The following is a 258358-nucleotide window of genomic DNA, read 5'->3' as shown; positions in this document are numbered from 1 at the left end:
CTGAGCTGACAGCTCCCAGCTCCCCAACACAGGTGAAGAGCTGGAGACGTTTAAGGTAAGTCAGAACCCGACTGAGTTACTTGGCATCCCTGTTTGGGTAGCAACTGGACATATCTGCTCCAGAGGCAGCAATCTCTGCTTTTCACCCCATGTCCAAGGGAACGGTTCTGTCTGATTGCAGAAAAGACACCAAGACCAGGTGAGAACCATCCCCCTTCACCCCCTAGGAGAGTACCCATTTAGGCTAGGGGACAGAGGCAAAATGAGAATCGGGGTGAAGTGGAGCACAAGGAGCATAGGCTGGGCATGGAGGGAAACTGTTTCAGTGGGAGGTTCCAGATCCATTGGGAGCTTTGCCAGGGCAAATGTCCAGGGCACCTGCAATACCCCTGCAATAGACTGTACAGTGGGCTCCCATGAGGAAAGGGGGGCTCTTTTGCTCTCACTGAGGCTGAGCAGAGAGAGCAGCTAGCGGAGGAGATTGGGCCAGTTTTTTACACCCCCAACCCATCAGTAGCCTTTGGCAGATTGCTTAACTCCTTACATTTCTTGGCTTTCCAATCAGTTCAATAGGGACAGTAATAACTAGCTTGCAAGGAAGGTCCATTCATGTCAGTCAGGAATTGGGGAACCTTGGAGGTATCTGCTTTATTGTGGAGACCAGAACCAGAGGGCAGGTAGCTCCTCTTTCTGCGATGGTGGGCCTGATCCAGCAAGGTGTTGAACAACTTCTTAGCACTAAGTGATGTACTCCTTCTTGGCATTGGGCAGAACTTGGCTGCCTAGGCTGGAAAGTGGGAGAGAACTCAGTAACCGCCAGCAAAGGGATTTCCTTCAAAGCTGGTCAAAACACTTCCCTTTGCTGTAGGACCAGGTTTTCAGGTATCATCTTCGACAGTGACGTGCGTAGTGAGATTGCACGAAGCTGCCGCCCAAATGTACTGAGGATCCGGTGCATAGAGTAAAAGAAGCTGTCTCCAGCTGAACTCTTCAAACCAAACTTATAGGAGAGCTAAATCAGGGCTTTGTGACAGAAGAGAGTTACTTCCTTGACCACAAAGAAGCTACCTCCTCTCCACAAGACTTCTCGGAGTTATCTCAGGACTTGGCTACATGAGCATGAATAGAAGAGTCCATTTGAATAGACTTTTAAAGGGGATTAGTTAAATCCTCTGGTGCCTCTGTGTGGACGTTAATTTTCAATTAATAAGTGATCTCCATTCAGTATTTAGCTTTCAATGCACATCAAGGTAAATCAAACAAAAGCCACTTTTTAATTCTAGCTAAGAGAGACCATGCAGAGGTTTCATGCAGCGTAACAAAACCACTTTAAGGACACCCCTTTGGTTCATTAGGATTAATTTTCCTGAGTGTCCCTGTATAAATGAGCCCTGAGGCTCTTGCATGTGTAGAGCTGGGCTGGGAGTGTCACAGGAGCCATGTTCTTTGGGAGCATTCTTGGCCTCAGGGGGCCTGGGTCTCCTTAACTGGTTCCAGGACTTCGGGGGAATCAAAGGTGAGGATGAGCCAAGGACCATTCACACTAGGACATAATGTGAGAGTGCATAAGTCGTGCTGTGGGGCAATAAGGATACATGGAATCCACTAGTGAGTGTGTGCACAGTAGCAGGGAGGTGATACAGCCCTCTGTGGCAGAGATGGGAGTCTCCAGTTCAGGCTGTAGCAGCTTCTGCAGTTAGTTCGGAAAGTTCCCGTTCAGCACTGGCAAAGAAAGTGCTGGAGAGAGCAATGCATGAGTAAAGCCTGTATCCCTGCACCTCACTCAAGCCTTCATGCCCTGGTAGGGCCTCCTGGGAATTCAAGATGCATCAATGGTTTCACTGTCCCTAATAATAATGGGTCACATCCTTTGGTGGTGTCAGCTGGCTTTGCTCCATTGAAATCACCAGGATCATGCTCTTATAAGCCAGCAGGAGATCTGTCTCCAAGAGCAGGGGTAGGGAGGCTGGTTGCCACAGCCCCTGTTTTCTGCTGTCACACAGACCTCTGCGGTCCTATGTGTAGGCAGATTGCACTACCACACCAGGGCTGCAGAGAGATGCCTGTCTGTTCAGAAGATGGTGCTGAGAAAGTCTGCCTTGAGTCTGATGGGGTATAAATGATGATGCCCCTCTGCTGAGCTGAAGCCTGAACAAGAGGAGTGTGGGCAAGGCAGGTTTGCACCAAAACAACCCTCAGAAAGCTGCAAGGATTGGTTTTTGGAGCCTATCCAGGCTCCACACATGTTCCATAGCCGAACACAGTGGATGTAAAAAGACCACCAGAGGCCTGTTCTCCTGACATCACCCGCTGAGATATGTGCTGTACAGGCAGTGCTGTAGTGAGGAACATGAGGAGCAAATGCTGAGAGGATGCATTGTCCTGTGGTTTGAGCCCAGGGCTGGAACCTGGAATATCCAACGACCCATCTGAACTGCTTTGTAACCTCAGGCAGAGGTCTCTTGGACTGAGGTCTGCCCAGTTGCGGGAACAGTTGGGTGTATGTTCCTACTGGCTTCAGCAGTTTTGAAAACCTCCCCACAGCATGCCTGTGTGCTAGAACAGTGCTTACTGCATTGCACACTTGCTAGTTTAGACTCCTGACTGTCAGGACAATGCTATTTTGATAGCTGGGGAAACTGAGGCACAGAGTTCTACAGCATCAGAGCTGAGCATGAAATCCAGGAGTCCTGACTCCACAGCAGTGCTCCTCTATTCCTAGGTACCGTAATTCCTCGGGTACTTATTTGTCCTTGTCACCAAGGTATCTGCTACCAAAGAGCTCCATAGTTATTGATCCTCCCTGCACTGCTAGGTGGCAGGGCAATGCTGTTAGCCCTGTCTTGGAGATGGAGAACTGGGTCACAGAATTACTTGACCAAGGACATCTGGGACAGAACAAGGACTTAACCCAGGCCCAGAGCAGCCCCCTAAGCCTGGGATCAGCTGTGCTTTCCACCCAAGGCTGCTGGGAAGCGTAAGCTGTGTGTGGAAGGTGTTCTGGGCCTGGCTTCCTTCTTCTGCCCCAGCCACACTAACACCTCCCTACTCCACCCATGTCACCCCATTCAGCCAGCCCCCCATGGCAGGGACAGGGCACATCGCAAGGAGACCAGCTCTTGGGAAGTTGTCCCAATGAGCTAGTGGCTGCACTCTCTGCTCTGCAGGGATCGCTGACAGCTTCAGCCAGTGGTTCCAGCCTGTTCCTACCAGTGGCGACTACAGCTCCTACCTGCTTGCCACTGAGCTGTAGGTAACTGAGCTGAGCAGTTCTGTGTTTGTACAGGCCCTAGCACAAGGGTGCCCTGATCCATGATTGGGCTACCTCCAGGTGTTAGCAGCCCTCCCTTCCCACCCTGGCTTTAGGTCAGAGGCCTTATGGAGATGACTAAATGCAGGAGGGGAAGAACGTCCCACACCACAGCTGGGGAGGACGGAGGTCTGAGCAGAGCCTGGCATATTTGTGCAAATCTGTGGCAGTCCAAATGGCTATTTCCAGAGGAACCCATGTGAGGACCATGCAGGGATTCAAGTCACAGATCTGAGAGGGAAGCCATTGGTATCAAGTGACCAGGAGATCACAATGGAGGTGGATTGGCCAAAGAGGGTAGGGCAGTCTGCACAACTCACTTGGCTCTGTTGGGCCAAGGGTGGATCCAGAGGGGGGTGCAGCGGCATGGCCATATACCCCTTTTGGACTGGCCCATGCTGTGGAGCCTCTGGGACCCTTTTAAAGTCTCCAAAGCAGGTAAGAGTCCTCCCTTTCCTCTCCATGCCCAAAAGCACGTCCCTTCCCCTCCCTCCCTCCCTCCCCTGTCCGCAGCAGTGGTAGCAGCAGCTATGGGTGCAGTGGTGGGTTCCCCCACCTGGCCTGGTCCTCCGGGAGCAGGTGTGGGGAGAGGGAACTCCCTGTTGATGCTGCCTGTCACTGTTCCCAGCTAAGCCCAGCCTTCATGCAGCCTAGCTGGAGCAGGCAGGAGCCACTTTGAAGCTTCCCCACCCTAAGGACAGTGTGGAAAGCAGCAGCGGCAGGTGGGAGAAGGGGCAAGAGGAGGGGACCTGCCTTGGAGCACAGAGGAGAAGGAGGGATTCGTATGTACTTTGGTACCTTTAGAAAAGACCCCAGAGACTAATATGGTGGGTGATTTGACCAAGGCTGTACTTGAAGCTTGTGGCCAAGCAGGCTGGTGTCCTTGCCCCTGGGCCCTAACCCTTCCTGCTGGGACTGATAAATGAGATGAGCTGTAATATCGGAGCCTGGACACCCACTCACTCCTTATTTCTTTCTTCCCACAGATTTAAGATACTAGAGGCATAAGGAGGGACCTGAAACTACCACCCACAGTGCCATGAGCAGTGCTAGACGTGCTGCCCCCCTGACCTGCCATCCTTGGACCCCGCCTGTATCCGATGGCCAGCGCTGGCTGTGGTTGTGACCAAGTGCCCCTCTTTGGCAATGCCCAGAAAAAAGGGCGGCGCCTGGCTGGTCACATCCATCCTGCAGGAGGCTCAGAGGGCTCTTGCTTACATCCTGGTCATGTATTCTCTCTTGCTTGGGGGGCTTCTGTGTGCTGGCCTGATCCTGCAGTACCTGGTGGCAGGGTGAGTAGAGGCACTGCCACAACCCCATTGTGGGGGCAGGTCCCACCTGCTTTGCTCAGTGATGCCCCTCCACATGGTGCTGTCCAGTCATGATGGGAAGGGATCAGTGCTAGTAAACTCATCCCCCCCGCAGGGATTGGTGCCAATGCCCACACCATGGGGCAATCTGTCTCCCTCTAACGGCCGCTGCTATAGAGCAGTGATGGTGTCAGGGCTGGTTCCAGTAGCAGCTCCTGCTTGTAGACCCAGTAGTCCCAGGCTCAGTTCCCCCTGCTGATGACCTTGGCAAGGGTTTTAGTTGGCTCCTGCTGCTCAGGAGGGCTAGGATTGCACCGTATGAGCACTGGACATGTCAAAGATGGAAGCATTCAGCAGGGAACAGTGAATGATGTGTGTGCACAGCACTGGCATGACAGCATCTGGATTTTGGTTACTGCCAGTGATACTGTTGACTGTGGACACTGCCTCTCTTGAAAGAGAGACCTGCAAGTGCCATTATGCTGCCCTGGATGCTGCATTATTCATCAAGGATGTTTTGTGAGACCTGGGACAGGGACAGAAACCTTCTGCAGCATTTCTTCCCTCCTCCATCCCTCATTGTCCTCAGCCCCCTTCACAGACTAGCATGAACCTTCCTCCTGTGAGATGGACTACAGTGGCTCTATGAGGCAGACTGCAATGATCATGTGCTTCAATAAAGCTGTGAAGAAAGGATGATAAGGGGCCTGAGCTCTCCGATAGCTGCACATTGGCTAAGCATGGTATGAATAGGGAGCGTTGTTGCATTGGCTCCTGCCGTGTGGGCTGGGGATGTTGGCTTTGCCCTTGCTTGCACTGTCAGAGGTTCTGGGCTCAGAAGCTGCCCTCTTGTTCCTTTTAGGTGCCTTTCTCTGGTGGTTTTCCCCTCCTGCCAGAAGTGAGGAGGATTCACAGGGCCTCAGCTCTCATAATATCATGCAGCCACATAACAGAGCATGCTGCTCCTTCAGTTTGCTTCTCATTTGTTCAGGCTGGGATTGACAGCCCTACAAAATGCAGACCTGCTTATCCAAAAGAGAAGCCCAGGCCATCAGCGGACCCTCTCTATGCTGCTGACATCCCCTGGGCTTTCCCTCAAGGGCAGCCCATTTTCCATCCTGAGTCTGCCCTGCTCTTGAACAAAGAAGCCTTCAACAGTGGCTCCAAACGAACTCTTGAGGTCACTTGGCACATGGAGTCTTCCTAGATTTAACAGCCCCCAGATCACACACCCACCCATGTCTGTGGAGGCAGGACCATCATCCTGTGCTGTGGATTGGGCTGTAGTGCAAACCATGTCCAGGAAGCCAGAGATTTTTCCTCAAACCTCCCCGTCACTGAACTTGCCTGGCTGTTTTTCAGATAAGGTGGAACGAGGCCAAGGAGGGAATGAGCTGCGGAGACTGAGCTACCTTCTGCACCTGTCCTTTGCTTACCAGAGAAGCAGTATCTTGCAGGGAAGGTCTACTCCATTGCAGCAGAAGGCATAGCCATCACCCACTGCTCCTGCTCCATCCTCAAACCTAGGCAAGAGGCAATGAGGATGCTTCAGGTATGACCCAAGCCACTACCCTTGAGCACGTCACAAACCCAGGCTTTCAGCATAATGCTAGGGCTGGCTTACACCAGGCTGATTGATATGGAGCAGGAGCGACTAGACCTTTTTTCCCTCAACAGCAAGATCCTGTACCCTGCTCCCAATGTAGACATCCTGTCCCCATAGAGAAGCAGCCATCTGCACTATCACCTGGAGATGGTTTCCATGGAGCATCTAGGCCTCTGCCACTGAGCCTGGCCTGAAATCCTGTGCAGAGATGAGTCAGAAGGCTGGCAATGAGTGGGCAGCAGCTGAACATCAAGTCTTTGATGAATCCAGACTATGGAGCGCTCCTTCTCCAGAGCAGGCTTTGGGATCCCACGGCAGGGAGCTCCTGTGAGCCAGCCTACTTCTGAGATGCTCATTCCAGGTCCAGCCATCAGGCGGTGAGGAGACAGGGCTCCACAGTGAGCAGGCATTTCAGGAGAAGCCCCTTGCTGCAGTTTGCATGGGGTGGGTGAGACCTGCAAGAGTCTGCCTTCTCCCCCACCCCTTCCAGTGACTTCCTTTAAGAAAGGTCATCATTCTGTAGAATGAATGACAGGAACAAAAAGAACCATTTTCCTTTTCTCCGATCACTAATGAGATGTCATCCCAGCCCTGACGAATTAATGGTCTCTGCTATCTCTGCTCCACAGCCTTGCACCTGCTTTCTGATGCCAGTCTGCAGACAGAGAGAGACATCAGAAAGGAAACAATACCTGGGGTTGATGTAAGGGGCCTTAATTGGCCTCATTCCCCACCTCCCTAAGATAATGGCTTCCTAAAACAAGCTGCAAAGCTTTAGCCCGGGGCGGGCAATTATATTGGGCAGAGGGCCACTTACTGAGTTTTGGCAAGCCTTTGAGGGCCACATGACAGGCAGCCCAGGGCAAATAAATATTAATTTTCTAAATTTTTTAGGGTCCCCGTGGGCCGGATAAAATGGCCTGGCGGGCTGCATTTTGCCTGCCCCTGGTGCTGGGACTGTGGTGATGGGGTGGGGGACAACCTCCAGCTCAGGCCAGGTGAAATCCCAGTCAGTCTGGTCTACTGGACATCTCAGCAAAGTATTTACCTCCTGTACAGCTTAGAGAGGGGAGCAATTTGCTAGGAATAGGCAGGTCTTTCCCACTGCAAAGACACCTGCTCACCCATGCTGCTTATCAAGCTTTGGATCCAGAGCTAATGTCCAAAACAGGTGGCCCCACCTGGGATCTGATCAGTGATCAGGCAGCCCTTTCATGACTTAAAGCAGGATCTGGACTGGTATAGTTAATATATTATGCTCCAGAATGGTATTCCATGACTTTCATCGTCCAGAGAAGACATAAAACTAAGGATAGATCTGCTGTGGCAACTTAGCTCCTGAGACGGGAATTTTTCAAGCACGGGAGAGTCCTGACAAGCCTCTCATTTAAGTACTCTATTCTCCCTGCTTCTGTCCCCCTTGCAGTTTCACTTCTGTGTTGCATTCTTACTTCCTGTCCAAAACCAATGTTGTGTTGCTACCTGTGCTTCAAGGGCTGTGGGGCTCCACCTTAGAAGAGGTGGATGTACTTCATTACTGGGTAAAGTAATTTTTGAATAGACAGTTTGTACCATGAGTAGGGAACCTCTGTGATGAAAGCTGTTATGTATATCCACATTATAGCAATGCCCCCGTACATATTCATAGCTCATACTTATTCATACCACCCTTATCTCCCACCAGGCTATCATTAACATTCCCTGGAGGCTGATTATTAACCTGCCTACACCCCCATTTCAACCTGAAGTAAGAATTATTCTGCAAAGATCCAACCCAGCATTTTGTTAGCTTCTGGGGAGATGAATACAGTCCGCAAAGCATTTGTATAGTTTCTTTAGAGGCAGGGTGACTTTTACAGCTAATTCCACAGTATGTTTTACAGCTTATATTCCAGTTTTAAGAGCTTAAGCTCCATAGATAACCTGCATTAAGACCCTGCCTCATGAATTAGTCATTAGAAAATGTCAGTCAAAAATTTGGCTTCAGATCTGCCTATTAAATGCTTTGGGGATGTCTAATAACATGCAGCCAGTTCACTGCCTGGTATAGTCCCACTCCTTGCACTGAGACCACACTGCCATGTTACTGTTACAGTCACCTACCCTGGATCTGGCGGGGGCAACATTATTTCCCCAGGGCTTCCTGAGTGCCTGTAAGTCTGCCCATAGGGCCAGTCTGACCTCTGTTGCAGCTTTCCATCATGCCACCATTGCCTATGTGGTAATGTCCTTATGTTCTGGGGTATCATGATATTCTGATGCAGGGCTGCATGGTGGCTCCATTGTCCTATGTGGAACATTGTTGTGTTGCTTTGTTGCACTGTATCTTGACATCATCCTGGTGCAGGATTCCTTTGTGCCATCATGGCATTACAAGGCAATACCATCATGTTGTTCTGTTTAATTATGTTCCCAACATCACTGCGTTGCAGCTTTCTGCCAGGTGACTGTCACACAAAAGCAATAGTTTGCCCCACAGGACGGATTCCATCAAATAACAAGCTTATTCTGCATAGCAATTCCATGAAGGCTGTCCTACAAAGGGGTTACCTTTTCCTTGGTTCTAAGCCTGGACTTAGTTTGCAGCCAGGCACAAAGGGATGTGAGTCAGCCTCCCTGACATTTAATTTTTAAAGACCTGGGGAGTGATTTTCCTGGTACAAAATAACCCTATTCTAATAACAAATATTGAACCACATCGTGCATTCACAGACAGATATTCTCCCCTCCTGTGTACACTTATGTTGGTGCAGTTAGGGAGCTGGGAAACAACATTGTGTATAGGTTGGAGCCCAGGACTTGCAGATCGTAGTGCTGTTTCTTAAACCAGTGTGTTCTGTGACTACAAATAAGTCACTGGTCACCACAGACAATGGGTATAATGTTGTGCACACCTCACAATTAAGTGATGAGGCTTTAGCAACTAAGGCAACTGGGCAAGGATCTATAAACCTACTATGTATTAGGACAGCTGCTAGGAGTTATGCAAAGTAACTGTGATCTGCCTCATTTCTGGCAGAGTTGCAAGTTCAAAGTTGCAGCTGAAGCTCATTGAAAGACTTGTGACCCTGAGTAGGTTGCTGATTCCCCATATAGTTTCATAGTTGGTAGGGTCAAAAGGGACCTGAGCATCTCATCAAGTCTGACTCCCTGCCATGGGCAGGAAAGGATGCTGGGGTCAAACGACCCCGGCAAGGTGATTATCCAGCCTCCTTTTGAAGACCCCCAGGGTAGGAGCGAGCACCACTTCCCTTGGGAGTTGGTTCCAGATCCTAGCCGCCCTGACTGTGAAGTAGCGCCTCCTGATGTCTAGTCTGAATCTACTCTCAGTCAACAATGGCCGTTATTCCTTGTTACCCCCAGTAGTGCTCGGGGGAACAGGGACTCTCCCATTGCCTGCTGGTCCCCCTTGGTAAGTTTGTAGGTGGCCACCAGATCCCCTCTCAGCCTTCTCTTGTGGAGGCTGAACAGGTTCAGGTCCCGTAGCCTCTCCTCATAGGGCCTGCCCTGCTGCCCCCGATCATGTGAGGGGCCCTCCTCTGGACCCTCTCCATGCCGTCCACATCCCTCCTGCAGTGCGGCGCCCAGAACTGGATGCAGCACTCCAACTGTGGCCTGACCAGTGTCGCATAGAGGGGGAGGATCACCGCCCTGGACCTGCTTGTGATGCATCTGTGGATGCATGACAAGGTGCGGTTAGCCTTCCTGACTGCGTCCCCCCATTGGCGGCCCATGTTCATCTTGGAGTCTATAATGACTCCAAGATCCTTTTCTGCCTCTGCTGGCAAGAAGGGAGTTCCCCAGCCTGTAGGTGTGCTGCTGGTTCTTCCTCCTCAGGTGCAGCACCCTGTACTTGTTAGTACTGAATCCTATCTTATTCTCATCTGCCCACCCCTGTAACCTGTCCAGATCCATTTGCAGCCTGTCCCTCTCTTCTAGCGTGCCCACTTCTCCCCACATCTTAGTGTCATCTGCAAATTTGAGCACGGTGCTTTTCTCCCCCTTGTCCAAGTCGCTGATGAAGATGTTGAGCAGTACGGATCCAAGGACCAAGCCCTGGGGGACCCCACTGCCCACATCCCTCCAGGTCGAATAAGACCTATCCACCACCACTCTCTGGGTGCGGCCCTCCAGCCAACTAGTGACCCATCTGACTGTGTAGGCATCAACACCACAATCTCCTAATTTTTTAATGAGAATGGGGTGAGAAGCAGCGTCAAAGGCCTTCCTAAAGTCCAGAAAGACTACATACAGCACGACACCTGCGTCCAAGGATTTTGTGACCTGGTCGTAGAAGGCAATCAGGTTGGTCTGACAGGACCTGCCTCTAATGAACCCATGTTGGTTGCCCTTAAGCATACACTCCCCTGCTGGACCCCTCACAGATGTGTTCTTGGATAAATTTTCTCAAAGCACTTCCCCAAGACTGAGGTAAGACTAACAGGCCTATAGTTTCCTGGGTCCTCCTTCCTCCCTTTTTTTGAAAATGGGGACCACATTGGCCCTTTTCCATTCCTCTGGCACCTTGCCAGAGCACCTCAAGTGCTCATAAAGCTGTGCCAGGGGTCCTGCAATAACCTCTGCTAATTCCCTCAGCACCCTGGGGTGGAGTGCTGCGTGCAATTTTGGGCGCTGCACTTCAAGAGGGATGTGGATAACCTGGAGAGGGTCCAGAGAAGGGCCACTCGTATGGTTAAGGGCTTGTGGGCCAAGCCCTATGAGGAGAGACTAGGGCACCTGGACCTCTTCAGCCTCCGCAAGAGAAGGTTGAGAGGCGACCTTGTGGCTGCCTATAAGTTCATCATGGGGGCACAGAAGCGAATTGGTGAGGCTTTACTCACCAAGGCGCCCCTGGGGGTTACAAGAAACAATGGCCACAAGCTAGCAGAGAGCAGATTTAGATTGGACATTAGGAAGAACTTCTTCACAGTTCGAGTGGCCAAGGTCTGGAACGGGCTCCCAAGGGAGGTGGTGCTCTCTCCTACCCTGGGGGTCTTCAAGAGGAGGTTAGATAGGCATCTAGATGGGGTCATCTAAACCCAGCACTCTTTCCTGCCTATGCAGGGGGTCGGACTTGATGATCTATTGAGGTCCCTTCCGACCCTAACATCTATGAATCTATGAGGTCATCAGGACCTGCTGATTTGAACACGTCTAGTCCCTCCAGAAGTTCCCTGACTAGGTCCTCTCTGACCCTGGGCCTGGCTGTGCCTCCCCTGGGACCATCAGGGATCCTGGTGTAGGGGATGACCTGGTCCCTGCTCAGAAAAATGGAGGCAAAGAAATGGTTAAATAGGTTAGTTTTGTCATCTGTGAGACAACCAGATTTCTTAGTATGTCCTGCAGAGGCCCCACGTTACCTGGACCCTTCTTTTTACCCGCTATGTATTTAAAAAAGGACTTCTTGTCCTTGATCTGGGTTGCTAGTCCCAGTTCCATCTCTGCCTTGGCCTTCCTAACAGCCTCCCTACAATCCTGAGCAATGGAGGTATAATCCTCCCTGGTGATGGCCCCTCTCTTCCATTGGGTGTACACCTCCTTTTTAGCTTTGAGACGTTCCTGGATGCTTTTGGTGAGCCATGGGGGCTTTTGAGCACTCTTGCCCTCTTTAATCCGTGTTGGGATTGCCACCCTTTGGGCTTGGAGGATCATCTCCTTCAGGAATGACTACTCTTCTTGGACTCCCAACTCCCCACCCCTCCAGGACCTCAGTGCCTCCCCGACTAGTCTCCTTAGCTCAATGAAATCCGCCCTTCTGAAGTCCAGGGCCGCTGCCTTGCTGCAGGCCTTTGACACCCTGCGCTGGATGGTGAATTCCAGCAGGCGACGATCGCTATTGCCCAGGTGATCAAGAACCTGCAGCGCCCTTACCAGGTCATCGCCTGTGGTCAGGACCAAGTCCAGCAAGGCATTTCCCCTGGTGGGACCGTGCACCTCCTGGGTTAGGTGGAGATCCTGTATCTCAGCTAGGAACCTACGTGAGTGGTTATATCTGGCTGACTGCTCTTCCCAGCAAATGTCCGGATAGTTTAGGTCACCCATGATGACCACGTCCCTTGACTTAACTGCTTCCGAGAGCTGACCTGAGAATTCCCGGTCCAGCTCTTCCCCTTGGTTGGGGGTCTGTAGTAGACCTCCACCGTTAAGTCCCTTTCCCCCCGACCCCCTTGTATTCTGACCCAGAGCACTGCAGTCTGCCCCTCCTCTTACCCCGTGCTGTTTGTTGAGGATGTCTATTGCTTTTTGATGTAGAGCACCACACCCCTCCCTTTCCTCCCTGTTCTATCCCTCCTGTACAGTCTGTAGCCCTTGGTGTTTACCGCCCAGTCGTGGGTTGAATCCCACCACGTTTCAGTGAGCCCCACTATGTCTGGGTTTGTGTTAGCTAGCAGGAGGGCAAGTTCCTCCTGCTCGTTCCCCATACTACGAGTATTAGTGTAGAGGCATTTAAGGCCTCCTGAAGGTGTATGCACAGGCCCCCTAATCCCAGGACTATCCCGGCCCCCGTCTCTTGCCTGGGTATTTCTTGTGCTCATCGTCAGTCTTGGCTGGGCAGTTCATGTGGGCGACACTTGGACTGGTGTTCCGAGGCTCCCTCCAACCTCATCCTCCCCTTCCCCCAATGAGCCTAGTTTAAAGTCCGCCGGAGAAGAATAAAAACTGGGTGGAATGAGCTGAGTTTTTTGCTGAGTTTCTGGCTTCATTCCAAGCAAAATTCCTAGTGGGCAAACCCCACACAGGCAGGCCAGAGTATTCAGAAGGGTTGGTGCAGGACTAGCGCCGAGTTTAGCACAGAGGATGCACTGGAGGTTGCTGGGTATCTACATATCTGGTTGCAGAGGACAGAAGACAGAGCAAAAGGCAGGCTAACTCTGACCAGCAGAGGCCACTTTCAGCCAGCTTTTACCCTGGCTTACTGGCTCAGTTCCATGTAGCGAGACGCAAGCCAAGCAAATTGCTCCCATTTTTTTTCTGCCCTAGAAAAGCTTACATTTCTGGGATTCATTTGGAAAAAAGGGGACAATCCTATGAGCAGGTAGTGTGGTGTTAGCAAAAGCAGAGCTGTGTCCTCTCTGTGACTGGTGGACTTTGGAACCCTTCAGAGCCATCTGCAAAATGAAACCTGGAGCTGGAGCCTGAGATCAGAGGAGCCCGTAAGACCCATTTATGACCACCCAGACACACCACCCCATGTTGGCACTGACCAGTCATGGCTCTGCATACAGGGTCCTCCTGGAACATGCCCTGTGAAACTGCTGCAGTCACACCACCCAGACATCACCAAGTCAACCCTGGGGGCATGCAGGCCCAGCTCTCTCTTCCACCTGGGCCTCTTCTAGCATTTTTTTTTTTTGCAAAAATATTTTACATACACACACACACCCCCCTATACCTGTAGAAATCTGTCTCATGACCAATATGGTTTACTTGACAGTCCAACACACACCTTTACTGTTACACCATCATTGCAATGACTGTAGCGCACATTCGTGCTCCTTCATGCCTGCATGCCTGTCACCTTCACTTTTAGCCATTGCAATCATGCAAAGGGCTGCCTCCATATCTCCTTCTCATCCTCCCTCCTCCCCTCTTCTGATTTCTCACTCCTTTCACTCATTGCTATAATCATCATTGTTGTGGTCATCTCGGTCATCATCATTGTTGTTATCGTCCTTGTCATTGTCATCATGCTCTCTGGTTGTCCCACCTCTGAGCAGTTTGTGCTGATCTCTTCTTTTCCATATGATCTCTGCCATCTCCTCCCTGGCATCTTCTACCAATTTCCTGTAGCATCCCTGCATCTCATGCAGTCCCATTTTGACACAGTCCTCATCCAAGAGGCTTGTGTGCCTGTACATGAGCAGGTTCCTGGTCTTCCACAGAGTGTTTCTGAAGCAGGAGATAACCTGTCAAAGTGGGATGTCAGGGTCTTCTGCTGCTTGGCTATATGACTGACCAGTACTGCACTCTGTTCAGGGTCTCAGCCCCTGTCACCATCATGAGGAGTAAGATTACTTTCCTCCATATACTTCCTTGACATATGGGCAATACCAGAGGAGGTGGTCAGTAGTTTCCACTTTACACTGGCAGGTTTGTCTGGGGCAGTTTGATGTGCCTCTCTGCCCTGCACTGTTCGTCCTTGCCTGCATGGGGAGTGCCCAGGGGGCTACCTGCCAGTTCAAGTCTCTGTGCTCCTTCTGCAGGTGGAAGATTTGCTCCCACATGGCCTGACAGCTGTCACCAGATAGTAGGTTGATGCAATGCCTCTTGCCCTTACCACTTCCTGCATCTTATGGTGGTTTGTCAGGGTCACTGGACCGTCATTGTGCAGCTCATACTTGTTTTGGAAATGTTCCAGGATTTTGTAGAACCACAGTGATTCCCTGGTCCATGGGCTCAAGCTGGTCATTGTGTACACCCACCATTGTCACAGCAGGTACCCTGCAAAATACTTTGCAAAACAGGCTGTTTTGGATTCTATTCCTGTCACCAGTTTGCAGATCTGGCTCCTGTACTTGACCCAGAGGAATAGCAGGACATCTGGCACTCCTCTGCTCCCTGGGCCTCTTCTGGCTGTGCCAGTCAGTCAGGGAGACCATTCCCACAAGGTTGACAGCCATTAAGCCCCCAACTCCCCAGGGGCTGCAGGGCACATGCCACATCCACGGTGAGTACAAGTTTTGATGTCTCTGTCTAGGTCAGTGGCATTCAGCACCTGACAGGTCCCCTTGGAGTTTGGCCCCAAGACACAGTCTACGCCTCCAGGGGACAGACAGCAGGCTCCATGATGTTCAGTAGCACTCATGTACTTTCTGGCACTTCTGGGTCCTTCCTTTCCCCAGCTCATCACCACCTTCTCCCTGACCAGACATTATCACTAAATTCTGCCCGAATCTACAAATAGAACTACCCCATGCTGTCCTTGTCACGAGCCTGAGTGGTGGCCAGAGCAAAGACAGGAGGGGCATTAGTCACACATGAGATTCTGGGCACAGGCATCCCAGGAGCAGCTCTCCCACTGCTGCTGTCACTTATACCAAGAACTATGTTAGCCCTCCAGGCAGCCCAATGCCAAGGTGGTGCAAAAAATGCCCTTCCCACTCTCAGCTCCTCTTTGGATAGAGGGGAACTGCAGCAGCAATATTAATGGATACAGTCAGCCTGTACACTGGAACCGCTGTCCTGTGCTATGTGAGCACATGCAGGTACACACTGTTCTTTTCCCCCCTTCGCCCCTCTCCAGTTGCAGTTGCATCTGCTTGTTTGGCAATCCTGTTCTCATTCTTGCTCTCTCTCCAGCCCACCCACTCCTAAGCCAAGCTCACATGCCGAGCCGCCCACAGTGAAGCACATCAGAGCTGGTGGGGGAAGAGCAGCAATGCACAGGAAAGCAGGATGTGATCCATGGAACTCCCTGTCTAAAACCATAGGCCAGCCCTAGCTGGATTTTAATGAGTACTGCTAGAGAGAGAGTGGCCTCCTGGCTTCCAGTCCTAACATTGCAATGTGGGGCAAATCTATATGCACTCTTGTTTTCTGTTTGTAGAAGGGGGACAAAGATCTTTTGTCCCTGGCTGCAGAGTACCTCCTCTTAGGAGCACCAGGAAAAAAGCTGAGCTGCTCCCAACCATGGGCAGTGGGAATTCTTGTCTCTAAACAGCCAAAGTGAACAGCTGGAGCAGTCAGAGCTCTCTAACTTCTAAGTGCAGGTAAACAGCAGCAGGGAGAAGTCACTGGAAGCACATGATGAGTTTTATATGGCCTACAACACCCAAGGATAGTGCTATATAGTCTTGATTGCCATCATCCGGCTCGCTGTTAACTCTTTATACTTCTGCTGTGATAGAGTACTCCTGCAGTGCTCGGGCATATAGAAGCAGGTCAGTGCTCCCCCTCTGGAAAGAGATGCCTGTGTCCCTGACCTGGCTGCTCCAAGGGTCTCTCTTCCCTGAGATCACTGCTCACTTGGAAAGAGAAGAGATGCTCTCCAGTGAATGCATCCCACAGTGGGACTCACAGGGTGACCAGGGTGCAGACCAGGGCATGGAGACAGAGCAGCAAAGTCACGTAATGCTGCAGGAGGGCTGCGGCTGCCCCAAGCTAAAGTGCTTATTCCAGCTCCCAGCTGAGAGACCACAATAGTCTCTGCCTCAGGGGCTGGGAAAACAAGCAGCTCAAGCTCCCACACCACTCTCAGTGACCTCTCCACAGGAGCAGCATGAAGTAAATGGCACCCAGTGCACCCAGAGATCCCTGAGGGGGGCCTGGGAAAGAAAGAAGGACCCTTAGTTGTAGCTCAGTGGATCTCCCTGCCAGGGCAGGGCAGGCTAGGAGTAGGACTGGATTGCTGTGCAGGTAAGGAGCCTCTCAGGGTATGAGAGTGGGCAGGGACAATGGCTGAATAAGAGTGTGTCTTCTCTGGGGAGGTTGGGACATGAGGTGTGATCCAGCAGATCAAATCCATCCTCACGGTTCATTCTGGTGGTGGAAAGGACACTTCTCTGCATAGAAATGTTAATGACATGTGAATTTCTATACATTGGGCCACACCCCATCCCCAAACCTCATTTCTTAGGAACACCTGCCAAAATCATTTATTCAGGGATTAAAGACATGAAGAGCAGAGGGCTGTGCTGCCAGCCCAGTCTGGCCACCGTATCTCATGCAAAACCAACTGCAGTTGCACCCATTGAAATCACAGGCTCCTGTCTGGGAGAGGGAAGACCCTGCCCTGAGAAAGGAAAGAAACAGCTCCAACTTGCAGTCTCCACATTCCTTCTACTGGGCTTGAGTCATGTGCAGCAGCCCAAGGAGCCAGACAGCCGGGCCTGCCTGCTGTTCATTGCTATTCTGCTCATGCCTGGCATGAGCAAAGAGCTCCTGGGCTCTATTACTGGGCCTGCACAGAAAAATGACTGGAGATAATTGCTCAGTTACAGAGGGAGATGGAAAAATCATGGAGACTGCCCTTAGCTCCCAAAGGCACTGGAGCTGCAACCCCTCTGTCATGGATTTGTCCAGCCTTGCTACGGAGACAGGAAGCTGTCGAAACGCAGCTTCTCACCTGGAGCTTGTGTCTGGGCTGGGACAAGAAGAATTCAGGCACTGGAGTTGGCTGAGCCCAGGCTCAGCTACAAGGTGGGTGGGCCTTTAAAATAGTAACAGAAAGCCTTGCTTAAATGGCTCTGTGATGGCACCCAAGAGCCCAATGTAAGCCCGAGTGGACTGAATTCTCCAAAGATCGCCCAGGGCTGTATGTGGGACATGTCTCCTAGTGACTAATCCATAGAGATGCTAGCTGAGTTGGTGACAGCTGTCCACCAGTAGGACTTGACAACTCAGACATTAGACTGTTGTGCTTCTAGCTTGGAAGAGCTGGGTTTAAATCCTAGCACTGACTAACGTGTATGGGATGTACCGTTATGGTACTGGTAGTTATTGGAGTCCTGTCTCAAGGTGTTTGTAGCCTAAAGTCACAGAACTGGAAGAAGGAAGCTATGCAGTAAGTTTGTACTACACAGGCTAGTTTAGGATGCAAGAAGAATGGTTGTGTTAGCAATGGTAGGCAGCAGTGAATGGGGTCAGACACAGATTTGGCAGGGAAAGATGACCCTGATTGGCTTTAACTTGAACTCTGAGAGGGACAAGGTGGGGGGTGGGGGTGGAGGTAAGGCAGCAGGTGGGGGTCAAGCCTCACCTTCATTGAAATTCATGGACTCATAGATGCTAGGGTCAGAAGGGACCTCAACAGATCATCAAGTCCGACCCCCTGCCTGGGCAGGGAAGAGTGCTGGGGTCAGATGACCCCAGCCAGATGCCCATCCAGCCTTCTCTTAAGACCCCCAAGGTAGGGGAGAGCACCACCTCCCTTGGAAGTCCACTCCAAATTTTGGCTACCCTTATCATGAAGTTTTTCCTGATGTCTAGCCTAAATCTGCTGTCCGTCAGTTTGTGACCATTGTTCCTTGTTACCCGGAGAGGTGCCCTGGTGAACAGAGCATCTCCAATTTTGTGCTACGTTCCCCTAATGAACTTGTAGGCAGTCACAAGGTCACCTCTCAGCCTTCTCTCGCAGAGGCTGAAGAGGTCCAGGTCCCTCAGTCTCTCCTCATAGGTCTTGGCTTGCAAACCCTTAACCATATGAGTGGCCTTCCTCCTGACCCTCTCAAGGCTATCTACATCCTTCTTAAAGTACGGCGCCCAAAACTGGATGCAGTACTCCAACTGCAGTCTGACCGACGCTGCATGAAGGGGAAGTATCACCTCCTTGGATCTATTTGTCAGGCATCCAGTGATGCATGATAAAGTGCGGTCAGCTTTGCTGATGATTTCCTCACACTGACGACTCATGTTCATCCTGGAGTCCACTATGACTCCAAGCTCCCTTTCCACTTCTGTGCTGCTGAGAGGTGATCTTGTGTCCACCTACAAATTCATTAGGCAGTCTCGGTCACCAATGGATTTGCATAGGCGTATCACCATTATCATGCTCTGGGTTTCCTGCAAGTGTTGGTGCACGTACAAAACATGAGATGCCAAGATGGGGCAAGCAGTACCTGCTTACCTGCTAACCTTGCTATCTGTTGGAGGGAAACATTTTGAATGCATGAGAGTTTGCTCCATGTCCAGCATTCTCAGGGCCTGCACAATTGACTTTGCTATAACCCCATTTGCAGTGACCGGTCCCAAGCTCACCGTAATGAAGCACGTCATCACCTTCATGTTTGTGACTGCACTGTGGGACCTTCTTAGTTCTTAGCTTATTAGTATTCCTGTAAATATTGAATATTATTTGTGCCCACAGACCCCAGGCCCTGATCAAGGCTGTGTGGTGCCAGACCCTGCAGATAAGGCCCTTGCCCTAAGGAGCTTGCTGTCTACATGCAGAATACAAGAGACAGACTAGGTGTCTGTGGGGAGGAGGCATGTGGAAGCTGTGAGGCACTAGCAATCACCATGGAAAGCAGCAGAAGGCACAGCTCACCCCTTGGCTTTGTATCACAGCTGGACATGCTGAGTTAGGACAGATTACATGCCGATGCTAGCTGTCTGCATCTGTTCAGCTGAACCAGAGGCTGGAATCCCCAGGGAGACTGAGATCTTAGATCTATAAGAAAGGACCTTTTGGCTGTGATCAGTCATTGCTTGCTGAAGCTGCTGGCACAAGTGGACCAGTTGGGGTGTTAATGATGAGATCCTTCTTTCCAATATGTGACTAGTTATTTATCGACTTGGAAATCATAGAATCATAGAAAATTAGTTGGAAAAGACCTCAGGAAGTCATCTAATCCAACCTGCTCAAGGCAGGACCATTCCCAGCTAGATCATCCCAGCCAGCATTGTGTCTAGCCAGGTCTTAAAAACCTCCAAGGATGGAGGTTCCACCACCTCTCTGAGTAGCCTTTTTCAATGCTTTACTACCCTCCTACTGAGAGAGTTTTTCCTAATACCTAACCTAAATGTTCCTTGCTGCAACTTGAGACCACTGCTTCTTGTTCTGTTTTAACTACCTTTCATGTTTTTGAAAGCTGCTATTAAATCCCCCCTCAGTTTTTTCTTCTCCAGACTATATAAGCCCAGTGCCCTCAGCCTCTCCTCAGAAGTCATGTGCCTCTCCTCAGAAGTCATGTGCCCCAGCCCCTGAACTATTTTCCTTTCCTCTGCTGTAGCATGCAATTCATCTACATCCTTTCTGGAGTCGGGGGTCCAAAAATGGTCACAGTACTCCAGATGTGTCCTCATCAGTGCCAAATAAAGGGGAATAATCACTTCCCTTGATCTCCTGGCAATGCTTCTATTAATGCGGCCCCATATGCCATTAGCCTTCTTGGCAGCAAGGGCACACTGCTGGCTCATATTCAGCTTATTGTCCACTGTAACCCCCAGGTCCTTTTCTGCAGAGCTGCTGCCCAGCCAGTTAGCACCTAGCCTGTACACCGTGGTGCATGGGATTGTTCTGTCCTAACTGCAGGACTTTGCACTTGTCCTTATTCAACCTCATGAGATTTCTTTTGGTCCAATCCTCCAATTTGTTGAGGTCTCTCCCAATCCTAGCCCCACCCTCTACTGTATCTACTACTCTCCACTGCTTGCTGCGATCTGCAAACTTGCTGAAGGTGTACTCCATCCTACCTTTCAGGTCGTTGATGAAGATATCGAACAAAACTGGCCCCGGGACCAACCCCTGGGGCACTCCACTTGATACCAACTGCCAACTAGACATCAAACCATTGATTACTACCCTCTGAGCCCAACAACCCAGCTAGCTTTCTATCCACCTTACAGTCCATTCATCCAACTTGAACTTTTTAGCTTCCTTAGGACCGCTGAATAGCCGTAAGATTTACTAAGCAACTCAACGGAGGTAAAAATGGCTCATAACTTTGATTGCAGCCCACAGCAATTAGCAAAAGGCCTGCAAAGCATGCTGTCTGCCCTGCTGGCTGGGCTTGTCCCAAGGAGAGCGGTCGCCTCCAGGAAGACCCCGCGGCGCACTCTGTGGTTGGTGTGTGCTCTTCTAGCACCTTGAGGTAATTGCATTGTTTGTTGCAGTGGCAGCCGCCCGCACAAACAGGCTGCTGTCGCTCCACTCCACATTTGTTATGATGTGGGTTCGAGGGGGAGCCGCCTCTTCAGCGACAGCGTTTGCAGCATACGAAATAGAAGAAGCAGGGGGCTTTGTTTCCTACCTGCACCATGGTACATGCGTGTGGGTTCGACAGAGGGAAATGAAGCTTCCCTGTAGCTTTCTCTGCTGTTTGCAGGAAAAACCCTAGTTCAAGAGCATTGATCAATACAACCCCAGTGGGTCTGGGATGCCTGGGACATGCTATGCAGCAGTTTTGCCCAGCTGGATGCCATTGAAGTGGGGGTCTGGGCTGACCCTATAAAATGGGTCTATTAAGCATGGTCCTCCGGGAGCTTTGCCCCTCATTTCCCATGTATAAGTGGAAGCAGGCAGCTCTGCACAATCCTCATGATCTCTAATCATTTGGCCTCCTTCAGCAGCTTGCCCACAGCCTTGTGGTGAAAGCAGAAGTGCTGTCTCTCAATCCCAGCCTTTTTTTTTTATTAAAACGTATTTCTATATATATATATAGATAGAGGAAGTTATATATATATATACATCTCCTCTGTCATAAACTTTCCATCACACAACTTCAAACCGCGTTAAGAAACCTGTGCTTCCCGTTTCAATAAATGCCCCCACTCCCCTGCGCCCCTGCACACCCACCCTCACCTACCCCAATTGCAGCCCTTTAGTTCAAACCCTGATTTGGGGTTTATATTCTCAGTTCATTCACTGTCCTTGTTGCTGTCACTGTCACTTCCACTGCTGCTGATCCTGTTGTAGTCCTTCTCACTGTCTCCAGGTCCACTTGCCCATCTGTCCTCTTCGTTCTCTCTGTCCACTTCCCCTCCCGGGGGGTCTTCGAACAACGCGTACCAGGTGTCAATTTTCCAGATGAAGTTGGCTCCATCTTCTCCATCCTCACTCACCGATTTCCGGTGGTAGGACTGAAGTTCACTCAGAAACATTTTAACGCAGTCTGTTTCCTTGAGCTCGGCGTGCCTGACAGGACACAAACTGGTCAAAGTGCATTGTCTGCTGCTCAGTCAGGTGTCCGTACATCGCCACCTCCTTTGTCATCAGCCTGACTCCTGTCACTCTTTCAAGGAGCCAGCTTACCTTTTTCCACACACCCTTGGCATCTGGGCAGTGCCATAGGAGGTGGACAATGGGCTCTGCTTTTTCTTGGCAGGTTTCCCTGGGGCAATTGGGTTGAATCCCTCGTCCCTCCCTGTACCTCCACGCCCTCGCTGGGAGTACTTGGTGTGCTATCAACCAGCTCCAGTCCCTGTGGTCCTTGCGGAGGTCCTTGCGGAAGATCCGGTTCCAGATGGCTTGGCAGTCCTCGTCGGGGAGTGTCTCCACGGTTGATAGCTTGTCTCTGTCTCTGACTGCCTTCTGCATCTTGTTGTGGTTGGACACAGTCGCTGGGATCACTGACCTGACCTCTAGACCCTGCTGCATTTGGGAGGCTGTGCCTATTCCCAGGCTGGCATTTCCCACCCCCTGGGGCTTGGCTTCACTGAAGCACTGGCTCCAATTTTTTTGCTTCAAGATCCAGCAAACACCACCACAAGCTCTGGTCCCATCTTGTGGTGAATGGTGCAGTGTGAACAGCCCCCTGTGTGCCAGGGCCCCGGGACTATGCACAGCAATAAGCGGTATCACTTTTGGTGGGTGTTTTAGCTGCAGGGATCGTTCGGCATTTGGGCTCTGAATGAGGGCCACTTTTTTCAGGGTTAACCACTGGAACTGGCACTTGGAGGTTCGACCCCTCCCTTATGTGAAGTCCTGATCTCCCCTGTGTAGTTGATCCTTCCAGTCCACAGCAGTCAAGACATGAAGAAACCTTCTTGCTAATGCTCCCCCATGACGGTGATATTCCCTCATTTTCACTTGCTGAGAAGGAGTCTAAAAAAAGACTGGATAACTGTTCAAAATAAACCTTAACAAATAACACAGTTGGCTGCTGACACCTCTTCTCCCTGGCTGCTTCCTCACCCCGTCTCTCTGATGTATTAGAAGTACTGTGTTGTAAGAGACTCCACTGTTATAACCCAGCCCAAACCCGTTCGTTCAAGTTACAGCAACTTGGCCTCTTGTAGGCTAATATCAAGTGTAGCCGCTGTGTTGGTCGGTTACTCAAACCAAGATGGCTTTAAGTGACATTGTGTAGTGGAGGGTGCACCCCTGTCCGATGCACTGTGGATCGGATGCCCTATGAAAGTCTTGTACCCACTGGCCAGCTTCCATGCCTACTTTATGGAAATGGGGGACTCCTCCCTACCTCGGTCCTGTGGCCTTTGGTTAAGGGCAAGTGAGACTCAGGGGCATCTGAACCCCAAATGTCTGGGCTTGGGCCTGCACATAGGATGCCTGCCAAGGGATTTGGGGGTATCTGAAGCCCCAGGCTGAAAAGTCCAGGGTGGAGGATACTTGCCAGTTGTAGCACCACATACAGTGTTTGATGGATTGAGTGGTGCTTAATCAAGAGAATTCAGAACAGATTTGACTAATTTGACTTGGAATATGAAAAATTCCTCCCCTCCTCCTCCCCGTCACAAAAAACCCCAAACAAACAAACAAACAAAAAAACTTGAAAGAGGGAGGTGGGAGGAAGAGTATCCAAAAGGCAGCTGGTGCTTTAGCGGGCTTGGGGCTCAGTCTACCTCAGGTGAGATGGATAAAATCTAAGGGTCCTTGGGCAGAAGATGGTGGCTCAGGATCCAGGCCTGTTGGGATGGAAAGGGCTGTCTGGATTCAGGAAGCAGTGTGGCGAGGACTCAGGGATGCCACAGAAAAAGGGACCAGAGAGGCAGGCAGGCAGAGGATATGGGGAGAGGCTGTATAAGGGAAAGACATGGCTTATACTTGGCGGTTATGTGGAGTTTTGTTGCTTGGAAGAAGTGGGCTCAGCCTCTGCAGAAAAGGGACTGGAATCCCGTGTCTGCCGAGAGCTCCATGAGGCAGGGGCTGGTGAGAAGGCCACCAGGGCACAGGGGGACTGTCCTGCTGGAAGAAACTTGACACAGCAGCAGGGAGACAGCTGTTGGCATGACCCATTGCGCATGGCACAGCCCTCTGCCTGGGTATCATTGTATCTGTGTCTAGGTAATGGTTCTTGGAAGCCAAGGCTGCCTCCAGACCGGTTCCATAGTGGGTGTAAATTAGTGCAGTGATACATCTGCCGAGGATCAGTTTCTTGGTGTGACTTCATTTCAAAACCCTGTTCTCCCCTCCCTGCAGTACAGTCATTTCATCCTGAGTATCTAAAGACTCCTGCAGCTGATGGAGTTCAATGACTCTCTCCTGCCTGTGAAATACAGCTGTGATTTTCTGCTCTCAGTAGGTACTTTAGCCAGCAGTGCCATGCTGTTTGTGTTGGGGCAGTGTGGGACAGGATGCTTGCCTGGCCTCTTGCCCCACACAGGCATAGCTTGTCCTAGATCCAATCTGATTTTGATGGTGCAAAGAGCCATGTTTCTGATTTCCCTTCAACAGGTAAGAAGTGTGGTTGTTGGGGGGTAGAGCAATAAGACTATGAAAAAGTCTCAAAGTGAGATGCAAAGTGAGGGAGATGGACTTGGTGTCTTATAGATTCATAGATGTTAGGGTCATAGATTCATAGATTCATAGATGTTAGGGTCGGAAGGGACCTCAATAGATCATCGAGTCCGACCCCCTGCATAAGCAGGAAAGAGTGCTGGGTCTAGATGACCCCAGCTAGATGCTCATCTAACCTCCTCTTGAAGACCCCCAGGGTAGGGGAGAGCACCACCTCCCTTGGGAGCCCGTTCCAGACCTTGGCCACTCGAACTGTGAAGAAGTTCTTCCTAATGTCCAATCTAAATCTGCTCTCTGCTAGCTTGTGGCCATTGTTTCTTGTAACCCCTGGGGGCGCCTTGGTGAATAAATACTCACCAATTCCCTTCTGTGCCCCCGTGATGAACTTATAGGCAGCCACAAGGTCGCCTCTCAACCTTCTCTTGCGGAGGCTGAAAAGGTCCAGTTTCTCTAGTCTCTCCTCGTAGGGCTTGGTCTGCAGGCCCTTGACCATATGAGTTGCCCTTCTCTGGACCCTCTCCAGGTTATCCGCATCCTTCTTGAAGTGTGGCGCCCAGAATTGCACACAGTACTCCAACTGCAGTCTGACCAGCGCCCTATAGAGGGGAACTATCACCTCCTTGGACCTATTTGTCATGCATCTGCTGATGCACGATAAAGTGCCATTGGCTTTTCTGATGGCTTCGTCACACTGCCAGCTCATGTTCATCTTGGAGTCCACTAGGACTCCAAGATCCCTTTCCACCTCTGTGCCACCCAGCAGGTCATTCCCTAGGCTGTAGGTGTGCTGGACATTTTTCCTCCCTAGGTGCAGCACTTTGCATTTCTCCTTGTTGAACTGCATCCTGTTGTTTTCTGCCCACTTGTCCAACCTGTCCAGGTCTGCCTGCAGCTGTTCCCTGCCCTCCGGCGTGTCCACTTCTCCCCATAGCTTTGTGTCATCTGCAAACTTGGACAAAGTACATTTGACTCCCTCGTCCAAGTCGCTGATGAAGACATTAAAGAGTATCGGTCCAAGGACCGAACCCTGCGGGACCCCACTGCCCACACCCTTCCAGGTCGAGACCGACCCATCCACCACGACTCTTTGGGTGCAACCCTCTAGCCAATTTGCCACCCACCGGACTGTGTAGTCATCCACGTCACAGCCTCTTAACTTGTTCACCAGTATGGGGTGGGATACCGTATCGAAGGCCTTCCTGAAGTCCAAGTATACGACATCCACCCCTCCTCCTGTGTCCAGGCGTTTCGTAACCTGGTCATAGAAAGAGACTAGCTTAGTCAGGCACGATCTGCCCGCCACAAACCCGTGCTGGTTTCCCCTCAGCATAATGTGCCCTGGCGGGCTCTCACAAATGTGAGCCTTGATAATTTTTTCAAAGACTTTGCCAAGGATGGAGGTGAGACTGACCGGCCTATAGTTGCCCGGGTCCTCCTTCCTCCCCTTTTTGAAAATGGGAACCACGTTAGCCCTTTTCCAGTCCTCCGGGACTTGGCCCGTGCGCCACAAGCATTCGAATATTCCTGCCAGTGGCTCTGCAATGATGTCGGCCAGTGCCTTCAGCACCCTTGGATGGAGCTCATCCGGGCCTGCCGACTTAAAGGCATCCAGTTCTTCCAAGTGACTCTGCACCATCTCAGGATCTACGTATGCAAGTCTGGTGCCATGCTGCTGCCTCTCTACAACCCCAGTGAGAGACTTGTCTTGCCCCTCGCTTAGGAACACTGAGGCAAAGAACTCGTTGAGGAGTTCAGCCTTGTCCCCCCTGTCCGTCACCAATTGTTTCTGCCCATTTAGCAGGGGTCCTATTCCTCCCTGGGCCTTCCTTTTACTCCCTATATATCTAAAAAACAATTTCTTGTTGTCTTTTACTTGGGTTGCCATCCTCAGCTCCATTGTAGTTTTGGCCCATCTAACTGCCTCCCTACAAGCACGAGCAGAGGAGGTATATTCATCTTTAGTGATCTTACCTTGTTTCCACTTTTTATGTGCTCCCCTTTTGGCCCTTAGGCTGCCCTGGATTTCTCTGGTCAGCCATGGAAGCCTCCTGGCCCCTTTCCCTTTTTTGCCTCACTCGGGGATCGTCTTGCTTTGTGCCCGAAGGATCGTTTCCTTAAGGCACAGCCACCCTTCTTGGGCTCCCATCCCTTCAAAACTCCTACTCTGCAGTGCGTCCTTGACTAATCGCCTGAGTGCATTGAGATCAGCTTTCCTAAAGTCTAGCACTTTCACCCTACTAGTTACCTTACCCACTCGCCGTCTTATGGTGAATTCTATTATGAGGTGATTACTGTCCCCCAAATGGCTACCGATCTGGAGGTCCCCTATCATGTCATCCCCTGTTGCCAATACCAGATCCAGTATGGCATTCCCCCTAGTGGGACCATGTACCTCCTGTGTCAGGTGGAGGGCCAGAAGGGACCTCAATAGATCATCAAGTCCAACCCCCTGCATAAGCAGGAAAGAGTGCTGGGTCTAGATGACCCCAGCTAGATGCCCATCTAACCTCCTCTTGAAGACCCCCAGGGTAGGGGAGAGCACCACCTCCCTTGGGAGCCTGTTCCAGACTTTGGCCACTCTAACTGTGAAGAAGTTCTTCCTAATGTCTAGTCTAAATCTGCTCTCTGCTAGCTTATGGCCATTATTTCTTGTAACCCCCAGGGGCGTCTTGGTGAGTAAAGCCTCACCAATTCCCTTCTGTGCCCCCGTGATGAACTTATAGGCAGCCACAAGGTCGCCTCTCAACCTTCTCTTGCGGAGGCTGAAGAGGTCCAGGTGCCCCAGTCTCTCCTCATAGGGCTTGGCCTGCAAGCCCTTAACCATACGTGTGGCCCTTCTCTGGCCCCTCTCCAGGTTATCCACATCCCTCTTGAAGTGCGGCGCCCAAAACTGCACGCAGTACTCCAACTGCGGTCTGACCAGCGCCCGATAGAGGGGAAGTATCACCTCCTTGGTTCTGTTCGTCATGCATCTACTGATGCACAATAAAGTGCCATTAGCTTTTCTGATGGCTTCGTCACACTGCCGACTCATGTTCACCTTGGAGTCCACTAGGACTCCAAGATCCCTTTCCGCTTCCATGCCTCCAAGCAGGTCATTTCCTAGGCAGTAGGTATGCTGGACATTTTTCCTCCCTAGGTGCAGCACTTTGCATTTCTCCTTGTTGAATTGCATTCTGTTGTTTTCTGCCCATTTATCCAACTTGTCCAGGTCTGCTTGTAGTTGTTCCCTGCCCTCTGGCATGCCCACTTCTCCCCACAGTTTTATATCATCTGCAAACTTGGGCAGAGTACACTTCACTCCCTCGTCCAAGTCGCTGATGAAGACATTGAAGAGTATCGGTCCAAGGACCAAGCCCTGCGGGACCCCACTGCCCACACCCTTCCAGGTCGAAACCGACCCATCCACTATGATTGTCTGGGTGCAACCCTCTAACCAATTCATCACCCACTGGACTGTGTAGTCATCCAAGTCACAGCCTCTTAACTTGTTCACCAGTATGGGGTGGGGTACCATATCGAAGGCCTTCCTGAAATCTAAGTATACGACATCCACCCCTACTCCTGCGTCCAAGCGTTTTGTAACCTGGTCATAAAAAGAGACTAGATTGGTCAGGCATGATCTACCTGCTACAAACCCGTGCTGGTTTCCCCTCAGCATAATTTTTCCAGCCGGGCTCTCGCAAATGTGAGCCTTGATAATTTTTTCAAAGACTTTGCCAAGGATGGAGGTGAGACTGACTGGCCTATAGTTGCCTGGGTCCTCCTTCCTCCCCTTCTTGAAAATGGGGACCACATTGGCCCTTTTCCAGTCCTCCAGGACTTGGCCCGTGCGCCACGAGTGTTAAAATATTCCTGCCAGTGGCTCTGCAATGACATCGGCCAGTGCCTTCAGCACCCTCGGATGGAGCTCATCCGGACCTGCCGACTTAAAGGCATCCAGTTCCTCCAAGTGTCTCTGCACCATCTCAGGGTCTACGCATGGAAGTCTGGCGCCCTGCTGCTGCCTCTCTACAACCCCAGTGAGAGACTTGTCGTGCCCCTCGCTTAGGAACACTGAGGCAAAGAACTCGTTGAGGAGTTCAGCCTTGTCCCCCCTGTCCGTCACCAATTGCTTATGCCCATTTAGCAGGGGTCCTATTCCTCCCTGGGCCTTCCTTTTACTCCCTATATATCTAAAAAATAATTTTTTGTCATCCTTTACTTGGGATGCCATCCTCAGCTCCATGGTCGCTTTGGCCTGTCTAACTGCCTCCCTGCAAGTGCGAGTAGAGGAGGTATACTCCTCTTTAGTAATCTCTCCCTGTTTCCACTTTTTATATGCCCCCATTTTAGCCCGTAGGCTGCTCTGGATTTCTCTGGTCAGCCAAGGAAGCCTCCTGGCCCCTTTCCCTCTTTTTCCTTGCATCAGGATCATCTCCCTCTGTGCCCGAAGGATCATTTCCTTAAGGCACAGCCACCCTTCCTGGGCTCCCATCTCTTCAAAACTCCTACTCTGCAGTGTGTCCTTGACTAAACGCCTGAGTTCATTGAAATCATCTTTCCTAAAGTCTAGCACTTTTACCCTACTAGTTACCTTACCCTCTCGACGTCTTATGGTGAATTCTATTGTTTGGTGATCACTGTCCCCCAGGTGACCACCGATCTGTAGGTCTCCTACCATGTCATCCCCCGTTGCCAATACCAGGTCCAGTAAGGCATTCCCCCTAGTGGGACCATGTACTTCCTGCACCAGATGGAGGTCCTGTACACAGGATAGGAACCTGCGTGAACGGTGGGACTTTGCTGTCTGTGTCTCCCAGCATATGTCTGGGTAGTTTAGGTCCCCCATGACTACTGCCTCCCTAGTTTTTATGGTCTCTGAGAGCTGCCTCAGGAGCCCTGAATCTAGTTCCTCCCCTTGGTGTGGGGGTCTGTAGCAGACCCCTACTACTAAATCCCTTTCTCCTTGACCTCCATGTAACCTAACCCACAATCCTTCTACTTTCTCCTCCTCCAATTCCGTTTTGATAAGGGTCGATGTATATCGCTCACTGACATAGAGCGCCACCCCTCCCCCTCTCTTCCCCACCCTGTCTTTTCTGTACAGCCTATAACCCTCCATATGTACCGCCCAGTCGTGGGAAGAATCCCACCAGGTTTCTGTTAGCCCTACTAAGTCGTAGGTGTTTTCTGCAAGCAGGAGCGCTAGTTCATCCTGCTTGTTCCCCATGCTCCTAGCATGAGTGTATAGGCACTTGAGCCCTGCGACTGGTGCCTTTGCTGCCCCCCAGCTCCGATTCCCAAGGGGCCCCTTATTTCTTACCTGCTTATTGCTTACCTGTGCTGTACTGCTGGCCGCCCCATGGATTGCAGGTTCCCAATGTTCTCTTATAGTTTCATAGTTTCATAGTTGGTAGGGTTGGAAAGGACCTGAGCCGATCATCAAGTCCGACCCCCTGCCATGGCAGGAAAGAGTACTGGGGTCAAACGGCCCCAGCAAGGTGTTCATCCAGCCTTCTCTTAAAGACCTGTGCTTTTTGTCCCCGGACTTATTGTTCGCATCACATGTAGAGTACAAGGTGCTGCTACATCCCCTGGCCTATCCAAGTGTGACATAATGTAAAAAAGTTTGAGTCTTGCGCATGCGCAGTAGGTCAAGGATCTGAAGGTTTGAGACCCAGTGAACTCTCTAAGAAGTGGCTGACCTGGCTACATACATTAAGCATGCACAGTGAAGACCTGGAATGACTTGACATCTGGCCTAGTCTGTGCGCTTCACTTGCTGCCTGTCTAGCCAGCATGATCTGTGATTCAAAAAGTTCCCCTGACTTTCCAGTGAGCCTTTGGCCCTCAATCCTTGCTTAGGCAAGAGGCAACAACCTGATCTTGGTGGGAATTTTGACTGAGTAAGCTAATCAGCTGCTGTGTGTGTGTGGGGGGGGGGAGGGTGACATGGAAGAGATCTTGGGCTTTTGTTGTTGGTTGTTTGTTTTGCTTTTTTAGAAAAAGTCACAGGAGACTGGAGCTTTAGTGCTCTTACACAGTGGTGATGCGAAATCTGGGCAATCATTGTGTCTCCAATAACCCTTCTGGCAGAACACTTCAGTGAGACCACACCATGCACCAGATTTGGTCCAATTGATTCAATGAAGTTGAATGGTTGAATTGAGGAGCAAACATGACTATACTGTTGCTCCTCTGCTGAGTCAGAGCAGATTCTGGGATACCGAGGAGGAGAATCAGCTATGTGAAGCCAAGATATTTCTTTCAGCATCATTTACTTTATGTACACTATAAGCACCAGTCCTAGAGGGGTGGCTGTCACAAATAGCACACAAGGTGTCCTATCATGTAATTCAATTCAGACTCAATGCCTGGTTTTCAGGGAGCAACTCTGCTCCAGGAAATATCTGCAATTAGAGAAATGAAGACGGAGGATAAATGTATGCTGTTCACAAAATCTTTACCTGTGAAGAGCTGAATCACAAACTAACAGTATGAGTATTTCTTCGAAGACTGAACTCATGTGCAAAATAACTCTTTGGACCACTGCAGTCTGGTGACTCCGGCCATGACAATATTTAAAGTCTGCCCTCCATATATCTCAAAGCATGGACTAGTATCATTATCTTCATTTTATAGGTGGGGAACCCAAGACACAATCCAGTGAAGCAACTAGCCAAATGTTAGACAGCCAGTGAGTGACAGCACCAGGTTTAAAACCCAGAGCTCCTGCTCACCAAAGTTGTCCCCTCTTCCCTGCATTACACTGGCTTGAAGCATAGACCAAAAGAAGAAAAAAACAACAATGCCCACTGAAATGTCAGCCTGCTTCCTCAGCCTCTCTGCATGTACACACCTTGGTGAGGCTGAAAAGTGTTTTCAGAGGCAGAAAGATGTTTTTGTGACAACTGGGAGAACCTGTCTAGCACAGTGGCTTTCAAGCTGCGGTCCACAGACCCCTGGGGGTCCTCAGATTATGTCTAAGGGGTCCGCAAAAGTTAACTATGATCATTCAAAAGTATGTAAATACACACACTTACAATTCAAAGGGGTCTGCACTTCCATTCAAAAGGTTTTAGGGGTCCGCAAATGAAAAAAAGGTTGAAAACCATGAGTCCAGCACAACTTAGGCATTCTGGGTGCCTGTACATGTGCTGCAAGTCTGCTCCAATACACTGTAATTACAGCACGTCAGAGCAGACTTGATTAATTGAGACATGCTGTTATTAATTGAGTCTGGTGGAGCATAGTAATTTCCATGCTCCTGCCAGCCTCTGCATCTTGTGTATCAGCGTCCACAGGGTGCTTGAACAAAAGCTCGTTGAATGAGCTTTAATTCAAGGACCCCCATCGCCATTTTGAAGCTTGGGGATGCTGATACACAAGACACTGCAGTGCTTTAATTAGAGCGGCTCTCAGAACCACTCTAATTAAAACACCTCATGCCCGGAGCACATGTAAAAGTGCCCTCTGGTTCACCTTAGGAAATGTCTAGTCATGGGATGTCCTAATGGATATTGACTCCACTGTGTCCTGTCAGCGCTGAGACATGTATTCTCTATGGGTTTCCATAGGGACACTAGGGAGTCATTGTCCTAAATGACTATGCTGTGATCACCAGTAAATGCAGCTGAGCAAGTGTCTCTGCAGGGAGGGACCTAAAAGGCAGGGGAAATCCCCAGGAGAAGAACAAAGGTCCCTAGTTCTTGAGCCATATAAATGCAAAGAGCTCACAGACCAGGGAAGAAAAGAAGCAGGGAGGCCTGTTTAACCATGGGATCAGGTCAAGTCAGAGAAAACTGACTTGGAGCCTGGAGGACAGGATGGATGGTCTCCAGACTTAATGAAAAAATCACATTGGTATGGATCTAGACAAAATAATGAACCTGCAGACTTGCCCCTGCCTCAGTTTTCTCACCACTCCATAGTGTTTTCTGGGCAAAGGTCCTCCTTCTCTGCAGCCTTGTGCTCTGTGTAAAGTGTGTTGGACTCTGTACAAGACTGGGTGTGTCATGTACTTACACCAACCCTATGTCCCTAAAGAGCCAGGGTACACAGTCAAATTAAGATGTGACTGAAAGCTGGGCTAGCAGGTTTGTTCCAGGTATAATCAGCAACAGGAGCAAGACAGGCACAGCAATGTGGGCTTTGGCATACGCTGACAATCAGAGTACACGCTCTCCAAGGACTCTGGGCATGCACTCTGGTTGCTGTCACATGCTAAAGCCTGTGACATTGTGTCTTCACTGTTATTGTTACATGTGCTAGTTGCATGAAGCTAGCAGGTGCTCCAACCAGACCTTCGTTGTGCTGGGTAGACTGGACCTGGCACTACAAATACAGAGTACCTACAAGCTTGGAGCTATGAGAGTCATGCCAATGGTCTGGAGAGACAGGGCTTGTTCTGAGGGTCTGTGACAGCCAGGCTGTGAAGGGAGAGCAGATATTTTCTTAAGGGAAGCTTAACAGCACATGGGTCCAGTGGACTGATGCCCAGTAGAGTAACCTGGTGAGTGTGCAGCTACAGGAGATTTTAGCCAGAGCTGGGACAAGGCTGTAAACAGTAGGCTCCAAATCTCCTTTTCAGAAATCAGTATTCTCCTATAGACACCTGCCCACGAGTCACTGGGCCTTGGTGCCTGTGAGATGTAGTAAATGGAGCCATGATTTAGTGGAACCTAAATGTTACATGAAAAGAGCCCAGCATCTTCAGGAACAAAAGCCCTAGCCCCATAAAGCTGAACAAGCCTGTGAGATGCCTGCCTACCTTTCCCCCATTTCAGTCTTCTGATTCATGTAGAAATGGTACGTGAGAGAGCCAAAATGCTCTCAGGCACAGCTCTCCCTTAGGCTGATGTATACCATGAGTGACATAAAGTTGCTCTGCATCTACTTGGGGTGAAAGAGCAACGAATTTGGCCTGTGGCATCTTCATTCTCCTGAATACAGCAGGGCTGCGTTTTCAACTCAGCAATTGCTGGCAACAAGAGCAACCAAAAAACATTCTTGTCATTACAGCTGTCTGAATGTTTCGCTTCTGACTCCGGCATCAGCACATTAGCTATTTGACTCTTGAGCTGCAATATTTACTTTAAAAAAGCTGCAAGAATTAATTCAACCAACAAATGGAAGAATGTGATTTTAAAACTGTAAAACCCAGCAAATGCCCTCAGCAGTTGCTTGAGCAGCTGCAGTGTGTTTCCCCCACCACATATGCTTTCAAATGCAGAAGGTGTTTGGCTGAATGGCTAAGAACAGCATGATGAAACCCACAAGGCTGGGGAATGGCTCTCATTGCAGTGAGAGCAGTCCAGAGGGGTTAACTGGAGTTTTGGAGGTGGATTATATAAAGGGGGTTTAAACTCAAGGCAACTGCCCCCTCACGTGGTTCAGACACCAGATTCAAGAGTCTCAGATTCCTCACTCTGGCCCAGACCTGCTGAGGGACCATAGGTGCACAAGTTAAACCCAGTCTCAATCCCCTGCCTACACCATGGAGGTTCTTCTGCTTCCTTCCCTCCCAGGGGTATTAAGGTCTCTTGCTACAGAACCAGAGGACGGTTTGAGCCTTGCTTCAGACTTTTGTCAAAGGCTGCCCCAGCTGTAAATCAGCACCTGTTCATTTGAGCTGGGAAGTCAAAAGTAGCCAGATACAATGCCAGCCACATCACTCCCTTGTGTGCTGTTGGCTTCTGAAAATGTCCAGCCTTAGGTGCCCTAGTTTATTTAGCCAAACAGGCTTGGTAGAGACCATTGACCTTCTCTCACAAGGGTGATGTGAGCAACATTAATGTTCCTGAGCTAATCTGATATAGCCTTTCCCACCATAGTATTCATATCTAGATAGAGATTAAGAGGTTGTGTTCCTTGCACAGCACCCATGTGATAGCCCTGGTAGGTATTGTTGTATAGCAGATATTATGGTAGATGTTTCACGTGGTCATAGGTGCTCAATGAATTAATATCAATAAAAATTATAGTTGCAGACTGAGAAAACATGCATGGAGCACTGTGCCTGGTCCCTCACCAGAGAGGGAGAGGATATGTCCCTGACCATAATGACATACCCCTCCCTCGTATTCTCCAAGAAGCCTCAGATTTCCAGAGAAGGCTTTAATTTGACTGTCCCAGTATTATTGACCTCAAGCATTCAAAGATTATGAGTCAGCGGCTCTCCCTGACAAAATCATAAGATAACAAAAAGAAGTTTGATCTGTTTGTTTGACTTCTGATTTCTGTGCCTTTAGGTTATACTCAGATCGTGAACTGAAACTTTTCTCTGCTTCCAGGGAAGCTAGAACATTACTATTAAAAAAATGAAAGCAAATATTATTCTTAGCTCATCATCTGACTTAGGAGTTTGGACTCTTATAAGGAAAACACCAAACATTAGACTTGTGAGAGAACTGTGAGAGCAGGCGATGCCAGGCTGCCAGCCACATAAAATGACTAAAACCTTGGCTGCCAATGGCTTGGCATCTGCCTCCGTGGTTTTAAGCCCTTTTCTGTTCCATATTTCCTCTAGCCCAGTTCTCAGATGCACTGTTTATCCACCACAGTGCATCTGCTCCCTACATCCTTTTTTTGTATGTGATCTTCAGTCAGCTTCGTGACTTGAGCAACTGTCCATGCAGCACGCATGAGCATATCTATCCTCACGCAGTGCTAGGAAACTGAATAGCACCAGAAATCGCCATTGCCAGACTCTTGATCTTTGATAGAGCAAAACAGTTAGGCATGCCTGTCCTCTGGCTGTGGCTTCTTTAGTCTTATTTCTGATTATGATACTCCATAAAAATGAGGCTGAGATCTGAAATCTCGTAGTGTGTTTCAAGTGACAGGGCTGCTTTGTGCTGGCATGTATAATGCATGAGAACATTAGGCTGCTATAAGGCTTTTGCAGGGGAGAGCAAGAGCTGTCAGTGCTTTGCTCAGGGCATGGAGCTTTTGCTGGCTACATGCCTATCATTGGTCCCATTATCTGGGCAATTTGTCTTACATCCCCTTGTCTTACTCATAAAGGGAAGCTAAGCTGCATTCAGAATAGATCTGCTAGAATGTCTCTGTGGAAGAACTTGTCTTGTCATCCAGGAATCAGAAAGGAATGGACTGAGGAATAGAGTGATGGTCATGCTGGGAGGCAGAGGTGCTATATGGATCCACAAGGCCACACTGCTTTTCACAGGGAGAGACAGCCCTTGTCCTGCAGAATTTAAAAGCTAAATAAAGAAAGGGTTGGGGGTCGTGAAAGGAGCAGAGATCCAAAGAGCAGGATAGAGGTGATGTGTTTGACCAGAGGCAAATTCATACATAATGAGTATAGAACCTAGCTCTTTTGACATGCAGGCCAGCATTGATGCAAAAGACTACACCTCCTCTGTAGCACACACCTAGTCCACCATGTCCCATATCAGGTCTGTTGATTCTGCTAAACACTGTATCACAAGGACATGAAAAAGGAAGGAAAAGTCTGTGGCAGTGACTGCTGCTAGGTGTTTCATAGGAAGGTGAAAACTACCCTGAAGTACCAGGTCATTTGTGCAACACTCTAATTAGGTACTATATAAATGCAAAGCATTTTCTTGCAATGATCTCATAATAGGTTAGTATGAAGCTGTTTCTATAGAGGTACAGACTGGTTGAATTATTTACCAAGGCTCAGTGAGCAGTCAGGGACCAATTTAGAATTAGAACTGAGGTGTATGGAAACCTGGTCCTTGTGGGTGGATGACCAAAGAATGACAACGCACCACTGAAGCATAGAAAAAGCAAAAAAGCAAATAATACCAACCAATTTCATCCCCTTTGATTCTGGGGTAACAAAGAGATCAAGGTAAAACAAGTCACGCTGCTGACAGGAAAGCCTGAGAACAAGAAATCAGCCTGCTGGGGTCCTCACAATAGCTCCCATTACAGTAGTGCCAGGACAGATATTCTGCATTGCAAGTGCAATTTGCCAGGCACATTCAGAGAGATCTACTTTTTTCTCACCCCAGGAAACAGCTTTCAGTGGGTCCTTCTCCACAAGGTCACAGAAGCCGAGATGGCACAGGAGCAGGTTCCGAACGAATGTTAATTTCCCAGGGCAACAAAAGCATTAAATAAATAAATAAATTAGAGATAATCTCAGTTTGAACAAATGTCCTGGCCTTATTCAAAACGTTTCTTCCTGTGCTGACGGTCATCTGTAAATTCATTAAATGAAATACATGTTTCACTTGTAAAGCAGCTTATAGCAGCTGGAGTGGATTTATCTCAAAATCACGTGGATGGGAATGTCAGTGATGCATTTGGCTTCAGCTCTGCTGGCTTCTGGGAATGCAGTTAGCCTTCCCTTCTGTCCAGGTGAGCTGTTCTCCCAGGGGGATTTCTGTCCCCAGGGAAAGTGGCGGGGAGTTTCAGAACCAAATACTCAGTGTAGCTTGAAGGATAAATCTCCCTGATTCATATGAATTGTCTAACTATGAAGGTGATGAAGCACTGAACAGATTACTAGAGAGGCTGTGGAAACTCCCTGGCTGGAAGGTTTTAAGTGCAGAATAGAGAAACATTTGCCTAGGATAGTTCAGATAGGGATGATCCTGCCTTGAGCAGGCGGTTGGACTAGGTGACTTGTCATGATCTCTTCCAGCCCTATTCTTCTATGATGTACATTCAGTGGAAGGTCCAATTTCATTACCCCAAAGGTGGTGGGTAATCAGTCTCTCTCCCTGCTTCAGCCATTTGAGAGGGATGAACAGACCTGCTGTGTGTGAGGGTTATGCCTGCATCTTCCTAGTAAAGAACTGTTCAGGTAAGAACAAAAACACAAAGGTGTGATAACGTTATGGGCCAAAATTGCAACTGACATAAAATAACAGAGTTCAACTGAAGTCAGTGGACCAGATCCCCCACTGGTGTAAACAGTAGGGGTGTGCAAAGCGGGCCCTATTCAATTCAGATTTGGATTTGGCCTGAATCAGGAACAGTGATTTGATTCCTTGATTTGTCCCTGATTCGAGTCAGCCAAATCCGAATCTGAAGGTTTGATGCTGATTTAGAGAATCAGCGATTCGGACACAGACACAACTTTAAATGTTTTTTCTATATACCTCGAGGTAGCAGGCGGTTTGTGAACGCTGCGATGCTGGGGCGCATGGAGTGTCCTGCAGGAGTGCGGTGGTGGGGGGGCCTCCACATGCTTCTGGTCCACTTCTGGGTCTGCTGCCGAGCACACTGGGGAGCCCCCATGCTTCTGCGGGACACTTCATGAGCCCCAGCATTGCAGCATTCATGAGCCCCTGCTACCTAGAGGTATGTCGAAAAAGCATTTAAAGCTGTGTCTGTGTCCAAATCTCTGAATCTTTCCAAATCTCTCCAAATCAATTTGGAGGGTTCTGATTTGATTCGGAGAGATTAAAGGATCCTCTGATTCGATTCGGATTCGGAGATTCGGCCACCGAATTGGGCTGAATCTCCGCTGAATTGAATCAGGGACCGAAGCTTCGCACAGCCCTAGTAACCAGTAAGGGTATTACAGTACCCAGCAGTACTCCATTGACATCCGTGGAGCACCGTGGATTGCCACCGTGTGTTGCTACATAAGGACCAGATCTTGCCTCTTTAGAGGGTTCCACCAATGTGAAAGCAATACAGAGAGAGTGATTTAGGGTGGCATCTGGGCCTTCAGCACAGCATTGCCCCATGTCACGGGGAAGGCTAGCATGTGCAAACCAGAATATGTGATCCAGTTTCTTCCAAAGAACAAAACACTCAGATCCACAACCCTCAGGCTGCTCTCTGGACTCAGCACCAACTGCTCTGCAGTTCAGACATCACAACCTTGTGTCAGGCCATGGCAGTGTCCAAAGGCTCCTGGGGAGGGGCATTGGTCCATCTGACCAAGCAGCTCCCCGCCAGCAGCCAGGTAAGTGAGCTGCATGTCTTCCAGCACAGCGAGGGCGAGAGATGAGGGCTGCAGCTCAGGCAGCTGCTCTTGTGGGAAGCTGCCATTCAAGCCGGTTTTCTGTGCGGTGTAGTGGGAGGGGGTCCTCAGCTGTGAGGCAACTCAGAAAGCTCCTCACAATAGAGGACACCTGTCGGTGCTTTAATTTAGGGCTGCTATTACCTGCAATTATGTGGAGAACAGATTTGCTTTCCCCTTTTGACTCCAGTTAAATGAGAGACCAGTGGGAGCTGGACAGCTGTCGGTTTAATGGCACTCGAGCAGAGCTGTGTGGTGGGCGCTCTTGACTGGCTTGGTTTGTGCCGGGACCACGCTGTTTGCCGACACTTGGCAATTATGTGTAATAGAGTCCAATGGGCAGGCTTACTCTTGGGGGCTAGCAGAGCCAGTTAAGGGTGCTGTCTTAGATGCTGTGAAGCAGTAATACAGGTCAGGGTTTGAGTGTGTTTCTTCAAATAGTCACTGCGGTCATGTTTGTATGGTCAAGCTAGTTCATATAGTTATAACCTTCCCTACCGATTTCTCTCCCTGTTACTTGGTAGAGTTGAAATAGCCCATGAAAACTCTCTGCATGTTTTCCTCGTTTGGGACCGTGTTTTTTTAAATTACATTTGGATCATTTTAAGGGAAAAACATGACAAAAGATTCTCTGGCAGCTCAACTTATTTATATTTCAGTACTTCAGTGGTGGGCCAGGGCAGTGGCCGCCAGCCTGACTGACACGTCAGGGACTGACCCAGGAGCTGCCAAAGCCAAAAGCTCCAGGAAGTTCTAATCAGAACGCTCCAGCAGCCCTGATTAGTCTGCTCCGATTGGTCGGCTCTAGTGCGCTTTAATTACAACCCGTTGGAGAACGTGTATAGGCACCCTGGGGTATCTAACTCCCACTAGGTGTCTAATTCCCACTGCGGTACGACTAGATGTGGAAGCACAGCAATGTTTCTGTAAGTAAATTGAATATAACCTGCTGATCTAATGTTGGCCCCTTATGACACTTTGCTGGTAGCCAGGCCAGGCTGACTAAAGTCCTTGCCTTTGTGATTCATCGGCTATGGTTTTACTTCAGTTGTCAGAAGCAAGAAAGTTCCTCCAATCTCAGAGCACACGCCATTTCCCCAAAGGAGAGCAGAGCACCTTCAAAATGTCCCCATGCCCTGCAAGCTTGAAATATGTGCTCTGAGGCTCTGTTCACACTCCCACTGAAACTGAGGGCAAAGTCATGAATTTAGTGGGGCAGAGTTGAACCCTCATCCACATGGACCCTCCTATCATTCAGGAGTAAAGCTATGGAAACTAGTGGTGTAAACAGGTGTAAGGAAGGGGAGAGTCAGCTCCAAGGTTATTGAAGGCATCTGGATCTAGTCGGTTCTTTATGCCATCTGTGTGCTGTGTTGTTGTCTTCAGAAGTTGCCTAGGATCCCCAATTTATCCCGGGTGAATGTGATGCGGTGAAGCAGCCATCTCCTCTCTATGACTAGAGTGTAAAGGAGACAGGAAACAGCCCAGCTCCATTTTTTCTTTCTCAGCAGAAAGCAGCTTCCCCTCCTTGTGCCCAGAGCTTTCCTAGTGTTCTGCATCTCATCCCCTGAACAGACTCCAAGTTGCCCTTGATGATTGTTGAGCTATGATGTCCTAAGCAAGCTCAAATTAGTGCCAAAACATCACAACCAGCTGGTGCTTCTTCCAAGATGCTGTGTTGCATAAAGGCGGGTACGTGCGTGCATGTGTGTGTCTGTGTATTGGTGGTGTTCTCCCTCAATGATGACTTTCAGCATATGAAATGGGGAGGCATATGTTTCCTTGCCCTCATTACTGCTGTCATCAGATAAAATCTGGCCTGGCTCCTGTGTACAGTACTTACTGGGAATTCTCCCAGATCCTAAATAAAGCTTCCCTTCATATTTGCACAGAGAGAAACATGGACTGACACAGCGGGTGGGGGGTGGTCCGTGTACTCCGTCATCTGACCAGTACCATGTAGTCTGTCATATCATGCTCAGTGCCCTGTTACTGAGTGCCTTAGTAGGGTGAGACTCATCAGTGGAGTTGAATAAGTATTAACAATGGATTATTTTGATCCCACAGCTACAGCCATGGGAGCAAAAAGGATATCTAGCAGGGTGTGATTTGGATCCAACCTCAAATAGGGCTAGACATGATTTGTTCTTGTCCATGCTTGCTGCTAAATCAAATGCAATAGTCCCCTTGGTCAGCAACAGGCCACTTTCTTAGTTCAAGCCAAGGCATGTGGATTTGAGTTTGGACTTAACATTATTGCTTGTAGGGATGGGATACCATGAGCCTCCACCAAAATGAAGTCTGCTTTTGCATTAGATGCTACACACAAGTATGGACAGACCATCCTGGCTTAAAAGAAAGGAGGTTGTGCGACTCCATTTTGCATGTAGGGAACCGAGGCTGAAAGAAACTAGGTGACATGCCCAAAATCACACCAGGAGTCTGTCACAGCTGGGAACTGAACCTGAGTCTTTTTGAATCTCAAGTCCATGCCTGAACCATGAGGCCCAGCCTTAAACTCTACATACAATGTCCAGGGGCGGGGGTTATTGGTTCCTCCTGGTCCACCATCCCCCTGGTTCACCTTTCAGTAATTAGCACCGGAGGGCAGCAATAGAGTTTGCAGCTCTCAGTAATTCCTCTCTGTGAGTTTCGGCCCTCTAATCCTCACAGACGTGTTGTCTTTTTTGTGCATTTCCCCCCTCTTGTTGCTTTAGCAGCTCAGTAAATCAATGTCTGTAGCCGAAGCTCATTGTAATTGGAGAGACGCTGCACTGGAAAGTGGCATAAATCTTGGAGGCAGCGTGACCTCCTGGGGTTTAATGTTGGGCAGGCACAAGGAGTGCATGGTGACTTGATTAGAAAGCTCAGCTTGTTGCTGTACCAGGGAGAGGTGTTCACTCAGTAAACAGGACCAGCAGAGCCCTACCTGTGCGATGGCATTGTTTAGCCTTTTCCCTTAAGCTGCCAGTGCTCTGGTCAGGCTCTTGGCTGTTGCACAGACAGCCTATTAAAACTGCAAGATTGTCACGACTATAGATCATTTAGAGAGCCTTCCAACAAATTATGGCTGAGGTTTCTAAAACCATTGGGGGAAGCATCAGTCTCCATCAGGCATCTAACTAACTTTGGAAGTGTCAGTTCCTCTTTTTCCCTCTCCTCCTCAGGGCTGTGGGGCTGGGTGGAAAATAGGGGCTGGATAAAAAATTGCCCTGTACAATTTTGTACAAAAGCAGGGGTAGGCAGCATACAGCTCACAGGCTGGATCTAGCCCATGGAGCCATTGGATTCACCCCACGGAGCTGGGGGGCTTCACTTGCACCATGACCAGGCAGCCGGGAGAAGTGTTACCGGCAGTGTCAATGGCTGGGTCAGAAGCACCAGCCCACCTCAGACCCCAGCCAAGATGATCCAGCCCACAGCTGGAAAACATTGCTGACTGCTGCTCTAAAAGGTTTGTAATGTAGTTCTTTCACCTCCACCAAATGCAGTAGGGTCTGTTGTGGTTGGGAAGCCCATTCTCAGCCAGGGCGGATTTGCTGGGGGAGGTGAAGAGACTAAGGAACACCAGTGGGCTGCCCTGGGACACAAGTGAGCTATTTCCATTGTGACGGGACAGGCTGTGTGCCCACAGTGGGTCCCTTGTTTGGCTGACCACGACACAGGGGACTTCTTAGAAGAGCCCAAGAAGGTAAGGAGGAGCTCTTTCTTTCTCCAGTCTTCATTGCAGACTGGGGTTTCACCACTGTTTACCCCCAGAGGAACGTGGCCCTTGTCATGCTGGACTGGACCAGGGAACAGTGCAGTCATCCCTGTCCGTCTCCGGTGGGGACAGCTCCCTGCCTCTTTCCAGTGTAGAGAGCCCAAGAGGAATGTCAGGAGTCCTTTATGCCAGCGCTGCGGCCAAATGGAAATGAGAAAAGAGAAGGAAATAAAAACAAGCTAAATATAGCCTGGTGGCCTGGGACATGCTTGGCAGTGGGGCCTACTTGGAGCTGTAGGAAAAAGCCCACCGCAATGAGCTGTCCTCACCAGTGGAAACATCCTCTCAGACTGCTCCTTTGCTCTGGGTGGGGGCTTTTTTTCCTAGACCTTCTCGTCTGGTGTTTATTTCACAAAGCTCCCTTGTTATACCACCAGTTCACCCAGTGGATTCTTTTGTCACCTTGCCAGGCAGCATCCGCAGAACTGGCAAACTCTCCATTCGCAAGTCGCTGTCTAATCCTGGAGCGACAGGAGGCTGGATTCTGCTCCGTTATGGTGGTGTCTGTCTGGACAGAAGCTAATCGCTGAGAGCTGCTTCTGGGGCAAGACCATGTCTGCAGCCGTGCCCAAACACAGGCTGGGCCTTGTAACGACTGCTCGCACCTCTATCCTTCTGCAGTTTGTGTTTGTCAACACTGGGCAGCAGATCCACAGCAGGTGCAAACTGGCCTGTGTTCTCAGGTTGTCTGGGAACAAGGGGACACTTTGTGGGGTCAGTGGAGGGACACTGATTTACATCAGCTGAAGTTCTGATCTGGGCTCCTTTGTCCTAGTAGCTTATTCTGCTTTTTGCTTTAAAAAAAAAAATCCAGTTTTTTTGGGTAGGAGCCAAATCCTGGATCAGACCTTCATTCTCCAGAGTTATTTGACTAGTCTGGAATTTATTTCTGTGCATTGTTGTAAGCCTCAGAGTAAGTAAATAAAGAAAAGACAGACCCTGGCCATTTCTTCTGGCCTTGGAGAACTTGGCCTTAAACAGCGTCATATGTTATGAGGAAGGGAAGGATGCAGATAACAGTGCTTCTTTTTTTCAAAGACAAACTTAGCTCCAGTGGAAGGTGAAGGAATGATACCATCAGTTTTCAGGGAGGCTGAGCTTCCAGGGGCAAGCCAGTTGGAGCTGTAGGCACCCAGCACCTCTGAAAAATCAGCTCCTGGAGGTCTTTAAGTTGGACATCTGCTATTAGACTTGTTTTATGACACTGCTATTTACGACGCTGCAAATCTTAGCTGCTCTGTGCCTCGGTTTCTCCAGCTGTAAAACAAGACTGGGGGAGAGAGCAAGAGAGAGGGACAGAGAGTTTGGAGGGAGGAGGAAGGAAGGTGTGAGATTTCATTTATTGTTTCTAAAGCTCTCTGAAACTGTTGGCTGGATTGTGCCCTACAAATGTGAAGCAGCATTATCTAAAGTGAACTTACTAAATGGAGGTGATTTCTGCTTCCGGGTTTGTTATGATTTAATAGCTCTAGGGAAAGGCTGGAGGAGAAGGGGTGTTTCCTTGGGTAAATATTTACCATCCAAGCTCTGACCCTACCTGAGGCCCAGCATCTGCAATCAGCCTGCAAAAGTGCTCTATAACAAGCAGGTTAATCATTTCCCTGAATTGCTTAGTGTGAGAATGGGAAATGTCACATGCAGGAGGAGTGTATGGTGACCAGTGCCCCATCCTCAGCTGGCCTAACTCAACACAGCTTTCAGAGCAGCACATGGGCTGAGGATCAGGCTGTCAGGGGGGGATTCAGGGCAAACCATTTCACAGGGAATACAGGCTGCCAGGCGGATGCCACATTCACATTTCCGTTGAGCTTTTCCAGCCCTGCCTCATCTGCATCTGAAAAACATTCTTCTTTGGGTAAATGTGATTTCTTTATTAGACCAACTAAATAATAAAACATATCACATTTACCCAAAGAACCATGTCTGCCTATGTCCTTAGACCAACATGGCTACAACCAACAACTCTGAAAAACATTAGCACCCCGAAAGAGTGGATTTGATAGATTATAAAGACCATTGTGGGGGGATCTAAACCTGCTCATAGCCATGTAGATGTAAATTAGGGTGAGCCCTACTGAGTCAGTGGATTAACATTGGGATAAAGTACCTGTGAGAGAGGAAAGCATCAGGCCTATGCACTTTAATGCCTTTCATGTCGAGGGTGCTGGCAACTGCTTTGCTGTGTGTTCTTTGCTTCCAAAGTTAGGGGTGAGGAGAACAGATGGTGAAGGCTTAATAAAAGCATTATGTCCATAAACGTAACACTCCCTGGAATACCTCACTGCCTGCAGGAGCTCCATACCTTTAAAGAGACCTGATTTTTATATAATGTACAACAATACTTTGCTCCTCTATAGCCTGCTTTAACCAGAAAATTTGAACTGGTTTAAAGTTCAAAGGGGTTGGTAGCATTACCCCCATTATACAGATGAAGAAACTGAGGCACAAAGGGAGTAGAGAACTTGGCTTTGCTGCTTGCTGCATGAGGCCAGGAAGGAATTTCCTCCTGCTACATGTGTCAGGATTTTTTAAAGCCTTCCCCAGGTGCATTGAGTGTTGGCTGTAGCCAAGGCTGGAGATTTTGACTGGGGGGTGCCAATGCTTGGACTTAAAACCAGAGGTTCCTGGGTAGAGGGTCTTGCCCCTCCACTCAGGGTCAGACCAATCAGCACATTTGGGTCAAGAAGGATTTTATTCCATGATCAGATTAGCATAGGGTTAGACTGGGGGAATTTTCACCTTCCTCTGTAGCAGGGGGGCATGGCTTCCTTCCTTCCTTCCTATGATCTCTTGGGTATTTTTTAATAGTCTTTGCACCAGCAAGACTTTGACTACCTTGGTCCCCCTGCTTTACCAGTACAGGTTAGGATGTTATGTATTGTGTTGGCTGAGAGTTGACTATGTAGTTTTGCTAAGAGGATAGACAATGGATTTGTATGGGGTAGTTTGCATAGGGATGATCCTGCCCCAGGCAGAGGGTTGGGCTAGATCAGGGGTGGGCAAAATGCTGCCCAGGGGCCAGATGCGGCCCGCCAGGCCATACTATCCGGCCTACAGGGCTCCTAAAAAATGTAGAAAATTAATATCTACCTGCCCCTGGCTGCCTGTCATGCAGCCCTCGATGGCTTGCCAAAACTAAATAAGTGGCCCTCCACCTGAAATAATTGCCTGCCTCTGGGCCAGATGAACTAGAGGTCCCTTGCAGCCTGACTTCTCTATAACTGCCGAGTTGGGTCCTCAGCATCGCAACCCACTAGCGCACACCACCTTCCCTATAGGATGATTCCTTGCAAAATAGTGGCATCACCCTAATGTGAAATCAGTGAGCGTGGGAAGGAGGTGAGATTTTCTGATTGTAGGAGGAATGATAGGGCAGGGAGAAAGAGAGGCAGTGTGCAGGGGAGCTAGATTTATCCTTGGAGAGGGTTAGATGTGTGCAGTTAGTGTGGGCTGAAGGAGCAGGGCAGGTGGGTTGAGATCAGGTCAGACAGAGATACCAAGCAGCTCAGAGTGCTGATTGTAGAGGCCAGAACCTCAAGTGGTACAAATCAGGAGCCTTTCATTAGCTGCAGTGCAGCTACAATGGATGCCACTGAGCATCTGGCTCATACTCCAGGTTGTCAGGTGAAAACGCAGGCCAGGGCTGGGGCAGATAAGAGCAGCACGGTGATATTGCTCTCTGTCACGGCACTGCTTCTCCCTGGCAGGTCTGAGCTGAGGGGCTGGGGACTCAAATAGAGTCACGGAGATGAACAGGAGTTGGCTGAACTGGTAGGAGCTGAAGGGAGGGCTGGAAGTTTGTGTGCTCGTCTCTGTGCTCTGGTGACTGCTGGCCGTTGTCTCCTGGGGCTATTAATGCAGCCTCTCTCCCCAGCGTTAATTCCTGTTCCTACAATAGGTAAATCTGTTGGCTTCTTCCTGTGAGCTTTCCTTTCACACAAGCCTGTGCCATGGAAGAAATCCACCATATAGGTCTCTTGCTAAATGACTGATTTAGAGCCCAATCGGGCCTAATCCTGGAAGCTACCTTGTGTCCACGGCACGTGGCAAGGCTGTTCACTTCAGGCGTGTTTCCCTGGTGCATCTCTGCTGCTACACAAATGGCTTTTCAAGCCACCCACAGAGCCCATCAGGAACACGGAGCAGGTTCCCCATCAAATCTCTGTGTGAGGAGATGAAGCGGCAGCATTAAAGGAGCACACTGCGCTGGGTTGTGTTGACTCATCATATATATTTGGGATGCAGTATTCGTTGCGTGTGGTGATCCTCTCAGCTCTGCACCTCGTTTTTCATGTCTTGGCACTGTCTCGTGTTTGATTAATTCTGTTTATATCATTCTCCCTCCTCTTATGCTGCCGTATTTTCTTTGCTGCTGAGATGCCCCCTCCCTTTCCTTCTGCATGCCCTGGCCCCACTGAGCATCTGTCAGGTAACCTCATGCTCCTGCTCTTCGGGCCAGATTGTGCCTCTCTTTGTTCCAGTGGGTGATCGTGTTCGTTTTAGTGGCCCTGCAGGATATAAAACTGAAGGCAGATTTCCTGGGGGGAGAGGATGGTGTTTGGGAGACAGGATAACTGACTTCTAGTATCCTTTAAGAGAAGCAATGTAAGCCTTCTTAGGTTTCAAGGGCAATAACTCTACAATACTGCCTGTTGGACAGGGTTTTTAGTCAGGTGAGGGTTGCTAAGAATGAAACCGGATGCTCTGGATTCGTTCGCAGGACGGGTGACCTTTCAGCCCCTGGGCCAGTACTTGAGGGAAGAACAAATGCTGCTTTTTCTTTACTTCTATTTCTGTATAACATCAGAGCCCTGGGCTTGTTTGTGCCAGGTGCTGAATAAACACTCAGTAGGGGACATTCCTTGCCCTGAAGGGCTTGCAGCCTAATAGAAACGACTGTATCCCTTTTATACAGCGGGCATGAGGCAGCGAGAGCTTGTGACAAGGTCAGACACAGGGAGTCTGCAGAAGATTTCTAATGCCCGTCCTTTCCTGCCCCCAGAGAATTTTTGGTCTGCTTTCCTTCCCAGGCAAAGGTCGCACATTGCTGTGTGACCCAGTGGGAATCCTCCCTAGTAAGCAAGTGACTCCAGTAACATCGCAGATCAGCCTGCCTCACAGCTCCACTGTGCTGTGCCCCTGGCGTCCCCCCTGCTCCACTTCCTACTGGGCCGCCATGCACCTCGGACGGGGACAGTGGGACTTGGTGCTAGACATGAACGACTCGTGCCCCTGGCAGCTGGGGTGGGCACGGCGGCGGCAGGAGCACGGCAGTGGCAGCAGGAGTGTAGCGGCAGTGAGTGAGGAGCTCCCGCAGATGCTGCTGGTGCTGTCGGTGGCTAGGGAGTGGTGAGCACCAACGCCAACAGTGGCAGCGGCAGCCAGCAGGGATTGCGGACCGCCTGCAGATGCCACATGCCTGAAGATCCACCAATGCAGAGAATATTTACCCTAAGCATATCTTTATTTTTTGTATTAAAAAATACAAACTGCAGACTAGTGCAGTTGAATAACCAAGTTAACAGATTTTTAAAGCCACAAGGGACAATTATGATCCTCTCCAGTTGACCTTCTCCAGAAGACTAGCCACAGAATTTCAACAAAGCATATTCAGTTAATCTTTACCAGAAGAACGATTATACCAGCTCACAATTTTGGCCATGAACAGTGCGTGCCCCTGGCGGCTGGGTGGGCATGGCTGCGCTGGTAGTGGCGGGAGCATAAACTGAGAGCTCCTGCAGATGCCGCCGGCACTGTCACAGCACCTTTTTGTAAGGGGTGCACTGCCATGCTCAGGGGGTGCATGTGCACCCATGTGCACCCCCTACGTGTCGCCCCTGGTGCTAAAGCATTGCAGCAATGCAGTGGAAGCAGGTACTTCCCAGTCTGTCTGAGAGGCCATGGGTGGAGGAGCTCGACGGAGCTACATTTACCCCCTGACAGCCTCTGGCTCTTGCAAACAGGCTGACGTCTTAGCCATGCCCCTGTTTCAGGGTCTTTAGGGGAGCAGAGAGTTGGCCGGATAGGTGTGCTTCAAAAGGGGCACTCCCCCTTCTTTGCTGCTACAAGGCAAAGGAGCCACAGGAAGCCAGTGGCCTAGGGTCTAGGCAGCCCAGAAGGATACTGAGAGGTGTGACCTGCCGTGCTCCTCCCCTGCCTCCCGCAAGCCCAAGATGCCATTATGAACACCACTGCATTTAACCCTTTCACTGCTGATTGTCTTGGCAGAGATGTCCCTGCTCTGTGAGCACCTCCCAAAATTCATCAGTTCCAGTCTGACCGCTGAGCACTGTGGGCTGAGCCTTACCCAAGCAGGCAGAGTTGCTCCCTGCCATCCTCCTGATCCTGCATTTCAGTTAACTCCTGTGGGAGTGTTCACTGCTCCAGGGATGCAGGATTGGGCCCAATATATGTAATGAATGCCCAATATATGTAATGAAGATCCACCTATAACAAAGGCCATAGGTGGCAGAAGGCTGGGGCTAATGGGGCTTAGGCCCCCCAAACTAATTTTGCAGTGGCCGACGACAGCAGCAGCACCATGGTGCTGCCAGCCTGCAGCACCTAGTGCTGCTCATCATGCAGCCACCTGCATGGCTCCACTGCTCCAGGGCCACTGCCAGGCCCTGTTGCCTCACCGCCATGTCCAGCACCCCCTCCATGTGCTCCTAAGCCCCCCAGGTAATATGTTCTCCTGCCATGACTGGCAAGGGCCCCCAGTCTGTGCTCCCCTCATGCCACTGGAGTCAGCAGAGCACAAAGTATCCCCTGTACTCTGGATCCTTGTCGCAGGCTGGTGGCTCAGACTGGGCTTCTCAGAGACAGTTTTTGCTAGGGAACCTGACAGTATTAACTTACAGCAGCGACAGGCAGGTCCTTCTGTGTGTCCCTTCAGATGAGAAGTAATTCTATAGAGCTTGAGTCTCTTCTCAAACAGTACAGCCCCAATGCCCTCAGCAAGGCTATTTCTGATTGGTGTAAGAATTTATCTACACAGAGAAATATAATCTGAATTAACTCAAGGTGAGAAATTAAAGGGTGTTAACTGCATCAGCCTCCTTTGACATACTTATTCAAATTTCCAGTGGCTTTACACAGGGGCTTGTTGTAGTTAAACTAATCCACTTCAATTTTTCTGAGAGCTGTCCATGTAGACAAGTTTGAAGTGAAATCAGAATGGGACCTATCTTTCATATTGCTTAATTAGAACAAGACCTTAAACTAGAGATAACAAGGGCAAGTTAACTACCTTCTGACTAGTAAGAGCCTCTCTTCCTGGCGCATTGCTTTATGGTGGGATGGGACTGTTAGGTTAAGAAAATGGAAGCAGGTTCCAAGCCCCACACATAGCTCTGGTGTGAAGTCTAGGGAGCCTCCTGTCACTCCTGTATCCCTATAAAATCTTTTTCTGAATGACTGTCCTCTGCTTAATGGTGACTGTAGTTTCTGTTGGCTTTGGACAGGATCATGCTAATAAACTGGGCTTTTACATTATCCAGAGGCATCTTGAGCTTGACGGATTTATACAAGCTCTGACGTGGGATCAGCATCCAACCCCATTACACACATTCCACCACCAGTCCTGCAATAAAAACACTCGGCTGCATAACCCCATGTGGACGTCAGGGCCTCCTCCTCCTAAGCCTAGCTGCTGTTCATGAAGCTTTCTCTCGCCTCCCCTTTCAGAGCCAGATCGGGCTCGCTCGGGTCTGCTGTTGCTTCCATTCAGTTCAATGGCAATTCAACTGATGTCAGCATGTGCTGATCTAACCCTGTCTGTCAGGATAGTGACAAGGTGGATAGGATCATCTAGCTCACTGTGTTTCAAGTGCCTTTGGGCTGCAGAGTTACTAGCCCATTGCTATACTGGGGGCAGCTCCTACTGCTCTGAGGTGTTGGTCTGAGAGTAATCCCACTGGGAGCATGTGTCCTTGTGCCTCATCCACAGAAAACATGAGTCAGTTATAAGCCACTGCTTGGTGGTTAGAAGAGAGCCCCAGCCCTCTCTGGCCTCTGCTCTTGTCTGCCTTTATCCCGTGTGAAAGAAATGCTTCTGCCTCCCTGGGCTCTTCCTGCCCTACTTTTGTGACCCTCCCTTTTGCCATGAGACTGCTGCTGAGTAGAGCATTTTGGAAGCCCAGCTGGGATAGTACCAAGTAGCAGCAGCACAGTCAGGCGGGAGATTGTGGTTACCTGTGAACTGCATTTGGAAGTGTGGTGGCAGCAGAGCTGTTAGCTTTACTCTGATTAGCTTGAGTACTGAGGGCAATGAAAACACAGCAGCACTGGCTTCACTAAGGGCTGGACAAGCCCACCCAGGCCTTGGGTGCTTGATATGGTGGCTGATTCCCATGCCACCATAAAACAGAGTAAAACTAACAGCTCTGCTGCCACTATTCCATCTGTGCAATGGGATAACAAAGATATGTGACTTGTCACAGGAGGCAAAGCTGGGAACGCAACTCATAGTCTCCTGGGCTGGGCAATGATAGCGAGGGCAGACTCATGTAAACTAGCCCAGGTATCAATGCAGTGAAGGCCTCCCACCTTTTAGAGGGAGAGTATATGAATGGCTCATATCTAGAGTGATCCATCCTCTGTAATGCGCTCCCTGGCATCACTCAACATTGGTTTAAGTGCTAGGAACAAAATGTGTTTTATGCTAAATACTCCCTAGGCTCCGATTAAGAAAGGCATTTAAGCACATGCCTAACTTCAAGCACAGGAGCACCTTAGCCACTGGCTCATACTTTGATTAGGTACATTAAGTACTTTGTTAAATCCAGGCCTATGGTTGCAAAGAAACTCAACAGCTCTTCATGGTACTAGTGAGCCTGAGGGACTGCCAGGAACTGTCTTGTCTTGTCCCAGTGTAAAATCAGGAGGAAATTGGCTGAAATCAATATCTGCTCTTGCCAGTTTCAGTGGGGGATCAGAGCCCCCTGTACTCATTCTGTGCTTGTGAAACTGGATCCTGGCTCAGCCTGCCCTGCTGGAGGCTGCTGTTAGTAAAATGCTATATGGCTTAGTTTGGAGAAGACAGGATAAATTTGCACCTTGTAAACTAATCAAATCTGAGATACATAAGCTTTTGTAAGCAGTGGCTTACTTCATAAGATGCTATGAAGATGTTAAATTTGCAGAAAAAGCCACTTCTTAAGCTTTGATTGGGCTTCTGTTTGCTACATCCAGTCACATGGATTGCTGAAAATAAAGTGTCCACTCTGTAGGGAGAAAATCAGCTGTGACCTAAACACTGGAGTAAGTTACCTGTGTGTCAAGTGCAAGTTGCTCTGAACCCGAGCGAGAGTGGTAGTGACTTAATTGGCTTGGATTTGCATTCAGGATGTGGTGTGGATGTTGCCAGGAGAATCAACTTGCAGGAGGTTATCAGATAAATCAACAGTTCCCCAGGGGGCCACCAGCGGGTTTCAGGGGGTCCATCTGTCCTGGTGCAGGGTAAATCCGGAGGAAGTGGGGGGGCAGGTCTGACCCACCCAGCCCCACAGCCTCCATCTTGCCCTATGAGTGAACAGGTGGGTGAGGCTCCCTGCTGCTACTGCTCAGGTGAGTCGGGACCCTGAGCTCCCTGATGCTGAGCCCCACTCGCTGCACCTGGGGCAGTTGTGGTGGCATGGGTTTTTATAGCATGCTAGGGTGGGCCTCAGGAAGAAAAAGGTTGAGAGCTCTTGGGATAAAACAAACTTCCTTAGCCTGCATGCCAATGAACACATCTATGTACATCAGTGTAACTCCTTTGACTTCAGTGGATATCTCCCCTACTGTGGGTGACATCTGAATCAGGTCCTCTAATTCCTGAAATAAGATACAACAAGAATGTGAGGGGAGGGAAAGAAAATGAGTGGAAGCTGGAGCAGCTGGCAGAGAGGAGTGAGTAGCATAGGCAGACAGAGTACAGTGACACCTCTACACACCCTGAATCAGGACACCTGGGTTCTTTGCTCTGATTGCAAGCCCTATTGCCTTTCAACTAACCCATGTTCAAACAAGGGGCACAATAGGAAGGGAACAGTTGATGTTCATGTGAACATCTGGCACTTGCACAGCATCCTAGAAACTGAGTATGCTTGGTTAACCTTAACAGGTCCTACTTTCATAAATCAATTATTACTAGTATTTTTAATAAATGGCTAATTATTATAGAGGTCAAAAGTTGTTTGTTATCCCCTGACGACTTCTACTGATGTGCTTCTACCCATCCATAATGCATGCTGTGCATACCTGTAACATGCTTCTTATGTCTGTCCATCACTTACTAACTGTACTTGTGAAGCAGAACTAATCTAAGCAGTATAAAGAATTTGGGCATCTATACACATGCTCCAGGATGTGGGGGGTGGTGCTTTAATTAGAGCAGCTCTGAGAGCTGCTCTAATTAAAGTGCCTCCAGCGTCATGTGTATTCAGCGTCCCATGCTTTAACACTTTGAACAAGCTTTAATTAAAGTGCCCTGGCTGCCATTTTGAAATGCGGTGACACGGAGGCTGCTGGAGCACACTAATTAGCATGCTCCAGCAGACTTGCAGCCCACTCGATTTATTGAGTCTGCTCTGATGCATGTTAATTAGCGCACGATGGAGCAGATGTCCATCACGTGTATAGGTGCCCTTTGTTTCCTTAGCACAAGTAGCACTGAGCTGCATTCTATGCTGCTTTTCCCTCATATGGGGCCCAGTGGCAAAGCAGTTCAGGTATCTTGCTGTAAGTCCAGAGTCATGAATCTAAGCCTTCCACTAGATTCAGGCTAAAAGCCCCATGTTGACCCAGCTGTAAATGGGAACCTTGTTATTTGGGGTAGGGAGTCAAAGGAGGCCAAACATGATGGTAGCCCCATTACTCACTGTCTCATGAGCCACAGACACACTCAAGCCATCCGGGCCTGGATGAAGTGTTGACCTTTTTTCCTAATGTTAATCTGGAATGGCATCCTTGACGTAATCTACTCCAGATTTGCAGTGGTGTAACAGATAGCAGAATCTGGCCCCTACTCTAAAACTGCAGTCTTGCACTTTACAGTCTCTGAGGTGAATCATTTTTCTCAATTAAGTCGAAGTGAGGAAACATGCAGCGTAAGGCATGGCTCTGAAAGGAGACAGACACATCCTACTTGAGGCTAGGCAGAGCAGAAGGAAGTGTCCTGAGGTTTATAAAGAAGGAAAAAGCCTTCTACGGCCCTATGACCTTTACTTGTGCAAGTAAATCTTAAGTGAACCAGGAGCTTCACTAAAGTAAATGAGTTAAACCCTGAAGTCTTTACTCATGGAAAACTCACTCTGAACAGGTAAGTAAGCACCTTGGGCTTGGCCTGCAGACTCTGCTCAAATGAGTAGAGATTACTACTCTGGTGAGTAAAGCTTGCACTTGGCTTCTAGCCTACAACATACCCAATTCTTCCTTCCTCTCTTGTGCGCCATGGCCGCCGCTGCTCCTCTTGCACCAAGGTAAGTGAATTAATCCCAGGGACTAGGGTGGAGTGCCCCATGAATCACAATCCAGTTCAGTCTGTTCCTGCAGTGCTTTGCTGTTTGAGTTCCTGGCACACACTGCAAGTCAAGGCCAGCTGCAGGAGGCACTGCCTCTTCACAGGGCTCCATGAGGAGGCCACCTGGCATGTTCTGGTCTCCTGGCTACACTGAGGAGCACAGATTCATCTGAGGAATGGTGTTTGTACAGACATGAGCACTGCCATGCTGTTCAGGTGTGTCATGGCCTATTTAGAGACCTTTGGCCGGGAAAGCATGTACAGTTGGAAGGATCGGTTAACACAAGATTACTGAAATGAATGGGGGGGATGGATATTTCTGGTGATGTTGTCCTTATGGCCCTCACAGGTCAAATAGAGGCATTCAACCAGCTGGGGACTGTGCTACCGAATGACTGGGATCTGGCCCTATATGTCTCTGTACAACTGTGTCCAATCATGGGAATACAGAGCTGGATTCTCCTCTTGCTTCCTGGTGCATTTTCCATAAGGGTGATACTCTTTTCATTTGCACTGGTGAAGGGTTTTGTTTTCCATGGACTCATTCATGATTCCTTTCACTCTTAAGGAAAGATCTCTTGGTCTTGCTGTTTCCTTGTTTTTCTTGAATAAGATTTTCCCTTTGATCTAATGACTATAGAGAACCTTTGGTTCTGATCAACTACGTTTCTGTTTTCAGCAGTGGTTTCTAACACCTGGTGAGTTAGATTGTCTCTGCCCCACACCGGTTATAATAGGGATCTGCAATGTTTTGGGGCAAAGTGCCAACCTCGACTTGTAAGATGTTGGTTCCAGGGGCAGATGGCAGGGGAGTTGTGAGGGGCCCAATCCTTGTTGTGGCAGCGCAGCCCTGGCCCCTTCCCCAAGGCGCAAGCGTCAAGCAAAATGCCTTTGTATGCCACACTCTGGCATGTGTGCCAGGGGTTGTTTACCTCTGGTTTATAGTCTTTTTTGGTCCTGTGTCAATACCATGCTGACGTAACAAGGTTCTGGGCCATGACTATTTGCTACTGCAAAATTACTCCTACTTCAATTACTGCAATAGTAATAAGAGATAGCTGCATGCTTCCCTAATTATCATCTGTTTTGCCATGCTCTTAGCATGTCGATGCCAGTGGTACTGAAGGCACCCCTCTTTGACTCAAGGCTCCCCTCAGAAAATGCCAGCTTTTAGATTTCACAAGTTTTTTGACTATGAAGAAATAATAGAGCAATTCTTCTATTGCAAAGAACTTAGAAAGACCACAACAGGGCAAAATGTTGCTGATGCAATGGATTCCTATTTGAAATCTCTAGATTTATCGTGTGAATCCTGCGTAGGAGTTTGCACTTCTAACAGTGCTAATATTGCCCAAATTCTGCATCACCCTTAAAAGGGCTTCCTGGCATCCCAGGGTGACACAGGACCCTGGTTGAGAATTGCTGGTCGGTAGCACCTCCACAGCATTCCCAAGACGGTTGTTGAAATATGGTCCCTCCCATGTTTCTCCCCACACGGGAAAAAAGTCCGATGTCATGTGGTCGCTGTTAGAGCCCTGCAAGGGGTCTCCAATGTGGCTCTTGGCAGCGCGCCTGAGACAGCTGCTGAGAGCATCCCTGGGCACACACCAAACATCAACCATGTGTTACTCTTCTACAAGCTGTAGGATCCTTGGCTTTCTAGATTGCTATCTGCGAGTCCCCTGATGCAGAGCTGGGAAAAATTTGGGAAGTCACCTCTTCAAGTGTCACCAGTTAGCCCACACTCCCTCCACCCTGGATGAGCTGGGGCTGGTGGAGCCTCTGCTTTCATCCTCTCACTTGAGGAGCCATTTGGGGCTGCCAAGCGCGGAGCCTGGGCCTAGGGCTCATGACCTGCTCCCGTTCTTTGTTCACACCAGTGTCTGTCCGGAGCGACTGGAAGTGTTACATCCGTGTAACCCCGGAGGAGAAGCGGGACTGTGAGTTGCAAGAAGGGGTCTCGTTTAGCGAAGGGCAGCACGTGCTGGGGGCGCAGGGTGGGCTTGATGTTTGCTGCTGCTTGTAACGTCTGTTAGCGCAAGTGAGACGCGCACCCGCCCCACCCTGCAGCGCTCCGGGGCGCGAGTGCCGGGTCTCCGCGCCAGCAGGGCGCTCGCTCCGGCCAGCACCCAATCACAGCTGGAGGGGACACCCTGGCCACGCCCCTCCAGCTCTCTGAGTTCTCTGATTGGCGGAGGCGGGCCCCCGCTCCCACACATGGTGAATGAAGTGAGCCGCGGAGCTCCCCGCAGCGCCCGGCCCCTCCTCGCTCCGCGGGCTTCCCCCGCTGCAGCATCCCTCCCTCCTCCTCCTCCACCTGCCGCCCAGGCGGGACCAGCTCGGCTCTGACAGCGGAGAGCTGCTGCCCCTCCGTGCAATGGCCAAGAGGAGCTCTTTGTTCATCCGGATAGTTGAAGGGAAGAATTTGCCAGCTAAGGACATGTGAGTACCAGATCCGTCCCTGGAGGTGGTGGGGAAGGGGCTTTGTCTGAGCTGTCCGCCCCTCCGCACGGCGGTGCCTGGCTCTCTGCTGCTTCCCACTAGTATTTGTAGCTTCCTATTAGCGAGGCTGGAGCTCAGGCTGGACAAAGGAAAGGGGCTCTTGCAGCCCACCACACGGGCACAGTGAATGCCAGCCCCCCGATGCAGGCATGCCTGAGCATGGTTCACCTAGTGCCCCTCTCCTTCACCCGCTCATGCTGCCCCCCAGCTCCTAGAAACACGTGTGGGAAGGGTTACTGCTGCCCAGACACACCCCCCCATTGCAGGCAGCTTCTGGGAGCTAGTCCATCCTCTCCCGCCTAGTTCTTGCTCTACCGCAATTCTCCGATACGCTCTACACCTCCTCCCTTCTTGCCCATTGTCTGGTGTGGTCTTGGGGCTATAGGCGTGCGCTAGGCTCCTAGTGTTACTGTCTCACGCTCAGGCTTTTCCAGTGGAAGTACGTGCTCCGGGCTCTCGCCCAGTGCACAGACACACCCCTCCTATGCAGGCACGTTCGGTGGCTCTAGAAAGTAGGAACAATACACCTTCAGCACCTTTCCAGTCCTCATGTGGGTTCAGTTTTGCAGAGGAGCTACACCTCCTCCCTTGCGCTACACCTCAAGTAGCTGGCCCAAAACCAAGGAATTCATAACAGATCCAAAAGAGGCTGTTCTTGCTTCCCGTCTCAATTTTGATTTCCTTCTCAAGTGACCATTTCCTCTCCCAAGGACTAGATGTTTTGCAGACCGATGGTCTGGGTGGGTGGCAGTTGCAGAGCAGCCAGTAAACAAAACGGGCAAGATGTTGCTTCTTGCCCCAGGGGCACTTTTGTTAAACACCTTCCCCTTTTAAATGCTTCATCTCAGCTGGGCTGGGACAGTTTTCCTGAGGCTTGTTTGTGTTCAGGAGTCAGCCTTCAGGGCACTGCGACTTGGAGGCTGCCAGAAAAAAAGAAAAAACCCCAACAATCGTAATGGAAAAAGGACAGAAATAAACCAGGAAAGATATGGAACTTTTGCATTTCTACGGGTTTGATTTGGATGCGTGCTTTACGTCTATAAGGCAACACCCTGCTCCTGATGAGTATGGGTGAGGGAAGGATCAGGCTCTCAGAGTGTTACAGTGAAAGAACATCTTAGAAATGGCCTGCCCCCAGCCTGCATTGATCATGATGGGGAATGGGTAGGCTGAGCAGTTCCCAGGGAGGCAGAGAGGTGAAGTGACTGGGGCACAGAGCTAGGAAACAGGAGAAGTGTATTTTGTCCCTAGCACGTACTCCCCCCTGCCAGGTGACCTTCAGCAAGTTGCTTCCCCCTCTTGTGCCTCAGCTTCCCCATTTGTAAAACCAAGACAAGGCAAGTGATCCTTTCACCTGCTGTTCATTGCAGTTCTCTTAGGACTAGCCCTACAGTGGAAGTGGTGGTTCTTTTCTTTCTTTTTTTTTTTCTTTAACTTTGCAGACAAATTTTGGTCAGATTTATATTTTGCAGAGCCCAGCTAAATGACGGTGCAACATCTCTGCCCCTCTAGATGGTGAGGGGGCGTCGCCAACTAGACTGGTGGAGCAAAAGGATTTGAGATCTGGCCAAAACTATGGGTTTGATGGGCCAGTTGCCTCCTTAGAGCGTACAGAGGTGTTTCAGATCCTGAACAGTTATGGAGCCATGGGCTAGCTTAGTGCCTCACATAAAAGCTGCCTGGGCCCAGAAGCAGCCAGTCCATGTTGCTAGTAGATGTGCATCATTTTGAGGTTGATGGTCTGACCTGCCTTTGGGTGATGGCTGTTGCTCACCCAGGCCCTCTGGAGTCATGTGTTGGGGTGCCACAGGGTGGACTGGAGCCCTGGTTCTTCTGTGCCTCAGGATAGCAGCACTATTCCTCCCTGAGCTGATGAAGGTGCAGAGCATGGGCATGGGGTGGAAGGAGATGGTGGAGCAATCCCCGAAGCCCCCCTTCCAATACCTGAGCCTGACTCTGAGGAAGGATGGCCCAGTGGTTAGGGAGGCGGGGGGGGGAGGCAGGGAGTGGGAGATCTGGGCTCAGTTCCTTGCTGTGCAACAGACTTCCTGTGTGACCATGGGAAATTCAAGTAGCCTCGCTGGACCTCCATTTCCTATCTGTGACAAAGTGACAGCCCTGTCCTGTCTCGGGGGTGTTGTGAAGGGCTCGTACTTGATGATGGGTCTGCTTGCAGCAAGCTACAGCAGGCGGCACCTTGCTGAACACGACAGACCTGCTGCCAATGTAATGGCAGCGCAAGACTAGAATCTGGTCCAGCGGCTCTTCATTCAGAGGGGAGCAGATAAAGCCTGACAGCTTTGTGCTGCTGCAGCAGTGGTTTCCTTCTGCTACCACAGCAGTCTGGACTCTGGATTTAAAGAAAAGATCCCAGTCCTTCTTCCTGCCACTTCATGTGAAACAACTGGGTTTAACTTAAAGAATGGCTTTCTGACACTGATATAGATCCACAATCAGTGTGTAAAGTAGCATGGCTGCACTAATGAAGCTGTGCCCACTTGCAGCAGCATAGGGCCTTGCCCAGTGTATTTCTGGGTCTCTGTGGGTACACCTGCACTCTAGGCAAATCCTTGCCTGCGGGGGTAAAGCTGGAACAGCTTCCCTGATTGCACCTTAGAGATCGTGACTCTATAGGCCACATCACCCGGGGTAAATCAGAACTGCTGCACAAAGCCAATGGGCCCATGTAGTTGTGCTCTAGCTGAGGACTGGCCTTGCACCTTTTGTCTGTAAACAACCCGGGAACCTCAGCTGTGTGCTCAAGCCCCAGCCTGGGGGTAACGGATCTGTCAGGCCGGTGGTCACTGTGCACACTGCCAGCTGCTGCTGGCATGGTAGCGGTATCCAATTCAGGCCACGGGGCACCCTGACGTTTTCAGCAGGCTTTTCTTTAATATATTAATGTGTTTGCCTTCTCAGCTGCCAGGAATGAATTTCACTCCCCAGGCAGCGCAGAGAGAGCCCTGCCTTGGCTCTGTTCCAACTTGGGCTTGGCTTCGCTGGCCCCTTTTGTGTTTGTCTTTTATATTATTAAATGCTTTGGAGCTGCTGTCAGGGGCTGTTACTCTGGAGAGTTCAGGGGGTCTAGCTCAGTGCTGGTATGTGTTGGAGATGGAAGAAAAAGGAGCACTACACTTACCCCTCAATCTTTTAATCTCACTTTGACCTTCAACAGTCATGGGCCTGTCCATCCCAGCTGGTAATGGGCTGACTTTGCAAAAGCCCTCAAATTGCAAAAACCAAAAGCTTGATTTCTCCTTTTGCCTCTATTAACTGTACCCCAGTGTGACTTTATGGGCTTCAAGGGATTTACTCCAGATGGGAAACAGCATAAACAAGAAGAGCTGCAGGCTCTCAGAAGCCAAATCCTTAGATCTACATCCATGGGAATCAATGAAGTCATTTCCTACTTGGCCTATAGCAGTGGTTCTTAACCTTGTTAGACTCAAGGCACCCCTTGGAAAATTGATTTCATAGACATTAGGGCTGGAAGGGACCTCGGAAGATCATTTGGTCCAGCCCCCTGTCCAAGGGGCAGGAATTCAGCTAGGGTCAAAGGATCCCAGCAAGATCCTTTGACCCTAGCACATCCTTTCTGAATTGTGCAGCCCAGAATTGGATGCAGTACTCCAGCTACGGCCTCACCAAGGCTGAGTGCAGCGGGAGGATGACTTCCTGAGTCTTGCTTGAGATGCATCGGTTGATGCAAGCCAGAGTTTTGTTTGCTTTGCCAGCTGCGACATCACATAGGTGGTTCATGTTCATTTTGTGGTCAATCATGACCCCCCACCAAGTCTCTTTCAGTCGTGGTGCTAGCAAGTGCAGCACTGCCAAGCCTATAAGTGTGATGTGGGGTTTCCACCCCCAACCCCGAGGTGGAGCACCTTGCATTTTTCTGTGTGGAATGCCATCAGGTTTTCATCCACCCACCTTGTGAGCCTATCGAGGTCAGCCTGGATCACCACCCTATCCTCAAACGTGAACACTCTTCCCCATAGTTTGGTGTTATCCAGTGAACCCCAGCAAGGAGACTAGACAGTCACCTTGCTGGGGTCACTTGACCTCCAGTTGTCTTTCCTGCTTGGTGCAGGGGCCTGGACCTGATGATCTGCCGAGGTCCCTTCTGGCCTTACAATCTACGAACTTAACCAGTCCGCTTCTGACACCAGAGTCCAGATAATTTATAAAGACATTAAAGAGTACAAGCGGGGGAACAGAGCCTTGGGGGACACCACTGGTCACTATGTGCCATGGTGATTCAGTTCTGTCGGCTACCACTCTCTGTGTCTGACCTCAGCCAGCTTTTAGCTTTCATCTATATGTTGCACTGGAAAAAAATAGAAGAACAATTCTTTCTGTTGCAAAGAACTCAGAATGACCATGACAGATCATTCACAAGATAAAAGAGAGATTTCAAATAGGAATCCAGTGTGCCAAACATTATGATGTGTAGGTGTTTGCACACCTAAAAGAGTGTGCAAACACCTATTGTGTGGCACGCCATGTCACCCTTAAGGGGCTCAGGTACCCAGGTTGAGAATCACTGCACTAGAGCAACCGATCGCAGAGCTTTGATTATACTATTGTAGCTTATCACCAATGTAATGCAGGACAGTGTGAAGTTCTGCTATTTGTTAGCCTGATTTTTCTTCCTACTTCTGTTGTGCTATTGCCCTGGACTTGAGTTGAGCTGAGTCTGCACATGTGTAACATAGATGTGAGTTAATACCGAGGCTCAGCGTGTCTGTGGAGTCAGCTTCCACTAGAATCTGACCAAACCCCTGAGTTTCTTCCATTAGTGATGGTGTTGCATTTCAACCTGGTCCCAAATCTTTAGATACTGGTTTGTACAAGATTGATGATCAGGGCCTGTTTGTCACACACATTACAAAGAGAGAAGATGGCTCCAGTTGACTTCAGGGATGCTAGCCAGTGCTCAGTGCTAATCTGGGTCCAGCCTAAAATAGGGTTTTAGGCAAAATTCAGAACAGCCAGTGCTTCTGGGCTGAGGGAGTGGGATATAGAGCCCCTGACTTGCTCCTGCTTATCCAGGGAAAAGCATGCATTCACGCTTGTCAGCTGTGCCTCAGTCATGATTTTCCATGTTGCTTCTGGTTCTAGCTGGACTTGGCACTTAGGGGTGTAGCTGGCATGTAAACTGAGGTGCTAAGATCTTGTGATGGGTGGAATCTGTTTCCACCATTCCAGGAAGAATGACCCTGTCCACTGGTTGCGAGCCTCTGCCCTGCCATTAATCCTTTGTGTTTCAAAGGGATTGTGTTTCCCAACTAGATGCTCACAAGCCAGATGCTGTTTTCATGCTGTGGTTCTGGCAGTGCTTCCTTCCAGCCCTGGGGCAAGGGGACCTGTTCTCCTCTCAAGCTTGCATGCAGATGATAAGGGTTCTACATAAATGTGAGGGATTTGGTGGTTTTGGACAATTGGGGATTTGTAGGAGCCAAAAATAGAGCAGGCAGGTGTTGTGAGAGTCATCCCCCTCTCTCCTCCCCCCATCTCCCTCCAACTCTCCATACTCCGCTGTGCCAGGTTGCCTGATCCATCTCAGTACAGGTTCCAGAAGCAGCTCTGTGGACCTGAGTGGCAACAGCCCCTGCTTTCCCCAGCCCTGACCCAAAGCCCACTTAATACCTGTGAGTCCTTCCCTTCATTGCAATGGCCTTGGATTAACCCCAAGTCTTTGGCCCTGTGCACTGCTGTGATGGCATACCTTGGTTCATGGCCAAAGGCCCTGCTGTGTCTGTCCCGGCTTTGCACAGGTGGAGGCTCCCTGAGCTGCTTTGTTCCTGGCTGTCCCCACTGAAGTTGGTGGATTTCTACCAGGGGTGAATTTTAGCCAGTGGTCTCTCATGTCTGCTGTGCAGATGAAGAGGCACTAAGATCCAGGACATACTTTCACTGTAGGCTGGATCCTGGGATCAGAGCTGTCAGAGATGTGGGCCACTGTGCTAATCCAGTGCATCATCATTCACTCATTAAGGCAGTAGGTGTTGACCCCAAGTCTTTCCTATCCCCCATCAGCGAAAGGCCATGCTCAGCATGTTCTTCAGCTCAGCCAGGAAATCCCAAATGGAACATATGAGCGGCATTTGGGCAGCTAACTAATTCCTAGCTAGTCTTGGGATGGCACAGCATTGAGCAGCAAGAATTGGTTGGGGTGGTTATAGCACCTCCTTGCCAGAGACTTCAGCTAGAGCAGTCAGTAGGTGAAGAGGTCCTGTTGCCACTTTGATGGCTCTGTGGGATGCCATGATGCTGTGTATCTCTGCCAGGCTTGCTGCTGTGCCAGCAGGGAAGGGAGCATGAATGAAAGCTCTCAGTTGATTCACCTTCATTGACTAAGCTTGTCTGTATGATACTGTCAGATGAAATAGCCCTGCTGGCTCCCAACAGAGACAGCTTGTACAGCAGGAGTAAAAGCTGGGCAGTTTCCATGGACAGCTGCCCGAGCAGGGACATCCTGCCTCTCACAGTTTAATAAAATTTTGCTTTCCTTCTTGACAAATACCAATGCACAAACCAATCTGGAAGCCTGGCCAGTGAGCTGAGCAAAGGCAAGATGCTCATTTCTGTTTGCTGGAGTAACCCAAGCTGCTGCTGCAATACAACCATGCCACTCGGTGCTTAGTGTACCTTCTGTCTAAGATTGCATCCAGTGCCCCCCCTCATCTCTCTAGGAGATGGATGTCAGCATCCAAATGGGGAAATACAGGGACAGAGATGGGAAGTCAATTGCTGGAGCACAGACCCCAGGTCTGCACCTTACGCTTCCTCAGAGAGAGGGCACAGGACTCTCAAATGCTCTCACCCTCTGGCTATACCAGTCTATCTTTTTATGTTCGTCTGCATGTGACCTGAGACATCTGGAATTTTCGAGGGTGGAGCTCGGTGTCAAACTCTCTTAGACCCCCTTTGAAAATGAAACCTGGGGTATTGAAAGTGTGCAGCTGTGTTGTGTGGGCTGAACAGAGGTATAAGGGATATGTGAGGGAGGGAGGTGGATTCTTGTAGCTTTTTCTGTTTCTATTTCTATCCCAGTTAAAATACCTGCTTGCTGGACTTGTCTTGCAACACTGGGGGAGGATTGGTTTTTTGTGATTTTTCTACTTATCTTTCAGGAGAAGATGAACAGGCAGATTCTGTGGTTTCACTGGTAAATTTTTAATGAAAAAAATTGTATTAGTACATTAGCAGTACAGTTAGAGGCTTATACAATAATGCTTTAGCCCTTTTAGCTTGTAGATGGCTTAGAAAAGATCCCTGATTTTGCTTCTTCATAATACATATTAAAGCTATCTCTCTTTCTTTTATTCTTGCATTAAAAAATGTAGGTCTTACTAACGGTACCTTTTCCAGGAAGGCACCAAGCATGTTACAATACCTAGTGTAGACATGTTACAACATGTTAATTCTGGTATTTACCCAACTAGTTGAGTTTGAATGTGTGCTAGTAGGTTGTGGTAAACCCTGTTAACCTACGGCTTACCTTTGTCTTTGTTAGGGAATTATAGCAAGCGCTAGCCAGCTTGGGTTGTCTAAAGCATGTAGACAAGTGTGTCTTACATTTTTCAAAAGGTAAAATACAAAATCCCATTCTCCAAAAGTGCTTTTGACACTTCAGTCTTGTTCACAATCAGTTGAACTTCGGTTTGCAAGTCACTGAGGTGGTTTTGAAAATGTTGTCCCAGTCCTCTGTGCTTTCATAGAAATCGAAGAGGTTTGTGACATCTTGGATATAGAGCAAATTAAACCTATTTGAGCAGGGAAGCTATTTTTATTCAGACATTTAAAGCTCTTTAAGGCTTATTTAATAGCCTGGAAATTATTGTACGGGGAAAAATAATACTGTTAGTCAGAAACCCAACAGCTTCTCTAAGAACTCTCCATCTCCATCTCTGAGTCATTCAGTGAGTCCTCTAGCTAAAATGGGAAGACAAAACTGGTCGTGGAAAAAGGTATATTGAAAACCCCCATTTGGACTTCTATAGCCATCACAGGAAGAGGGCACAGCATCCATTTTATATCCCTTTGCAGCTCACCTTTTAGACTCACTTTTAATGCTATTTTCCTATTAAGCCAGGAGGCTTTAGAAATTGGCTGCCTCATTAAAACAAACATTCTCTGTTGTTTTTTACTACTGCTTCTATGACCTATTGGGCAACCATTTTCCTGGCAGCCAGGGAAAATACCAGTGGCTTAAAAGTGAAAGACAAAAAACCATACATGCAAAATGAACTACTGCCCTTTCTTTTTAGAGGCTCGCTTTGCAGCCTGAATCAAAAGTCCTGCTTCATTTAGCATCACCAATGATTAACGTACCCTAGGGACAGGAAGACTCGGGTACCGGAAGTGATGGATGCAACTCAATCCAGGGCATTTCATTAGAGAACTGTCGCTGCCTCCCAACAGTGAAGGCTGCTAGTAAACTCTGGATATTAAAACCCTGCTGGGAGGAAGCGTAGAAGGGGCTTCCAGCTAGGTTGGAGTAGGCACCTCCTGCACGAACAGGTCTTTCTGGCTCCTGCTTTGTTTACTTGCCTTTGTTTAGATGAAATGCCTGTTCAGCTATAATGCTCCTAAGGGAATAATAATAGCCCCCCATTACCAAAGCGTAGGAGAACCTACAGTGTTTTTGTTTCATCTGTCCTCACAGCAGTGCTGGGAGGCATGGCTGTGCTGTCACCATCTCCCTGCATCCCTTAATAGGAAATAAGGAGCATCTTTCCCACAGAGTTAATTCCAAACCTGCTCCTGATCCCACCAGACTCGGGTAAAAGGGTGTTGTGTGCTTTTATTTCAAGCTAGGCCTGGAGTATAGAGGAAAGCCCAGGCTTTGCTTTTGCTGTGGCTGGTAGCCTACCACCTCTGCAGGGAGGCTGTCAGCTGAATTGGCAAGTGCATAGTCCTCAGTGCTTTCCCACAGTTCGCGAAGACAGGTGGATCTTCCCACAGTTTATGGAGAAAGAGAAAGCTGGAGGGGCTCCGCTTGCTGCAGTACAAAGCTTTATGGGATGGTCCTAGAAACACGCTGGGGGTTGCAGTAGTAGGGAGGGGGTAGGGACTTGAGTGTGGTTGCTCACATAGGCCAAGGTAACTCAGGTACTGATCATCCAGGTTAGCTCTGCAATGGAGATATACCTGGTTCACGGAGAGGAACTTGAGCCAGGTCCTTCGAGTAGTCTGGCGGTGTCCTATCTGTCCTTTCCTGCTGGACTATCCTCCCTGTCCTCCTTTTTGGAGGCTTTGGGGCAGTGATGGGGACATGCAGAATGGCTGCTACTAGGAGGAGGTGGGGAAGAAACTAACAGTCTCAGAAGCACTTTTGTGTTAGGAGTGGAGGATCTGTGATCTCTCCTAGCATATGAGTTGCTGCTGTAAATCCACATGTGCAGCAAGTCTTGAGGCTGTCTGGCTCCATGAAGAGTAAAGAAGAAACATTTATCGTGTAGGTGGGAGCAAGGGATTCCTGGGGGTTCTTCTTGGCTCTGCCACTACCGGTAGGCAATTACAACCCTAGTGCTTCACCTGCAACCCGTGCTAGGTACTGTAAAACATGAGTCACTTACCCACTGTGTGGCTTGGATGCTCTAGTGACTGGGCTATAAGAAACCCCCCTGTGTTTCAGGCTTACCCAGAAAGGATGGGTAATACTGACATACTTGACAGGTGTGCTGAGGACTGAGTGTTGTATGTGAAGCACTTTGAGAAACTTGGATGAAAGGTGCGACAGACATGCAAAGCATAGGTACTGTCCAGATCTTGGGGCAATTGAAAATGATGTGCAAACTGCCTTTTCCAGTCCTAAGGTCAGCTACTTAATGGAGGTAAATTTGGCATAGGTCAAAGACTAACATGAAACTGCATGGACTTATTCCAGCTAAGGAGCTGGTCATGGTATCTCTCACGGCTTTTAGAAAGGAGCTCTACAGGCCAATTTTTCCCCTTCTATGAATGTCTTTTTTACCTACTTAACAGTTTGTCTAAGGCAGGAAGCGCTGTCAGCAGTTGTCTGTATTTAATAGGATCAGATCCACTGATTTAATTTAAAGCCAGTCCAGAATGCAGTTATAGATACGAACATTATTGAAATGCTGGGAGAAATATATTCTTAGCAACCTGAAATTACTCTCGGCACAACACATAGACAGGAACGATCAGCTCCCCATAAAACGAAATTGCTTTGGAAAATGTGTTGTCAAATAACAGAGAGTCTAAGTGACGCAGGAGCAGTCAGAATGGTGCTCATAAAAGGACAAAAAGCAGCTCTCAGAAAAAAATGAGGTCAGTCATTTTTATCTGAGGGGAGTTTATAGATGGCTGTGAAAAGTGCCCATTATTAGGCTTGTATTTTCTTTCTAGAAACACGCTGAACAAAACGTGGTCCAGGGCAGTCTCTCAGCCACCTTTGGGAAGAAGATAGGCACACACAAATTGCCGGAGTAGATCAGATGCAAAAGCTGTACTTCTCTTCTACTGGTGGGGAACTATAGTATGGGGAAGTTAAATGACTCGCGTAAGTTCACACCAGAAGCCTGCAGTAGAGTAGGGAACTGACCCGAGGTCCCAAGCCCCTGGTATTTGTAACCCACATCTACTCAGTGTGGTGCCCTGTCCCCCTCTCCAGCAGGGACTTCACTGAGGCCTATCGCTCATTATGTGTGTGGGTGCAGAATGAACATGGGACTTCTGGCTTTGAAACCCAAATTAATCCTAGAGGTGACATGCCATCTCCCCACCTTTTGTTATCCAAGGCTGTAAGGGACTCATGTATATATAAGAGAGAGCCCAGTTGCCACTAGAAAGGAACAATGATCAGGCTGAATGGAGGTTATACCAACCCCTTGGTGCCTAGCTCCATTTCTTCCTCCAGACAGCCATGGTGTTTAGTATGGGGAGCGGTGCTGTGGAGAGAGTACCTCAAGTGCAGAGAGTTTAGCACAGCATCCAGGCAATGATGCCAGTTCAGCTCATGGCCAGCAGCCCTCTCACAAGTATTTTGCTTGGTTCTCTCTTCAAGGGAATCGATCTGTCATCCCCTTTTACAGCTCTTCCTCATAAAATACATTTTCCTTGGCTGGGAGGGTTTGCTTGTTGTGCCAGCCTGACTTCAAGTATACACTCACATGCCACCTTAGCACGTGTGCCCAGTGTTGGGCATTGCATGGGGTCTTGTGACCTCTGGAGGGGTCCTCGATCACCCTGGGGAAAGCCCAGAAACTCTCCTGCCACGACTTTGATCGAATCTTCAGTGGTGGGTTCCCCTTCTGAGGACTCTCCCAGGTAGTTCGCGCCTCCTGACGGGTATCTGTGGAGCTCCGCCCCCCCTTCCGTATGCCAGCCTCTGGGATGAGTCATTTGGTCTTTGTGTGGCTTGCCCTTTGGTTGCATCAGTCCTAGTTCTTCACATTGCCTGTGCTCCCAGGGCGGTTGGCTTGCTCTGGCCTTCCGGTGTTTCTTCACGGCCAGCCAGACATCTGAGGCTACTCCCGTCTCCCGGAGCGCTGCCTGTGCCCCAGCCAAAGCAAAAGAAAAAGAAAACCCAAAAGAACAAAAATGGGAAAAGGAAAAACAAGAAAAAAAACCTGAGGGAGTAGGCTAGCAGCCCCTCCTCCCTCACAACCCCTGTGACCGGAGCTTGAGCCATCCCTCGATGTTGCTCCAGGTCCTCCCTCCTGTCGGACCTCTCTTCCTTCACTGGTGCCGGCTCTTCGGCTGAACACCAGTGCTGCCTGCACTCGGCGTGGGGAGCACCTTCCTTGCTGGGTGTCTCCCCAGCTCTCTCTCCATCTCTGCCAGTGCCGGTTGTTATTCCAACCGGGCGGCGTTCTCCGATGATGTCAGCTGCCTGAGCCAGCTCCAACCGGAAGTAAGCGTGGCTCACAAACCGCGTGGGCGGCTCTTGGTGTGGCTCGTCCCACGCTGCCCGGCCTGAAATTGGTAAGCGTGCCCTGGTTTCAGGGCTTTCTTTGTGGGAGTGGGTCACACTCACCCCCTGTCCTACCACAGGGAGGGTTCCCCGTCCCCCCCAGTGACCATCTCCATGGGACACTTGTAATGCAAATCATTTAGACTTCCTGTTTTTCAGCAAAAAAAAAATTCTGCTTGGCTTCATGTTTGGGTCCCTCCTGCCCCTAATTTCTTCCTATGACTGGAAATCTCCATCTGATGGCCAGTATGCCCATGAGCCTGCGTTTACCACTGGCCTGTTAGTAGGAGTTGTGTCCCTCTTGTGTCTGCTTTGTGCCCGGCCTGCTTGGGATGGCTGCAGTGAAAAGATGCTGCCCCATCCTGGCATTTCCCCTTCCCTTCCAAATCAGGCCCCTAACTCTGACATTTCTTCTCAAGGAGAGAGGCTGTGGCCACGCACACACATAGGTGAAGGTGCCCCTCTGCTGCCTTTAGGTTCAAAGCACAATGAAGCCAATGGGGCTCCTCAACCTTGAACTCAGTGAGCTTTGCCACCAGGCCAAAGATTCTGCCCTCTGATTATGATGCCCGTGGTATCCAAGCACCTCTGTTGGGTCCCTCATTCTTTCCCTCCTTGGCTCTGCCCAGTGTAAGCCCATAAAAACCTAGGATTCTGGACTAGTCTAGGGATTGACATGATGCCTCATTCGATGAGTGACAGAAAGGCTTTATTTACTACAAGTATTGAAAGGCAAATGAGTTTAAACCAAAGCAAAGTCCAGTAATTAGCTATAAGGTGATGATTTCTCACCAAACAGGTGACAAGAGAGATGGTCTGTTTCCTCCAGGTTCTCGAGATAGCTGGGGTGCAGCAGCAGTTGGTGTCAGAGAGATTTCTCACTCTTGAAGCGTGAGCTGTTAGCTGTTTTCACTTGGTTCTTATAACCTTAGTCCAGCATCTGCAAAGCATTCTTGTAGCTGTGCAAATCAAGAGAGTCCCAAGCAGTGTTTGACAAGAAAATCCTGTTAATCAAACTACTCATCAGAGAGTTCCAATTTGAATGAATTACCTTGCTCAGTGACAAGAAGTTATCCATTTCCACTAAGTTTGGAACATAAGAAACTGATTAACAGCCAGGAAAAACACGAGGTTTTGAGGAGTGTCCTTGGAAAATCAAGGGAATCACTAGACAAAACAGAAGCAAATCAAGAGGAGACATCTATCGCATATGGAGAATGACTGACTCTTTTTGTACATAATGAGTTAATTGTACAAGAAATATTTACCATACTAATTAACAGGGATCCTGGTTTTCTGTTTCCCATTGAAAAATAGAGAAAACCACGGATTTCTGCTTTTTATCAGAGAAAACTTGGATTTCTCTTTTTAGCAGAGAAACCTGTGGATTCCCTGCTTTTGCAAATAGTTCTGCAGGCTAGTTGAGCTCCAGCCTGCAAGAGCTGCTTGCAAACAGGGTGGGGAACCCCCAGCCCTGTCTGGAGGGGGAGTGGGGAGGAAAGGGCAAGGCCACAGGCTCTCAGTCAGCCGCAGCTCTGCTCTGCTCAGCTCAGCTTCACTCTTTGCTCCTGGAGCCTGAGGTAAATGGGGCTTGCAGGGGGCTGGGGGCCACTCTGGCAGGGCTGGGGGGTTGCAGGTCATGGCTGGGGGGGCACCACCTGGGCTGGGGGGAGCCAGGAGCTGGCTCTGCCCCCACCCGGGCAGGCAGCAGCAGTGGGGGAGCCGGCTCCATGCTGCTTCTGCTGCAGTTGCCTGATGTTGGGGGCAGGGAGCTGCAGACTTGGGTCCCTGGCCCCATAAGCCCTGGCAGCTGGGGGCCCCCTCCAGCAAGGCTGGGGGGGCAGGGGCTGTAGGTGGGAGCAAGAGGCAAAAGTAGGGCGGGTGGCTGTTTTGGGAGCAGTGAGGGGCACCAGCAGGGTTGGGATGGCTTTGGAGGCGAGTGAGGGGCACCAGCAGGACTATGGGGGCTGCAGGGGTCTTTTAATAATGGATTTTGGGGGTTTTATTGGAGGATTTGCACTTTTTTTGTCAGAATTTGTGATTATTTTGGTTTTTTTTTATCAGAGAAAACCAGGATCCCTGCTGGTTAAATCAAGGATAGACATTTCACACGGTTACATACCAGACAACTAGGAGCCTGCTTGAAATCATCATTAATATAGTAAGATAAGCTGGAAGGGATACCTTATTTCCTCTCAGATGTCCTGGCCATGAACTCACATCCTCTTGCACTATGCAGTTAGCATCAGCATTTTATATTTCAGCCTTTTTGAGTAGGCCCTAGCTTAGCATGAGTTTCAGAGTCATCACCAGCCTTTCTGATACTGCTCTGTTGCTCTGCTGGTGAGGATCCTGGTGAGGATATGACTTTAAGCCTGGCACTAGCATTGGTTACCACTGTATTGTCTATAGCTGCTTCCCTCCCCATGGGGAGGCAGCCAGTGGACTGAGGGGGCTGGAGTAGTTTCCTGTCCAAGATGAGAGGGGGTGCTGTGGCACTCAGCCCTGCAGTGCCTCTTGAAGGTTGGTGCTGGTGGCTCTCTGCCCCATGACTGCAGCTGGGCCACATGCAGGCCATGTAGCCCTGATCTAATGTTAGGACTTGGAAGCTTGAAATGGCTGGTCAGCCTAGCCTGGGTCAAAGCTGCTTTCTGGGGCATGGGGTTTTGTCTGAGCCACAGCTTGTGTTATTTTAGCAGCATGTAACTTGGAAATCCTCCTACCCCTTGAGTCACAGGCCCAAGGGCAGGAGTCTTGCCCAACCTGCTTGAGAGATGAGCAAAAGTCTCTGCCCTAAGCAGTAGCCCTGCATTTGCCTGGCTTCAGCAATTGGTGTCCACACTTGTATGAAGTGCCATGTTTTGCATCTGAGTTGTGCTGGGCAGGGTAAAGGCTTTCTCTCATTGAACTAAGGTGGAGGGTGAGCTGAGTTCTGCTTAACCCAAAGCCCCAAGAATCCCTGCCTCTGACTCTGTTGCTGTGGGGCAGGGTTTGCACAAAACAATTCTGCAGCATCCACACAGGTTAGGGTGGATGCTTAAACTGACTTAGCTTTCCCCAGGCTCCAGACCATTCACTCAGTCCTGCAAGATAACTTCTTAGAGCATTTGTGCGCAGAATCCCCACCCTATGCAGGTGGGGACTTCCTGTTTTTTTTCAGAGCTGAGATTACTAGCTCTGTTTAATGCCATGGCCCATGCAGCTGTCAGGTGGAATGACTTCCATCCAGTGCTGACCTGGGCCATCAACTAGTCAGTGACTCGGGTGAAAAGGTCAGCCTCCTACACCCCTTCCTCTGGGCTGTGCAGCCTTCTTGTGTGTGCTGCCAGGTTTGCTCTGCAGCTTACTTCAGTGAATGCTAATAGCATGTTGAGCAAGGCAGATTGGGTTTTGGTTAGACATCAGCAGCACAAGAGCAGCAAGGACCCTCGTGATATCATGGCTATAGAAGTTGCATGCTATCAGACATGCTCTAGGACCCACTGATTCAGTCTGTGGTGCCCTGGTAGTGCCAGGTCATTATTGCTACGCTTCATCTCTGGCCTGGGACTTAGCATTGTGTGTCTTAAGAAAGCTCAGCTCCCAGTGAATTCAGTCCCAGTCTAGTCAGACCACAAAAATAGGAGGCTTGGGAAGCAGCAATGGGAGTATGTCATACCAGTAACATAAAGAGATCCCCTGGGAGCAATCAGCCCCAGTACCAGGCTCTCTGGAAGAAAAACGGGCAGATCATAAGTTCAAAAGGCTGGAAACCTTACTTCTATAAATAAAGCCCCGCAGCTGATGGGCTGACACTTGTATGGGCATCTGCAGGAGGAGCTATAGCACTGGACATCGTGGCAGGCTATGTTTCCCTTTGCTGACGTGTTCATTGGGAACTTCAGTGATGATGCAGGCACCGGAGGGCACTGCCCAGCCTCTGTAACATGACGTGACTTCAGGTTGCCGCTAGAGCTGATTGCACTGGTCACCATTCTCCTTTTGCCTTTGCGGTCCCTGCTGTAGCATCGATAGAAGATCCCGATTCCACATGCCAGGAAGATCAGTTCTCTCTCTTTATCTTGAAACTTGTCAAAGGTTTTCTTCACCTAACTCCAGCTGTGGCAAGTTGCTGGTTCAGTGGGGCTTCCTCTTGAGCAACAGCAAGAGGCAGGGCACCAAGATCTCTCTTCAGGGGGAGCCAACAAACAGTTAAATTCTCCCCAGTGAAAGATGGGAGTTTGTGGCTGTGGGAGCAGGAGGCTCATGAGCTCCATGTTGCCAGAGTAGCTAGATATACTAGTCTGGCTTAGTCTACTGTCCCCATGTACAAACCTGATTGAGCTAGTGATGGTGAGCTGCAGAGGTGTGCCTCACGGAGCTCCTGGCTGCAACATGCTTCCCGTTCTTTAATGTATCTCACACCCTAACATTGGAGTGGGACCCAGTGGGTTGTATCCTTGGAGCTCTCCCCTCCTATAAATGTTAGGGTCCTGCTGTTTGGTCCATGAGAGCTTGATCTGTCTGTGACCGTTTTGGCAGCTCAGGAAACAGCTGCATCCCTTCCAGTCTGCAGAAGCCCTTAATCACTCTGCCTCAGGCTGACGGGTCACAAACAGCCAGCCTGATGGAGGAAGCTAGAAGTATTCAGCACCACTTAGAGAGAGAGTTCCTCATACTGGGTGTTGGTGGATGAAGGGAAATCTGTGCTGGCAGCCAAATAGCTTGAGAGATTCCCAGTCAGGCATCACTGTGTTTTACAAGGGAGCTGGCATTTGAGATTTATTACCTTCACGCTCTGTGACTAAAGGAAGAATGTGCTACCAGCCTAGCTCGGTGCAGGCCATTTCACTCCAGATGCCGTAGGGTGAAAAACACTTCCGTAGATACTTTTTGTCTAGAAGGGACCTTTAGCTCATCTAGGCTGACCAGTTGTGCAACACAGGCCCGAGCTTTCCATTCATTTATCTCTGTGTTGTGTTTGGTTAGCTTCTAGAGGGGTGTCTGCTCTTGACTTGAAGGGATGGAGAAACCATAGTTTCTCCCCTGGTTGACCAGACTCCTTCAATCATTTTGTTTCCTAGTGGGTGTTGTAGTGTCGGTGTTCAGTGCTGGATCTGAGTCTGGGGGAAATGTTTGATCCATCTTGGTCAAATGATGGAATTCACTGCTTTATTATTATTTGCAGTACACTTGCACCCAGAGACCTCAACCATGGTCAAGCCTAGCAGAGCCAGCTTGTACCTGTGAGGCTGGGCACAGTAAGACAAATAACAAATGTATCAGCATTTTATCCAAAGTGTTCTGATGTAGTTATACAGAAAAAATCAGTTTTCATGTTGCCCATAGCCTTTGCTATTCAGCAAATCCCTTCTAGTATGGACAAGGTCTTAATGTTTGTGAAAGTCTTTCAGGCCTTTGGACTAAAGATACTAAGAAGTGCTGGAGTGTGATAATCTGTCTAGGAGGGTGGTTTCCAGTGGCCTGCTAGTAATTCTCTTTATTTTAAAGAACTCATTCCCCTCTGTTCCGTATCAAATTCATAGAAGAAGCTGTTCATCTCATGCCAAGGTCACTGGCTGATTAGTTCTTCTTGTGTGTGACTTTATTGTGAATAATAGTGGAGGGAGGGGAAGGGGGAGGGTGAGATATCAGCCTTGTCTTGCGGTTTTTCATAGTTACCCTTGATATCAAGTGATAGGTCATCCTGCCACCTGTCATCTTGCATGGGAACTCTGGTAGTAATAATCACTCTTGTATTGTGCACTCATCACTCTTGTATTGTGCTTTTTATCAGTATATCTCAAAATGCTCCACAAAGCAGAGCTGTGGGGGAAGCTGAGGCACAAATGGGGAATGACTTGCCCAAGATCCCCGTGCAGGGCAATGACTGAGTAAGGAAAGGAGTCCGGGTCTCCTGAGTGTCAGCCCTGTGTCCTGTCCACTTGGCCTCCCCTCCTCTCTTACACAGCATTGTCTCCAGAATCCTGCTGCTAAGACCCTGCAGGAGGGAAAGGCTCCCGTGACTCAAGAAAGGGAAGTTCAGAGTCTCCTGTCTCATGGGGACTGTGGTGAGAAGTTTCACAGGTGGCAAAATCCAGGCTAATGCCAAGTGGGGTTTGTTTTGTCTTCCAGTACAGGCAGCAGTGATCCTTACTGCATTGTGAAAATCGACAATGAAGCCATTATCAGGTAACTACCTTGGGCACTTGCTGTCTCTAATCTTCACTCGCATGCTCTCAGTCCCTTTCTCCCCATGGTCTAGCCCTGCAGCTCGGTAAACCAGCCTAACTTGGCTGATTGCAATGGCGCTTAGACTGTTTTAGACCAACTCGGGACCTAGTGCCATATCTCTCTTTTTCCATGAAATGCTGCCCGGAACAAACATTAATTCCCCCGCACCTCCAAAAGCCTGCGTGGCACGTGCTTATCAAGCTTCGAAAACCACAAACGGAGCAGTTCTCTGCTCCATGGAGCTTTGTACAGCTCGCGCCCTTTGCCTTCTCTATTTGTTTTGTTTTCTCTGGTTTTAGGACTTCAGGCGCCAGCCATTTAAAGAGAAGCGGTTTTAATGCCAGAAAGGTTGTTTAATTTTGTCTCCTAATGTGTTATTAATGGCCTGTTTATTTTGGAACAGTGGGGAAAACTCTTGTCAACTCCTCTCTAATGCAGTAGATACCACCCGCCCCCAAACCCAGGTTTGACTCTAAACAATAAGGAGTTACCAGAAAACCTATTTCCCTCTCATGTTTTCTGTCATATCCTCTACAAGAAACACTGATTTCCCCACCCTGCCCCCCTCCTCTGGGCCTTGAAGGGAGCTGGGCTGAGGTCCTGTTTCCCACTTTTCAACAAGTTGATGCTGAAGGATGTTTATACTTGTGGAAAAAATGAACATTTAAAAGTTGAAAGCTAACATGTGATAGAAGCCAAGTGTGGACAGTAGCCAGCGTACACAAGTTAGCTGATTGAGCTGAATTCTACACCATCCTCCGTGTAAAGTTTACCCCACCTAGCTAACATATCCTGTCTGCATCGAGAGTATAACACATTCCCTATCACATGTTTAAAACACCCCTTGTCCAGCTCTGTAGGCAGACAGGCCTAAGAAAACTACAGTTTACAGGCAGCCCAGATCCTTTTGGCGTTAGGTCGCTGAGAGTCTCCAGACCTAGGTTAGTAAGGATGAAAAGCTGATCCTTCCTGTCCCAACTTGCCCTCAGGTGCTGAGGGAGAATACATCGTATCTTAGACTTTTCTGTGCTGTGAACCCAGGTCACAAAAAAGAAAACTTTTGGGCTCCTCACCCCAGCCCCACACCACCACATCTAGCCCTGAAGAAGGGGAGCCTGGTCATCACCCTTGGAAAACTGATCTTGACCCTTGAGGGTCCCTGTGCACCCACCCATATGAAAGTGCAGAGGGAGAAGGGAGTTTGGCCAAGATGCTTGCTGTGAAGAAGTGTCATGGATGCTTTCATCAGCATGGGTAGTCAGGAGACTTGGTGCAACATCTCACCCAGTGCTTTGACTGTGGGGAAGTGGTGTCTCGCTGCCCTGCAGTGGCATTTGGACACTTGGGGGCGGGTTGTCAAGGAAGATCCCAAGTAGATCTGTATCCAAGGGGAGATGGGAGGGGTGTTTAAGAGATTACTCTACACTGTTACTAGGTGCTTGTAGTATCTCTGTAAATAAAAGGACATTGCCCTACAGGACAGCCACAGTGTGGAAGACTCTGTCCCCATTCTGGGGGGAGGAGTATGAGGTCCACCTGCCGCCCAGCTTCCACAATGTGTCCTTCTACGTGATGGATGAAGATGCACTCAGGTATGGTACCAACTCCTTTGGGTCCTAGTCTCCGGTTACTCCTTGCTGCTCTGCTGCTGTCTGCAGTGCCAGAATGAATGCTTCCTGATTTGAGCAGAGGGTTGGGCTGGGATCACCAGACCTTGCTGCTAATTTTGTGGCAGGCAGCACCCAGAAGCACACCCATGTAAGGCACCAGGCTCACACCTAGGTAGATCTAGCCCCTGTCCCAAAGACCTTCCAATCTAGACAGATCAGGCAGAGGAAGGACTGTTGCAAACATGTGAAATTACTTGTCCGAGGTCATGCAGGGAGTCAGTGGCAGAGCTGAGAACTGATCTCAGTCTCCCCCTTGCCCTGGTGCTTTGAGCACATGGCTACTCTCAGATGCAGGCTGGCAGTGAAGCAAGAGTTTGATGTGCATGCCATCGAGGAGTGTGCCAGTCCTGCCAATCTCTGCCAGGAATGCAGCCGTTGCTTTCAAGGAGCCATAGAAAAGGTCCAAGTAAAATTAATAGAAACCCTGCCAGCCCCACAGCATGCTTTATCAAAGCAGTGCCAGCAAGGATTCAGTCAACCACTTCAGAGCAGGGTTGGGCATAACTACAGGCTGTGATCAGTGCTATCTTTGCTGGCATGTGCTTAGGCTTTGCATCACACTGTTGGTCCCCCTGGACAGTATCCAAAGCTGACTCCAGCCCCTGACCACTCATTAATTAAATGCCTTGGCAGCTGTGAGAAGCACACAGTGAGGCCTCCCCTGCATTTCTAGCAGCCCAGCTGGCAAGGCCAAAGCTACAGAGAACTGCACTACTGCTGAAGTTCTCTGCATGGGCAGCCCTGCTCCATGCAGGTAGGTTGTAAAACCCTGGGTGGCATTGAAAGAGAATACCCTCCCAAGCACTGGCAAAGTGCCTGCTGACATATGGCCTCCCTGGCACCAGCCCTGGTGTATTGGGCCTGGAGAAGTGCATGTCCATACAGAGGAGGTACAGACTGGGGTCAGTGCAGCAGTGCCTTTTGGACGGTGTGTGCCCTGTTCTCTCTGTGTTCAGGGATGTGACCCAGTTGAGTTCAGAGTCCCCAAGGAGTCCTCAGCATTGGAGAGAGGTGTAATCATCAGTGACGAGGCATGGGATGAGGGTGCCTGTCCTACAGAGATCTTGGGAAATCTGGGCTGGATCAAGGAGTGTCAGGCACCTTAGGGCTGGCTCTTGTAGCTTGGGAGACATCAGAGGATGTCTTCATGTTCAGGAGTTTCCCAAGTAAGGGGCTTTGAGTCAGGAGATGGCTCCCTGCTTTCAGGGGCAGGTGCCTACAGGTGGGCACCATGGGTTACTGACCCAGGTGCTTCCTCTGCTCCTTGTTGGCACAGAGAGACAGGAGTGAGTACCACTGTCAAGCTGCCCCCTTTTCTGGAGTCGGACGCTTTCCTGCCACCATCCCAGAGCTCTACCAGGACCTTTCTGCTGGCACAGGCAAAAGGAATAGTTGTGGCCACAGTTACATGCAGAACACGGCAGGGTTTTGGCTTCCTAGTGCTCCAGGCAATCAGCGATGGGATGCTCAAGAACTCTTCATCATTTGCAGCTGCTCGCAGAGCATTTCAAGTCACCACTATTATCTGGAAAGGGGCTGAACAATGCCATAGCCAGCAGAGCCAGAGATGGGGGTGGGGATCATTGTGTTGTATCTCAGTGGTCAGGTCACGAGACAGGCTCAGTTTCTGATTCCTTCCTTCCCCTTCCCTGAATATCAGAAGGATGGAAGGGCAAGCATCCCTCAGGACCCATGAGTTTAGATGAGAGCAGAGCCTGAGGGATAGGTTGCTTGTGGCTTTAGGATAACAGGTTACCCCACAGAAGAGGAAACTCCCAGTGATCAGCTTCTCCCAGAGCAGGGGTGGGCAATTATTTTGGGTGAAGGGCCGCTTACTGAGTTTTGGGAAGCCATTGAAGGCTGCATGACAGGCAGCATGGGGCAGATATATATTAATTTCCTAAGTTTTTTCAGGGCCCTGCGGGCCAGATAGAATAGCCCCGCAGGCCGCATTTTGCCCACCCCTGGCCCAGAGTCATGGCAGGGAAAAGCCTCATCAGCTTGATTGAAAGCAGACAAGATCCAGATGAGGATGGAAGAGGATCAGTGGCTGCAACCTGGCCTCTCCTCAGGGTTTGACATCCTGGAATGGAATCTGCTTTTAAAAGTGTGTGTGTGAGAGATGTGTGCATACACTTCTTAAGCAAACTCTGTGCAACTCTTTTTATGAGAATTTGTTTCTTACTCCGATTCAGGGCAAGAACACAGAGGGTCTAGCCCTTCCACATCTCTCCACAAAACAAACCTCTGTGCCTGAGCTACCCTACATCAGCTTTCACCCTGGGTATGCACTGCCTTATTAGCAGACCCTACAGTAACATGCTAACATGTGTGGCTTCAGCTCGCATGTGAGCTGTACAATAACAATCCTACAATACGCAACCCTGCAATCCTGTTGAACAACCCTGCAGTAGTACACCAGGGTGTGCAGAGATCCTGGGCAGCTTACAGGAGCTCAGCAGCCCATGGAGCACCATATGCTGGAGGGAACCTTACAATAAACAGTGTGGTGCATGCACCAGAGAGGAAGAACTGCTTTGGGAGGGGGCTGTGGTCTCTGTAAAGCAGCTGGTTGAAAGTCCCTGGCTAGATTGTAAGCTCCTCCTTTTCTGCATGTACGTGACTCCAGTCAGCAGGCCCAGATCAGTCACTTCTAGTTGATTGAGGCATTTCCAGTCTGTCTCTCTGCAGAGAACTGTCTCTATTGGGATCCAAAGGCTGCACTAATGCTTGAGTGCTTGGGGCAGGGGCTGTGGCTACTGCTGTATTCTGTGTGGCCCCAAGACACTGTAGGAGTAATGGCAGCAGCTCTGATACCATCTTCTCAGCCTTTGATTATGGCCAAGGCATGGCACAGATGCCAGAGATTGTGCGTGTATGTGTGTAAGGTACATGTGTGTGCTGCAGAGATTTGGTGTAGGATGGCAGCATAGGATGAGCTGATGCTAGACTTGAGCCAGGAAGTTCAGCTGGATTCAGCAGCAAGGGCCTGTTGGTCTGCAGTGACCTGGTGCTGGCAAGGAGCTGGGCAGCACAAGCAGGTAGGGGAGGTGACAGACTGCCTGCTCAGCAGCCTTCCTCAGAGACCAGGCCCCAAAGATTAAGTGGGGTGCTGCAGGGGTTAAGCACCTCCCCGGACTTGATTCTTTACCTTGGTCAAGAGGGGAGGGACAGTGGTGTGCTGCAATGGACAGAGCCCTGGACCGGGACTTGGGTGACCTGGATTAATTCCTGTCTCTGCCCCTGCCTGTAGAGGACCTTGAGCAACTTACTTTCTATTGTACCTCCATGCAAGAGGGATCAGATGCTACTTCTTGTAAACCATGTTGGGATCTGCTCCATGAGGGCAGGAAAAGTGGGGCTACTGCATGGATGTGGCTTCTAGTTCAGATCCCATTTGAGCTTGCACTGATGATCTCAGTAAGGTCAGTAGGACTTGGGCTGGTATGTTAGCCCCCTCTGGCAAGAGTTCTACTGAAATCTCGCCAGGTATAGACCAGAAATGGTGAGTGGACTCCTTTCAGCATTAGCTTAAACTTGAAGCCTGGGGATCTGAAAGAGTGTTTTGCCTGGGGCAGATTCAGACCTGGGTCATTTGAACCAACTTTTGGCAGGCGTTTGGCCTATTACAAGTTCATCAAGGCAGATATTGTCCCACCCTTGCAGTGACAGGCTCTTCATTTTGTCTCCCCAGCCGTGATGACGTCATCGGAAAAGTCTGCCTGCCTCTGGATGTGCTGGCCAAGCATCCCAAGGGTAAGGCAGAGTCTTGGGACTGGGGTTGGGCTGCAGGGGTTGGGCCCTGTGTGCAGGCAGGCAGCAAGCTCCAGCAGCATGCATACTGTCCCAGTACATCATCTTCAGGCATCAAGGCCCAGGCAGAGGACTGGGGTCTGTGCCAGTGCCTACCAGCCCACAGTGGGCCCCTTTTCAGGGCTGGGATTGCTGCTTCTATCATCACTGTGCACTTGCCTGCCGGGGGAACAGAAGTGAAACCAAGCCCATGTCAGCCCTCTGTGTGTGTCTCGACATTGGACACTTGGCCTGCCTGGACGGCTTGGAGCTTTTCAGCAGTGCCCAACCTTCCAGGAAATAAGGGGGTGGGAGCTGAGTTCAGGTGGGGGCATTGGCTCTAACATCTGCCAAACCAGGAATTCCTCACTCGTGTCCCTGTAAATCCACACAGGTTGGGTCCCAGCATAAAGGCTCTCTGCCCTGCACTGCCATACCCAGCACTGTACAAGCCAGCCTGGCTGCAGGACACTGCAGTGTTCCAGCCGAGCTATTTCAGAGGTTATAAACAGCCATTGTCTGGAGCAGGATCAGCTGTGTAGGGATACATCCCAGCAGAGCTGCTCCACTTTATTGATTGGCATCTACAGGTGTAACCCCAGTGGGGTTGGGGCACTGTCCCAGGCCACTCCTGGGGCTTCAGGGGCCTGATCCTGTGGAACAACAGCCCCCATTCAGGTTCCCCCTCTTGCAGGTGCATGCCTCGAGTCAGGGTCCAGCAGCCTAAAACACGTGCTGCGGGGAATTCCTGGGGTGGGCAATAAACTAACAGACATCCCACTAGAGATGTCACAACCCACAAGTAGGTTTGGTCATAGCAACATTTTTGGGCTCATGGAACATGACAAGGGGCTAGGAAGTCACTCGCAGCTTGTGCCACTATAAATATGTTTATAGTGGCACAAGAGCAACATCTGTTTGCACCTGGAGCAGGGTGCCCTGCATGCCATAAGGCCATGCCAGCTTTTGCTTGCGTTGACTGGTATAAGCACTACCCATCAATGCTGATGCAGTGGCCAGAGCCCTGGGAAGCAGGATTCACAGAGGATGTGCCTGGTACCAGAGTAGCATGGCTGTTTATTCAAGCAGGCTTTTGGACCCAACCCGCTGTGCTTATCAGCAAGGGCTCCAGTGATGCACATTTAGAGCTGATCCCCACAGCTAGATCCAGCCCTCCCTCCCCACTGCAGCTGGGTCAGGAGGGAGGAGAGGCTGTGAGCTCAGCTGAGGGTCCAGACATTGGGCATACCTGATGTTGGCAGTCCCCTTTGCGGGGAAATGCCTGCCTGTGATTGGAGGAAGCCATCTCCCACCTGCCTTGGGGATGAGTCATACAGGTCTCTCTCTGCTCGAGTCCCCTCTTCCTTGAGGAGGCAGCTCACGTCCTCTGCTTGCTGTCATGCAGCCCAGAGATAAGGGCAGAGGATATCTGTGGATGGAGGAGGCAAGGAGGAGCAGTGGCCTCCTCCCTGCACCGCACGTGTCTGCTTCTGTGGCTGGGCCAGGCAGGTTTTCAAGGACTCTGGAGACCAGGCTTGTTGTTTACATCCCAGAGAGGCCAGTGATCCTGGGGGCAGCAGCTCTGAACTCAGCATGTTGGGCAGGGGAAGTGCTGCCATGTGGCAAGTGGCTGAGGGGCAGATAAAGCTTTTTGCCATTAGGTCCTGCTGCCGGTGATGGAAAGCTGTTACCTTGGAGGACTGCTCAGCCAAATGAGTAGAAGGGTCCCATTCGACCTGGCCACAACTCCATGTGGCCCATGTCAGGCTGTTCAGGTTTTGGGGGCTGCAGGCTCATGGGCCATGCATTGTATGGGTTGTGTACCATGGGGCAACCTCCTGGGGTCCCTGCCACCGCACAGGCCACTTGTTTTCCTGCCTTGCCATGGCAGCCAAGCTCCACTCACAGCCATGTGTACAGCCCAGCTCCTCCCCCGAGCTGCTGTGGGCAACTCAGACCCTCCCCTGACCCTCTCCCCCCATGCCATCTTGGCTCAGGAGATGCACATCTGTTTCCTCCGAGCTAGCCTTGAGGCACTGGCAGTCTGGGACAGTGCTCTGACTTCCCTATGGAAGGAAGACTTTACTTTCTCAGGGCTGGAGCCTCTTACCTGGCATTAAGTTCACTGGCTAATATATGCAGGACGGTGTGGGTCTAGAAAATGTGGAAGCAGTGGCTTGGCTGTCAGGATGCCCGGACTCTGTGCCTGGCTCCATCACCACTTCACCGAGCAACCCTGATTAAGCAAGCAGGACAACTTCTCTAGGCCTCAGTTTGCCCATCTGGGGTGGGGAGATGCACCTCTGAGCAGGCCATTCCCCCTGTGTCCAGGCTACAGCGGCTGGCTGAACCTGACGGAAATCGATCCCGACGAGGAGGTGCAGGGGGAAATCCATCTCCTGATCGAGATCCTGGGCAGCAACGTGGCACGGAAGCTGCGCTGCAGGGTGTTTGAAGCCAGGTAGGAACAGAAATGGGCCCTCGGGAGGCGGCTGGCGAAACACATGCAGAGAAATGGGCAAGGGCAGGGGAAATGAGGGAGGACTGGAAATCCTGCTGCGTTTCCCTGTGGGCGTCCTTGCAGGTCTGGAGCCTCCCTGCCTCCCGGGAACTCTGCAGTGTCTACCCAGCTGCGTGGAAGCAGAGTCATTTGTTTGGAGCTGATGTGGTGTCTAATCCACCCCCGTGCAGCAAAGCCTGCGACTCAGGCAAGCAGGAACGTGGGCAGGAGGGGCACTGGGAAGCCACAAGCATCCCGCTCCCCCAGCCAGGCATTGGCTTGGGATCCCCTTAGCGTGAGTCATGCAGCTCTGAGGAATTTCCCTCCGTGCTCACGCAGGCACTTGACCTTTCCAGCTAAATTTGGCTGCAGGAGCTCTTGTGTGAACGCCCTGTGGGCAAGCGGTGAGCTGACAGACCTTTCCCATCTCTAATTACAGCTGCTCTAACAAGCGGGAGACTCACTGCGGGTGCCAGACAGCAAGCAGGCCAGGGCCAGGGGGCGAGAGGTGCAGTAGGTGTGAGTGGGGGTCTTGGCTGGTGCTTCCATTTGGCAGCTTTGCCCAGAGTAGTGAAACCCTTCGATGGGGTGACCTGGATGCAGCTGGGGACTAGCCAGAGCTTTCCCTGCCCTCTTGCCCTCAGTGGCCTGCAGCCAGCTTGGCCGGGGCCTGCCTCCCTGTCCACGGGAAGTGGCTGAGTGATTGTGATCTGGCTGCACCTGTAATGACCCTCTGGGCTGACATCTTATCCTGGTGGGTGTCAGTGTCACGCTGGGAGGGAGATGCAGATGCAGACGGCTCCCATCTGGCCCTCAGGGAATTGCTGTATTCTCCTCTGCGTGGAGGACTGGGCTCACAACCAGGCTGCCTCTGAGTCTTATCTGAGGCGGGTGTAGAGCTGGGTCACTGGGGTCTTTCCCTTGGGGCTCTTTCCAGGGCCTCTGTCTTGCTTATTTGAAAAAGATCCTGTGTAGCAGCCTCTCAGATGTGACTCCCTCCCTGTATACACAAACCCCATCTCATAGCCTCCTGCTGAGCCCCATTCACCAACTCGCCTGGAGTCCTCCCTTCCAGGGACTCTGCAGGCTTCCTGAGCTGCTGGCTCTTATTCCTCTCATAATTAATGTTTGTTGATTACAAATTCATTTAACATTCATATGGGGGAATGGGACCTGTGGGTCCTGATTTTAGTGTTTGCTGTACAGCCCTTAACAGATAAGGGATTACCTAGAAATCTCACAGTCTAGGGTACAGATTTGACACTCTTTTTTGCAGAGCAGAGGCAGACAAGGAAGAACCCATCCTTGTTCTATTGGCAGATCTTGTCCCCTAACATCATCATGTCAGGAGGCACCGGTGCTGGCCCTCAGCTGCTGCAAACTGTCCTGGTCTTCCAGGGAGCAAGGTCATTTATTCTCCAGAGGGAGAATACAGAGGGAGTGCTGTCTGATACCAGCAGTAGCTGGGGCCCTTGTGAGTCACAGAGACATCCTCCTAGTAATGCATCCTCCCCCTGAGTCTCTTTAAGCAAATAATAACCCAGCATCCCCAGAGCCTCCCACAGATGTGCTGTTTCAAAGTGGCATCAAAAAGGTGACCCTGCCCTTTGAAGTCTGCTTGGGGTAACCAGCAGAGCCCTGCACTGTTCAAAGCAAAATGTAGCATAGGTGATCAAAAGGACTTTGATGCTACTGCAGAGGTGTGTTTAGCTCTCAGCCGACGGTGTGCCTTGGAGGCTGGATTGTGTGTAAGGGAGGGTTTGCACAAAGCAGTCTAAGTCCTTCGCTTTTTTCTTTCTGGGTTCGTTGCATCTTCTTAGTCCAAACCATCCATGCCAGCTATTTACCCTTTGCTTTTTGCCTCTGGAAAACCATCTGCATTTGATACATCGTGGTTCATCAGCATGTAGCAGCTCCAGATTCACCAGGGAGAACCTGCGTCAACAGGACTCAGTCTGCTGGGCTAATTTAAAACAGACGGAAATTGTCTTATAGAAAAAAAGTACCCTGGAGAGCATAATAAACAGGATGGCTGTGTCTTTGAAACCAAATGGGGTGGATTTTTCTGCTCTAGAAGGACAAACAAGACAGGAAATGCCATATGTGAAAATGCCGAGTGCCTGGTCTGGAATTACAGGGGTGTAGGTTGTAGCTTCTAACTTTGCTGAGGAATACCTGGAAAAAATGAATGGGGCACTTTGGGGTGGGGGAAGGGGAAAGGCAGGGAGTCTACATGTGTAAAGGTCCTTATTGGGCAATTCTGCAGATTCTTCTGGAAATTGATGGGCTTCCCTCCCCTTTCTGGTGCATCGCTGTAATCTGCATGGATGAGTCATCCGATCAGAAATACGGTGCAGCTAGCAAAAGGCTTGTCTCCAGGGATGCTGTCTACAGACAAAACTCAGAATAGGTTTATTGTAAGCAAAATAAGATGGAGAAAGACCTGCCCTCAGCCCATTGTTGAAAAGATTCCTGCTAATATGATCAGGTTGTTGTCAGTGTAAACAGCATATGCGTATCTGGAATGCAGACAAAACTCTTGGGCTAGAGGTGATATCTTTTATTAGACCAGCTACATAGTAGCAAAAAAAATTCTTTCGTTGCAAGTTTTTGGGTCCAAACACACTTTGTCAGACGGAGGATAATTCAAAGATTGTGGAAGTTCTCCTAGGTAGAAAGGAAACTTCATCTGGAACGCCACACTGGTCTGGCTGCCTATGTGGAAGGGGATGTGACAAAGGCAGAGGGGCTCAGGAGCAAGGTGATGGGAATGGTGAGAGTCTGGAAGAGCCGCTGACCAGGAGGGAGAGAATGGGAGACACAGTGAAGGCACGTAACATGCTGAATGGGTGAGAAGGTAAATCAGATCCGATGCCTCCCTTTTCCCAGTACAGGCTCAAGGGAGCATATGTTGATGCTTTGGCTTGGGGAGTGCATAGCCATCAGATGTCCTTGACTGGGCATTTTTATAATGAATGTGAATGTCCAGACTTGAAGCAGCAGGTTAAAGGAGAAGGTAAAACACAGAGAGGACCACACACTTCCATTTTTCCAGGCATCGGCTCACCACCAGCTGCTGGACATTGGAAGGCGAATCCTTGGCAGTGTGATGCTGGCCACTGGCTGAGGCAGGATACTAGACTGTGTGGACCACTGCCCTTCTGCCCTCCAGCCAAGGTCATGGCCTAGGAATGGAGCCTGGCCTCCCCAAAGGCATCTTCTCTACTCTGCAGCTTTTGGGAAGGGATTACCAATTTTTTGTTTTTGTTTTGTTTTTAAAGAAATTTTTCATGTTCCAGCCAAATGAAGTCCAAATCCATGAGTCAGCCCAGAACCATAAGTGACCCTACGACCGGCAAACATCCTCCACCCCACACGGGCTTTAGATATTTCCAACGTATTTGGTGGGCATCCTACGTGCAGGCCCAAGCCTAGAGGCTTGGGGTTCAGAAGCCCTCAAGTTTCTCCTGCCCTCAACCATATGGCCGCAGGAGCAAGCTAGGGAGGAGCCTCCCACTTCCATAAAGTGGGCATTAAACCCCTACACCTTGGTGGGTGCTAAACCACACCAGAAAAACAGTATCCCCGGTAGGGCTTAAGGAAAACTGCCTTCTTGGACCCAGATACATGGTGTTTCTCCTACCAGGGAAGGGAGAACCAAGTTGATAGCCCAGGGAGCTCCCCTGGAGAAGTCCCCATGCTGCCATGTGCTTCCAGCAGCCACCCTGGTTCTGCTGGGCCTGAGCCAGCCCGGGTGCAGTCCAGTGCAGTCCAGTCTGTGGCAGGGAGCCGGAGTCTCCTGTTCGTGCCCAGAGCCGCATGATATGGGTCCCAGTGCAGAGCCCAGTTTTTCTGCAGATCTGCCCAGGCCTGGGACATGTTCCTCTTTCCTCCACCTATTTCTTCCTTTGATTCCCTACCCTGGGGATTTCTCCATCTGTTTGTCCCCGTTTGTGTGCAGCCAGCGGGAGGAACCAAGGAGAGGCCATGTGAGCGGGTCCCTTATGGTTGTGCAGGGAGCCAACCTCCACTATGCTGGGCACTCTGTTCTCCACAGCAGCCCGAGCAGTTGGAAGCCCGTGGTAGCAAGGCGAGGAAGGCCCTTTTTCTTCATCCTCCTTCTCTCTGCTTTAGGGACTTGGCTCGGAAGGACCGCAACGGTGCCTCTGACCCCTTCGTGAGGGTGCGCTACCACGGCAAGACCCAGGAGAGCTCGGTGAGTCTCAGGAGCAAGACCTCTTCATGTAAGCGGGTTGTCTTGAGTTCCCCTATGGCTGCAGGACCTCCCTTGCCACCCCCATTCGCAAGCAGGGAGGCAGGAACCTGGTCAGCAGAGGGTCCCATCCATGTCACTGTGTCTGTGGTGGAAGCAGCCTTGGACTGGGTTAGGAGGGCACAACAGAGCCATTCTTGTCCCCTGGCAGCAGTGCTGGAGGAGCAGGGCTCCAGGCACACCATCCCCTACCCTGGCTGCTGCTTGTTGAGACCAGTGGTGATACCTGGAGGCAGGTGGAAGTCGGTGCCCCTGTGGGGCTTGACTCTGAGACTGTGCATGGCTCAGTGAGGAAAGTGTCACGGGAGTGAGCAAGGCTCCTTATTGTTGCCACTGTTATTTTTGATAGAAGACAAACTGGTGCAGCTTCTCTACCAGTCTCGCTGCCCTTTGCGGGGCCTGAGCCAGACTCCCAGGGTCTGAGCAACCCTAGAATATGGAGGAGGGCTTAAGTCCATGCCCAAATTTTTCAGCACCGACTCATTCCTGGTGCCCTCACAACTCCTGGCAGGCCTGCGCTCTGGTGGGGCTCATGCCACAGCAGGAATTGGCCTGAGGAGGAATGTCACTTTTTCCCTGATGGTAGGAGGCTGTGTTTGCTGCTGCCAGTTTTCAGGGGACTCATGGAGGTCCTGTTTCAGAGGCTAACCGTCCATCTGCTCTGCAGTGTGCCAGCCACAGAGCACGGAAGCTCATGCCTTTGAGCAGCAATGGAGCAGGAGAAAATAAATTAGGTTCAGACCTGGTATGAATCTGTGCTCAAGTCCCCTCTTGCCTCCATAAAAGAAAGCACAATCTACATGCTACTTTCGAACCTAGTGGTTCTCAGACTTTTTAGATTCAGGGCCCCCGCTTTCACTCTTTTTTAATTACAGAAAAATAACAGAGCAATTCTGTTGCAAAGAACCCAGAAAGGCCGCAACAGGACAGAATGTTCTTAATGCCGTGGCTTCCTATTGGAAATCTCGGGTTATCTTGCGAGTCATATATAGGTGTTTGCATACCTAATATTGTTAATATTGCATAGCACCCAGCAGCAGCCTTAAAAGGATCTCACTGCACCCCAGGCGGCTGTAGCACCCTGGCTGAGAATCACTGGTTTAATCACAGTGGAGTTGCCCTGTCTAGATAGAACTGGCTGGGGCTGTCTGGCAGGGATCCTCTCACCAGAAACCTGCGTAATATGGACCTAAAGCTTAGGTTTTACTTTTTTTTTTGTTTCAAGAACTCGTTTCACCAAACTAATGTGATTAGAAAAAGCCTCAGAGTTACAACCAAAAAGTCCCATCAGTATCGACAGCCACAAATGTTAACCCTACAAATCATGAGATCAGCTTAAAATCTATGTTTTCTTTTAGAAACAAACATGTCCTTGTTCTTTCCTCTCTGGGGACTTGTGTAATTATTTTTACCCTTTCTTGGACCATGCTAGAAACTTCCCATTTTGAAACGAGTGGTGTTAATCCCATGACTCAGGAACAGGAGCGTTCAGCGAAACAGCAAATATTGCAATAGTGGCTGTAATGCTGCGTGGACAGCCATAGGTCATGGCGACAAGTGGCTGTGGGGATTGCAGGGAGGTCTTTTAATTTTTGATTGAAACGTGTTTAGTGCCTGAGAATCGAAGGCCAGAGTTCTCAGTAAAGCTAAGGTCCTTCACCACCACTCTGGTAGGGTAAAGGGGCCTTAACAGGGCTGAAATGGGTATTACCTCTATTTGATGGCTCTGCCCTGCAAGAGCTGTGTCAAGGCTTTCTCGTAACAGTGAAACCGAGCAGAAAGAGAAAACCCAGAAGTGAAACCCACCAGCCCAACTCCACTGACCCACGGGGAAAAGGGAACGAAAACCAAGCGGGGTGACAGAAAACATGTTGACTGGCCTGAAACAACCCACTCCTGACTGACGGATGCATTAGACATCTGGGTTTGAGCTGTGCAAGAGCCACCTGGCTCTGCAGCAAGCTGCCCCGAAACCTGCAGCTCATGGTGCTCATGATCTTGAGGGTGCTAGAAATATGTGCCCAGCTGTTGTGGCTGTAGGACATCTCTTCAAAAAAAAGAAGAAAAAAAAAAAGGGCCTGATTCTCCTCTGCCTGGCTCAGTCCCATCTAGACAGTGGTCTTGCAGGGTGGGCAGATAAGTGAAGCCTCAAGGCAGGGGAGAAGGCTCCATGATCTGCAGGGTTGGCCGGGGCACAGGTGTGGATGGTGCTTTTCTTCCCCCCTGAAAGTTCATGATTTGTCCGGGTTAATCGGCTCAGGGACTCAGCCGGGCTCCTTTCTAGAGCTGTGCGGGGGAGGAGGATTACACGTCCCTTCAATGAGGAGGATTAACACAGCTCCGCCTGGCCTTTCCTCACAGGTGGTCAAGAAGTCCTGCTACCCCCGCTGGAATGAGACCTTTGAGTTTGACCTGGATGAGTCAGCCACTGAGAAGCTCTGTGTCGAGGTCTGGGACTGGGACCTCGTCAGTAGGAATGACTTCCTGGGCAAGGTGAGGGAGAGCAAGCCATGGCTGTTTGCTTTTTTGGGCTGTTTACAGTCAGTAGTCATTCTTACAACGATTAATGTTCAAGTACAACAGATTAGACCTGAGGCTGGGAATTAAGGACCCCAGGTTTTATCCTTGGCTCTGCCACTGACTCCCTTTATAACCTTGGGCATGTTGCTTCCCAGCTCAGTGGCTCAATTTCTCCATCTGGGAGACAAAGGAGGAAGGTTAGCGGGTAGAGAACTATCCCGGGACTTGGGAGTTTGCACCCAGGTCACTTTCCTCTTCTACTCACTCCATAGCTGACCTCAGGCAAGTCACTTAGTCTGTCTCTGCTTTTACCTCTTCAGTATGATGGAGGCAGTGGCACTGCTGTACCTCACTGGGGTGGCATGGGTCTAACGTGAAATGTTTGGGTCCTACAGTAAAGGGAGGCCAGCAACATGCCTGAGAGATCAAAATCTCGTTCTCATCTGTTGTAAGATGCTTTGAGATTCTTGGATGAAAAGTCCTCTAGGAAGTCCAAGTGGTTTTATGAAAACCATTGCAGTCCTGGGAGACCTAGAGGAAAGCTCCTAATTTGAGAGTTTCTCAGCTAGACTCAGCTGTCCTAAAAATGCTTTTCTGGCAGGAGCACAGCTTTACTGGGGTTCAGTTCCTCTCTGCCACCAACCCCCTACTTGACCCTGGGCCAGTCCCTGGATCCCTCTGAGTTTAATAAAATGTCCTTGCTCCTGCACTTCCCTGTGTAGTCCTCAGCGGGGGGCTCTCTCTCCATTGGTGAATAGGCAGTCACTGCTGTGACTGCCATGTAGTGGAGCAGACCCCAGCTGACTCAGGGATCAGAAGCAGTTGAGCTCATGCTAAGCTCCAGGCTGCAGCAGCTAAATACCAAGGGGTTTATCTCAGCAACTTCGGGAGGAATGTACCCCGTGGGTATGTGCATTGCCAAGGACTGGGCCCCAATCTTAGCCATGGCCTTGAGGGATTGTTATAACATGAGCGATTAGTCAGAAGAACATGAGACTTAGTCAGCAAGACCATTACCACCACCAATGCCTGAATTGCATGAACACCGGCTTGCTGTGAGCAGGGAGACAGGAGGGGCACATCTCACTTTCTCTTGCCTTCTTTCTTAGGTGGTGTTTAATATCCAGGGCCTGCAGACCATCCAGCAGGAGGAGGGCTGGTTCAGGCTGAGGCCAGATAAATCCAAGCCAAGAGTGGATGAGTGAGTCTCTGTCATTTATCCTGTCCTCTCCTGGGCAGGCTGAGGTGACGCCCCTGATCATGATGCCCCTGATGCTGCATGGTGGTGGCGCCGGTGCATCAATAGGGGTGCGCTCCCCTCTGCATCAGTACTGGCCCCGCACCTCCCTGACACTCCATGCTGCCAGGAGTAGCATGGGCATCTCAGTAAGGGGCCCTCTCTCCTCGGCATCTGCCCTGGTCCTGCTGCGCCAGGGGCCCCAAGAAGCATGGAGCAGTACACATGAGTGAGGAGGGAGCGCTCTCCCCCCATGCCTGTTTCTTCACCCTTGTTAGCAATGCTGTAAGGGAGCAGCAGTCAATAGCATTCCTGAGTGCAGGGAACTGGCCCCTTACTGGGCTGTGACATGCAGGGCATCCTTTCACTGTGGTTCTCTGCTCCATCTATTTCAGAGGCAACCTGGGCTCCCTGCAGCTGCAGGTGAGGCTGCGGGATGAGACAGTGCTGCCTTCCAGCTACTACCAGCCACTGGTCCAGCTGCTCTGCCAGGAAGTTAAAATGGGACCAAAGGTGAGGTGGCTGCACCCGCTCGCCCCATACAGGATGGCGCTGTGGGGCTGCCAAACATGGGAAGCACCTGAGGTGTCTGCCCACTTCTGGGCAGGAATTTACAGTTATAGAAGGGACCATTATGAGTCTCCTGCCTGGTCTGGGTAATGTCAAACGGTCCTGTCAAACGGTTCTGTCCCACAAGCTTTCATGCAATGTCCCTGACATCTCACCAGACTGAGCATTTAATGGGCCTAGAGGGAAAACCACCCCTTGCTCCTAGACATGGCTCCTTTAAAACTGACTGTTTGTAATTAAATATAACTATAGGGTATTGCAAACTAGGACCCCACAGTGCAAGGGGCTGCACAAGCACAGAGGGAAGAGCTGGCCTCTGCTCCAGAGAGCTTACAGTCCAACAGAGGGAAATGGACAAAGCTGCACAGGGGAAGATGGCAGGACACATGCCAAGGAGATGGCCTGGCTCTCTCCCAGTGACTAGCCTTATGAGAGGAAAGGTGCCTGCTGAGGGGGTTACTCCTTTCACTCATATGAAGGAGGGTTGTCCATTTAGCATGCTCAGTGCAGGGCTCCAAGCCACCCTGTCAGGCCTGGTAGGGTTTGTGATACTGGCTCTGCTGATGCTAATGCTGCATCTGCCCTGCAACCTTCACTCATCAGGGCTCCAAGCTGGGGTCTTTCACCAGCATCCAGAAAACCCCTCTGGAATATGACACCCTTCTCTGAGGGAAAAGGGCTTGGCCTGGCCTCTTCTGTTCCCCACAGCCCACACTTTTCTTCTGCCAGGATGGAAAAATACCCTTGATCACCCTGATCGATGAGACCACCACGGCCGAGTGCAGGCAGGAAGTGGCTATCAACCTTGTGAAGCTCTTTCTGGGCCAAGGGTTGGCCAAAGAGTTCCTGGACCTTCTCTTCAAGCTAGAATTGGACAAAACATGTAAGGCCCAAGGCCATGGGCACTGCTGCGCATTATGGCCTTGGAGTCACTGGGGAGCCTGTTGGTCTGGGACCCTCTTGACCTCAGTTATGGGGTTGCGAATCCTTTTTCCCCCATAATTTTGCCCAGGGGAGGGAGTGTCAGCTGCCTTTGTCTCTTCAAGCCCCCAAAAGCATCAGGTGGGTTTAAGCTGAGTTCTGAGACGAGGCTGTGGGCCCCTTCTTGTTTTCCCAGGCTAGTTCACCCATCAAGTTTATGTGCAAAATTGCCTGGCCTGCCTCTGCTCGGCATGTGCCAGGCTCCATGCGGATGAAGCCAGGCTCTGTGCTCTGGGGGCTTCTCATGGGTAACTCTCCTGCTCCTTTGTTTTTGCAGGTGAACCAAACACATTATTCCGGAGCAACTCCCTGGCCTCCAAGTCGATGGAGTCCTTCCTGAAGGTGCCTGCCCCGTGCGCTCTGCCCGAGCCTGTGAAACCCCTCACGCTGCCCCCTGGGGTGGAGAAGCCCCCTGGGGCCAAGGAGTTTCCCCTGCAGTTGCAGTCCCTGGTCTGCTCCATGGAGGACATTTGTTAAACTGATAGGACACTTTACCTTTGGCCAGTGCTAGGAGGTCTGACAGGGGCACCCCCAACCCCCACCTTGGGACCCTTCCTTTGCTCCAGCAAAGGGCATGGTCGCCCATAGATCAGAGACAGGCTTGAAGTGGAACCCCATGACTGGATGCAGATCTGTGCACTGCAGCCAGTCCCACCTGCTCACCAGGCTGTGGGGAGAATCTCCTGATCATGAGCAGTGAGGAAACGGGGCCCTGAATCAGCTGCTGCAGGTGGGAACTGCCTGCCAATGTTGCACCCATGTCTAGTGACATGCAGGAGGGTGTGGGTGTGTTTAAGGTACCTCCAAGGCTTTCTCAGGCTGGAGGGCTGCAGTGGAGAATGTAACTGGAGATGCAGAGTATCCAGTGTTCCCCTTAGGAAGCAGACAAAGCATGTGCTGTGGTGGCAATGGAAGGGGAGGAGAGAGACAGGCTTACCTGAGGGATTCATGGTTTTGCTAGCTAAAAACAAATGGGATGTCTTACAGGGAGACAAGACGCTGCAGTACATACTAGAGAGGGAGAAAGAGAGAAAGTGTGTTTGTGTAACCTGGTGAGCCTGTGGGTACGTGGCTTACATCACAATCTATCTCACACAGGTAGCAGGGATGCAGTATTTGCACAGCATCCTGGGGCCAACAATTAACCGTGTCTTTGAGGAGAAGAAGTATGTGGAGCTGGACCCCAGCAAGGTGGAGATTAAAGATGTTGGGTAAGGGTTGAGCCAAGTGTCACACCCAGCATGCTTCCCTGTTTGGGGTCAAAGCAGAGAAAAGAGGGAGAAGGGGCAGGGGCTCAGCCCCAAGGGCTGAGACACCAATATGCCAACTGCCAGCCCAGCCTGTGCCCTGGTCCCAGGCACTGGGCCTACCTCCTTGCCACCTGCCAGGGGCCTGATCCTCTTCTCACATGGCTATAAAGGAGGAATAACAGTGGTATAAATCTGGTGCAAATAAGATCTGGCCCATGATCTTGAAAGGCCAGAGTCTGGGGACCCAGAGTGGTCATTTGGCACCACTCTGCTAACATCAGAGGTCCCCACTCATCCCTGGCACTGGATCTCGCACGCAGCCACACTCTGCTACCTAGAGCAGTAGCATAGTTGCATAAATACCAGCCAGCAGGTCCCTGTCTGTCTGTACCGTGGACCTCTGGAGGATGTTGGCCCAGTAGCACCAGAGGGCTGGCATTCAGGCCAGTTCAGAGCTCCGGATCCATGGCTGGGAAGGTGGAGCTCCCACTCTTATCTCTGTGTATGTCACCCTGTAAGGCACAGGCATGGGCTTCTGTGGGGCAGGCTCAGGCACCTGAGGCTGGAGAGCTGTATTAGCCTGGTGTTAATTAACCTTGCTGGGAAGAAGAGTAAATTATTATGGTGTGGTGTCCAGGCTCACATGCTGCTACTGCTTCCAGTGCCCAAGCTGCCTCAGTCAGAGGTGTCCCTACCCTGTGCTGCATTGTGCAGTGGAGATATGGTGTCGGTGCCTCTGAATGCAGACAAATCACTGTGGGGTCACATGATGACTTAGAAGTGGGTGCACCCAGCAGCTGCCACACTTGCTCATTCAGTGGCCTGCATGTCTCAGCAGCTAGGGCTGGGCTCTTGGGCCCCCCTGCATTCACCAGTGGTGCAGTACCCAGCACAGTGCAGGACAGAAGAAAATCCTTCCTGACCCAGCCTGTCACCAGTCAGCCCTGAAGCATGTGGGATGCTAATACTGTCCCCCAGCTGAGCAGCAGTTGAGAGCATTTGGGCCCACAGTGGGTCTTGCCTGAGTGTGTTTGTCTGGCCCCTGGCAGGTGCTCAGGGCTGCACCGGATCCAGACGGAGAGCGAGGTGATCCAGCAGAGTGCCCAGCACTTGCAGTCTTATTTGGGTGAGCTCCTTGCCGCCATTGCCAAGTCAGTGAAGATGTGTCCCGCCAACATCCGTGCCACCTTCCGGCAGCTCTTCACACGAGTGGGAGAGCGTTTCCCCGAGAACAAGCACAAGGTCAGTAGACTGGTGCTTCTGGGCCTGGTCTGTCTGGTGTGGGGCAGTGCAGGGGAGCAGGCACTACAGGGCCCGGGAGAAGGCTGCCACACTGCCAGAGGGACCATAACTCCTTGGGGCACCCTGTGGGAGAGACTCTAAACTGGAGGACACCTGAAAACCCAAACGGTTCAGATGCAGAGACCTGTTTGTGGTGCCCTACAGAAGCTGTAGTCCAGTTGTTTTGTGCTCTCATCCCTTTCTCTGGGCTGGGCTTCCCAGCCACACTGTTTCCCCAGATGCACCATGGCTAGGGGCTCCTATATGTACCATGCCCTTGCCTTTCCCCAAGGGAAATTCTGTTACGGAGATGGGGTCCAACCCATGAGCCAGGCCTGCAGAGAAGACCTGGGGTGTGGAGAGTGTGAGATGCAGCTCCCGCGACACCCCGTGGCAGCTCTGCAGAAGGACACTTGAGAGCTGTCCACAGCAGTGAAAGCAGGTCGTCTTTGCTGTGGGATCCACCTCCAATCCTAGCGGCTCGTGATTGTGAAGGATCGAGGGGCTTTTTGAAGGAGAGCGGCATGAACCTCAGTGCCCACTTCCTTCTGGCCCCTGGAATGACATCCTGCCTTCCCTGAATTCCCCTCCTGCAGCTTATACAGGAGGAAGGATTCTCCCGAGTCCTAGTAAACAGCTGACACCTTCCCCCACCCCAGAGCTGGTTGCATTGTAGGGCTGGGTGGATACACTGGATGGTTTCTGCAGCATTTTGAGATGTCTCAAGGCCTTGATAGCCCTGGAGGGTCCCATTCTGGTCTGCCTTGCACAGATGGTAACAGCAGTGGAGCCCTATGCCAGTGCATGTGTGTGTGTGTGTGTGTGTGTGCACGGACATGCACCTATCATTGCACATCAGTGTCGATGAGTGATTTCCCCACAGAACGTGAAGTTCATCGCCGTTACCAGCTTTCTCAGCCTCCGCTTCTTCTCCCCGGCCGTCATGTCCCCCAAGCTCTTTCACCTGCGGGAGAAGCACGCAGATGCCCGTACCAGTCGCACCCTGCTGCTTTTGGCTAAGGTGAGCCCTGGGATGCGCTGTCAGCGTGTGTGTGTGTGTGTGTGGGAGAGGTGGGTCTTGTGCCTCAGGGACCTTTGGGGTCCCTGTGAGCATGCCCCAGGGCTGTGTGTTCTTTTGGGCAAGCTGAAAGATGCCTTCATGGATCGGGATGGGGCAGTGACTACTGGGCACTGACTCCTGGGCAGTGGATAGATTTGGGGTCCCCCAGCAATTGAAGGACCCCCTCCTACAGATGCCATGGTTGGGTGAGATTTCTGTGGGGAGGCCTCCGGGGGGGAATCTCGAACCAGTTGAGTCAGTCACACAGGCAGAGAACTGCTTTGCCTGTGTCCTTCCAGCTCCATAAAGAGCCCCTTTCTCTGCCGTGAGGAATGCTGCTGGGGGTCTGGTCTCCTGGGGAGTCCTGCAGTGCCAAGTGGCGTGGTCCTGCTCTAGTCTTGTCCAAAGTGTACAGGCCTCTTTGATGGCTGCGAGGCACCTTGGCTGCTTTCTGGGCATGCCATGAGCCCTGCCTTTTCATTTGGGGCCAGGCAATCCAGACCATTGGGAACATGGACACCGCAGCGAGCCGCGCCAAGGAGGCATGGATGGCCCCTCTGCAGCCCACCATCCAGCAGGGTGTCGCCCACATGAAGGAATTCATCACCAAGCTCGTGGACATTGAGGAGAAGGAAGGTGAACAAGGCTCCTGAAGCCAGATTGTCCAGGGACCCACACTGGGTCTGGCTGGCTCAGGGGCATTTGCCATTGCTGGTGGTCCCCTGTCCTGAAGTGAAAGTGTTCCCTGGCTGGAACTTGGTCACTCTGTTTAGTCTATATGGTGATAGTTGGGTAGATGGCACACAGATGGATCTCCCCGTGCCTCATAAGAAGGGCAGTGCAGCCAGTGGAGAGGGCCTTAAGCTAGGAAGGAGGAGACCTCCGTCCTCATCCCAGTCCATGGGGCTGCCTCTGATTTTCTGGGTCACCTGCCCTGTGTCCCTGTTTGCAAGAAGGGAGTGACGGCTCCATGCCCATCACTGCTCTGAGGCCCAGGGGCACCAAGGCTGCCAGCTGTCATTCCCACAAAAGTTTTGTGGCTCTGGGAGCATCAGCCCTGGGGTCTGTCATTTGCAGAGCTGGACCTGCAGAAGGCACTGACCCTGCAGACCCTCATTGTGAAGGAAGGACCACTGTTCATCCACAAGACCAAAGGCAAAGGGCCACTTATGTCGTCGTCCTTCAAGAAACTGTACTTCTCCCTCACGAGTGAAGCCCTCAGCTTTGCCAAGACACCCAGCTCCAAGGTGAGGGCAGGGGTAGGAGGTCATGCTCTGCTGCGAGCTGGGACTGGATGGGCATATGGTGTCAGGGACCGATACATCCTTGGCAGCCAGCCTCTGGATCAGTCTCTTCTGGTCTGTACTGGGGAAGTGCAGTTCTTGGCCTGGTGCTGGGTGTTGCCTGAACTGTACAGAGAGAGACATTTTCCTGCTGAAGCCCTCAGCACCAGCCCCCATCTCTATGCTGCTTCCACTCCAGCATCCCATGGGCCTCTTGAGAGGGCACTGAGCCCCTAAGGACACATAGGACAGGGTTGGAGGATATTTGCCCCTGTGAGACCTGGCAGGGCAAGTGCAAGGATTTGGCAGCCTGGAGTGGGGAGGGGTGCAGCTGGAAGCAGGGCTTAGGCTTCACTCACCCGTCTGTGGAATGGGTTTGAACTGTCCCTAGCACTGAGGGAGCGTACATGGGAGGTAAAGGGGGATGGGCAGTATGCATGTGAAGCCTCAGAGGTGGGACTAGCTAACTCATCACTTGGAGGTCTAAAGGCAATGGAGCTGCTTCACAGCCCATGCCCAGTGGTCCTTGCAGTGGAAGGAACCCACGGCCATCTGGATCTGGTAGGTCACGCCTGTCTTCCCCTCTAATGCTTCTGCCCCCTGCGTTGGGCTGCCATTCAGAAAAGCTCCTTCATCACCTTGTCCAACATCCGGGCGGCTGAGAAGGTGGAGGAGAAAAGCTTTGGCAACTCCCACGTGATGCAGATCATCTATATGGACGAGACGGGGCAGTCGGAGACGGCCTATCTGCAGTGCAAGGTGGGACTGCCACCAGGCAGGTGCCTTTGTGGAGTGGGTGGGGGGTGTGCCCATGGGTAGTGGAGAAAGAGGAGCTTGGGCAGTTGGACCAGACTGGAGTGTGCGAGCCTGGGAGCTGAAGCGATGCATCATGCCCGTGGTTCTGAGGAACCAGGGACAGCCTGGGAATATCTGGGCAGCAGGAGGTGCTGCAGTGTGGAGGTGCTGCCTCATGCAAGGGCCACAGCTAGAGGCAGCAGGCGTGCTGGGCTGGGTGCAAGGACAATGTGTGGGAGCCCTGGCTCTAAGCTGTGCAGGGTTGGCATTGCACAGCTCGACACCCCACCCCCAGCTCCAGTCCTAGCCCCTTGCCCATGTTTCAGTGTGTCAACGAGCTGAACCAGTGGCTGTCAGCCCTGAGGAAGGTCTGCGTGAACAACTCAGAGATGCTGTGCTCCTATCACCCGGGTGTGTTCAGAGGAGACAAGTGGAGCTGCTGCCACCAGAAGGACAAGTCAGGTACTGTGCCCTGCAGCCTGCTCTCTGCAAAGGGCGACGAATGAGTCAGGTGGGGACAGCAGCAGGACTTGTGGGGTCTCTGCCACGACTCTACCACTGAGTCCCCATGGGATCTCGGGTAGGTCACCCAGACGCACATTTGACACCAACCTCCTGGCTCTCGCTGGCCTCCTAGGTTTGGGCTGTGATAAAACCCGGCACGGAGTCACGCTGCAGGAGTGGAATGACCCCTTGGATCCAGACCTAGAGTCTCAGCTGATTTTCAGGCACCTGCTTGGAGTGAGGGAAGCGATGAGGTGAGGCAGCTGATCCCCACAGCGGGCCTAGGACTGTACAAGTGGGTGCCTGGGAGGATGTACATGTGGGGTGAGTCTCACATGCCATGCACTCATTCTTGGGGATCATCATGAGCAGTGGACAGGGACTGACCAGCACAGAGCAGCTTGCACAGCCGTGGGGCCACAGGTGAGGAGAGTTGCCTGCACTGTGCTATCCAGTGGCCTGTCCCATTCAGGCTGGAACTGGCCTGGGCCTCGTTTAAGGCTCTATGCACCAGTCCCACGGGCTGTGGTAACATGGGGTGGAGGCGGTGTACACCAGGCTCTGTGGGGACCAGTCTCTGTGACGATGGATGGGGTGCACTGGGGGGAAACAGGTGGGTGAGTCCAGAAAGCAGAAATCATAAAGTCCTATGAGTCCTATGAGTCTCCCCCCATCCTTCAGGCAGGACTGTTCTCAGCACTGCTGTGCAGTGCCTGGTTGTACCCGTCCCTGATGATAGGGCTCCTCTCTTTTCCTCCTCCACAAATTGCCTTCTCCTGCCCCTGTAACATCTGGGCTGGCCTTGCCTTTCTGTGACCCCACCGGAGTGCTACAGTAGAGCGGGAGAACACGGGAAGGAGGATGGGCAAGGGGCTGAAATGGCTCCTCAGTCTTTAGGAGAAGCCACTGCATGCCCCAAGCTAGCCAGGGGAGCAGACAGACCACCCTGCACAGTGCTGGACACCTCCAGCTCCCTTTGTTGGTAGTGTCTTGCAGAATTGAATAAGGCTGAGGCCAAGCTGACAAGGGGAATTGGCCCATTGTGTGTGTTGCACTTAGAAACCCAGTTCTTCTTCTTTCTTGTTATCCAAAGGGAAAAGTACCAGGAGTTGATGCTGGAGAAAAGGGAAAACGGCCTGAGCCAAAGTGAAGGTACTACCTTGCTGTGACAGTGCTGCCTTATCAAGCCTTCCAGGGCACCCCTGGGACCACCTTGATTTGCAAGTTGTTGTGCAGCCGTGTTTCCTCCACGGTCTATAGTGCTCATTCCCCTTCTGAAGTGATCACTTCCATTCCCCCCAATAGGCTCAGATGGCAGTACTTGTTCTACCTGGGGTGGATTTGCTTCTCTCTCAGACATGAGGGAAGGGCACTTGGTGCCCACCAGCCTGTCTTCCAGCTCCCCTAACTACACAGCAGGTCTCGCTAAAGAAAGCACTGAACGTGTGGTTTTTCCATGTGCAACAGGTTAGGAATCTCGCCGGTCTTGCCTCATCCAGCGTCAGGTGACCTAGGGACAGGACATCTTGGTCAACTGGGGCAGCAAGCACATAGCAGACCTTGTCCAAAGTCTGTGAAAGGCAGTGGCAAGATTCCTGTTGACTAGATCAGGCCCTGAGTGACCTCACCGTGTGAACATGGTTTACAGAAGGTCCATGGCCATCCCTGAGTGCCACAGCAATGGGCTCTGGTGGAAGAACACAGATGGATTTAGGAGGCGGTTGGCCTTTAGCAGGCTTTCCTGCCACTGTTCAGTCCCCACGGCTTGTGTTTAGGCACAAAGGCCCTTCCGCTGGTATAAGCTAGAAGCCCTACACTGGCTTCCCGGGTTCCCCTACTGCCCATGCACCCCCAGAATGGCTGTGGGAGGTGGATTACGAGCGCACGTGGCTGGTGTGTATGGTGGGATATGTAGTCCAGCCAAGTAGCCCGGCCCACAGCAGAGAATGGAGACATGAGGCAACAGAGCTACAGCTCCCTGGGGGCCTGCATCAGCATGGCTGAATCCATGGGTGTGAAGTGTTGGATTTTTTTTTTGCTGAGCAAAATGTAAGCACTGCTCAGAAAAGGCAGTACTTCTACCTCATAAAAGACACTGCTTCCTTGCAAACCCAATTTTACCTCAAAAAACAGGGAAAATTTAGAGTTTAGTCAGAGAATAGTTGACTTGATATTGCAAAAGCTGCCTCTCCAGGCCCTGGGCCAGGCAGTGGCATCCCCTCCTTGGGGATGGGTGTGTTGGCAGCAGCTGCTGCTGGAAGAGGAATCTAACTGCGAGTGTTACCTCTGCTTGTTCCTCCCTCACAGCCCCCGAAAACATGGATGGTCCCACCAGGCTCTTCCACGTGCTGCAGGACCTCGAGGAAGCCCACCACAAGGCCAGCATTGCCAACAAGGACAAGAACTGCCTTGTGGAGCTGCAGACGTGACCGCCTGGGCGAGAGCCAGTCCACCAGGGCAGGGATGTGCTGTCACTCACGCTAGTGCGGTCTGGCTGTGTCCGTGGGAGCTGCCAACACCAGATGAAGTAGCAAGGGGGAAATCTCCTCGTGCTGACTTCTTGCTCGCACATTTGCCCTGCCACTCAGAAAGTCATGTAATGGACTCGGCTAGCTCAGTGTCTCCATTACTGAATGGAATCTGTTCCCCCCTCCCTCTCGTGCCCTTGTTAGTGATGTATGTCAGTCGAGTGTGGGATCAGTGTGTGCTGGTTCACTCAGTTGGTAGCATGGAATTGCCTTCATCTCCCCTCCACCAGGCTGGCATTATGGTGTCTCTGGTTTTCATCTGTCAACCAACACCCATGCATGTGTCCAAATCCCATCTGGTGCCACATTGCATCCCTGTATGTAAGCCACTTCCCTTGTGCACTGAATCTCCATGGTCAAATGGACCCAGCCAATCTCAATGTAGCAGCAAAACCAGAAATCATGCACAGGCCAAAACAGCAGTAGAAAAGCAGGACTGGCTGATGAGGCATGGCTTGAGGATCGGGAAACTTGGGTTCCCTTTGCTCCTCTGCCCTGGACCCACTGTGTGACCTTTGGCAAATCATATGACCCTTCTCTGCCTCTATCCACCATCTCTGAAGTGCGGCTAGCACCTTCATCCACATGCTCATGCCCTCTTCTGTTCAGGTGTCTGGAGATCCTTTGCTGAGACCCTGGAGAAAGGTTGCACACTCTTATGGATGCTGATGACCACCAGAACCCTATAACCTGCATCCCTGAGAGGCTTGGCCCTCTGTGGCACCAGCATCATGTCACATAGCATGGGAAAGGCTTAATAGTCCTGGAGCTGAGCACTTCAGATGCTGTCTCTTGCCTGCGGGTGCAGGGCAGGAGGGTTGGGAGGGAAGGAATCCTGCTGGCCACAAAGTGAAAGCTCTGCAGATTAGGGAGGCTGGGGGGCAAGAGGCTCTTCAGTCAAGCCTCTAGAGGTCTGCTCCCAGCATCATCCAGCCTGGGTAAGGCACTTTGGGGCTTTTAGGAGCACTTGGGAGTGGAGGGGGGCGGATCTTGGAACACCTAGAGTCAGGCCTCTCTGCCTTAGTTTCCCCATCTGTCGCTGAGGAGAAGGATATTAGGGCCATGGGAGTTCTCTTGTGACAGGTGGGCCCGCCCTGCATCCAAGTCACTGACGGCAGGTTCTGGTGTTTTGTGCCCATGCTGGCAATGAAAAGAGGCTGCTGGGGATCCTGGGATATGCCAAGCACCACTTGTCCCTCAGGCAGCCATTGCACAAGTGCCCAGACCGTGTAGCAGGGCCACTACAAACTGCTGCCTGTGTCATGCTCTCAGGCCAGCAGCCAAGCCAGGCTGCTGTTTGCCCTGTGCTGCCATGCTGCTGCACAGAGCCTGCAGTTCCTCCCCATGCTGGCTGCCTGCTGGCTTACACGGAAGCAGTGCTGCCTTGTGCACGCAGCCAGAGTGCCAGCAGGTGATACAACCAATGCCACTGGCACAGGGCAGCCACCTGGCAGAGGGAAGTCCATCTGTGCTGCGTGCCATGGGCTGTGGCCAGAGCCTGCCAGGCCATGGCTGGTGTGTTCCTTACTTGGGTGACTGCAGCCTCTGGAAGTGAAGGCCTGTGATGGGGTGTCCGTGGCGCCGCCCTCCCCACCACTGCACAACAGCACAACGCGGCGCAGGTGCTCTGTATGGGAATGTACAATAAAGGCATCTTGTATCATGACGCCCAGCATCTGCATCCTCACTGCCTGCCTGCTGCACCCTCAGGCAAAGCCTCTGGGGCTGATGGGGACAGGCTTAGCACAGGGGGCTGGAGAGCGGGGTTCCAGTAACCCTTTCTACTACTTCCTTCCCATGGCTGACCAAAGTGTAGCACTTTGGTCTCTGATGCACTTCCATTTTCATCTGTCCTGAGTTATCTCCTCCCAGACCTGGCCTACATTACTGTATTTACTTCAATCCAAGATGACTTTGAATCAATAATTTGAGCCAAAGATGAAGGTAAGCAGTTCCTCAACTGCTGGCGGGGAGCGGGTTGGGGAAGGTGGTAAGGAGGCAGGACAGGCTGCATAGTGTCTCCCACACCCCTCCAGCCACCCAGGCCTGTAGCGGGTGGTGGCTCAGCTCTGGCTTCAGCCCTGAAGCTGAGCCTGGCCTGGGCCAGTACTAAAAATCTAATACAACAGGGCTTTTTCCCCCTGTGAGTTGACATCCTGGCAGGGCAATCTCCGCATCCAGCTGCTTGCTCCCCCAACCACAGTGGGGGCAGCTTTATCGGGTCCGGGGGAATCAGAGCAGGGGCAGGGGCCCCACTTTGCTGATTTGCCCCAGGCCCCACACCCTGCTCAGGTCAGCTCTGACACTCGGCATTTGGGGGGGGGGGTGCTGCTAGTTAGCAGCGTGGCACGAACAACCTGCGCTCTGGACAGGGTAAGACCGGTCACACGTGTCCAGCAGAGTCCCCAGGTGGCACAGGGGTGTGCCGTGGGGTGGCCCAAACAGGACTTCTAGCCATAATTACAGCCCCAAAGCCAGTTCCTTATTCGAGCCATTAGACTTAGTACAGCGGGGATGGGGGGAGCTCAGCCTGGCACAGCCAAAGCCTGCTTTGGGCCGGGCAGGACCGTGGTCCCCGCGGGCTCTTTGGGGCAGCCCCCCAGTGGCATGAGAGGAAGTTTGGGGTGGCCCACGAAGTATTTTGCCCCGAATCCCATCCTAATCTGAGCTGCACTTAGGGCTCTGTACTGGATGCAGGGTATTATTTTACATATTAATTAGTACATCTGCATAGCTAATGCAATTCTCTCTGTGTAGGATGTGTCGTTCATTAATAACAAGCTTTTATGGGGTCTAGATTAGCTTTGAAAAAAGAAGTGGCAACCGGGAATAAGAAACGGGGAATAAGCAACCACCTTCAGGCTCACCAGACCAGGACCGCAGGGGCCGCGGCCGCTCGGAGCAGGATCGGGGGGGGGGAGCGCTCCTCCGCCCTGGAGGCGGCTCGTCCCGCATCTCCCGCGCGGGGGGCGGGGCCTCGGGGCACTGCAGTCACTCGCACGGCCCGCGGGGCGGAAGTGACGTCGCGCCGGGCCGGGGCTGAGCGGAAGCGGCGGCGGTATGAACGCGCCACCGGCCTTCGAGTCCTTTCTGCTCTTCGAGGGGGAGAAGAAGTGAGCGGGGGGGGAGGGGGGAGCGGGCCGGGCCGGGCCGGGCGGGAAGCGGGGCGGGGAGGAGGCGGGGCCCGGGGGCTGCACTCACCGCTGCTGCCCGCAGGATCACCATCAACAAGGACACGAAGGTGCCCAACGCCTGTCTCTTCACCATCAACAAGGAGGACCACACGCTGGGCAACATCATCAAGTCGTGAGTAGCGCTGCGCCCCCCCGGGCCTTCCCGCCTCGCGCAGCCCCGGCCCCGGGTAAGGTGGCAAGAGCTGCGGCCGGGCCCGCCCCCACGTGGTGCTCCCCACACACCACCGTTTGGCTCGGGGCAGCCGCGCGAGGCCTCCAGCCGCAGCAGAAAGTGGGGCTGCGGGACCCACAGCTTTTCTGTGCGGGGTCTGGTGAACATGGTCCCAGCTCACACCCTTGTGCTTTCTTTGCTCAGTGTCACCGCCCACCAGGCAGTAATTAATTGCTCTGGGAGCCACACACTTACTGACACTGGTGCGGGGGTGCCCAGTGGGTGCTGTGCTGCTGCCTGAAACGCGGCCACTTCACCCAGCGCGCTACAGCCGTGGCTCTCAACTCTTTGTCCCAGGCAGGACCCATTTGTAAACGTGGAGGGCCAGTCCTGCCCCCAGGGTGTGGGGCACGGGGGCCCCAAGCAGCCCCATGCACCCTGCGAGGGAAAAGCCAGGGTTGCCTCCTTTACAGGAGAATCCGTTTTTAAAGATTGCTCCCCTTTCATATATTCTTGCAACCCACTCGTGGGTTGAGAAATGCTGTGCCAGAAACTGTTATGTGACTCCTATGTAGTTGCACAGGTTTAAATGTCTGTCCACAGCTTACTCAAGGGCAAGTTATTTCATAGACATGCAGGCTGGAAGGGACCTGGGAAGATCATCAAGTCCAGCCCCCTGCCCCAGGGGCAGGAGGTCAGCAGGGATCATATTCAAGGCAAACTACTACATGCTCTCCTATGGTTGTGAGCTATCCTGTGATAAGCTGCATTGGGCCCCTCCATGACCATCCAGTGTAGTTTACATCAGTGTACAGGCCCACATAAATTACTTCATGATGACATGCCCTCAGAAGCTCTGCCACCCTTCATCATTTGCATTACGGGTTTCCCTCGCTTTATGCAGGTTCTGTACATGCAAATTCACTCTTATGCAATGACCCTTTTTTTACCAAAAATTCGTTATAGGCAAGGTAAATTCACTCTTATGCAACTGGCGTAGTGGAAGCCTGAGGGCTTTGCTCCGTGCTGCAGCTGCGCCACACCCCCTGCACCCCCGGTGATGGGACACGCATCGCATCGCACAGCTCCAAGGGCAGCGGGGCTCAAAGCACAGCGGCAGCTGCCTCCACCCCCCACACAGACTGGAGGGCATGTGCCCCCCAGGCCTCTGCTTGTCCCACCACCCAGCCTGGTACCAAATTTGTCTTGCAAAAGTGGTAGAAATCAGTCTGGGGGTCAGTGCAGTTGAGGTCTTGGAACGTATCCCTATTTGTTACATTGTAAAGTGGGTTCCCTTTATGCGAATTCAAGTTATGTGCCGTTTTCCAGGAAACACATGTACAGCATAAAGTGAAGGAAACCTGTACTCCTGTTTCAGCTTGCAGACTGGGACCTGTCAGTGTTCCAGCATGCATAGGTTTTATGAAATGCATGGACAGGGATTTGGATAAGGAGATTTAGTTCGATCAATCTAGAGCAAATATGGTCCCTCTCTTTTTGTCTTGCTCTCTTCCCCCCCCCCCCCCCCAAAAAAAAAAAAAAAAGGTGGGATCTGATGATGTTGAGTGAAAAACATTTGTCCCAGCAGCACAGTTGCATAGTTCAGGATCTTACAAACTTTCTGTAGATAAACTGCTTGACCCCTGCCTTGCATCCTTTAAGTCAGGAGTGGGCAAAATGGTGGATCCAGCCAGCATCCAGTCTCTGGGGCTCTACCCTGCACTGTCACAGCCCCACGCTCCCGGGTTCTACATGGAGACCAGCTGGCAGTGACATGGGCAAGGCATGGCTGGGCACAGAGCTGCTCCAGGGCTGGGATTTTGCAGTGGTGATGATGCAATGTCAGAGCCGGGGCAGAGCCACAATCTGCTACCTGCCTACAGAACCCACACTTGCCAAAGGAGCATGTGGGCAGTGGGTCGCAGCTCTGCCCCAGCTCTACCCTCCCATCTTGCTCCTGGCCACGTGTCCTGCCCACACAGGTCCTGCCCCCAGCAGTGGGTGCAGAGGGGTGGGAAAGGGCAAACAGGCCTGGGCACTGGGCAGCAGACCTGAGTCCAGCAATGGTACCCAGGAGCTGCTGCCACAGCGGCGCTGGAAAATGGATTTTGTCATGGGCCTCATCTGGCCCATGAGCTGGGCTTTGCCCACCCCTGTTCTAATAAAAGCTTTCTCTCCCATTTTAGGCAGTTACTGAAAGACCCGCAGGTGCTGTTTGCAGGATACAAAGTACCACATCCTCTTGAGCACAAAATTATCATTCGAGTTCAAACTACTCCTGATTATAGTCCTCAGGAAGCTTTCACCAATGCCATCACAGACCTGATCAGTGAACTTTCCCTTCTGGAGGAGAGGTTCAGGGTAAGCATGTTTATTTTGCTAAACTGCAGCATCTCTACAGAAGGCTGGCCCCCACCCCCAGTAGAAAACTATGGCAGTTAAAAGCTACTGATTTAAAAAGGAAAATTTACTCTTAGCCAGCTGTCTCCATCAGAGAATTTGATTAGTCTTGGCTGAATTTGGTTCTGGTACCCATGCAGTTTTTGTGAAGCCAAGGTAAAATGTAGTTGTTACTGTGGGACGTTTGTGCAGATTTCATAGACATTCAGGCTGGAAGGGACCTTGGAAGATCGAGTCCAGCCCCCTGCCCCAGGGGCAGGAAGTCAGCAGGGATCATGGGATCCGAGCAAGATAGACATCCAAATGTCTCTTGAAGGCGTTCAAAGTAGGTGCTTGAACCACCTCCGGCGGCAGTCTATTCCAAACTTTGGGGGTTCAGACAGTAAAAAAGTACTTCCTTATGTCCAACCTGAAACGGTCATGGAGGAGTTTATGACTGTTCGACCTTGTCATCCTTTGGGGAGCTCTGGTGAACAGACATTCCCCCAGATCCTGGTGAGCATCCCAATAAACTTATAGGTGGCCACCAGATCACCCCTGAGCCTGCACTTTCCCAGGCCGAAGAGTCCCATGGCTCTCAGCCTTTCTTTATAAGGTCTGTTTTCCTGACCTCTGATCATGTGCGTGGCTCATCTCTGCACCCTCTCAAGCTTCTCCATGTCCTTTTTGAATTGTGGAGCCCAAAACTGGATGCGGTACTCCAGCTGTGGCCTCACTAAGGCCGAGTACAGGGGGAGAATGACGTCCTGGGATTTGCTTGAGAAGCATCTATGGATGCAAGCCAGCGTTTTTGCTTGCTTTAGCAGCAATATCATATTGAAGGCTCATGTTCATCTTGTGGTCAATTGTGACCCCCAAGTCCCTTTTGTCTGTAGTGCTAGCCAGCGTAGCACTGCCGAGTGTATAAGCATGCTGCAGGTTTTTCCTCCCAAGGTGGAGAACCTTGCATTTTTTGGTGTTAAACACCATCAGGTTCTTGTCCGCCCATTTCCTGAGCCTGTTAAGGTCAGCCTGAATCCACCCTCCTGTCCTCAGGTGTGGAAACTTTACCCCAGAGTTTAGTGTCATCAGCAAACTTGGCCAGTCCGCTTCTGATACCAATTTCTGAAAATGATGAATAGTATAGGCCCAAGAACAGCCTTGAGGGACCCCACTGGTTACAGGGTACCACAGTGATGGACTTCCATCAACCACCACCCTCTGGGTCCGACCACAGAGCCAACTCTTCAGCCGGTGGATCATGGTGAGGCCGAGGCTAGTTAGCCAGTTTTGCCAAGAGGTGATTATGGGATATCAGATCGAAGGCTTTGCTGAAGTCAAGATATACAACCTCAATCTATTCTCCTTTGTCCAAGTGATAGATCACCTGGTCATAAAAGGAAATAAGATTGGTCAAGCAGGACCTACCCACAACAAACCCATGCTGGCTATCCCTCAGGATGTTGCCATTGGCCAGTCTGTTAAGAATGGCCTCTTTGATAATCTTTTCTAAGACCTTCCCTGGGATAGAAGTCAGGCTGATGGGCCTGTAGTTTGCCAGATCCACTTTCCTCCCTTTCTTGAAGATAGGCACCACATTGGCCTTCTTCCAGTCTTCAGGCACTTCACCGGAGCACCAGGAGTTCTTGAAGACCTGTGCCAGGGGCTGAGCTATGATGCTCGCCAGCTCCTTGAGTACCCTGGGGTGTAACCTGTCAGGGCCGGCTGACTTAAAGGTGTCCAGCCTCTCAAGATGTTCCTTCACAAGGTCAGCATTGATGGAGGGTAAGGAATCTCCCTCACCCGGGTCTCCCTGTCCTGTAATGGGCAGGGGCATCCCATGGGACTGGTGAAAGACAGACGCAAAGTACCCATTTAGCAAGTTGGCTTTTTCCTGGACATCAGTTGTCCCATCAGGTTTAGCAGGGGTCCAATGTTGCCCCTGCTTTTCCTCCAGCTCCCCACATATCTAAAAAAGGACTTTTTTATTGTCCTTGATACTCATAGCTAGTTGGAGTTCCATTGCAGCCTTGGCTTTCCTGGTTTGCTCCCTGCAGGCCCAGATCAGTGAAGAGTATTCCTCCTTGGAGGTGGATCCAGTCCTCCATCCTTTGTAGGTCTTTCTTTTTAGACGCAGGAGGTCTGCTAGTTCCCTGGAGAGCTTATGCCCTTTTGCTGCCTTCCTTCTGATACGGAATAGACTCTGCTTTGGCATCCAGGATTGCTCCTTTGAGGAGCAACCACTCATCCTGAACTCCCCTCCCCTTTGGGTTGTGGCCCTTTAGAGCCTCACTGCCAAGCTCCTGAGCTTAAAGTCAGTTTTCCTGAAGTAGAGGACTGCAGAAGTAATTGCAACTTGTTTATATCCTCCCAAATGTTTGATTCTGTTTCCCTCCCTCATTGTCAGCATAGGTTCTCTCTCTCTCCATACTCTTATCACTATAGGCTGTTCTAGACAACAGATTCTCATACATGTCTGAAAGGCAGAGTTCTTGTTCTTTCAAGTCTTAATTTCTTTTCCATACTAGGAAGTCTCTCAGCTGCTTTAGCTGGGATGAAATTTTACTTGATCCTTGTTTCAAAATAAAGTTGTACTTTGCTAAAGAATAAGTAGATAGGAGCTGAGTCATAACTCCTGATAGCAGTGTCAAAGAATAAAGCAGCTAGCAGGTAGGAAAGCCTCTAACTTATTCTTTTTATCATGCAAATTTCTTCCCATAATTAAAAATGATAGATGTGTAGAATGAGGGTTCTCCCTCAGGCATCAATGGAGGCAGGTATTTATGCTTCTGCTTTAAATACCAGTCTTTCATAGCTAAGCAATAGTTCATTAAAAATAATCTTTTCAGTCTGAAATAGTTCTCTTACAATAATTTATGTTTCTGCTTTACTCATCTTTAACTTCTTGATCCTTAAATTGCACTTTGAGAAGAAATAAGTGAGATCTCTTACTGATACAGACATTAATACCGACTTCCTTAATAACAGTAATTTTTCTTTCATTTTACAGGTTGCCATCAAAGACAAACAAGAAGGAATTGAATAAACATGAAGCTTCAAGTGGACTGTTCTTTGACTTTGGATTTTGTATAGGTTTATTTTCATTATTATGTAGTGTGGCTATTTAGTTGAACATATTTATATGGGGTTGATTCAGTGCAAGACTTGGCAAGCTTGCTCTAAGCAGCTTCTCTCTCCTTCCCCCTTACACGTGCTCTGAGCTGGCAGGCTCCATCCATGCTAGCCTAGGGCACTAAGGATAGGGGCTGAGCTGGGACTATGCCGAGTACCCCAGGCTAGAACGGGGATGGAACCTGCTCCTGGAGAGCAGTCTAGATGGAGGGGTGACCTGAGGCTGTGGGGGGGGAAAGGGCAGGCACAGGGACAGGCACATGAAAGACACAAGCTGCTTAACCTCCCCCATGCCACCTGCCTCTATTTGGGGGGGATGAATTAAAAATGACTCTGCTAACATTAGATTCTATACATGGAAATTTTATAAATTTGAGTGAATATGTCCCAGTACCTAGACTTCTAAAATAAAAGTAATTGAGTCATGGAAGTAAGTATATTCTTGTAGCACACTTTCTGTCCATCCCCAAAAAGCCACCTCTGCATTGCCAAGTGAACTGGTATTAAGTTTTATTAAGTGTCATTTCTATAAAACAAATACACAAATTGTGGAAATTCTCAGTAAAAGAAACGGGATGTTTATAATGACAGAATATGTACTGCTTGCATGACAATGGCTCTCTAGAAAACGTCATGATTACACTGGTAAACAGTCACTAATACTGCACTATTTCCAACTATGGGAGTGAAAATTGTCATCAAACAGCAAGCTATGTTTTCTTCCAAATAGCTGCTATGTTCACACTAGTTAAAGCAACGAGATAAGTGAAGGTAGGATCTGTTATCACGTTGTTTATTAAGACGTCAGTCAGCACTTCGCCGTTTGCTCGAAGTTCTGGCCATTTGAGAATCTAGCAAAAGAAATGGATCAAGTTTGGGTCTGTCTAGGAAGGCATATTACTGCAGTAAGAAAAACAAGATGCTACTGGCTAAGAGTGTAAACCTGATGTAGTAATTCAGGGAATCTGTACGTGTTACAGATTTTTGTCCACGTTTTGGAAACTAGTCTGAGTGAATGCCTTGCTGCTAGTAGCTACTGGCTGCCTTTCTGTTGTCTATAACTACACCCCTTTGCTTTTGGTATCATTAGACTTAAAATTTTGATTTATTGAAAGTTTTTTGAGTTCAGTGTTTAAGACAACTGAACTCTGTTAATTATCCCATGGAGGAAGATCACTGCTAAAGCTACCAGCTGAGTCTTTTAAAGTCAGAACTTTGGGCTGTAGCGATCATGCTGAGGTGAACCCTTTCATTACAACTGTGCTCCACTTTAAGTACTCCCTTCCTCTTGTGGCTGACTTGGAATCGGAGAGCAGTCTCAGTTGTTCAAAAAGTTCCTGACCACATTCGCATGCACCAGGAGTGATTGCAGCTTGTAAAAGGCTATTCTGCCTTCAACCTGTGCCAGATAGGATTTGCTGTGCAAACAGGGTATTCAGCACTAAAAGGAAAAGCCCATGCATTACCTGTGTGGCAGCTATGCTCTTGTCTGAGCGCTTTCTTCTTGCAGCAGTGGTCCATGTCGAGTGGTTGCTGAGGTTGTACATCCACACACTTCCGTTTTCATCACCACAAAACACATACTCCTTTGCTGCAAGAGCAAAGAAAGAAGCTGAGGTCCTAGAGGCTAAGTCTGAATTAGTTTAGGCCACGGATGGGCACAAGGGTGGATCTGGTGGGCAGCCAGAATCCATTTCCCAGCAGCCCCTGGCCATATTGCTGCAGCCAGTTTCCATGGGGACCCTGGGTTGGGATAGAGCCCAGGCTATGTGGGCAGCAGATCATATTTCTGCCCCAGCTCTGGACCATACTGTCATCACCACAAGATCCCAGCCCAGCCATGCACCCTGCCAGCACTGCTGGGGCTGGTCTTCATGGAAACTCTGGTCCTGCTTGCCAGGAAATGGAATCTACTGTGGGCTTGATCTGGCCTGCAAGGCAGGCTTAGCTTAAACCAGGGGTGGGCAATCTAGTATGTGCTAGGTGCACCTTTTCCTTTAGCTGCAGGTGGTAGCCCTAGATCAAGATGACCCAGAAGGCTGTTTTAATAGAATATGTCCTGGTGCTCCTAATGAAAAGAGCAACAGCCTTGCCATCCAGTATTGCTTGTTTGCCTACTAAGAACTGAGTGGATTTTTTGTGCTCAGGCTATTGTGTTTTAAAAGCAGCCTGCCTACCCACCCACAGAACAAGATAGAAACCAGTTACTCTTGCTGGGTTCATACATGCAGCATTACTTTCACTGGGTGATTTCAAGAGCAGTTGTTAAAGGCCTTCTCTGAAAAGGCACAGCCTCCAAAGGAAGCAGTTCTGCAAGTCTCTCAAATACACTAAATGGAAGAATGCAGCTTGGCTGAACACTCAGGCTCCTCTCAGATTTCATCATTAGCACAGATCTGGGATTTCCAGTTCCTGTGGAAAAACATGGATTTTCCCCTTTTGCAAACAGCTCTCCCCAGGCTGGCAGAGTTCCAGCCTCCAAGAACTGCTTGCAAAAAGGGTTGGAAACCCTATGCCTTGTCTCAAGGGGGAGGGGGAGAGGGCAGGGCCTGGGCCTCAGAATCTGAGTTAAGGTCTGGTTCAGACTCACAATCCCTCCTGCAACCTTTGGGGCAAGTAGGGTTTGGGTAGGCGACAGCTAGGGGCCCCTAAGTCCAGTGTCGGTTATGCTGCCAGGGCTGGAGGGGGAAGGGGAACTTCAGGGAGAGCTAGCAGGATATGGGGGTGTGGGCGACACTGCTGCGGAGGGAGGAGGAAGGAGCCTGCAGGGGTGTGTGGATGGGGGCTGGAGGAGCAGGGAAGGTCTGTGGGCACTCAGGCCGGTGTAGAAGAACCTGGGTAGCATTCCCTTGCTAGGACCCAGCCCTGCTGCAAGTGCTGTAATGCTGGGCAATCATCCTGTCCCCACACTGCAGGCTAGGGCTGGGCCCAAGCCCACAATTCAGGCAGCTGCAGCCCACAGGGACAGCCCCCCGCCCCCCCACAAATGAGGGGCTGAGTGGCCTAGCTCCCCACAGGTCCCTGGCTCCCCACCCAAACATAGCCCCTACCCCATGCAGGAGGGGTCTGGCACTCAGTCATACCTCTCAGGAGTCCCTTGCCCCACTACACAGCACCCCCCATATCCTACCCCTACAGCCCTCTCAGCCTCCCCCCCACTACTCCCCCTCATGACCCATACCTTCCCCCCACTACAAACCCCACTCAGGAGCCCCCTGCCTTACATGCAGAGCTCACATCTCATGTCCTGTGAGTCACACATCAGCCCCAGTCCTGAGGACCTCCATTACCGCTTTCCTAGCACTAGCCCACAACAGCTGCGTTGACTGGCAGTGTGTGTGGTCACAAGGTGCACTCAATCCTTCCACAAACCCCAATAGCATAGAAGTAAGATGATAAAGGGGACAGTTTGTATGTTTCTTCACACATCCATATTGTCTGCGATACTGGGGATGAGGCACTCCATGAGGCTTTTTCTTCCAAAGTCTTCAAAAAGTGCCAAGAAAGGTATGTAACCCTCAGCTTTATGGCATTTTTGTTCTCCAATGCAAAACCTTAACAGTCATCTCAGGTGCTTGTATCAAAGGATCAGCTGCAGCTGGACACACATCTGGTGAGCTAAGGGAGAGCTCTGATTTTCCATGGTAAAAAATCCAATGCCAAAATATAGAGGTATTTAGAATTTGTTTTAGTGTTATGATTAAGGCACTGGGAAGCTTCCAAATTACTTTAAAACTAAATATATCAATAAAACATTGTGTTCAACTGATACATACATAGTGGAGTTTAATGTTAAAAAGTCCAAAATCCATGGTTTTCTGCAGTTATCAGATAATTTTGGATTTTTTAACAGAGATAATCAGGCTCCCTGATCCCCCAAAGGAGACAATCTGGTGACTGACTTGAATATAGAGGGAAATCAGTGATAGTGACCAGAAAACCATCACGTTCACTGTCCGTTGCAAGGCAGGAAAATTAGCAGGGTTGAAGTTTGGGACCTCGAAAATGCCAATTTCAGCAAGCTCAAGACAACAGTAGGGGAAGTGCTGTGGGACCAAGGACCGAAGGTAGGAGTGCATGGAGAGTGGTCATTTCTTAAGGACACAATCCTTGAAGCACAAAAGAATTCCATTCCCATACAGAGGAAGGGTAGCAAAGGGCTGTGAAGCCCTACTGGCTAAATAGGGAAATCACAGTCCTCTTGAAAAAGAAGAAAGAGGCTTACAAACAGTGGAAGCTTGGGACAGTCCTCAAGGGGGACTACAAAACAATGGCTTGCACAGCCGTTGTATAGGTCTCAAGGGGGACCATATAATGGCTGTGTAGGGAGCAGATTAGGAAGGCTAAGGCGGCAGCTGAAGTTAAATTAGCAATTGAAATCAAAGACAATAAGAAGTCCTTTAAGTATGTAGGGAACGGGAGGATAACAAATGGAAGTGTGGGGCCAATGCTCAACAACTCAGGACAGCTGGTTACTGACACTCAGGAGAAAACTGAAGTTCTGAATGACTGCTTTGGTATTTCACTGGACCAAGAGGAAAATCATGCTAGATAGAGTACAGAATGTGCATGGTGGGAATGACCGCCTTCCTACTATTGATGTCAAACTGGTGTGCAATCAATTAAAAAAATTAGACATCTTTAAGTCAGCAGGACCAGATGAATTTCATCCAAGAGTGCTGAAGGAGCTGGCCGAAGTCATCATGGAACCCCTGGCAAAACTCTTCCAAAACTCATGGTACTCAGGGGAGGTCCCTGAGGACTAGAAGAGGGCCAATGTCATGCCCATCCACAAAAAGGGGAGGAAGGAGGACCTGGGTAACTATAGGCCAATTAGCCTAACTTCTATCCCGGGGAAAATCCTGGAAAAATTCATTAAGGAGTCTATGTGCGATCGGTTTGCAGAAAGCAGGATTCTGAATGACAGCCAGCATGGCTTTGTTGTGGGCAGGTCTTGTCTTACCAGTCTCATCTTCTATGACTAGGGGACTCGCCACCTGGATAAGAGAGAGGAGGTTGACACTATGCCTAGACTTCCAAAAGGCCTTTGATCTGGTATCCCGTGATGTTCTCACGGAAAAACTGGAGGACTGCAGGCTTAACTACTTGACAGGTGGGTAGGAAGACTGGCTGCGGGGTAGGACCCAGAGTGTTCTAATGAACTGATCTGTGTCGTCCTGGAGAAGTGGCCAGTGGTGTCACTCAGGGGTTGGTACTTGGTCCAGTTCTTTTCAACAACTTTATCAATTATTTGGGTGCGGGGTGAAGAGCTCACTGGCCAAGTTCATGGATGACACCAAGTTATGAGGGAGCACGATCATACTTGAAGATAGGCTGCAGATACAGACAGACCTAGACAGGCTGGCAAGCTAGGCGGATCGGAACCAGATGAAGTTCAACATTGAGAAGTGTAAAGTGCTCCACCTGGGGACGAACAACCCCCAACATACTTACAGGCTCGGTGGCGCTAAACTGACTAGCACCATGACTGAAAGGGACCTAGGGGTAACAACAGGCAACAGTACGAACATGAGCCATCAGTGCGATGCTGTAGCCAGCAGGGCAAACAATACTCTGGCATGCATTAACAGATCCATCTCAAGCAGAACCAAGGAAGTGATTCTTCTGCTTTGCTCGGCACTGGTGAGACCGCAGCTGGAGTAATGGGTCCAGTTCTGGGCGCTGCACTTCAACAAAGACATGGTAAAGCTTGAGAGAATCCAGAGAAGGGCCACCCGTATGATCAGAGACTTTCACGGCAAGCCATACAAGGAAAGGCTGAGGGACCTGGGACTCTTCAGCCTAAAAAAGAGAAGGCTGAGAGGGGACTTGGTAGCAGCTTATTGCTATATCAGGGGAATACATCAAAGGCTTATCCAACAACTGTTCACCAGGGCACCCAAGGGGAAAACTAGGAGTAATGGTCACAAACTCCTGGAAGATCGATTCAGGCTCAACATTTAGGAAAAACTTCTTCACAGTCAGGGTGTCCAGACTGTGGAATAAGCTCCCTCCAGAGGTAGTGCAATCACCTACCCTGGAGATCTTCAAGAGAAGACTGGACGGTCACCTCGCTGGAGTCACCTGACCCCAGTTGTCTTTCCTGCCTAGTGCAGGGGGGCTGGACCCAATGATCTTGCAAGGTCTCTTCCAGCCCTTACAATCTATGCATCTATGAATTAGGCACAAAGGCTGGAAATTTCACCACCAGCTTCAAGTGCAGCAGTCCCAAGGGAGAATCCCAGTATAAACACTTGTGCTACAGTACTGCTTCCCTTCAAATGCTTCTGAGGCACTCATGATTAAGCTGCCAACAACTGCTTTGAGGTGCAGAACCATTAAGATAGCAAGTGAGCAACAAAGCTGGGAATAAAACCCAGGGCTCTACCCCCAAACAAGGCAGGAAATCTGAGACCCGCAATACAGAAACAACCAAGTTCATTCACCTCTATAAAAGGAATTTCATGCTGCCTCAGCATGTTCACTGATGAACAACTGAGCTCACCTGGACAGGTGCTGAGGGTAAGGTAGGGCAGGTCTGTTGGTGACCACTCTAGTTCAGCCAGGATAACTGCAGGGACTGATCTCTGACACGCATTTCCACTGGCCTCCATAGATTGACTCCAGCTCCACATGTAGATAGTACCTGCCTTAGAGCTCTTGGTAACTAGAGAAACAAATGCCATGCAGCAGGTAATCATTGATTTAAACACAACTGGAGAATGTCAAACCCTTTTCAAAAGAAATTGGTTACTCCTCTGAAACAGTGAACAGCAACACCTGAGATTCTACCACCCTTTCTTGCCTCAAGGAGATGCTTTATTTTCTTACCTACAGTACATCCTTGAATATATTATTCACCTATTTTTTGGAAAGCAGAATGAAGAAAAAACATTTTTTCCAAACTTAAGTGCTTTCGACACTCTCTCTCACCCCATTAAAAAATTAGGAGACTGTGACGTTGATACCTACATAGTCAGATGGGTCACTAGTTGGCTGGAGGGCCACACCCAGAGAGTGGTGGCGGATGGGTCTTACTTGACCTGGGGGGATGTGCGCAGTGGAGTTCCACAGGGCTCGGTCCTCGGGCCTGCACTGTTCAACATCTTCATCAGCGACTTGGACGAGGGGGTAAAAAGCACCCTGTTCAAATTTGCAGATGACACTAAGATGTGGGGAGAAGTGGGCATGCTAGAAGGGAGGAATAAATCGGACCTGGACAGGTTACAGGGGTGGACGGATGAGAACAGGGTGGGTTTCAACACTGACAAGTGCAAGGTGCTGCACCTGGGGAGGAAGAACCAGCAGCAGACCTACAGGCTGGGGAACTCCCTTCTCATCAGTGCAGAGGCAGAAAAGGATTTTCGTGTCATTATTGATGCCAAAATGAACATGGGCCGACAGTGTGGGGATGCGGTCAGGAAGGCTAATCGCACCTTGTCATGCATCCACAGATGCATCTCAAGCAGGTCCAAGGAGGTGATCCTTCCCCTCTATGCGACACTGGTCAGGCCGCAGTTGGAGTACTGCGTCCAATTCTGGGTGCCGCACTTCAGGAGGGATGTGGACAACTTGGAGAGGGTCCAGAGAAGGCCACCCGCATGATCAGGGGTCAGCAGGGCAGGCCCTATGAGGAGAGGCTACAGGACCTGAACCTGTTCAGCCTCCACAAGAGAAGGCTGAGGGGGGATCTAGTGGCTGTTTACAAACTAGTCAGAGGGACCAGCAGGCGCTGGGGGAGTCCCTGTTCCCCCGAGCACTACCAGGAGTGACAAGAAATAACGGTCACAAGCTGGCAGAGGGTAGATTCAGACTAGACATCAGGAGGCGCTACTTCACTGTCAGGGCGGCTAGGACCTGGAACCAACTTCCAAGGGAAGTGGTGCTTGCTCCTCCCCTGGGGGTCTTTAAAAGGAGGTTGGATGAACACCTTGCTGGGGTCGTTTGACCCCAGTACTCTTTCCTGCCATGGCAGGGGGTCAGACTAGATGATCTGCTCAGGTCCCTTCTGACCCTACCAACTATGAAACTATGGCTGCATAGAGCAGGGACAGAACCTAATCTTCAGCTGACTCTCTCCCTTTCCTGCTTAAGTAAAGTTGAAATCCTAGCTGCTTCTGAAGGCCAGTCTCCATGGATGGGTCTATGATTTTTAGAAGAGTGAAAAAGCCTCCAAGGCTGTGAAAGAGAGAGACCGAGCGAGCGAGCGCGTGCATGTGTGCACGCACGTGTGTGTGTAGGGGGGAATGGAACCAGAAGCAGCTAGCAGACAGCAGAACTGTCATAAGAAAGGTTAGCTTGATTAGTGGAAAACGAAGACTGTTAACAAAAAGGAATGATGGTAATGTCTCTGGAATGAAAAACAATGAGCCATTAAATCAATAGATTCCCTCAGCTGCCTGAATAGTAATGCAACAGTTACTGCACTGTGGAGCAAGAATAAACACAGCCTGCTTCTATCTTGGTCACAAAATCAGCTTCCCTGCTTAACACACACACCCTAATTTTGGGAGGCATATTTGAGAGAAAAGGTGTGTGTTATATGCAAGACAATATGGTAGATAATAAGAGAATACAGGAAGCAGCTATTGATTTCATGCCCAGGATTCATTGCTGCTATACGAGTGTCAGATAGTATTAAATCGATTCCCAGGTGTCATTGACTACAATTAGTGTTTTCAGGAAAAAAAAACCCATGCACTGCCCCCCCCTCAAAAAAACCCCAAAACAAACAACAACAAAAAACCCCCAAAAAAACAAACAACCAAAGGCAGGCCAAGAAAAGTTGTCCTCCAGGAGAAACTGCACAGGCAGCTACTGAAAAACCCAGCCAAACTTTTCAGGGAGCAAATGAGGTCTCCTTAGCCAAGGAAACACTTACTTGTTCAGGTCAGGACACAGCAGCTCCTTGGTGAAAGGGCTTCTGGTTTGTGAGCCTGATGACTATTCCTTAGCTTGCTGTGATATTAAGTCTTGCCTCTAACAAATTCCAATATTATAAAAGCCTAAGTCTGTCTGTCTGTAACGCTTTATTCGTGCTCCGATTGGCTGATGGAAACAGCCAATCAGAGTGCTCCAAAAGTGGGGAAGCACCGCCATGATTCCAAAGCCGCGCCGAGGACCGGACGGGGGTGGGGGACCCGGGTCCAGCAGCGCTGGCCTCGGCTCCTCCACCCCGCTCCCTGCAAGAGGCAGAACAGTGGCAGCATGGGGAGTTAGGTGGCAGTACTCCATCTTGACGGGCAATAGGCTAGTATATAGTAACACCTTATGAAGGGCAGTAATAAGCTACTTGTTTTTACATGGGAGGTGGTTCTTGGTCCTGCACAGCTGCAGTGGAGCAGCAAGTATCAACAAAAGTCTTAAAGAACAAGTACTGCAAGGATAACTCAAATGATCCAAATGAGGTGCATGCTCTTTCCAGTTCATCTAAAGTGTACCAATGTGGTTTGGCTGACTGACTCAACATCTTTTTAAAAGAATCCAGTCTGTCCTTATGCCATACGCTAAAATCAAATGAACTACTGTTCACAGACTTTTTGGTGCAGAGGAAAATAATTACTGTATATTTAAGCAACTGCTTCTACTTTAACACTGGTCTCGGGCTTAGGTGCCTGTCTCCTTTGAAGTCATGCCTTTTCTTTAGAATCTGCGTCAGGATTCGTATAATTTATACAGCATCTTCAGTCCTCCACAGAGAAAGCAAACATAGTGGTAGCTGGTGTCTTGGCCCCATCTCAGGTGCACAACAAGCCAATTGGGAAAACACAGGGTTTCATCTATATGGCATACTGAGCCTGGATTTATATCTAATGAATTGCAGAGAGGAGTTCTGGAGTTTAGTGTTGCTATAAAGCTGCACTAATCGCATATTTTATCACTGGTTAACAGTCACAAATCTAGCCCCAAGTAGTTTGCAAGGGATTCTGGCCTCAAGTTAACGAAGCAACAAGTAGGAATTCATGCTCACCTACAACATCCTTGTTCAAAAAAGCCAAGCCATCAACTCTGTGGGAAGTTGTCTCTTCTCCATCCTCATCAGGAAACTGGAACGTTACTTCAAAAGGCCTTAGGAATTGGGAACAGTTAAGTCCTGCGTGAGTACTGAATGAGCAAGTACAATCCTTGGCCATTGCAGGGGCACTTCAGCAATGGAAATATAGTGCTAGCTAGACCTTCTATGATTGGCCAAGATCATTCCCCACTGAACACTTAGCTGCAGTGTGCGCTATCAGGTTTTAAAGGAGCCAAACAGAAGTTTGCTGAAGAACCACTGTCTATCCTTGGTGCTTATAGATCTATTGCTGTCCAGCATAGTGCAGCTTTATAGTGCTAACAATTATGCTAACTTATGCTGTCAGTTTAAGAAGGGCAAGTGCCCCTGCTAGCCCGGGAAGTACTGTGCAGAATTTGGTCCAACAGTTCTATGCCAAGCCCCAGGCCAGTTTTGAGCTGTATGTACCACCTTAAACAATCTGAAGACAGGCCCTCTCTAATGGGCTCCTACAGATGTGTGGGGAGCCTGCTCCAATCCACTGGAAATCCAGTGCATCGGAGCGGACTCTATTAATCAAGTCTGCTGGAGCACGGAAACTGACACGCTCCAGCAGCCTCCCACGTCACCTGTATCAGCGTCCCCACATTGAAAAAATGGCAGCAGGGCACTTTGAAATAAAACATGTTTGATGAGCTTTAGCTCAAAGTGACCCGCCACCTTTTTTTTCAGTGCGGGGACACTGAAACACGTGACTCAGGCACTTTTAATTAGTGCAGCTTACTAATTAAAGCACCCAGGGTCGCATTCTGGAGTACATGTAAAAATGCCCAGTGTGTCCTCATCTCAATCTTTTGTAGCCCTTGGACAGCACAGCACCAGCCCCGCACTGAAAAAGCTCAACTTTGGGGAGCTGTCACCAACCTTAATTTTGCCGCACAACAACCAGGCTGGAGCATGCCTCTGGCCAAACAATCACTTGCCTTTGTGGGCAGAAAGAGTGTTCTAAACGTGACAGGAAATCTTATTTGACCCTTATTAGCTGCCTTGTCTTCAAGGTGGTTGACTTCCCTGCCAATTCATGGAAGGTTTTGTCTCCCCCTCTTGGTTAGGGCATGTAAAAAGAACGTCCCGAAAACAGAGTCTTACCTGTTCTTCTGTGGTCTGTCCACTCTAATATCCCAGGCAAAACAACCATCTTCACAACCAGCTAGCAGATACTGATCTGGGCAGGAAGGGACCAGGGCGATCCGTAATGGCACAGAGACAGCTTCCATCACCAACAACTGACTGGCAAATAAAGCAAATGATTACACTGCTGGGAAGCAATTCTTCCAGGAGTTCAAACAAAGCATGTCTCACGTGCATGGAGTTACCTTGCTTTGAAGTTGTAGTCACAATCTGGAACACCGATATCCCACAGGGCGATTCTTTTGTCATATGATGCAGCTGTGGGGCACAAAAAGTTACCAGCCATTTAGAGCAAGCATTCTGCCCATATTTCTTTTCCCTCCATTTGGAAATTCTCCTTTTGTTATATGATATATATTTTGTCTTCTGTGAGGCCCTTCTATGGGCATCCCTGCTGTGTTAAAGGGACTCCTTTATTGTTAAGCTCTAAAAGGAAAATCCCAGCTTGCCTGAATCTATTGTCAGAGAAAACCATCAGCTTGCTCCTTTAGCCAAAGTGCAGAACTCCCAGCTTCTCCTCTCTGAACCTTCCTTCTCCATGAAGTATCTCTCAGGTTAATAGGAAAATCTGTTCCTATACCCAGTCCTTAGTCTCTGTTGAGACAGCCCATAAAGACAGTGACTGGCTCCAGTTCCAGATGGTGGAATTTTTTGCTACTTTCTGAATAAAACCTGGCTGTCACCCACCACTTCACTCTGCAGAGCTGACTTATTTTAAAAATAATTATGGCTGCTCCCACTCTGGCAAACAAGCATCATTTTATAGTATGAAAGACCTTATCACAGTTTAAGGCTCCCCACTACAGAAAAGATGTGGACAAATTGGAGAGAGTCCAGCAGAGGACAACAGAAATGGTTAGGGGGTTGGGGAACAGGACTTTGAGGAGAGGCTGAGGGAACTGGGCTTATTTAGTCTGGAGAAGAGAAGACTGAGAAGGGATTTAATAGCAGCCTTCAACTCCCTGAAGGGTGGTTTCAAAGAGGATGGAGCTGGACTGTTTTCAGTGGTGGCAGATGATAGAACAAGCAGCAATGGTCTCAAGTTGCAGTAAGGGAAGTTTAGGTTATGTATTAGGAAAAACTCTCTCACTAGGAGGGTAGTAAAGCAGTGCAACAGGTTACCCAGAGAAGTGATGGAATTTCCATGCTTGGAGGCTTTTAAGACCTGGGTAGACAAAGTCTTGGTTGGGATGATCTAACTGGGGATGGTCCTGCTTTGAGCAGGGGGTTGGAGTAAATGACTGATGGCTAGGAAATTATATTTAGATATTTGCTGTTAGAAAATGGCTTTTAGATAGAGTAACTATTCCATTAAAACCATGTTCCAGGGTCTACGGCAAGGGTTAATTGATTTCTAAAGTACAAAGTTTCGTGTTCTTAGCCTTCAAAGGCAGATGCTGTCTGGAGCCAACAGACAAGCAGGCGTGCACATCCTGGGAAAATGAAAATATACAAACTATAACAAATATAGGATCCTGCAGCATTAGCATCAGGTCATAGTGCCCAGTTGCAAAACCCCTGGGATTTCCAGTTTTGAGTGGAATGACCAAACTAAGATACTGGCAAATGACCAAATTAAAATGTGTGCATGTGATGAGTTTATGGAGACAAAATTTTGGCTGACAAATCAAAGCATGTAGAGAATGACAGCTATAGGGAAACCAATCACTGATGCCTGGAAATGAAGAGACATCAAGGGAAGAATACAAAAGGAGGAGTTTTCAGAACAGCAAGCTGGCATCAGCCCTTGACCTCCAAGACTGCTGATGTCTAACAATCAAGCAAAGAACCACGAGGTGGTGCTCAAATACCAGCTGAATGCACTGCTCTCCTTGTGAACCCCCTGGGACTGGAAAATAACTGGTATTGTATTCTGTAATCATCTTGCTTTCTTTGCCTGCATTACTCTTATTTTCTATCACTATGTATCAATAAAATACAGGCTGAAGAGGCCTGAACCTCTTCAGCCTCCACAAGAGGAGGCTGAGAGGTGATCTTGTAGCCACCTACAAACTCATCGGGGGGGGGACAGCAAAAAATAGGGGATACAATGTTTACCAGGGTGCCTGTCGGGGTAAGTAGAAATGATGGCCACAAATTGGAAGAGAGAAAGTTCAGAATGGACATCAGGAGAAAATTCTTCACAGTGAGGGCTGCCAAAATATGGAATACGCTTCCAAGGGAGGTGGTGCTGTCCCCTTCCTTGGAGGTGTTTAAAAGGAAACTGAACAGACACCTGGCTGGGGTCATCTGACCCCAGCACTCATTCCTGCCCAGGGCAGGGGGTCAGACTCGATGATCTAATAGGTCGCTTCCAACCCCAACATTTATGAAACTATGAAAATGTGCTTATTATCAGACAGAGGTGCGATTGGTCTGAAGGTTGTGTTTGCCCAGAACAAGGTATCAGGACTGGGTCATAAATCCAGTGCCACCAATTGGTGACTCCACCAGGATGCAAGGGCAGTAACCTGACCAAGCAGGAAATTTGTTGATACAGAGTAAACCTCTTTAGAGGTGTTCAGCCAAGACTTGTAGTAGGATGAGGCTGGGAACTACAGGTGGAGACCTGTGTAAGGTGAAACCATATGGCAGTTGCAACTAGGTTGTTAACCTAAGTAACTATGTCTGTGTTGGAGTCTTTTGTGCAGGAAGTTGGTCACAAGCAGTTGTGGTTCCCTGACCAACTTAAAGGTCTGAATGCATGAAGCAACCTGCTGTTGGCTTGGGATATGCTTGATAGTTTAAAACCCAAGCTTGATATGAGTAAACGTAAGGGGGCTGTGCTACATGGGCTTTTCCTGGTGTGTAGGTCTTTGCATGAAGAGGTGTCCAGCCTGCACGAAGGAAAATTTTAATGCCACATTGAGTAAGGATGTGGAAAGGTGGCAGGTGCAGGCTCAATGCTGGTGATTCAGACTCTGGATAAGTCGAAGGAGGTTCAGGCTATGATGAGGAAAGTAGATGAGAAGGATCAGGAATGTCGCCAGCTAAAGGTGTGGAGGAGGTGCAGGCATGGAACGCCACGGTGGAGGAATCCAAGGCAGGGGTACGACAGGGTCTTTAAGGAGACTCAGGAGATAGCATGTGAAAAGGTGAGCCACCTTAAGTGCTACCAGGAAATAGGGAGACTCAAAAGGCAGTTGTTGGGGGCTCAGGGAATTTTGACTGCTGTGAAGACAGAAGGATTCCCTGAAAATGATCCTGAGCTGTCTCCCCTGCCCTATGATCTCCCCCACTCATGGTATTGGGACAACCTTGATCTACACAGTGATGATCCCATGGGTAAGGGATGTCATTGAAGCAGCACTAATCCCATCCACTCCTCCAGAACCTGTAGCACCGGTGGTAATGCCAAGTGTAAATATGTTTTTTGGAGTGTGATAAATGACAAAGACAAACAAAGCAAATTATTATAGAGGATGAGAATAAGGAGGATATTGATGGAAAACCGAGCATTGATCAGTTGTTTTGTGCATGCTGGCGGCTCACAGGGAGGAGGGAGGGAGGGGCTGCGAATGTGCAAAATCCTTGTCCTAGGGTTTCCCAATAGGGGTGCCCCATAGCAGCCCTGAAACTGTGGCGCCTATTAAAACAGATCAGTGAGAAAGGCCAGTGGTTATGATCTGGTAGGAAGACGACAACGGGGCTCCAGGGGTTCAGCCAATACTTGTGGATACAGGCGCCTCAGTGTCACTTTTGAGTTTGCTATTTGAAATGCCAAAGCCAATTGTTGAACACAGGATGTTGGAAGGCTCTAATGGGAAGAAACAGGGATCCTAGGTATTGCTACGCTACAGAAGTTGTCTATAAGGATGGACTTGCTTAACTGGGTGCTTAGGCAAGTGGAGAGCCCAGACCCTGGGGCAAGAGTATGGAGCAGCACATTGGTGTGCTGCTCTGAAGGCAGTTGAGGCTTTGGAAATACCAGGGGACTGGAGTCCTGCTGTGAGGGATCTATGGGTCCAGTCAGTCCCATGGGTATGGAGTGAGTGTGGTAAGATCCAGGCACTGGAAAAGGTAGGAAGAGGGGATCCAGCCCCTCAGCGGCAGTACAAGTTCCCAGGGGAAGTGGTCAGTGGTATCCATAAAGTCACTGATGATCTGGTTGAGCAAGGAGTGCTGGTCGAAAAGCCAAGCAGAAATAATAGTCCCATCTGGCCAGTACGAAAAAGTGACAGGAAAACTTGACAGCTGACAGTGGACTATTGGGCTCACAATAAGGTGACTCCACCTCAAGCACATGTGGGAGCCAGGTTCTCAGAGATTATAGCACTAATCAGTGAAGGGGCAAAGTGGTTCTTGATACTGGACTTGTCTAATGCGTTCTTTACAATGCCTCCACACCCATATTGCTGGTATAAGTTTGCTTTTACTTTTCAAGGCACACAGGACACCTTCACTTGGGTTCCGCAGGGATTTCATAACGCCCCTGTCATATGCCATCATTATGTGGTCAAAAAGTGGACATGGTTGACAGATGAGGACCAGGGGCATGTGTTTTCCTACGTAGATGGTATTCTGTTGCTTGGAAAGGATGAGCAGGAGTGCTTAAACTGCACTGAGAGACAGGGTTCAAGGTGAACCCCAGGAAGGCACAGCTAGTTACAACCTCCTGAAAATACTGGGGATACAGCTAGGGGGAAGGACAGCTCACCAACTAAGACAGGGTCAAGTTAATTGTACAGTAGCCATGACCTATGAATATTATCACTCTGAGATCTTTTCTAGGTTTGACTAGTTTTCTAGAAAAGTCATTGAGGATTATGCCTCAAAGGTGGAGCCATTGTACTGTCTGCTTCAGAAAGGAGAGCCCTGGAGCTAGGGACTGGAGCAAGACTTGGCAGTAGCAATACTGAAAGAGGCACCAGCCCAAACCCCAGTGCTGGCGTACCCTCAACGTGGCCATTTATTTGTGCTCTACTTGGGATCGACTTCTTGAGGCATAGGAGCAGCCCTGATGCAAGATCATGGTACAGGTTTATGACCAGTGGCATATGCCTCTAGGGTCCTCACCTTGGTGGAACAGGAGTTCATCTCCTGTGAGAAAGAGGTGCTCACCCTGGTGTGGGCTCTCCAGCATTGGGACTATTTGATTGGGATGTCCCCAGTGGTTCTTAAAACTTAACACATACGCAGGTGAAGTATGCACTGTCTGGGAAGGCCGATGAGGGGCGAGCATCATCCTCCCACTTGGTTATGTGGACTTTAGCACTACTGAATCAAAACATGCAGGTGGAAAAAATGCCCAGCCTGTCCCTGTGTCATATGCCTTGGTTATACAGGGAGCTGAACACCTGTGTCCCCTTCTAGAGGATTATAAGCCTGACAAGTTTCCTGTATCATGCCTCCCAAGGAAGTGGATAAGGAGCAACAGCAGGTGTGGGCTACTGACGGGTCAAGTTATTATGAAGGAGGGGGAACCACAGACCTGGTCTGCAGTGATACAAGTGCCACCTGCTGGTCAAGATGCAGAACCTATTCAGGTAACAATAGGGAAGTGTCAGCCACGTTCAGTACAGGCAGCGGAAGTTGCTGTGGTGGCATGGGCCCTGGAGATGTCAGCAATTGAGTGCTCAATGATAATTTCATCTGATTCAGATTGGATTATTAGAGCACTGTCGGACTGGTTGCCAGTCTAATGAAGATGGTAGATGGTAAGCCTGTGGTGCATGCAGAAGTTTTAAGGTACATCTGGAAAATGGCCCAGCAATGGGACACCCCAATAAATGTTGGTGAAAGTGAAAGTACGTGTAAGGGAGGGGCTATATGTGGAGTGGAACCAGATGGCTGATGCAGAAGCAAAAAGAGAGGCAGTCAAAGGCTAACTGTTGAAGCCAGAGAGCCCAGAAATGGTAGGGGCCACCCCTGTAGCCCATGTTAAACGAAAAGTGCTCCCTGACATAGATTTAGTAAATCTGCAGCAAGCAGATCCCTCTCTTACAGAACTGATGCAGCAGACAGAACCTGAAGGCTGGAAGGTCTGGAAAAACCCAGATGAGCTGCTCCTGGCTCTGAAGAAGAGTGATGAAGAGGCTCCTGTAGGTTCCCTGCAGGGATCTGGGGGAGGTGACCCTGATGGTACACAACCAAGGACACCTGGGGATCAATAGAAAACTGGAGCAGGTTCAGGCAATGGGCTGGTGGCCCACGATGCAGGAGGGCGTGGAGTGGTGCGTTAACAACTGCCTTTCCTTCGTTGCTTACAGTCCAGACACTAAGACTATTAAGGGTCCTCTGGGTCATCAGCAGATTGAAAATGTATGGAACAAAGTCCAAGTAGAGTGCATCAACCTGCCCTGCAGTAAAAGAGAGTTCAAGTACTGTTTAATGATAGTAGATCACTTCACCAAATGGACTGAAACCATGCCACTATGGAGGAATGATGCTCGGACCACCGCACAGGTGCTGGTAGAGCACATTTAGAAGGTTTGGTTTTTCTGGAGATATTGACTCTGATCAGCAGGGATCCAGGTTTTCTATTCACCATGGAAAAACACAGTAAAACATGGATTTTCTCATTTTAAGAAGAAAAAACCCCACAATTTTTTTCCTTTAAAAGGAGAAAAATGCGAGAAACAGTGGGTTTCCCCTTTCAGGCTGGCAGGGTTCCAGCCTGCAAGGGGCTGGGGGGGTGGGAACACAATCAGGCATGAGGCACCATGTGCATATGCTTGCACACACATGCACATGGCAGCCAGGCAGCCTGGAGAGTAGCTCCTTGCAGGTAACTTGAGGGGCGGGATTGAGGCCCCCACAGCGAGGGAGAGAGTTGGGCAGGGGCCTGGGGTGCTGCCCAGCTGGGGTGGTGCTTGGGGCCCAGGCAGGAATGTGCAGCCACAGGGCTCAGCAGCAGTGGGGGTAGCACTGTGCAGTTGTGCCCCTTGCTGCTGCCGGGTGGGCAAGGGGTGCCTCACCATGGCGGCACCAGGCTTCCGGTGGTAGCACTGAGTCCCCCCACCTCACCCCACTCTACCCTGCCGTGCTGGGCCCCACCCACTGGGCTGCGGCCGCCCCGGGGAGAAGAGCAGGGCAGGGAGCTCCAAGCCTGCAGCAGGTAGCCTGCATCTGCCCCACTCTATGGGCTCCGCTCCAGCTGTGCCGCCTGTTGGGGGTGGGAGAGCTGGGCTCTGCACTCTGCTTGGGGTGCAGCAGCCACAGCCTCCCACAGGTGGCAGCTGGGGCTCAGGCATTTCTGGAGGCAGCAGGGGGCTGCAGACCCGATCCCTTGCCCCGTAGCCCTGGCAGGGCCAGGAAAGGGATGGGGGGGGCTGTGGGTGGGGAATTAGGGGCACTGGCAGGGCCAGAAGGCTGTAGGTCAAGAGTGAGGGGTATCAGCATGGCTGGGGAGCTGTGGCTTGGGAGCGAGGGGCAAATGGCATGGACAGAGCACCAGCATATTAGGGCTGCTCAGTACCACAAAGCAGTGCGGGGTGGGGAGGCAGACACAGCTGGACCTGCGTCCTGGTGGCAAAAGAAACAGGGGGACCTCTGATTTTCCATGATAAAAACCCCAAAAATCAAACACCAACATTTACAGGTATTTAGAATTTATTTTATTAAAGTGATTGAGGCACTGGTAGGCTTCCAAACTGCTTTAAAGATTTTAATAAATCAATAAAATATTGTGTGTGTGTGTATATATATATACACACATACACACACACACACACACACACACACACACATTGGGGGGGCATTTCATTTTAATCATGGGAAAAAGTGGATTTGGGGGGTTTTAAATCAAAGAATGTGTGTGCACGTGTGGGGGGGGAGATCAGAGAATTTGTGATTTTTAATCAGAGAAAATCAGGATCTCTGCTGATCAGGGACCTATCTTTGTGAGGGAAATTATAAAAAGGCTGCGCCAGGCCCTAGGCAAAAACTGCATATCCCAGGCCATCCTCAGAGTGCTGGGTGGTAGAAAGAACTAAGAATTCTGAAGAAGCGCATACAGCAGCAAGCAAAGGATTGGGATGAAGTACCACCCCTTGTTTGAATGGCTATCCAAAGTATTATAGCTTCTCATAAGATTACTCCACATGAAGCCATGACAGGGTATAAGATGCGCCTCCCTAAACATTGGTGGCTAGGAGGGGAGCCTCCGGATGGGCTCATGGATCAAGGGCCTTATGAATCAATGATTTCAGAATCTGCTTCACACCATTTCTGAAACACAGAAGTGGGTAGCTATGGCTTTGTGAGCCAATACCAAAAAGATGAATCAGTATTTGGAACCAATTTTACACCCACAGGAGTGGCAGGTAGGGGATAAGGTAATGTACAGGGCCACCACGCAGCCTGATGGAAAGCTGGTGCCTGTCTGGCAGGCCAGTCCCTATTGTGAACAAAGCTAGTCCTACAGTGTATCAGGTGGAAACTGCTAAAAGATGAGAAATGTTTTTGGAAATGGTTCCATGCATCACAATTGAAAAAGTGGAAAGGGGACTAACTAACCTTCTCTGTGTTTTGTCTTGCAGGAAGTGGAGCATCACCTCCAGGGCCTCAAAGAGTTCAGCCATACTAAACATCGAGAAGTCTGGATTAACCATTCATTTCCCCTTTTTGCTTTGCTTGCGCTAGATATGCATTTTAAGCTATTTATAGTAGGGCAAGTACTGCAATGTAGCTTCATAAATCTTCAGAACCTACGCGAAGGTTTAGACCACGGAGTGAATGGTGGCATCCCCATGGAAACCAAGCCTGTTTACAAATTACTTACTGCAGATCCAATAGCATTCAAACCACAGAGCGGTTAAGCCCTGCACTACTTCTATCACATGATGTGGAAGGGCTGATCAAACAAGACTTGCAGATACCCCCTGATCGGCATTGCCTAAATATGAGGAAAGCCCAATGGAAAAAGGATCAAAGGTTTGAGCTATCCACTAATTGCATGTTTTCGGTCGCATCACAGTACCAGTGTAATTCACCCCAGGTGGTAACCAAGCTAGTATGGAGCTTTGGGGGACCACAAGATGAGATGAGCTATTTCAAATCAGATATAAAACCACCACAGAAGGGATGGAGACAGAGACAAATGTTACTCCTCCCCCCCTGACAGCTGAGCTACTATAGGGTGGGTAGACACTGTGACTTTACCACGCCTGTGGATGCTAGTTAACATCACCTACCTTCCAGGTTGTGTGTTGCTCCTCCTTGCAGGGAGATGGGGTGGGATATTACCCCATAGGAACTGGAGAGAAACAGAACATTCTCCGTGTGGGTGGACCTAGGTGTGAACTGGGGTCAGGCAACCCTTGTTCTGGATATTCCCACAAGAAGGCTTGTTCTTAATGTTAGGGCCAAAGGAAGCATGGCTGCCCAATGAATATGACACTGAACCTTACTCTGAAAGGTTCAGGTACCAGGGAGTTACATAAAGTGTACTGCAGTGAAGAATTGAGATTAAAGGCTGATGTTATGGTCAAGGGTGCCCCCAAGTGACACCAGTTGGCATAGTGGTAGTAAAAGAAGGCCTCCTAGTAAAGATGTTAAATGTCTCAAGAAACCAATGTTATTCAAAATGTGCCGCATACTTTTGCAGGGATGGCAGGCCTGGGTCTCTCTCAATCATGAGTGAAAACGTCATGTCAGGGGCGCAGCCCACCGAGCTAGACACTCTGCTGTCCATATCGACTTGGGTGCAGCAGGCACAGGAATGGGACTTTTAAACACTACTGATCAAGAAGTTTTAGGCAACAAACTTGGCTCACTGGGAACTACCCTACAGCATTTAAGTGTGCCTCTTTGCGACAGCCTAGAGGTAACTAGTAGGGTACAGGTAAATTTGGCCAATGCAATGTAGGCATTCAAACATGGCTAATGGGAAGATGCACCAACGCTGACTGATGCTCTGCTGGCTTTGCAGGGAGATGTGTTTGAAGCTATTATGTGTGTTCAGGCTCAACTCTGGTTACTGGGAGTTGCAAGAAACATTGCAGAGCAAGGAGCCAATTGGCATATTCCAGTGGAATTAAAGGCAAATTAGCATTAAAACTGGGTGACCAGATTGGCTTCAACCTAATAACTAGTTGGTAGAATTTGATCCAGCCACCATGATGGTTAGAATGCAGATTGATGCCATTAGCAGTGCTGAAGAAGAATTGATCTACACTATATCTGTGTTGGGAGCTTGTATCAGTAAAGCTGTTGTTGTTCCCTGAATGGATAGGCACTGGGTTAGAAAGACACCCTTGGGACATGAGGCCATCTCAGTGTCTATGTGTGAACCGAGAACAAGCCTTGGATTGTGTGCGTCATGAAGACATGCTTCAAGCAAAAGCATTATGCTTAAAGCCAGATGTTGGTGCTTGCCAACTTATCGAGGGAGAAAGTTACAATAAATCTGTAATCACAGATGTAGACAATAGATGTGTATATAGCTGCACTTGGCATGCATCTCTTATGGCAAATTCTTGGGCCAACATTAGCAATAGTGATGTCAATTTTTGTTTGTACGGTGTTATTACTGTAAAAGGGTGTGATCCTGATTATGCCAGAAGGAAAACTGTTTTGAGTGGAATGACCAAATTAAGGTGTGTGCATGTGATGGGTTTTTATGGAGATAGAAATTTGGCTGACAAAACAAAATGTGGACAGAATGACAACTATAGGGAAATCAATGGCTGATGCATGGAAATGAAGAGACACCAAGGGAAAAAGAATATAAAAGGAGTTTTCAGAACAGCAAGCTGGCATTGGCCTTCAAGCTGCAAGGTTGCTGACGTTTGACATTTGGCAAAGAACCATAAGATAGTGCTCATGTACCAGCTCAATGTACCACTCTCCTTGTGAACCTCCTGGGACTAGTAAATAATTGGTATTGTATTCTGTAATCATCTTGCTTGCTTTGCCTGCATTATTCTTATTTTCTATCACTACGTATCAATAAAATTTGCCTATTTTCAAATGGACAAACTTGTGGTCGTTCTGAAGGTTGTGCTCACCTGGAACAAGGTATCAGGACTGGGTAATAAATCTAGTGCCAACAATGACCTCCCAAAGTCCTTTCCAACCCTAACTTTCTATGACTCTATGAATGCATCTCATCTTTTGCCCTCCTCATGGCTGTGAAGCTCAGGGAAAAAATTCCAGGTGCAAACCCTCCTCAGCTGGGAATGAAATTAGATACAGCACAAGTCTGCTAAATTGTCTAGACTTCTTCCCCACTCAAAATACTTCAGCCTGCTTTTTGAGGCATGCCCAATAGGTTTGAATGTAATCAAAAGTGAGAATCCACCGAGTGTGATTGCCTCAAGCTCACAGATGCGCCTGGAAGTTTATGTCTTAATGATCTAGTGGTCTTGAATCTATAGCACAGTGCAGACTGTTTCAGGGACAAGATGGAGAGGTAGCAGAGCCAGAAGGATTGATCTGTACATTACAGGCATAATTCGCTCATTTACCACCAAACCCCAACCCTCTCCATCTAGGCAAAGCACCATTTTCAACATCTGGCTCTGAACAAAGCAATGTGGGAGTATGAACAAGAAGCAGAGATTACTAACAGTGCATACAATTTCATTAATTTGACAAGCATGAACACCCAATGGAATCTCTGCTTTGCTCCAGTCACCTGGTCAAATCTAAACCCTATAAGCATTCACATCTGCTGATCCACATGGCAAGCTTTTGGGTTTTCTGTCCCTTACCACTGGAAGGGAGCTGCTGCTTGATATGTGTATGTGGCTGGTGTGTGATGGCCACCCTCATGGCTGACACACCACAGACCTAAAAAGCTGAAAACATGAGCCAGGCTCAGTACCTGGAGGCTGTAACACCTCCCTTCCCTTGCAGATCAGCACACCGAGGGAGACTTCTGACACTCACTGGTGGGTTTTATGTGCTCCATACACACAGAGCTATTTGATGGCTCCTCATACAAACCCACTCACCAGTATCCACTCTGATACTATGAGCCACACTTTGCTTCCTTGTTTTGGAGGAACCCCTTTTATCTTAATGTTCATTAAGCAAATGAGATGCAGAATAGGAAACTTACTAAAGAGGTGGGTCTCGCATGAAGTGCTGAAGCAGGCTGTAGCAATGGGCTTCTTGTGGGCCTTTATCTCTCCATAACAGAAGTCAGCTGTTACATGGATCAGCTTGACAATTCCTCTTCTTCCAGCTGCTGCCAAAATATTATGGGTTCTTTTCCGATTGTCTTTATTTACCATTGTTAGAGTTGTCCAGGCAACAGTGAAAAACTCCTAGGATATGGGAGAAAGAGCACGGAATACAGCAGCTGAGAGATTAACAGTGATCTGTAGGACTATACAGAAGCCACAGCTGTAACAATAGGATCATTTTGACAAGGGTTGTACATCTCAAACCTAGTACAGCCAACAAACATTATGGCGTTTCCTTCTCTGCTGTCAGACTGACCCTCAGCAGAAGGGAGCAGGGTAACTAAACTTAGTCTCAAACAGAGGTGACCACCCTGCAGCACGTGTGCCACAAGTGGCACGGGCAGCTTATGTGTGGCATGTGGCAGATCGGGGAGAGGGCAGGCAGCAGAGCCACAGATTAGCAGGGAGCAGAAAGCAGGGCACAGATCAGGCAGAGAAAGAGGATCAGAGTGGCACTCAGGGAGGGTAAAGGGCTAATCTGTGATGCCTGCCAAAAGGGCTGGTTGCTGGCCTAGATTCTGAAAACTATTTTAGGATTAACAAAAGGTATTTTTCATCTCTAGCCATCACTTTAAGACCTGTCCACACGATAGCTTAGAACCATGTTCCAGGCTGTTTTATAACACAACTACAGTTTTACTCACATTCCAAGTGTTCACAAGGCCCATCTACCTACCTCCGCAGGCACTTTGTACTTTTTCAGCACTATTCCAGTCTCGCAGTCAATTAGACAAACAGCCTCTCCTCCACATGTAGCCACAGTTCGAGATGAGCTCACTATGGGATCTGAAAGATAGGAAGGCCTGGTTAGACTTCCCAGGGCTTGAAGTAACACTTGCTTATTACACTAGTAATCAGATCGCTGCTCATTCAAATCACCATGCATTACATTTGTCATAATCACCTTGTTACTACTTTGTACTCCTCATCTGTGCTGCACTGGTAACTGTTCAGTTGGCTTTAGCCTACAGAGGTTTATTTCAGAAAAATTCATCCATACCAACTATGAAAACTCTCGTATTTTATAATCCAAATAGGAATGTTTATCTGGACATGGAAAGTCTGTTATTAACAATAGGAACACCTGCTCAGGAGGTGGAGGGGCCTGGCGTCCATAAGCTATCTGGATAGTGCATCCACCTGGCCCCTTGCTCCAGGGGTGTCAAACTATCTGTCCCCATGGGCCAAGTGAGGGTCCCAGGCCCAGCCTGTGGGTGAAACTGGGCTGCACCAAAGCAAGCACATGCCCCCTGCTGGCTCCCTGTGCTATGTGCTTGTGTGACCAGTTCAACCACACATGCCCCTTGCAGTGTGCACTTGCCTTGCTCCACAGTTTGCTCTACATGAGATGCATGAGACCAGCACAGGGTGTCCCACCACAGCGGATTGAGCCCCAGGCTGTTTGTACATGATCCACCATGGCACCCTTGTGCTGCATGCAGCACCATAGGCAGCCTGCACACCAGATCAGATCTGCATGATGGACATGGTTAGTCTGAGACCCAAAGTCTGGATTACAGGACTCCAGGACTAGATCTAGCCTGAGGGTCATGTGTTTGACACCCCTACCTTACTCACATGCACCCCTGCCTGCAGAGTCTTTCTACAAATCCTGCCAATCACAAAAGGCCACCTGTAGGCTCTGGATAGACTCACCCTTCCTGGTCCCACCATCTAGCAGAGGCTCAAATGCACAGGACCAGAGCTGCGTTTTAAAATCTTCGCGGCTGTTGCTTTTGCTGTGACACTGGAGAAAGTGCAATGGCTCCAGAATGACGTCCTGCAAGAAAGCATGTGTCAAGGAGACGTCATCCCGGAACAGAATGACAGAGAAGCAGCCACCCATGCGAACTCTCTGCCTCAATGGTACGTGTCAGTGACTAGATGTACAGGCTGGCAGACCCAAGACATTTCCATAAACCAGAGGATGAAATACAGAACAAAAAGGGGGACAGAAAACATCCCACAGAAAGAGCCTCTGATCTCACCTCCTAGGTTTCAGTTGCTTCTGCATCTAGTGCACAGTCATCTTGGATTATGTTCCTGGAAGGATGCTTACATGTAGTAAGTGAAGCCTGCCCCAAGCTCCATTAGGGAACAATGCATTCTGAGCCCCTCCTGGAGGGTGATCCAGAGCCTGTGATCCCACTCCCCTTTCTCCCTGTCTCAGGCACACAAACAGGGTGCAGAAATTCCAGCAAGCTGAGTATTGCACACAGCTGATATGGGGATTTTTCTTCCCCTTGGTGCCATTCCTCCATGTACTAGGGAGCTGAGCACATGCACGGACCTAAAATCTACAAGGAACTGGTGTCATGTTCCCACACAATTTGAGGCGAGAAGGGAACAATATGATCATTTAGTCCGACTCCCCTGTACATCACAGGCTGTTGCATTTCACCCAGTTACCTCTATATTGAGCAATATAACTTGAGTAAAACTAAGAAAGCCTCAGTCCTCTGAAGATTAAACTCCTGTGTGCCTCCAGCAGAGACCAGGAGAGACTGGGATATCACTAGTGCCCAGATGATCACAGCAGGTGAACCACCCCGCTCCATGATGCAGAGGAGGACAGAATCCTCAAGATCCCTGCCAGTCTGACCTAAGGCACACTTCCTTTTCAGTCCCAAATCTAGCCATGGGTTTGACAGTGAGCACATGACCAAGGCACTCCAGCCACACATCTTTACAAAAACCATCTCTGTACCTCAGAGCACTGATCCACCCTCTACAACCTCCCATCTCCAGCTCTGGCCAGCCCTGATGCTTCAGAGAAAAAGGGAAATAAAAAACAGAAAACACATGGCCAAAGGCAGAGGAAAACTGAATGAGTTCTATGGCACCTAGAAAATACAGAACCCTCTTATCCACAAAGTCTAGATGTGAATCCTTATGTCCCCAAGAGGCCAAAACCCGAACCCAGAAAAGGGTAGTTAACACACCTCGCCTTCTAGGTCCTTCACTGGGGTCAAGCTAACAACCCCTTTGTCCTGCTCCTGGCTCTTTTGTTGCTCCGCCAGCTGGCTGGATCTTCTGTGGCTCTGTCCTTTGGGGAGCTGCTCTCCATTTCGCTGAGTCCCTTCAGCACCTTGGCCAGGTTTTGCCACCTTGGCCTTCTGGTTCGATGCTCTTGGTTTCTCGGGTGTTGGCTCATCCTGCAAGTGACTGGACTTCCTGGGGCTCAGCCCAATTTCCTTGGGGTTAGGCTGGGGCCGTGGCCTTTTGTTCCCAGATCCTGCCTGTGAGCGATTTCCTTTTCTCTTGCTGGGGGTTGAAATGACCTAAGAGATACATTGGTAATTCATTAGGGGTGTTTTTTCTCTTCCCCAAGATACTCATATACCTTGTAATCCAGAGAAATTCTGCAAGGATTGATTCCCTTTCCTGAAGTCAGATGCAGGATTTTCCATCAGACAGGGACTATCAAGTTCCCACAGGCCAACAGCTGAGGATGACCAATAAACACTTTGCAAAAAAGGCTCAATTTAAAATTTTTACTTTCTCTTCCCACAGGGCCATGACTGCACCCGGGGATGGATGGAACGACAGAATCAGGCTCACGGGACCCAAGGCTACTGTCTGCAGCTAAGATTAAGCCAAGGGTAGCAATGGGGCCACACTGAGGCAACCTCATACACTTTGGCCAAATGCCAAAATCGTTCATTTCATTAAAAATATCCCTTCACAAAGGGGCGTTGGGATGACCAGGATGGGACCCAGCCCTCCTTCTCAGTCTCCTGTGAAAACAGGGGAATCTATACCTGGATACTGACCCAACCTGTCCTACTGCTGGGAAAGATGCAAAGCTGGCAGCAGAGGGTAAGCCCAGCTGTTAAAACAAGATAAAAGCCAGGACTGTCCCAGAGTTAGAGAGGGGGAATACCTGGCAGCAGCCAGCGAGCACTGTGGAATTTGTAATCAAATTGATAAATAAAATGAATGAGATCCATCCTCGGGGTTATGCAGGATGCTGTGCACCTGCTGCACACTGGCCTGGAGGGCTGAGAAATCCCCTGCCCTCCCCAAGAGGTAGCCTGGTTCAGTGCCTTGGGTACTAGACTAGTCAGGAGACCCAGGTCTACTTCTAACTCTACAGTATTTCTGCACAGCTCTACCCCCCCTCTATTTCTATGCCATTTCCCTTCACAGCCTCTTTTCTCTCTGTTCAGGTTGTAAGCTCTGCAAAGCTTGGATTATTGAGTTATATGCATTCACAGTCATGGGCAGATCCAGGATTTTGAAAAGGGGGGGTGCAGATGGTGCACATCATCACATATAACAGAACACATTTTTCCCCAGGTAAGAGAAACTAGAAGCTTTACTAATATGGTAGGGGGCCAGCTTTATTTTATTCAGTTGAAAATCAAATAAAAAACAAATATAACTATTGGAATGTGCACTACTTTGCTACAGTATACATAAAGTTGGAAAAAAACCGCAACAAACTAGACAGAAATAGTCAAAAGGTATAGTATAATTAGTTCTGTAGTCATTATAGTTAAAAGTACAGCTCTTATTCAGATTAATAAAGTAAATTCTAGCCTTCCTGAGCATCTTGACAGCAGTTCCAATACTTCACTGTTAGTCATTTATTTCTATATCTGAGCTTAAGTGACTGCACCTGTGCTAAGGTTTTTAGCTACAGCCAAAAACAACCTGCAGGGCAGTGACATGAAAGACAGACACTGTCTGAAATGGCTAAGAGATAGCAACACTGCAGAAGGGATAGTTTGAATCTGAAAAATCAAGACCAGGATAGAGGGTGGTTAACACCTGTGGTATGAAGAGAGAACAACAGGATAAAGAGCCAGGAAGTCAAATGACTTTCAGCACTTCCTGAATAGAAATGCTGCTGCCCCTCCCAGGCAGCTGCTTCTAAAGTTTGGGTGCAGCAGGTATCAAAGGGGGTGAAACCGCACCATTAAACCCCTCTGGATCTGCCCCTGCTCACAGTGTTTAGCACAGTGAGGCCATGATCATAGGTGGAGGCCTCTGGGCACAACCATCCTACAAATAATTAACAGCAGCAGCATTTGTCTGGTATGGAGCCTTGCAAGGCACTTTAAGACCTTTTGAAATGAAAGGCAAGATGAGATGCTTGTGCAATGGCATGTCATCACTTCCTTGACAGGGCAGAAGAATCTGCTAAGTCTCTAATGCAAAAATAAGCTATTTGCATGCAGGTCTGTTAGATCATCCAATATCAACTTTGCAGAATTCTAGCCTGCAAGCAGCTGCTTGGAGCTAGGGGGAACAGAAAAGCAGGGGGTGCCATATGCGTGTGGAGAGCTCCCCACGGACAAGTCTGGGAGGGTGGGGAGGAAGGGGGCCAGCTGGGGGAACAGGATGGAGTCATAGGTAGCTTGACCAGGGAGCAGCAAGGGGGCTGCACTCCCAGGGAGAGCAGAATGGGGAGGGGGGGAAATGAGAGGGAACATGCTGGCTGCCTGCTGTGGGTTTGGGGCTCCCTGCCCCACTGCCCTCCCCCCAGGAGCCTACATGGGTAGGACTTGATGTAGGAGGGCAAGGAGGCACGGTGCTGTCACCAAGACCCATCCTGCTAGGTGCTCTGCCATGGCAGTGGGTGGCACAGCTCCACGCCACCACTGTCCCCGCTGCAGCCAGGTGGGCTGGGGGTGCCTCATCATGGCAGCTTGGCAGGTGAGGGGTCCCCAGCAGCAGCATTGAGCCCCTCTGCCTTCCCAAATTAGGTTCTACCCACTGGCCCGCAGGGTCCCCCAGGGGGAAGGCAGCAAGGCAGGGAGCCCCAAGCCCACAGTCCGCATCCTTCCCCGCAACCACTGGGTCCGCTCCAGCCATGCAACACGTCAGGGGAGGGAGGGGGAAGGGGACAGGCTCCATGCTCTGCTCTGGTCACAGTAGCCACTGCTTCCCACAGGTGGCAGTCTGGGCTTGGGTGCTGCTGAGGGGAGCAGGGGGCTATGGGTTGTGAGTGAGGGGTGCCATCAGGGCTGGAGAGGGTGGTGGCTGTGGACTGGGAGTAAGGGGCACTGGCAGGGCCAGTGGACTGTGGGTTGCAAGTGATGGGCACCAGCAGGGCTGGGGAAGCTGTTGCTTGCGAGTTAGGGGCAAAGGCACAGCACCAGCGTATCAGGGCTGCTCAGCACCACAAAGCAGTGGGAGGTACGGCTGCAGCTGGGCCCACATCCGTGAGTGTAAGGGGTAGGGGAAGCTCTGATTTTCTATGATAAAAAACCCAAAATCAAACCCCAAAATATAAGTATCTAGAATGGATTTTATTATAAAGATTGAGGCACTGGTAGGCTTCCAGACTGCTTTAAAATTGTAAATATATCAAGAAAACATTTGTGTTCAGCTGATACAGAGAGAGAAAGAGAGAGAGAGTGCTGTTTCATTTTACTTGTGGAAAATGCAGCTGTTGGGTTTTTTAATCAGAGAATTTTGGGGGTTTTCAGAGAAGTTGGGATTTTTAAACAGAGAAAACCAGAATCCCTGCTGATGAAGGTTAGAGATCAAGGTGATAAAGCAGAACTCAACTGGGTCTAAATCTCAGTTGGAAAATCCAAAGTTCACAGTCCCTTCTCTTACTGTGATTTGCTTTTGAAAAAAAAGAGGTGAGGCTAGAAAAACATTCCTGCCTACAAGGGCTTTTACCTGGTCCACTTCCTCCATGACCTCCCCAGAGCTTTCTGTATTCTCCTCCTCCTCCTCATCATCCATCCTTTCCTCCAGTTCAGGGTTTGTGTTCTCTTCCTGTCCCAACAAAGATACCAAGAGTTCTTCTGCTATTGTCTTCACCTAATGTTGCAAGTAAAAAGACAGTGGTTAATGTTCAAACTTTAATGAAGAACAAAAGCTGCAACATCTGGAATGAATCAAATGTGCAATTAAAAGATGTGTATGTGTGTTTGTGCATGCAATGCACACTCTTCTATATGGAATTTATAGGTAAAGTTCTATTTGAACTTTATAGGTGATGGAAGGGCCCTGGGCTGTCATCCAGGAGACCAAACCTCACAGAACTGATGTAACAAGGGAAGCAGCATAGTAGCACCAACCCTTACCAACATGCCTTACTCCCAACCTGGAGGGAACATTTCTTAGGGGCTGGAGGTTCAGCCTCATTCAGCCTACAGCATTCCAGCTGAGACTGCCAGCATCCAGTGTCAGTTGCAACAGTTTTAAGACAGATTATTTTAGAGTAGGAAGAAGGAACAGGTGCCTATGATAGGGTGGACTCTGGAGGGACAGACATAGTGACAACTGAAACTAGGTATTTTCCAGAGACCATCACCCCTATTGACATATACGGAGTGGGGCACCCAGACACCGTGAATGATGCATAACAGACCTGAGTTTGGAGATCTACCCAAACAAAGCATGTAGAAGCAAAAGAAATTTCAGTGAATCCTCTGTATTGGCACAACTCTATGGTGAAATACCAGCCTGTTGGGACTGGGAGCTTAACCTCCATGAGTGACTTCTACCAATGGGTTCTTTGTTTTACTGCTTTTGTCTGAGCCATATGGACCACCTCACTGTCACTGATACCAATGGGATGACCTGTGAAAGCAATGCAACTACAGTAAAGCTAGATGAAGAAGACACAAAGCCTGCAGCATACACATCACAGAACTGGAGGGAAGTCTTCTCTTCAGATAGGGAAGGTTTATCTGCCATTAGCTTTAATGGGAGCTATGTAAAATGAGCACAAAAATACCCTACAGAGAAGCTGCTACAGCATAACCTCATAAATCTGGCATGCTTGGGACTAAGCACCTGCGAAAAATTTGAAAATTCTGGTTTTTTTTAAACCGGAGTGGCGGCTGGTGCCAGAGCAGCGGCCACACGCGGAGCAGGGTGGTGGATGGTGGCAGCAGACGCCACATGCAAGCTTCTCTCTCTGCATCCAGGGGGCTGGGGGGAGCAGCAGCCAATCCTGGAGCAGCGGAACGAGGTGGTGGATGGAGGTGGTAGCCACTGCATGCAAGCTTCCCCCTTTGCATGCAGGTGAGCAGAGAGGGAAGCTTAAAAATTGCCAGATTTTCTAAAATCCTAGATTTTTGATATCCAGATTCATGAGGTTATACTGTATTAAAATTATTTGCTGTTTGCAAATCATGTGTTTATAAAATTTCTAGCACTTAATTATCATTATCAGGGGGACCTGGTGACCGTCTATAAACTCACTAGGGGGGACCAGAAGGGTTTGGGGGAGACCTTGTTTCCCCAAGTGTCCCCTGGGATAACAAGGAATAACGGCCACAAGTTGTTGGAGAGTAGGTTTAGATTAGACTTCCGTAAGAACTACTTCACAGTTAGGGCGGCTAGGACCTGGAACCAACTTCCAAGGGAAGTGGTGCTGGCTCCTATCGTGGGGGTCTTTAAGAAGCGGCTTGATGCCTACATGGCTGGGGTCACTTGAGCCCAGTTTTGTTCCTGCCCAGGCAGGGGGTCAGACCTGAAGATCTGCAAGGTCCCTTCCGACCCTACTTCTATGATTTTATGATCATAAATGTCTTAATTACTTAGGAGCAGAAAATACATTTTTCATGGCAATCGCTGCATCGGGGATGGGTTCTTATTTCTGGTACCTGTGTAATATCTACAATTAATTAGCAGAGAGCCTCAGAAAGGCTGATTGACAAGAGCCTCTGAACATGAATCTGCAGAGCATTTTGCCATGTGTATGAACCATCACTGAGGGATCCTTCTTCATGTGCCTCAGATGAAGGTCAGAAAGGCAAGTGAGTAACTTACCCGCCATCGGGTAAATTCTCGGAGTGAGCTAGGTCCAACTATGACGTGGGTTTGGACAGATTTCAAGAACTTCTTCCTGATGGCTTTTACATCCTCAGCTGTACAATCCTTGGGCAGTTGGTCTCGGAAGTTTTTCTCCCAGTAAGTAGTGACCTAGGCAAAGAGACTTGGTTTACTCACCAAAACGCCACAGAAACCAAGACAGAAAAGCACAAGGTCCCCTGAGAAAAGAAATGACCAAGACAAGCCTTAAGTCCAGCTGCTTCAGGAGTGACGTTGCCTGCATATATCTGATAGGAAGTTCATTTAATAAAATGATTCAGAGCCTACATGGAGTGGGAGTATCATAGGCCAATCCATTTTGTGTTTTCCCCTTCCTTTTAGTTTACAGGTTATGTGGCACTAGGAACAGCCATGCTGTAAGCATGTACAAAAAACGTTAACTCACAAAGGATGCAAACTGCTTTACAAAATATAAGTCCAATCCTGGAAACACACTGGTAATTTTACTTTCACAAGCAGTTCCGGTGAGTAAAATTAGGAAGTGCAGCATTTGAGCCCTGTATGTATTATATAGTTTATACACAGACACAGAGAGATCACGTCACTCAATGCAACTGCATCTCATGTAAGATGGCAACAGCCAGATCCACAACACCACCACAGAGAAGCACGGGAAGAAGTGTTCTGACCACAGACACCAGGAAAAAACTGAAAAGTGTGGCAGAATGCTCAAGATCTCTCCAGAGCAGAGAGCACCCTCATCCCAGTAATCCACAGACACTCAGCTGCCTGCAAGGATGAGGGGCTGAGTAGATCTCACCAGGATCTGAGTTTGTGGTACCAGGAATCCCAGGTATTACAAACCTGGGGCTGAGAGCACTAGGCCATCCCAGTCCTCTGAAGTTATGAATCGATGCACCACAGCTATTTTAGATGGTTCTGACCAGTGGCAACTGATCTTATTATAAATGGTAAAACTAGCGCTGCAAAATATACAATTATTTTTAGTTACAGAATTTTACTCACACACATGATCATAACATGCTTTTAGGGGAGAATCAGAAGCTAAATGAAGGTGAAATGGCAAGATTCAAGAGAAGGGCATTCCAAACGAAGGGCCATAAGAAGTGCAAGAGCAAGGTCTTGTTTCATGTGCCAACTGAAGACAGTGAGACCATTAAATTGCACTCCTTGTTTCTAGGACAAAACTGTGGTATAAATTAGAAGAACTATGGGCTGCAGAGCCCTGGAGAGCTGTTATGTCAATCTCAGGGACTTCTCTATCTTACCTAAATTATCACAACCCAGAAAGGCTGGAATCCCCTGAGAGAGACCTTCTCAGTCAGAGCCCCTGTTGAAAGGGGGGAGATGGTCTAGAATACAGCTGTCACATGAAACCCTCTGCCCCAAAAGAATTCCTAGTTGAAAGATCTGCCAGCTCTGAGGTCCCTGTTCATCAAGGGAGCCAGCACATTAATCACCCACCAGAGATCCTGCAAATCAAGACCTGTGCTTCATTGTGCTGAACATGCAGATTTAAACAGGAGGAAGTGGATAGTTAAAAGAGAATAGAGGGAGCATAAGAGGGCTACTGGAAGCCTGGCCAGGGATTAGGAATTATTTACAGAGACTAACTAGAAGGCAGTGAAGGTGACTGAGGCATTTAAATCTCAGGGTACAATTAGGAAGTGCAGCATTTGGGTCCCCATATGTATTATATAGTTTGAACACAGACACAGAGAGCTCACATCACTCAGTGCAACTGCATCTCATGTAAGGCGGCAGCAGCCAGATCCACAACCCCACCACAGAGAAGCATGGGAAGAAGTGTTTTGACCACAGACATCAGGAACAAACTTAAAAGTGTGGCAAGATGTTCAAGATCTCTCCAGAGCAGAGGGCACCCTCATCCCAATAATCCACAGACACTCAGCTTTTGAGCCCCATATGTATTATATAGTTTACACACAGTGCGAACTACAGGTAATATAGACAGTGCACAGTGCCTGGACCCAAAGAGGACCTTGTGCTAGTAGTATTTAAATCCACTTGTTGCCACCAGTTCCAATGGCGGAAAGGACAGGGCTTGAAGGGTTAATCAAGTTTAATATCAAGTTTAATCTACTATTTGGTCATGCACAGGGGGCAGAAATATTATACGTCCTACCTTACTGGTGAGTTTTTGACTGTTGATCTGTCTCACGTGATCAGCTAATTTGGTCACATCCTTGCCATTGAGTAAACGAAGGTTTTGTAAAAGAAATATGACCTTATGGTCATCGTTGCGCTGGAGAGAAAAAATATTTAAGTTACAGACACCCACGCACATGCATTCACTGACATACACAGACAATGCTTTTCCATTACCAAGCAAGCAGGGAGAGCAAAACATATTTACACTGGAAAGAACGTGGCATAAAATCAATCAAACACCTTGCAGAATTTCCAAAGCACCTGGACTCAGCTACAAATCCAAGAAGCCTTTTGCTGGCTGCCAGTCCTGCAAACTCAATGGCCACATCCAGACGAGAGCAGCCATGCAGTGTGGCATCGCAGACATGTCTGTGGTGCCACATACCACACACTCAGCTGTTCTCCGTGCTGCAAGGGAGCAGTGCAGGGGGTGGCATTTTTTGACCCCTGGATATTCAGGGGTCAATCCCTCCCCACCCCCACCACACACACACACACACAAAAAAGTAGAGAGGCGCACGTGGGGGCAGCACGCACTACTCAAAATTGAAGTCTGGCTGGCCAGAGCCACACTCCAGCTGCCAGACAGGCTTCATGTGATAGGATCAGTGCTGCTGCAGCCCCAGGAGGCCCCTAGGTAAGGCTGCTGGAGCCAGCCCTGCCTGGACGCGGGAGCTGAGGCTGATGTCATCTTCCTGGACTTTAGGAAGGCCTTCGACACAGTTTCACACCCTATCCTCACTGGGAAGCTAGCAGACTGCAGAGTGGATGCCTACAGAGTCAGGTGGGTGGCCAACTGGCTTAGGGACCGCACCCAGAGAGTGCTGGTGGATGGTTCCTTCTCAGCCTGGAGGGAGGTGGGCAGTGGGGTCCCGCAGGGTTTGGTCCTCGGACTGGTATTATTTAATATCTTCATCAGCAATTTGGACAAGGACGTGGAGAGCACCCTCTCCAAATTTGCTGAAGATATCAAGTTATGGGGCAAAGTTGGTACACCGGAGGGCAGGGAGCAGATTCAGGCCGTCCTGGACACGTTGGATCAATGGGCAGAGAGAAATAAGATGCAATTTAATAAAGATAAATGTAAGGTACTCCATCTGAGAAGGAGGAACCCCCAGCACACCTATAGGTTGGGGAGTGTCTTTCTCAGCAGCTCGGAGGCAGAGAGGGACCTTGGAGTCATAACTGACTTCAAGATGAAGATGAGCCGGCAGTATAATGAGGCCATCAACAAGGCCAATCACACCTTGTCGTGCATTAGCAGGTGCATGACTAATAGATCAAAGGAGGTGATGCTCCTCCTCTACGCGGCACTGGTCAGGCCGCAGTTGGAGTACTGTGTCCAGTTTTGGGTGCTGCACTTCAAGAGAGATGCAGCGGATCTGGAGAGGGTCCAGAGGAGGGCCACTCGTGTGATTAGTGGCCTTCGGGAAAGACCCTACAGGGAGAGGCTGAGAGAGCTGAATCTCTTCAGCCTTCACAAGAGACGGCTGAGGGGAGATCTTGTGGCCGCCTATAAATTTATTAGGGGAGGTCAATGGGGAATAGGTGATGCGCTATTTACTAGGGCGCCCCAGGGAGTGACTAGGAATAACGGGAGTAAACTAGCTGAGAGTGGATTTAGATTAGATATTAGGAAGAAATTTTTCACAGGAAGGGTGGCCAGGATCTGGAATGTGCTTCCAAGAGAGGTGGTGCTATCACCTAACTTGGAAGTCTTCAAGAAGAGGCTAGATAGTCACCTGGCTGGGGTCATCTGGCCTCAGTCCTCTTTCCTGCCAGGGGCAGGAGGTCGGACATAATGATCCATTGTGGTCCCTTCTGACTCTACAATCTATGAATCCACCCAGGGTAGCCTGCCACATGCCAGAGGGCATGTAGCACAGGCATTGCCCAGGGACAACTTGTGGCAGTACAAGGTGTGCCGCTGCTAGTTTTCTGCAGGCAACCAAACATCCACACTCGTGTGGATGCAGTCAACCTGGGGGCTGAAAGCCAAGCGGGGACCTTTCCTGATCTTACATCTCCAGAGGTACACTCTGCAGGGGGACTGGAGAGCTGAAATTACATCTGCAATTAGAGCTTAGTTAACTGTGCTGCTAATGATCCACCTTGTTCTCCCACAGCTGTGGAAAGCCTACAGTGGAGTGTGCAGTAGCTCAGGGGTTTTTTGGTCCCCAAGGCTAGTAGCTATGACTGCCTGTGCACTGGGATCTGTAAAGTAAGAGAACATTTTTACAGGATCCATTTAACACTGTAAGCTGTTCATCTTTCACATATCATACAGTCTTCTGACTCAGCAAGCATCCCATCATGGGAAGCTTCCTGCTCCTGGCTTAAAAAACAGAGCACAGGTTTGAGAGTCAGGGGATCTGGTGCCTATCCTTGACTCTGCCACTGGTCTGCTGAGTGACTTTGGGCAAATCACCTCACTTTTGTACCTCGATTTCCCTTCTGTAGAACAGGAATAATGACAAAGGGCTTTGCAATTTCTTCAAGGAAAGCCATTATAAGAGACAGTTGCACTTATTACTGACTTCCCATTTACTATGCTGCAATGAAGGGAACCGTCTCACTCACTGTCAAGTCCGTGTTGTTCTCATAGCTTAGCTCCTCCAGCTTTGGGAACTGCTTCAGGGTGGTCACATCATCCAGTTGATTATTACTGCAGTTGAGCACACGCAGCTCGGGCAGAGTGAGGCTGTTTGGAAACTTGACCAGTTCGTTATCAGAAATATCGAGCTTTTGCAGGTGTCGCAGCCGGGAGAAGAGCCGTGGGTCCAAGTCTCCAGTCTTTAATTGCAGCTTGGATAGGCTGGAAACAAACCAGAACACCTGCTACCTCGAAGTCATGCAAAGCTAAGGGTAAAACCTCATTTTTAAGGGATATAAGGTTTCACGTTGCTGCAAGTCTTCTTCCCCCGGGGCAAAGCTAACTGAGCAAAACAGTTACCCCCACCCTGCTATTCTGTTTTCCACACAGCACAACATATTTCCATTTTCCCTTCAATTTCATGACAAATAATTTAAGAAAAAAAGGGGTAGGCCAAATAGCATCCAACCAGGATTTCACTCCAGTCTGTTTCTACTTACTTCAGGGTCTCAATCTTTCGAAGCCTGGTAGACCTGGGAACCGCTCTTTCCAAAAGCAGCTCTGTAGTGATTTTTGACATTTTTAAATTTCCGCCCCTTTCCCGGCAACGCGAAGCTGCTGGTAGCCGAAAATCCTCGTGGCGCCTTCCTGGGAAAGGCCCGGGCGTTGGGCAGAACCCAAAAGAAACCAAAGGGCAAAGAAAGAAAGGAGAAACCCAGTTATAGCGAAGCCGTTCCTTTATTTTTGCGACGCGGGGTGACAATCGCTAGCCCCGCTCTGCAAAGGCGGCGTTAGCAAAATGTACCGAGCCGGTCCCACACTGCCGCGAAGGGCCCGGCCCTGCCCAGCCAGGGGCAGAGACATCCACAGCTGCCCCGGGGCCGCCCTCGTCTGCCCCCAGCACTGCTCCCCCCACAGGAAACGAGGCCAAACCTCCCAAAGCGCCTTCCAGCGCGGGCTGCCGGGCCTGGCGCCGACACGGGGCCGCCCGCGGGGCAGCTGGGGCCGCCGCTGTCAGGCGCTGCGGGGCCCCCGGACGGGCCTGGCCGCCTGGTCCCGGCCCGCCCGCCGCCCCGGGCGGGACCGCTCGGGGCCGCGCTGCCGGGGGCGGGGCCCGGCTCGGGGGCAGGCGCGGCGCGGCGCGGCCTCAGCTCGCCGGTCGCCGTGTCCCGGACCGGACTCGAGCGGGGCCTGCGGCGGAGGGCGGCGCGGCGGAAGGCGGCACTACAACTCCCAGAAGCCCCCGCGGCCCAGGCGGGCCCTGCAGCGCGGCCGCCCGCCCCGGGGCCTGCTGGGACAGCGAGTCCCCGGCAGGGCCGAGCGGGGCCTACCGCGTCCCCGGCCCGCCCGCGGCGCCTCACCTGCAGCGGGGCCGGCGCTGCCCCCTGCCCTGCCCGGTCCGCGGGGTCGGTCGGGATGGAGGCGGCGGGCGGCAGAGCGGGGCGCGGCTGCGGCTGCCAGGGGATCCGCTCCTGCCTGCTCTGCGAGGGGCCCGCGCCGCCCGCTCCGCCCCCGCAGGTACCGGGGAGGGGCCGGGGGCGATGCCGCCCGCCCGGGGCAGCCCAACCCGGCCCCTCGCAGCGCCGCGGGGGGGCTGCGGCCGGGCCTTGGCACCTGGCGGGCGGCGTTGGGGGGAGGCCGCGCCCGGCCCGGCGCCTCCCTCGGGCGCCGCCGGCTTTGTCCGCGGCACGTGCCCGGGGGAAGCGGCTGCTGGTCCCGAGGGAGCCCCGCCGCCCCGGGCTAGGCCGCACGACCCGGGCGTCTCCCCCTCCCCCGACAGGCCTCACGTGCCCGCCTCTTCTCCTTGCTGCAGGACGGGCAGACCTTCACCTACCGCCCCGCCCGCGGGTTGGCTGTGGGAGACCCGCGCTCCGCCGCCGCCGGCTGGGCCTTTCCCTTCCCGGGCGTGCTCCTGGTGGAGGATTTCCTCAGCCGCGCCGAGGAGGCCGAGCTGGTTCGGGCGATGGACCAGGATCCCTGGAAGCCGTCCCAGTCTGGCCGCAGGAAGCAGGTGCTTTGGGGAAAGCCGGCTCTTTCTACCGCCTGGTCTCCTTTGGGGAAGGAGAGGTGCTCACCCTCATGCGCTTCTGCTCACGTTTCCATTGCCCGCTGCCTAAAGGAGATCCTAGAACCTGCTCCGTCTCCCCCCGACCCACATCGGGCGTTAGCCGTATCCAGCCAGGCTCATTGTTCCGGGGCTGGACGCTGCGTCTCGCCCCGCGCGTGTGGTTGAAGTGTTATTCCCCACTTGACACGTGAAAGAACCAAATGGTGGGGAATGAATACTACTTTCATCGAATCGTGTTATTCTGACTTGTCCTAGCAAGGCAGGGGCTGCTCCCAGGAATCCCGACTTCCCCAAGGATAGGAACAACTTTGCTTTTTACTTATCGGGACCTGTTTTTCCTTTTCACCAGGACTACGGACCCAAAGTGAACTTCAAGAAGCAGAAGCTGAGGGCGGGCTGTTTCATCGGCTTGCCCAGCTTCAGCCAGGATATTGTGAAGAGGATGAAGGCTCATCCTATACTAGAAGGTTTCTTACCTGTTGAGCAGTGTAACCTGGATTATCTTCCTGAAAGAGGGTCTGCCATTGACCCACACTTTGATGACTGGTGGCTTTGGGGAGAGCGACTGGTTAGCTTAAACTTACTCTCAAAAACCGTGCTATCCATGTCCTGCGATTCAGAGAACAGCATCCAGTTATTTGCTACTCCCCATCAAGAAAGTGAGAAATCAGATCAAACTGGATCACCTCAAACTTCTCAGAACTGTAAAAACAATAACTTTATTCCCACGTCAGCTTGTGAAAATTCAGATAACTGGGACCTTGACCATTCAACTCCCACAAGGCTTGTTCCTTGTAAAGAGGTGACTGTTGCTGTTCACTTACCTAGACGCTCCCTGGTTGTGCTGTATGGCGCTGCACGGTACAAGTGGAAACATGCAATTCACCGCAAGCATATTGAGCATCGTCGGGTCTGCATCACCTTTAGGGAGCTGTCTACAGAGTTCGGTTTGGGAGGAAAGCATGAAAAACTGGGTAAAGAACTGCTGGACATAGCTCTTTCATTTCAGGGAAAACCAGTATGACCAAGAAAAAGGCTGGAGTGATACTTGGTTTGGATATTCAGAAATCAATATTCAGAATTTTTATGATTAATTTTATTTGGAGCGGAAGGCGTATATGAATATTGGGTCAAATGGAAACGTTAACAAAAGCAGTGACGAGAGGGGCTCTCGTTATACTAAATAACCTTTCCCTGGTAAGAACCCAGCCATTACTGTTAGCTCTTGGATGAACATCAGGAAATGGCTATTGCATGTTTTGTCTATAATGTGATGAAATGCAGAAAGAAAGAAAAAAGTATACTGCAAACATTTAAAATATGCCCTTAACTCTGGAAGGAAGCTAGGGATCTTCAAATGATTTACAGTTTGAGACTGTTTCTATAATTAGTCTCAATATTTTTTGTAAGGCAATTCAAAACCTCCAAATAAACACATAGCTTCAAGCAGAAAGACTGCCTGGTCTTTAAGCTTTTGGGATCATGTTACACACTTTTTTTTCCCCCTGCCTGGATTAGTAGCAAAAGAAAAATAATGCTTCTTCCTGGGAGGACAAAATAGTTCATTCAGTTAATAAAGTACTCCCTCCATCTTTGGCTGCAATTCAGCCCAACTCAAGGCACAGATTCTAACCTCTACTTGAAGCCAGTTTGAGGTTCTACATTTAGAGCTGTACCTTAAGTTCATAACTGTCTCCTTGCTTGTTTTACGTGGTTCCTTTAAAGACCAGCTCTCTAGGGAAGAAGGTAGGCAAGCATCCATCCACAGTCACTATTTTGTGCAGAGAGCTAATTAAAGCACAGCTTACATTTTTAGTAAAGGAAAAGTAATAGCAAGGATTAATTATAAATACCGTGTATGACCTACATCTTCTGGGACCTCAAAGCAGCATTTGCAGCAGGCTGACGTGGACTTTTCCAACGACAGCTTGGACAGAGTTCAGATACTCAAGAAGATTGTGTTCTTTTCTGATCCTCTGTAATTTCTGAGCCCTGCTGCTAATCACAGTTGTGGGAGTATCGTTTCACGAATGAGTAAAGAGACAGACAGCAGCACTAAGGCCTAACTCTTTTCTTACAACATCCAACACAGTCAAGATGGCAGAACTGCAGTGTAGAAACCAGCTTTTCCTACAACTGACAAATTAGCTTGGTCAGGGGCATGAAGAGGTCAGAGCCCAAATAGATAGAGCTGTGCCAGCAGAAGCCTTTAGTGCAAAATCATCAACCTAACTGGGCTTTTACTAAGATAAGATTGTTTTCATCAGAGAGCATACATGCACATGCGGGGATAAAAAGCAGTTTGGCTGATATAACCTCACTATGCAAAAAGAATTGTGCTGGTATAATAAACCAGCATTTTTATAGTGGTGACGTGCTCTTAGACTAGTTATAGCCACTTGTATAAAATTGTTTGCTGCCAAAAAATGACACACAAGTGAAAAGGATTCACTTATCCAATATATTTAATCAGCTTGAGTTTACAGATGCAACCATAGTTCTGTTAATACTTGCAATGAACCAGGGTCAATTTACTCAACTATTTAAAAAGAAATATACAAGTGACATGTTAACTCTTAAATTTATTATCATGTGTTAAATGTACATTGACGGAAATCAAACTCCACGTAAGCTTTGAAAGCATGTCCTGCTGTTCAGACATACTGACAACAGAGCATCATCTACACGCTGGCAGCAGGTAAAGCTTATTCTCCACAAGACTGCCCATGGCAGGAGACAATATATTGAATTCAGATCAGTCACTTCATGATAGCAGTTTGCAGCTGATATCACTGGAAATGCAGCACGTATGAGATTTACTTACTGCAGCCATGTTTTGGTTAAAAAAACCCAACAACTCTGAAATTACTATTTTTCTAGTCCGCCCTGAAAGCAGGATTGAATAACTTGTGCTCTTAAATTAGAGGTTCCCAACCCTTTCTGATCAACATACCAATTTAGACTAACTTTATCTGTAATACTCGTACCCGCTGCCAGTTCTGCATTAGTGCAGAGTGCTTTATCTCAAGATGAATCTTGAGACAGTCTAAGCCCCAGCTCCATCTTGATTTAGACCATATTCATTTGACCGGCAGCCTTCTGTAGCTCAGTACAAAGGCTCATAAAGTTAGAGAGCCTGGAACACCCGCTGTATGGGAACCGCTATTATAAATCGGCCTGCTTGGCTTCAGTAGTTACCCCCTGCCATAATAAGCTGCAATAGAAAGAGTATTTACATTAATGTTTGGTCCTTATTTTCAGTCACAAACTTTTTCCCTTTAATTTTCATTCTGTCTTCTGACTATTCTTAAAATATTTTGTATTATCTCGTTAATCTCTCAATGAAACCAGATGGCTTCAAAAAGGATGTAATCCCTAAACAAGACAAATAATGGGATGTATTACAGTTGATACTGTGCTATTTATTAGCTGTGTTTTCAGCTACAATATAAAGGAGGACAATGTCCAAGCCCAGAAGAACGTAGAGATTGCAGAGACTTGGAATAATTAGGTTTTTAGAAGTGCAAATTCTTGTATTCCGAATAAAAAAAACCCAAAGAGAGTACCGTATTTCCATCATCCAGTTTTACAGATACCAAAGTTTCATTTGGTCACTTTTTGCTGCCATACCTTAGCATATACTTTTCTTTAAGTAAACTCTGACTTGGACACCTCTTTAAGAGCTCCCCAAAAGGTCAACACTCACCATTTTTATAGCATCAGTAACACACACAGTGGCTCTGTTTTAATTGGTCAGAAGCATATGCATGTTCTTTCCTAAAAAGGCAGAATGGCAGCATTATAGGACATTAATAAGAGTTTTTTTCTGGATTATCAGGTATTAGGGAGATCTGTGGAAAGTACAAAAAGATTTTTAATGTGCAACTAAGAGCTGCTTAGAACATTTTTGGCTACTCAGCTAATGCAGTTAATGTAAAGTATACTTTAATAGTTTAAAATGTAACACTGACTCCTATCGTGGCTGTTTATCTTCTTAATGAAGATTAGCAACTTGTAAACACCTTCCACAAACAAGACATCCATTAAAATTCAGTGACTTGCATGTTGGACATTTTGCAAAAGGAAAATTAAAGTTGTTTGACTAAATATGGAAAGGTCTGCTATACGTTTGAACTTGTTCATCCTGTTTCACACAGGATCGGTTCTTTTCAGTTGTACATAGACACACGCACATATACATATTCCATAACATACTTTCCATGCATAGATAAAGCAGAAATAGACAAAGTGCACAATCTGTTGACTTCAACAGAATTTTTCCTCTGGCACTTAAATGAGTCAACATTCCTCTCTGAATATCAGTGCCTGGAACCAAAACACAGGCAAGTGTTGAACTTCATGCACTGCTATTCATGGCAACGTCTTCTAAATTTAGATGCCTATCACATCATTTAGAGTGTTCATTTTTTAAAAGGATACAAATTAGACTGATATTAAGAAATTAATTAGAAAATAAATGTGCTGGCCTGGTTATGTTGGCATTTGGGGATTGGACTGAGATGGGGAGGGATTTTTGTGGCGCTCTAGCTGGAAGGTATATTGAGGAGTGTCTTTTTGTGACAGCATCAATCTTTTGAGGGAAGGGGGAAGATGTGAATTGGGAACCTTGAGGGCATAGCAACAGGGATATTCCTGACTGGTTTTAAGTGAGGAACTGTAGTCCCAAGTACTGCAAACACTTTAATTGAGCTTAGCAGAAATATATACAGTGCTTACAGGTAATGACGTGCCCAGAAGTCTTTGCAGGATGTGGGTCTTCACACTGCTTTGCTGAGGTCTGGCATATTTAGCTCCCTTTATTAAAGGAAATTCTCCATATGGAACTAAAGTGTAAATGATCCAAATTTAGCTTTGAGGTTCATGCCTATCTCCAAAGCAGGGGAGAGTTCTTATGTTTGTGGCTATTACAGTTTCTGATGTTACACTTAAATACCAGTGATGAGTAGGGAGGGGCTTAGAGAGACCATTACAAACATTCAGGACTGGCAGCTGAGAGAAACTGTAAAACTGTTGCTGAGCGTAATGGTGTAGGGCAGACTTCAGCCTAAGCAGCAAGACAGATTTTGTACATGTATTTTTTCCTTATCAAACTGAAACAAATTGCTCTTCTCTTAAAAAACAAAAAGCAAGCAACTTATTACAGAACAATAATTTTCCTGGCCTGAAATGGTTACCATTAATCATGACCTCATTTATAGAGTTTTTTAAAGCCAGAAAGACGCTACAGTGTTTTATAAGCTTCATTCCTTCAGCTCTGCAGACACAAACAGGAATCACTTTCACTACAGCTGAAAAACAGCCAATGCAAGGGAAACATGATAGCTCTTGAACTACATAGCTCTCCCTTTGACAAAGCCTGGACACAGCTCCCCCAAATTTATCATGTGCCACAGAGGTGGGGGCTGCTTTAGGGGAAGAAACTGTCTGACATTTTAGACGGGTTTAAAATGCTACTTTCCTCTCAGGTACAATTAGGAAAAAAGAATACGGCAAAGGTATGGTATCTGGACTCCAACCCCTCTCTGTGAGACGAACAAGGCCAGGAAAAGGACATATTTTGTTCTTGTAGATACAAAGCAAATGAAGATGACAGAACCAGGTTTTGTTACTGTACTGTCCACTATTATACCGCATCTCCTTTACATCTCCTTTTCTAGTCTTTCAAAATCCCACATCCTTAAACAACCTTTATATTAAAAGAAAATGTCTGCAAGCTTTTCACAGAGCCTTTACACAAAGCTTTGTTATCTGAATCTGAGCACACACTCATTCTAAAAGATTGGATGCTATTGAAGTAGGCAAAAAAACAGCTCCTGCCAGCCCAAAACTCTTGCTCCCCTGTTGTAAAAGAGCAGTAGGGAAAATGTATGAACTAAGACTGATTTTCAAGTCCTTACACATTTCAAGTCCTGCCTCCATTTCTACACCCTCTTAATAATAAAGGTGACAAACACTCATGTTCCATCATACTTTCACAATTTCCTGGTGAAATCTGTAGGAGATGCCAAATCAACTCTAGAAATAGAGGTTGCCAGTTCATTGGTGATATACTGCCAGCAAGGGACCTGATGCATAAAAACAGGTCCTATAATAACAGCACTTTGGGGAAGCTGAAGTACTTTCACCTTTGGCAACAGAAAGTTATATTTTTCAAAACAGAGGGAATCAGAAACCCGACTATAATGTTAAAGTTGGTAAAATGTTGAGGTTCAACAACGTGGCAGTGTCTATTTAAGTACACAGTTGTGTAGGACCAGAAATAGACCAGAGATCCCAGGGTCTGAAACAGCACTAGAACCATGTATGGCAGACAATTCGCATTTTAGATATTTACACCATCACTGGTGTATTCAGCTCCTGATAGCAAAAATGGTTTATTTTGCTATTTGTGTTAGCTCAATTATTTGTTTTGATTCTGTATCTGCTCCTGTCACACCACCTGCAGCCCTCTGTCATGTCCATCTAATTGCACTTTCAGTTTGTGGAGCTCTTCGATCTCCCGGTTATGGCGCTCGGTTTTGTGCCGGACGAGAGACCGGTAGAAGTGGATGGTGAAGACCACAAAAATCAGACCCACTGGCACCATGATGATGGTAGAAACCAGTGCTGCTTGCCAGCCAGCATGGCCAGTGGGCTGCTGAATGATGGTAGTCTCATTTTTCATAATGGAGTCCACAGGCAGAAATTTTATCCAACAGAGAAGCACAACCTCAGCAAGGAAAAGGAGGATTCCTAAGACTGTAGAGAAACCCCAAGCCAGCTCTATGTAGAGATGCATGCGCTCATGTGGGGATTCACTGATAGAGTTCAGGTTGTGGATGTTACTTACTGCTTCCACATTAGGTAGTATACAGGTGCTGATGAGAAGGGCAAAGAGATGAACTGCAACCAGCACTGTTGTGCAGGCACTGAAAGCAATCAGCAGCATTTGGGGATACTTATACTGCATCTCTAACTGCACTTCCACCATGGCGACCTGGGGAAAAAAATTCAAAAAACCAACCATGAATAGCTGGTACATTTTCCACATTTCACTTTTCAAGGCTAGGAAAGTATCCTTCTTTAGGGAAGGTGCTTTAACTTGAACACATGCTTAAATGCTTTCCTGAACTGGGGCCTAAATGGGAAATTCTTGTTTTCTATAAAGATGCATGTATAGCCTATATCTTTCCCTTCCACAAAAACATTAAATTTAATGTCCAAAAACATCAGACATTATTTAGACTTTGCAGGGTTGGTTTTCATTTTATAATAGCAAAATCTCATCATGCCCTGACTTTTATGAATTGTGTCAAATTAAAACCACAAAAAGAGGAATTCTTTAGACAGTGAAATGTAACTTAGATTCAGATAAAAACAACTCTAGAGATCATCATATACATAACTTCTTCCGTTTTCAATGATAGCAGTCACAAGGCAGAAGTTAATTTCTGGTACATAAGGAATAAAGTCAGAGAAAGCTGTCACTCCCTTCCCTAGAAAGCTAACGAGCTATTTGATAACTACTTCTTGGTTAAAATGAGTGCCTCCTATTCCCAGGACATTTTAAAGCCTTGTTACTACAAACATAGCTAAAGTTTCTCTCTCATTTTCCAATAACTCTTGTATGTACTCAGTAGAAATGAATTACAGCTAGTTATCTGTTTGGTAATTCCACAACAGCTTTTTATTTCCAAAGTACTCTACTGAAATAGCTTCCTGGAGGCTAAATTTATAAACCCGATATAATAGTTTTGCACATACACTCTTGATTTTCATCATGAAGTTAGGCACAGGTCTAATTAAGCAGAGACCCAGGAATCAGCGCTCAAGTTCCAATCCAGTTCTGCTAGTGGCTAACTGTGTCAATTTGGACATCTCACTTAACCTCTCTCCACCTCAGCTTTTCCCTCTACAAAGCAAGGGAAATATTTAGCATACATATGTCTCAGGTTTGTTGTGAACTTTCACCTTTGTATAGCACTCAGAAAATCTTCAGCTAAGAGAATCTATATACATCAAACACATTACACTGGTAATTATCTCTGGAAAACAGTAGTTTTGAATGTCTCTGCCAGTAAATTTAGCAGATTAAGATCCATCTGCAGGTATATTTATTGATTTTATAGTGATTTTAATGAGGCATGTCAACAGCAGACAGGAAAAACAAGTACATGGGGTCATACTTGACCTGGTATTATATTTCAACAGGGCCCTGCCATCAATATCTGTATGTACAAGGGTGTCAAAACATGGCTGGTTCAGTCCCAGTCAGGAGCACCCTTAGTACTTTGTGGATGTGTAAGAAAGGTACAAGGAACAGCCTGGTTTAGCGCCAGACAAATAGATTCCACACCCCTCTACTTCTATAAAATTTGCATCTGAGACAGATCTCGAATAGCCATATCAGGGTCTGTACAATACCACCAGATTACTTCCTCTGGTATATATACTATTAGCGAGTTCCCTTCAAATGCAAGAGGAAACTAGGGGCACAACCCAGTGCTCACCAATATTAATGGGAGCTCTGCAATGGACTTCACCAGGATAGGAGCAGGGCACAGACTAGGATCTACCATCTACTCCAAAATGATCCATAGCCTGAACTAGAGGCTCACAGGAAAGTGCGGGGAACTGTACTAACAAACAACACGCAGCAGACCAGTGTACCTAGATTACATTCTGCTATTTCTGATTTAACTAAATAAAATGTGTCCCTAAAGGGAATAAAGCCACAAAAATCCATTTTCTCAGACTTTCTGAATTTGATAAATACATCTCATCCAGTATGGACAGAATCCTTATATTTCTCTTTCCTTGCTCTGCTTACAAACAGAGCTCTGTTCACTGTATAAATGAACATGTTTCATATACTGGGAAGAACTACACAGGATTAATGAAAACATTAGTTCCAGCATGATCTTTTTTAGTCACTATAAAGTTACACCATGGTGCTCAAACTTTTTGCCCCACAAGCCAGATGGGCTCCACTGGTAGGCCTCATCCAGCGGGCTGGGGGGGGGGTGGGGGGGTAGGAGCTGCAGGGAGCCAGCCCTGATCCGGCTATGCAAGGGGAGAAACTCACGGGGCTCCCCACAGGCCAGATGCCATAGCTCTGGATTTGGCCTGAAGGCCCAGGGTTGAGCACCCAAGTTACACTTGTAGAAATGCCTTGTAGAGGTTCTCGCTCTACAATTCCCTCCATATTAATTCAGGAAGAGGAATGTCAGTCCTCAATTACTTGAGCTCTAAAATAAAAAAAAGCAAAAGGAGAGAGACCCCTGTATTACATTTGGCTGTTCTGCTGTCAATGCTGCTGCACTAGATTAGAGCAATTATATAGTTCAGTGGTAGCCACCTTTTTTGGTCAAAGGGCCATAAATTAAGCCCTGACACTCCCCAGGTACCACTCTGATCCCTGATCCCCAGAGGCATTCCTGATAGAGTTGGTGCCCTAGCGCACTCGAATGGATGCACCTGTGGGGCACCTCATGTGCCCCACAGAGCAGGCATGGGTTGATCACCCTGGTATTTCGGGAGGGCACAGTTCCCCAAGGACCTAACATTTTGCATGCTGAATAAGAGCCTTATCTGTATGTTCAATTTATGGTTTTGTACTAAAGCTATGAGCTTGGCTGGTACAAGTTCTACTTGTTACACTGGTACAGGCACCAGCTTGCAGTTAATTGGATGTTTCCCCTCATACCAGCATATTCCCTAAGGGTGGCTTCCATGATGTGCTCTGATGAATCTTTAAGATTGATTGATGACTCAGTGAGAGGCATTTCAGGAGTAAACAACAATCCTGAGGGAAGAGAAGAGGGAGAGATGGGAAAGTAAAGCAGGGAATATTGTGTTAGCCAAAACAAGAATTAGACAAGTGTGATTTCATCTTAGCACTTTCTCCTAAGAAGGATGCCATGTGGTTCTCCACCCAGGATCAAAATAAAACAACAAACTAGCAATACACTGGAAACATGGTAAATATGTTTCAATATATGCAGCTCAGCCTAGTTCCCATCAGTCACTTAAACAAATTTCTTATGCCTAGCTTTTTTTTTTTCCTCTCTCATTCTGTAAAACAAAAGAATACTTGACATTTGAGATGACCTGGACAGAGTTTTGGAACCATCAGCTGGAGTAGTTTCTAGAGGCAAATATCAGAGAGAAAGGGAGCTCTGACCTTAGAAGAGGCAGGGGCAGGATTAGATAAATCCTGAAATTTATGGTCTAGGCCACAAAGGAGGCTGCAATTTCCTTTTTTCAAACAGTATCACAGAAGGGCTGGCAAGAGCTATGGGGACTGCGTCGCCACAGGGTTCCTAAACTGCAGGTGTCATTGGGCTCTCATCATAGTTAATACAGGCTTGTGTCCAAATGTAACGTTTGGACTTTCCATGGCACCCCACTCCTGTAAACCTAGCCAGAGATACTGAGCATTTAATTCTATTAAAATACACTGAGCACTTTTAAGCAAAGCCTTAATTTGAAGCTTGTCAGATGCATCACTGAAATCAATGGAATTACTCATTCATTTTAATTTGAGCAGACACTTGCATGCTTTACTAAATTGGAATAAAGTGCTCAGGTTCCTAAAGGATCAAGTCCTTGTTCTGTTTCTTCACGGTCAGTACAATATGATCCCTTGATTCTCCACAGTACAATATTGGAGAACACTCATCTGTGGAAGTTTGGGTGAAGACTAAAGCTGGGTGAGGAGCAAGATGCTGATGTCTCTTAACACAAATATCTGTTAGCATTAGGCAGATGGCTTGGCAGTCACTACAAACAGTCAGTCCAGTAGATCTGTTGGAAAAAAATAACCAAACATACAAACCTCAGAGCAACTTGACAACAAGCTGAGAAGAGTGACTGCAAAAGCAGCTCTTCTCCTGGCCAAGAAATGATTCAAGAGATTTCTGTGAAAAATACTAGATCAAGAGCAAAGGAAAAAGTGTTCCTTCATTTGCAACACCCACAGGGCAATGCACACCTTCCTCCACATCCTGATAGTCTGCCTCAAAAAAGACACAGGGGGATTACAATGAGAAAGAGAGGCACTGCATCTTTTGGACCTACTCTCTCCTTTGTCAAGAAGTGAAACCACCAACGAATGATCAAGGTTTGTGTTATGTGGCTGTCTATCCAATATGAACTGAATCAACAGCAGCCTGTTTACCTTGTTCATTAAATAGCCTTGGCTGGTAATCACTTTCAGCCAATACTGATCTAACTTAAATTGGAAATAACAACAGAGAGGTAAACAAGTCTATATACCATAGTCTGCTATCATATTTCTTTACATATTTAAATACACACAAGTCTTTAGGGAACTTATTTTACTATGAAGAACTTATGTACTTTCAGCAGTAGCCAGACTGACGTCTCTCTTGGAATAAAGCACCCAACCTGCTCAACAAATATTTGTCCAATTAACTACTGCAGCAGAGGTAAGTTAGGTGCTGATACGATAGTGTAACAGAAATGTCCAGTTTTATCATTAATAAAAATGGTGCATTTTAAAGAAATTCTTATATTCTGAATATCAGGTTTCCAAAGAAAACACCAAGTGCCATATTTACTCAAATCCAAGACAAGGTTTCCCCCCAACACACACACTTACAACCAACGTTGGAGAAAAGGTCTCGTCTTAGACTTGAGTACTGGCCCAGGACAGAAGGCAGCTGAGCTCTGGCTTTGGCCTCAGGCTTGGAATAAAAGCCAGAGCTCAGCCACTGCCTGCCCTGGGCAGGGCTGGTGGCATGTGGCAGTGAAAGTACAGGGGAGAATGAGAGGGAAGTGTGGGGAAGACCTGCAGCCTGTCACTACCTCACTACTCCTCCCCGTTGCTGCTTACCGTTAGCTCCAGTCCCAAATGACCCAGAGCTGCTGCTGCTGCTGGTGCCCTGCTGGGGCCACTGCAGCTGCTGATGGCCTCTGACTGCCCCAGAACCAGAGCCACCCAGAGGGGGAGAGGGAAGGGGGAGCAACAGGTGGCAGGCACAGGCATGGGGTGTGGGAGACAAATGCACAAGAGGGAGGACAGAAATGGGGAGGAAAGCAGGCAGCAAGTGGCAAGGATCTGCCCTCCCCACCTCTCCCCACTGCTGCTTTGGGGGGGGGGGGGGGAGGGAAAATTATAACAACCTTCCAAAAATTAGATTAAATACATGTAAAATTATAATTAATTTATAATTTTTCATGTATAAAATCTAATTATTGGGGGGGGTCATCTTAAATACTAAGTTGCCTTGGATTCAGGTAAATACAATAACATGCAAGAATGGAGATCCAATTTCCTATGCAGGATATAAGTCTTGGTCAGCTTGGACTATTTGCTCTCAACAGTTTGAAAATCTCTCTCAAAAAGCAAGACTTGCTGGTGTCAACTTTAGACTTTTCAGTCTAACTGTTGTAAAGACTTTATCAGGAGCAAGAATCCTTCACAGACTAATCAAATACCATAAATTGTAGTGGGTAATTTTAGCAGACATGACCTCAGAAATACGTCATAAATAGAAGTGAGATGGTTTATAGTGTGTATGTGCTGAGAATTTTCCACTGTTCGCTGTTCTTCTCAGCCTCCTGAAGTATTTTGTTCTCAGAGTGAAGACTGGCTTCCAATCCTGCAAATGTAACTACACTGGCAGACTGCAAGCTCACGCAAAATCCTAATGACTTCTCACACAGGCTGGGATAACAACAATAATCTTACCACATAATCCTGTTTCCACAACCATGTAGCAGTCTTGGCAACACTACTAAAAAGTAAATGGTCCATCTTTAAACACTACGAACCAGCATATTAACTATTAATTCTTAGCACAAGAAAACCCGCTGTTCAGCAGAGGCTGAGAAAAAAAAATACCTGATCAATTAATGGGAACCTTCTCACAATTAGAAGTTTCCATCTGCTACTTCAGAATGCAGAATACATTATAAATTGAAATACATATGATATGGATATATGCATGCATATACACCAGTGGTTCTCAACCTTTTTAGACTTGAGGCAGCTCTGGATAGACTCAAGGCGCCTCTTGGAAAATGCCAGTGCTTGGTTTTCACTTAGTTTTTGACTACAGAAAAATAATAGAGCAATCCATCTGTTGCAAAAACTCAGAAATACAACAACATATCAGAATAATTTTAACACTGTGGCTTCCTATTTGAAATGTCTTGGTTTATCTTGTGAATTATATTTACACACCTAACAGTGATAATATTGCATGACATCCTGCGGTACCTCTGAAAGGATCCCAAGGCACCCTAGAGTGCCCTAGCACCCTAGTTGAGAATGACTGATATACACAATTCCTCTCTTGTTAAAAACAGAAAGCAAAAACCCACCTAAGGGGTGGGGGGGTGAGGGAAAAAGCGGAGGGAATTAGTCTGCGAAAAATAAAAAACCCTTCTTCCGCCAACTCAGAAAGAAAAATACCTGCAAACCAAAGAACAAATTTACTATCATGAAATTAAAAAAAAAAAAAAAAAGATTCATAAGTGGAAGAGAAAGCCTAAAAACAAACCAAGAATTGTCCGTGTCTTGCCCTCCCTGCCATCACTGTTGCAACACTCTGACTTCTCCCTTACTCACACACATGTATAGGCACATTCAAAGAACAGGCCAGGTCTCTACTTTTCCTAAGTGGTGTTTCTGCCTCCCCTTCCCTACCACTATACACATTTGCTGAGTATAAGAGACTGGAGTACCAGTTTCAGCTACCAATAAGCAAGATCTAGAGGCAAGATAAAGGAAAGGTGCATCATTCCAGCACTTGATGCAACTGCTAAATTTACACCAAGACCCTTGACGTTGTCACCCCAGCACAGTCACTATTTTAGAAGCGTGGCTTGTTGGCATCATGAGATGATTTCCAGGTAGCTCATACACCAACCAACAAAGCTGACCTCAAAACTTATGCAACAGCAGCTAAGTGAAACCCACATTTAGACGCCCTGCTACCTTATTTAAAAAATGATGAGTCCCACATACAGAAAACAAACCTGATTAAAAAAGCAAGGTTTTACAAAACCCCTCATTTCAGAATCCAGCAGTTAAAAAAACGTACCATAGCAAACCCAGAGAGCAAAGCAGACGTTCTGCTGGATGCTTTGAGCTTGGCTCGGCTCAAGTAGAGTTTTCTCCATGACAGGGCCTGAACCGAGTGATGATTTGAAGTGACCAGTTCCAGATAACTACGCCGGACCCAGTCCCGATAATCCATGCCTTTTGTGCCTGGTTCAGAACAGCAAGCAGGGGTAGAAGGATCCACTGGAACATTTAATTCAGAACTCATGATGAAAGAAATGCTAAAGAAATAAAACATTTATATATTCAAACATGGATAAGAAAAAAATAAATATAAATATAAGATAGGAGTTCATTTAGGAGCTACACTAAAAAAATTGTTCTTGCAAAGTAGATGTAAGCTAGAGCATAGCACAAATGAAAATCAAGTCTACTCCCCTCACCTTTAACCACTGTACATGACCATGACAATTTTAAGACAAAAACTCCATAATACTATGTGCTATTTCAATCTGACTTCAGGAAGGGCTGTTAACAGTTAGTTAGTTACATTGTTAAATTTCTGGGTTGCTGTCAGCTTTTTTTTGGCTTGAAACCAAGTCCTCAACTCCAGTTCTCCCCACCACGGGCTTGTTTTAAGAGAGTTTAAAATAAAAAAGCCAGCAAATTTTCATTTGTACTTTTTAATTTGTTCCCAGGTTACACAGACCACTTTGCAGTATCATGGATATGCCTCAAAAACATCTTGCTTCAGTCCCATTGCAACACCAGCTGTTATGTTCAATGGGTTAATGTTACTTTTTTCCTAAAGAGAAGCACTTACAATTAAATTGCACCAAGTCCAATTCCATTTACGTACCTGCTGCTTCCCTTGTCCTTCCAGAGACTAAGCAGCTCTGAAAACACTGAACAGCATATACTGCATCTCAAACATATGGCTCAGCCTGTACATTGGATTCAGCCTGTGGAGCCTCACCATCCAGTGCCCAGTGTTGTCCCTGGGTATGATAAGACCCACATGGGGAATGGTACACACCCGTGGCTAGACTGGACCCACAGACTCCCTCCCCGCTCACCACCCAGCCCCTCCATTTCTCTCTCCAGCAGCTGCTACACTCACTGTACTCATCTGGGACCCAAGCTACATGTAGTGCAGATCCCAGGGCATCCAGAATGGGTGCCACAGTCTGGCCAACGTGGCAGCTGTGCTACACGTGGGGGCTGCCCCAGCCAAACTGCTCCACACAGCACCTACTCCGGAACATGCACTACATTAAAGAGCCCCCTACACCTGGTTCAGGACCTGTGCTGCATGTGGTGCTCACAAGCACCATGTGTAGTGCAGGTCCTGGACTGGCAAGCACCATGTGGGGTGCAGCTCAGGAGCTGTACCCAGTGCCCATTCCAGCTGCTCCAGGGTCCACACCACACACAATGCAGGTCCCAGACTGGCAGAAGCAGCCATCAGATCAGGTATCCTAAGGGAGGGAGAGAGAGAGGGAAGGGGGCTGGATGAGTTTGACGTCCCTGTTGTATAGCAACCAAGCTGGCTGGTCTTGGACAGGAGTTTTAGATTTCCCGAACCATTTGTACTGTTCCATACTTATTGGTCACATCTGATCTAACAGTTTTACTCCTTTACTACCACCAGGCATGGTCAGCCAATGGGAAGATATTGCTCTTTTGGGGAAAATAGGTTTTATTTCTCAGGAATGTTATTTTATAATCTTCAACTACTGTATCATCAGATTCACATGACCATGTGAAAGGTAAGGGAAAGCAACAAGGCTGTTTCAAGTGACCACATGCATCAGCCACATTGAAAACACATTTAGGAATCTATATCTATATATATCATGGATTAGTTTTATTGTTTTTCAAAGGGTATTCTCTTGGATTATGATTTTGGTGTCATTCATGGGCATACAGCAGGATTTACAGTATGTGAACACTGCCACACATCTGAAATTAGCATTCTAATTAGGAGCCTTCAGGAAAAGCAAAGACCTTGATTTGGCCATTAGTCTTTATGCCAATAAGACTGCTACTGACCTCAATAAAAGTGACAAACTATTATAAGATTAGAACACACTGAAGTTTTAAGGCTATAAATATTTATAACAATGTAGAAGAACAAGTATATGCAGCAAACCATGCATGCAGTGGTACTAATTAGCGTCGGCACCACGCTCAAGGTCGAGTGTCTTGCTGTTAGTTTGGCAAGGAGTCACCTTTTATTCACACCCCTGTGGTCCATTCAGTGACTAAGACTTGGTTTATTGATCAGCATAGCCCCAGGAATTCAAGACCTGAGGAAGCTAAATGTCACCCAACTACCAAGAAAGGTGCAGAAAGGGCCATTTATTTAAAACATAAATACACTATTTTGACATATCACAGACCACTGACATTGGACTGCAGTGGCAAACAAGGGAAATCTTACTAGCAACTCTACTCCTTTGACAACGTAACAACATGGGATTCTCCCTCCTGAGACCCCCAAAAATAAAACTGACCCATTGAACACAACAGCTGGTGTTGCCATGGGACTGCAGCAAGATGTTTTTGTCGTATGTCCACAATACTGCAAGCAAACAAATGCTGTTGCTTGCGAACAAAGTAAAAAGTACAAGCAAGAAGCTGCCAACCCTCATATTTCAAGCTATGAAAACAAAAGCCGGTGGCATGGGAAGGGGTGGGGAGCATGGGACTGAAGAAGAAGACTACTTTAAAACTGAAACAAACTGATGGCTGGGGGGGAGGAGACAGTGGTGCAATCTACCCAAATCCCACTCCACCCAAACATTAAAACGAACTGCCTAGGATGGGGCAGCAGCACTTCTATTTAGGAAATGCCAAGAGCCAACTGACTTCCTGGCTCATGTATCGTTTCCCTGATTCCTGTTAATCTCTCTCCACGCCACAAGCAGGGATCCTGTTTTTCCCTGATAAAAAATGACAAATTCTCTGATAAAAAGTCCAAAATCCGTGATAAAAATTAAAGGCCCCGCTAGTGCCCCTCACTCCCCCCACAACAGCTCCCAGCCCCACACACGCAGGCACAGGCACAGACACACAGACAAACACACGCACACAACACATACACATACACCCCAGCAGGTAGGTGTGCGGGAGGGGACGGGGGGAAAGGAAGGGATTAGAAGCACAGATTGAGAATGGGGGAGGAGTGCATCTCTGCGCCTGCTCCTGGGTGAGGTGGAGGGGGGAGGCGGCAGTGGTGCCCCTCTGCAGGCCACACACAGGCTGCCCGGCCAGGGAAGGGGGGAAGCTCACACGTGGCAGCCACCACATCACCGCTGCTGGGGGGAAGCTGGCTGAGGGAGCGAGGATGTGTTGGGGGAAGACATGGAGTGCCTGCTAGCCAGCAGGCACTCCTGGTGGGGCTTTCCCCAACACTTTTCCCTCCCTCAGCCTGGGCAGGTGGGGAGAGGTGGGCGGAACACAGTGTGCCCTGGGGTGCAGTGGCGAAGCAGTGAGGGGCACTGCCAGCCCCCCATCTGAGCTCACTCTGTGCCTACTCCCAGGAGCAGGGCCGGGGGGGGGGTGGGGGGGCAAGGGCAGCAGTACCCCTCTGCAGGCCACACACTGCTGCCCAGCCAGGGAGGAGGGGGAGCTCACATGTGGCAGCCATTGCTGCCACTGCACTGTTCTGCTGCACCTTGCGCTGCTTGCCTGTGGCTGGCGGTGGGAAAGCTGCATGGGATGCGGTGGCGGCCACTGTGTGCGAGCCCCCATTTGCCCCCGGCCGGCCAGGCATGTGCAGCTCACAGAGGGGCTGCTGTCTTCACCCCCTGGCCCTGCTCTGGGCAAGCAGTGTGGGGCACGGCAGTGGCAGTGCTGCTGGCACGCAGTGGCTGTCACCATTACGCTGCTGCCGGCAGCTACCCCTGAGCCACACATCTGCTCACATGGCGGTGGCTGCCAACACCACTGCACCACCGCTGCCATGCCCCATGCTGCTTGCCCAGAGCAGGGGTGAGGGCAGCAGTGCCCCTCTGTGGGCCTCACATGACTGCTTGGCTGGGGGGGGGGGGGGGGGGGGGCTCGCACACAGTGGCTGCCACGGCACCCTGCGTCCTGTGCGGCTTTTCCACCGCTGGCCACAGGCAAGCACCGTGAGGTGTGGCGGCGGCTGCCACGTGAGAGCTCCCCCCCCATGAGCAGCATGTGTGTGGCCTGCAGAGGGGCACTGCTGCCCTCGCCCCCGGCCCTGCTCCTGGGAGGGGGCACAGAGTGAGTTGAGGTGGGGGGCTGGAAGTGCCCCTTGCCCCTCTGCCACCACGCCCCGGGGCATGCTCTGTTCCCTCCCCTCTCCTCACCTGCCAGTGCTGAGGGAGGGGAAAGTGTTGGGGAAAGTCCTACCAGGAATGCCTCCCCACTGGCAGACACTCCATGTCTTCCCCAACACATCCTGGTTCCCCCCGCAAGCCCCACTTACCTCCAAGAACAAAGAAGACTGATCCTCCTCCTGGCAGCCTCCAGTAAGTGACTGCGGGTCCCACCCTTTCCCCTCCCTCTGGGTAGGGCTGGGGCTTTCCTGCCCCTTTTGCAAACAGCACTTGGAGGCTGGAACTCAGCCAGCCTGCACACCTCTTTGCAAAAGGGGGAAATCCGTGGGTTTCCCTGCTAAAAGGGAAAATCCGTTTTCTCCAATTAAAATGGGAAATCCACGGTTTTCTCGGTTTTTCCATGGGAAACAGAAAACCCAGATCCCTTAATGACTCCCTTTCTCCTTTTTAACGGTCTTGATGTTTCACTATTCAAACTCCCTGGATGAAGAGAAGGAGAATACAGGAAGCCCCAGAGAGGCTGTGGAAACCGATCAGGTAAAGGTCTCTGCAGGCAGAGATAGTTTTCTAACTGCACCTTTCTTTTCAAAAAGGAAATCACAGTAAAGAGAAGGGACTGTGAAGTCCGGATTTTCCAGCCTGGATTTTCCTCACCAGTCCCAGATGAGTTCTGCTTTATCACCTTGATCTAACCAACCTGCATGCAAATAACTTATTTTTGTATTAGAGACTTAGCAGATTCATCTGCCCTGTCAAGGAAGCAAAGCCATGCCATTGCACAAACATCTCATCTTGCCTTTTATTCCAAAAGGTCTTAAATTCTTCCTATACATGTGCAGGGAGGCTGCTGCAACGCGCTTGCTGGTGCATGGTAATCGCTGTGCTCCAGCAGATCCACCATCACATGTATCAGTGTCCCTGCACTGAAAAACAGCAGCAGGGGCACTTTAACTAAAGCTTGTTGGACAAACTTTAGTTAAAGCACCCTGCCACCATACTACAGTGCAGGGACACTGATACACATGACACTCTGAGGGCCACTCTGATTAAAGCGCCTCCCTATACATCTATAAATGCCCAAAGTGCCTTGGCAAGCCTCTGTACCAGATGAATGCTGCTACTGTTGATCATCTGCAGGGTGGTTGTGCCCAGAGGCCTCAACCTGCGATCATGGCCTCACTGTGCTAAACACTATGAACAGGGGCAGATCCAGGGGGGGTTAATGGTGCGGTTTGACCCCTTTGATACCTGCTCCAACCAAACTTTAGAAGCAGCTGCCTGGGAGGGGCAGTAGCGTTTCTATTCAGGTAGTGCTGAGAGTCATTCGACTTCCTGGCTCATTATCCTGTTGTTCTCTTTCCACATCGCAGGTGTTAGCCACCCTCTATCCGGATCTTGATTTTTCATATTCAAACTATCCCTTCAGCAATGGTGTTGTCTCTTAGCCATTCCTGGTAGCGTGTCTCTTTCATTTCTCTGCCCTGCAGGTTGTTTTTATCTGTACCTAAAAACCTTAACACAGGTGCAGCTGTATTAAGTCAGATGTAGAAATGACAGTGAAGTATGGGAGCTGCTGTCCAGATGCCCTGGAAGGTCAGGTTTTGCTTTATAAATCTGAAGAGATGCACATTGAACTATAATGACAAGGCTAAATATTACTGGGAGAGTGATTATTCCCCTCTATTTGGCACTGGTGAGGCCACATGTGCAGTAATGGGTCCAGTTCTGGGCCCCTGTACAGAAAGGATGTGGACAAATTGAGGAGAGTCCAGCAGAGGGCAAGGAAAACGGTTCGGGGGTTTGGGGCAGGGGACTCCCAAGGAGCCGCTGAAGGAACCGGGCTTATTTAGTTTGCAGAAGAGAAGACTGAGGGGGATTTAACAGCAGCCTCCAGCTCCCTGCAGGGGGGTAGAAGGGGGATGGAGCTGGGCTTGTTCTCAGCCGGGGTAAGTGACAGGACATGGAGCAACCATCTCAGGTTGCAGCAAGGGAAGTTTAGGTTAGAGAGTAAGATGAGGTCAGAGAGGATTAGATGTGGTGCTCACAAGCCCCGCGTGTAGCGGCAGTGCCGTGCAGTGCAGTGCAGTGTCGTACACGGCAGGGTAGCGAAGCACTAGGACAGACTACCCCGCGAGGTGGCGGTAGCTCCATCCTGGGAGGGTTTGGCGACTCGGGTTTAGGATGCTATAGCTGGGGCTGGACTAGATGTGGCCCCCCCGTGCCCGTTGGGTCCGGCCTGGGCCTGAACACGGCGCCGCCGTCCCTCCCTCCCGCCCGCCCGCCCCCGCGGCCGAGGCGAGCGCAGCTCGGGAGGGACCGGCGTCCCCTGCCCGCCCGCGGGCTCCCGCCACGGCCACCTACCTCAGGACGGCCGGGCCGGGCCGGGCTGCGCTGCGAGCGCGGGGAGCTGGAGCCGAAGCCGCCTGCACCTTCCCGCGCGGCGCCTGCTCTGCTGCCGGGGCAACGCCGGCTGGGCCGGGCCGGGCCGGGCCGTGACGTGACGCGCGGCGCCCTGCGCACGTGACCGCGGGGGCGGGGCAGGAAGCGGGCGGTGAGGGGCGAGCCCCGGCGTTTCCGGCGCAGGCAGCTCCACCCTGGGCGGGTGCATGGCGCTGCCCTCGTGCGGCCGCACACCCGCGGCGGTGGGCGTCAGGTCACGCAGGGAGGCCGCCCGCCGCGCGACTCGGGCCCTGGAGCCGCTGCCGGATGCAGCCCCTGCTGGGAGGGGAGCTGCAGGCCCCACCCGGCCCCTGGGCTGGAGGATTTTTGACAGCCCTCCTTCCTGTACAAGGTAGCGTAGTCTTTTCTGAGAGGCGCAGCTCGGGGGCCTAAGAAAAGCCAGCAGAGCACGCAGTTTTCTTCCTGTTAGTTGCTGATACCTCTGCTGAATCCTCCAAGCTACGCGGTTTAAAAATAGAGTAAAGCTACCCTGCCCTTGCTGCCAGCTGAGCATGTTCACACTGGGGGCTAATGCACCCTACCCTCTACCTTACTGCGCATTAATGCTCCCTTGTGTTGTGGAAAACGTGACCCTGACCCTGGGATATAACCCTACAGGAGCTCTTATCATCACAGCACCCAGGATTTCTAGCAACATACACCAAACACAGCCTAAATCACCACGCCAGTTCAGTCCTCTCAGCAAAGGAAAGAGGACATTTATTAAGCTTCCGCGGGGCGTTCTGTCCGCCTTCGTTAGCATTTCACTTACAAGCTCAGCGTTCCTGAAAGGAGATTTGTGTTATGAATAATTAATTGTAAGAAAGGATGGTGTCAAACACAACAGGGCCAGGTAGCCTAGCCTGAATTCATTTCATCCCATAAGTCCACCCTCTGTGCAAGCGAGAGAAAGTACAATATGTTTCTTAGTTAATGAAAACTATCACTTTCCATTTGGCCCAGCTTAGAAAGGAAATGCTGCCTCCCAGGGTACAGCCTATTCACGAGACTCATGTTCCTTGAACAGTTTAAAAACAAACAAACCAAAAGAACAGTGCAAGGTTAATTGCTTCTTATGGATTTTGCTAGCACTCAAAAGTAGCAGTGTTTGCTCACCCTACTCTGAATGCAGCAAAGAAAGGACACAACCCTCCACATCAATGTGTGTCCATGAGGAAATGCCACTGGTTATGGATAGGCTGCCCACATGGAAATCTGGGACCCCGTCTCTTCCTCCCTCACCTCCACTCCCACAAGTTGGCAGGGGTGGGGCTGTGTGCCTGCCTGCAAGGTGCTCTGCACCACTCCAGCTCCCAGCCAGATGACACCCCTGTGTTTCCAGGATATCCATTGTAATTCCTAACAGCTGGCAGGAACCAGCCTCTGAAGTCCAGGACTGTCTTGGCTAAAACAGGACATATAGTCACCCTAACTATGGAGCATTCACTGTCTTCCACCTTAGTCCCCATGAGGAGCTAAGGGTCTAGACTTGAAGCAGCACAGAGGAAGTAAGGTTGTCACAGCTCGCTCTGAACACCTCTCAGCATTTGATGACTTCTGAGCCAGTCCCCTGCAGCTTTCCACCATTAGAAGAAAAAAAAAAAAAAAAAAAAAAAAAAAAAAAAAAAACTTACCTTGCCACTGAAAGAAAGCAAACAGGGAGGGAAGCACAAGGGAACTGAACTCAAATGTCACTTGTGATGAATCATAGTATTTCCCCACTGAGCAGGCAAATAACATTACAGAGATGCCATTACACAAACTCAATTTAGTCAAGTAACATAACTGGTGTCAGGCAGCACAATCTAATGTAAAGAGCTCACTTGCAATACCTTTAATATATTAGGCTTGACAAAAATAAATAAATAAAAAGTTGCACTGTATTCTGGATACTGAGCTGTCACAGCAAAAGCATCTGAGAAGAGACAGGCACTTCCAAGTTGGAAAAAAAAATGGTTTTCTTCAGTCCAAACTACAGATGCTGAACACAACACTGGGTTTTGGTTTTAGTTGAGCTGCCAACCATGTTGGAGTGAGCCAAATTGGCAGCTCAGGGGACCTGAGGGTCTCCTCTCCCCAAAAGAGATAACTAGCATGATTCAACCCTGAGATTGCACTGTGGCCCATCCAGCTCTCACACTTTCTGCAGATCTCAGACAAAAAAGTCTGTGTGTCTCAAATATATCAAACACTTAATATAACACCAAAGCAGAAAGAATGAGACACAGTTCCCCCTTTCTGGGCAATTAATGGGCCTCCTACATATTTTGATGAATTAATCTCTTAGCTAATCTGTTTTTGCTATACCATTTCAAATGCTGCATCATTTATCTTTTTGTCCCTTAATCCAGAAAGAGACTCAGGTTAGAGCTCTACCATAGATTTAAGTATTTCTCCCCTACTTCAAGGTCCCTAAAATCATACCAACTCACCACCTCCCACTCTGATGAAACCAAATACTGTTTAAACTCTTTAAAAGACTCCTCAGCCTATTAAACAAGCTCTAAATTTGGCAAAAAGTACTTTACTTTAGTTAACTCCCATTCAAATAAGAGCAGACAAGAAGTGAGAGACATTCCCTTTTTATTAATTAGAAAAATTTAGAAGAAAATTGTAGGGCACATCCAAGTAATAAAAAAGGGATCACCCGTTAAAAAAAAAAATTCTATAGAACCTGCCTAGGATCATAAACTAATTTCTTTGGGTTAGAGATGGGCTTGTCACAAACCCCTAAACTGAAAACACTCACAGTGCAGGGAAATTTGGGGCCAAACCATTCTCTGCTACAGGCTAACTTTTGCCCTTAGATTCATACATCCTAATCCTATCAATTTCAGTGGAAGTTGGGTATCACAGCCCTCACAGTAGAATTTCCCTTAAATGCTGATGAATACAATTCACCCAAAGAACCTTGTCTGCCGATGAATATGGTTTAGCTTTCAGACAGCAAATGCTTTGGGCCATGCTAAAAAGAACTCTAGGGTCACAAAGACTCATGGCTGACTCTTTAGAGCAACCTTATAGCAGACTGCACAGCAGTTTTACAAGCAGTTAAGAAAATTCTGTTATTTGGCATCTACCAAAAAACCCTTCAGAACTCAGGTGCGAAGGTCACACCTCCACCGTTAAGCAGGTACAACATATGCCGATGGATTCTGCCCGGCTGAGATGAAAAATTTTCATGCTCCTGAATATAAAGCAATGAACGTTGTTTCCAGCTGCCACTGCAATAGCATCATCCTCTTCCCATCACAAAGCTTGGCTCTTCTGCATCATCATCTTTCTCTTCCTCCTCCTTCGTATCATCTGCCTCTTCCTCACTGGACTGTTGCTCTTGTGACTGGTCAGACTCTAAATGGGGAAAATGGGATAATCTGATGACATGTAGTAAGGAAGGCACATCAGAATAATCACCAACAAATCAGTCTTGGATGTTAGGGAAAATAAGTTTAGGTCACATCTTGCTCCTTCCCAAGGGTCATCACAGAATTGCTCCCAACAGTGTATTTACTAACATTCTATCCAGCTAAGAGACCCCCCCAGAACCAGTCTTACTATGAGAAATAGCACCCGCATTCAGACTGCACTTCTGTTTTATCTCAGTAACCTGATTATTACTATCAGCTATCATATGATTAAGTAACGGTCTACAAGAAACAAAAGGAAAGTTAGGCAGAAACTTTAAAAGGGCCAGTTCTGAGTACTATTTTTTCCCACGCTCTCACCTCTGCATGTATACGCATATATTCCTGATTGCAATCAAAAAGGAATTGGGAAGCAGAGAACCAACCGTGGAGTGCTCTTTGGAATTTCAACGTCTAAATTTGCCCACTCAAAAAATCAACATGCTATAAAATTGCTGTGATATCTGCAGAAGGGACAGATTTGGCCTGGCCTCGAGAGAGCTCCTTTTGGATGTATGCTGCAAGGAACGTTTGTGGAAAGCTCACAAAGTTTTAACCCATTAGAGAAGGACCCAAACAGAAATTAATCATTGGAACTCCAGTGATAAACTCTGAAGGTTTGGTTGGATAGAATAGACCTGAATCTCTTACTGCCCCTCTTCTAGTTCCTGCACTTTGTTTTGTTTGGGTAACAATAATACTTAGTCCAGTCTCTGACCTTTGAGGATCACATTTAGTAGTAGTTTGATGCCACCAAGTGGTAAAATTATGAACTGTCATTTGCTATTAGCTCCATGCTTTTTCCTACTGCACTGATGGTGAAAGGCATTGGATGTGGAGTTCTGGAGACAAAAAAATCTTAATTCAGATAAAAGGCAGCAGCCTGGATGCTACACCCATCAAATGAGCCTCAGCCTGTTCTTGGAAGAACCCTTTAAAAGACAGTGTCTGAGACCAAGAAAATTGCCAGTTTGTACCAAATGTGATGCTGGCCCTAACAAGCAACTTGCATATGAAAATCTTCAAGTCATACCACCACTCCTACCACACAAGTCTCATGCTCACCAACATGCTATTAATCACAATAAAGATCCTGAAATTTAAACGTCTCTCCTGATCAAGCCCCACAAACCGGAAACACTGCGATTAATTCATTGAGTATCACTTCAGTAACATCTTCCCATGGATTAAATTTGGACCAGTGTGTTTTAATGGCTCGCAGGCTGAGGTACACACATGCAAGGTTCAAAACAGATTTGATTTTTAAAAGCAGAAAATGAAGCAAGCTGGAAATACCAATCAACTCCTGACTCTTGCGGAACTATCAGGCACTGCTAGTGTTCCAACAGTAAGAGTGACTACTGAATAGGAATGCAAATCACAAAATGTTTCTAAATACTTTGACCACTCTTGTAAGTTGACTCCATAACTTCAGATACAAGTGTTTGGTCTTCAAAAACAAACAAACAAAAAGGTGTTCTTGAGTTTATCAAAATTAATTTTTCAAAATTGATGGTTTCTTTTTAATCCTAAAATTTATTTTGCATAAAGAATTCCATTGTGTGCGGAAAAAGTGGCACTGAAATGGATCAGGCTTGTACATACCGTACCATAATTCATTTCCCTACCGTCCAAAGTGTTTATTAGCATTTATTTTCTCTTTCACTATAGTTCTAATTCTTTCTGTACTAGCTTCAGTATACACACTGTTCATGTAATCTATAATCTTTTAAAGAAAAGACTTTTTTCATAAATTGCTTTAATTCCAAAGTTCTAAGTCAGACTGGGCCAAAAAAATTGCAACAGGATCACCCTAGAAAACACCAGCATCTACTGCAGTTAAGTAGTGAACAAAATCAGTCAGCAGTCCAAGATATTTGGAATGAATGGTAACATTTTTTTAAAAAGCAAAAATGACTTTTGAGCATAAGTCCTGCCTTAAATAACTTTCCAGGAGAGCTTCTGAAAATGTTAGCTGAAATTTCAAGTATAAGGACCAAACTTGACCTCTACCACATGGGCATAAGCTGTACACGTTGGTGAGAAATAAATCAACTCAGTCCTTTGGACTGGAGAACTGAACTGAACACCAAGGGTAGAAATCGACATCACCAAATGAACCAGATTAGTTGTGTTGGGATATATCCTTACTTGTATGACCAACAGGCTGGGCAATGGGCAATACTGTCCAGCTTCCAGAAATGTGCCCCAGAAATCCCAAGGTAAGTCCCTGGAAGCAAGGAAGCCTGGCAGGCACTCCCAAGGCTTGAGGGGTCTGATCCTGCATGGGAATCCCTGGGGCACAAAGGACCAAGCCCCAAGAGCGCCTACCCAAGGCAGTTGGAGGGTATGGGCAGCTCTGCCTGCTCATGCTCTTCTGCCATAAAGCAGAGATGCCCGCTGCAAAACAAGCAGCACAAATTAATACCTTTTGTCACAACTACATTGTGGCAAGACAGAGTATGGACATCTATTTGCTTTGTGCCAGCATAAAACATTTTGTAGCAGCAGAAAAGCATGGAAAGGTTACATCTGTTTCTACCATAAGAGAGAAATGAGGTGCCACTGACCTTTTTCCTTCTTTTGTTCTAGTTTACTTTTCTTAGCCAGCAGCTTCTTCTCTTTCAACTTCTGGCTGTAAAGCAAGGGAAAAAAAACAAACTCTTACACAGAGAAATTCAAGCCTTTCAAATTTTCTGTATTTTTTAAATCAGGAATTTACAGAGAATGTATTATATTATTTGACACACACACTTTTAAAGACAAGTTCTAGTCAAATTTGGCCTCAACATGCAAAACTGGAGCAAACAAGACCTACAGAAATGTTTCCCTTCTTGATTTTATTCGAATGAAACCCTTTATTCTTTTTTAAATCATTTCATTCCCTTAAAGCACTTACAACTCAAAAATGTGCCAGCGCATAAGAACTTCAAAATGAAAACTAATGAAAAGCAGAAGTGAAATTGACTCATCTATCTTCAAAGCCAACATAAAACACAGAAAAAGAAACTGGTAAAAAGCCAAATTATTAAAATCTTACATTAAAAAAAATCCCTTAAAATATTGTTATTGGTAAAAATTAAATTGAAAGCATCCCCTGAAACAGACTAATAATACATTATAAACTGATCTTCCTTCCCAATGTGTTTCTGCCTGCCCATAAGGAATAGGAGGACATTTCAGTCCCCATGGCCCATTTCTCACTGGCTCCCTTGGTCAAGAGTGCTGACAAAGGTAGCAATTAAAGTAAAAGGTGACAAGAGAGATTGACAGGTGGACATTTGCTCACAGTTAATGTAACTGAGATCAAAGAGAAATTGCAGAGGCTCAGAAGTCATGTTAGTCTAGCAGTTTAAAGAAATAGTGTAATAAAATGGACTGTGGAATTTAAATGTCTACTTTGTTCCAATGCAATTCTTATTAACAGGAATGTATACATATCAGTCCCATGCATGCTGATGGGTGTCATTACAAGATGGACTTAAACATTATATTAACCAATGGTTCCATGTATTTGCTATATTTACAGACCCACACTCACAGATTGTAAGGCCGAAAGGGACCTCAGAGGATCATCAGGTCCAGCCCCCTGCACCAAGCAGGAAAGATAACTGGGGGTCAGGTGACCCCAGCAAGGCGACTGTCTAGTCTCCTCTTTAAGATTTCCAGGGTAGGCAATTGCACCACCTCTGGAGGGAGCTTATTCCACAGTCTGGACACCCTGACTGTGAAGAAGTTTTTCCTAAATGTTGAGCCTGAATCGATCTTCCAGGAGTTTCTAGTCATTACTCCTGGTTTTTCCCTCAGGTGCCCTGGTGAACAGTTGCTCACCGAGCCCTTGATGTACTCCCCTAGTGTAGCGGTAAGCTGCTACCAGGTCCCCTCTCAGCCTTTTTTCCTCAGGCTGAAGAGTCCTAGATCCCTCAGCCTTTCCTCATACTCCATTCATTACTAGAGTAAGCAGGCACAGCTGTTAAATCCACAACACTGCAACTTTAGGCCAGTGGCCAGTTTGCAGTCTTTTGACTATCCACATGCAAACAATGAGCTGGCCTACCCACGCCAATTTATCTGCAATACTCATCCACAGTATCATCAGGTTTTTTCTGCTGGCCCACATCCCAGCATAGACCCAAGATGCAAAGTCATTCTCTGAACAGCAGGTCCTTGGCTCCAATTGCTAGACATTCACACAGTCCAGATCTACATATAAACTCCTGCTGGCACAGCTATGTTCCTCAGGTGTTCAAGAAGCTGTGCCAGAAAGAATCCTAGTTAAAATGCAATTATACCATAGTACTGCCGGTGCTGAAATAAGCTATGACAGCAAAGCCTTTCAAGCACAGGCCCAACCTTATAAAGGCAAGGACAGTGCTAACAAAAGTGATCCGTGCAGCATTTATCTCTAAAGTACATGGCTACAGATAAAGCACAGCATTAAGGTTTTGACAATCTGTCCTCACCGCTTCTTTCTGCGTTTCGCTGTCTGCTCCTCCGCAATCATCTTATTCCTCTCCAATTTCTTTTGGAATTCCTCATCCAGTTTTTGCTGTAATTGATCACATGTGACACTTTGGTTACAAACTAAATTTAATACTATTCATAAGCTACCTCCATTTAAAGAAAAAAATCTTTTAGCAAATAGCTGGGAGATTTGCCAGGAACCTATTGTTAAGATGCCTTCTTGTATTAAGAAATATTGCATAGGTGAGTTTTATGCAGACAATATTAACCAAAAACATCAAGGACTGAACCCAGATATCCATAATAAGGGGGTAGAAATCCTCATCAACTTCACTGGTGGCAAAGACATCAGGACCATGTCCTACAGAGTATTAGAATAAAGCAGAATACCAGGAACATAAGCAGCAACATAGGAATTGAACGGCTTCTCAAACTTTATCAAGATAAGGAACCGACAGAGGGACACTGGTCCCTGAAACAGAGCTCCCATTGTATTATTGGTTCAGGACTTAGAAAGAAGTCCTAATATTAAAAAGGAGTCCAGGTCTCTGGACTCATAAAATCCTAATGCTTGTGTTCAAGTACTTGGTTTTATGCTTTCTTTGCAAGATAAGAACTTTTAAGGATTTCTTTTGATTTTTAAGAAAGCATGAACAATTCTGCTTACCTCACTAGCTAGAAAAAAAATCCACCCATTTCTATATTTAAGCACTCTTAGTCCAATTTGGAAACAGGAACATAAATATTTTGGCTTTATATGCATTCCCTAGAGTCACCCACTGAAGAGGAAGGATAGATCAGGTCTGTAGCAAAGCAATGATATTTTAATATTATTCTTCAAAGGCCACACATATCCCATATTAAGAAAATAATTATAAGACCAGACAGTTTGGAACTAAGTTAGTCTCTCTTCTCATGATCTTAGGAAAAAATTATCCAGCGAATATCAAGCAGTCAGACAAGTGACTGCAGTAAGAACCCACTGACCTTCTCAGCCATCGCATCCATAAAATCCTGCCTCTGATACTCTCTCCGGCGAAGATGGCGGTACACATGGAATTCACCACTGCCAGCTCCAGCACTAGAACCTGCCGGTGATACAGAAATGGTTGAAGAGTCAGCATATAGCACGGAGAAGAGCACACCAAGACACTCACAAATAACTCAGTCTCAGACATGGTATACCAATAGTACTGTAGGCATGAGAAGTTTGCTACCCATTTTTATCAAGCCCAGATCAACAGGAAAAGCTAAAGCAAGCTATAAGATACTTGCAACTCAGTACTGCAGGATCTATCTACTGGTGAACAATCCACATCACTAAAACCATCATCACCGTTAGTTTGTTAATCAGAATGCGTGCTAGGAATATCAGCTGAATCTACACCAGCAGTTCTCAACCTTTTTAGACTCATGTCACCCTTTGGAAAATGCCAGCTTTTAGGTTTCACTCATTTCCTGACTCCAGAAAAATAATGGAGCGATTCTTCTGTTGCAGAGAATTCAGTGGGTTCATAACAGATCAGGCTGTTTTTAACATGATGGATTCCTACATGAAATTCACGTGTTTACCTTGTGAATCATGTTTGCACGCTTAACAGTGCTAACGTTACGTGGCACCCCATAGCACCCTTGAAAGGATCTCAAGACACTCCAGGGTACCAGAATTACTGCTCTAAACACTGAGTGGGCCACAGAAACCGCGCTCTCACACCCTGTCCTAGGCAGAGAGGCACAATTGAGAGGGAAACTTACACTTTGTTCTGCTGTAGAGCTGAGGCTGTTTTCCCCTGCCTCTTTCCTACATCTAGCTAAAGGGAAAACAAGTACGGAAAACAAATAAGAGTGAACAGGCAGGTTATTCCCTCAACATAAAGTTAATCCAAACAAACAAACAAAAAAACAAGCAAAAAAACAAACCAACTGAATAATAATTAATAAAAACACCCAAGTGTCACCACATCCTGGTTGTACTCCTTGCTCAGACAAAGGCTCTGTGTGACCACGGACAAGGTAACTTCAGTTTATTATCGAGACACAGAACACTTTTGGGGACGCTGAAACGGAGACCCTTAGAGAGGGCAAAATCACACCCAACTTGCTATTCAGCAACGACTTGCATCTATTCACTACGGCCAGGTGTACGGACAAACTTCCTGGAGAGCCCAGCCTCTGGCTTTACTTTTCGTTCTGGAAGAGCGCGCACCAACTGCTAAAACTTCCTCAGCCTGACAAAGGGTTTTTGAACCTGAAAGCTTTCTTAAAATGATTTTTTCCCCCCAAACTATTTAAGTAGGTCTAATAAAAGATATCAGATTCACTCAAAGAGCCTTGTCTGGAGAGGTCCAGGCATTTATTCTGGACACCAACAGCAACAACAAACCTCAGTGAAGACGGGAACTTCAGCAACGACTTGGAGACAGTCCGGGCCCTTTTATGGGAAAGCAGAATAGACTCCCCCCGTCCTGCCACGCTTTCATCTAAGCCTGCACTGCTCAACCTGCGGGCGTTGGACACGAACCCCCTTACCCATGACATCTCGGACAAACTCTGGGGGAGGTCGCGGCGCCCATTCGCTCAGTTTCTCGGGGATGGGAACGGTCTTGTCCTGCAACAACAAACCATCCGGGCGTCAGCGCCTGCCCCCGGGGAAGAGATCGCCATGTCTGAGTGCGACCCGGCGCGGATCCCAGGGCTGGCACAAGCCAGGTGCCAGGGGCTGGGGACCAGCAGTAGCCGGGAGGAGGGGGAGGGAGCTTCCTCCCGGCATGGGGTTTGTCCGGGGGGGGGGGTCCCCCAGCCCGGGCCGGGCCGGGCCGGGCCGGGCCGAGGGGGCTCAGCACCTCCCGCATAGCCCAGAGCGCAGGGGCGGGCGAGGCCGGGCCTCACCGGGTTCTTCATGAGGCGCTCCAGGCGCAGGCGCTGCTCCTCGGCCGCGCTGCGCGGGATGACCAGCGGCTGCGGCTCCTTGCGGGGCCGCGGCGGCCGCGGGGCCGAGGGCGCCGCCATCTCCGGCCTCTGCCCGCGGAGCCCGGCCCCTACTGATGACGTCACGGCAGCGACGCCCCACACTCATTAGCGCCCGCGAATATACATGAGGAGGGCGGGGCCGCTCCGCGTTCCAGCCCCGCCCCCCAAGCCCCGCCCCGCGCGCAGTGCTGGTGGCGGCCGGCTCTGCTTGGCGCGGGACAGGACCGTCCACGTGTGACTTGTGTGGGAAGGGCACACGACGTGGGGTTTCCTTATCTTCCACGCCTCCTCCTGCAGGCGGCTGCCTGTGCTGTCACACCCGGGTACCAATGACTTACCAGGCTGAGGAAAGGCCACCCAGTGCCATTGTCCCCTCCGCCAAAGGACCTGTCAGGACAGGCTAAGATCAAGCACAGCGACTTCTTATCCTAGCACGTGTCCGGGGCCAAAAAGGCAGTTTTCCTGAACCGCCTCGCAGGAGAACCGCTCTTCTGGCGCGGTTCGGGACCCACCCAGAAGCGCAGCAGCTTTAAACCCGGTTTATGGAAACAGGAGTCTCCTCCCTCGCTTGCTCCAAGGGCCTTATGGCAGCCAAACCCCAAGCCTCCGCACTTGGGCCTACACATAGGACGCCTGCCAAAGCTTTTGGAAACATCTGAAGCCCCAGGTGTGGATGGAGGATGTTTGCCGGTAGTAGGGCCACTTATGGTTTTGGACCTTTGGATTTGGATTAGACAAATTATATTAACAAACAAACAAACCTGTCAGTAGCAGCTTCCTAGCTGGTAGCAAGCAGACAAGTCCACCTTGTTCTTCATGCAAGTGTTGTTGCTTTACATCAGCCTGGTTACACAACAGGTCAAGGTCCTTTTTGTACTACAGCCGTGCGTGTTTGGTATGTGGGTTGTGACACATTCATCTGGCCCCATTACAACAGACTGGAGCACCTTTTTCTTTAAACACAACCACGTGTCAGGGTGTGGTGAGCTTTGTTCATCAGTGCACAGCACTGATGAACTCAGTGCACACTGGGAAAAGCTGACACCTCTTCCCTGGTGCCTCAGCAGAGCAGAAAAGACTGGAAGCAGAGCGGTGCTAGCACCCCCCGCTGCAATGCAGGCTGGGAAATTCTGTGGCACACAACAGTGTTGTTCAGCCTGTGGTCCATGGGCCCCTGGCGCTCTGCAGACTAAGTCTAAGGGGTCCACAAAAGACGACTGATCAATCAAAAGTACATGAATACCCACACTTAATTCAAAGAGGTCCACACCTCTGTTCAAAATTTTTTTAGGTGTCCGCAAATGAAAAAAGGTTTAAAAACCACTGGCATGGAATAACCTGCAAAGGAGCACTGGTATACATAGCAAAACCATGCCTTAAACTGGTACCAGATAGCATGATGCTGTTAACACAGGCCTCCACCAAAGAAGATGTGTGTTAAGCCTGAGGGGTTACCACATTGGAGTCTTCTTCATATTTGACCATGATTCAATTTAGCCATAGACAAGGCTGACTCAGGGCTTTGAGTCTACTTATTCATGAGAAGCCTCCAAACCCTGAACCCAGGGGACAGCAGAAAGCCAAGCAGCTTGACAGCATAGAGGCTCCGCTGACACTCTGAAAGCTCTGCAGATCTTATGGAAGTGGTTGTTGCCCCTGTGGTCTGAGAGATTGCTGATCTAAGCACTGCACATGGAAGAGGAAAAAGAATGGGCTTGTGAGTAAGGCACTAGACTGTGGGTGATATTACACTTAGACTGTGCTAAGGGCACTTAAAATGCAAGCATCTGCACAGTAAAGCTTGTTACCGCACGTTAAGTGCCCTCTGAATGCCACTACAGGCAAGGGTTAACTCTGGGCTATGCTACCTAGCTCATGTTAGGGCAGGGGTGGGCAATTATTTCAGGCGGAGGGCCGCTTACTGAGTTTTGGGAAGTCATTGAGAGCCACATGGCAGGCACCCAGGGGACGATAAATATTAATTTTCTAAATTTTTTAGGGGCCCGGCAGGCAAGACAGAATGGCCTGGAGGGCCGCATCCATCCCACAGGCCACATTTTGCCCAACCCTGTGTTAGGGTAACTTCAATCTGCAACACAGATATACAACAAGCAATTTGCAGTCCTCCAGCATCCCACAATGCACTGCTCCCAGCAACCCCTCCCAGAGCAGGGATACAGCCCTAGATGTCCTGGCTTCTAGCAGTGCCCCTACTCTCCAGACCACTTGTGGCAAGTCAGAGCTGTGCAAGCAAGAAATTATATTAACCCTTAACATGAAACTGTTCACAGTTACCACCACCAGATTGCGTCGGGGGAGGAAGCACTTTGCCAGACGAGGAAATGCATTGGTTTGACCCAGGTCCCCAGCATCTGTATAGCTCACATGCTTCAGAAGGGCTTTTTGGTCCTTTTATCTAATAGCCAATTCAATCAGCTATTAGATAAAAGTGCCAAAAGGCCACACTGAAGCATGTGGGCTATACAGATGCTGGGTGAGCCGAGTCAAACCGACACAATTCCTCTTCTAGGCACGAGCTGCACTCAGTGCGGGGGCACACAGAGATGAAAGTAAAGTGCTAGGTTGTTTTTTTTCCATGCTTGTAAGTCGCAAGCATGTTCTGACTTCAATGCAGCTTAACATACCACAGATTTAGTATGGTCTAAGTGTAATGCGTAACTTCATCCTAAGAGGCAGGAGACAGGCTTCATTTTCCAGCCCTGTTTTTTTTTTCCAAATCGCACAGGCAAAAAGTAAAAAAAAAAAAAAAAAAAAAAAAAAAAAAAATCACCCTTGGCGTCAGTTCCCACCCACAAAACAGGCATAAGGATACTTCTTTCCTCCCACCCTTTGTTATTTAAGCAGGCAGCTCTTTGGGGGCAAGGACAGACTCTCACCCAAAGCTTGAACAGCACCTAGCACATCCTGGCTAACACTGCTTGGTGCTGCTGTTCTATATACCACAAACTACCACCTCCACACACATGACATGGCAACAACCTCTGCTTTTATAACAAGCCCAGGAAAGCCCTGTAGCATTTTCAACATGTCCTGTTTCAAGTGCTTTTATTTCAAAACTGGAACAGTTTCCCCATTTGTTTTACAAGCAGGGTTTTTTTCTTAAATAAAATTAATTTATTCTACAGAACATTAGACTTCTCCAGATCTTTCCATATTTACAAATTAACAGTTTTGCTTGTTGATCATTCATATCCCCGTTCTCTGTCCCTGCTGACCTGAAAGGGGCAAATAAAGCAGCCAACACAGGGAAGTCTTCAAAGCAACACTTCCCCTCTATCCCAGGAGCTGCTGAGCCTCTTCCAAGATCAATATGGCAGTGGCTGTGCGATATCTGGATACTCCTAAATCGGTTCCTTGTGTGCATACAGAGCAGGTCTCTATCAGATTCACTCACTGAGGAAACTGCCTCTCCCTGTAGCACACAGTACCACGCTTCTGGATATTGCACAGACTTCTTCATATAATCGCTCATTCCCAGGCTGGGCAGTTGTGGTGCACAATTAAAAACAAAAACCCAAATCAAACAAAAAACCACCTCCAGTGTCCCCTCTGAATTCTGACAGCAGGAGCAGCTGCAGGCACCAGTGGACAGGCAACACTTGGGTGTTCTGGGGCAGGGGTGTCTGCATGGCATGCCAACCTGCCATGCTTCAGAAGCACAACCCTTGTGGTTCAGAAGGCAGGCAGCTGGCTCAGAAGCCACCTCCTTGGCCTTTACAAAGGTGGGAGAGGTGGAACTAAGGGAAAAGATGAGGGGACATGCTCTTGGCTCATGAAAGAAGGCACACGCACACACAAAAAAAAGAAAGCAAAGAAAGCAAGCGAGCCTTTACTTGAGGGCCTTGATGTGGAGCTCTGGTTTTGCTGAGGCATAAACCTCGTACTATGTCTATGCTGCAGTCTATTGTGGTTGCTACTCATGTAGGCCAAGCTGTGCTAGCTTTCCATTAGTCAGCTTGGGTACTACCCGCAGCAGCACTATTGTAGCACAGGGCTTGCTGCTGGCTGCAGAACCCACCCAAGAAGCTGGGGAAAGATTCGGGTGATCACAGCAATGGCTGTTACATAACTAAAGCCAAAGAGGGGACTTACCAGTGCAGAATACTCATGCACCAAGTGCTCCTCATATGGACACAGCTCATCCCAACAGAGTTGCACTCTACACAGATACAGTACAACTACCCCTCGCACACATACACAGAACAAACTATACTGCTATAAGTGTTGTTTCGCTAGCATAACTACAGTGACACTTGGGGCTTCTGCTGCGTCAGTCAAGAATCACTCCTTTTTGCACACTTGACTGACAGAGCTATGAAGGCAGAAGGGTCTGGCCTTAGGGTGTGGATGCAGGGCTGCTGGTATAAAGAGGCCTTATACTGATTTGGCTTATTGCCCTTCCCAAATAGGAATCGTTCTACCAGTAAAAGCCACATTTTACTGAACTACACTAGGGGTTGTTCTTGTCCAGCTACTCCAATTGAACTACAAAATTACCCCCCTTTCCCATATATAGGTGACCCTCACCATCCGTAGGGGATATGTTCTCATATCCCCCACGAATGGTGAAATCCACGAATAAGGCACTGAGTTCATGAACGCCGTCTGCATTCATGAACTCGGTGCCCCCAGCAGCTGGGGGAGCAGGGGCATGGCTGCTCTGGCAACGGTGGGAGCGCAGCAGCGATGGGAGCCTGGCAGCAGCAGGCACGCAGCTTCCAAGGAGCTCCCTTAAGTGTATTTAAGAAGTGGGTTAAGCATTTGCAAATATTTGAAACCCTGAATGCCGAACCCACGAATAGTGAGGGTTTCCTGTAGTTATAGCAGTACAAAATATATGTGGCCCAGACAGGTCTTATATGCTGCCTTGGACAGACACTCAGGGAGGAATGTTACTCAACTTCCAGTGTGAACAACCCATATTCATTGTGCCCCTCAGTTGGTCTGTCTTTAGATGCAGCAGGGAACAGGCCTCTCCTCTCTCTGGTTCTCTCTCCTCAGGCAATTAGGTGTCATGGACAGCATTTTTAAAAGCAAGCACTGGCTTTGGATGCCTTAATTTTCATACCTCCAAAAATGAGGCTCCAGGGGTGTTGCCAGTAGGTGATATAATAAATTAAGTACCCAAAATTAGTAGCTACACTTGCCACTTTGGGGCTAAGGAGATTTAAAAACCAAACAAACAAACAAAAAAACAACCCACAAAAAGATTTGTCCTTAAAAGCTGGGGTATTTAGAAGCAGCCACCTCACTCAGATAGTGCACTTAGAGTAGGCTCCTGCTAGCAAGGAGAGTAAAATGGAGAGCCAAGAGCTAGAATTGGGATGCAGCCAGGGACTTCCATATGGGTGTACAAACATGAATGAGACACATGCACACTGGCACTCACACTGGTGTTACCAGGAAACTGCTGGCCAGCTTGGAGGGAGTCCACAAAAGAGCAGCAAAAAAATCATCATCAGTAGCCTGAAAGGGACCGAGGGAAAATTCTGTATCAACAGGCCACACGGATTTAAGCCAGTGAAGGATACACATCTGTACTGTTTCCATGGTGCTCTAGAGAATGCTGTTGAGAAGCGCAGCCCTGCCACCTACTCTATATGCACTGAACCCAGGAATGAGGCAAGTAAGCTGCTCTGGGAATGCCCCCACTATCATTCTTGAGCTCTCCGTCTCCATCCTGCGAGATAGCCTCACTGTCCCATTCCCCGGTTTGGCATGTGCCAACCAGGGGTGGGTGAGCAGGGCTGTGCTTCTCAGCGGTGCCCTCAAGATGACTGCCCTAAGAGATGGCAAGGGCAGGATGACAGTATCATGCCTTGCAAGTGACTGGAGACTTAAAACTAAGGAGGAAAAGGAATGGGTCAGTTCTTCAGTTAAGTTCTCTGCAGTGGACACTCCTGCCATAGCAACAGACTGGGGCTAGCTAGTCTGGCAGGACCTTTCCATCATGGCTCCAAGGAGTGTGTGGGTGGGTGTTCCCTGCCAGCTGGCTCAGAGAGATGTGTCACTCATAAGGCCACTTTAAGCCATTACTGCCCTGCAGTGGTTTGTTTGCAGAACTCAAGGTAACCATCCCCCAAGAAAAGTAATGGTTTGAGGTGACCTAGGCTGCAGTGGGAACATGTCTCTATCTATCATGGAGACCCATGTAGGCGCATCAGCCATAGAGAGCACAAAGCAAGAGCAGTATAAATCAAAGCCATAAAGTCCTATTCCAGGAGAATCATTGCAGTTACTAGACTCAAATGGAAAGGGGAATGTCTCAGTCAGATTGGTGGAGGAGCCACCCTGGCCAGGAAGAAAGGGGCATACAGCACAAGCAGTCAAAAGCTCTTGGAGGGCAATGATGGCCCTAAAACAGGCTCCATAATGGCACTGATATCTTCAGCCATCCAGGTTTCGAGCACAATGAAGCAGTGCAGGTGTTTGGTAGGGGTCTCCGACATGGTGAGATTCAGCAGCAGTGAGCTTCCACAGTCGCTGGCGGTTGCATGTCACCCATATCTCAGCGCACACAAGAAAGGAGAGAATGGCCTCTGTCTGTTGCTGGTGGCGGAAGGAGCTGGAGACTCTAAGGCAAGGGGAACACCAGAGAGGAGGTCCAGAATGGGGCTGGCCCAAGGCTTTGGGCCTTGACGATATGTAAACATCCACTGTGGGGGAGACATTGGAGAGAGAGCCAAGGAGGCCAGCTCATTGCTAACAGCATGAGCATTCCCACAAGCAGTGGCTCCATGGGAAAAAACCGCAAACAGAGGCTTTGACTCCAGTCCACAAGTGTTCAATAGAAAGAATATTGATTCTCAACCGCCCTGGTCCTGTTGCGCGAGCCATCGCTCTCATGATAGTCCTCTGTGCTCACGCTGGGCGACTCCAGCAGGCGCTCGACACTGTTGCTGCGGCTCCGGGTGTTTAAGGTCCCCTCCATCCGGTGGTATGATGGGTGGCTGGAGGAAGAGGAGGAGGAAGAGGCAATAGCACCCTCTGAGGGGGATGCAGGCTGGAAGGCGCCTGGCACAAAGCTGGAGAAGTAGTGTTGGGATGGGAGGTCATGCCTGCAGCTGGGCTGCTGAGAAGCAATGGCCTGGGAGGGGCCAGTCTCTGAAAAGTTAAACACAAGAGTGCCACAGTCACAGACAACACAGGAGAAGCAGTGGCTCTTTCTCCCTCAAAGAACCAACACCATCCCTTGTTCTCAGAGATGATGCTTCTCCCTGCCCTGCATAAACCTGAAACACCATCAGGCTGTGTAGGGATCCTGCTGGAGCTCCTGTGTATAACAAGAGCTTCAGAAGCCAGTGAAGCTCAAATGCTTCTCTTGTCAGCACCGAGTCTGTGGGGCCAGCTTGCAGGGTAAAAGTGGGGGTACATAGTAAGTACCAGTGCTCTGACACTGTTCCCTCCTACCCTAAGCTCCACAGACCTCTGTGAGTTTGGGTGGGGACACACAATCTGTCACCTTCCCACCAACCTACCAGGCCACCAAAGCAATGTCCACCACAGATGCTTCCAGCTCAGTGAAACAGGGTGCTTTCTGCTGTGGCAGGAGGTTGGGGTGAGAAGACAGCAGCTGGTGAAGGTTCCTGTCACCATCTGAGGGATCATGGCAGTGAGGGGTACTGGTGATAGCACAGAGCTCTCTGTGATAGATCCAGGGGTCTTGATAGGCTGGACTCCATGCCATCTGCTCCGGGGATGGGAGAAAACCTGCCTCACTGGGGAAAACACTTGGAGGCAACACCAGACCCAATCTCAGTGTTAACTAAACCAATAATGGACTCCATATTTCATTAGAGCCCGCACTGCTGCCTCATTTTGGGGAATGGGCTTTTAAAAGCCTTCTCCCAATCTGGAGGCAGCTTGATCCCAAGCAATTAATCACCGCTCACTTCAGTGCTGCTTGGAAACATTCAGCCCTTCAAGAGTCTCCTGACCAGACACCAGGGAACAATACCCGTGATGAACTGCTCCCCGGCCCACTGAGCTTGCAGGTAATAAAATCCTCTCCCACAAGGTGGCAACTGATCACCTCTCAAGTGACTTCTCTCCCTGCTTCATTGAGCTTGTACGGTGCGATAAGCCACTCAGTACATTCCTTATCGCTGGAGCAGAAAACACACATCCTGGGCCTCCCAAAGCCCTTCTTCCTGCTTCACAAGGGAAAGGCAGAATGGTGAAGGCAGCCGTGCTGAGCAACCCCATAGACTTTCAGATCTGCTATAGAGGCAGCAACTCTATGGTTTAGAGCATCTCTAATACTTCGTAATACTCTACGGTTTAGAGCATCAGCAATGTGGCTTATCAGCAGCCAGGACTGTACCCAGGACAGCGGAATCCCAAAATATTAACCTCTCTTCTCTACGTACTACAGTCACAATCCAGCCATGGGCAGAGTCAGAAGCTCACGTGGAGCGAGTTACAGATCCAGGCACCTGCGGTCTGTTCTAACCACTCACTATGTGACTCACAGCTTCCCTGCCCCTCAGTCTTCCCCTCTGTTTAGTGGGGTTTTAGTTTCTGACCCACTTTTGTTCACTATTTCGAGATCCCTGGTTTAAAGTGCTATATTTTATTCTGCTGCAAAAGTGACCTGGGTGGTGAAACACCCAGCTCACCCAAAAAGGCCCCGTGTGTAGGACCCGTTTTAATGCTGGCCATGCTGGCTAGCGGCTGGAGCAGCTCCAGATCTATAAGACTCTTAGGCCCAACCTTCAAGGGTCAGCATGTAGCCAACACCACAAAAGCAACAGCCTAGCTTCTGGGAAAGACTGTTGGTGGGGGAAGGCCTTTTTTTTTTTTTTTGGACAGTTACAGGATCTCAGGAAATCCAGTCCAAACATGCTTATCATAGGGTATGGACGCATGCTTGGAGCCCTTCCCCAAGATAAACATTTTAAAAGCAGGTTCTAATTGTTGGATGTGAATGAGCTGAGAACAATTCAAATGCAGCAAACTTTTTCCAACTCTAACCCTGGATGAAGCAGTGTTCATTCCCCTTTGCAGATGGCTCTAAGCCTTTGAGTTCCCAACCCATAGAAATAAAAGCCCAGCTCCCAGCAGACCAGGGCTCTGTGGACATTTACATCCCTCTCAGACTTCTGCTCTCAAGGATGGCCGTGTTCCAGGGTGACCTACCAGGCAGGGGGCTCTGTGCCACCACGTAGCTGCGGAGAGTAATGTCAGCAGAACCGCCGGACTCCAAGGGGATGGGGTGAGTGTGGAAGTGCCGCAGCATGTCGAAAATGGTCTGGAACCAGAGGTGCTGGACGTGGCACTGGCCGTTCTCATTCAGGGAGAGCCGTAGATGCTGCAAGGAGGAGCATACCAGGGTCAGGAGCCTTCACAAGGCAAAAGGAGGTGGATATGGACAGGCGCGTGACTTCAGAGCACACCTGTTGCCAATAAATCATGCATCTCATTTCCTACACATGATGGATAGGACATTGCCATCTGCTCCTCCCCACACTGAGGTGGCCACTAGTCTCCAAACATAACCCCGCTCTTCTGCTTCGCTAAAGATTTGGCTCAAAAACAGGAAGATCTCACATTTCAGAGCATTTTGTGAGAAACTGTCTGGCTGCCAAGCAACAGTTGCTATGACCCATTCAGAACCCGACTGGCTAAGGAAGCTGCCCTTTTGAGCTGCGAACAGCATTCAACAGAAGTGCTCCTTGAGAAAGAGGGGGAATAAAAAGCAGAGGCTCTTTCAAAGAAAATCTGGGAAAGTCTTTAAAGAAGAGAGGCTGCACACGGAGAATGCACAGCGAGGGGCCTGTGCTCCAAGTCTGTCACTGACAAATGCTTCCAGCTGCACACTGCCATGACACCGGACAGCAGTACAAGGCATCGGCTGAGAAACCAAGGGCTCTCTCTCTGCCACTTACCACTGTGGCTTGGCCTGCTAAACTGTTACGGTGGTACCCCTAGGAGGGCAGTGTTGTTCACTGAAACTGCCCAAGTAGCAAATCCCTCAGTTCAGCCTATGATCCACCTGCACTGGTCTTCACAAAACTCTGACATGCATATTTATTAATAAAGTCCAGGAAAGTACTGATAAAGCCTATATATAACATGCCCTATGGCAGGGAAGGGAAGAGCCCTGCAGCACTGAACACAGAGGAATCCCCTATGGAGACTGCTGGACACAGACAGATCCTGTGGGTCTCTTGGCTCCTTAAATGAGTGGTGCCCCATGGAATGAACTGCTGAATCCACATTGCACTCTGGTGTTTTGGCATGCCCTAGGTCATCTGACAGGCAACAACCACGGGAACCAGAGGCCATTGTTAACCTGGCCAGAGGCTCCCATTGGGAGCTTCCTGTCTGTCCCTGCCTTTCTAACTCACCCCTGGCCCCGAGACAATGTCTACAGGTTTCAAGGCAGCTCTGCCTAGGGACTTAACCAGGCTTCTGCCGAGTCAGCACACTAGCATGAATGGCCAGGAGGCCCTTCTGTCCATGGAGGAACCAGGCTGAGACTGCAGCCCTTGCTGCCACATGGTCCTCAGGGGTAACAACATTTAGTCATTACTGAGCTCCGCTGAATTCAAACTGGTGACCTAGAAGCCAAAAGCTTTGCCACAAATTGACTCATCCAGGCCCCTGACACAGCTTCTCAGCAGACCACAGCTAGGTAGCAGTGCTGTCTGGCAGAATGGCAAGAATTAGAGCAAGTTGCCGTCCTTGTTATACAGTGAACATGTTTAATAAAAGCAGCACCTGCTCTCTCTTTAGAGGCCTGGAACACCACCAGACAGCCCTGCTGTCCCAGAAAGGAAGTGTACATGTATTGCTCGCTGAGAGCTCTTAATTCAGCCAACATCAGTGGCAAAACTTTGTTAGCTTCAGAAGTCTAGTTCTAACAAGAATGGAGAGTGGCAGTAATTCCCACCAGCCTTAAGTGTCTGTGAACCTACTAAGTCAGACACAACCTAGAATCAGAAGGGGTTAAACAGAATGGGAGGGGTTAAGTCCCTGAATTCTCTACCATATAAAAGTGCATTCTCCTCCCAAAATTATACTCCAAGACAAACCTTCCCTACCTCAGGGAGTCCTGTTAGCTTCAGGGGGACTGATGGCTGCACTAGCCCAGGTAAAGGGAGCAGGAGTTGGCATGTGGACTAAAGCATCTCTTCGGACATCTCTGTGGTAGTGTCAGCCAGGAGGCTGGTTCAGCTGGGTTGTCTGCCATGCACTGGTATCCAGCTATAGAAGTCCTTGCTAATCAGGCAGTAGAAGGTTTCAACCAAAAGGCCTGAGTGCTGCTCCAGTAGTCCAGAGGGGAGGAGCATTCCTTAGTCTCTTTGGAGCCCTGCCTGCTTTTTTTAAGATTCATGAACTCCATCAACATATGTATTGAGAACTGAGATGTTTGGGAGAAGACAGAATGAGGAAAAGATCCAGAGGGATGATGAGTACCCACGGTACTCCCAAAACCAGATACAGTTGTGGGTGCTCAGTGGCTTTCAGGATTAGGCCTGTAATGAGTTGCCAAGGCTAAGGTGTACCTTGGGATGACTCCTCCACTCCAGCCCTGCAGAGTCTGGGGTGAAGAACATCATTTCAAGGAACATCTCCTTTCCCCTTCCCCTTATCCCAGCCCAGAGTCTGGCACAGTAGCTGTTGGACTCTAGTATACCCCTGCTGTTTCTAATGGAGAGAGGGGATTTGCACTCTTAGTTCTGCCACATACACCTCCCATTCTGTTTAACCCCTTCTGATTCTAGCCACAGTACCATTCATGCAAACTGCATTTTGCTTTAGCCCATCAGACCAGGAAATTCTGCAGCTGGTGCCAAAAGGTCAATATTCCTCTCCACAGGAGATTAACCAGCAGTTTCACTAGGGAACGACTAATACTTCTCTCTTGAGTCTGGACATCTGCAAAAGATACTGCTACCACATGGCTCAGTTCAAGCAGTCAAGCAGAAATAGGACTAAGGAAAAAGAGAGACTCAAAACACTCCAGAAAGGGAGGTATCAGCCCAGTTTTACAAGTGAGAGAGAGATGAAGACAGAGGGATTGAGTGATTTGCCCTGCATCACTGCATAAGTCAGTGGCAGAGCTGCGAGCAGGATACTGATATTCGGAGTCATCCTCTGGACCAGTGGTTCTCAACCTCCTTAGACTTAGTGCAGCCCTTTGAATATGCCACCCCTTCTGTTTTCACTTATTTTTTGACTACAGAAAAGCATTAGAGTCATTCTTCTGTTGCAAAGAACTCAGGAAGCCCACAACAGGGCAGAATGCTTTTAACACGGTGATTCCTATTGGAAATCTCTAGGTTTATCTTGTGAATCATGCTTGCACAGCTAACAGTGCTAACATTGTGTGGCACCCTTAGAAGGATCTCAAGGCACTCCTGCTCTATACTAAGCACTAGGCCATAGTACCAAGTTCTTATTCTGTGCTCTCTTCTCCAGCCTGACAATCCTGTGCTCTCAGCCTCTCACTGGTTTGCAGACTAGCAGTCCCACACTGGTTCTGACACTTGGCTGTGCTCTACAGTGCTGTGGAGTGGGGTCAGCAGCTTTACACAAGGGGTGCTGGGAGGGCTCTGAGAGTAGAAATGCACAGTCCATTCATCATGCAGGGGCACATGAGACAGACGCTGCATAAAAATGATCTGCACAAGACAAAGAACCAGCCAGCAAGAACAAAAAGGCAGTGGGGCGTCGAGGGCGGGGGAGGTGGAGAAGGAGGAGGAAAAACAGGGCTTGCTCCAATCTTCCTAATGCAATGTCCCTGATGGGCTGGCACCAGGACAAATAACTGCCAGTGCTATTTCTTTAAACCCTCATCTCATAGCAGAGAAGCACGAGCTGTCAAACCTCTGGGGTGCAACTCCACACCTCAGCGTTTCCCTGACACCAGGTTTGTTTTCCCTGCAGCCAACCTGCACACCCTAGTTGCACTGACTGCATCCTTCTGGACGGGCACTAACATTCAGGAGCTAAGCCCACACCCAAGCCTGTGTGGCCATTAGCAAGCTGGATAACCTCCAGAGAATTGGGGGCAGAGGGGAGAATGCTGTGAGATCACCAGGCACTTTACTACCTGTTCATTGTATCTGGGTCTGGCAGGGACCCTTAGGCAGTATTTTGTACCAACAAGCAGCTTCCAACTCCTCCTTTCTGTTCCTCTAGGGATGCCCTTTGTTCTTGCCCGGTGTGGAGCTGCTCTCTTCCCCCCGCCCCATCAGGGCTAGGCCCCACTGGCTCATGGTGGTTACCCTCATCCTCCACCACAAAAGCCCCTGGTGCTTATCTTATCTTTACAAAAGCACCAGGAAGTAAATTCCAACTCTGGCAGCTACCTAACATGCCCTCTCTCATTTTCAGTGGGATGCTGTTTCCTAGTATCACTCTTTGTACTGAAGGGTGGCCATACTATATACTAAAGAGTGCATTTCTATGGACTAATAAATGGTCCTGGTGTTCAGGCCTACCTTCACCTGCTGGCCCCTGGATCAGCCAACTCTACAAATAGTCCTGACCCCACCTGCTCATGGCTCCGCACGCTGCCTGGCCTTTCAAAGTGACAGGCACCTCAGGTGCCCTGCCACAGAGTTAGCCTGATAGAGACTCTCTCCCATGGGAGAGAGCAGCCTCAGGGTTGTACGACAGCTGCTCTGATGCTCTCCCTGCAACTGGGCAAGTGTTATTGCAGCATTAAGAGAGATGTAACAACAGCAGCAGCACCTACCTTTGCTTTTCCCTGGAAGTTAAAGGTCAGCACGTACTCGCCCGGGCGAGTCTCACTCTGCCGAATGACAAACAGACCGTGGCTCCTAGCACCCCCGAAGAGCACCAGCTGGGCAGCTTTAATCCGTGACAGTGTCCCATGGAACCAGGGGAAATCAGAGAGGTTGATTTCCACTTCTGTCTCACTTTCATCACCTGGCACAGGCAGAAAGGGTTAAAAAAGGGGAAGGGGCAGCTGAGAAAGGAAAGCCTTTACTGTTGAAAACGAATTGCAGCAGTAGTGCACAGGCTAGACAGAGAAACTCCTGGCTGCTCAGGCAGGAGGACGTCATACTGAGGTACACCAGGCATGCTGGGAAGCCAGTGCCCAAGTCAGACTGGATGCTGGGGTTTGTCATAGGCACTGGCTATACACTTGTGGGTAGTGGGGGACAGAGCTACTCCCATTAAATTCCACTGAAAATGCCACATGGCAGAGAAGGAAAGTCCTAGCCCAGGGGTCTGCAATGTTTTTGGGCAGAGTGCCAAAAATACCCACAACCTCAACTTGTAATATGTTAGCATGCCAGGGGCACATGGTGAGGGAGGCACAAGGGGCCTGATCCTTGTTGTGGCAGCACAGCCCCAGCCCTTTCCCCAAGGCACATGGGCCAAGCAAAATGTCTTTGCTTGCCACACTCTAGCACGTGTACCAGAGGATGCCTACCCCTGTCCTAACCTTTTGCTAAAGCCAGTTTAGGAAAGAGACTAACTTGGCTGCACCCCACCTCCCAGGCCCCCCAGGTACCTGTTAGATGACTGCTGGTGGCTGGCGACTCCAGAGTCTGCAGGAAGTTCTCCAGTGGAACGTGAGTCAGATGCTCCCCTGAGGAGTCCCTGACCCTGCTGTGTGGTCCTGAGATGATGGTGGCTGTGGCAGCAGGTGGGGCAGCATTGTGGAGGGGAGGCATGGTACATCTGTCTGGAGGCCTGTGCATGTCTGAAAAAGATTCAGATGTTAATGGCTTAACATGGTTGAGGCTCCTTCTGCAAATCAATGCAGGACCAGTGCTAACAGTTCTAGGGGGTATGTTGTCTGCATCCTCTAAGCAGAGAAAACCAGTTGGTGCCCTGACATTTTTCAGATTAGTTAGTGCCCAACCAATGTCTGTAGGGGACAGGCATATCAAAAGCAGAGGCACTTCAAGCCTACTCCACCTCGCCATCATTAAGCTCTTACCCAGGCCTGAAAGGGCCCCTTATAGATGGTAAAGATGATACCGTTCAGCGGATGGCTGCTCTGCTGGGACCAGCAACAGTGATGCTCACTAGGAAGTGGACTAAGATTCAAACTCATGTCCTACACCACAGGTAGCAGAGGACAACAATTGAAATGGGCCAGATTTGACCGAGTAACCTAGAAGTGTTCCATGCGCTAGCCTCACTCCTCCTGGGAGCCATCCTTTTCTGTAGGAATCGGCAGGAGAGGAAAGCTGCTAAAGCCAAGCTAGGGCCAGCTACAGGCCACATGAGAGCTAACCACTTTCTCTCCATTTTAGTAGGCTGTGAAATGATTAGCTATTTAGTTTGTAATGTCCGAGAGGCTGCACGGAAAAGGACAGGCCGCAAAGCACAAAGCTCCCCCCACCTTTTACGAAGCTTCCTTTGTCATTGGTAATATTCACACTTCAGAAGCCAGCCTGACACCCACAGACACCCAGCATCTGAAACTGAGACATCTGGCGATTTTCTCTAGCCATCCTTACCATCAGACAGGAATTCACAGCTGCAGGAGGACATCCTGCCTGGCAGACAGGCTCCCTGGGCACAGGAGGCAAGTTCAATATCATCTCCGCTGTCCCTACAAGGAAAAAGCAAAGCAGATGGTCCCTCATGGGGTGTCACTCTGCAGACGCATGCCTTGCCTTGAGGAGGAATTTCCATTTGCAGGCAGAAATGGGGACTCACTTAGTTAATCCAACAATTCTGGTTAAACCTTAGTTCCACACACGCAGTTGGATGCTCCTAAAAAGGCCAGCACATGACATTTGCAATGCTTACCATTTGCTCCTGAAGGATTAGCCAAATTCACATAGGGGAGGTACCTGCAGCATCAAAAGGCACAGCAGAGAAGCAGAGGACAAGGCTGTGACTAGATATCACATACTGAAGCTCCATGCAGACGTGCAGGCCTACCCTGTCAATTCACATTGGCATTTGAGCTTTAGTAGGGCTGTTCGAGCAACAGAAAAAATAGGATAGAGTTAGGGCTGGCTGAAAATTTTCCATCAAAAACAGCTCATTGAGGGGAAAAATGCAGCAAAACAACTTCAGGGGAAAACCCAGGCTTCTAGTGGAAAAGTTTGCAAAATATTTTGATCTAGATCTTTTTGGGGTTTGGCCAAAAGCTTCTGCTTCAGGTTTCAGGTAAAACTTGCATCAAAAATAAAAGTGATTTTGTTTTCAGTGTTTCCACAGGATGAGGAATTCTGGACCAACTCCAGAGAGAGTGTCAGAAGGACAAGGTAGGTTCAAGCAGAGGGAGGCCCTGCAGGCAGATCCTGAGGATCAGAGGCTATTGGTTATGCTCTGTTGTTCTTAAGGGACTCCCAGAAAGGCTGGGTGTGTGCAGACTCAATGGAGAGCAGGGTAGTGGCTAAACCTATTTGCAGTTACAGACGGCGTTATGAAGAGCAGGGTGCTGAGCTGCTCACAGGGGTTGTGTTGAAATTGGCCTCTTTATCAGGCTTCCCTGCCAGATGAACACTGGTAGCATGGTCTCAGCGTGGAGGCAGCACTGCTCTCAGAACTGCACTTTGCTCTGCTAATGTCAAGCCACCTTCTGTGCAGGATGCCAGAGTTTGGCCAGTACAACTGCGTCTGCACTAGGGGCTCTGCCAGCACAACTAGGCCTGTGGGATCACACCTCTTTACACCCCTGATGAATGGAGCTACAGTAGCAGCTCTTGACAGCAGTCGCTTTCATTGCTTTGGCTCATGTTCCCCATGTGGCCCATTGTCTGTCCTCTCCTAGCTCCACTCTGGCATGCACCTTCCTTGCCACCACTCTGACACGCCTTACCTGCCCGTTCCCCTATGCCTCCACTAGTGGCCTTTGATTTCCTATGCAAGCCCAGGCTTCCCTCTTTACTTCCAGCTGTGAGGCAGCTCATAGCTACTGTTCCTCTCCCAAGAAAGCCCCTCTACCTCCTTGTGAAATCAGCATAGCAATTTTAACCTATTCTGTGACTCATCTCCCCCTGCCCTTAGGAGCACGGGTTTATGTGACTTGCCTGAGAGACAAAGTCTAGTTCCAGAAACCCTGAACCTCCATGTCCTGCACAGACCTCAGCTGAGCACGGACCTTCCCATCACAAGGCAGCCTCCAAGACCCACGAGCAAATACTGAAGGGCCATCTTGTCATCAGCAGGGATCCTGGTTTTCTCCGTTTAAAAATCCCAAATTCTCCAATAAAAAAAAAAAAAAACCAAATTCTCCGATTAAAACCCCCCAAATCTACATTTTTCTGTGATTAAAATAAAACCACTATATCCATGGGGATCAGTTGAACACAATATTCATAGAGTCATAGGTGTTTGGGTCGGAAGGGACCTTAGCAGATCATTAAATCCGACCCTCTGCCCTGGGCAGGAAAGAGCACTGGGGTCAGATGACCCTAGCCAGGTGCATGTCTAGCTTCCTCTTAAAGACCCCCAAGTTAGGGGAGAGCACCACCTCCCTTGGAAGCCCAGTCCAGATTCTGGCAACTCTTACTGCGAAGAAGTTCTTCCCGATGTCTAACCTAAATCTGCTCTCCGTCAGTTTGTGGCCATTGTTCCTAGCTACTCCAAGGGGTGCCCTGGTGAACAGAGCATCTTCAATTCCTTGCTGTCCCCCTTGATGAATTTGTAGGCAGCCACAAGATCACCTCTCAGCCTTCTCTTGCAGAGGCTGAAGAGATCCAGGGACCTCAGTCTCTCCTCCTAGGGTTTTGCCTGCCTCACCATATGAGTGGCCTTCCTCTGAACCCTCTCGAGGTTGTTCAACTCATTGTATTCATATAATTACAATTTTAAAGCAATTTGAAAGCCTACCAGTGCCCCAATCATTATAATAAAATGATTTATTTGATTTTGTTTTTTATGCCTCACTTTGGCAGCCATGGCAGCATGGTGCTCTGTCCCGTGCCAGATCCTGCCCACCAGGCCAAGGAGGTGGCTCCTGCCAGGAGCTGGTCTGGCCTCGCTACAGCCCCACATCCCACTGTGGGCACAAAAATTTGGGGGGGGGGCATGTGCCCCCCCAGCCTCACTGACAAGTCACTTGTGCCTGCCACCATCCACACAGACTTACCTGAAGGGAGCTGTGGAAGCTGCTCTCCACCACACCGCCTGGCCGCCACACGCATGTGTGCAGCCCACATGTACATAGCGCCCCCTGCATCCTTCCTTCCCCCGCTCTAAACAGCCCCACCAGCCTGCAATCGCACCATTTCCTGTGTTTTTCCCCTTTAAAGGAAAAAATCCACGTTTTTCTGCAGCAAACAGAAAACCCAGATCCCTGGTCATCAGTACAGGGCCAGTCACTTGTGACTGAGACAGATGAGTCGGAGAGACAGCTCTAGGCTATGCTTTGTCAGACAAAATGACCACCTCAAGAATAGAGTATGTGCAAGTAACCATCAACTGGCCAACAGCCCCATCAATTACATCTGTTCCCACCGCCTCTATCCTGTTGCTTTTGTACCATTTTAATGCAAGAATTCTCATTACATCCTATTTTTAGCGTGGACACCACTGACTTCCCCATGGCTGCAAGGGTGATGCTCACTCCAGACTCTGTTCCTCCCAGAGGCAACTGCCTCTTGCTTAACTAAGGAGACACGTGCTAGCAGGAAGCCCAGGAAGCGGTCTGTGTTAGCGGTAATTGTTCACGAGGGAGCTGCTGAATTATTTAGTGACCAGTAAATGAATCAGCAATCGGACTCATTCAACTGCAACCATTTAAAAAAAAAAGAAAAAACACTCTGCAGAAAATGTGTTGACAAGGCACTTACGGGAAGGTTTTCATTCTGAATCCTTGGCAAATGAAAAACAAGCTAGCACAACGTGCACAAGATGAATGAAAATTCATTCCTGGTGCTAAGTGTGTATGTCAGTGTGTTAAATGGCTCATTATTATGTGCATTACAGCTGTGTCCAGAGGCCAAACCAAACCTGTGCTGGGCATGATACAAACAAAAGAGGAAGAAAATCCCTGAGGTAGAGATCTCAGGCCCCAATTCTGCAACGAGCTTTCTGTGGGTGGGTTCCCAAACACAAATAACATCCCACTGAAGCAATTAAAGATGTTCTTATTCACAACCAAGGCTTATATCTGGCTGCTTTAATTGTTGCTCTCTGTGTGGGCAGGAAAGTAGTTAAGAATTAGAAGTGCACCGATACATCGATCTGATATTGGTTCGGCACCGATATAAAGAAAAATTGACTGCATCAGAAATCGGCTTTTTTTTTTTTTTTGCCTGACGTGGCCAATAATGTATCCAATAAATGCCTTGTGCATGCGTGCAGCTACAGCGCAGCACATAAGTGGCAAGAAGCACAGCGCAGCATCTTGGAGAGCTGCATGCAGCTGGTAAGTCTGTTATGGTGGAAGGGGAGGGGGCAGGGAAGGGGTGTGGAGGGGCAGATCAATGCCCCCTGCAGTGAGGGAGGGGTGGGGCTGGGGCAGGTGCTACCCAGCCAGGGCAGAGCAGGGCATGGGACAGAGTCATGGCTCATTCTGAGCTGGGGAGGGCAGTGGGTCCTGCCACTGTGCGCACCCCAGGAAGGCATGGGAGCATGTGCCCCTGGATCTGTGCATGGGGTAGGCTGCTGCTGTGGGCTGGGGCCAGGCTCTTCCCAGTGGGGGCTGGACCAGGCTGCACTCGGGGCGGGCGGTGGCAGCGCTGGGAGGGGGGCTACGGCAAACTTTGGAGTGGCTCCAGCCTTCCTCCCAGTGCTGCTGCTGCCCGCTCCAAGCGCAGCCCAGCCCAGTCCCCACCCCCCCACCCCTCATCAGGAAGAGCCCAGCGCTGCCCCAGCCCCAAGCCACAGCAGCAGCCCACCCTGCCCTGCACAGATCCAGGGGCACACATCCCCCATGGCTTCCAAAGCAGTGGCAGGAGCTGCTCCCCCGTACAAGTAACAGCTCTATCCTGTGCCTGCCCTACCCCAACTGGGCAGTGCCTGCCCCTGCCCCAGCCCCGCTCCCTCACCGCAGGGGCCTTGATCTGCTCTTCCATGCCCCTTCCCTTACACCACAACAGACTTACCAGCTAGACACTACTCTTCAAGCTGCCAGGCTGCATATCAGAAATCAGATCAGTATCAGCCAATATGCCTCCTTAAAAACTGGCTATTGGTATTGGCCCCAAAAATCTCTATTGGTATGCACCTATTAAGAATTATTTCCTAAAAAGGTTTTGTAGAAGGCCAACTGGACCAGGCATTCCTGGCTCTGTCACCACCCTGGTGCATGGCCCTGGTTAAGTCACTTTGCTGCTCTGTGCCTCAGGTTTCTCCATTTGAAAAACAGGGACCATCCTACTGACTTGTGCATGCTGCTTACAGATGTTACAGAAACAAACAAAAATGGTGGTTTACTCTAAACTTGGTGCACTCCCGTGCTGAACCCAGCACACGACCAGAAGAGGCAGCGCATTAGTTGGATCTGGTTCACCCAACATCTGTATAGATCAGGTGCTTTAGTGGGGGGGGGAGAGGGGGGGTTGGCACATTTATCTAACAGCTGATTGAATCAGCTATTAGATAAAAGTGCCATAAAGCCCCAAAGTGCCCAATCTATATAGACACTGTGGAGCTGGGTTGAACTAACGTGCTGCTTCTTTAAGTAAAGCAAGTTTAGTTTTTTTTAATCTCTGTAAGCAGCCTAGTAAAGTGCTTTGAGCACTAGTGATGAAAAGTGCTATAAGTGCTGGGTATTATTACGGTGTTTGAATATTCAAACATTTCTTTATGTGTTTTCTGAAGTGCCATAGAGTACAGTCTTTTAAAATAATATCATTACTCTCTATGCATTATAGAACAAAAGTTTAAAAAGAAGCAGTCTAGATGAACAAGGACCTTAAACCAGACTTCCTCTGCCCATCTCTCATTGCTTAGCCCAGCCCCTGGGTAGTAAAGCTGGAAGAGGTACAGAAGATCCTTGCTTTGCTTCTTGCCACTTGTGCATGGGTTTAATCCCAGGGCCTGCACAGCATCTCATGGTGGCAGGGGATGATGTCTGTAAAGCTTTCCTTGCTAGGGGATGCTTCATCTGAAGATCCCCGAAGTGCTTTGTCTGTATCGGCCATGATCCTGCACATTCTTATGCCTGTGCCTGCAACTCATCCTTCTGGCAGCTGTGAGGCTTGATCAGAGGTTCAAAGCGAAGCAGAAGCACATGTCTTTGCATGATCACAGCAGAATGTTCCCTCTTAGTGCTCCAGTGAGGGAGCTGGAGTTGGGCATTTACCTTTGTTTTACAGAAAGGAAAGAGGCAGCAACATAGTCACAGCTCAAGGTCACAGAGCATGTTAGTGGCACTGTCTCAGGATCCCTGCCTCCCACCCCCTGCTTCTGCCTGTGGGTAACATACTTTAAAAGCTGCAGTGCAGGGACCAAGGGGTAAAAATGCATCCTCTAAACTCCAAGAATCCATTTTTATGCAGAAACTTGAGACACTAGTGCATCTACCCCATTCCTTGGTCTGGGTATATTCCCCGAGTGCTCTTCTAAGCGAAGCTGGACATGTACAATGGGCTCCCAAGACACTGATTCAAAGAAAGACCAACTGGCTCAGCTTTCTAGCTCTTCCCTGCAATGTCTGAGCCATGACAAGGTTTGGTTTTTTCAGTTTTCAGACAGGTTTGGAATGAGAATGGAGCCCTACATTGCACAAAGGCAGCTATAGGAAGCAAATCTATTTGGTCCTGAGTGCTATTTGTTAGGGTAGTTTAGGCCTTTTCATATTCTCCAGCTGATCCAACACTCCCCAGCCCCTTTTTTTTAATCTCAGCAAGAATAAAGCAGCATCTTACATTCCTATAGCACCTTGCAATCGGACAGACCTAACAGACTGTATGTACAGGAATCACTGACCCAATCAGTGAAAAGCACCCACCTCTGGGGTGGACTCTAGAAGCTGTCTGAGAACTGGGGCATTCCACAGTAGCATAGGAGAGGGTCTGAAGACAAGCACTGTACTCTGCTGTAACCTCTGACAAGTGTAACTCTCTGGTTGGCAAAGTCTCAGACAAGATCCCACCTGTAAGACAGCCACCCTCTCACATGGTCTGGAAGTGGGATGTGCAGAGCTAGAATAGGAGCTTCTCCAGTCTGAGCTACAGCACCAAGGTTCAGCTCTAGCAGCTGTAGCCACTCCTACACTCCGAGGGCCAGGCCCAAAGGAAGAAGAGTAACACTCCCAGCAGATGCTGTGATTACTAGAACTCCTCACATTTTGCAAGCAGACTTTTGGGTTGAAAAAAGGGCTTTAAGAACATTTTTCAAATGAAAAATTGTTCATTTTCACCCTCTCCCCTTCTCCTATCCCCCCACCCCTCAAAATGTTTCAGTGACAATGGATTATAACCATCAGGAAGAGATGCACAGTCTTTCCATGCATGTGCCTGATGGCTGTATTGCAAACCTTCCCACGCAGATGCAGCTTTGACAACAGCGTTTCTCACCGTGAAATGAAAAACCCAGTTCTGAATGACAGCAAGCAGATAGCACCAGACCTTTCAGAGGAGGACAGCACTTATGGACACAAGGCGCCTCTTACAGTCAACTCAGGGCAGTGCTTCCATTCTGACCATTCCCAGGCTTGCCCCACTGGCACTGCTCCCCCTTAACCACAGCATCTCTTTCTTGAAGTGCACAGAGACCCTTTCACTAGAACAGTCCTTCCTTACCCCCACCACTCTGAGGTCCTGCTGTTGTGTTCAGGCAGCTGGTGTCTTTATGTCTTCCTGACTAGTTCTGACTCCAACACGCTTACGTCCTGCTTTGAACTAATGTCCCCCACAAAACAGAATTGACCAGTGGATAGTGCAGGAGACTGGGGTTTGGGACTCCTGGGTTCTGTGCTGAGCTCTGCCACCAACTCACTGGGAAGCCTTGGACAAGTCATTTAAATCTTCGTACCTTGTGTCCCACAGCACATCTATAAATGTGAAGGACCTGTCTGTCTATCTCCTATATTGGATGGGAGGGTTTGACAAAATGGCCAGAAGGTGTTTGGAGCTTCTCAAACAACTGGCATCAAAAGAAGTGTAGAGAGGAAGGAAGCTGCTGCATCTGCCCTTGGGCAAAGGGATCTAAGCCACCTGCTGTAAAAGACCTTAGGGAAGGGTTCCCCATCTTCAAGGTTCATCACTCAAGAGTGAGACTTTTACAATGAAATTGCTTTGGGGCTCATAGCCCTCTACTTCAGAACTGATGTTCTATGAAGCAGCCAAGAGATGGCCCCATATTTCCCAGGGATTCAGAAGATTTGGACCCAGATGAGAATTTGTTATCATGTAACATGACCTCCTGCTTAAAGCAGGTCTGCAAACTTCATCTCATTTCACCTCTGAGGCCATGCAACTCATGAAGTAGCCAGACAAAAGATCAGAACTCACAACCCCTGTATTGAAAAGAGTGGGCTTGTTCTGCTAATGGGCTACTGGAACTCAATAGAGGGAGACAAGAGATCTTAGTACACTAGCACAGACTAAAACCACAGCACATTCCTAACAAGACATATTACAAAGCCTTGTTCTTCCCCCGCCTCTCCAAAGCCCCAGGCAATTCCCACATGGTTTCCCCTCCCTGGAGTCTGAACACTTCACTTTAACTCCTTGGTGTGTGTGTCTCACCTCCACAGCCTCAGCCCAACACTCACAGCAAATAGTCAATTAAATATTTAAGCACTTTCTACCAGCCTTTAAAACGCAACTGTGTAAGTGGCTGTTCTACACAGCCTGGCAAGGCAATGAGCAATTTTCTGGCAGATAGAACAACTCTGGTTTCCATTAAAGAAATGTAAAACACTGCAACTCTGGTCTGAGAGTAAATGTAAGCCATTCCCAGCCCTCCACTGTGAGGGCAGTACCTAGGCATACATGCAGTCACAGCGCTGTGAGGGGGGGGCTTTTGGAAAGGGCCTCCCTTGCCCCTCTGGGATCATAGTGTCTGATGAATTTTGGAGGAGACCGACAAGAGGAAGTGGGGAGACAATTATAGTATGATGGCTTCTCACGTCTGGAGCCATGAACAGGGTGTAAATTGTGACCCACTCAGCATGGGTGGTCAGTGTCAGCTGGGATGTCCAGGCACAAGGCTGCTGGCTCCACTGCGCACAGCTGGAATTCCTGACCTGTGGTTCCCGTCACCTGAGTGCCACAGGCCAGAGAACCGACCCATCTGTAGTTGAGCAAGCAGGACAGCACAGGTCCAAGTGCCCGAGCCGCACAGTGCAAGCACAGGTGGCTGTGCTTTTTGAACCTGGAAGAGTGGCTTCCTCAAGCAATCCTTACCCAGGATCGATGCAGTCCTGTATATCTGCAACCCAGGAGTGTTTCTGGAGAGAGTCAATGGTTTCCAAGATATATTCAGCACCATTTTCCACCTACATGGGAAGAAAGGGAGAAAGAGAAGTCAACTAACAATCCTTTTACGCGTCTTCACCCTTCACTGCCTGCCTCTCTCCTTCCCCACCCCCGACTCAGAAGACATTACTGCATCTTCCCTACTCAACCATCGAGCAGGACAATGGAATCAAATAAGCGCCTACCAATGGTATCATGCCTATCAATACCAATACCACGGTCATGGTCTGCAGTGCAAGCAGCAGCTGTTTCAATATTGACCAGCAGCCCAACCCCTCTCTTTAAGCTGAGAAGTGTCTTCTCCAACAGAAATTACAGTGATGGAGGGAAGAGATGAGGGAATCTTCAGGTGTCCAAAGGCAACTGCAAAAATAGGAATTAGGCCAGACTTCTGGGGCAAATGGTCTTAGATGCTCTCATGGTAACAAGCTGAGCTTTAGGCTCATCTGAAGCAGGCAACACTCATTCGATAACTTGGCACCCTGAAACATCATGCTGGGTCAGTAGTGAAGCACTGGTGCAAAGAAAAAGCACTGCCTATTGATTCACCAGCTGTGCTACATGTAGTATCCTGGATTTTTTTGAAAAATCTTTCTTCTGTGTGCTGAACTGGATTAACCCTGTTCAGTTCATCAGACCAAATGTTGCAGCCTGAGACAGCATCGCCAATCAGAAGTGTTCGAAAATGAGTCAAGCCCCCAGGGTGCCATGAGATTGTCTTTAAAATGATATTATCTCATTATCAGGGATCCAGGTTTTCTGTTTGCTTTGAAAAATGCAGAAAAACACAGATTTTTCTTTTTTAAAGGATCGAGAATTTTCCCCTTTAAAAAGGAGAAAAAAAATGCAGGAAACCAGTGGTTTCCCTTTGCAGGCTGGCAGAGTACCAGCCTGCAGGGGCACCATGTGAATGTGTGTATGGTAATGGGGAGAGGCACAGACCATGCACTGGGAGGGGGGACCACAGGCTACACATTGGGGGGAGCAGGGGGACACATGCCCCCCAAGACTTCTGTGCCCACAGTGGAGCATGGGGCTGCAGGTGAGCTGAACCAGCTCTGGGCAGGAGCTGCCTCCACAGCACAGCAGGCAGGACCCAGCATAGGAGGGAATGCTGCATCATTGTGGTGAGGCCTGTGCCCTGCTGTAGGTGCAGAAATCTGGGGGGGCACATGCCCCCCCCCACACACACACCCACTCCACCCCCAGCCCTCAAGTGTGAGGAAGGGGAGCAGTGGGTTGGGAGTGAGGGGTACCTGCAGGGCTGGGGAGGGCTGTGGGTTGGAAGCAGAGCTGTCCCTAGGGTATGGCAAATTGGGCTGACTGCCCCAGGCCCTGCGCTTTGCAGGGGCCCACGGAGCCAGGGAGAGCGATCGTGGCCCCTCCTGCGGAGCTCACCTGGAGCTGGTGGCTCAGCCCTGCACCACAGAAGCAGCACAGCCCCCTTCTCCCCCCTTTGCAGGGGTACCACAGCCCTGTGTGGTGTTAAGTGGGCCCCGCACAGGCTGATTTGCCCCAGGCCCTGCACTCCCCTGGGGTCAGCTCTTGTTGGGAGTAAGGGGCACCGGCAGAGCCCGGGGGAGTGGGGGTGCACGTTTGGAGTGAGTGGCACTGGCAGGGTTGGGAGTTGGGAGTAAGGGGCACTGGAGTAAGGGTCTAGTGGCGGGGAGGGGGGCTATGGCATATCAGGGCTGCTCAATGCCACAAAGTAGCAGGGGGAACAGCTGCAGCTGGACCCACATCCTGGTGAGTGAAGGGGGCAAGGAGATCTCTGATTTTCCATGATAAAAACCCCTGAATCAAACTCCAAAATTTATAGGTATTTAAAATGTATTTTGTTATAATGATTGAGGCACTGGTAGGCTTCCAAACTGCTTTAAAATTGTACATTTATCAACGAAACATTGTGTTCAACTGATACCTATATATATATATAGTGAAGTTTTATTTTAATTGTGGGAGTTGCGAGTTTTATCAGAGAATTTGTGATTTTTAAACCGAGAAAACCAGGATCCCTGCTTATTATTTATACCGAGAGTCTCTTTTATTTGCCTCTAGGGTCCTGTGTCCTTAGGCTTCAAGCTTTTGTCTGGTACCACAGGAGCTAGACGTGTAAAAGGAGCTCGACTGGCTAATCACATGACTCCAAGAGCTAGAGCTTTATGAAAACCATCATGATTCACACTCATGAGAGCTGACAATGCTGCAGATGTGGCATGGGTACAGAAGCTAGGGCTGGAAGGGGCTTCCTAAAGCATCAGGCACAAACCCCATGTCTATGGCAGGCTTTTCCTTACTCTGTTCTTCCCAAGCATGTTATATAATCTGTTACTGAACTGGATGAGGCAGTCCTGACTCAGGGTATCGCATTGCTAGCTAGGATGACCTTCTATGAAATGAACCTAATCATATAAAACAGAATCGCTGCACTGAAAATAAACAAGCTGAGGAACAGGTTGCCAAAGGCTCAACCACAGGGCCCTACTCAGAGCTGGGCAGCAGCAGGGCCCTGAGCCTGCTCTGCTGCCAAACACTAGAGAAGCAAGTGCAGTGCACTAGCAATGCTGAGGTCCAGGCAGATACACCAAGGTGAGGGGGAGATCCCTTCAGCTGCTAGACTCCGTACTGACTCAGATGCTTCATGAGAACAAAGCACCTGGGGCGGGGAGGTGTTGAAGGTTTGGGGACTCTAACATTTAAAACAAAAAGGAAGCAAAATGAGCACAGTGCATGAGTATCTTGCAACGGACCATTTGTCTTCATGATGGAAGAAAATGTAAGTTACAAAGAGGATGGACAACACTGTCACTCGCTGCAGAAATACCTTGGGGTTGAATTTAGAGGCTTCAAAACATTGCAGAATCAATTAAAAAAAATACAGCTACCTTGAACGAGAGGGGAAAGTTTTGCATTCTTGCAGATCTGCCCTTCCTTTCCCCTGTCATGAGCCTACACGCCACACACAACCAATGCAATTTCTCCATGTGGCAAATATACCCAACTGCTTTGCCTCAAAAGCCACAGACCTCTGGCATCCAAGTTAAAGAAGATCTCAAAAGGCCACTTATTCTAATAAATCCCTTTTCTTCATTGTAGGCCCAGCCAATGGAGGGCAACATCACTCACATGCCTATTTCCCAGAGGCACTTTCATCATGATTCATCTGCTGGGATCAATTAATGATCACTGCACCTTCCCACACAGGCTATTTCTTCAGACCATGTCCCTCGGTAGATTGTAGCATGGACAGGAAGGACCAGAAAGTGACTGGCTCTGGGAGTTGCTTGAGGCACAGTAACTACTGAAAAGTCAGAGCACCTTTTACACATTTCCTCTCCCCAAGAACACAGCGCTCAAGAGGTCAATTAGGATCTCAACAGTCAATTATGGACTTTGAAACAAACAAACCAAATAAGCCCCTTGAGGAAACAGGGACCAAAATAACGGGAAAAGCCTCTTGGAAGAGCTGTTATTGTTTGAGAATTATTGGGAAGCTTTCGGAGGGGAAGGAAGCTACATTAACCTGGCTGCTGTCCCAGGGCACACTGCACCTCGTACCTCATCATTTGTGCTCTGGAACAAGACACATGCACACACAGACACACAGGCACATGCACGCACACACTCACACTTGCACGCACAGCCCCCCCAGCACACCAAATGCAAAGTGGACATCAAGGTTTTGTTCCTCACAAGTGCCCCTTTATCCTTACTGACAAGGAGCTCAGATGAAGTTTGCATAAGTTAGACTTGTCAAGGAATCCATGATTCAATGAGAAAGAACAATTTCCATGGCAACCCCTGCATGCCACAGGGCATCTATTCAATTCAAAGCACTTTCTTAAAGGAACATATGCCCATTTGGAGCTGGGATATGAAGTGCAACAATTTTAAACTAAATATATTAAAGACAAATATAATAGAAGCCTTAATACAGGAAATTCGCCCTTGGCATTTACCATTTTGGAAACCTTTAACTAGTTCAGCCACACAAGGAAGCTAGTCTCTACCCTCTTCATTGAAAATGTGGTTTGTGAAACAAACCACAGCATTAGAGGTAGGTTTTGGCTGAAGTGGGACAGAAATTTTTCAAGCATTAGCAGTTCTCTGTTTCTGGGCCTTACAAGTAAAAGTTATCAGAGATAAACTGAGAGATCTAAAAAAAGTCTCACAAACAAGCACAGGCAAGTAGCGTTCAGAGGAGTCCCGTGCTGGACTCAAATTTAGCATTCCTTTCTCCTGTAAGGTCATATAAATTTTACTCGGGCATTGCCAACAGTACAAATAGCCCAGCATGACTTACTGGAAGGAAAAAGATTTAGAGCAAAGCCCTGCCCTCCATACAACCACCACTGTCATTTGTCTGGTGCACAAAGACTGAGTTATGCTGTGTACTTAACTATGGAGCCAGAATGGGGGTTTCCAGAACATCTGGATGCAACAGCCATCAGGACACTCAGGTACATTCCCTCTGGCTCTGGTGTCAGACACAGATTTAGGGCTGGGGCTTGCTTTGACTAATGTCTCAGGTTTCCAGTCCTGTAGCTTTGATGGAAATATATCTATCTAAAACAGCCATTGGCAGAGAAGCAATGCAATGGATACTGGCTCAAAGAAAAGTACCCCCTACATAACCCATACCAGTGGGGGCATTTCTGCTTCCCCTCATGCTACATGGACACGAGGCTGGGTCTGACTCAATCAGCACATTGCACTGCTCTTGTGCCTGTGAGCTGTGCGAGCTTAACCAGGTGAACAGAAACTATTCTTCTTTCTGGAAGACTGGCGGTGCAGGGAAAGAAAAAAACCTCTCTCATACACAATAGTAGGGTTGAAGTGTTGCTTCAGCCTTGATGGCCTAGGAAATGAGACAGGCATGGAGTATAGATTCTAGATCAGGGGTGGGCAATTATTTTTGGAGGAGGGCCACTTACTGAGTCTTGGCAAGCCATCGAGGGTCGCATGACAAGCAGCCGGGGACAGATAAATATTAATTTTCCAAATGTTTTAGGGGCCCCATGGACTGGATAGAATAGCTTGATGAGCCGCATCTGGTCCGCGGGCTGCAATTTGCCCATCCCTGTTCTAGATGGCCCAGTAAAAGATGATAACCAAAAAAACCCTCCAAAAAACCCAGTGCTTCTCATTATGTTCAGGGCAGAGGAGGGAAGAGAACAGGTTTCCAGCCTGCCATTGTAGTGCTCAAAAAAAACTGTTGGCCCAAAGCTGCCTACTTTCACAGCTGACCAGGGATCAGAAGCAGAAGCCTCAAGGTAGAGAGCTTGCAGTCACATGATGTTTCACTCCTAATTCTGGAGACCTGTGTTAGCTGGATGGCAGGAATCTGGATATTCATCCAAACACCTAGGACTGGCCACCCTGGTACCAATGCTCATGCACTAAAACCTTTGAGGCTGTTTCTTGTGCACACTAACCTTCTGCCTGCAGTGCCACATGCTCCTGATCAGGCTCAATGAGGAGCAAGGTGCCATGAACACCAGCATCCCCTTGAGAGTGGCTGCTAGGAAGCGGCAGCTTTATTAGACTAAATCATCTTTTTTTCCTTTAATTAAACCTTCATCACGTGCTTTGTCACTGAAACCTCAGACCCACACATTTGTGTTCGGAGCCAGAGTCCCAAAACACTGCGTTTGAGGGGAGTGAGTGGATGGATCCGAGGGAAACTCACCAGCAGAAAGGCAGCGCTCAGCCCTTGCTGGGGAGGCTGCCTCCCAGTTCAGATCAGAGCCAGCCTGCAGAACAGACTTCTTCCACATTGCCTGCTCCGGCCCAGTGGGAAGAAATCCTGCTTTGTAGCAAGGGGTTGTTAGGAGCAGCTGCCAGCAGCACGCTGCAGAAGATACTGCATTAAGCTAATTAACTGTATTGTATGGAAAAAAAGTCTTTTTGAGGGTCTCTAGCTAGAGGGCTAGAGTAGCACTTCATATCTACTCTTGTCCTCAGATTCCTGTCTGCTGTGCATTACTCTCCATCCCCAGAGGCCCTATGACATGCAACGCAGGCCACCCTCCCCCACCCCCAATCAAACAGCTTCCACCAGCCCCTCTTATTGATCAAATGAACACCACTCTCCAGCAACCAGGAACAGCAGCATTTACATAACAGTGGGCAGTGTCACCCCCTGGCAGATTGTCTCTGACTTCCCATTTTCCAGCCAAACGGGGTTGTAGGCTGAACAATAAGAAAAAGAGAGAGAGACAGAAAGCCCCTTTTGTACAGTCTCTCTCTTTGCTCAGAATGCCACCAAAGACCAAATGCAACCCCTAACCAGGCAATGGCAAAGCAAATTAATCTTCAAATAGATTTGCATTATGGGAACAGTGAGAGACCCCAGTAAGAGCTGGACTCCATGGGTCTAAATCCATAGTAAGAGACAGTCCCTGCCCTGAGTAGCTTACAAACAAGGCAATCGTGGGAGTGGCTCCCCTAATGTCACAGAGCTGGTCACAGTGGCAGAGCTGAGACTGCAACCCAGCAGACCTCAATCTTCATCTGCAGAGCTTCCCATCTTGAACTGTCATGGCTCCTTCATAGGTCAATAGCACTGGCTGGCTCCTTCAGTTCACTGGTGAGGTCTAACATCTAGGCTGCCTGTTGGCCACAGCAGGGAAGAGAAGCATGGGAGCATATGCTAAGGGTTTGACATGTAGCAAATAGGGGAGCCAGTTTGGCAACTGGGAGGCCAAGGCCAGTTTGGCAACTGGGAGGCAGATCACTTGCTTATATAGTCTCCTACCTTCCAATTGTGCTGTACGGATCCTCTTAGCTCTGCAAGGCCAACACAGCTAAGAGGGAGAGAGCAGGATTTCACTCCAGTTCATTCATCACCTACAGAACATATGAACTGTTTCTCCTTCTTGCCACACAAACTGTCGCTGTTGGCTCCATTCCTTTTTACAGTGACCAAAAGTGTGCTAGTAAGTTTAAGATGAACTAAAAGGAATCCAGCTCAATTCTCAGTTCCCAGTCTGAGTTTATAGCCTAGAGATGCAGAAGGAACACGCGCCATTCTGCTTGTAACCTGGAAAGATTAGCTCTGGGAGCCAGTGAGAGAGAAATGTTACACATGGGGGGCCTGCAACACTATCATAATAGAGTCGCTCTCCAGGGGGGCTGCCCAAGGAACCCTGAGGAGTTCCTTGTGCTTTCACTGTCACAGGGTCTAAACTGCACCTCTCCTTGCATTGGATCCAGTGGGGAAGGACTCTCATTTGCATATAGGTTCTGTATCTGGCCAAGGGGGAGGCTAATTTATTAGCCTCCTAAAACTGAGGAAAAGTATGACCAAGCTGTGCTAGAAAGAAAAATAAATATTTTATTTACGGGATTCTAAGATGAGATTCTCCGCCTCCCCACCCCCGGCCATGTAACATGGATAAAAAGCATTTCACAATTGAATAAGAGGGGGTGGGGGTAGACAGCTGCTGTGGCTCAGGTTCCATCCTGTACCCAGGGTTAGGGCCCTGGCCGCAGCTGCTGCCTGCCCCTCCGCCACCTCTGTACCCAACCATCTCCTCCCTACAGCCTCTTCCACCGTCTCTTCCCCCCATGCACCCTCTGCTCCACACCTGCTCCTCGCCCTTCCCCTCCTTGTGTTTTCTCTGTCCAAGCTGAAGCCTAGGACACTGAGCATGGCCAGTCCCCTAGCAGCATCACGCAGCTGCTATGAGGGCTGGGCTGGGGCCAGGCTCATTGCCCCAGACTAGAATGGGGATGGAGCAAGGACAAGGGGGGTGGGGGGAAGGAGGAAGGGAGGAGCAGAGACTGGGGAAAAGGGGCAGGAGAGGGAGCAGAGAGGGAAGTGGGGACCTGAGGTGTTGGGGGGAGGCGGCAGGAGGCAGAGGTGGCAAGGGGACAGGCACAAGCAGGGGACCAGCAGCTTGATCCCCCCATGCTACCTGCTGCCCCACTGCCTGCCCCTTGCAGCAGTAGGGGTATGAATTAAAGATGACCCTCCAATAATTAGATTCTATATGTGGAAAATTATAACTAATTTATAATTTTTCCATGTACAGAATCTAATTATTGGGGGGTTGTCTTTAATTCAGGATCATCTTAAATTTGAGTAAATATGATAGACAAACCCGTATGAAAATTGAGAGTTCTTTAGGAAGAGCTTAGTAGACAGCCAAACACATGAGTCTACACCATCAAGAGAAACTAAAGCAAGGTGGCACCTCGGGGACTAACAAGTTCAGAGTGGCAGGAGCTTTTACAGGGAACAACCCACTTCATTGGGTAGTGGATGGAGAGAGTAAAGTTGTTAATAATGTTGAAGAAAACAATTTTGGTGAAACGGCTCTTTAATTCAGCAGGGGAAGGCAGAACATGAATCTAGCTGATGGCACCTGACGCCAGGTGGGTTTGGCTCAAACATTGGACACAGATTCTTAACAGCGAGGGCAATTTGGCCTTGCAGCAGACTCCCAGGGAGAATGGCAGAGGTTCCAGCTCTCGATGGGCTCATACCAAGGTTGAGTGCCTTGGTGGAAGTGGCACCTTTGCCAAACACTGCTGTACTGAGCTACTAAATTGTGCTTGTAACGGCGTGAAATGTAAGGGCCCGTGAGAGACAGAGAATTAGACCCACTGATCTAATGGCCCCTGCTGGCCCTAAAGTCTTTAAATCCACTGGAGTGCAAATCTAAGTGCTGTCCATTTTCCCCATCTCTCTCAGGTCTCTCTTTAAGCACATCTCAGAGGCCAGGCCCCAGTTACATGACACTACAATTCTGTATCCATGCCATGCAGCAATCTTTTGAGGGTGAACTGAAGCACCAAAGGCTCTTTTGGAACCTGCAAGCAAACAGTTCTGAGCAGCTGGTGGTGTCAGGCACAATCAATTGCTGCCAGGGAGGGGGATACCCATCATGAATACACAACACCCTTCCTCTCCCAGGCCCCTCCCTGTGGGACTGGAGGGCAGCAGCTGCCATCTGGGTAGAATCACTGGCTGCTGAGATGGGGAGGGGAAGAGAAGCCTGGGATGTTGCTGGATCCAGTACAAATCTCAATGCATCCAGGGTGCTTTACCTTCAGGACAAAAGTGTTGTCTTTGTCTGGCATTTCTAGAGGCATTGTCGTCCGGACTTCGATGATGGCTGAAAGCGGGATGCTGACCTTCGGCTTCGAAGCCTGGAAAATAAAGGAATAGCATGCATGTGATAAGGTTCTCTAAAGAGACTGTACAGCCCAGCTCTCAGCAACACAGGATCTCTCCCTTGCCTGTTTAGTTATTAAAAAAAAAGACTTCCCTCAGGAGCCTGCTAACTCCAAGATCTTTTAATTAAACTGAGAGATGCCCCAGTGGAAGATGGAGGCATTCCTGTGTTTCACTGCCAATCTGCTTCCTTATGTGACTGTGTGCTGATATTCCAGCTCTGCCAACAACATTTATTTCTCTCCTTTCAAAATGCTCTCTTTATTAAGATGCACTGGAAAGAAATAAGGCTATCTGATGGAGAAAGAGTTCAGTATGCACAAAAGGAGCAGTTGCGTGGGGATGTGACAGCTATGAAAAGAGCCAGGCTTATCTAGAACAGAGAGAGGCATTTCAATAGGTAAGTTAAGATGTGCTGCTCTTATCTATGCTAGGGAATTGAGTTAAAAAAAACAACAAAAAAAAACAAACCCAAAAAAACCCCCCACCAAACCCGAAATCTCATTGAGGCTATTGTTTGCTCATCCACACCAGTAGGAGCCTTAGTGCAGAACGCTTTTGTAGTGTCCAGCTTTGCCTACAGCAGGGGTCAGCAACGCTTCAGGAGCAGTGGGCCAAGTTACCCAGCTCAGTTTGTGTTGAGATGTGCCTTCTGACTTGCCTGCCACTGGTGCTACCCTGCTTCTCCCCATCACCTGGTGGTGGGGGTAGATCCAGAGTGGCGGGTGCTCACTGGTGCAGTTCCACCCTGCTTTGATTCCTTGTTCACCCAAATTTGAAAACTAGCTGCCTGGGAGGAGCTCCAGCATTTCTATTCAGGCAGCAGTGAGGAAGTCCGTTGACTGCATAGTTCATTATAATCTACCCGATTCCTTCTGAACTCTTCATTCCATAGGTGTTAACCACCTTCTTTCCTTTTTAATGGTCTTGATGTTGCGCTTATCAGGCTAGTCTGCCTTCTGTAATTCTGCTGTCTGGTAGCTGCTCCTGGTAATGTAGCTCCTATATTAAAGACCTGCAGACTATTTTTAAGACTAGCTAAAAACAGTGCCTTGGGTCTGGGAACTTGAATTCAAGTGACAACTCAGGAGTGGAAATAGCATCCAGTGCTTCACTAAAAGTTATGTCAAGATTCTCAAGAAGGCTCGATTGTTTTATGCATGAAAAAAAATAAGTGTACAAATGTACATTTACTAATAACACAACTAATGAAACAACATTTCTTGATTAAACAGGAGTTTGTTGTGTTTTTATACATGATATAGCAAATTAAATGCATGTTCCAATAGTAATATTTGTTTTTGTTTCAATCTTAAACGGAAGAACGCAGCACTGGGCCCCTAGCATACTGGTAAAGCTTCTACTTTTTTTTTTTTTTTAACTGGAGAAAATTGTTGCATTATATGTGATGAGGCACCACACCATTTGCACCCCTGTTTTCAAAACTCTAGATCAGCCCATGCCAGTGGCAACAGCCTCTCACTACCACATGGGCGAAGCTCTCCGATGCCAAAACACTGCAGAAGCCTTTGCTTTGCAGACTGGATAGAAGGGCTCCACAAGCCAGATCTGGCTCACAGGCTGTAGGTTTACCTCCCCCTGTCCTAAAGCGTACCAGAGTCTCTTCTTCCAATCCAGTTCCTCAACTCGTAGAAACTGGTGCGGCCCCTCTGGACTCTGTCAGTGGAGTCACGCTGATTGAAGTCAACCAGAATATCCTGATTGAGCCTCCATGTCGGCATAGCTGGACCGACAGTAGCCTCAGTGGGAATCTTCTGCTAAACTCCTTTATATAGACCGGGGCAGGCAATTACTTTTGCCCACAGGCCACATAGGCAGTTCCAGGAGCTGCTGTAGGCCAGTCAGCACCCCTTGCCCTCTCTCTCCCAACCTCGCAATAGCCCCATGCACCACCACCAACAGTGCACAGACCCTAGCCTGGGCTGCCTTTCTAGACAGCCCAAGCAGCAACGGCTACTTCTGGCTGCCACCGTTGCTGGCCCCAGCCCCATGGTACTTGCAGGGACCTGTCCCAACCTGGCCTGCCCCACGCCTGCTCCAGACTCAGCCCAGCAGAGCAGACCAGTTCCGGACCAGTGGAACCAGTGCACAGCCCCGAGCTGGCCCACCCTGCACCTGTTCTGGACTCACCCGCCCATGCTAAGCAGCTGCAGCAGCACTGGCAGCCAGGCAGAAACTATTGCATAGCGTGGGGAAAAAGCACCCCCCACATTGCCGCTGCTGGGCCCTTCTTACTGCAGCCGCCTGGAGCCTGTTCCCAGGCTGCCCTGATGTTCCTCTGGACTGCTACTGCTGCCCCACTGCAGCAGTAGAGAAGCAGCGGGGCAGCCTGGGAACGGGCTCTGGGTGGATGCCACAAGAAGGGCCTGGCGGGGGGGGGGAACAAAAAACACTTTTCCTCCCTGTGCTGAGCAGCAGTTTCTGTCCAGCCATCACCACTGCTACTTAGCACGAGCAGGAGGTCCAGAGCAGACGTGGGGTGGGCCAGGTCAGTGCTGTGCACAGTCCTACTGGTCTGGAGCTGGTCTGCTCTGCTGGGCTAAGTCCTGAGCAGGCGTGGGGCAGGCCAGGGTTGGGGCTGTGTGCATGGGTCCCTGCCAGTACCACAGCGCTGGGGCCAGCAGCCAGAAGGAGCCACCACTGCCTGGGTTGCCTAGAAAGGCTGTCCAGCTGCAGAGCCGCCCCAACCCTGCTGCGTGTCCAGGTGGTGGCAAGACTGGCTGACAGTGCCTGCGCCAGGCAGGACCAAGGGGCCCACCATGGGCCAGACAAAGACCCTCCAAAGGCTACATCTGGACCACAGGCCATATTTTGCCCATCTCTGATACAGACAGAGCCACAATCCTTCCCCCGGTCCCCAGGCCTACAACAGGTTTATAAACCTCAGTGAGGCTATGTCCGCGCTACAGCAGGGAGTAGGGAATCTGGAGCTCGCTTCAAACCACATTAACGTGAGCCAATTTACTCTGCTCTCCCCACCCCCAAGATTTCCACAGGAACCCTAACCTGGCCCCTACAATTAAGCAAAGGTTTTCTCTAATTGTAGATCAAACAGTGAACAGTCACCAAAGCTGCACACTGGAATTTGAAGCAAGCAGACAGGAGTAGAATGCAATTTAATCATCAGAAAACATGAGGGTTATCCCAAGCGGCTTCAGCCTCCCTTAATGGTGGAAGCAGGATTGTGACGCACAATCTTGCAGGTTAGTAAAAAAAGGACCTTAGCTCATTTTGTACACCACTGTTGCTGGGAAACAGGAACAGAGGCTGCCTTTCCCCTCCCCCTAAGTTTTCATTCAAGTAGGCCAGCGAGTTCCAGCTCAGGAGTTTCTAACGAAGCTAGCTCTGTTGCAAGACTCCTGCTGAGTTACGGGTCTTTTTTCCCCCCCTTAAATTTCGTATCTCAGCCAAATTAGCCAAATCGGTTCTGAATTCTATAGATTGAGCAGAGCTGTTGTTCAAGTCTGTGTGGCACAGCCACGGGCAAGCATCCTGCTTCCCTGACTCTTCAGCCTGGGGCTTCAGATACTCCCAAATCCATGGCAGGCATCCTATGTTCAAGGCCCAAGCCCACAGACCTTGGAGTTCAGATGCCCACAAGTCTCGCTTGCCCTTCGCCAAAATGCCGAAGCAGCAAGCTAGGGAGAAATCCCCCAACTCCATAAAATAGGTGTGCAGCAGAGATCCTCCCTCTGGGTGGCTATAGTAAACTCTCACAGTGGGGTCTGCTTGCAGGGCACTGGACAGATCTCCACCCTAACCACACAATGCTATTCAAGGTGATCTCAGTCTACAAGAGGCTTGATCCTTAGTCCATGAGAGCGGCTCAGCTCCTGCTTACTCCTGGTGTCTCCCCTGCCAGGTGCAAGCTGTCTGAATTAAGGGTCTGATCTCTGGAGTGCAGGCAGAGACCACAGAAATCAATGGCTGCTGTAGGCACTAGCCACTGCCCAAAATCATGTTTGGTGCGAGGCAATGAATTTGCAGAAGCTGCAGGGTGGGGGTGGAGGGTTATTTTTAACTGGAGGGGATCAGAAAGGAGGAAGCAGCTGCTTAAAGGAAAGAAAACGTGACATCAGCTCTTGGGGGGAGGGGGGTAAGGAAGAAGGAGTCCTGTTCTGATCTGGTCCTTCTCAGGAACAGCAGCTAAAGGCTAAGAGAAGAAACCTTCTTTGAGACCCCAGTAATGCAAACATTTGTGGGGCACAGAAGCAATCCCACAGAGGTCAGCAGAAATTTATTCACTGGCTTAGGTGTTGGTGGGATCAGGTCTAAAGAAAGATTTCCACACTGTATTGAGGGCTCATCACAGGATGAAACGGGACAGAAAAGGGAGTTGCTTTAAAGCAATGAAAATAGTAGTGTCTAACCAAACGAAAAGATGGGGGTTGCCATGGACTTTGAGCACAACGTTGAACTTGCCTTTGCTTTATCAGTCACTAGTGCTCATGAGATGACAAACCTCTAACCCTGTTGGAAAGTAATATATCCACTAGGCTCTAGAGAGTTTCACACAAAGAAGTCCTAATTTTGTAAGGCCTCTACAAAAACAGTTGTACACTTCTGTGCCCTCACTCGAACAGACATCTCAGGTGTTTCCTCCTAGCTGTGAACAGAGCCCAGGGCTGACAGTCCAGCACCACCTTAAGTGAGAGTTGAGAAGTAGAAATACGGGAACGTTTGCCAAATGAAAAAGACGATGGTGGTATGGAAAGAAACTTAAATGAAAGACTTTAAGCGGGTGTAATGATAATGAATAATAGACGACGAGACTATTTTCATAAAAGCCTTGACAAGATCCTTTTAAAGATTGATTTTTTAAAAGAGGGAAAATAAAATTTACCTTCAAAAGCCTCATGGCCAACTATTAAACGTTTGAAGAGCAGTTACTATTCCAGCTTAATCTGTGTTTATTGCCATTTTGGGCTGCCACAGACTCACACGTGATGGTCTCACATGAGCTGGAGCCAAATGGGCACCTTTCGTGGATGAACTTCCGAGAAACTGCGAAAGAGGAAACAGCAACTCCAGAGAAGAAGGAAGGGGGCTGGGGGGAAGGTAACTCAGCTAAAATAGATAAATCCTATTGCTGTAGCTCTGGCTCTCTAGGGGACATTAGAAAGGTTAGAAGTCAGTGAATGGAAACAAGATATTTTACTTGTTTGATGACACTCAGAATGGTTTCACCCTAATGGATTTTCCATGTGTACTGCTCTAGTACATACACGGGTGTTTTTCCTCCAGCTCAATTTCAGACTAATACACTGTGAGCAACAGTTCCTTTAGCTGAATAAGATATTGGAGTCCAATATAAATTGTGTACACTGTACACAAATACTTGCATGTACACACACTTCAATTTACAAGGAATACAAGTTAAGCCCTAAACATAGATTTAATATTGTAAATCAACAGAAGAAGGGGATAAAAGAAAAACTATTAATGGATTAGACCCTAACTATAAATTTGGCCTAATGGGAATAGAAATATTTTTGTTTTTTGATTAACTACATGCATAGACATGCACACACATACAGAGGTCTCTTTTTGTTGAATTTAAACTTTCCATTGCCAAGTTATTAGCCCCAATATAACAGTATTATGGGACTTAGGTAAAGCTCAGTGAGATGTGTAGAAAGATGCCCAACACCCTCAAGGGAATTTGGATCAGGACTTTGTGCAGAGTGGTCCTAGCAGAGGACAATGCTGAAATCTCTCTCTTTAGCACTGAACTACTTTTTTAGGCTAGGTAAAGACAAGGCAGAATTGATCTAAGTTGCACAGTTTTCTGTAAACAGCATAGTTTAGGGGCACAGACAGAAGTGACAATTTTCACCCAATACTGCCATAGAAAGATATGATATGCAGTTGATAGATGTAACCAAACACAAGCACACAGCTGCAAACCGCTTCAAAAATGGCCAATTGGGTGAAAATCTGAACCCTCATTGCATGAGGGCAGTGGTGACAACACCGGTGTACCCTGCCAGGCCACGCTCCCCGTTTAGCTGGCAGGCAGGGGGGCAGGCAGGAGCACCAGTGCCCCCACTGTGAGTGCCGGCTGGGGAGCAAAGCCACCAGCAAAAGCGACCACGCTGCTTTTTGGTGAGCAAGATTGGCCACCAGGGGACAACCCCCCCACCCTGACTCAAGAGGCACCACTCACCCATGCACGAGGGGTCAGATGAACACATTACGAACAGAGCATCTTCTGTAACTTCTGTCTGTGCTGCCTGCCAGCCTTGAGCTGTTTTCAGAATAGGAGGGGGAGAAAGGGAGCAGAAGGAGTTCGGTCTGGGGGTGGGAAGGCTCCAGTACACCCACTCCACTCTTCCACGCTAGCTGGGAAACCCCTGGATCCAGCTTCCTCATCTCCCTTTCCCCACTCCCATTCTGGACCAGGGACAGGCTGGGAGAGAGGAGGGGCCATTGCTATGGGAACTTGGCTGCAGGCTGGAACCCTCCCCCTGGAACCAACAGTGAACTTCTGTTTGGTCCTGGGGATCACTGCAACTCCCAACACTTCCTGCACAGCGTTCTCAGTTACAGCAGGGAGCTGCACCTTAGATCAGCAGCAAACAGAACATACATTCACCCTTCGGTGGGGTGGGGGGGCAAATCTTAGACTAGTTTCTGCCATTTCTAAATCAGTCTGTGTGCACCGAACTTGCTATGGGTTACAGGTTTCTGATCACTTATACTGGTAAAAAGTGTAATGTCTATCCCTGGCCTTAGGGAATAGAGGCGTTGGTGGTTGTGAGACAGTGAAATTCTTTATTTATTTATTTTTTAAATCCGTAACTATAAAAAAAGGGAAACAAATCAAATTGTATACAGAACTGCCGGTCCGTACATAGACTAACTGCTGATTGAGATTTACATTAAGCAGAAAGTTTAAAATGCCAGAGGAGAGTAAGACCGGGGGTGACAAAATATAGCCATCTTACATTTCTTTAGCTCCATTCATCCCAGGAGGTACCACAGCACTTCATAGACTTGCTCACTGCTATACAAAAACCACCTCATTCACCTCTGCATGCAACCACTGCTGGAGCAAAGCATAGGGGCCATTTAACAGCACACAGGGACATTCCACAACGCTTTTGCAAAAGAAATAGTTAATACTTTTAGTTAAGCTAAAAAGTCCCATACTGCTTAGGTAGGCAGGCTTGGGTTTGTCTAGGACTTTGGAGGCAGTATTATTATTGCTGTAAACATTGTCCTAGGATTTTTAGTAGCTTTGGCTGTCATATGCAAGATAACACTTCCAACAGGATAGAGTCTTTTGCCACTATACCAGGGTCTCGACTCACTGCTGCTTGGGGAAGTGAGGGCAAACAGCATGCCATGTACGTTGTTATCACCACCTACCTGAGCCATATGATTCTTAGGAGTCTCCCATGGCAAAGGCTACTGCTAGCCAGGTGTATGAACCATCTTTTCAGGGTGATAACACTAAAATTGGGCAAGGAGACCGTGTGCAACCTTGCTAAATTAAGGCAGGTTTTTGTGGCCTGGGCTCCATTTCATCTAAACTGCAAGATTTCTTAGGTAAAATGTTTGAGCACCATCTCAGAGAGACAGACTAGCATTGCTGTACCATAGGAAAAGGATTAGGTCCCTGCGAAGCGGCTAGTATTCGCTTTGGATTCAGATGCAGCCGATTCGTGGGACAGTGATTTGATTCAGTGATTCGAATCACTGTCCTGATTTAATTTGGCCAAATCTGATTAGGAGACTCAACAGCAGCCGAATCTCCGAATCAGCCAGGCCAGGCCCATCCCCCGCCCCTCTCCCAGCCCGGCAATGGCTGCCCCAGCTCCCAGCACTTGGGGAAAAAAGGGCCCTGGCTCAGTAGGCGCTGCACGAGCCCACCCCACCCTGCTCCCTTCATGGGTGCCCCACACAGGCCAGTTCCAGCCCTTTAAGGAAAAAAAAAAACCTGAAGAAACCCCAGGACTCACTGCTCCTGCCAGCAGGGGCAATCCCCACTACCCCCCACCACACGGGGGGCTCTGCACAAGCCCCTGAAGCCCCGAGACTGCACCAGGAGTGGGGAGTCTGGGGGCTTTTCTCAGCTTTTTTTTTTTTTTTCTTAAAGGGCCACAGCCCTGGCAGGTGGGACACCCATGGGGGAGCTCATGTAGAGCTCCCCATACAGTGTGGGGCAGTGGGGATTGCTCCCCGCTCAGCAGCACCCGGTGAGAACCAGGGCTTTTTTTTTTCTTTAAAGTACTGAGCTGGGGTGAGCAGGGGCAGCAAGGGGGGGCCGGGGGAGCAGGCAGGGTTCAGGGGGGCATCAAGGTGGCTGGCAGGGGTCCCCCCATGGTCCCCTCCCCTGCCCCTAGTACCTACCAGCTCCGAGTGACTGCAGCCCCCTGCTGCAGCCACCGGGGATTACCTGAATCAAAGCTCTCTGAATCTTTGGCATTGATCTGGACCTTTAAATTAGTCCCCTGATTCAATTCGGAGATTCAGCCACTGAATCGGGCCAAATCTCCTCTGAATCGAATCGGCACCTGAAACGTCTCACAGCCTTAATAACAATGAATTCTGTTCTATTCCCCTATTTTTACAACCTCGTGATACCACTGAGCACATGTAATAATCAAACTATAAGCAAGTTCATTGTCAAAAGACAGCACAAGTTAAGCTGAAATTAGGGACAGACTAAGGAAATGGTGTCCAGATCTGGAAAACAGGTTGGCCTACGTGTCTGAAGCCAGATCAAGGGGAGCAGGCAAGCTCAACACCATCAATCTCACAAGTTTCCAATCTTGTGAGACCTTAGTCCAGAATGACCAAAGGCTCACAAGACTGGAGAGTTACTGAGAGATTTCAGTGGACCCTGAACTGGTGCTGGGAATGGAGACCCAGGATCTAATAGGAGGGAAAAAGCCCTAATAGGATCTTAGCTCGTATCTAGTAGAAATCCACTGCCCTTAGGACAGGAAGGACAAAGTGCAGGAGGGACACTTAGTTCTTCTTTACCAAGTTTCAAGAAGAGGTTAAACATCAGAGCCAGAGGCACTGAAGCCACACCCTGCCTTTACATCTTGGAAACCCCCTGTCTGAGGCCAGGTAGAGATGTCCCAAACCCTCTGCAGACCCCACCCCAAAATACATGAGCGATATTGCTAATGGGCTGAGAGCACAGAACAGCTCACAGCCCTCGTGAGCTAATTTTACATCCTTGCCAGCAAGCCAGTGAGTGGCCAAGTGGTTTTTGTGAGCAGCACCCAATAAAATTCTCATTAGCCTCACAGCTAATGGGCAGAGAGATATGGGGACTCAATATCAGCTCCTGTGAACTAACATTTAATCAGCAGAAATGAATTGTTACCTGGGGCTAGAGGAGGGATCTATCTATCTATCGCAGGTTAACAGCTCCTAGAGAGCCATTCATCTGTGTAGTGCCAGAGCTTGTGACTTCAGGCCCGCACGCTGTGACCTGCAGCCAGCCTGAGCAGACAGTAACGCAATATTGCCCCTTTCTACAGTAACAGGGAAGGGAAGGGTCTCTGGTTCCCTTGCTTGCTCTGGTACATGTCCCCTCATTAGCCTTAGCCTCTCATTCACTGTAATTGTCCTCCTGCGAGGTAAGAGACTGCTTCTAGTTCCCAAATGGAGAAAATGAAGCCCAATTGTGAAGCAACTTCCCCAAACTCAGATAAAGAGTCTGTGATACAGAAGGAATAAATCCCCAGGTCTCAAGTGCCAGGCTAATGCTCTAACCATGGGGTCACCATCCCATCAGCATGGATGTAAGAACTAGCTTCAAGGTAGATCTTCCACTCAGGAATAAGGCACTGGTGACTGTTTAAGACTTTGCTCAAAACCTTGAAGACGATAGTGAGCTGGAAGTGTGGGCATCAGGGAGCCTCAACTGGCAGTGGCACAGAGTGTCAAAAAACTTAGAGAAGAGTCAGGTGCAAAAAAAAAAAATAAGCATAAACACTGAATTATGCTTCACCCTGCTGGGACATTTAGGACCTGGAGGCAGAGGCTTAAAATAGACCAGCTGAAACAATAAAGGAGAAAAACCTGTCAGCATCATACCACCCCAGCAGAAAGCTGAAAAACTGACTCAGCCATGTGGAACTCTAATGAAGTGCAGCCTGGAGACATATCACCAAGGGTCTGTGGGGCAAGAAGCATTACCGCTATAAAGCTGCATGCTGCAGACTAAGCAGGTATGATCAAGCCAATTAAGATGGATAGGAAGAGTCTTCCCAATGAACCTTTGAGGACTTACCTTTGGCGGTACGTAGAACTCCAGCAAAAACCTCTCCCCCTCCATCTTCACTGCTTTCCTTAACATCAGCCGACACTTCTGCCACTGAGAGCTACCCACGCAGTTCGTGTCATCTGCAACCATGTAGCGGAGGGTGCCCTCCCTCTGAATGTCCACCAATTCCACCTTGGAAGATTGCACCTTCGACAGCCGCAGCTTGTGCGTCCACTTCTCCCTGGTGTCGTTATGCTCCTTGTTCCCAGAAGGGCAGTGCTCTTTGTCTGACCTCCTGCTGCTCTGTGTAGCCTCTATGCCTGGCTCTGGAGAAGATTTCCTGTGCCACATCTCCTTCATACCATCCACCACACACAAGCTCATGTTCCTCAAGGAGAAGCCTTTCTTGAACTTCGGCTTGGAGGTAGCATGTACAGACACGTCCTCTGAGCTGCGAGAGTGGCCATAGGAAGAAACTTTGTGTGCTTGAGCCTGCTGCGACTGGCTCAGATACCTGCTGGAGCTGACTGGGTTGTCCATGCTGTCCAAGGATTCTGTGGAGGTCTCCTCTTTCCGCTGTATGATGTCTCTCCCATAAGGCATGTGGCAGTTCTGCAGCCCCACAAAGGGCACGATGTTGTATTTGGTCGGGGAGTCAGACACAAACACCCTGCTGACCTCCAAGCTGAAGATGTCCAAGAAATTGGCAGCAAAGTGATGGGAAAAGGAGGTCTCGGCCCCGGGGGTGTCGTAGTGGGGATTCTCCTTCAGGAACTGGCAGAACTTCTGAGCAAAGTCCACTGCAGCCGCCTGGGCATGGAGCTCACAGAATTCCCTCCAGTCAGGAAGCTGGGAGGAAGATTCTTGGCAAAGGGCATCACCATTCATGACTGTCCCATTCCACCTACCAGCAAACTGTGGAGGCAAGCAGAAAAGAAGGTCAGTGAGAGTTCATATACGGGACTGAAAGCATGCACGTGTGCCTGCAATGCACACATGCATGCACAGGGCACTGCAGAATTACCCAGGACAGAGGAAATCGGTGAGAAAAACAAACTCACCCTTAAGTCCCTACAGCGGACCACAGTGTACAAAGAACATGTAAACCTATGGATAGTACAACCATATTGCTCCCCTGATAATCACCTCACTTCAGTCTCTCAAATAGTGATGGCATCTGCTACAAAGTCAGTGTGGACTATGGAAGAAGGCAAAGCCCTATTCGGATGACAAGGGAAGCCCCAGTCAGTACATGCGTGACTTCTCCCCCCAAACCAAAAAAACCCAGCCTTTTCTTTTGCTTTCAGCCCCTGGCCCTTCCATGCAGGTGCCATGCTGATGCTGGAGTTGGTGAGGTGAACATCACACCACCCATACAAGCCTGAGCCTTCTGGATTTCACTCCCAATCTCAGGATTTTACACAGATTTGAACACCTAGCCAAGCATTGAAAAGACCAGAAATAGCTGTGCCCCCTCCCCCCAATCAAAGCAAACTGCAAGGGGCTTCTGTAGCAGTCTGTGCTCCATCATAGGGTCACTATTTTGGCTTGGACATCAAGGTGCAAATAATGGAGAGCAAGGTCGGAATAATTAACTGGAGAGATTGCTCCTATGGCGGACAAGTAATTCAGGTCACAGGCCTGTGTAATTGCCTTCTGCAGCCATTGATCAGAAGGTGGATTTGTGTATTTAACTCCACAAATCCCTCCTGAGGAGGGATAACACCCGATTCACACAACCTGCCAGTGCATATTTACAGCCCCATCACTAGCATCTGTCCTATAGCAGTGCCTAGAGCAGTGGTTTTCAACCTATTTGCCACAGTGGGCTATACTTGCAGGTTTCGATGTGTTATGTGGGCCACATCCCACAGCTGCCAGCCCTATGGGACCTGGGCCAGGATCTTGTGGCGATGGCAGTGTGGGGCTGGGGGCCAAACTGTAATTTGCTCCCCACATGCCCCTGCCTGTGGAACCGGTGCCCACCGCAGGGCCATGCAGGCAGTGGACCGTGGCTCTGCCCCAGACCCTGGCCCCAAGCTGTCACTGCTTCAAGATCCTAGGTCTCCCTAGTCCCACCCACTCATCTCTCTTGCTCCCGCTGGCCGATGGCCCCATCCCAGCCACTTGCGCAGGTCCTGCCCTCAGCAGTGGGTTTGGGGTGCCCAGGCAGCGGGGCTGGGTCCAGTGGCAGCAGCCAGAAAGAGCCACCACCACTGGGGCTGCCAGGGAATGGAGTCTGGCCACCACACCACATGAGCCCCACTGTGCGCCAGGGGGTGGCAGGACCAGCCACACATGCCACAACCTGGGATGCCCCCTGCGCCTGGGCTAGGTGGGACTGAGGGACCTGCCACGGGTTGGATAAAATATCCTCAGCAGGCCAGGTCTGGCCCGCGGGCCACATTTTGCTCACCCTCATGTTATAGTCATTTGGCCCCTCCCACACATCTTTCAGCACCTTTCACTGCAGCCTTCTTCAGAGAGAGACAGCAAGAATGAGAGTGGCCACTTCCCATCACCAATGAAGGGTTCTTTCAAAATGCCCTGCAGTGATCAAGTTTACAGTGGAAACAGGAGCTATTGAGTGTCAGGCTTCTTCTGTGACCGGAGGTAACCTTTCAAGCTGATGCAGCAAGAAGAGAGGCAGAAACCTCTGTGATATAGTCTATGAGATGAAAGGAGAGAAGGGATATATTTTGGGATGGACTTCCAAGTTTATGCAAGGATTAGCAGAGCTGCTAATGCAACCTTGTGCCCCCCCCCCTGCTGAGATGGTGCACAAGATTAGCTCTCAGGCCCAGGAGTCAGGACTGCTGGGTTCTCCCACACTTTACACAAATTTGGGCAAGTCACCATCTCTGTGGTTACAGGTAAACTACCCAATTCCAAACGTGCCCTGCATCTGCCACTGAAAGAAGGCAAGAGGCCCAAGCAGAGAATCTGGCTTTAAACTCACGGCCTTTTCCAAAGCTCATGAATCCACAGTTCTCAGTTACAGTCAGTGCAGCAGGAATTCATAGATATTAATGCTACACTGGGAAACCAATCCAGCCAGGGATGAGGGGGAAGGGCAAGGGAGGCTGATGTTGATCATTATTGATGGGAGGGATGAACGGTGTCAAGGACAGTCAGTGTCACATGGGAACTGCAGTGAGGCCCAATAGAGAATACAGGGTCCACCCAGCCCCTCACAATAGCAAAGGGACAGGACTAGATAGATTTTGAAGTTGCTTCCTGCCTCAAGCTGAAGACAGGGAGCCTAAAAATATTTGGTCTAACCCACCTAAAGGCAATTTGGGGCAGGAGACTGCATCCAGCCGCTGTTTCCAGTGTAGAAATACTAGCAAGGAACGAATGCGGCGCTTAGAGGATAGTTAACCCTGACTCCCCTAACTGGGAGGTGGCTAAGTGCTGCTCTGGCACTGCAAGCAGCGGTCAAAGAATTCATTTTCATTATGCCACAGGCTCTCCTCCGGTTCTTCATTAGCAGGGTCTGCAACACAGAAACATCCCACATAACAGCTGTAACTCGTGGCCAAGTGTAGGGGAGAAAGGGTACGTGCACATTTGCATGGAAGCTGCTTTAAGTACTGCAAATGGCATGGTACCTTCTCTGCAGGTGTGTTAGCTGCTCCACAGCTGTGCACATCTGGCTTACAGCTGCTGCAGCGTCCATTAGACTGCCAGCAATGTAAAGGCAGATTTTAACGTGCAAGATAAAGGGAAAGGCTCTTTTGGCATAAACCCTGTTCCACAACAAATCAGATTTGCAAGTCTCCCTACCCATAAGTAGCCATCCATGTAAGGTTAAGTGGGGTGTGTGCAGACCTTCAGTTTATGCAGGCACCTTGACCTTAAGAGAATGAATGGTCAGTCAGGGAAACATTCAGTCTTTCACACTTTTCAATTCTGTATCAGGGGCTCAAATTTCTTGCTATATATTAAGCTTTGGGAGGCTCTTATTTAAGTTGATTGTTTCATGGTGCCCACTGTTTAGATGGAAAGACAGAAGCTCAGAGATGGGGGAGGAGGTCATGTCCAAAGGTCTCCTGGCTGCAGAGTTGGAAACAAAAGCCAGGAAGCAATTAGCATGAAGACTCAAACTCTGGTCCCCAGAGCTGCCAACAGACCAGCTTCATTTGATAGCTCAATGCTGGGTTTGGGGGTGGAAGATAGGGGTCCTTCTTACATATGAAGTGTTCTGCACTAGGAAAAGGAGGGCAGAGCCCTGCACAAGGCTGCATTCATTTACAGAACATGCATTAGAGACCAAAGCAGCTGGGCATTATTCCACAGTAACACCCCTTCCCCTTCTACCCCCAAGAAAGAAGCTACCACCATGCAGAGAGAAGAACAAGGGAAAGAGTCAATAGGACCTCAGTTCAGTTGCCAGGTAGATTATCAAAATATTCCATGTACTCTTGAATGAGTTACATCAACCTGCTGAGGACTGAATTATTCATTTCCTTGGCCCAGTTTGAGACATCACTGCTCATTTTTGGAGGTAGCAGACACGCAAACAGTTTTACTTAGCTGAGATGCTCCTGCCTAGCAGGCTGCTCACTGCTGGCTGTCAGCTTGGGATCCACACTTACACACCGCAAATCTTCACAAAAGGCACAGAGCTCATTGCTGAGCAACAGCAGGGCTGGCTCATTAGTTAGGGTGTGGGGACAGCAGTTCTGTATCCAGCTGACAAAGACCTGCCCTGGGAGGAAGGCAGGTATCATGGTCCAGGCAGGGGACTGCAACACCAAAGTTCCAGGTTCAATGCCTCCTCGCATCACAGCCGGCTGGAGTGGCTTGAGCAAGCTACTTCACCTGTTTCTCTGCCGTTTAAGCTACAAGGTCTTTGGGGCAAACAGTCTTTTGCTATGGGGGTTACTGTAATATAAACAATAAATCCTATGGCATAAACCCCCCCCCCCAAAAAACCCAAAAACCTGTAGGTGAACTAAATGTACCTCAGTAAAAATCAGCAAGAGGCAGAAGAGGAAGGGAGTTTGGTGAGCTCATATTCCTAGGAGAGTCTTCAACATCCTACATAAACACTGAGCATCATCCCCTCCACTGGCAGCAACTAAAGAACCTTGCTTCACAGAAGAGGGCCCTCCATGCCAGAGTTGCAGGGGTGAGGCAGGGCTGGGGAAGCTTTGCAACATGTCATCTATGCTGTACCCGTGGGCAAGATGCTCTTACAGCAAAGCATCATTCATTCAGCTTTGCCCCCCAACTTAGCAGGTCCTCAGAGGAAGTCACTCAGTTGTTCCCTGACTGTTATGGGCAGGATAGGCAGGACAGTCACTTATCTCACTGAGGGACGGCGGGCTGATAAGGAAGTCCAGTTTATGCCCATCTGCAAGGCGCTCTGAGCTCTCCCAATGCAAGGCACTGTACCAGTGCCTTGCACTGCTCCCTCTCTGAAGGATTTTGTTCTGTAAATTTGTCACATTCCCTGAAAACCATTGCTCAGGCAAAGCCATTCTGTTTCTATTTTTAAATCCATGATGAGGAATGGGAGACTTGCATCTCAGGAGCTCCACCAGCTGCAGAATGAGTCGCATGCCTGGGGTCACTGTAAGGAGCACTGCAGCTAGCTGGAAGGCCCCAAAGCCAATGCTCCCCTACCCACAACTCCAGAACAGCTACTTCAAGGCCTCTAATAAACATGCACTGAGGCTATTAATTCTTCACTCAGTCTAGTGCTACACCCTGTTTTAGAGGAGAGGTTTTACAGTAGATAGTTATGCCTAATGGTAGAGTGAGTGGGGCTGGCTAGAAACAGCATTGATTGTAGGAAAGTGTATCGACTCCTCAGAGTTGCTGACCAAGTTGGAAGAAGTTCCATTCAGAACAGTAACAGCTTCCCACAGAGGGTGGGCATAAGCAAAGGATGTCAGCAGAAATACCCTTTTTCAGGAAGCAATAAATACAACTGAGTCTTTAATTGTCTCTGTCATAAACTCCCCGCTCTGCCAGAGAGATAAGCATCGCACAGGAAAAGTTTAAAGGATTATGTTTAACCTTATCTACGGAGTGCCAAGGAGATGCCCTGACAACATAGGGCTCCTATCTGCAGAGCTAGAGGAATGGTGCCTCTCAGTAGCAGTCCATCTAAAAACAGGCCTCCGTTGGTATCTTTATACCATGCTCCTACTCAGAACATATCTGTTCCTAAAAACGAAGAACTACGGCTACTTCAGAGTGACACTAAAGGCATACCCAGCATTGCTTAGGCTCTTTGTTTCAGGCAAGTGTACTAGCACTCAGACAGCCCCTATTTAATGCAGCTATACCACCTCCCTTCTGGGATCTGATGCACAGAATGGGAGCCAGCAGGGGTAAAGAATAAAGTGTTCTATTTTAGGACTAGGTTTTTCCTAGAAGAAAAAAATATATCCTCCATTTATTCACAAAACAGGCAGATGCTGCTGCTGGGATTCACAGAAGTTTAGGGCTGGAAGGGACTGTGAAATAATTGGGTCCAGCCCCCCTGCTCTGGGCAGGAAAGACAACTGGGGTCAAATAACCCCAGCAAGGTGCACATCCAGTCTCTTTCTAAAAGATCTCCAGAGTAGGTGCCTGCACCACCCCTGCTGGGAGTCTATTCCAGAGTCTGGTCACACGAACCATGAAGTTTTTCACTATGTCCAGTCCAAAACCTTTTTCTAGGAGTTTATGACCATTGCTCCTGGTTTTCCCCTGGGGCACTTTGCTGAATAGTTTTCCACCTAGCTCCTTATGCTCACCCCTGATATATTTACCATCAAATGCCCAACAGGATTGAGCTGCCCTGACCAGACCATGCCATGCCACTAGGAGAATGGTCCAAGCAGAATCAAAGGTAAATTCCATCTCCACAACCCAGCCGATCCGTGGCCCCTCAGCAGCATTTGCTAACATGACATCAGGTTGTGCAGATGGTGGTACTGGATGTGTGATGGGGTCTCTGGGGACATGGAGCTGGACAGAAAGCCTCCCCACCTGATCTCACCTTGACCGCTGCAGAGCTGCTGCATGGCAATGAAAGCCCAACGGGAGCCAGATTTTCCAAACAGGAAGTTCTTAATTTTCCAGACAATTAGCTGCCCAGACAACTGCTGAGAGCAGAGAAGAGAGACTAGCTACAGAAATCATGGCATATACATCAGCACGAGAGAGAGATTGTTCCATCAGCTCCCATGCACCAATTTCAGCAACTGCTCATTTGATGGTAAGTTATACTACTTCCCCACCCTCACCCTTCCTTTGGAAGGCCTGCAAGATGCTGGGAAAACAGGAAGAGAAAGAGACACTTCCTATTAATGAGAGAGAGAGAGATTAGGTTTCCCTTAACATATCTATTACAAGGATGTTCTGTTTGATGTAACTGGAGAGAAAGAAAAAGAAATGCTATACTCCAGTAAAGTCCACTCACAATGCAAGGGTTGCTTGTTTGTATGCTAAAATTACTGATGTCATTCCAAACTCCAGAAAACACCTGGGATTGAGACCATTTATCATTAATAAAATCTACCCATCATGAATGATCACATTTTTACACCTGCCTGTCAAGGGGAGCTGCCTGCATTGGGATTGCATGCGTCCGAGTCCTTGAAGAGATTCAGGGGCTTTTTCTTAAGAGGAAACAGGAAGTTGGAGACCCTGTACTTCATCACTAAGAAGTTATTTTAACTCAATTCTTGAAAGAAACTTTCAAAGGTGTCCAAGAAAATTAGGGACTTAATTCATTAACATACTCAGCTCATAAGAGCCTTTGAAAACTTCATCCCCATAGTCTAGTCTTCAGGCAGTCAGGCTTGCAGGAGGGGGCGGAAAGTCAGGGGCCACCTGACTCCCAATATACTAGTTTATCGTTTTGGGTTATTCCACTTCTGCCTCATACCCTGGGAAACGCCACCTTGTCAGAAGCCATAAATTGTATTTATTTTACAATTATGAGCATGCAAAAGCATTATTGATTTCACATAAAACCACTAAGGAGTCCCTGTCTGGACGTTCCGAAGGTGATTTGCCTTCAGGATTTACTGATCCTGCCTCACTTACCGTGTGACATGGTCACGTGGCTGAGTTCTTTATGGGTCTTATTCACACGTGAGCCAGAGACTACCCTGGAATGACACGTCACAGGGAAAGCTCAGATTAGGTAGCACCAGTTTTTAACAGTATTATTCTCTCCTCTGACCCAGCCACCCCACCACAATGCTCCTGTGGCCTTCAGTACTAGGTACCAGGATCCGACATCAGCCTATGAAATCCCCAACTGGTATTTGTCACCTCCCATCTATTGTATCAGTATCATTTGGGGAAAATATCCAGAACTGATGTCAAAAGAGGCCTGGCTCTCCCTATTGTATATTGGCTGATCTCTGAACATATTGTTAGCAGATACATACATACATTATGACCGGTCGAATTTTAACCTTCATCCCCCCTTTACCATCTCATCTGCTGCCCACCTTGTGCAGAGTCTAGAGCCAGGACTCTCCAGCATCTTATCTGGTGCAGTTACAGGTCTCCGTGCTTTTATCTTTTTCCCTCCATCAACAGCACTGAATAAGGCTGACAGCTGCACTACTCCCTGTCAGGTTGATTCTCCATCAGGTAGATCCAGCTGTCAAACAGAGACCTCTTCCCACTTCCCTCTCTCCCCCCCCACCTTCACAATAAAAGGAGCTTTATCCAATGTCTAACCCACTCTTTAGTCAGCCATCCCATGGCTCACAGTCAAGGACAGATCTATTTGACAAATGATGGCCTGTTTGTTTGATGAAGTCAGTCACTTGTCTGTCTTCAGATCCATGGAACAGATCACCAAGCGGTCAGGATACTGCAAGAGGAAAAAATACCCACTGTGCTTCAAGTACGACGGGGGACATAGCTGCTGCTTGCTGTCCATGACAGCCTGCCCAGATCACCCAAGCTCTAGGGACCCCCAAGATGAAGGGAGTAGAAACACTCACTGACCATTACTTCTCCAACAGCTAGTCAGAGGCGGTCAGACGGATAGTTATGAGGATGGAAGAGACCTTCTAGTTCAGTTAGTGTATCCCCTGGATTATCTCCTACACCACATCTGGAACACCAAAGTCCACATGTCACCTCTAGGAAGCATCTTCCTGATATTCAGTCTGTATAATGTTTTCATCCTTCCCTTCCCTTTCCCCCCACCAAAATGGCTAGCTCTCTTCCCTGGGTGCCTACCAATGTGCTAGTGGCAAAAGCCTCTTCATGCTCTGCCAGTGCAAGAGCTACCGTTTTGACTGAGAACTCGGATTGAGTCAGGACCCTACAGGACCAAAAGCATGAACGATACAGCTAAAACTACAGCTAAGTCTCCTAAAGGGATTAACTGGGGCTGTACCCGACTCCTATCACTCATATCCTCTGGGAATAGGGCAGAGAGAGGTATGAATTGGACAAATATCTTTAACCCCCTTGCCAATGAAAGCACAAGGAGCAGCCTGTTGCACAGCACAGGTGGTTGGAAGAAAATTTCCACAGAAAGCACTACTTCAAACTCTGGTGCTAAACTTAAGGACGGTCTGCCTTTCTGCACTGTTCTAGCCCAATTTGGAGGTTTAAACTAAATTGAAGGGCCTTAAGCAAAAACAGCTCATTCTGGAGAACCAGTATCTGAGAAACAAGGAGGGAAAGGAAATGGGGCACTGATTAAAACCCTTGCATCCACAAGACAGTGGTGAGAAGCAGCACCACTCCCTAGCAGTGACTGGGAAAAAAAAGGTTCTGCCTAATGAGCAACTGCACTGAATGATGTAAAGGAGGAGGCTAAGCAGCAAAGAGAAGGAGGGAGACATCCTGCCTTACAGTGCAAGGGATGAAATGCAGAGACATCTCATGGAAACTGAAGGGGATGGGGGTGCAAAGAGAAAACTGTCCAAGACAGCAAATAGCCTCCTCCTTCCTGTGCTCCAGCCCTAGTCATCTCATACACCAACTGTCTTGCTCCATCTGGTCTTTACCTGCTGACCCTTATCACAAGAGCTGTTTCATGGTGGCTCAGAAGGGATGCAGTTTGAGGGCTCTTTCATCCACATGGAGTGGCTGAAGGCTTCCCAAGGTATGGGGTTTCTCTCTTTGGAGAAGAGGAATTCGTTTACCTACCTCCCCTTCTCCAAACAAGCTCCATTCCAAAAAGCGCTCATCTGAGTCAGTGAGAAAGAAATAAGATGAAAACGATGCAAGGTGTTCCCCTATTCCTTCCTCCCAGGGACTGAAGGGCACTGCCTCTGCAGCTTGGTCTTATGGCCAGCTCTGTATGCCCTGTGAGGAAGAGACAGCTTTATTGGCCTACCAGGACTGGGTATTGATATCCCACTATAATAAGAGCACTTCTTACACTTATGTGGCAGTCTGTCACCGCAGCAAAGCCACTTCTGAGGTGGTGCACAGTATCATTCTGAGCCAACACAATCTGCACAGTCATCAAGGCTAACTTTATAATTGGTAGGTGCCCATGGTTTGCTACACTTTCTCTCTCCTAAAAAAAATAAAATAAAAAAAATCAAAAAAAAAAAATCAAAGACCGACCAGGAGAGCTCCCTTCTCTACCAAACATACTTCCATGAACTGCTGATCAGTCTCCTACACTAAATCAATGTAGGGAACCACGGTGCTTCAGAAATGAAAGGTCCATAGCAGCTACCTGGATCATCATGGTATCCACAGGGTCTACAGTACAGCACATTTCCCCTCCTTCCTCTGAGCACCTCCTAGGAAAGATAACCCAAGAACAGAAGCAACTGCATAAGCCTAATAAGAGCTAGTTGGAGCCTGGTGAAAAGCAGGTTTAACTAACTGGTCCAGAATTCAACTGGGTGGGTAGGTGGGGATTTATTTGCTGAAAAGATCCAACAAGGTAGGATCAACTAAATAGCTGCATTCCCACATGTCTCTTCCAACTCTGCTGGACCAGAATAGCCTTACACCAACCACCACCCACATTGATCTCCTGAGGACTTAAGGTAGGTGAACTATTTGCAGCCAACTTGGAAAAAAACAAAAACAAAACCAAAAAAACAACCCAAAACAGATCATGCTTTGTGCAATTTCACTTCTACCTGGTGAAGTTCTCCACTCTGAGAGGCTCTTTTTACTTAGTCATATCTCCTTTCCCAACAAACTAGTGCAAGGGACAGTGGGCAAGGTCCAGGCAGGCAGCGTGGCTCAGATGTCAATGCCACCACCATCCTTGTACACTGGTCTGCAAACACATTGGTTTCACTAACTCTGACCAACACCATAACCCAGGGAAAGTGAGAGAGTGCAAGAGATCACATCCCCAGACCACAACTGTACCAACACCCTTGCAAATATGTGCCTACTGCAATAACCCCAGGAGCCTGAATCCCCAGCTGAGACATACACTGCTAGTTACTGAAAGCCAAGCAGCACTGTGAGTCTCACCTGGTTGTTTTTGTCCCGACATGCTAGATAAGTGGGGCTGTACTGCATCCCCAATAGAGAGCCTCTGGAACTCTGTTCCAACCTCTTATCCTGAGGCGAGAGGTGTTCCTCTCACCCCTCAGTGGCGGACAGAGCACTGCAATAAGAGTCCAGAGGAGAGCCATGTGCGTGAGCAGAGGACAAAAGAATAGGCCTTATGACAATGACAGGCTGAGAGCCTTGGGATTCTTCAGCCTGGAAAAGCACAGGCTCAGGGGGGACCTGGTGGCAGCCTATAAGTACCTCAGGGGTGTGCATCAGGATCTGGAGGAACGCCTGTTCACTACAGCGCCCCAAGGGATGACAAGGTCCAGTGGTCACAAACTCCTCCAAGACCATTTTCAACTGGACACAAGGAAAAACTTGTTTACTGTCCAAGTCCCCAAGGCCTGGAATAGACTCCTCCCAGAGGCGGTGCAGGCACCTACTCTGGACTCTTAAGAAATGTTTGGATGCTTATCTTGCTGGGATCCTTTGACCTGAGCTGACTTCCTGCCCTTGGGACAGGTGGCTGGACTCGGTGGTCTTCCAAGGTCCCTTCTAGCCCTGATGTCTAAAAACAACTCTCCTTGGTCAACAGCAGTTGGTTTAGTCTCCCAAAGCAGTGTCATAGATTCATAGATGTTAGGGTCGGAAGGGACCCCAATAGATCATCGAGTCCGACCCCCTGCATAGGCAGGAAAGAGTGCTGGGTCTAGATGACCCCAGCTAGATACTCGTCTAACCTCCTCTTGAAGACCCCCAGGGTAGGAGAGAGCACCACCTCCCTTGGGAGCCCGTTCCAGACCTTGGCCACTTGAACTGTGAAGAAGTTCTTCCTAATGTCTAGTCTAAATCTGCTCTCTGCTAGCTTACGGCCATTATTTCTTGTAACCCCCAGGGGCGCCTTGGTGAGTAAAGCCTCACCAATTCCCTTCTGTGCCCCCGTGATGAACTTATAGGCAGCCACAAGGTCGCCTCTCAACCTTCTCTTGCGGAGGCTGAAAAGGTCCAGTTTCTCTAGTCTCTCCTCGTAGGGCTTGGTCTGCAGGCCCTTGACCATACGAGTTGCCCTTCGCTGTACCCTCTCCAGGTTATCCGCATCCTTCTTGAAGTGCGGCGCCCAGAATTGCACGCAGTACTCCAACTGCAGTCTGACCAGCGCCCGATAGAGGGGAAGTATCACCTCCCTGGACCTATTTGTCATGCATCTGCTGATGCACGATAAAGTGCCATTGGCTTTTCTGATGGCTTCGTCACACTGCCGGCTCATGTTCATCTTGGAGTCCACTAGGACTCCAAGATCCCTTTCCACCTCCGTGCCACCCAGCAGGTCATTCCCTAGGCTGTAGGTGTGCTGGACATTTTTCCTCCCTAGGTGCAGCACTTTGCATTTCTCCTTGTTGAACTGCATCCTGTTGTTTTCTGCCCACTTGTCCAGCCTATCCAGGTCTGCCTGCAGCTGTTCCCTGCCCTCCGGCGTGTCCACTTCTCCCCATAGCTTTGTGTCATCTGCAAACTTGGACAGAGTACATTTGACTCCCTCGTCCAAGTCGCTGATTAAGACATTAAAGAGTATCGGTCCAAGGACCGAACCCTGCGGGACCCCACTGCCCACACCCTTCCAGGTCGAGACCGACCCATCTACCACGACTCTTTGGGTGCGACCCTCTAGCCAATTCGCCACCCACCGGACTGTGCAGTCATCCACATCACAGCCTCTTAATTTGTTCACCAGTATGGGGTGGGATACCGTATCGAAGGCCTTCCTGAAGTCCAGGTATACGACATCCACCCCTCCTCCTGTGTCCAGGCGTTTCGTAACCTGGCCATAGAAAGAGACTAGGTTGGTCAGGCACGATCTGCCTGCCACAAACCCGTGCTGGTTTCCCCTCAGCATAATTTGCCCTGCCGGGCTCTCACAAATGTGAGCCTTGATAATTTTTTCAAATACTTTACCAAGGATGGAGGTGAGACTGACCGGCCTATAGTTGCCCGGGTCCTCCTTCCTCCCCTTTTTGAAAATGGGGACCACGTTAGCCCTTTTCCAGTCCTCTGGGACTTGGCCTGTGCGCCACGAGCATTCGAATATTCCCGCCAGCGGCTCTGCAATGACGTCGGCCAGTGCCTTCAGCACCCTGGGATGGAGCCCATCCGGGCCTGCCGACTTAAAGGCATCCAGTTCTTCCAAGTGACTCTGCACCACCTCAGGATCTACGCATGGAAGTCTGGCGCCTTGCTGCTGCCTCTCTACAACCCCAGTGAGAGACTTGTCGTGCCCCTCGCTTAGGAACATTGAGGCAAAGAACTCGTTGAGGAGTTCAGCCTTGTCCCCTCTATCTGTCACCAATTGCTTCTGCCCATTTAGCAGGGGTCCTATTCCTCCCTGGGCCTTCCTTTTACTCCCTATGTATCTAAAAAACAATTTCTTGTTGTCCTTTACTTGGGTTGCCATCCTCAGCTCCATGGTAGCTTTGGCCCGCCTAACTGCCTCCCTACAAGCACGAGCAGAGGAGGTATATTCATCTTTAGTGATCTCACCCTGTTTCCACTTTTTATGTGCTCCCCTTTTGGCCCTTAGGCTGCCCTGGATTTCTCTGGTCAGCCATGGAAGCCTCCTGGCCCCTTTCCCTCTTTTGCCTCGCTCGGGGATCGTCTTGCTTTGTGCCCAAAGGATCGTTTCCTTTAGGCACAGCCACCCTTCTTGGGCACCCATCCCATCAAAACTCCTACTCTGCAGTGCTTCCTTGACTAATCGCCTGAGTGCAATGAGATCAGCTTTCCTAAAGTCTAGCACTTTCACCCTACTAGTTACCTTACCCACTCGCCTTGGTCAACAGCAGTTGGTTTAGTCTCCCAAAGCAGTGTCATAGATTCACAGATGTTAGGGTCGGAAGGGACCCCAATAGATCATCGAGTCCGACCCCCTGCATAGGCAGGAAAGAGTGCTGGGTCTAGATGACCCCAGCTAGATGCCCATCTAAGTTCCTCTTGAAGACCCCCAGGGTAGGGGAGAGCACCACCTCCCTTGGGAGCCCGTTCCAGACCTTGGCCACTCGAACTGTGAAGAAGTTCTTCCTAATGTCTAGTCTAAATCTGCTCTCTGCTAGCTTGTGGCCATTATTTCTTGTAACCCCCAGGGGCGCCTTGGTGAGTAAAGCCTCACCAATTCCCTTCTGTGCCCCCGTGATGAACTTATAGGCAGCCACAAGGTCGCCTCTCAACCTTCTCTTGCGGAGGCTGAAGAGGTCCAGGTTCTCTAGTCTCTCCTCACAGGACTTGGCCTGCAAGCCCTTAACCATACGAGTTGCCCTTCTCTGGACTCTCTCCAGGTTATCCACATCCCTCTTGAAGTACAGCGCCCAAAATTGCACACAGTATTCCAACTGCCGTCTGACCAGCGCCCGATAGAGGGGAAGTATCACCTCCTTGGATCTGTTCGTCATGCATCTGCTGATGCATGCTAAAGTGCCATTAGCTTTCCTGATGACTTCGTCACACTGCCGGCTCATGTTCATCTTGGAGTCCACTAGGACTCCAAGATCCCTTTCCACCTCTGTGCCACCCAGCAGGTCATTCCCTAGGCTGTAGGTGTGTTGGACATTTTTCCTCCCTAGGTGCAGCACTTTGCATTTCTCCTTGTTGAATTGCATTTTGTTGTTTTCTGCCCAATGTTCTGTGTCAATAGGGCTGCTCTCACAGTCCTAGAAAAATTGCTAAGGAGAGATATGCTTTGTCCTTACAGCTCAAAATGCACAACAGCCAGGCCAGAAATTGAACACACAACTCTGATGTGGCCACTGCAAGTGCAGAGCCACAAGGTAAACTGGTGGTCTCAAAATCCCAGTTCAAGAAAGCAGACAGGATTTCTAATTCTGTCGGCAGTTAGCCCCACTTGGCTGCAATCTGAGCCCCTGAGCGCAGCAACGGTTTTGTGGGTAACCACTAACTGCTGAGCACTTCAAGACATGTGGACATAACAATGGAGGACTGGAGCCAGCACAGAATTGGGGTCTGAACCAAGAGACCAAAATTAGATCATTTAAATGGGCCCTGTGTTACAGGCCATAGAAATACCTGACAAAAGTAGGAGGGAGGAAATAATCATTATGGCTAGATGAATTTCATAGACACTCCTGTTCCGGTTTCAGTAAATAAAAAAAACCTCTCATTAACCTAGGGGACTGTGAGCAAGGACTAAACGTGGACAGACCACACCTGCATCTGCACCACACGGCCCAGGTGAGCTCTGCCCCCCCAGACCCAGCTGGCTCCTGGGACCTAGCACACAGGCAATCCCATACACACACAATACAAGAATAAGACTTCATTTTGAGCTGTTATGGAATCACCTTTATATATACACACACACACTACTCAAAAAACACAAAATCAGGACAAAAATCATTTTTTGAAATAAAATTAAATATTATAGTAGATTTGATTTTTAGTATATGATTTTTTATATTTATAATTTGTTAAAATGATATCTTGTGGAAGATCATGTGTGCAGCCCTCAACAGCTCGCCAAAACTCATTTAGTGGCCCTTCAACTGAAAAGATTGCCCATCCCTGCAGCTTCTCCTGCAACTAGGGCAGGCAGGACCCTTGGCTATGGAGGAAAGCAAGCACGAGCACCAAGCCTCTAGGCACTGTCTTCTACTCAAGGGAGTCTCCTTCTTGCATGCGCACTCACAGAAAAATGAGTCAGTCCAGGGTCTGCCTTTCTGCAAGACCAGAAAGTAGCAATGTTTTGTGCTTTCACAACCCCCTTTCAACAAAAAGATCTAAATCACACTTCATAAGGTCACACACTGCCAGCAACTCACAACTCCAACCACAAGCAAGTCTCCGTCACTAGCCAGCAATCACAGGGGTGCTTGAAGATATGTTAACTGGCCAGAACAGTGGCCCGGCCTCCTCCCCCAAAGGGGCAGTGGTTTCAAAGAACACACGCAGTTCTGTCAACAGCGAGGACTCAGACAGGGAAGAGAGATGGGAAACACAAGCAGAACTTGTCTGGCAGCCAGAAGAAAGCTTAGTGGTTGCCTGCCGTCTCATATTGCTCAGAGCCTCACATAGTTCTTCCTCTGTGGGCCAAACCCAAGCTGCATGTGATCCTTCAGGGCAAACTGTGCAAAGGCATTGAGAGAAGTTCCCACAAAAGACCCATTTCTCACACTTGAGTCAATAGGAGGTTACATACTTGTCATCAACAAGTGTGCATTTCCAGTCTGGGACCTAGAAGTGTATAAAGATGAGGCAGGTAGAAGCCTACTTAAAGGGATGCCATCCCCACTCTGAGTTGTGCTTCTGATGCAGAACTCATCCAGCATGTCAGCATTTGATGTATTGTGCAACTAGCTCTTTGAAAACCTGGTCTAGTCAAATCTTGCTTGGCTCCATATTAGACAGAGGTTGTGGAGCAGTGGGCAAATCGAGGCCTTCTCTTAGTAGCAGGATGAGAGGTTGCTCTGTCTACAAGAGGGGAGGAAGGGACCCTAAATTTTTATTTTACATATTGTACCCTACGGTGATAAAAGTTATAATTCTGAGACATTCCTTCATTTAGAAAAATTGTGAATTGGGAGAGGTGTTGTAGAAAACTTCATGTAAAGCCAACCCAATGCCAGCTCCGTCCAGTCATCCAGCCCTCAGACACGCCCCACAGAGGTCAAATGATTAGGTGACATGACTAAGCCCGACCGATGTGATGGAAGGAAACTTCCTTAAGGCAGAGTCTTCTATGAAACCAGAAGCATTAGGTTTACCCAGGCTTTTATATTCTCGTTCACCTTCTGATGAAGGGGAAACGCTTACACCACTCTGTCCAGCCAAGACAGAACTAAAGTGACAACCACTAGAGGCCAAAGGCTGCCAGCCAGCACATATGTGGCACAGAGTGAGAAATGTCAAGCCCAGACCCAGAGAAGGGAAGAGAGGAACTTCAGAAACTGCCAGGATAGGCACAATGCTGAAACTTGCTGCAATACAAAGACACACGCACACAATGCCCTTCATTTCATCGAGCAAGTTGATGGGCTTCAAAGGCCTACACCTAGGTCTTTTTACATGGTTTCTCACCCCATCCTCATTAAAAAAAAAAATTAGGTGACTGCGATGTCAGTGCCTACACAGTCAGATTGGGTCGCAAGCTGGCTGCAGGGTTGCACCCAGAGAGTGGTGGTGGATGGGTCATTTTCGACCTGAAGGGATGTGGGCAGTGGGGTCCCCCAAGGCTTGGTCCTCGGGCCCGCACTGTTCAACATCTTCATCAGCGACTTGGACGAGGGGGAGAAAAGCACCTTGTTCAAATTTGCAGATGACACTAAGATGTGGGGAGAAGTGAGCAAGCTGGAGGAGAGAGACAGGCTGCAACTAGATCTAGACAGGTTACAGGGGTGAGCAGATGAGAATAGGATGGGTTTCAATATGGACAAGTGCAAGGTACCGCACCTGGGGAGAAAGAACCAGCAGCAGACTTACAGGCTGGGGAACTCCCTTATTATCAGTGTAGAGGCAGAAAAGGATCTCAGAGAGTCGCTACTGATTCCAAGATGAACATGGGCTGCCAATGTGGGGACATGGTCAGGAAGGCCAACCGTACCTTGTCATGCATCCACAGATGCATCACGAGCAGGTCCAAGGAGGTGATCCTCCCCCTCTGTGCGACACTGGTCAGGCCGCAGTTGGAGTACTGCATCCAGTTCTGGGCGCTGCACTTCATAAAGGGATGAGGACAGCATCAAGAGGGTCCAGAGGAGGGCCACTCACATGATCAGGGGGCAGCAGGATAGCCCCTACGAGGAAAGGCTACGGGACCTGAACCTGTTCAGCCTCCACAAGAGAAGGCTGAGAGGGGATCTGGTAGCTGTCTACAAGCTGGCCAAGGGGGACCAGCAGGCAATGGGAGAGTCCCTGTTCCCCCAAGCACTATTGGGAGTAATAAGGGATAATGGCCATAAATTGACTGAGAGTAGGTTCAGGCTGGACATCAGGAGGCACTACTTCATAGTCAGGGTGGCAAGGATCTGGAACCAACTTCCAAGGGAAGTGGTGCTCGCTCCTACCCTGGGGGTCTTCAAAAGGAGGCTAGACAGACACCTAGCCGGGGTCATTTCTTGCGACCCCTGTATTCTTTCCAGCCCACAGCAGGGGGTCAGACTTGATGATCTGCTCAGGTCCCTTCCAACCCTACCAACTAGGAAACTATGGAAAAGAAAGCCTACAAGAGAGACATCTGGCAGGTGTGAGGGAACAGAGAAGATAATCTACCTCAAGGTTCTGTGCTTTCACAGCCCCCTTTCAATGAAAGATCTAATCACACATCATAAAGTTGAAATTCCAAAGCACTTGAGGAGGGGCCTCAGTGTCTGGAGCAAGAGAACCAGAGGCCAGGAGGGGACTTGTCTGGGGTTAGGACAGACTCAGGCTTAGTTCCTGCTCCATCAGAGACTAGTGAGTGGCCATTTGTAAGCAGCTTATTCTCCGTGGCCCATTTTCCCTCAGAGACCATAGCCCTCTCTTGCCTCACAGAGGTATTGAGGGGGGTAACTCCATTAAAGACAAAGCAAAAGAAACCCAAAACACAACAACCTTCCAGACAGTTACAGATCTAAGATGAGCTGGTGGTTGAGAGCTGGATATTAGCACAGTTCAAAAAGAAAACAGGAGTTTTATTGAGCTGGGAGGGTAATGCCCTCTTGGGCAATCAACGTGATTGATCTTCCAGGCTGGATTTCTTTCTAGATAATGTAACCCAGGTACACCCAAGGGTGTGCCCTATTCTCAATCGGACGGGACGGGGAGGCAGGAGGGGGTGCTGTGAGAGGGATGCCAGAATTTCGAGCGGATCCCTCTGTCCTCAATAGTTGGCCAAGCCCAGAGTTCTTAACTATGTACAGTTTATTGAGTTACCAACATTTATATACAAGACTCTTTAAGATAGATATAAGTTACAGGTATAGATACAAATATACATATAAAAGGTCCGTTAGCAAGAGGAAGTCAGCCCTAGGGAGGGCATTCGGGTAAGTACCCGTGCGTCAGGCAAAAAAAAAGGGTGGGGGGGGGGATCCCAGGACAGTCAATCCAGCAAGTTTATACCACAAGTGGATTATAGCTAATAAAAACATCCTTACAGAGCCCATTATACAGAATTAATACACTCAACTATTTATAACACCAACTATAACAATAGATACCGAACAGGAAACATAACTATACCAGATATCAGATGCACCCTATCTGGGTTCCAACCACTTGGTCCCTCAAATGGGATAGGGTCTTCTACCCCTAGGCCCACTGCCCCCAGGGTCCCTTGCCTGGGGGCGCCTCCCCTGTGGGACCTGGGTTCTGGGTAACTCACGGTCCTTCCTCTGGGGGCTGTCCATCTGGCCTCTGGGTCCCCACACTGGTCTCAGGCCTCCTGGAGCCATTGGCCTCGAGTTGAGGGTTCTTCCCTCTGGGCCCTGGGCCCCACGTTGGGCACGCAGGGAGCTCCTATGGGAGCTGAGCCCTCACTGGCTCCGGTTCCCCAGCCTCACACCAGGGGTCTTCCCCTTCCTGGGCCCTGCTCTGGGCACCGGGGCTCTTAGTTTAATGCTGAGCCACACTGCAGGGCTCCGACGGTCCAGCCTAGAGCCAGGGCTAACTTGCTTGAGCCACTCCCAGGACTGACTCTCCGTGCACTGACCCACACACTGCCTCACCCAGCCACTTGCCAGGTTTGCAGGCTCAAGTTGCCTTGAGTGCCTCCCAGAGCCTGAGCTCCATGCACTGTCGAGGCTCAGGCAGAGTCCTGATGGTGCTCTTCTCTGGAGCTCCTCTCCTTGCCGTCCCTTGCTGCATCTGCCCAGCGTGCCGAGCACGCTGGGCTTTTATTTACCTGGAAGCCCCACCCCTGAAGTCAGCCAGACCTGCCAAGTGCAGTCTTCAATCAGGTCCAGGGGCTTCTCGCATTCCCCCACCTCTGAGCAGAGGTGGGGCAAGTCCCTCCCAGCTGTCACCCAATTGGTGGAAATGTTCCATCAATCTGAAGTGTCCTTTTCCAAGCCAGGCTTGCCAGGCAAAAGCAGCAAGCCCACCACAATAATATGCCCCAAGTCAACCCTTAGCTGCAGGAATTGCTGAGTGAAGAAGTCCTCTGGCCCATGGTAGGACAGACAAAATATACCCGCTGTTTTTTCCCCTCGCCTTAAAAATCTGCGAGTTCTGTCTCCAAAGTTGTGTGTGGCCATGATATGCAGAGCAGCTGTGAAATAGTAGATGGCCCTGGATTCATCACAGTAGCCAGCAGCATATTAAAGTCTCCAGACATCTCTGGAACTGCTGGGGACAAATTAAGTTGAAAACCCAGCTTTAGCTGTAGCAAAGCCAATTTCAACCGCTTATGGTGATATTATTAAAAAACAAAACAAACAAAAACACCTCTCCTGATTAGCTCTGATACCTTCTCCAGGTGCACAGGAGACAGTAAGTAGTAAATGCACAAGCTAGAATTTCGCAGGACATCTCCAAGAAAGAGCACTGAACAGATTCATGCAAGACCTAGCCAAGAATCGCATAGCTTGAGATACAGTTGCTGAGGCATAAGCACCAAAGAAACCCTGTCACCTAGTCTAAACAGAGAGCTACATTTGATTTTTTATATCCATCTATCTAGTTTCCAATGACCAGCTAAGTTATGGCTGTTGAATAACAGCCCATGGAGCCGTGATCGTTAAGCCCTCACACCTACCTGAATTCTACAAGAATTTTCTTTGCATCACAAGGATGAGTACTGCATGGCACACACAAGGCAACAAATATATCAGCTGTCCACACAGGTAAAACTTGTATCCCACAATGCTTCCCACCTGTTCAATGAGAAAGAAGGATCCCCCAAGATGCTGCTTTCTGTAGTGTGCTCAGTTATGTAAACAGGTCTCTAGCCTGCAAAATCCTTCCCCATGCCATAGTTAGTAGAGATCAAGTCCTGCATGCTACAAGAGTGACATGCTTGGTTTCCATGGATGAAGTGCTGCCCTTTACCCATTAGGTTATACCTAGTGGGTGGAGCAAAGTTGCTGGCAGCTATAGAGAGGGTCATGTTGCAACCTTCCCTAAATGCCTAGGGACACATTGCATACTACAGATGAACATGCACACATGAAATGGAATAATACAGTTCACTCCTAGAGATGCAGCCCTATCTGCTGAGCTGGCTTAGTCAGAGGGAACTAGAGCACATTTACACTGCACTACAATTACACACACCCTCAGTAGTGCTCAGTTTTTACACTCCAAGGCTCTGACATGATTTCAAAGCAGTCATGGGGCCACAGCCAGTACACAGGGAGAGATCCCCTGGCTACCTCTACACTACCATGGCAAAGGGAGCAGAGGCTACGCCAAAATCTTTGCCCAGGCATGACACACTGCTTCCCTGCTTGCAGCCCCTGCTAGGGTGCACTGGATTTGTTGAGTTAGTCATGGTGCAGACTGTGCTCTATCCACAGCTAGTATATATAGTCCAGTGTTTCTCAACCAGGGTGCCATGAGATCCTTTCAAAGGTGCCATTGGATGCTATGTTATATTAGCACTATTAGGTATGCAAACACAATTCACAAGATAAATCACAGAAATTTCGAGTAGGAGTCCACAGCGTCATGAATGTTCTGACTTGCTGTGGTCTGAGTTCCTTACAACAGAAGAAGTTATTGTCTAGAGTTAAAAAAAACCAAATTGAGTGAAAACTAAGAGCTGACATTTTCTGGAGGGGTGCCTTGAGTCTAAAAAGGTTGAGAACCACTGGTATAGTCTCTTGAGGGCCCACTACCAGCAAACTTAATCTCTGACCAGTGTCCAGCAGAAGGTCAGATATAAGAGCCATAAAAGGTTACTTGGCTTTGGCTTGTTTCTCTTTCCTGGCTGCCTTGCTCTCCCTGGTGCTCCTTCAGCAAGAGCAGTGGATTGGCCCCAGCAACTTTTTCTTCCTGCCTTGGGATGCTGTATGTGTACATGGCCAGCAGGTGAAGAGCTGCTTGGTACATGCAGCAGGGAAGGGGAGATGCTCGGGGAGCATATACCGAGCTGCTTCTGAGATTGCTGATGGGCTCTATGGAAGGACCCCTCCTCCCACAACCCTGAAATGATAGATTTCATTCAAATGCTTCAAGTTCAGAAAGCTGATTTTCTCTTCATAATCTCATACAAGGTGTTTTTTAAACAAGCACTTTCTTAGATAGGCCACAACCTGGAGCCTCAAAGGTCAAGAAGTAGCCCTTAGGCTATAGATAGCACTCCTTCAACTTGTGCAAGGCCATGGATGCCATTGATTTGGCTAGGGGTTTGGGGATTATAGCAGTGGATGGGGGAGCAAGAGAGAGATAGAAGAAGGTGATAACAATGAACTGAGCCTGTCCCCAAGTGCTCCCTTGTTTGACCCAGCAAGGGAGAGCCAAGCTGGCAGCAGGGTCATAGTGACCAGGTTTTTATGGTTCTAAATTCTGTAGGAAAAAATTTACTGCTGCTTAAAATAAAGAGCAGAGCAACTGCTGTCTGTACTTGGCAGCCATGCTGGGATCCCCTTTTGTCTCTGTGTTCCAATCAAGGACCATGCTGGCCTCTCCAAAGAGCCCGCGGTGCCCTGCTGGAGACATTCCCATCCCAAGTGTTTAAGTCAGGAAACTGACTGGAGCAATGGGCATGGGAAACTGCAATGTGACTGACCTATTCACAGTGCAACAGATGAACCACCTCCACCAGTATACGTGGGGTAGAAGCATTACACTCAGCTGGCTGCATCTGCATGAGACCTCTACCACTGTTGCACTTGAAGACTCTTTGAAGGAAACAGGTCGGGGTGCTCTGGCAGGGATGCCCCAAATTTGCACTATAAGGATAAAAGTGCCAGATGTAACAGCCTTTCGTGTTATTTTACTGCTGTTATTTATATTTGGAGGAACAAAGGTACCCTATTTATAGGCCACATTGTGCCAAGTGCCGTGCAGATACAGAACGAGAAGATGTCTGTGCCCCAAAGAGTTTGCATGTACATGTAAGAAAAGAGACAGAATGAGAAGGCAGAGAAGCACAAAGAAACCAAAACAAGAGCTGTGACATCATAGGCATCATCATAACAGCTGGCTATCTACCACCAGGCCTCAAAAAACTTGATGAGAAAGGAGAATTTTTAGGGAACCTGACTACATACAACATATGGGAGTCAGCCGCATGCTGTCACAGCAGCGTCATGTGCCCCTCAGGCCAGAGGCACTAGAAATTGGTCTGGGGAATGATTCTCCATTCAGATAAGTGAGCTGTAGGATGCTAGGGTAGTACCAGGCCAGGTGAACTTGTCTACAAAGATAGAAGCAGTGGACTTTCCTCAGAAAGGAACAAAGAGCCTGTGGTATTAGAACAGCCCTTTAAAAGACAGAGACATTGTGGGGTTATAAAACACATAGCATGAGGCAGACTGAAGTCCCTACAGGCTCCAAGACAAAGTTGGGAAGCAAGAGGTTTGTGCCCTCAAATTTAGGGGTGATGAGCCAATTCAAAGGAAGATTAAAGTCACATAGGGGTCTGTGGTAGAGATGGGACCCGAACCCAGCTCTAAAGTCTGACTTCCACACTTTAACCTTCAGACTTCTTAAACAGAGTGGAGTTATTTTTGTGTGTAACAAGTTCTTCAGCCCCCAGCTACCTTCTCAACCCACTGTGGTGGGAACAAGGAAGACCCCGTCTTGTTTATACATACTATCTATACTCTATAGATCTTTAAATCAAATCAGACTGGATGTCTGTTTCCATGCCCATCTAAATCAATCTGTGCCCTGATTTACAGCCTGTTCCTCTAAAATATTAAGTAGCATTCTACCCTCCAATTTAATGGTCAAGCCACCTCCCCTGAACCAATCCTCCACTAAATGTAGGCTTTGACTCACTGCCCAGACTCACTAAAGGGTCCTCCTGTCATTTGGAACTTAAAAAAACATTTGTCCAGAGTGAAAAGGCTTCTCAGTTCTTTATCCACTGCCCTATTAGGAATTCTTCCAGCTGTAGAGTAAGCAAGCATAGCTTTTAGAACAGATGCCCAAAAACCACTGAACAGCCCTCCCACACAAGGCAACAGGAAGGAGATCAAAATCAGAGCACACTGTTTGGCTTTTAACAAAGGTCTTCCTCTCTGTCTCCAAATGAAACTTAGCACTCAAGAGAAGCAAAACTTGCTGTCTGGCATGCAGCAAAATGCAGACCACAGAGCCAAACGCAACACGATTTCAGCTTGCTCACCCATTAAGTGAAGGGCAGGAGGGTGGATCCATGGAGGAGAGAAAACTGCAGTCACATGAATGAATCATTAATAAAAATAGTATAAACACAGTTTGGAAAAAAGCTTTCTTAGTAGGTTTCTTGATTGAGAGCTGTGTTTTGGTGCATCCTGTTCCAACACATCTATGTAGCTAGGGACCCTGCAGGCAAGATTTGTAGGCTGGCTTCTGCTCTCTCTTGCACCAATTGTTATCTACAACAGCTCTAGCAAAGTAAATTGGAGTTACACCGGGATTATTAAGAATCGGATCCGGCCCAATATGTTCCTGCCTGAGATACGAAGGCCCCTGGTGCTGCCAACCCAGCAAAGTTCTGCAGAAAGCTGCTGTGGCCAAATGCCTTGTTCTGGAAAGAGGCATGAGGCCAACTTGACCAGGAGAGGAAAGAGCAAGGGACTTTCTTCTGAAACTTGCAAAACCTCACACTTTATATGGATGGGGAATATTTGGGCCACTGTTAAGTCTCTCTTAGCTCCTTGCATGGCCCCCACTGCTGTAGTGCTGGAGCACCTCACCATTATTGTCAGCCCCATTTCTATGCAGTATGTGCAGACCTCTTATAACTACTGAATTTAGGAACCTGGAACAAAAAGCCTGCCCCCCCCCACACACACTCCTGCTCCCATGGATAGCACCAGCTGTATCAGCTCTTGTTCAAAGGATTTGCACAACCAAGATCTTTAACTCTGCACTGACAGGCTGGGCTGTCAGACTGCAGGTATCCTGCTGCACTCCAGACACTGATATCAGAGGCAATCTGTAGAGATCTAAGTGGAAGAGGAACCAATACCCATGTGCTTTCACAATAGGTCTCAAAGCCTTTCAAAGACACATTAGGGACATTATACACCTTATACAAATGGGTAAACCAAGGTACAAGGAGGTCACATAACCTATCAGTGTTAGTCTAGAGTTATGACCAAAAGCTCCCATCTCTTGTCCTGTGTAGCATGATGAACGTTTATCTTTCCTTTCCCTCAAGAGGTGAGCTCTCAATTTCATTTATTGTCCAACATGGGTTTGCAGAGCACCAGAAGAACTGGCTGAACTCCTCACAAAAATTGAGTCACGGCAGAACTACATTGTTCCAAGAACATCAAAAGTAGTGAGACCGTCCAACTACACATCATCAGAACAGCTAATCTTGCATTTATCTTCATAAATAATGGCCACATTGTCTAATAGAATAGTCCTTATAATCACAACTTTAAGGAGCAGTGTGAAAAGATCAGAGGTCAGCTGAAATCTGTTGGATGAACTCCAGCTACCTTTAGCTTAGTAACCTGCCACTTAACACACAACATTTTAGCCTTGCAGTTCCCAGAAATTCAGCTCCCTCCCTCGCCTCCCAGCACTGCTGGAAATGGCAAATAATCATGATATACTACACACATGTTCATCAAGTGAAGTTGACCCTAGAGCAGAGAGTTAGTGTGATCTCCACCTATTCAGTGCAATGCTCCAACCCTTTCTAGTGGGGAGGAGGAGGAAATCAGCCACATAGTGACGTGGGTAAATTTGCAGCAGCCTGAGCTAGCAGAGAAGTGTCTCAGGTCAGGCAATAGGGGACCATGCCTTCAGAGGCAGAGGTTCTACATGCAACCCTTCAAGCCACCCAAAGATGTGGGATAAAACCTGGCACAAGAAATGACTGTATAGTAGTCTGTATAGTCTCTTCATAGGGGTAAGTGACCCTCCCTGCCAGTAGATTTGTGGAGGCAGAAGCCAACTAACCATCATTGATAGATGTTCAGGTTGTAAAGCACCTCAGGTCCTCACTCAAGCAAGAAATAGACTCCAAGGTAACTAGATAGGCCCAATGAGGTCTTCCACCTTTCCAGGTGGAGCTGCCATGTCTGCTGCCTGATGGAACTTGAAGTGCCCAGCAGGAGAGAGCATTAACGTCATCCCGCATGTATTCATAGGGAATCTCATGAAAGGCTCGGGAGTACACACAAAACCTCCAAGTGCCCCAATATCAGAGTTCTTTCCTCAGTAGGGAAACAGTGTTCAGATTCAAGTTTCCAAAAGGAACAAGTAACAAACCAATGATTAATTCATGGTTGACATTACGTGACATGCCAGACACTTGGAACTTCAAGACTGCAGGAGACGGTAGAACTATGGCCCTCCTTTTCCCAAGGTCATATTCAACTAAAGACACAATACAGCCCATGATGCACAGTAGAGGAGTTAGGATCCCATCCAGCAGGAGGCAGGAGCATCTAGATACACATCCTCTGACACACACAAGTAGTCATAATAGTAAGAAGAAAAATACCTGCTGTATATTAGCTCTGGTTGTAGCTGCAACTGTGTTCGATTTTAGCTAGAAACTTTCAGGTCCTTCCTTAAACTGAGGAGACAATGCACAATTACTCTGTGGAAATGACTGATATTAGACAGCACTGAAGCCAAGACCCGAATAGGGTTTGCGTTTGTTTGTTTTTGTTTAAAGAAATGGACTCTCTTTCATTATAAAGTGGTGATGGCAGAGAATATCTACAGCCCTGTTACATACAATAAGAGACCATACAGAATGTAGGTGCTTAGGTTTCAAGACAATAAAAACAAGCCACTGACCAAAAGGGATCAAGAAGAATCTTGCCCTACAGGTAAAGCGCATCATTATGGAGCTTTCTGCATCTACCCCTGAAGTCTCTTGTACTGGTCACACCAAGTGAATATTTAAATGAACTGCCCGTCTGATCTGGCATGGCAGTCCCCATGTACTGTGGTCTTGGATCAAAACCCAAGAAGTGTTCTCCTCTGCCTAGAGTTTGTACTATACTTTCTCAATTTTTATTTTTAAATTGCAAATCCCTACCTTGTAGTGTTGTCCCAGAACTGCCTGGAAATAGTGTGAAACTACCGCATAACAATATCTGAGCTGGGAAATTCAACTCCATGCCTTTTTTCCCTGGGAGTGTTATGTTATTGCTAATTACTTGAGGAATATATTAAAGCAAAAACAAACATTTTGTATAACTTTCAGTTATCTTCCAGAGCCTTCTCAAAAGAGAAGAACCTGGAGCTTTTATCTAAAAGTTATCCCCATGGACTTAACCTCAAATGCACCCCTCTTCTGTACCAGTCGGCAGCACTGTGCTATACAGCACACTCATGAAACACTGTAATATATGGAGGAAGGACTTCCACCTAAGATGATATAACCCATCTCAGTGGCTCAGCCAAGGCAGGCTCCCATTTAGCTCACATATTAAAGATTTTGCCTCCCAATGACAAGGACCCAAGCTATAGCCTTGGCTTCAGGTAAAACAGGCTGGTGCACACGACTCCTGGTGGGGTACAATGTCTAGAAGACATTCTTCTCATGGCCTGGAGGCAGATGCAAGTGAAGTGACAGAGGAGCCACTAGCTTTCACAGTGCCCCTGATATCCTCAGCCTGCCCTTATGCAAGAAGTACATAGGATGAGACTTGGCCTGTCTGTCCTTGATTTTATTTCAGGAGGAACTGGAGAGTTCAGCATGTTGGGGAAAGATACAGGACCTTTCATCTCCAGGTCACCAGGCCAAATGAATGTAAGCTGGTGCCAGTAAGCAAGTGTTTTTGATAGCTGTTTGGTGGGCAAAACAAGGTCCCTGGAGTCAGCCCAGTCACAGCAGGGAAGGTTTCTGAGCCTCAAGAGCTAGAAATTGTTTGGCCAAATAGCCCCAGCACAGAGAATGAGGACTAAATGGTATGTGGAGACACATAGCACCTGCGTGCTGATGGGGTTTCTCCAATGCAGAAAAAACATTTCCTGCAAATTTCTTACCTGTCTGGCATGCAGTGCAGAGGGGAAGAATACAGAAGAGTTTGCTGAGGTCTCAACTGCAGTCTCTCAGTAAGGGCTACCTCCTTGCCCTAAGTTCATAATACTGAAGAGTATCCTGGGAAACAGTTCAAGACAAAGGTGATTTAGGCTCTTTGGGCACGATTCGTTGTCACTGCCCCCAAAAAAGGGAAAAGGGAGGACCCGGGCAACTATAGGCCTGTTAATCTTCTCAAAGAGCTTCCCCAGGATTGAAGTAAGACTATCAAGGAGCACATCTGTGATGGGCCAGCAGCAGGGATGATGCTCAAGGGCAACCAGCATGGTTTCATTAGGGGCAGGTCCTGTCAGACCAACCTGGTTGCCTTCTACGATCAGGTAACAAAAATCACTGGACACAGGTGTCATGGTGGACGCAGTCTTTCTGGACTTCAGGAAGGCCTTTGACACGGTCTCCCACCCCATTCTCATTAAAAAGCTAGGTGACTGTGGCATTGATGCCTACACAGTCAGATGGACTGCAAATGGGCTGAAGGGTCACACTCAGAGTGGTGGAGGATGGGTCATTTTCAACCTGGAGGAAAGTGAAGTGGACAGTGTGGTCCCCCAGGGCTTGGTCCTCAGGCCTGCACTGTTCAACTTCTTTATTAGCAACTTGGACGATGGGGTGAAGAGCAGCTCATGTAAATTCGCAGATGACACCAAGATTTAGGGCAAGATGGGCACGCTAGAAGGGAAGGACAGATTACAGCAGGACCTGGACAGGTTACAGGGGCGGGCAAATGAAAATAGGATGGGATTCAATACTGATAAGCGCAGGGTGCTGCGCTTGGGCACTAGGAACCAGCAGCATACCTATAGGTTGGGAAATTCCCTTCTTGAAAGCATGGTGGCAGAAAGAGATCTTGGAGTCATTACTGACTCCAAGATGAACATGGGCCAACAATGCAGGAAAATGGTCAGTAGGGCTAACCGTACCTTGTCCTGCATCCACAGATGCATCACGAGCAGGGCCAAAGAGGTGATCCTCCCCCTCTATGCGACACTGGTCAGGCCGCAGTTGGAGTACTGTGTTCAGTTCTGGGCGCCGCATTTCAGGAAGGATGTGGACAGCATTGAGAGGGTTCAGAGGAGGGCCACTCACATGACCTGGGGACAGCAGGGCAGACCCTACGAGAAGAAGCTATGGGACATTAACCTATTCAGCCTTCGCAAGAGAAGGCTGAGGGGGGACCTGGTGGCCATCTATAAACTTACTAGGTTGGGGACCAGCGAGCTTTGGGAGAGACCTTGTTCCCCCAAGTGCCTCCCGGAGTAACAAGGAATAACGGCCATAAGTTGCTAGAGAGTAGGTTTAGACTAGACATCAGAAAGCACTACTTCACTGTCAGGGCAGCTAGGATCTGGAACCAACTTCCAAGGGAAGTGGTGCTGGCTCCTACCCTGGGAATCTTTAAGAGGAGGCTGGATGTTTACCTGGCTGGGGTCATTTGAGCCCAGTTCTCTCCCACCCAGGGCAGGGCATTGGACTAGAAGATCTACAAGGTCCCTTCTGACCCTACTTCTATGAATCTATAAGTTCCAACTGACTGGATAGTTGAACACAAGTCTCTGCTCATGTGGAATAAGTGCAGTTCACCCTCATCATCACCCTGTCAACAGAAATGCAGGCAGATAATCAATATACAGTGGAGAGAGAGAGGCCCAGCAAAAAAAGGCTGTTCCCATCTCTTTCCATAAAGAAGATGCCTTTGTACCATGGGTGACCAATTATTTGGGCCCGAGGGCCAACCACACAGTTTTGATGAGCTGTTGTGGGCCAGGTTAGCACCCTCCCCTCCCCTCATACAACACACCAAAACTCCCTATGGGGCTTTGAGTGGGCAGGGAGCACTGATCCTGAAGGAGGATGAGCATGACCTGCTCCCTGCATGCCCTGCCCTATGGACGGTGGGTTGTATGGGGGTGTAAGTGAGGGGGAGGTGGGGGATGCATACAGCAGAGGTCACCCAGTCCATACCCAGGTACTGCTCAGCTCCCCTCACCTCCAGTGGCAGCTCTTCCTCCTGCCTCTGCTGTAGGCAGGCGGGGGGGGGGGAAGCTTTAGCAGGGTGGCTTCCACTGGAAGCAAGGGAAGCAGAGCAGCACCCAGCTGGCTGCAGCCACACCAGAAACAGCCCCACCAGAAGCTGCACACTGGCTGGGGCCTGGGCCAGTGGGCACAGGCAGGAGCACAGCATAGGTTGCCCTGGTGGGAGTGGGTGGAGCTCAGACCCATATGGAGCACTATGGGGGTAGCCGCAGGCCGAATCTAGTCAGTTGGTGGGTTGTATTTTGCTTGCTCCTGCTTTATGCCATACCCAACCCCTTTGCCCCCCAGCCTCCCTCTCTCATGCAGCTCTCCACACAGGACTGCTACCTGGACTGTTGCTCTGGAGTTGGAAATCCATGCTTCTAGATTTCTTAGAGGGGAATTTTAGTGCCAAAATTCCCAGATCCAATCTGCTGATATTCCCTGATCTACAACTGGTAAAGCACTAGTGAAATACAGCCACCCCCCAGAAGCATAGAGCAGTAATCAACTGGCCTACAACAATAAGGTAGAGGAGAAAGGGCTAGCCTAGGAGACCCAGCAGACTCCTACCCCCCCCCCCCATCCCAGTCAAGTATAAAGCAGACTTATGTTGAGTGTTTGTAAGCCTCCCCCAGACCAGCTCCCACCCCTCCCAGCAGCCAGGTAATATTAGTTAGTAAGTTCTCATCTTACAGACAGAGTAAATGGCCTGAAACTATTTCCTTTAAAAAATAATGGAGTTGTATCAGTCTACCTGGGACATGAACCCAGATTCCAGGGAGTTTAAGAACTGTATCTTAGATGCTCACACTGCTAAGGTGAGCGCCGCAACTTTTTGGTTCCCGAGGTGGACATGCAAAACACCCAGCCCAAACAGAGTCCAGACTATGCCACGGCAGCCATTATTCCTAGCACACCTATCTCCTGCTCCCAGCTTCCATGTGGACCCTGCTTTAGTGGAGCAACAGTATCTGAAATACAACCCCCAGTCCTTGTGCATCTGAGGAATTAATGATCAGAGAACAACTTGAAAACACAGCCAATGGCCTAATACAGCTGGTACATCTAGTCTGCAGAGATTCCACACTTCAAAGGCTGACCTTTGGGGATTTCTACACCACAGGCTTCTTCAGGCCAAGATTTGCTGGACAGTTCCCAGGTGACAGTATATTTAACAATGGCAGCAAAGGCAGGAAAGTGAAGGCTCTTAATTCAGCTGTTGTCCAACAAAAGACCAGAACCATAAGATAAGCAGCTCTTTTAAGGTCCTTTTAATGCAAATATTGATACCCCTCTCTATACAAGAATATGGATCCTGCATCTTTCTAGTCTTGGAGGCAAGAAATGGAACAACAGCTCCAAGGCATCTCTATTAACCATGCTGATAGAAAGAGATTACTAACAGATCTGGGAGAATTAGCATGGACACTTGAACTTCATTCACCATGAGGACAGACAGCAACCACCAGAGAAGCCAACAGAATCACTAGTCAGCTTTCTGGGGAAAAGCCAGATTCAGTGTCTTCAAAAAAAGAGCAAGGTCTCCAGTTGGTGCCAGCTTTCTCAATAGTCTGACCCAAAAGAGGAACCATTAGGGGCAGGTCATTGACAAGATTTTTTTTTTTTTTTTTGGTTTCAAGAGATGGTAAATGTGGAAGAGACTATTGAGACAAAGGGATAGCAGGAAAATGGGACAGACCTAGCAAAACCAAGCAGGTGGACAGACGCACAAACGGCCCCAAAAGATGATGCAATAGGTCTATCAAAAAAGGAGGATGTGCAGAGAGAACAGAAAGGGGTGGGACTGGCATGGAAAGAGGGCCACAGCACCAAGCCAAGAAAGAAAGCTTTGAATACAAGACAAGCAGCACAGTGCTTGTTACAAGCAACAGCATCGCAAACCAGCTCCAAACATACCTGTGCCTACAGAACGGAGCTGGGGAGGTGCCCCAGTACCAGGAGAAGCTTTTCCAGGCAGGACTGCCCCATCACAGAAAATCACCTTTAATAGCCAAGGCAGCAAGGGAGAGAACATGGCACCTTGTCAGGTGAAAGGCAGCACTTGGAGCATATTATATCATTGACGTGAAATGCACTGATTTCAAATTACTAGTGAGATTCTCCAGACATCCTATCATTAGGACAGGAAAGAATTAAATGACTACATTTAATACAACACAATGCTTTCCTCCTCAGACCCGAAGAAGAATGCCTTTAACTTGAAAGCCTGTCTGACTTTTATTGCACCAGCTGCATAGTTGGGATTAAAGATAAAAAAATCACCCCCACCTCCCCAAATCTTTGCCTCATACAATACAAAAAGGTATTTCACCAATGTATTTGGTTGGATACAGAAACATATATTTTTAAAATTAGAGCAATGCATAGGAACATTCACTACATATCCCTAAAGCTTATGATCAAGTTGAAGGAGCTCTGAAATGCCAGCCCTGTTTCTAAGTTACTCTGGGTATCATTTGTGCAGACAGGCAACTACACATCCCTCAAGGTACCTGCAGAAGAAGAAGGCCTTCATGAAAACCTCTTCAAGTGGCTTCTACTGACTTTCAATGGGACAAAGGGAGCGCCCCTGTCACTTGGGTGCTTTTGAATATTTGGCCTCTGGAAGGTAGGGGTAACGGAGACAAATGGTTTCATACTTGGGGATTAAGATACTGTAGTACAAACAAACACACTGTACATCACCTTCCAGCCCAGGTCAGAACGGTCCCTTGAAGTCAGGGTCAGCAGCAAAACTGCCTCCTATTATTGGCAGCATAAAGGATCAAAGCCTGCGCTGGAAGGAGCCACCAGCCACCGGCCCGAGGAGTTCACACTTCAGCTCTGAAGCACCTTTAGGTAACGCGGTGTCTGGAGCTGCGAAGGGCCTCTCCCGCAACAGCTCAGAGGTGCTTCCACCCCAGCAGCGCGCTCCCACCCTCTCCATCCAGGCCAAGCAGTTACATCAACCCAACCCCGAGACGAACGGCTCAGCCACAGAGCCCCGCGCCCTCCTCGCCCGCCCCGCAGGATCCAGCCCCCGCCTATGCCACCGCGCCACGCAGGCCACGAGCGACTTCACCGCAAACAGCAGAGGGTGACCCCGGGCAGGAACCCGCAACAGGCCAGACGACACCCCCGCACTCTCGGGGAGCGGCAGGTGCTCGGCACCGCTCCGCATCAGGCCCCGCGGGGGGGGGGGCGAGACCCGCCAGTGCCGCCGAGCAGGGACCCGCCGCGGCTGGAGGCCCCGCACAAGCCCGGCTCGCCCCACGTGCCCCCGGGACCCGCAGCGCCCCGACCCCGCGGGCAACTTCGCGGGGCGGCGCGGGCTGCCCCTGCCCGGCCCCAGGCACCTGCGCGGCGGCGGCGGCGGCAGCGCCGACCCCAGCCCGGCCCGGCCGCCCGAGCCGGGCGGGGAAGGGAAGGGAAGGGACGGGGACCCCGTGCCGCCGCCCCCGCGGGCCCCCTCCCCGGCTCCGGGGCCGGCGCAGCCGGGCGCACTCACGGGGCTCGGAGGCTCATTGCACGCGGACGCCTTCGGCTGCGGATCCGGCTCCGGCTCCGGCTCCGGCTCCGGCGGGCCCGGCCCCCGCTGCGCTGCAGCCGGCGGAGACGCTGCCGGGGACCCCGCGCGGCCACTGAAGCGGAGCGCAGCCCCAACCCCGCCCCACCCCGCCCACCGCCGCCGGCCTTTAAAGGGCCAGGGCCGCCCCCCGCGGCGCCGCCCCCGGCCCGGCCCGGCCCAGCCCGGCTAGCGGAGGGCTGCCCCCCCGCCCCGCCCCGCCCCGCTTGCGCCGGCCGGTGTCTGTGCTTGGGTGCGAGGCTGGAGCCGCAAGTGTTGGCAGCGCCCGGCCACACGCTGCCGGGGCAGCGCTTCCCAAACACGGCTGTGCGGGCAGCACCACCTGCCCAGGGCACACGCCGACTCCTGCGGCCTGGCCAGGCCGGCGCCGGGGTCCCGCTCCAGGCTGCGCTTCCCACGGGCGGTCCCCACGCCCTGCTGGCGAGCCCCTGCCGCAGGCAAGGCGCCCACCTGTGCAAAGGAGGATTTCTCACCCAAACAAGGGTGAGCCTTCAGGTCTGCAAAGCACCTGCA

General features: G+C 49.2%; 7 protein-coding genes across 16 annotated transcripts; 3 read left to right on the top strand and 4 right to left on the bottom strand.

Annotated features, from left to right (window-relative positions):
• The first annotated feature begins 55825 nt into the window (after positions 1-55825).
• On the top strand, positions 55826-102145 carry LOC106736752 (ras GTPase-activating protein 4). Its single transcript, XM_006270746.4, has 21 exons — positions 55826-56018; positions 74137-74193; positions 75714-75827; positions 79600-79661; positions 82029-82158; positions 86332-86413; positions 88832-88963; positions 90100-90191; positions 90623-90740; positions 91527-91680; positions 92056-92120; positions 92877-92989; positions 94078-94270; positions 95193-95330; positions 95861-96005; positions 96447-96616; positions 97274-97411; positions 97774-97909; positions 98085-98205; positions 99045-99103; positions 100259-102145. The coding sequence occupies exons 1-21, from the start codon at positions 55954-55956 to the stop codon at positions 100378-100380; spliced, it is 2406 nt and encodes an 801-aa protein (XP_006270808.2). The 5' UTR covers positions 55826-55953; the 3' UTR covers positions 100381-102145.
• Positions 102146-103483: 1338 nt separating this feature from the next.
• On the top strand, positions 103484-109268 carry POLR2J (RNA polymerase II subunit J). The gene is made up of 4 exons (XM_006270745.4): positions 103484-103592; positions 103696-103785; positions 106011-106185; positions 109214-109268. Exons 1-4 carry the CDS (start codon positions 103540-103542, stop codon positions 109247-109249), a joined length of 354 nt encoding a protein of 117 aa, XP_006270807.1. The 5' UTR covers positions 103484-103539; the 3' UTR covers positions 109250-109268.
• Positions 109269-109828: 560 nt separating this feature from the next.
• LRWD1 (leucine rich repeats and WD repeat domain containing 1) lies at positions 109829-148035 on the bottom strand. 4 transcript variants are annotated; one of them, XM_059717035.1, is made up of 16 exons: positions 148017-148035; positions 146683-146830; positions 146170-146404; positions 143564-143683; positions 141394-141546; positions 139288-139431; positions 135594-135932; positions 134308-134431; positions 133328-133437; positions 132525-132732; positions 120706-120778; positions 120479-120619; positions 119306-119403; positions 115841-116002; positions 110802-110926; positions 109829-110186 (listed from the first exon to the last, which is right to left on the bottom strand). In XM_059717035.1, exons 2-16 carry the CDS (start codon positions 146760-146762, stop codon positions 110046-110048), a joined length of 2253 nt encoding a protein of 750 aa, XP_059573018.1. In that variant the 5' UTR covers positions 146763-146830; positions 148017-148035; the 3' UTR covers positions 109829-110045. The 4 variants fall into 4 exon arrangements, with proteins under 4 accessions (XP_059573018.1, XP_059573017.1, XP_014465341.1 ...); XM_059717034.1 differs by lacking the exon at positions 148017-148035 and adding an exon at positions 147544-147628; XM_014609855.3 differs by lacking the exon at positions 148017-148035 and adding an exon at positions 147116-147200.
• On the top strand, positions 147119-149703 carry ALKBH4 (alkB homolog 4, lysine demethylase). Its single transcript, XM_059717037.1, has 3 exons — positions 147119-147700; positions 147996-148193; positions 148600-149703. The coding sequence occupies exons 1-3, from the start codon at positions 147599-147601 to the stop codon at positions 149272-149274; spliced, it is 975 nt and encodes a 324-aa protein (XP_059573020.1). The 5' UTR covers positions 147119-147598; the 3' UTR covers positions 149275-149703.
• A 994-nt stretch (positions 149704-150697) lies between these two features.
• On the bottom strand, positions 150698-169103 carry ORAI2 (ORAI calcium release-activated calcium modulator 2). 2 transcript variants are annotated; one of them, XM_019493321.2, is made up of 4 exons: positions 168954-169103; positions 162323-162563; positions 157957-158055; positions 150698-155247 (listed from the first exon to the last, which is right to left on the bottom strand). In XM_019493321.2, the coding sequence occupies exons 2-4, from the start codon at positions 162548-162550 to the stop codon at positions 154702-154704; spliced, it is 873 nt and encodes a 290-aa protein (XP_019348866.1). In that variant the 5' UTR covers positions 162551-162563; positions 168954-169103; the 3' UTR covers positions 150698-154701. The 2 variants fall into 2 exon arrangements, with proteins under 2 accessions (XP_019348866.1, XP_006270805.1); XM_006270743.4 differs by lacking the exon at positions 157957-158055 and having other exon boundaries at positions 168954-169098.
• Positions 169104-171597: 2494 nt separating this feature from the next.
• On the bottom strand, positions 171598-179946 carry PRKRIP1 (PRKR interacting protein 1). 2 transcript variants are annotated; one of them, XM_006270742.4, is made up of 6 exons: positions 179789-179944; positions 179429-179507; positions 177887-177987; positions 176899-176984; positions 175006-175070; positions 171598-172382 (listed from the first exon to the last, which is right to left on the bottom strand). In XM_006270742.4, exons 1-6 carry the CDS (start codon positions 179906-179908, stop codon positions 172267-172269), a joined length of 567 nt encoding a protein of 188 aa, XP_006270804.1. In that variant the 5' UTR covers positions 179909-179944; the 3' UTR covers positions 171598-172266. The 2 variants fall into 2 exon arrangements, with proteins under 2 accessions (XP_006270804.1, XP_059573022.1); XM_059717039.1 differs by lacking the exon at positions 171598-172382 and adding an exon at positions 172394-173277 and having other exon boundaries at positions 179789-179946.
• A 2972-nt stretch (positions 179947-182918) lies between these two features.
• On the bottom strand, positions 182919-257917 carry SH2B2 (SH2B adaptor protein 2). 5 transcript variants are annotated; one of them, XM_059717659.1, is made up of 10 exons: positions 257768-257917; positions 223671-224558; positions 213268-213369; positions 204142-204233; positions 195343-195437; positions 194385-194576; positions 193599-193792; positions 189029-189200; positions 187369-187620; positions 182919-186994 (listed from the first exon to the last, which is right to left on the bottom strand). In XM_059717659.1, the coding sequence occupies exons 2-10, from the start codon at positions 224529-224531 to the stop codon at positions 186675-186677; spliced, it is 2280 nt and encodes a 759-aa protein (XP_059573642.1). In that variant the 5' UTR covers positions 224532-224558; positions 257768-257917; the 3' UTR covers positions 182919-186674. The 5 variants fall into 5 exon arrangements, with proteins under 5 accessions (XP_059573642.1, XP_059573643.1, XP_059573644.1 ...); XM_059717660.1 differs by lacking the exon at positions 257768-257917 and adding an exon at positions 231693-232234; XM_059717663.1 differs by having other exon boundaries at positions 186905-186994; positions 187369-187486.
• Positions 257918-258358: the final 441 nt, after the last annotated feature.

The sequence above is a fragment of the Alligator mississippiensis genome, chromosome 14 (assembly GCF_030867095.1).
Source record: "Alligator mississippiensis isolate rAllMis1 chromosome 14, rAllMis1, whole genome shotgun sequence".
NCBI classification, from domain to species: Eukaryota; Metazoa; Chordata; order Crocodylia; family Alligatoridae; genus Alligator; species Alligator mississippiensis.
Note: the sequence above shows the minus strand (reverse complement) of the source record. Positions and strands in the feature narration are given on the sequence as shown.

What these genes read in the sequence shown, in the direction of transcription:
- LOC106736752 (XM_006270746.4), top strand. Translation starts at nt 55,954, where the DNA reads ATGGCCAAGAGGAGCTCTTTGTTCATCCGGATAGTTGAAGGGAAGAAT. An exon ending in GGACATTGAGGAGAAGGAAG is followed by an intron (nt 96,006 to 96,446) that starts GTGAACAAGGCT and finishes TGTCATTTGCAG; the next exon opens with AGCTGGACCTGCAGAAGGCA. An exon ending in GGAGTGAGGGAAGCGATGAG is followed by an intron (nt 98,206 to 99,044) that starts GTGAGGCAGCTG and finishes TGTTATCCAAAG; the next exon opens with GGAAAAGTACCAGGAGTTGA.
- POLR2J (XM_006270745.4), top strand. Translation starts at nt 103,540, where the DNA reads ATGAACGCGCCACCGGCCTTCGAGTCCTTTCTGCTCTTCGAGGGGGAG. An exon ending in CTCTTCGAGGGGGAGAAGAA is followed by an intron (nt 103,593 to 103,695) that starts GTGAGCGGGGGG and finishes TGCTGCCCGCAG; the next exon opens with GATCACCATCAACAAGGACA. An exon ending in TTCTGGAGGAGAGGTTCAGG is followed by an intron (nt 106,186 to 109,213) that starts GTAAGCATGTTT and finishes TTCATTTTACAG; the next exon opens with GTTGCCATCAAAGACAAACA.
- LRWD1 (XM_059717035.1), bottom strand. Translation starts at nt 146,762, where the DNA reads ATGTCAAAAATCACTACAGAGCTGCTTTTGGAAAGAGCGGTTCCCAGG. An exon ending in GACAGACCACAGAAGAACAG is followed by an intron (nt 119,404 to 120,478) that starts GTAAGACTCTGT and finishes CCAATTCCTAAG; the next exon opens with GCCTTTTGAAGTAACGTTCC. An exon ending in TACCCTCAGCACCTGTCCAG is followed by an intron (nt 110,927 to 115,840) that starts GTGAGCTCAGTT and finishes TTGCTCTTGCAG; the next exon opens with CAAAGGAGTATGTGTTTTGT.
- ALKBH4 (XM_059717037.1), top strand. Translation starts at nt 147,599, where the DNA reads ATGGAGGCGGCGGGCGGCAGAGCGGGGCGCGGCTGCGGCTGCCAGGGG. An exon ending in CGCCCGCTCCGCCCCCGCAG is followed by an intron (nt 147,701 to 147,995) that starts GTACCGGGGAGG and finishes TCCTTGCTGCAG; the next exon opens with GACGGGCAGACCTTCACCTA. An exon ending in AGTCTGGCCGCAGGAAGCAG is followed by an intron (nt 148,194 to 148,599) that starts GTGCTTTGGGGA and finishes CCTTTTCACCAG; the next exon opens with GACTACGGACCCAAAGTGAA.
- ORAI2 (XM_019493321.2), bottom strand. Translation starts at nt 162,550, where the DNA reads ATGAGTTCTGAATTAAATGTTCCAGTGGATCCTTCTACCCCTGCTTGC. An exon ending in TGCTCTCTGGGTTTGCTATG is followed by an intron (nt 158,056 to 162,322) that starts GTACGTTTTTTT and finishes CTCTTCCCTCAG; the next exon opens with GATTGTTGTTTACTCCTGAA. An exon ending in CACCCTTAGGGAATATGCTG is followed by an intron (nt 155,248 to 157,956) that starts GTATGAGGGGAA and finishes TTTTTTCCCCAG; the next exon opens with GTCGCCATGGTGGAAGTGCA.
- PRKRIP1 (XM_006270742.4), bottom strand. Translation starts at nt 179,908, where the DNA reads ATGGCGGCGCCCTCGGCCCCGCGGCCGCCGCGGCCCCGCAAGGAGCCG. An exon ending in AGCGCCTCATGAAGAACCCG is followed by an intron (nt 179,508 to 179,788) that starts GTGAGGCCCGGC and finishes TTGTTGTTGCAG; the next exon opens with GACAAGACCGTTCCCATCCC. An exon ending in AGAACAAAAGAAGGAAAAAG is followed by an intron (nt 172,383 to 175,005) that starts GTCAGTGGCACC and finishes TTCCCCATTTAG; the next exon opens with AGTCTGACCAGTCACAAGAG.
- SH2B2 (XM_059717659.1), bottom strand. Translation starts at nt 224,531, where the DNA reads ATGAATGGTGATGCCCTTTGCCAAGAATCTTCCTCCCAGCTTCCTGAC. An exon ending in ACAACACTTTTGTCCTGAAG is followed by an intron (nt 204,234 to 213,267) that starts GTAAAGCACCCT and finishes CTTCCCATGTAG; the next exon opens with GTGGAAAATGGTGCTGAATA. An exon ending in CACCAGCAGTCATCTAACAG is followed by an intron (nt 193,793 to 194,384) that starts GTACCTGGGGGG and finishes TGCCTGTGCCAG; the next exon opens with GTGATGAAAGTGAGACAGAA.